This window comes from Lepidothrix coronata, unplaced genomic scaffold, assembly GCF_001604755.1.
Source record: "Lepidothrix coronata isolate B3197 unplaced genomic scaffold, Lepidothrix_coronata-1.0 Scaffold143, whole genome shotgun sequence".
In the NCBI taxonomy this organism is placed as follows: domain Eukaryota; kingdom Metazoa; phylum Chordata; class Aves; order Passeriformes; family Pipridae; genus Lepidothrix; species Lepidothrix coronata.
The window spans coordinates 1876520-2130856 of NW_016690323.1; the positions used below are offsets into that span (position 1 = coordinate 1876520).

Below are 254337 nucleotides of genomic sequence, written 5' to 3' on the forward strand. Positions count from 1 at the left end.
AGTGGGAGGTGTTCCTGTCTGTGGCAGGGGGTTGGAACTGGATGATCTCTAAGGTCCTTTCCAACCCAAACCATTCTGTGATGGTAACATACTACCCTGAGAAATGGTGGTGTGTTTTTATCTTATGGGTTCACCACTTGCCATATGCTGTGGGACAACTTGCTCAAAGACGTCTCAAGCAGGGAGAGGTAGTTGACCACAATGAAGATAATTTTGGCTCAGTAGCACCCTAGAAGTGCTTTACCAGCTGCATACAGAAGAAGACATGAAAGTGGTACAGTGTCTTCTGTCTTTTTCTAGTGATAACATTTCCATTGTTAGATATTTAATCCAGGCCTTGGAAAGAAGGCTGTGGCACTTTTACATAGGACTGCTCCTCAGCCCTCCACTATCTGTTTAGTTTGACACTTTAAATGAGACTTGAGCAAAAACACCTGGGATATCTTTTCAGCAGTTGATTCCTTGAGAATGTAGATGAACAGTTTTGGTTTCTAGACTAAGAATTGTAGGAACCTTTTTGAGAATTCAGAAAATTGAGTCTCCTGTCACCCAGTGTGTGATTTGGTTTTCTCTTAGAACTGCTGGAGGCATAAGCTGCTGAGTTTTCCTCAGGGCTGTCATTGCAAATGTGATCTTCTCGGAATAATAGTTGCTTGGCAATCCCATAGACCATTGCAAAGAGCAAGTAGGGGAAGGATTACAAAATAAAGGAGAAGAACAGATGTCAAGGAAAGGTATTTCTTAAAACTATTCTGTAAAGATTTGGTGCCTGAGTAGTTTGGTTAGTTTTGGGTTTTTGTTTGGGTTGGGTTTGGTTTTTGTTGATTTGGGGGGTTTTGGTTTTTTGTTGTTGTTTTTGGTTTTGTTTTTTCTATTTCAAAAGGATAGAAGATTCTGGGTAATCAAGGAGATCTTACTAGTTTGCTGAGAGGTAAATCTGGCTTATATGGAAATTTTAAATAGATCAATAAGAAACATTTTTAATCAATATGTCCCTAAAATTTGTGCCTGTTTTTATCAATACCACATTCAAATGCTTTACAGTCTTGTGATGCATTCTCACAACTTCCTCCAAACTTTGTCTGTGTTGCAGATGAGCATGGTGTGCTGTGTGCCCTAATAACCTGCTGGTACCTCAGGGTGTCCAGGCAGAAGGAAAATATGCAAATGCAGCACAAGGCTGCTGGCAGAGTGCAGGACCTTGTTTATCTCAACATGTGTGGCAGCATTAGATCGTTCAGAGTAAAAAGCTAAATCAACTTACTGAACTGACAGAAATGTTTATTTTTTGACTGATCTAATTTCTATTTGTTAATTAATTCATCAGGCCAGAAGTAGTGCAGGGGAAGCAGTGACAGGAGTGATCCGAGGCAGCCCAACTCCTATTGCAGTGCAAGCGTGGGGTTGGGTAGTGTATGTGCTGCTGCTTGGGACTCTGTGCCTGCAGATGGAACCAGGAGCTGTCGTGCTCGGGACTTATCCACACTCACTAGCAGGGTGTCAAAAATGCTGCACCTCTGGTGCAAGAAGCACCTGTATGGCTTGGCATTTCAGTCAGGGTCCTCTGTGGCTGTGCTGTTCCTCAAGGTCTGTGAAACCATGTTAGAAGAAGCTGAAAAAGACAGTAGTAGCAGTGCTTCCTAAGTAACTAATGCCACTGGGATGTGTATAGAACAAGGCAGGGGCACAGTTTTGACTTGATCTTGGGTTTGCTGACATCCCCATTCTACAACCTTTGCACTCATATGGCACCTATATGATTGTGTTAGATATTCTGCTATATTCTCCCTCTATATAGGTTAAATAGGCTACATTTGTTCTTTACCAGTCTTAGCAACATCTTCAAAATGCCTTACATAGTCTGGATGTGAAACTATAGATGCATTAATTTTGATCGCTATTAGTTACAGTAGATTTATTTACTTACCTGTCTCATTTTGTGGATATTTGAAAACCAGTTGTTTTGGGCTATTTTGTTGTGGATTTTTTAAAATCCCTATCGCTAATCCCTGCACAAACCAAATAATTGTGTTAACAGCATAAACTTCAAGGGAACCCATTGACCCATCATCTAGTCTTACATAAGGTCCTGCAGTGCTACTGCCATCTCACACCAATCTCCCATCTCTTTCCTTCTCTTGTTCCTACAGCCTGACAGGCAGGTGTACCCCAGGGCTGACAAACTTCTCATCATAGGGAATAAGCTTGTTCCAAAACCAAGGCCCTAATGGAAAAGCCTGACCTGATACAAGTATGATAACAAAAGTTTAGTCCAGAATTAGCAATTAAGGCGAAAGGGGCAGCTTCTCACATCTCTTCAGCTCTAGTATCTAGAGAGAAGTCAAGTGTTAAATGTGACTCAAAATATTCAAGCATAATCGTGCTGTCATGTGTGAATGCACTCACCACTTACTGTTTTAACAGCAACATTATACATGCTTTTGGCATCTGGTTTTCCACAGCTTAACTGCAGCTGTTAATGAAAAGTTCGTGGATTTTCCACTAGAGGGAAGCCTGCATCAAGAATATTTTCACAGTAACAGAAGGCTGAAGATTTGTATACTTTCATATGTTTTCTCATTTTGCTGTAAGAGCATAGGAAAATGCTTATCTTCATTTTTCCTTTTCAGGCAGTGCAGAGAGGTCACTGGTGTTCTGTATGAGCTTAAATGTCTGAATTAGACCTGTATTTGTATAACCCAGCTGTCTGTAGGCATTGACGTGAGGATCTCAAGTTGAAAGCACTGTTGGTTAGGCTTATACCATCTGAGAGCAGAGACACTGGGAAAAGATATCTGAGCCCACAGATGATCAGATTGGCCTTTTGGGAGATGCCATGTCCTATGCAAAAAGTGTCATTAAACCCAGTTCCTACCTTCAGGCTGTTAAGAGAGGCAGAATGTTATCAGCCCTAAAGATTAGCCTTCGCTCCAGTGAATTTATCATGAACTCAATATGTAGTTCTGTTCCCCACTTGGACTTTGCTGCTTAAACATATTTCAAGTCTAGACAAAGTATTTGAGAATGTGCCGGCAACACTTAAGAGGAGGTTCAGGTTTTGAGAGGTTCCTAAATGTATTTTAGGTATGAAGTAAGGTGGGAAAAGGAAATATGGTTATTTCTAGGACTAATTTCATATGATAAATGGTCAAATTTAAAGCAAACCAGGAAGCTAGGATCAGAGCAGGAGCTGTCTTCCTGTTCCACATACTAGGACAGACTCCTAGTTTGAGACAAGGATTTATTCCACAAGTAATAAAACTGTCATAAAGCCTTTCTGTAAATGTGAGCAAACTCTACATGTGTGAGACCTAGCTCTCTAAATAGTAGTGCAAAAGATATCCAGGAATCCTCAATAGGCATCAACCACCAAAGGGGTCTGTTAACTGTCACTGGAGATGTTCGATCAATTTTAGGTGATCCATGCATTTGATTTTATTTAAAATGAGCTCTGAGAGTTCCTGAAGTTGGGGGAACTTTTATTTCTATTAATAACATGTTCCCTGCATGTCTAAATGTCTGTCCAAGGGAATTCAAACCAGTGGGCTGAAGCAGTTATATTTGTCATATATAGATTTACTTGGGATCCATAAGAGAGACCATGATTCATTTGCTCAGGGGTTAGGGCACTAATCCAGGTGGTGAGCCATGTATTGGTGGTTAACTCGTGCACTGCAGAGCATCCATGTGTGAAGTAGTATGTAAATGTCAGCAGATACCTTGCTGTCCCTGCACTGCTCGGGAGCAGGGCACTCAGCTGTGTTATTTGTGAACACTGAAGTATCCATAAGGTGATTCTCCAGGGGACATAGACAATGGAAAACAAACAGCCCTGTAGTTACATCAATACGTGTCAATCTTCTCTTTGGGAGCTGTAACCTTCACCGAAGGTTACAGCTTTCTGTTTTAGCAAGCAAGGAATTCTTAAAAATCAGAAGGCTGGACAGCTCTGCTGTCAGGGAACCTCTATATACAATGCAAAGCTGCGGCCACCTCAGGGTGCCAGACATCTAAAAATAGTTATTGCAGTGCCAAGACCTCCAAGGCTGATTTTCTTTTTGCTTCTAATGTGTCACCTAGACTATAGCACATTGTGCTGAAAGATGTATATCCATGTGATTTCCTGAGTGATCTGACAATGTGTTGCTAAAACCTTTTTGTCTTCTCCCCACTATACTTCTCCAGGCTCTGGCACTTGCTGCTTGCTTGTGTGAACAGATTCAAGTCAACAGCTTAGCATGAACCTAACATGGCAAATTTAGGTTGGTTGTCTACCAAGTAGAGATAGATAGACAATGAAAAGGCAGCAGTGTCTGATCAAATATTTGTGGAACAGTCCATACATAGGTGTATCAGTCTATGAATATTTTGTTCATAGCCTTCTATTTAAGGAAGGTACAAATTCCTCTGAGTTACCTCCCAGCATAGGAAGTATGTTTTTTCTAGAAGAAATTTTGATCCTTCTGGGTTTGCTATGACCATGCCTGGCTCTTCCTAACATGTTTCACAGACAATCTCACAATATTGGCCCTCTCTGAGGAGCTGGGATGTGGGGGTGTGAGAACTAACAGCAACAAAAAACTGATCAGAAGAAAGTTGCCTCTGCATTTTGCTCTATTATTAGATACTCTCTCATGAGCTTTGACCATCTTTACAGAAGCTCTGGCCTTCCTGAGGAGCGAGGACCACAGTGGCTAGTGGCCATGCTGGTCTGCCCAGGTACGTGGCCTACCATGACATAAATTGGCTGAAGAGTTTCTACAGAAAACATACCATTTCTTTCTCTGGTGATCATCTCTTTTCCTCTGTTGTCTCCTCCTACTTGCCGAGGGCTTGTAATCTTGCTTTAATAACATGAAACTCACATCTGGGTCAAGCACCAAGCCTGGAACCATGCTGTGTAAGCGTTGAGTAGGTGTGTGCTCCTTGAAGTATGCTTTCAAGAAGACTCATGGCCTAAGTAACCCTGGATACAGTGGCAAAATGCCTGTGTTTTTCAATGCCATGGCAGGATAAACCTCAATGTGCAGAGCTGTGTTTTTAAGTCTCTACTGTGGCAAAACCTGCTGTCCTCTTGTGTAAATGCTCTGACTCTGGTTTTGTATGCAAATCCTCTGTTGTAGACATACAATTAGTAAATCAGTGCTGGGCAGTATGGAGTGGGCAATTCTGAAAGCCTATTATTTATGAAAGAAGAGTTGGAAATAGAAAATGAGCATGTGGAAGAAGTTGCTGTCACAGATCCTCCCTCTGGCTGGGAGAATTAGATCATGGTTTACTTTACTTCCATTTGTGATGAAGACAGGATGCTGCTATGACTTGTCACAAAAATTATTTGAGGGTGAGAAAAATGGAAAAAAAAACACAGGGCTTTTAAAAATTATTCCTAAATTGAAATGCAGTTTCCTCAGTCAGAGGAAAGAACTGAATGCTGCATGTGGTCACTGGGCTGTAACACTGATTCTTTTCTTCCCATCTACACAACCCCCGTGCACCCGTAATAGGAGAGGCTCCAGTGGATTAAAGCATAGTTATTTCCCAACCATAAATATGCAAATCCCCATCCCTTAAAGGAGGGTGATTTACTGGCTAACCAAAGCTCAAGGATTATTGCTTTGTTCCACATTTGTGTGGTGGCTGACTCAATGGGGTCCTGGTCCATGACTGGCACTACTGCAACACAAATAATTGAAGAGCTCCACTTCTGTTCTAACGTATGCAACTGCATGCCTTCAGCAAACAAGTGATCTTGGCTTCTCCCTTGCCTACTACCTTAAAGCCAACAGAGCATGGGAGGGAGAGTACAGTTGATTTTTTTCAGCCTGCTTTTGCAGCTTGCTTCAGTGGGATGGATAGGAACAACATCCTATACCCTCTGCCATTCCTGACATCCCCTGTTCTTGTGGCTGTACTGGTCTGAGTTTCCTTGAGATTGGTGCAAAACAAGAGAAGGATGCTTCTGGACCATGGAAAAACCAAAACATTGGTTTAGTCACACAAGGGCAAGTAAAACAGACAAAATGAAAACCCATGTACATTTTTAAAAACAAACAAAAAACCTACCACAAAACCCAGAGGATATTCAGTTTTCCCAGGAAAATCTAATTAGAATTCTTCTTGGGCAAGGAATGTTTTTTTTCTTTAGATGCAGTTAGTATCTTTTTGACCAGGTATTTTGGTCATGAGTGTATTTTATTATCATTGTAGTTATTAATTATATCTATGTAGAATCTATACTTCCTGGCCAGATTTAAGGCTTTGGAAACACACAATCCCCCAACAGTGTTGGATATGAAGTACAAGATGACTCAGCCAAACAGTCTCTGTGTCTGTGAGTGTGTGAAATATGATAATAGAAACAGTACAAAATGTGTAATTTTTAACCACAGCAAATAGCATTAATGTGAAATACATCTGCTGGAAAATGTCACTGCCTATTATTTTACTTATGAAGAAGATGAATTAGGAGAGATGTCTCATTATTTTAATACATAAGAGCTCCCTTATATGTTTCACTTGACAAGGCTTTAAATTTGTTTCCCATGTGGTTTGTGTGTCATATTTTTCATGAAATACAAGCCTCTCAAGTCTTAGATTCCCATTTTTTTCTTGTAGGTAACCACCCACTGCTCAGTCAACATTTCTTCTCCTCTGGACAAAATTACCTTCTCTTTTTTTTTTTTTTTTTTGAAGTAGCACCGTATCCAGCTATCTTCATTTATCAACAATTCAGAGCCAAAGTAGGTGGAAAACAACAACTGTTTTCATTTTCATTTGAAATAGTACAAATTTCTTGATGCAGTTGTAGTTGTTAAATGTTTTGAAGCAAAACTGGTTGAAAAGTAAAGAAGTCAGCTTCTCCAGTTCATGATCCAGCACATTAATACATATCACCCCTGTTATGGTGACAGCAGCATCAGGTAGAGGTAGAAACAGTGGTTTGCCCTCAGCTATAGCCCACAGCCCAACACAGAAAATAAATTTCTTACATTGTATTCATATGAATACTTTCTTTTTTTTTTAAAGTTGTGTCATATTATCCTTTAAAACTGATATTTACTGCTACTGGACTCTTTTGGATGGCTGCTGCTGAGGGAGGACTTAATAGAAGAACAAACTCTTTCCTTCATTCAGTCTTGTGCAGAGTCCCATGTGCCCATACAAAGGATACATGCACAGCCTTGTTTTACTGGAAGCAGGGTCAGAATAGAGGCAATTTCTTCACCTCCAGTTGCCACACAGCATTCCAAACGCCAGGCCCTCTCCCCCACCTGGCTTACTGCCATGGTCCCTTTGCTTACATTTCTCTTGCTGTCTTTTTGTCTTTTTTACCACTTCTCTCTGCTTGTTCTCTGGTTGCTCCTTTGCACTGCAAGGGAAAAAGTGCCAGGCGACATCCATCTCCTTGCATTAAGATCCAGAAATACTAGTAGAGCTTTCAAGCCGTGTTTTGGTTGGTTTCTCCTACCTCTGAAGTGATCTCACACTGAAAAGGAGCTTCTTAGCCTCTTTCCATTGCCACTGTTGTATTATCTACTGCCTATATGCTTTGCAGTCAGTGCATGTTTTATGGAGTTGGATTTTGAGGATTTTCTGAGGGACATGAACTTTTGCTGTGACTTTTAGCGAACTCAAGATGGAAGGTTCCCCCAAACCTGCCTGTAATATATGTTACAGCCCAGTAACTCGTGTGTTAATTCTATAGCACACTCCATTCAATTTGCTTTGCTTCTACAAATTCTATTTTCGTGATGTAGCCGATGTTTTGCAGTAGCTAAACAAGCATAGATATCATTGGAAAAACCTGCTGAGCAGTGAGGAAAAGAGGAAGGGGCCTTGTCATGCAGCTTGATATCAAAAATGTTTCTCCAAATGTGACCAGGATTTAGGTTGTCAGCAGTTGTCTCTTTTGACCCAAACAACTAAAATTTAGCTCTAATTTACAATAGTGTGAAGAAAAAATTAAGCTGATACCAAGAACATTCAGGGAGTACTTTCCTAAGTACATAAGAAAAACAATTCATGTTTTCAGTTCCTAGCCTTTGACTGGGACCTGCATGTCTCCTGTAGAGTTAGGATACATTTAGGGTGGTCTTCCATTTCAGTTTCACTTCCAGTCTTCAGTTTCCGCTGAACGAGAAGTCAGCTCATGCACAAGAAAAATGCTTAGAAATTGAAAACAAGAAGTCAGCTGGAAGCAGTACCAGACCTGCATCAAAATTACTATGGACCCAAGTTGAATTGGTAGTATGAACGTATTTTTCATTAAGTGACACTATTCCTTTCATCTTCTCTGAAAAGGCACCAAACAGTTATTTTTAAACTTCTTTATCTCCTATTTACTCACAACCATCCCTCTCCTTACCTGAACTTCTCTCCCTTTCCCATGTAATGGGAACTTGACTCAGAACTTTCAAAGTCTTGAGTAGTTTTTCATATCTTTTTGCTGTGGACAGAAGCTCATATTCAACTCACCATTCCAGAAATGTCAATATAGGTTATGATTACACTTTATCAGTTTCAGGGACTTTTAATCTAGCTGCAACAATAGTAATTGAAACTAAACTGCCATAAACATGTTTCAGAGCCAACAACTTATCTAAACACATCCATTCAAAAATCCAAGAGCTTCTGCCTCTAGTTACTGAAAGACAGAGGAAGAGAAAACTGTATGGGCTACATTGTGTTCACACTTAGGAGGTTAATTTGAGAAGCAGAAAATTTAGAAGAGTAGTGAATTCAGGTTTTGGCAGAATTCAGCAGGAATATGTATGTTTTGCTCACAAAGCTACAGCTGTGAGTGGCAGTGAGCGGGTCCATGAGTTTGCATTAGAGGGAGAGAGAAAACCAAAAGGAAGTGCATCAGTTTGTAGTAACTTCAGGTTTCAGTTTAAGGTCTACGGAACAGGTTGGGAGAAGAGGAAGGAAAATCCTATGAAAGATCTCTGGCAAAAGTTTTTGTTTTTTTATTTTGGCAGTTTTTCAAGAGTGATTACATTGCTGTGAGTCACTCACTCTTCCCACTGGTGTTGTGGATTGAGCTACAGGACAGCTGGGCTAAATACAAGGCTGTAGCTAATACATAGCTAGCTACGGGCTTATATTTAGCCCAGCTGTCAGCAAATGAAGCAGAACACCTTGGATGGTAGTTAGGTAGCCTACGTAAAATGCATGGCTCATCTCAGCCAAGTTTTAATTAGACAGCTCTCCTCATTACAGAACGAGTTTAGCAATTCACTCACATAGGCAATTCCACTTGCAGCGTGAAGGATAAAATAGGCTGGAGTGTTAACCACTGTCTCCCTTCAAACAAGCATCCCGAGGGCAGGGTTCTGATGTGCTGAACAGGAAGACAAGTTATACTGATGATGTTTGGTCTATTCCTGCTCTGTGGCCCAAGGAGTTGGGTTTCTCTGTATGTCAGTCTGGTTGACACCTGTGCTTTTTCATCCTCTGGCAGTTTTCATTTTTCTCTTTCACAGATGTCTAAATTTTTGGTTCCCTTGCTTTCCTTCAGCTAAAAGTTTGGTGATGATGGGCTGTTTGTCATTTCCAGGTTTTAGATTTAGTATCTACCCTAACAACTTGGTATTGATACTTTTGTAAAGAATTATTATTTTCACAGACTAATAAATACTAAAAGACTTCTGGAAATTATGTATTCAAAACTCCAGGCTGCTTCCATGGGCAGAGATCTAGCGCTCTGGCTTTTGTCTAGTATCAATACCAGTGAGAAGACAGGTTTAGGTTCCACAAAACATCTTTTACCTGTGGGAACATGGTGCTTACTCAACAGGAGTGATATTTTGGGGTATTCTTGCTCTTTGAAGTGGTGAAAATAAATGATTCATTAGACAAAAACTTTTCAGCCATTTTGGACTTGCAGATTCCCCCTTCTCCAGTTCCAGTTTTTGTGTAAGTGCATATGGTGCTGCATATATACTGTGAATTTTAACCTGCTTCCAGTAAATTTCTCTTCCTGTTTTTATTTCCTGTCTTACGTGAATGCCTCAGAAGTTGTTCATGGATCTGTAAGCATCTCTGGGTCGTGGTTTGAAAACCACTAGATTAGTCAATCTGCAGCACCAATGCCTCTGTAAACCCCTCCTAGGATTCTGTTTTGGTGTCCCAATTTACTCCATGTTTCATTTAGAAAACTAGTACCTTGTGAGCCTTGCAATTTGATTATATGAGAGCGTCTGTTTTAAAAGTCTTTCCCTGAAGCATACTTACAGGCAGGATTTGTTGATTTAAACAGCTGTGTGGCTTACAAGTTTGTGAGGTTAAAAATGCAGTAGGAAACCACTGTAAACATTGTGTCACCAGCTGGGGAGGATCTGGAGACACTGTGTTGAATGGTCAAGAAGAAATTCACTTCAGATACAGCTTGGACAGCGTCCTAGAAAATGGGAGGGATTCAGTAGCTGAGGTTTACATTATAAGTTGTGTTGGATGTTTCTCCCAGTAAACATGAGCAGCCAGGCGTGTCAGCCTGCAGTGTTTCAGGGCTATGCACTCAAAAGTGACTTCTTCGTTTTGCCAGACATGGGCTCCTCCTGTTGGCATTAGGGACAAAAATGCAGCTATTTCAGCAGGAACATGTTAGAGCCTTTCAAGAATATTTATGGATGTGCATGGCTACATGGTCTATGACATAGAACTGATAAGCATAAAAGTCAATCTTTGCTTCCTCCTGTAAAGGCTAATGGTTTATGTGGAAAATTAAAGTTCACCAGCTGAGTCTCGGTTGCATTCAGCAGAATCAAGGCTACTTAGGAGAAAACACAAGTATTTACTGAAAGAAATGTTAAAAGACTCGTCTATGGAGCAGTAAGCATGACCAAGGATTTTTAAGCCCAGGTTATCTTTAAGGAAAGAAGGTTTCCCAAACATATGACTGTAAAGAATGGAAGTTTATGACATAATTTCTACATCATGCCTAAAAATTGTTCTGAAAATGTCAATTTGAATGCAAAATAATAATTTAAAGAGAATACCGGGGATAAATTCTTATATTACTACAAGGAAGCAATTATTTTTTTCCCCCTACCCATCCACTCTCTCCTTTTATTAGCTCCCTGCGCTGAGCCCACTCAACTCAGTTCAACTGAAAATTACTCACTTTCTTGCGGATTAGTTTTCTGCTGTTCTAACATGTTGAATTGGCTCAGCAGAAGATGAGACAAACCTGCTCAAAGCACATGCTTTGGTCTAGGCCAGGAGTACAAGAAGGGAGAAGCAGGGCAGGTCATTTCCCTTTTTGTGGCAGCAAGGCCCCAAGCAGCTCAAGCCCTGTTGTACAGCATCATCCCCCTTTGTGCTCTTTCTTTATGACGTGATCTCAGACCCCATTCCAAAAAGCTGTGAGATTGTTTGACCAACTTTGTGAGAAATAACAGGAAGGGCACAGGAGGACTTCTATCCTTTGGTTATTTTGCCTGTATTCCTCACAAAATGGATAGATTCAAGCCTCAAACATCTTTTGCCCTTAAGTCACGTCTTTAGACCAAGCACAGGACCAGCGCTTGGCTGGGATGTGTGTGGACAGGTAGGGCTGATCACACATTTAGATGCTTGAGCAAAAAAGAACTGACATCAGCTGCAGGGCCAGGTCCTTGTCTTTTGGGGCTGTGAGTTCTACCTAGTTACATACTCAACAGTTCTCCTTTCTGCCTTATGTCTATTGTCTTTCGTCCTACTTGTGCTATTGACGTCATGCTCTTGTTCCCCACTTTTTAACCTCGCTTTCCATCTGTGACACCATGGTCTTTAAAAAGGATTGTTTGTAGCCACTTTTATTAGCAGAAAGAAAAACAGAGGAAGACCAGGGAGGAGGAAGCCACAGAATAAATAACAGTTGAACTTCACCATGAGAACTTCTTTTGATTCACTGCAAAAATAAATAAATGCCTCTATATCAGACAGTAAGGAGAGGTGAACAAATCTGTTTTATTGTCTAGAATATTGTTTTTCTCATATTGTATCTTGCAGAAGCAATGACAGCATGTCTCTAAATGTCAAAAAGTTTTGGAGATACGTTTTTCCTTCCTTCTCCCTGTCCCAGACACTTCTATTCTAACTCTAAATATTCTCATCAACACACAAACATAATTATAGCTCCCGATACATTCTCGTGGAATAGCACCTGGTGTCTGTTTTCAGTATTTCTGGATGTAACTAAATATGACAGTCTTCCCCAGTGAGTATTTAACAGAACTGGTATTTTAGCTGCTCAGACAGCTTTCATTTAAAACGAGCGAGAGACAGCACAAGAGCAATACTCGGTAGCTATGGCATGTACAAACATCAGGTTAACCTGACTTCAGGACAAGTGCTAATATCTTTCTCCTAAGAATAAGGAAAGCACTCCACCGGAGAACGCCCTGGCTGAGGCACCTGGGGCCATGGCTCCCTGTGCCTAAGCATTCCTTACATTTCCACTGCCACCTGCTCCTCTCCTCGGGTCACCCTTGGAATAAAGTGGCTCAGCTGTCCTCACGGCCGTGTCCACTGCTCACTAACGTATGGAGCAGGGCAATAACCATGGACAGATGCCAGCACAGTGCGGTGGGGATGGAAGGGCCTCTCAGGGTGGCCGAGCAGCAGTTGCATGCAAAGCCACTGGCTCACTCCGAGTAAGCTGCTGCCACCTCGTCCTGCTGTGTGCCCTCGGTCGGGAGCAGCCACGGGGCTGGGTGAGGATGATCCAGCCTTGTGTTCCCGTGAGAGTCCCTCCTTGCAGCTGGCTCTGACGCTCGCTGTATCCTCCCTCCGCCAGCAGCCCGGCACACACCCGGTCCCGAAGTTAGCGCACCGGCATCACGCCGGAGGAGCCCCCATCCCGCTGCCGGGGCGGCGGGCGCAGGACAAGAAGCGACACCTCCCGGCGGTGACTGCGTTGCTAGCCGGGCTCCAGCTGCCCAGACACCCTGGCCGAGCCCCGGGCGTGCCGCTGCCCCCGTCCCCGCACGGCACACCTGCACCGCCCGCGGCACCGCCCCCCGCCCGCCGCTCCGCCACGGCCCGGCCCGGCCCGGCCGGGCTATAAGAGAGGGCCGGCGGAGCCAGGCGGCTCATGCTGGCGGCGGGAGGCGGTAGCGGCGCCGGGGCATCTCCGCCCGCCGCCGCCATGAAGTCTCCTGCAGCCCAGCGGCCGGCGGGGCAAGGTGGGAGCATCGGGACGAGGGGGCGGGCGGGACCCCTTCCTCCCTCCCTTTCCTTTCCCTCCGCCGGGGCGGGCGGGCGGTAGGGGGGGTCGCGGTGGGGCAGCGCCCGTCCCGGTCTGACGGCGCTCCTGCCGCCCGGCAGGGCCGGGGGCGGACGGCGGCGGGGGCCTGGCGGAGGCGCTGGGCGAGTTCGACGCGGTGCTAGCCGAGTTCTCCTGCCCCGCCGGCCGGCGGCGCTTCTACTACGGCGACCACCTGGAGCGCATGAAGCGGCGGAGCAGCGCCAGCGTCAGCGACGGCAGCGGCCTCAGCGACTCCGAGAGTGAGTGTCCGTCGGTCCGTCCGTGCCGGCTATGCCTGTCCCGGGGGTGGGGGGTGCGCGGGAAGCGACGCTCCAAAGCAAGTATTAAACGAACACGTCGCCCTCCTTGAGAGAGGCAGGGATCTGGGAGCGAGAAACCCGTCTATTTCTTTAAAAACAATGCCTTTCGTTAACGTTTTGGGTAAGAAGTCGCAGGGATGAGAAGTCTGGCCCTGCTGGGTTTACTCTGCGGTGTTGAATGGAGGGTAGAGTGACTGGAGGGGAGCCACATCAGGGCTGGCTGCAGGGCAGATGAGCGCAAGAAAGCACTCCACGGGAGAAGGTCGTGCTGCCAGCCGGCTGCGGGACACTGGGGTGTCCCGGCGTCTGGAGTAAAAGATATCTCTTAGGTTCGCAGGGACCGTGTATTGTTTCTTGGTAGCCAAAAGTATCTGTTGAAAGAGAGTGAACTAAAGTGTGCTTTTTACGACAGGTGGAAACACATCCAGATTTCTCGTTAGTTGGATCTATCCATCCAACTGGATGGAATAGCGTTATCACTGTTTCAGAGGTGCTAATTTTAAGCTACATTGTGCCTAAGTACAGTAGATTTATATATGAATGGTGTGTACAGAAAATGGAACAGGGAGGGTGTAGAGCTGCTTTGAGCGAGAAAATATAGAATTGGAACTAAATTGTTTCTACTTAAATTGGAAAAACGTTCAACCCTTATTACTGTTTTTAATAATCAGGGAGAGAAAACATCTCTTCTGTTCCAGACAGTGAGTCTGGATGGAAACTGCTGTTCTCTTTGGGAACAGTAGGTTACTTTGTCAGAAATAAGTTCTGCTGACAGTGAAAAATAGCCAGGTTTTTTAGTTCCTAGGAAGCTTTATGAAACCTGTCTATTTTGCAGCTATTTATAATAAGCCTGCTCCTCTAATTTTTATTCTGCCTCTATCAGTTCAGGGACTCAGAGTGCAGTTCTGTTGACTTAGCGCTAAAACACTAATGCTATCTTCCTAGTACTTAAGCTGTGAAAGCATAGGTTCTCCAGATTATCGGAGCCCTTTATATCATCATCATGGATATGATTTATTTCATTGATGGGTAATCTTTTACTTGCCCTGAACATGGATACCTTGCCTAGCAGTGCCTTTGGGTTTTTTCTGTAGTACAGGGATCAAGGTGCTGTTCTGCTTTTCATGTTGTAGTGGACAAATCACTCCTTGTTAGTATTTCTTTCCCTCCAAGGACGATTTGGAAACGTGTGCCCAATTTAGTCTGAACACTTGTGTCTTGGATGGCTGGGGGTGTGTACGGTGAGATCTGAACTGAAGTTATGTGAACTGTGTTCTAAGTCTGTTAATAACTTCAGCAGTACAGCCCCAGTGTTACTATTTCTTGTGCAGTCTTCCGTGTTGTTATATATTAACCTCTCGCATACGCTTATTGTATCTCACGATTTAGACACTTAGAGTGAAATACTCCACTGTTTAGAACCACAAAAAAACCTTCAACCCAATATCAAGAACTTATTGCATGGATAAAACTATCTGCAGTTACTTAGCGTGTCTGCTATGGTTCAGAAAACATCAACCTCAAAAACTGTTTAAAATTGCTCTGTTAGAATTGACAAGAAAGATCTCTGGAGGAAAATGACGGTGTTCTCTGTCTGGGCAGAAAGCCTGGTGAGAAAACAGCATGCTTGTGTAAGTGGGCAGACCAGATCTTCAGGAAGTTCTGAAAAATAAAAGTCTGTGTCACAAATCTGCACTGATTTAGGCTGAAAAGATTAATGGGTTAGTAGGATAGACAGGATTTAATGACTCTGTACAAAGTCCTCAAAGATCTTGTATGAGGAACTTGTCAAGTTTCTGAATTCCATCCTGTGCTTGAGTTCCTCCCTTGGTGATGCATCATGTAAAAGGTGGCTCTGGAGAAATCAAAATGACTGTCTTCTGGACACTGGCATATATGGGACCATGAGGGTACACCAGGAGTGTATGAGGATATGTTTAAGGGAAGGGAAACAAAAAAATAGCCTGCTCTCCCCATTCCTAAAGGTATCATTCAGCGCAAACAACTTCTGTTTTGAAGTTAGAGTAGTATTGGAGAGGAATTGCAGGTTTATGAAAAGTGCCTTTTATAAATTAGAGTCCAGTGTCTGATGTAATCCAGCTACACCTATTTTAAGAATAGATGCAGAGAGTTTCCTGCTTACCCCGGCTTTTTCTATTTTTCTGAATTCATGACCTTGCTCTTCCCATGGTCATGCTTAGGTTAAACACCGCTGCAGGATCAAGGAGAAACTGAGCCAAAAGAGCAAGTTCTGATAGTATGAATATGTAGCAATGCAAAAGAAATTCTAACCATATTATCTGCAGATAGTTTGAATGATCTTTTTGTTTATGAAGACTTTGTCTTTGCAAAATCTTATCCAGTGCCAAGACTATTGCAAGTACACTTTGTCATGTGTGTATAGAACAGTTCAGGCTATTGTGTTTTAGTACTATCTGTTGTTTGTTGTTTAATCTAATCCTCCTAACTGATGTGGTGTGGCTGAAGGTTAGGTGTATGTATCTTTTGGGCACTCCTGCAGTGCTGTCTTTTCAGTCAGGGATGGTACTGTAAGGGAAAGAAACACTTTAAACTGTTGCAACTGTTTGTTTCAGTGCCCCTGAATCAGCCTTAAATTCAACTTTATGAGAAGCTAGTAATAGATGTCAAGTGGTTGAACAATACTGCCCAGTAGGGTAAGGAAAACCTTCTCTCTCCTGGGGTTTCTGTCCCAAGGATGAGCCTATTTAATTTAACAGAAAAATTTACAAAAGATCTCTATCAATGTAGTTAATCCTTCAAATATTGCTTTTGTCCTTAAAATCTCTTGAGAAGGTAGCTCCAAAAATACTAATTTAAATTCTTACATTACATATTTCAGGCTCTTAAGAAAAAGTATGATTTTGAAGACACTACTGTGGAAAATGGGTGTGATAGTACTTTGTTCTCCCACATCTTGTCCTGTTATTTGACTAAATGATCTTTGGATGAGGTCTGGCTTGGCTGTGGTTAAATATTGTACGCACCAGAATGGACTCAAGACCTTACAGTATCAGAAAGGCTTGTGTGTGCAGATGTCCGTGATGATCTTGGCCTACAAGTATTACATTAACCACAACAGCTGATTGGGTCAGTGCTGGAAATCTTGATGCAACTGAGGAGATACTTCAGCATTCTTGAGTTGCTGGACTGTGAGTACTGGCTATGTTTCAACTTGATGTATTCAAATGAATGGAAGTATAACAGCTTTGTACTTTAGGTTATTAATCATGCTGGAACTTCTAAGTTGAGGAATACTTTATAACTCTTTGCTATTTTTACAGCCTATGTTGATTGTGATAAAATGGGATTTGTGCTAGAGTGTGCTGTTCTGACAAAAGCTACTAGCGTAGGTGCAGCTATATTGGTGCAGTCTTACAGATAGCATTTTCTTCTTATGTCCGAATAAGCTTGCGAAGAAGAGTACTGGCTTGCCTGTCTAAATTGCATGTCAGTCAGTGCATTGTGCTAGCGCAGTATGTGGCAATGTCAGGACAGTTTTCCAAATTTAGGCTTAGGATAATGAATGGAAAGTTGGACTTTATGAGAGGTTGAGAAGGGAAACACTTCAGTATTTCTTGTGCCAAAGTTACAATAACACTGAAAAGCTAAATCAGTCTGGTTTTGTGCTCTCAGAAATGTTTCACACTTGTAGCTCCGTGTTTTCTTGAGAAAGGTTCATCTTCCAGCCTCTCTGTTAAAAGCATTGAAAAATAAATGCATCAATTCAATTTTTGCACTCATACAGCCTGCAGTGTTCCTTCATAGTTACTTTTAGAACTATGTAAATGTTTTCTAAGCCATACTCCCTGGCTTTTGAACACAACAAAGAAGTTCCAAGTGCATCTAGAGCTCTTAATTTTATAATTTAAAAATCAAGTAGGTGCAAGTTTATTAAGGGGTTGAACAGGATCTGTTAACACCCAGTGCCTGGTGTAGTGCAAGGATGCGTGATTACATGCCATGGATGTCTCCATCTGCTTGTACTAATGCCTATGCTATCTAGAGCTGAAGCACTCACCCTGAAAAGCCTGTTAATGTTGGCAATCTTGTAATATGTGTCTGTAAAGAAGGTAAAGAAAAAGGCAACAGAAATGAATGAAGACATAAAATAGTTTTCGAATGATTAAATAGACTGGGACACTCAGGCTAAAGAAGAGATGTCTTGGGTGGGGACAAACTAGTCTTCTGGAAAATCCTAAGTGACTGCTACCTCACCAGTACAAGGAAATCAAATTAAATTAACATGTTTCAAAAAAAAAAAAAGGTGTTATTTCTTTCATGGTGAACAGTTAAACTGTAAAATATATTGCCTTAAGGTATGGATATTAAAAGTTCACATAATCAAAAATAACTAGATAAAATCACAGCAGGAGGGATGGGGCCATTGTGATCTGCTTAGGCTGATGCTACTGCTGTCTCAGAAAAGATACTAATATGTGCTTTACAAGAATTTGGTAGAGCTTGTCTTGAAACTATCAGCGTGTGACTGCACCACTCTTAAGCTCTTCTATAGGCATCTGCTATGCGTTGCTGTGAAAGACAGGTTGTAGAAGTAGATGGGGCTTTGGTCTTTGTAGCAAATCCCAGTATAATGAAGAAGGAACCTTATGAGAAGGTAGATTGTGTCTGTGAACTTCCAATGGCCTGTCTCAAACAAGAAGGCAGTATTTATGATGAAAAAAATGAAGTGAGATTCTTATGGAGAAATAACATTTTATTAAATGATCTGAGAAATTATTAAATTAAGAAACTATTGAATTACTGATATGTCCAAGGGAAAGAAAACTGATCAGAAGTTTCAGATGTGTAGCCTCCTCTCCAGGTATTTCAGTACACTGAGAAATGTGCTTTTTTTTCTTACCACTCCAGCATATCTGTTGCTCTTACTCATTAGAAAGGAAGATTAGTAAGGGGGAAGGTTGGAGTTGGAAACACGGCCTTGTAGAGTGTAAGCGTGGTGGGGGATTGGAGAGGTAAGCTTTGTATATAATGAGAAAACATGTTTTGTGTATATCATGATCTGAATTTCTGGCTTCCTAGATCACTTTCTTGTAAGTATGTGATTTGAAATCTTTTAAGTAATGAAGCTTAGATGTGTCAATAGTGAAAAGGTGTTATCAGTCTGGGACCAGATGTTCATTAGCTAGGCAAAAACCCCACAAAAAATAAACAATGCAGCCAGCTGTAACTGTGATTAGATAAAAACAAACACTATCCTTGAGGGCTGCAACATATGTGTTGTAGAACAAGTTCTTTGTATCACGAATATTTCTCACTTCTACTGGTGGCATTACAGTTTCCTGATTTTCTCTTATTTTATTAGCAAGTAGGCTATGTTCTGACTAGGAATTAGTTTTGCAGTCTATTCATTAAATTCTGAGCTACTGTTTTATAATAAATTCATAGTTTGTAGACACTTGAGTGGAATTTTTAAGCTCCTTTCTGAAAGCTTTAAGGTTGTGCTTTTTTTTCCTCTAAAACTTTCCCACTGAAAGCTGCAGTAAAAGTTTTACTTCCAATGCTCTTTAAAATTATCTTGAACTATGGTACTAGAAAGAGCATAATATTAAAGAAGTTAGACAACTGAACTTTTCCAATGGAAATGAAAAGTTTGATGTTTTCCTCCTTCAGTTAATTACTGCCCAGAACCAATCAATTGCTCATTTCATGAGGACATTCTATATTTACATGGTGTTGCCCTGTTTGTTTTTCTTTTTTTGTGGTTTAACCCTATATTGGAACAGGAAAGGTCAATACTAACTACAGAGTACTCTGCCAAAGTAAAACACAGCCATATTTATTCCTACCCCCTAATTTTGTAGCTATTGGCTTAGTATGACTGATGTAAATGAACTCAGTAACTTAAGTCTCAGATTTTAAGGCCTTTTTTTAAAGAGACAATTTGAGTGTTTTTTAAAATAGTGGAAGGGGCATAGTTTATATATATACACACAGGGACTAGAATCAAGGTACAGAGTGAAAAATAAGTAGTGAATGAGAAATTTGCAGTGGGAGAGAAGGAGCTGGATGAGGAAATACAGCAGCAATGAGACCCTTGGCATTAGCCTCTGTTTACTGGGTTGCAGAGGATGCTGTATTTGTGTAGCTGTGGAACCCTTCCAAGGGCCATTATTGAAGGTGAATGAGCAAATCTTGGCCATGGAAGCTGGTAGAGGGCAAGGACTGAAGTGTCCTTTTCCCAGAGCTTTCAGCTTTTCAGCCACACTTTGCCAAACCAGATATTTTCCTGCGATGGATGTCCCAAGTATTTTTTTAACAGTACATTGTTTTCAGCAGTTATAGTGATCTTGATGGTGGAGTCAGTGCATTCCTCCTTGCACCACCAGAATTTTGGGTGCTTGGTCCTGTGTGTAAGCCACAGCCAGTAGCTCAAGTATGTTTTTGCTTTGAGAAAGTTTCAGGAAAATATCAATAGTCCATCAGAAGATAACACTGTTCTGTGAAAATATTTTACCTTTTGAAACTGGAAGAAAAACATTCAGATATTTAAAGCAACAGTTCTGTTTTGTTTTATCTTTGCCCAGTTGTAAATATTTGCCAGCACGATGTTTGTGGAAGCCAGTATGAAATAACATTTTCTAGTGTCCATACATTGCCAAGTGAGCAGTGAGTACTTTGAGCTACTTATAGAAGGAACATGGAGAGAAAACCACAAAACGTGTCAGAGGTCACTGCTAGGTTGGATGTGTACATGGATATAAAGAAAGAATTGTGTGAATAGTTTGTGGCCAATTTTAATGGCTTACTAAGGCTTTTGCAATATGAGTTGCCCTCACAAACATTCACAGAAAGAAGTTTTTATTCCGATTCTAGATAAGAGCGACTGTGGCTTTGGATTTTGTGTGTGAGAAGGATTGGTTTGTAATATAAATCCCCAGCATCACTACATTTGGTGTCCGGATTCTAGTAGCATAAACTCCACATTAAAAGTATGCTCAGTTTTGTAGTCTTTATTCTCTGTATTATTTTTAATTCATTCAATGAGCTGTAAAACCTTTGAAATATGAAATAATTTGCAAGTTTTTGTTCTCCTTTTTTTTTCAAATACATAACCTGGAGGGTGTTTTATCTTTGGTCTGTTTTGTCAGTGTTTCAGTGAATTACAGTCTTGGCTACAGCACTGTTTGTGTGAGGAGCTATTACAAGTTACTTGGCTTTTTGGTGATGGTGGGGGTTTTGTCCTGAACAGCTAGAATTTTTGATTCTGTTTCTTGGTCACTTGGGCTTACATCTTGGCTGAAAAGAAGTGTAGTTTTAGTAGGAAATCTGTAAGCTGATTTCAGGAGGAAATACCTTTAATAGAGAGAAAGTAACACTTAGTGTACAGGGTTCATGGTGCATAATAGTACAGGACTGGTGACACTCATCATTGCAGAGCAGTGTTAGATTTATTTTTTTTTTTACCCCTTAAGTTATTTTTTATGTTTTTAGGAGCCACTTTTAAAATGGCTTCCTTTTTCCATTTTTTTAAACTAAAGTTATCTCTATTCTGCTGTATTCATCAAATCTTTCTTGTATCTGAAGTTTCAAGTAGATTGGTTTGGATCTACTCAAATTTAGAGAGAACAGGCAAGATATTGCAATTAAAAGACTGCATGAAGAAGCATACTTTTCTTTATAAACAAGAAATACCAACTGGTGGCTGACTTGGTGGCAGTAGTCCCAGGCAACAGATGTCAGTCACATCATCACTCATGTTTGCATGGTGCTGTGGGTAGCATGTGTGTTTGCCAGAACACGGTCAGAGCTGATGGCAGAGCAAACTGAAAGATACAGTACAATGGTGGACCAAAATGCACGTGAAGGAGGAAAGTGTTCCAGGTTGAAGCTTTTCACAAAGGCATTTTCAGCATATGTTGTAACACAGGTAGGCTTGGAAGCCAGCACAGAAGAAACAAATCAGCTTGCGGCCGAGGAGAGATCTGACAGGCTTTGTGGGTGCAGTCGTCTGGTCTGATTTGTCACTGTAACTGTATAGTCCTGTGGAAGGTGGTCTTGTGCTGGTGGGGACAGCAGGCTAGAGGAGGTGGGGTGTGGACACACACTCTTCTTCCCAAAGATGGTGGAACTTGCAGTGAAGGAGTAGTCTGCAAGAGGATGGTCTTGATGTTTACCTGGAAACATCATGGCAATGTTCAGTGGAGGTGGAGATGTTCAGATTTTGGCAAGACAAGCTGTGATCCTGCTCCCTTTTGCTATTTCAGCAAGACACCCTATATTTAACTAAGGCAGTCATCTCCTGGTATAGGACAGGTATCCAAGGAAGTGTGACAGTTCTCCCTTGAATGGACTTAATGCTGCAGTGCGACCACCTTCTAGGCTCCATAGACAAATGCTGCATGTGCTGCAGGGAGGCAGAATTGCCTCAATGGCAAGCAGTGGTAGTTACCACCCCTTGTAATAGGACATACATTTATGGCCTAGGAAATGTACCAAATAAATAGAGACCACTGGCATGTTCACGTTACAATGGTTCCTTTTTATACAACTACAGTTTTCAGACCACTGGCTTAAAACTACAGAACTAGCAGCTTTAGTGTCTCTAGCACAATGGCAATTCCTCCTTCCAGTGAAGCCATGACTAATACTTTGTGTGCACTGTGCATCATGGAACTCGTTATATGAAAAAAGACAAGGTAAAGATACTTTTTGATACTTTTGAAACTTAAGGCCTTGTCTAAAATACAAGAACATCAAAATGATACTTGGAACTTTTCCTGTTGCTTTCCAGGGCATATAAAGCTTTCTTTGAAAGGTGACCTAAAATAAGATTGCAGAATATCTTGTGTACTGATGTACTGCTTCATGAACTCCAGAGAGTCACAGAATAAAAGAAAATGAAAAGAGGCTGTAGATCTAAAGCAAGAGAGTAATGTATGGAGAAATGGATGCATTTGCTTTGAGAATAAAGGACAACACTAAATATATTCTCCATTCTGGGAGGCTGTCCTTTTCCTGGAGCTCTCTATTCAGCTTTTTTATATAACTTTTGCAAAGTTTAGGTAACAAAATTTCCCAGGATATTGTGAATTAGGCGGATCCTACCAGGTCTAATTTAGCTGATGTGGGATAATTGTCATTCCTGTAATATTTTTCAAATGATGCTGACTTCAGGGAAAGCTAACACTTTCCATACTGGGGGTTGAGGACAGAGCCTAGAACTGCTTGCTCTTTAACAGCAGGAGTGGGAACAACAGCCTTCAACAATACATAATTTATTTATTTATTCCTCTGATTTTGAAGTCTGTTGATTTGAGTTCAACAGACCATATAGGAAAGGCCCCACTTCTGATTTCAATTATGTTGCAAAATTGCAGAAGCTGTTAAATTTGCTTTATAATGTTACTTTTTTACAGGTGCAGATTCACTCTACAGAAATAGTTTCAGCCTCAGTGATGAAAAGCTCAACTCTCCAACTGCATCTACTCCAAGCTTGCCATCTCCATCTGTAACTCCATGTAAAGGTATGCTTATTTTTAACCACTGGCATTTTCTTCCTCAACTATATGGGCTTCTTTCTGTGAGCCAGGATTCATGCTTACATGGACTTTTTTTTTTTTTTTTTAATGATAATAAAACTAAGGATTACTGTTGAACACATTTCAGATCCAGGTATTATTGTCTGGATTCTAAGTGGCAGTAGGTTGCTATATCTGCACTTCTTTGCAGGTGACCTGCAAAGTTTTGAAACACTGAGCTAAAGAAAATTACAGTTTTCTGTCTGATAAGGATTAATTGTAAAACTTACATAACAGTTATATTATTAACTTGTGTTACTTCTTTACTGAAGCAACTAAGTAGCTTGTGTCCCACCTGCTATAAAAACACTTAGACTGAACGCAGGGGTAGAGGGACTCCTCTGAAGCCCTATGCTGCTGTTTAAGTTAACAAAATTGCCCAGATCCATATAGACCTTTGCACTGCTGATACAAGCCATGTATTAGTAATTCCTTGCTCCTTTGAAGCTATGCTGTTTCAAAGTGGCTTCTGTCTTGCAGCTGATGTAACTTCCCATGACAGTGTTTCATTCAGGTTATCTTGAATTAACTGTAGAGCAGACATATCAATAAATGAACACATACATATGTACTACATGGTGCTTTCATTACAAATAGTCTTCTCATATGAATGTTGAATAGCCTTTCACGCTTTCATGTCTCTTCCACAGTGACCAGTCATGAAAAAACAAGTTAAATGCTTTATTTTCAATTAGCATGATAGTAGGAAGAAATAATGAGTAATAGTTAATATGAAGGAGCAAAAGAGTTCAGTTAAACTGAAAGGAAGTACTTGGCAAGGAATTACACTAAAGGTCAAGATGTTCTTCCTGTTGAGAAGACAGAAAGACAGAAATAGAGTTGGAAACTGGCTTATAATAGACCACAAAAATGAAGATTAGAAAAATAAGGAAGCCACTTGCAGTAAAACTAGATTGAATGGAACCAGTGGTGTTGTCAGGAGTGAAAACTTTGAATGTTTGGTTCCAAATTCATAGTGTATGGACTAAGATCAAAGGATCTGACAGCACAGCAAGCCAGTGATACTGACATGATTTTAGGAGGCTGAGATTCGAGTTGGACTGGGGTTTTGTTTGTGCCATGCATACAGTATCTGAATAGATTAAATGAGGAAGATGCCCACAGTAGCAAGGGCATGGATTAGCTGACATATAGCTTTTTTTTTTTCTTCACTTCAACCTCTGCTTTTCAAGGAAACTAAACAAAGGATTGTTGCTTTGTGTTGCTTCTGTCCAATGGAAAACTATAAAAGCTGGAATTTCAATTCAGTCTCCCCTGTTGTCTAAGTGTATTTGGACATTGCAGCAACCTTATTGAACTTGACTGACAATAATCCACAGCATGTTAGATACCACTGAAAATGATCTGGAGGATTGTGTGGTTCCAGTGTTTCTTCTAGCCAGAGAAATATATCATGTCTAAGCAGTATTGGCTCTTCTTTTGCAGCAAAGCTTGGAGACACAAAAGAACTGGAGGACTTCATTGCTGATCTTGACAGAACACTAGCAAGTAAGTAGATTTTTATTAGTAAGTTGCATGTCAGTTGGTACTGTGAAAGAGTGATGAAAGCCAATGGCCAAGGGAAAAATAGAAATAGTTTATATAGTGCAGTTTTATTTTAGTTTGCTAGTCCTATGGATCATTGTGTATAAGAAGGTGAAATAGCCTAAATTCAGATCTTTGCCTGAATGTTCAAGGCATGCAGTTCAAGGCAATGAACCCCTGTCTCCACCTCTGAGGCAGCTGCAATTCACCACTCCTTGTCAGTGTACAGATCAAGTAAACATCACTTTCCTAAATACTCAAAACTCAGCTAAAAAGTGAGGATTTGTTCCTTCATTATAAAGCTAAGCAACATGAGGAATAACCATAGGTGAGGAAAACATTTCTATTCTGGACTTTGCTTTATGAAAGAATTGAGGAGCCAGATAACTGTATCTATTGACCTAAACTAAATGTCAAAATCCTGTTTGTACTTGTCTTTACCACGAATGGAATTTAGATCACATTTTCTCTCACTATCTAGAAATTGTATCTTCCAGTCACAGTAATGGATTCTTCATTATGATTTTTAAGGAAAAAAAAAAAACAACTAAAAAAACTGGCCACCTATTGCCAGCCAGGTACTCTGGCAGTCTTTTTGCTTCTTCCTCTGATGTTGTAAACATAAAATATGTGTTTGTTTTGTGTTTTGGTATGTTTGTTTCTTTTTGTGTGCAGCTAAGCTACAGAGCCCAAACTAACAAATTGTAGGACTAGACCTAAATAGCAGCATAAACAAAGCCCTCTCAAACTATGAACTGAGAGTTTCATATATTCATTAGGTATTTTCCCTCCCCTGTGTTTTTTGAAGACCCAGACTTAATTCAAGACTTCCTTGAGCTTCCTACTTCCTTGCTGTCTTACTTGTATCTTAATCCTGGTTTCACTTCTCTTAAAATATATTTCTAGTTTCCTGTCTTCTGTCATGGATGTGTGCTTGAGGGAACTCCATCTTTCCCACTGAGTTTTAATTGACTGCTCTTCTGAAAAAATCTGAGTTTTTGAAGGTTTGTGTAGGACAATGAAACCCTAAACCAGTAAATATTTACATTGCTATATCTTGCACAGCCATGTTGCAGCTAACTCTTAAGGGACTGCCTATAATATATAGATTTCATTTTTTTCCCTTGCAAGGTGCATCAAAGATGAGGGCAGAAACTACCACCTGCTCTAGTGTTTTAGTGGGTTTTTTTTGGTGTGGTTTTTTCAATACCAACTAAACAAATCTCTAAGCATCTTAGCAGAGCCTCATTTGTACAGTGAATAGGAGGTCCAACTTCTATCTGATATTTTTTATCATCACATTTTTGAGGAGTTGTATTTATATGCTTGAGGTTACACAGAACTTTGTACAGATACCTTTTCAAGCCTAAGGCATTTGTTAGAACAGTACTTGCCTTATATTTTTGCACACTAGAATTTCAGCTTTCATGTTAATTTAAAAAAGACATAATTTGGCCTGTCAGGCAGTCTAGCAACCTGGGCGTAGATGGGTGTCTGGTGTGTCAACAGCATGCAATCTTATTCAATTTAGAATGTAATGATCTATCTTCTTTATTTTCAGGTATGTGAAATTAATTTTTGGCACTGTGCTTGCCTGTGGGTGTCCTCTGAAGGATAAGTGACATCGGTCCCTGAGAACTGCTGCCCTTGTCTGGTAACTTTGCTCCCCAAGATACTCACCTTCTGCACATAACCTTTGTAAACTCCTACAAGTATTTAACTGTGGCGATACCAGGTTTTTTATGTTGCAGCAGATGGAATAAGATAACTTAAATGTTACAGCTCTATTTTGCTTTAAAATATAGTTTAAATTGTAATTTAAAGTTGCTTTTATGCAAATATATTTGTAATTTTATATAGTTGAGAACTTTAATGCTTTTTTCCATTATAATATATTTTTATATGCAAATAAATTCTGAACTGGAATCTGGATGTCTGGAAGCTTCCTATGTACATGACAACTCTGAAACATAAGAACAAATTAAACTCTTATTGAAAACAACATGCTTTAAAATATCTCGATAAAGGTGTATTTCCTGTCTGGCAAAATTTGTTATGCTGGTTTTATGTGATTGCTTAAATAAGAGAATTTTGTACTATGTAAAATTAATGCAATTGGAAAAAATAATAAAACTGGTCAAACTGTTACTTCAGATTTGCTTTAAATACAAATCAATAAAAGGGAGTTATTAAAGATTTGGACAATAACACGTATTTTAAGCTTTATGTAAAAGCTAGCTTTAAAATTGCAGACCATTTGACATGAAGGACTAGTTGGGGGGTCAGATATTTGGCCCATCAGTTTAAAGGTATGGAGGTCCTGTAGCACCAAGAAAATACTGAAGTGTCTGAGTGTTTCTGATACCAGACCCTTGGGTCCAGAACAGTTAAGCACTCTAAGAAGACTTCCTGGACATCAGTGATATGCTGAAAGAGGAATGGTTAACCTGGATTTTCACAAGAACCTGATTCTTTCCATATGCATTAGGCACTGGAGGTGTCATTGTGACCTCTCATCCAGCTGCTGCAGGCTTTACACTCGGCTCTGCTGTCTGAGCTGTGCATACAGTTGCTTTCCAGTCCGCTCAGACCATGTGAGCTGGGCTTGTTTGAACTCCAGCTCTTATTTTGACCAAAGCAGTCTCACGACCAGTTGCATGAGTGCTTCAGTTATTGTGACCCCTTGGTCTGTTACTTTGCATGTGTCTGGAGTGTGTGCGTACCTGTGGCACAGCTCGGGGGACTTCAAAGGATAGATTTGGACCTGCCTTCTCCAAGCTGGAGAAAACCTATTGTGTATTTCCTAAGGGGAATGCTGTAAGAATGGTGCAGATCCATCTCCCTGGTTTTCAGATTTCCTAAAAGTTGAGCAAAATACTTGGGTTTATTAAACACCATATGATTTTTTCTATTTTATTCATTGGTAAGAGAGAAATTCTGAACTTGGTACATTTTAATCTGTCTGAAATAACCTTGATCTGGCTGTGTGGGTTTTTTCCTTCTTTCAGGCAGAAGGGCAATGTCAAGTGGAGGGGTGTGTGGTGGAGTGTGTTTTTGAAGACTAAAAACTCCTTTCAGCATTTCCTACTGCTGAAAAGATTCCATTGGTAAATTGTCCCTTAGGATAGAAGTGGAGTAAACTCATTTAGGAGGATAAAGTTTCACGTCTGCTGTAGGTTAACTTCAGATCTGTGAAGTAAGGTGGGATGATTCAGATTTGAGACAGTGATGTGCTTCTGCTTGCTCTGGGTCCTTCTCACAGGCTTCTGCACTGCAGGAAACCCTTTATTAGCAGTGGAAATTCATTGCTACTCTACTGTAAACACACAGAAGCAAATATTCCTTTTTGCTGCCTCTGTGGAACTGAGAGGGGAGCCTGGCCCTCCTCCCCCATCCCAGATGTGAAGGGATGTGTTGCTGTGCAAAGCCAGCATGCAGGATTCCTCTGGCTGGCGTAGGACTTGCTGTTAAATGTAGACATGCTGTGCCTTTCAGCAGGAGCAGAGGGAAGGGGAACCAGGACAGCAGACACAAGCTTGTGCTTTTCTTTTAAGAAACATCATTTGCATAAGGCATATTTTTAAAGCTGCTTCAATAGCAACAGCAGTTTTGGCTGGTTTTCTACATTTTAATCCTTATTGTTAGCATGAACAGCGGAGTGGTGGTGAGTGGTGCACGATACCATCCTGAAGGCAGAGTACCCTGGCTTTGTGTGTGTTAAGTAAGCCATGAGTTTCAGAGGAGACCACTTCAAGTGATCATGAGGTGAGGGGGAATGGACAGCTGTTTGCATCTCTGTTTGGATTATTTGAGGCATTGGGCATGAGTTTTCCTCTTAATTTCTGCATGTTCAGATACTGCTTGATCCTGTTGAATACCCTGTGCCTGTAATCAATATTTAAAGTTGGATATCTCCCCTTATTGAGTGAAATCACCAAATTAGTACAGTACTTTGGAATGGCAGTACTTCGTCCTTACAGACACCCAATTTTGAAGATTTTTCCATTACAAGCAAAGGTTTAAAGCATGAGGCGTGTTCCTCATTTTGTCCAGCATCAGTTGGTGATGGAGTTGGGGATTAAGTCACCATCTGCTTGAGGTTTTTTTAATCTTATTTGTGCATGAACAGGTGGGGACTTCTTGCTTATACAACAGTTCTGGAGATCATCAACTGCAAAATCTGGGAGTGTCTTTTGTGGAGCTGTTTATCTGAATTCTCTCCAGTTTATGTTCGGTTTTGAACATCTTGCTGTGTCAGAAGGAAGGCACTAATGTAGATGTCATTTCACTGGAGTATGCGTATGACTTAAGTTCATCATCTGATTACATATGGCCCTGAGAAATGCATTGCTAGAAAAAGTTTCTGCAACACTATCCCCAATGAACATTGCTGGAGATTGCATTGTCCTAATGGGCCTGGCTGACTTTTTAATCCTTGTTTTGACCTCAGTCTTGTGCTGTGATGCTGAATTTGAATTTAGAAGTCTCAGCACTGTCGTGCCAACGCCACACACCCAGAAATGGAAATGAGCAGCTTAGACTAAGCAGATGTATTGCCTCAGATTAAGGTGTGTGAGGTGAGGTCCAACAATTATTTGCACGTATGCTTCTTACCTACTGCAAATTCCAGGTTAACTGGATTAGTTTAAGCCTCCATCACCGAGGCTTGAGTTAATGTATCTTATCTTGGGTTTGCTATTAACTGTGTGTGTCCTTGGTGCCATCACCCAGGCTCAGCTGATATGTACTAACACATTATGCCTGGTAACCTTAATAAGAGAGAGAGACAAGACAAAAGAGGAATTTATGTTTTTTTCCTTGGCTGCACATGAATCTGTAGCCACTATTGATGCACTGACAGACAACTGAGTTTTTGGAAGGGAGGAGAACTGTTTTGCATTGGCAGTGACAGAACTTGCGTATAGGGAAGGGCTCGACCCCTACTGGCTCCCACAGCCTGTTGTCCTGGTGACTCTTCCCCTTCTTTGTTACTGTTACACACATTTCAGTAGACCCAGCATGGGTGTCTAGCAGAACTCTGGAGTTCTACTCAGGTGGACCCAGCTGACTATCCAGGTGGTATTTGCACCGCACTGGAGCCCATCATATGTGAGACTTTGTTTATCTGGAGGTGCCTACGTGTGTTAGACATGACATCTGCTAGACTGCTGGAAGGAAACTTCCAACGTTGTGATGTTTGGAAGCAAAGCCAATATGACTGCAGCAGCTCTTGAATTTAATCCAGCTCTGCATACTAACGGCATGAACTCCACATTCTCAATGGGAGAAAATTGTGTTTTCTATGTTACTTTTTACATTACTGGCTTCGTTGCAGCCTGGCTAACAGCTCGGGCTGTCTAAATAGCTTCACAAAAATGTAAGATGATCCTGGCTGCTATATCTCATCAGCTTAGACTTGTAAACCAGATCTTTTCAAGGTCCTTTTTTTTTCTTACAGATTCAAAGCTGTCAGTTAAATGCTGTAGATTGACCTATTAAAAGGGACCTGAGTGCTTTGGTTGCTTTTGCTCTTTCACATCTCCGTTTTCTAAAACTAAAATGGTTATCAGTTCACGTTTTTAAAAACTACAGATTGGAGGTCTGTGCCTCCATTCTCCCAAGGCATCAGTGCTCACTGGCTTCTCTAAGAGGCCTAAGGATGCTTAAATGGGCTTCAGCCTGGAAGTGAGTGTTGCCTTCTCCATAGCACATAGCTGTAACACTGATTACCATCCTTTGGTTCTGTTCATATAATGTATTTCAGATGAGTATGTTTAATTAAAAACGTTACCCTTGTCTCAGAATAACCAATTGCAGTATTTTGATATATATTCAGTCTTCACAGTTCCAATGAAAAAAAAAATCCTGCTAGTGCATTAAGTGAGGTCAGAATCAATTTCACTTGATTTGGGCACTTACCTAAAACACTGAAGTTAGGATATTGCTTGGCTCCTTCAATAGCCATCACAGGAAGGAGAGGGAGGCTGACTTATCCTCTAATGATGGTCCTTTGCTACAGCAAATATTCTAAAAGAGTACAATTAAGCAGATTTTGCACTTGGGCTTCTTAATCCACTGACCAAAGAAAAGTGTATATGTCAAAATTAACCTGCTTTCAATGGGCCTTAGAGTGTAGCAGCTTGTGGAGCCAGAAGAACAGAGGGAAAACTGCTCAGCTGCCAGGGTTACCTGTGCTTAAGGCTTTGCATCATATTGTGCAAGCACGGGAGCTTGTTTCTGCCCTCAGATTTGGGGAATGGCACTGCTGAGCCATGCAGGTAGGTGCTGGGACCACAGCCTGGGCACTGAGCCCTCGTGAGATGTCACAGGCTAAGCCCACAGGAACTATGTGGTATGAAGCAGAGTTGCCAGAACGATCTGGAGGAGAAGTGTACCTCGCCAGTGCACTGCCTGCTGATTCCCTGTGTCAGGCAGGGTGGGAAGCTCTAGTTACTTCACTGGGCAGGACTAAGGACATAATGAAGTGTCTCAGGTTGGTGCTTGAGTCTCACAATGCTGACCTCCAGACATCTGCCCTTTATGCACCCTTGGAACACGCTCTCTCTCATCTTACACCGCTCTTTGCCAGTGTTCTGCATCCACAGCCCAGCTGAAGTGCCTTGCCTGCCCACTCCATGCTCAAAGTCAGGTCAGCTGTGCTTGCGTAGCAGGATGTCTGGAGCCTTTGTTGTTTGTTTGGTATCTTGTTTTGTTTAAATATTCTAGGGTGATGCCAGTGGCTATCTCAGCTTCACACAATTTCCAGGTTAATTATCCATAATATGTGGCTTAATGGCTGAGGAGTGACTGGATGCCACTGAGGTCCATGGTAAAATTTGCAGGTAGGCTGGGATTTAACTCTGTCAGTATGTGGCTGGGCTGATGGCTACGTCAGCTCTCCACAGTCTTACAAATTTGGTGTTATGTCACCTTTCTTGTGCAACAAAAATAGGAGTTTCTGAACACTATTTAAAACATCTAAGGAGACATTTAGCTTAATATCTAGGTTAAAACTGAGTGAATGGTTGTGCTGTCCCCTGCTTTTTCTCCATCTCTCTTAGAAGCAAAGTGGTTCATGAGGGTGGTTGGGACTTGTTCCCCCTGTGGGACTTGGCAGCAGGGTCATGGTAAGAGCTTATACCCACTAATATTTCACACTTTCAAGATGTGACTTCAGTGGACTCTCATGCAGAGTTAAGGCTCTGATCTTAGCAATCTGTCTCCATAGACTGGTTCTCAAGGTTGTGTATAGTTTAGTAACTTTATGCTCTTGGAAAACTGATTTATGAGCAGTAGCTTTATGTTTGTTTATGTATAGAGTTTATGATGTGAAAAAAAATACATGTTTTTCTTAGGGGCCAAACAGAACAGCTCAGCTCTCAGTCACCAAGTAGCATCCCAGATAATTTATTTTGTTGACAGCTGGTACAATGTGCTGCTAATACAACAGTAGTTACTACACATTAGCAGCTATATGTTTGCTGCCTCAAAGCACTTTGGCATGCTCTGATAAATACCACTTTAAAGCACAGGGCAGATCTCTCCAGCATGCAGCAGCCCTAACTTAGAGAGAGGTAAAGTTTGGTGCTTGGCCGTAGGAGGCTCGTCGTGGCCGTCAGTGGTCCAAAGCATATATTACATGCTGAGTTTAGGATTAGGGCCTCTTACTCACTGCACTTCATCTTTAAATAATCTTGTAGGTAATGTCTTGCCATAACAAGTATCTCTGACATTCCTGAGCCCTTGTTGAACAAAATTAAGAGAAGCGACTTGGTGGGTTTTTTTCTGAGCTTTCTACTGGGTAACTCCAGCCCTGTTGATTGCAGAGGAAAGTTAGAGTTTCCAGAAACTTGTCCAAAACCCATTAGTATCCTTGTTTCATGTTTTCAGTAATGCATTTCATCAGGGACTGTGTATTTCTTTTTACCTGCACCAATCAAGAAGGTATAAAGAAACACATGGCCTTGATGAAATGCATTACTGAAATGTATCTTCCCCAACCGCGAAGGTACTTCTTAGCACAAAATGCTGCCCCATGAACTCGTCCCTGTACTTTCTTTCGTATCTAGCAGAAATGCTCCTTACAGTTCCCCTTTCTCAAATTGGACCAAAATATGAGCATCACAACTTGTCTGATAGCTGGTCTATCTGTGAAAAGGCGAGAGGAAAGGGGACAGACACAGACTTCTTTTCCTCCTTTGCCCCCTTTTGTGGCTCAATATTCACATGGTCTTCTATGGAAAAGAGCTGCACGAGACATGAGCCTCTTGCCTGTAGCCTCAGAGGTGGAAAGCAGGCAGAGCCAGAGCCAAGCTAAATGAGATCCTGCTCATCTTTCTAGGATTTTAAATCTCCTGTATACTAGCTGGCCCCATCCCCCTCAGTTGTGGAACCACAGGAAAAGTGTAGGAGTAAATGTGCATAGGTAACAAACATTTAGGCTCATATTTCCTGGACTCTGGCCTTCCCCATCATCATCATTGCCTTGCTGCATAACGAGGGACAGCAGCTCCATCATCACAGTCCTCCTTGGTGCCCAAATGGGGCAGTGGGATGACCATGCTCATGTCCTCCGCTGGCCTGTCTGGCTCAGCTGCAACCTTGCACATGCCTTGGCTATGCTAGAGAGGCAACAAGCAATGAAAGACAATAAAATAAGAAAGGGGCTTTATGTGTAAGGTTTTCTGAGATCCAATTTCGCACTTTCTCTCCCAGCTCATGTAGTTTCCTGTTTCTCCTGTCTGTTTAGCAGCGTGTTTTAACCCCAGGATTTTTAATTAATGTTCTTTCATGCTGATGAGAAAAGGTTTAGGTTTACATTTGGCTCTTGTGTTAGAGGGAGGAAATCTTGGCAGGTCCACTTGTACATGCTTTGTTTAGAGCACTTGATGAAAATCTAGGGTTTTGCCATCACAGAACTTGAGCTGTGGAAAGATACATTCAGGGGCCACTCTAACTGGTTAATATTTTTAAGTTCATGTGTAAATTAAACAATACTTTCTACTGATTTACTCATGTTTGATATGAGAATCCCCTCATCTTCACTAAACACAGCTTTTATATTTCTGGGTAGCAGAATTTGGTAGCCAGCCTGAAAAATATTATTTTGGTGAGACATAACTCTGTCTTCATAAGGAGTGTAGATATGCCAACTCCTCTATGATTCCATATGACACACTGGAGGGAAGGAATGCTACCCAGAGGTACCTTGACAGGCTCAATACCTGGGCCTATGTGAATCCCATGAAGTTCAACAAGGCCAAGTGCAAGATGCTGTACCTGGGTCAGGGCAATCCAAAGAACAAATACAGGTTGGGCAGAGAAAGGATTGAGAGCAACACTGAGGAGAAGGATTTGGGGGTGTTAGTGGACAAGAAGCTCGACAAGAGCCAGCAAAGTGCTCTCCTAGTCCAGAAATCCAACCACATCCTGGGCTGCATCAAAATCAGCGTGGCCAGCAGGTCCGGGGAGGTGATTCTGTCCCTCTATTCCTGCTCTTGTGAAACCCTACTATAAGAACATAGTCCTGATGCAGCAAATCCAGAGGAGGGCCACAACAATGCTCAGATGGCTGGAGCACCTCCTCCATAAAGACAGGCTTGAGAGAGTTGGGGCAGTTCAGCCTGGAGAAGAGAAGGCTCCCAGGAGACCTTACAGCAGCCTTCCAGTACCTGAAGGGAGCTACGAGAGAGCTGGGGAGGGACTTTCTAGCAGGGTGTGTAGTGAAAGGACAAGGGGTCATGGCTTTAAACTGAAAGAGGGTGGGTTTAGATTAGATATTAGGAAGAAATTCTTTACTGCAAGGGTGGTTTGTCACGTATTGGCCTCATAAGCCACCAACGTGCCTGTAGCAAATGTGGATAGAGCCTTCCCAAATCTTCGTTCGCGAAGCCTCGCCATGATGATGGTGAGACGCTGTCACAGATTGCCCAGAGAAGCTGTGAATGCGCCATCCCTGGAAATGTTCAAGGCCAGGTTGCATGGGGCTTGGAGCAACATGAGTTAGTGAAAGATGTCCCTGCTCATGGCAGGGAGGTTGGACTATGGGATCTTTCAAATCCAACCCCAATGATTATATGTTCTATGCTTCCATGGCCCTATGACTCCTTTATGACTCTATGACTCCCTGACTCTTCTGTGATTCCTCTGTGAAGTGACCACAATCACTTCATCCAAAGGCCGGTCTGTGGCATGGTTATCCGGAATTGGCCAGCAGCTAAGCTGACAAGTCATCTCTGTTTTCCACCATTTCTCCTGGAAGTTCACCTGCTTTCTAAAGCAGAACATCCACACGGGAAGCATGCACAGCTTCTTGACAGTTTTTCCAATTTCCCAAGCACCTGTGTCAGAATTAGTGAGAGCAAAACTGATGGCAAAAAGTACCTCACCCTTTCTGTGAGGGGTGCGCTGGCGCTGTCCCATTCTCTCAACCACCTTCTTGTGTAAAATATGTTTGTTGCACTCAGAGAAGTAACGTTTTTACCTTGTGTCAAGCCTAGTGTTTCTGGCTTTTCACAGAGCTTTTTGGAGCTACTTCTGTTTGTTTTCAGAGGTCAAAGTACCATCTTTGTTTTGTTTAATACTCACCAAATCCTCTCATGTACCAGCTGAATATCCTCCCATATATTTTTTATGAATGTACACTGACAGGTATAAGCTGATCCATACGTATCCTGAATTCCATCTGTTTACATTTTGTTGCTTTCAGCACTGATATTAATTTTGGTACCATTTTGGTCTGCTGCATGTCAGTTTAAACATCAATCATAGGTTCTTTCAAACTCACCTTTTGCTATAGCTTTTATGTATCTCCCACTCACTGCAGTCTGAGGGCTCTGCTGGTGCTGGCACACTCTCCCAAGGTTTCTCTTGCGTCCTTCTTTGCCACACAATGCTTGGACATGTGCTGTGCTACCTTGAGAGCCCTGAAGTCTTTGAGCCCTTCTGCCATGGAGGTTTTGAAACACTGCTGTGTCCATAAGGCCTGAGTCCCTCCAGTCCCATACAGACAGATACCTGGTTGGCTTCTTTGACTTGAAGATCTTTCCAGCTCTTGATAAATGTTCACCTCGAGAAATGCTGACCCATGTTGGTCTTTCTCAGTTGTGTCCCAAAGCTGACCTGCATAGCTTGCTGCTGCTAAGATGTTCCTTCAGCTCCAGAAAAGACCATCTTTAGCTTCAACTGGTCACCAAAGTTTCTAGAAAAGGATGAGACCAGATAATTCTCTTTAAATTCCCAACACCCTCAGTTTATTTCACTTCCACGGGGGTGCAGTTCACCTCACAAGAATAGTCACTTTTTAAGAAAAGACACAATTCTGGAAAAACTCATTGGTGGCTGCAATAATGCCGCCTTCTCTCTCTCTTTTTTTTTTCTTTTTCCTGGGTGAAGTGTCAGATTATCTCTTTTCAACATGTGCATTTAGCAGCACCTTTCAGTTCTGCCTCACCCTCAGGTGAAAAGCCTTGCTAGAGTTCATTAGAATCATACTTCCCCACAGACCTTGGAGCAGATATCTGTGAAATGCTCATGCTCAGATGCCGCCATCCCTCAAGCCTGAAGATGAGAATCAAAGCGTTGACGTTCAGAGTGGGCATAGGAGTGTGATGGCCCTGAGCAGAGTGTGAGTGTGTGAGGGTGGAGGAACATATTTTTGTAAACACTCATTGTACACAAAGGCATTCACAAAAAACACCCAAAAAACTCCACAAGAATTCTGTGGCAGGGAAAACCCTACTTTTCTCTCCAGATCATAAAATTCTCCAATTGTCACCTTACACATGCACCTAAAGAGAGCCAGATTTTACCCTTATTGGGCTCTTTGTTTCACTTAACCCTTAGAAAAAAAATTTTTTCAGCATTATCAGCAGCTCAATTTTCATCTTTGGGAGGATTTTTTCCTATGTAGATTTCTACAAATAAGAGCACTGACACGTGGTTTGTTGAATTTGGTATCTGTTGTTGGTTTTTTTTTCTTTTTTTTTTGTGATTAAATGGTTTAACTTCAGAGAATGGGCCCTGGGTGTATGTGCTACTTTATTTATCCCTATCAGAGATGGGGAAGGAAGGGAACAAGCACCCAAGAAGTGGGCAATCTTGACTGGAAAATATTTAAATATTTAAAATGTGGGTTTGGTTTTAGTGTTTCTTTAATATGACACAACGGCTCACATTAATTTCTGGACTCTATGGACTCCTGTTTAAGACTAAAACAATCTTTTCTCACAGCGATGGCTGGACCATCTGCCACTCTTCCCTAGTCCTGATGACTGAGTGGTTGAATAAGAAGGAGCCATTTAGCTAACCTCAGCATCTGCCAATTGTGCTTTCCCAGTGAGCTTTCAAAAAACTGACTTCTTTTTGACTAAAAATGAATTTCACATTATCAAGCCAAAAAGGCAGACTTCCTTATGCATTTTGAATACCATCTTTGTTTTGAAATGTCCCTTGGCGCTCATGTAACAAAAGCCTGACATTAAAAAAAGAAAAGGTGTTTTAAATTAGTTCTGAGTATTGGCGATACTCAAAATACAATAGGACGGCTCAGTGCCTGTGCTTATCCTGTGACATGCTATCGTTAGCACCTCATGAACTGAAGAGGAGGGTGAATAAAACCACTCAAACGTTTCTGGAAACCTCTCTTTAGCTACATTTTTTATGCAAGGCATTTTCACTTTCAGAGTGCCTCTGTTTCAAACTATTTCCCTGTAATGACCAGTCTATACTTCCAACTGAAAAAATTTCAGGCAGCTCTTATTTCTCGGGCTCCTTCTCCCTTTCTGCCCAGGGGTGAGCATTTTGTGTGGTGAAGACCATATCCAAAATGGGAAACAGACTCTGAATTGAGTCAGTTCCTCCTCCCTTTGGGGTTTGGCATGCATGGATATGCATATACATAAAAGCTTTGCCTGAAAAAAGGAGAACTCAATAGCAGAGGTGAAGCTGCAGAAGCGGGGAAAGGACAATGTAGGATTTTAAGGGTGCCAGCCTGTGATGTTTTGCTTTCTCAGCTTCTTACATACAACGGAGTTCTCTGAAGAGCTCTCAGAGGCAGAGTTACACAAGATGGTGTGTCTGCATGCAATACTGTGCTAACAGACTGGAAACTGGGATACCAAAAGTGTAATTGCTGTTTTATATCTGTACATAAAAATGCATTTGCAGTATGTGTCTGTTAAATCACTGTTATCATTTTAAATATTTCCTCTATAGTTTACAGACCATTTCTTAAAGCAACCCGATTCCATCATATCTTTTGAAAGTAATAAGTACCTTCAAGATAAATAATTTTTCCTGTTTTTTGTGAGAGCCAAATGGCAAGATGACAGACCTGCCAACCTTACAAATGTAGATTATTTTGTCAAGAAGGAACACTACTGTATGGTAGCAATGTGTGGTTGCAAACTGACCATGCTAAAGGGAGAAGGCAGGATAACCAAGCTCTCTTAGCTTTGCTCAGAGAAGGGCTCAGCCTCTCATTTTGCCTATTTTTTGACTTTTCTCTAGCTCCTGTGTTGTTGAACTTTTATTTTTCCCCATAACGAGACTGATATCATAGGGATTTGCGTGGAAACTGATGCCCTCAGCTCATCTCAGTGCCAGAATAATAACAGTCTCCTGCTCCCAATAGAAAAAAAGGCGTAAAATCTCCAGACAGCCCGTTTATGTGGTGAGTGATTTGCTAGCCTATATGCAGAGCCTATTTTGATGCCTTCTTCTAATTTCATGAATCCCAGGGAGAATTAGAAAAAAGTATATATTTATGTGATACGTGCACGTATACATGTTCATCAGGTCAGTGTTTCTCTGCTGTTTCTCTTTGCAACCCCCATGGGACTTTGCTTCTGTCACCTGGGCTGTGTCTACAAAAGACTCCCAGGATGCTGAGTTTTCCCCAAAGGGAGCAAAACCACTGCTGTTTTGGGGCCTTACAGCTACCCTCTGCTGTCAAGCTCCCTGCAGATACAAGCAAGTATCAGTACAGATTTCTAAGTTTTGCTGAAGTCGTTCGGTACAGTGTCCAGTCTTTTTGGGGGTTAACTTGTTGTTTTAAAGAAAGGTTGACCCAAAATTCTACCATCTGAAGTGAACCATTCCTCCTCCATCTAGCAGAAAGGGAAGGAAGGTTCAGGAAATGGTGGGACTGGTAGAATGAAAGCCCACTAAAAGCCTCATGCCCCCTAGGTACTCTCATCTGGAACCATCAAAGGAGGGCTGACAGAAATGAGTCCTGAATCACATTCAGATGTGCTGGATAGATGGATTACAGTGTTAATAATAATGTCACTCATCCAGAGGAAAGAAGCTGATGGATAGGCCGTGTGTGTCTTGCCCCTTTTAACGTAATTACTTCCTCGTCAAAGCTTTGGGGAAAATAAACTGCTCTTAATGGAAACTTGCCCAAACAACACCCAAATACTTACACAAGTCTGTTGCTGTGTGGCAAGATTGAATCAACCTGACTTGTTAGCTCACTCCTTCAGAAACCAAGCTGCAGTCCAAGCTGTGAACAAGTAATAGTGCGATGCTTCCACCTGATGCAATTTGAAGCAGCTGATGTAGGAATGTGTCAACTCAGTAAAAATCAAGATCTACTTTAGCATCAGATTATGTATTTTCAGTATTTTCAGCTTACAAAGGCTTGGTTTCAGACCCTTTTTTGTATTTATTTCCCTATGTGATTTAACCAGAGCTGAGAAAGCTGCTGATTCTGTACTGTGAAACCTCAGCCACCCAGACGAGAAACTGATATGACTTACTGCCAGCATCATGCTCAAACTTGCTGTTGTATAGCCATGTTCAAAAGACACTGAGCTCCTGTACCTGACCCCATGTGAGAGTCTCACTCCATCTGCAAACCAAATTAACCCAAGTCCCTACCAGTTCTAGGAAAATGATGATGGTTTGAAATAGTGGGCTTGACATGGGTCCTTTTCCAGGGCATGTAAGCTTGAGTGAATGGTTTTTCCTCCTACATGCACACAGGTATTCTCTCTTTGTAAACCACGCAGCAACAGTAGGCCCCGTAGATCCCATTTATGTCTTTTTGGTAAGCTTGCAACCTTGAGGAGTACAAGTTGCTTCACTGAAAGGAAAAAGAGAGTTTTGAGGTGCGCCTGGGGAGGAATTCTGCCTTTAGGGTGTTAGAGTTGTGCAATATCTGGGGCTTTTTGACTATTGGGTCTGCAGGTGCTGTGGGAAGGAGCAGTGGGTGGATGTCTGCAGGTCTTTCTTTGCTACCATCCTAATGTGAAGGGAGTTGCTGGGGAGTGTATGCTCCCCATGGGGACACCCCTTGCAGGTGCTGAGATCCACCTCCAGATCCATCACCAGGCACAGAAAAAGGGTCTATTTTCACGTGTCAAAATTAGGGACAGGAAAATAGTATTTATTTACATAGTATGTGTAGGCACTTTCTGGCTTTCTTGGCAGATGTCCTCTTTCCACTATTCCCCCGGTCCATTTTTTCCTCTCCTGCCTCCTGTGCAACCCACTCATCCCTTCACTCTCCCCCCTACCCCTGATGAATTACTGTGTCTCACAGGAGTTGAGGCTGGCAGCATCCTCTGTGGCTGGAGGGATTGCCCTCAGCAGCTGCACAAGGGCCAGGGTTGGTGCAATTTGGGTGTCCTCCAGGCACCTGACTCACTGCAGGGGGGCACCGGGGGCAACCACGTCCCTCCTGCGGAGCCGAACTGCTCTAGTTTAAACTCTAGGCCTCTTTCCACCTCTTTGTCATCCTTTTTTGGGTTTTAGGAGTCAGAGAAGAGGAAGGGTTCTCCAAAAGGGACCAGGGCTGCAGAGGGATGCCGTTATGCCCCAACATGACACCACCTATTCTGCTTGGGAAAGCCAGTGTGGATATTTTTATCTGCTTGGTCATCTCAGTGGTGTTGCTGTGGCATCACTCAGGAGTGACAGACTTTGCCTGAAATAAAGATGCCTTGCAAGAATTCATCCCTCTTCCAGAAGGAGGTGACTCACTGGAGATTTTTGGATGCAGTCTCCAGCTGTGATTCCCTTTGGAGCCTTTTTTGGGTTTCTTTCGCCCCAAAACACATGTTGACTTTGAGAAGCAGAGTTCTACATCTCAGGCCAAATTCTGCTCCTGTTTAGTGAGTGTGGGCCAACTTGCTCAGTTCCCTGCATGCCACAGCCAAGTTTTCCGTTTTGTACTTAGTTCACATGTCAGACAGGGTTTAAAAGGCACCGCCATGAGCATTTACTCCAATTTTCTGTGCTTAACATGCACCCTAGTGTTTCCTCCAGTATTTCTGCTCCAAGCCTGTAGTCTGTGGCTGGTTGAGGACACAGGTCTGTATCCAAGATCTGAGGTGGAGAGCTGTTTCTGTGTCCAGATATTGGCAGCAACTGATCATAAAAGCTTTTCAATGTATGGAAAGGCTTCCAAGGCTTTTAAATTACTGACTATCTCGCTGCTTTCACTGACAAAGGCTTCTGTTTCTGCAAGAGGGGGATGCCAAAACTGAGCAGGGGAAGAAGACACTCGACACAAGGAGCCACAGCAGACTACAAACAGAGGAATGAGCTGGTTTTAGGCTCTGAGACCCAGAACCTTGCTAGAGAGAAATGCTGGTCAAGGGTCAGTCCCTAAACTCAACCCTGTTCATGAAAACCCCTCTGCTCCCTAGTGAAGCATCTTTCTTACTGCTGCCCTCCAAGGATCCCTTCCAAGGTGTCCGTTGTTGTGCAAAGGTCTCCTTGGGACTCAAACATGTCCCATGACCACTGAGCTTTTAAAAGTTAATTATTGTAATACAGAAGCTTTTGTGAAGGAAAATAAAAAGGAAGTCAGTGTTTAAAAGATTCTGTTTCACTCCCATAAAGTGTCACTAGTGGTGACAGAAAAGTCAGTACTCACAGCCATTTCTTCTCCTTGTAAAAGAGTAAATTGCAGCAAAGGAACTGATGTCTTCTCACCCTTGGCACAGGCACCATGGCTCGGCTGGGTATCTTCCCAGTCCACTTTTAGCAAGGATTTAAACATACCCAGTCTCCAAGGACCCCTGCTCTTGCCTGAATAACATGCTAACCTTGGACATCAGATACCTGTTTTTTTACCCCAAGATTCCAAATTACCTCTGGCAAAAGCTGATATCTTAAATCCTCTAAGTCCAATATAAATGATTTTCTGGACTTGGAAACATGAGGCTGCCTGCAGATTTGGCCCCAAGCTTCTTCTCCCCTGTTTTTGACCAGAACACCAGAAATACTCCAGCACCTTCTCCAGCCCCTTCGTTAGCTGTCTGGGTAAAAAGGTCTCTCCAGACCTTCCCAGCAGCCCAGCTGTAAAATGTCCCATCCAGAACTAGTTTGTAGTGATTTAGCAAGAATTTTGAAACACTTAGAATCTGGTGGTCCAATACTTGCCTCTCAGTGACAAGGAGACTCATGCAAGTAGGAATCTTTGAGGACATGCCCAGTTAAGAAGGAGCAGACCCTTTATGGTGGATAATTTGATATCTGGAGAGAATTTTAAAAAGATGTTTAAATACTTAATAATGACAAAGTGGCTCAAAAAATTGCCTGGGGAGCAGCTTCCCATCCTACTGCTGAAGTGTTGTTTAGAAAGAAAGGTCAAATAGCAAACTTCCGACGACACATATACACTTAGCCAAAAATCATGTTATCTTTCAAGATGGTGTATCTGATTCACTCAGGTCAAACAGTCATCTATGTTTTTGTCTGTCTTACTTAGATGTGAACATTTTTAGAAGCCAAAACTATGACAAGTATTCAAAACACATCAAAGAGACTCCAAACTGTCTCAAACCTGATTTCAGGGCAGACATCAGAAATTATTATGACATTTTAATCCTTTGCTTGATTCGTGTCATATTTTTAAAACTTTTCCTGAAAGCAGAAGGGCTGGAAGCTTCACTTTAGAAGAAGGGGAAATTGTCATCTAATGCAGTCTCCAAACAGACTTCTGAATAAAACTTGAGAGCTTCAATTTTGGAGCTTAGAAGTTGAAACAAAAGAAGTGTTTCTTCAGCTGTAAGCATGGTGGTTATGACTTTGCCAGGTGTTCTGTGTTCTGTCTTTCTTGGCATTCACTGTCTAGACAAGTTTCTTTCTGAAATGTGGTTAAATCAGGTGGGAGCTTCTCAGTTTGCTCTTGTTTAGCTGGAGATTTAAGGAACTGTACAATAAGTCATCCTGGACTTCAAATAAGCCTTTTAATTTCACCTTAGGCTTCTCAAGCAGATGTTGTGGCAGGTATGTATGTCCATGGTAAGCAGTGGCAGTAACACAGGTATTTCCAGCTATTTTTGTAGCCCTTTTGTAGCTCTTTCACAGCATTATGAACCAATTTTCACCTTCCTCTCAAATATTCCCCAAGAATGAGACACTGGGTTTGGACTTATATGATTTAGATTGGATATTAGGTAGAAATTCGTCACTATGAGGTGGTGAGGCACTGGAACACATCTGCAGAGAATGTGGATGTCCCATTCCTAGAAGTGTTCAAGGCTGGGTTGGATGGGACTTTGAGCACCCTGGTCAAGTAGAAGGTGTCCCTGCCCATGGCAGGGGGGTTGGAACTAAGTGGTCTTTAAGATCCCTTCCAAACCAAACTGTTCTATGGTTCTATGCCTCAAATCACATGCAGACTGTTATTGCATTCACCATAAATACAAACCAATGTCCCTCACAAACTTCCCAGAAGGTCAGGAGCTGCACTGTCGTCTCACACAAGCCCCCAGACATATTTATGTGTCAGTGAGGCTTCACAGCTTAACTTAAGCTGGTAAACTTCTTTGAGTACTGCCGTGTGCATTCCTTCACAATGATACCATTTCCCTTGATGAAGTGCTTTGCCAGAGGTGAGGTACTTGTCCACCTGCAAATGCAGAGGCTGAAAACCTCTTTGGTGGGGAAGGGGGGAAGAGTCTGCTGATGGAAGACTTGGTGGTATAATTATTATTTTTTTCTGTTTTTTACAGGCAAGAGCAGCTGACAAACCCATCCTGTCTGTGCTTTTTGTATGGCAATGCAAAATTAGAAAGTTGGTTTTCAATGAACATGAAATTGCTGAAGAACAGAAACAGAAGTGCCATAAATAGTGCTGGGCTCTTTCAAGCCACAAAGAGGAGACTGTTCTGCTGGGAGACGCCAGGGCTGGGAACACGGGTTTCCTTTGTTCGTACGTCATTATTCAGCAGCTGGCGTACACTGAGCACAACTCCCAGATTTGCTTGTGCCGTTAACTCAGCACAAAGAGGAAACTGTGACTGTCCATGAGTTGTGGCCAAGAGAGTTCTAAGTCCTTCAGCCCACCTGGCTCAGAGGGGCAATGGTCTTCTAAGGATATGTGTGGTAGGGTAAAGAACAGGTCTGCACGTAAAATTTGCTCAATTTATTTGAAAGAAATGCTTCTATTTTGTCTCTGGAGGGATAAAGAAATCCTAGTTCTTTCCCTTAGGAGATACAGCTTAGTCTCCAGTGTCCTTGTCACCACTGTCAGTGGGTTTTGCACTGGGGATGGTGGCAGTTGATGTGAGCACCCACCTGTAGGTTGCCCATGCCTCCTACAAGCAGCATTTCAGTTCCCTGTTTGAGCTGTTTGGCTTTAAATGCAGCTGAGGAAGCAACAGGCACTTATGGGGTTAGTCCTGAACCTGGCTGAAACCTCTCTGTGGATATACCTCAAGGGCAAATCATGGGAAAATTAGATGCAACTCCCCAAGGGTGTCACCTAATAAGAGCCTGAACACAAGAGACAATTGTAGAAGTCTATTATGTTTTATCTGGTGCAACTGCATGTCTTTGGGGAATTGAGATCCCATCCTACATTCCTGTCTGCTTTCTAGATGGTTGGTGTCTCGGGGCTACTTGGGGCTACTTGAAACTTGGGGCTACTTTCTTCCACTAGCTGTCTATGGCTGTGCCTTGGCTTTGTGCAGCCCCTGCTCAGCTTTTGATGTTGGAAATGAGGATGGTCATTAAAACTCACTGACCTCCAAAAGTGGCCCAAATGAAACCCTAACAATGTTATTAATAAAGGATAAGGTGCTGGCTCTGAAGGCTTTTGTCTCATGTACCTCATACCAGATAATGGCACAAGAGATGCTTGTAAATGGGAACTTTATTAAACTTTATTAAAGGAGTCACAGGAGCAAGATCTGCAGCTTTCAGCCTTGTCATGGGAGAGCCACTGCAATAAAGCTTAGTTTTTAAATTAAGCTAAGGAAAGCAGGTTTAAACACTGTCAGTGATTTTATTATATGGGTATGCATGGAAACATTTGCTTACCTAATGAACACATGGTGAAGTTGTTAATTTATTGTAGGTGCCTTCGAGCCTCTGTGCATCACACTGACTAATTGCCTGCTCAGTTTTTAGCGTATGAATGGGAGCAGGAATAAATGCCTTGTGGAGTCAAGCTTGAGGACAGACAACCACAAAACAAGAGGGTTAGGCACAGTTCCTCCAAGGAACAGTAGCCAAGATCTGGGGGAAAAACCTGCCAAAATCATCAGCTGAAGTAAGTAACTCAAGAGGGAGCTGGGCATGTTTCCAGAGCTGCAGAGTATGAGGTAAAGCCATTAACGGGATTTTTGGTTTTAAGATAATGAGAGATTGGTTAGTGACTGGGATTTCATGGACTCATGAAGCTCAGGAAACACTAGAAACACGGATGTGGAAGGCTCACCTTGGGGAAGTGGGTGCAGGAGCCACTCTGTACCCACAACCAGACTCCCTTGGACTGGTGCCCTGCAGAAGGAGGTGGCTGGCAGAGGGTACACATTGTGTTGGTGTTCCCAGAGGCAAGGGAAGGGTGAGATCCCCCATTTGGCCTGGCACACCGGCCCACTTGACAGTCATGAGGCAATGGCTGGTGGTCTGCACCCGGAGGAGGATGGAGTTACCTCCAACGCAGGGGGTCTTTTGGCTATTTTTATCATATTCTCCATTATTCGACTTATTTGGACAAAGGACCTTGTTCTTTTCAGGAACAAAACTGATAAAACCCAGACAGTGACCACAAGAGCACAATGGGGTGTCTGCTTTCAAATTGCAATTTCTGGGGGTTTAATGCCAAACTCTGTCCTTGCATTTGGAGAAGCTATAGATTTTTTATTTTTTTAAAGGTTTTTCTGGCAGGATTGTGTTAAAAAGATGGAGGATTCTATAGAAATTAATTGACCACTGTGGGTCTAAGTTAAGCAGAAATGGTCAGTGTGTGCTGGCACCCTGCTGAGAAGCCAGCAGGGCCTTGGATGATGATGGATTAGTAATTTTGTTGAGCTTCTTATTTGTCTGTGCCCTTAGGTTTTCTCCTACTTATCTGCATGCTGAGAGGCTGGAGCTGACCCTTTCAGATCTGACCCAGAGGTCTGCCATCCTGCTGCCCTTTGAAGTCTGGTGGCTCCTGAATGATGGGAGCCAACATATTTGCCATGCCCATCAGGGGAGGGAAGATAGCCCCTCAAAATCCTGTGGTTGCTCTCTCGTTTATTTTTTTTTAAGTGCTTGGATACAAATAGCATAAATTGACAGAACCCATCAGCCTCAGTGAAGACAAATATCTTCAGATGGGCATGCAAAATGGAGCTGGGCTTTTTCTAACGCACGTTGTTACAATTAGGTTGTGTCAAACCTGGCGTGCAGGTAGCACCGCATCTGGCTGCACAAGGGTTAATGTGATCACAGGATCTCTCATTTCTCCAAGTTTTTCCATAAGCAAATGATCATTGCAAATCTTTTGGCATGCTTTACAGTAATCACCAAGAGATCAAATAAGTATTAATAAAATAACTAACTTTCCAGAAAAAAAGATTAAACCACACTATCAGCTGTGTCTCCGCAGACACCACAGCATCTGAACTGAAAAAAATAATGTTTAAACCCCAACTACGTGTGATGGAATTAGTTAATTTTATGCCTATGTGAAAATTTTCTCTGTCTTTGCCTCCCTGAAGAGTTTACTTCATCTTGGTGTTAACCAAGGATCCATGACTGATGGATACTTGGAGTTTCAGTTACTAGAAAGGGATATTCAAGTACTCAAATATTTGTATGCACTAGACCTTGTTAGATTAAAACTGTCTTAATCGCAAGTTTGTTTCAAGAATCTTAATGCCTCTGTCGACCTAATGTAATCCTGTACCATAACACTGTAATGCTCTATGAGAAAGCCCCTGTTTGTTCCATTTTTTCCCACCCTTTCCTGTTCGAGGCATGCCTGCCTTATGGGGGCTTGAGAGCGTACTGGCATATCCTCCACAGTGCGGAGAAGGCTGGCTGATTAACACCCACATGAAAATATCCCAAACAATAATGTTAAAACCAACTAATTCTTCCCACTTGCAGTGATCCTACTGCAGCAGGAGATAAGAAATGGGAAGAAATGGTGTGTGATGTGAGCTATTACCCTAAGGCAGTGGAGGACAATAGTAGTGGCTACATCACTAGCTAGGTACATGGGTGGTTCAGCATGGTAGCTTGGTGAAAAGCCAGTGGCAATGAGTATTGCTGCCTGGAGGGAAGTGGAGATTCAGGCTGGACACTGGTTCCCTATGGCTTGGGTCCAGATCCATCCAAAACTCTGGAGGTTAAGTAAAAATTTAAGGGTTGGGCAAATGACACTTACCTAGTTTTGGACAAAGTGTGAAACTGGAGTGATTCAAAGGCAGTTAGTTTGTTGGCTTTTTTTAAACCCATGAAGTGTTGAATTCCTGTTTAGAGGAAAAATGACTAAACTTTGACCTTCACTGCCTTGCCAGTCCAAGTTTCCCACATTCACAGAGATGCTTTTCCTAGAAGAAGGCATCCAGAGAAACAATGTGCCTTTTGTTAAGAGCAGCCAGTTGAGTTAAATAATGCTGCTTTCAGACTCCTTCATGGTAACGGGAAAAGCTCAGTGCCCTTTTGGTTTACTGTCTACCATTTTCTCAAGTTAGGCTGGGCTTTACAGGCTGTGAGCGGACAGACAGGATGCCTCAAACCTTCTGAAGGGGTGTGTTTGTTTTCTGAAGCATGTACTGAGTAGGTTTCAGCTGAAAGCCCAGGGAAATGCTGCCCTGCAAAGCGCTGGCCTGGAAAGGTGATGGCAGCTGGGGAAGAACTGTTGGGTGGGATGAGGAGACACTAAGTCTGGCATCTGACACCTACTTAGAGCCACTCTCCACAGCACTAGAGAGGGATAAATAGAGATAGAAAAGAGCTCTTTTTAGGGTCTCTTCTCTCTCAATCTGTGCCTAGGTGAACTTATTCTTGGCCATTTGCTTTTGTTTGTCTCAGCTTGGCTTTGGGTTGCTTCCTGCCTCTTTCTAGCCAGCCCTCTCTCATCTATTCCTGCTCTCATTTTTTTTAGAAAAATAACTTCTCACCTGCATTCTCTCTTCCCTCTGTATCATTTTTCATAGTGGTGGCAAAGGGAAGGATCTTTTCACTTTTTGTTTTTACAGAGAATCTTAGCTGCTTCCTATTTCTTTACCCTGCAAATGACATTACTGAGGCACATTACTGAGGGTGCACACCAGTGCTCGAGAAGTAGGAAACTTTTAAAAACCACACGCTGACTACAATTTGTGTAACGGATTTTATTGCAGGTGTGCTGTGTAGAGGATGCAAATAACACCTCAAAAGGCTCACGTGATAGTTCATTACAAGAGTCATGCTTAGGTGTTAATGTAACAACTTGCTGCAAACGCTCAGTGTGCATTATACTGGCCTGCTTTAGCAAATTGCCCGTAAAATCTTTTAGCACAACCATTTGGATGACCCTGAGAAAGGAATGGAGGATCTCATGTAGGGGACTTGCATGTACTGGTGACTGAGATTTAACTTGTGTTAAGTAACTGTCCATCTGCCTATCAATCCTGAGCCACCTTAGATGAGGCACTAAAGAGAAAGGATGATTTAAAAAAAGGCTAATAGGCTTTTGAGCTGCTTTTGACCAAGCACCAGAATCTTTCAACTGCTTTATAAATCATTGAGATGCATTTATGGAAATGTTTTGCTTATATTTTGTGATTCCAAGTATTGGATTAACACCATAAGATACTAGTTTTAAATGATATTTTTACCTTTGGCGCTATCTAGCTATTCTCTAATTGAGTGATTTATCTACTCATATGCATGTGGATAAAACCTCACAGTTGATGAATAAAAAAGCAGAGAAAGGACATAAATGAAAACTTCATGTTTTCATTGCATTATAAACTTATTAATGACTTCATAGTTATAATACCACATGCTTAAAACCTTAATAAAAGAATTCATACTTCTCTGCATCTGATGCACAAGCAGCATTAACACTGTCCCATGTTCCTCTTGAACCTGATTTGCTCTCTGGGAACCATGCCATGTTGAAAGTGCATCATGTCAGAAAATTGAGGGAGTGAGGAGGACTATGGCAGCTGTATCTCTACTCTGATTTTGCACATTTTGGGCACATTATATGACTATTGAAGAAAGACACAGATTTTCAGTGTTTCCTGTTCACCTTTCATATGGTGAGGAACATCAAGGACTGGGTACAGCAGGGAGTAGGGGGGACCTGCAGAGCAGTCAAATAATTCTGATCAAAAAAATATACGGTCATTTTGGTGCATCAAAATTCAGCCACACTTTCTGCTGCTCAATGCAGCACTTGCAGGCTTTTCACTACAACCAAGTTTAGGCTTTCCCATGAGCCAGAAGCAGGAAATTAGGCTGTCAGAGTCTTGGACAGATGAAACCCCCAGCAGGGGAGAAGGAGAGGAGCAGCTGGGGGGGTCACTGGCTCGGATGGAGGATTATGTGCTGCAAAGGCCAGCAGCAACACCTAGATGTCCCTGTATCTGCAAAATCTGTCCCTGCACTATCCCTCCCTGTACTGCTCGAGTGGGAGGAGGGGAGGAGGCAATGCTAAGGCTGCTCCTTTGCTACCACCAAATATTTCTGGGATGGGGACAGCATATGCAGAGCAATCGTAACAGGGAGGTGTGTTTCCTGCTTCTGTATATTATGTCAGGGAAGCAGCTCTGTTCCTAATCCAATGCATTTCTTTAAAAAATCCGAAGTTATTTATAATTGTCTATTTGGAAACTATAATAGGTGACCTTACAGATGTCAAACCCATTCAAGCTGAAATGCAGATGTTGGTACAGATGGCACGGAGCATGATTTAATCGTGGCGACAGCAAAAATATGTGGGGCACCTTTCCTCATATCACTCTTCAGCATCACACACTTTCCTAACCCTGTAATGTTATTTGTGGACTTTCTCCATACCACTATCTGAATGTAACATTGTCATCCTACTCTGAGAGTCTAGCCAGAGAAGTTCATATAAAAGATTCATTTAATGATTTGAACTGAAAAGGCTCTTCCTAAGAATGGGGTTTGTATCAAGTCTAGGTATAAAAAGAACTTTTTTTTCCTCATATTTGTGAGATGTGTTTAGTTTATAGGTGACCAGTGAATATTTCCACCCTCAGTAAGAGGTTCCAGGGACTTTTAAACTTTGGCTTGTGCTAGAAGGAACTTGTAAGCATTTAAAAAGAAAAAAAGCTAATGAAATTTGTGTTCAGGGAACACAGATGTTTTATTCTAGTCCCCATGCCACTGTTCAATGACGTTAACAAGCCTCAACTCATCCTGAGCACATGCCTGGGGTAGGAAAGTTTATTTTATGCCTGTTGCTGATGAGGAGCCTTGAGCACAAGAGTTGAAGGGCTGAAGCCAGTGGCTCAGCCATAATGGCTCTGATGTGGTGCTGACTGTGAAGGGTGAGATCTCTAAGTCTATCAACCTGAGTGAGCATGGTTTTGTGTTCTATGATCCCCACAGCAGGTCTTGGCAACTACATGGCAGCATCTCACTCATGCTCTGTGAGCTGACTGTGCCTCCTCTGATGACCCTCTCCTGGCTTTGGACTGTGGTTTTTAATGTGAGTAATTTTATTGCTGTGGCTGTGCCTGGTAGATCTTTCCAGGCAGCCTCCTTTGTCTGCATTTTTCACCTCTGTCCTGATCATGCCTGCATTGGCACTCAAGACAAGCCAGGTCAAGAAGATGAACAGGTTGAAAATCATGAATTTGTCCTTTTTTTCCCCTCCTGCTCTCTTCCTTTATGTTTGTTTTGGAACTAGGGGAAATCTGGTGCCAGATTACACCCAGTTGGTAGGGATCCACAGCTTGAGGGAACCAGGGTCTGGGTCTAGTTTCCAGACTACCTGGATTTGCACAGCTCAGCCTGTTCAAAGCAAAACTCTTTGTGATGTCTGGGAAACTGAGGGTCAAAATCTGAGATCTTTTTTTTACATTTCCAACTATCAGTATACTTACTGCAGTGAGTTTTTTCTTGACTAGGATCACACTACACATGTAGCATGGAGGACACAGAATTTTTCTGCATGCAATCATGCCAGATGTTCAGACTAAGGATGTTGTGAGTAATGCTAAGGGTATCTGTTTGGTTTTTTAAAGCAGATTTTCATATGCTTATTTATCCTGTCAAAAGTTGGAGAACAGATGGTCATGAAAATGAAGTTATTCCAATTTTATAATTCTGCCCTTGTCTTCAAAAAAACCCTACCATCACCTTCATCCTGAAGAATGTTGAATCTCTTCTGCAATCTTCCCACATACACTTATTTCACGGAAAACATAGTTGACTTTAAAACATTTTATTCAGTAACGATACTGTTAACAATGTCACAATTTCAACAACAAAAGTACTTCTGAGTTAGGCAATTTTTTACCTGTTTATTTTGATGCTACAAAACCTGTCTCCAAGATGATGAAGTCCTTCAGCTGAATGGTTTGCCTTGCAAGTGTATTTTTTTCTAGGGGAATCTGTTTGCTACAAATTGTTGTAAACAATCACACATTCTTGAGTGAGCGATCACCTGCATTTTCAGCAGAGCATGGTCACATCAAACACCTACACCATGAATTGTCTTGGAAAAAATATCCCGAATAGCACAGTGCCATAGGGTGTGGGAGGCATTTTAATTCAACTGACACAGAAGGGTCTTGACTTCACTGTACTATTTCAAAACGCTCAATTGCTTTAGGTATCGATATCTATCACTCAATAATAAAACACCCAGAGCACCAATCGAAGACTGTAACTTACCTCATGTGATGTTGGGGTACAGTTGGATACCTGTTACATTGGCTAAAATGTCTTCTAACATAATGAACTGTGTAAGATGTTTCCATGTGTTGAGTGCTGCTACTACACAGCACACACAGGGAGAAACACTGACCTTCTTTTTCTAAAAGGCTCGCAGTAAGGACAGGAGAGTGTGTTTGCTCTCTCTCCCACATGCTGGCAGAAAGAATAGAAAATGGTAAAATACAAGTTGGTTTGGGTTTCTTTTGTATTTTTTTAAGGATGGGGTCAAAACAGACATGTTTGCCCCAGAAGCAGAATTATTAAGGAACTGAATAACAACTTCCATTACTTTTACAGCATACAAACTGAAGAGCTTTACTTATTATCACTAAAACAGTAGTACTTAAAGCATTAACTAAACCCTGAACCTTTTCAAATTTAGAGGTTGTGTACAATGATTATATTTTCAAAGCAGCTTTCTGGATTTGATACACGGTTAAGACATATTTTATTTCTCAGTAAATATCTTGTACATTCTCATTTTTACAGGTGTGCTATTAATAAACATAATAATATGCAATAGCCAACATAGCAGAATATCTTGGGTTTTAAACTGTAAAAATTATTTTAATACTTGTTTTGTAGTAATTTTTAAAACATATTTTAACTGTATAGATAAGAAGACTTCTGGTATCCTTGCATCTCTTAGCCATACTCTCAACGAGGCATCAGGTCCTTCTCTTGGTTTGATTTTGCACATATAATACAGTACCTGTATCTTCTGCCGTACGTGTGTTTACTCAAATATTACATCAGTCTACTTGATCAGCCATTAGGATTAATTTTATCAGGCTAACTCTAGCACGTTATCTATCTATCCTTATCTATCAGGACAAGCTCTAGCACGACATTCACAATCACGCTTGACACCTAATGTTGGTAAAGGAAAGAAGTGAAAAAAGGAAATGGACTGCTGGCGTCAAAGATTAGGCATCCCTCCTAACCCTCCTTGCACTTCATGTGCAAGATAAAACCTATTGCTTTTATACAGTCACATGAAGCTGTTTAAGTGTGTAAATGTGGAACATGCTTTACTCTGACTAAAGTCATATCTGCTTGGGCTTCCTGTTTTTTCTGGTGGTTTTTTTGGGGTTTTTTTGCACCTCAGGTAAATAATAATCCCAGATGACTGTGTACTGTTACTAACTGGCTAGTGGGTATGAACACATTACATATAGAAACAGAATTAGATCAAAATCTGCATTATAAGAGGTAATTAAAATCACTACTGCTGATGTGGTTAATGCTATTAAAGCATAAGCAATAGGTCAGGACCTGCTCCAACCAGCAGCTCTATTCATTCACCAAAACAGTGCCTTTCCATAAAAAAACTGATAAGTGCAGAAGTGCCTTAATAAACTGTGGGAAGAGATTAAAAATACCTTAACACACTTTCAGAGGGCGTGAGTGACAGTTTAAGAAGGAATGAGTGACACGCAGTGCTGGTGCATGTATTGCAATGAGAGCAGTCACTGCTGCTGCTGTTAGCTAGACAAAGTCATGTTACTCTTAAGCATTTCATCAATTAAAAATAAATGCATATTAGGCAGCTCTGCAAATCCCAGGGATGTAAAAGAAGAATGTTTGTTGAATTTCTGAGCATGAAAATAACACTGCAAGTCCTTGTGAGACACGGAAAAGCACAGCTGCTGCTTTGATTTCCCTGGGGTAGCAATGGGCAATAAAGTAGGTGAGAGTTGCATGGCCGGGGGAAAATTTTGCTCTGAATTTTTACAATTTAGAGAGACACTGTCAGGTCAAATATGCTATGCAATGAAGCGTTATTAAAGGCAAATCCCAAAACCTTTCCTTCTGAACTGAAAATTTAAAAAAGAGTTCACTTGCTTCTTCTCTCTTTCTCTCAGAATCTAGCAGTAACACTTCCCCTCTACTCCACTCTCATCATATCCCACCTGCAGTACTGCATCCACCTCTGGGGACTCAGCATAGTAAGGACATGGACCTGTGGGAATGAGTCCAGAGGAGGGACACAAAGATGCTCACATGGCTGGAGCACCTCTCCTATGAAGAGAGGCTGAGAGAGCTAGGGTTGTTCAGCCTGGAGAAGAGAAGGCTCCGGGCAGACATTATAGCAGCCTTCCAGTACCTAAAGGGGGCTACAAGAGAGCTGGAGAGGGACTTTTGACAAGGGCATGTAGTGAAAGGACAAGAGGGAATGGCTATCAACTAAAAGAGGGCAGGTTTAGAACTGCTTCCTCCCTCTTCCACCCACTCTCATGGCCAGGCCTGGCCCTGGATGTGGCCATATTCTATGGGCCCATAAAACATGAACTGAAAGACAACAGACATATTCCGAAACAAAGAATAAAACCAAACACTACAGAAGGGTAATTTTAAATACCATGACGTGAAATATAATTTATAGGGATGATCAAATGAAAGGTTCAAAATTGGATTTACCGCAGAGTTTCGCTTAAATAGCACTAATTTTTTTATCATAAAGATAACTGCATGTATTTTACTGCATGTAAATCTGAGATGAGAAAGTTTATCCACTCAAGTCATCTAGAAAGCATACAGTGAGCTTGCTAATTAACTGTAATAAAATCCTTCTTTTTCTCAGGACTGCTGGCAATAAAAGCAGAAGTGCTGAAGGAATTTCCATGTCAAAACACATTAACTAACAGCCTTATTAATATGCCAATTCTTTATTGCATTTAGTACCTCAGCATAAGTTTATGGGACCAAGGTATTTTTATTTTGAAGTGCACTTCCCCTTAGTATTAGCATCTGTGTGTATGTGTGTATACATGCACTTGTCCCAAACAGGGATAACCTTCTCAACCGTCTCCTCCCAATTCCCTTCTCTCCAAACAGGAATTGGATCTTCAGCCTCTTTGTTTTCACATATATAGCTATTATAACAATACTAACAAGCCTTTGAAAAATATCTTCCATCCTCCCATCATAAAGAGTTTCAAAGCTGATCAGACTTTATAACACATCCTAAATAGAGCACATTTTTGATGCTCTGGTAAAGATTTTTGCTGCAGGACTGGTGGAGTAGAGAATGACCCTTTAAAACACCAATGGTTGTATTTAACAAGATCAAATTAATTTGCCTCCTCCCCTCCAAACATGCTGCTCATGGTGCAGTTTGAGCAACTGTAGGATTAAGAGAAATATTAGAAGAATTGCAATTCCTCCTTTAGATTTTGATAAGTACTCTTCCTGAATTTTCTCCTATTCAGGTACCCTTATATTAATATCAGCAAAGTATCAGCAAAGTATCAGCTTAATTAAATCATACATTTAATTCATCAAGTATTCCATTGTTCCCAAAGAACTACAAAATATCTCTTTTTCTGTAGATAAAGAGTAATTACCATCTCATGGGGCCAACCGATTGAGTTGCAAAGTAAGTTTTGTAACTAACTTGGATGTTAAATATACTCTAACACAGACAGATATCTTGCTACAATAGATGTTTGCCTCTTCGTTTATAAAAAATAACTTATTTTCTCATGCCTAAATCTCTCTTCCAGTTTCATTTTTAAAAGACCCAAGAAAAACAGACTGTGAATGAGCTTTTTGCAAAGCATTATAACTTTTTTGTCTCCAGACATAAAAGTCACCCCCATGTGCTGAGGCCATCCCAGGGATTCTGTACAACAGTGCAATGGGACAGCATAATCAGCCATGCAAAGGAGCCACTGCAGTAGCTCCCTCCTTGGAAACACTGGTTATTGTGTTCCTAAGACCCTTTCCCCTTACTTTTCACAGGCAGAACTGAACAAATCTATTTTTGTTTTGTTTTCCTTCTTAAAAGGCACTTTCTCTAGATCTGACAACTCTGTCTGATCAGATAATGAATGTTTACATGTGATGGTCATTGTTTCCAAACTGCTCCATTGTTCTCAGCATCGGGGTGAAGCCCCGATGCCCCTCAAGACAAGAAAGCAACAGCAGAGGAAGGAAGGGTTTCCTGCCTGACAAGAGCAGTTCTGTTTAAATGGGAGATGGAGTGAACCACCCATTCAAACATATGCGCGCAAAACACTGAAACAGATTGCCTGGCTCTGCCTTGCATAATATTACCAAATCCCAGTGAACCGTATTTAATAAGATAGGGTGAGATGACACTGTAATGCTGGCAACATGGCATGCAGAGGAATGATCACAAACTGTCCTTTATTTGTTTGTCCCTCCGGAAAAACATTTGTTCTGTTGCCATCCTCTGCCCCGCTACATTTCTTTGAATGTGCTAAGTCAGTTGAGAGATTTTCGGTGAAAATTTACAGCCTGGCTGTCGTGTAGATTTGGGTTGCTTTGCTGATTAGAGAACAGTATGTATTTTATTAAGAAAGGTGTTTATCCTCAGCTTTAGGGTTTATATCTGCAGCAGGAGTGGGTTTCTTCTTTAAATTCACACACCGTGACATCAGTGATGCTTAGGCACTTGATAACATGGTAGATGTGAAGATCTGCTGCAAAATCTGGGGGATCTCTTTGGTATCCATGGCAATAAAAGACCGACCTGCTGGTAGCGTCCTCTGCAGCCTAAGGAGCAGAATGAGAGACAAGACACAATTACCATCTCAAATTATCTTCCCTACCACAAGCCAGGGTTCCTTCAGAATGGATGTTTTCCTTTTGCATACCTTCCCAATCCATGCCATTCACATCACTGTCATAATGCAATTAAAGGTTTGGGAAAGCAGCAGTGGGAGGAAACAGTAAGAGCAGCTAAGGCACAGAGATCCTTTCAGCTAGACAAACAAGAATGTTTCCAGAGATTTCTATCCAGGTCCTCTTTCTGACATGCCAAAACTCTATTTTGATCAAGGTATCAGTGATCCTACGAGGTGTCACCAAACTGGCTTGCTGGTGGCAGCTAGAGATACACACTGGAAATGAAGACACTTTAAATCAACTACCATGAACCCACAGCTCTTTCAGTTCAACAGCTCCAGTGATTCTAAATGTGCTCTTTATATTTCTTCTCTGAGATTGCAGCAGATTAGATGGAAATGTATTTTTCTCTCAATATTAATCCAACACATTTGTATTCACAGCTTAACCTCCCTTAAAAAAGTTAAGCTAGATGCACACTACAAACTCCATCTCCCTCGCATACAGTTAGCAAGCTTGGGATTTATTTTTCACTGCTTTTTAAAGGAATTTATGCTCCACACCATTCCTCCAATACTAAGTAAAGTCTCACTTTTAAAATTAGTAGATAAAAAAGCAGCAACAGAGAATTTCCTTCTCCTTCCCCCACAGCAGTTACAGGAAGGCTTTGTCTAATTCTGGACTTCCATGTACATAGAAATGCATTTCAGTGACAGCATTGTGTGCATTTTCCATACCCACTGAACTAGGCCATTATAAGATCTCTTACGCAGCAGGACATGGTCAATGCCTTTTTTTTTTCTTTTAATTCCTAGCAAAAGTAAAAGGACTTTCTGTAATTATAATCTTTCAGAACAGATTCTCTTTTAACGCATAATGCAGCTCTGATGTACAGACATGCAGCCACAATGGTGGCTCTGCAGCTGTAGCTTTCAACCCTTTACTGATCAAAATTATGTACTGAGGGCCAATTCCCTTTGAGATTTCTCTCATTCTGCTCTAGTTGAAGACTCAGAAGCAGAAAAGACACTTGATATATGTGGCTATATCAGACTTTTGCTGCATGTACTTGTCCTCAGTGGATGTGGAGCCTGGAAGGACACCTGGGACATAATTTCCTTTTTCTCCCTTGTGCCCAAACAATTTAAAGTGAAATTATGTAGTAGAACTAAACCCAGACCATTAAACTCCAGCTTCTTTTGTTTTATTGTCTTTTTGTAGGCCTACACACATTGGAACCACACACTGGGCAATGACAAAGGAATCCTGTCTCTGTTATGATTACATAGTGATATTACATACAGGGATACTGCACATCCTCCAGTGGTAGGATGGCTTCAGTTGCCTCCTTTGGATGCACAGAATGCTCTCAACTAGCTGGCCACAAGGGATGTCTGTGGGACCCACAAGCCAGTCTCCTTCCTGACACAAGTCAGAAGCTATCTACTAGCTTCTTTCTAGTAGATTATTAATATTATTATTAATAATTATTATTATTAATAATAACAAAATATTAATAATAATAATTTAAAAAAAGGATGAAAACTTGGACATGACCTGGCAATGTGCCCTTGCAGGCCAGACATCCAATTATAACCTGGATTTCTTCCATTAAAAGAAGCGTGACCAGCAGGTCAAGGGAGGTGATTCTGCCCCTCTACTCCACTCTTGTGAGATCCCACCTGGAGTGCTGTGCTGGGGTCCTCAGCACAGGAAAGATATGGACCTGTTGGAGAGGGTCCAGAGGAGGACCACAAAAATGGTGAGAGGAGTAGAACACTTCTCCTATGAAGACAGGATGAGAGAATTGGGGCTGTTCAGCCTGGAGAGGAAAAAAGTCCAGGAAGACCTTATTGGGGCCTTTCAATAAAAACAGGGGGCTCATAAGGATGGAGTGAGACTTTTCACCAGGGCCTGTAATGATAGGATAAGGTTTAGCAGTTTTAAACTGGAAGAGGGTAGATTTAGATTGGAGATATGGAAGAGATTTTTACAATGAGGGTGATGATGCACTGGCACAGGTTACCCAGAGAAGCTGTGGATGCCCTGTCTCTGGAAGTGGTCAAAGTTAAGTTGGATGGGGCTTTGAGCAATGTGATCTAGTAAAAGACATACCTGTTCATGGCAGGAGGATTGGAATAGATGATATATAAAGGTCCCTTCCAACCCAAACCGTTCTATGATTTTACAATACCACAATCAAAACCTTAGTGCAGGTTAGCAGGGCCAACTGTGCCAAACTTCACTGCAATAAAATCATAGTTTAGATTTATGACATACGAAAGCAAATGGTATTAGGCATAAAACAAATGTACTCACCTGTCTGCCTGGTCTCCCAAGGATCCTATAAATATGGCGAAAGCATTGACTTGAGTATTGGTGGTCAAGACCTGGGCAAACCTTGAAGGCTGAATACCGTATCGTTCAAGATTTGCATCACTTAAGACGATAACGAAATACTCATCAGCCTCTTCCTTGGCAATTTCACGAACGGCATGCTCTGTCCCTTCCAAGGTGTGGTCTCCACTCATGCAGAACTGAGCATGGGCATGCATAGTCTGTGTGCACAGCATAACCACATGGAAATACGTAAGATGACTTTAGGAATAAACATTCATTTCAGCTAGCACAGGAGGGAGTAAATACTCAGAGTTCTGCTGTATTAGGGGATGCATCAGAAATGTGGGCAGTGCTCCAGGTACAACAGAAGATGCAGCTTTTTGTATATAATATATCATATCTTAAGACAGGTAGCACTTCCTAAAAACACAGTGGGTCAAACAATCAAAACCCACACATGGACCTAATTAGACTGGGCTTTAGGGAAGGTAAAATACTTCGGTCAGCTGCAGTTTGAGTAGCTACATTCCTATGTATTTAAGGAAGAATTCAGGGCTTAGTTTCCTAATACCATGACCAACTCCTGTCTGTTCATAATTTGCACTAGACTTCCAAATCCTAGTAGTGTCACAGTTATTATAAAATATCTGACTTATAACAGTAGCCGTCAGATTTAAAAGTTATGAAACATTCTGTTTGAGCTGTTATGAAATAAATACACTGTTTTCATTGATGAAGCTGTTTCCCATGCAGAAGGAATATTAGACATTAATAAATCCAGTCCTTTTAACTGAAGTAGCTCCCAATCTTTTTAAAATAATTTTTGAAGGAAATTCAAATACACAGTTCTAACCTATCAAGCTGCCAAACAGGTAAATCCTACAACATACTCAATTTTTCTTCATCCTAGTACAGTAAAATTTTGGTGAGTACACTCACTTCGTGATTGTGATTTAACATGTTTTCAATCTAGCACTGACACATTTTTCCACTGCTACTGTGATACATAACTTCTTGAAGGTGCCAGGCTAAATTGCTGACCTGGGACCTCTCTACAGTTCAAATTAGTCACTTATGCACTAATAATATCACCACATTGTTTAGGCAGAGCTACCTATATCACTATATAATGCTTGGAATTTCCCCTATCCTTTGACAGATAGTCAAAATAACACATTTATGACCACAGCAGTCCAGAAAAAGGTGTACCCAGCATCTACTATTTTGGCATTATTTGTTTTCTGCCATGTCTCTGAAACGTCCTGTTTCGATTTTATGCAAATAACACAGATTTTGCTTTCTTGTCTTTCTTTTATTTTACTCTCCTCACGTTTTGTGTTCTGTGACCCACCCACAATTTTATCTTTGCAGTCACAAACTCCTTAATTATCCAGCATCACTTATCAGTAGGATTTACCTTAAGAATCTCTAATCTTTGCTTATTGTTCTTGGGAACTTTGTCACTCCCAACCAATGCGATGTTGAAGCCGTCTCCTGAATGTCCAACAATATCGTACTACAAGAAAGAAACGTCATCAGTCATCTGTTAGTCACAAATGGAACTTGGGCCACAATGATATAAGACAGATCAAAGGCAATTTGCTTTCATCAAGAAAACCCATATACTGTTCCCTGCTTCTCTTTATGAGCTGCTTAAGAAAACTAATTGCAATTTCTCACTGACATGAAAACATGGGAAAGAATTTCTAAATAATGAAATTTAAGAAAAGTTATTTATTTCCATGGTCTGTTTTCACATCATCCCACCAACTGCAGAGCAGTGATGCGTAAGATCGAGACCTTGCCCTCTCACATTGTCCATGTATTTTTTTTAAAGCAGTAATTTTCATCCTCTTGAGTCTGACAAACAAGAAGCACATTGTTTGACAGTAGCTCCCATGTTTGATGAACCTTTTTTGTGACCTCATTCTGCTCTTAAAAAAAGGTATTACAAGCTGCCTTTTTTGAAAATCATCACTTCTTATTTTTGTGCATAACAGATCAAAGCCATTGCTGACAGTAAGTAGAGAAGTGCATTCCAAGAGACTCTGTATGTTTTCCAAGGAGATGGTGTGCACATGATTCTCCTGTGAAAGATGCTGCAAAAATGACATATAGAACTGTAATAGTTCAAAAATCGTGTTGAACAAATAATGCAATATTGGGAATGTCTCTGTTTTATGTGAGAGCTTAATTGTTGTTACATGAAAACCAAGACAAGTTGAGTTACAGCAAGGTCCTGACCTGCCCTTTGTGTTGTGGATGTGGCAGTCACTCCAGGGAGAATTCATGAGCAGGACAAAAATGGATTTAAGAGCTCTCTACACCAACCAACAGAGCACAGTGTACAGATCCTGAGCCCAGAGAGACCTGAGCTGGCAATTCCTCAGCATGAACATGCCTGTATTTCCCCCTGACTAGCTGGTACAGACCTGCATTTAGTTGACAGGGAGCCCTTATGCAATATTTTGCCTTTCTGTTTTCTTTTTTTCATGTACTGTTACAGATCCCTGCTGAGTTCACCATCCCTAATTCCCATATAATCATTTTGTAAAAGGCAGGTCTATTCCTCAAAGTTTTTCTGTCTTTTCTTCCCTAATAAAAGCCACTTTATTTGGTATGTCAGGTCCTAGAGAGTGGAGAAATGGCATTCTTTATAGACAAAGCTCTTTTTGTTTCCACATCACGAATTCGCTTAAAAATATATCAAAAGAAAGCTATAGCAGCTGGAACAACACTTTTTTAAAGGTGACACTTCCCTCTGTGAAGCAGCAGACGAGCCACATACTATAGATTATTTCACCCAAGGTGAGATCATTTTATGACAGCCTCATATAACCCAGACTTCCTTCTTCTAGAAAATTTTTATATAATCTAGTCCCCATACAATCCCATTTCTTTCTGCTTTGTTGGCTTTTCCCATTACTATTCTCCTTTTTTCTTCCATGTCTAGTATTTACTACTCAGCCTCACACAAAGCTTCCAGTCTGGCACATGTTTTCTCTTCAAAACCTATTTCTTATCACTAGCAATGTCTCAGACTCTCTCTTTCCTGATGAATATAAAGACATGGCAAATGAAAATATACAGATTTTGAGAATAATGCTGAGGTTACATTCAGCATACTTCCTAATTAAAACAAGAATAAGTCCTGTTTAATAAATCCTGAACCACACACAAGAAGTGTGTGCATGAGTGTTGTTTTAAAACCTAGAGATAATTCAAATCAGAGGAACTAAATAAAGCAGAGGTTTAATGGAGCAGAAAATATACAGAGCTCATGGTCCTTATGCAATGTCAGAAATCTCCACACATCTTCAGGGCAGGCTCTTAATTATAAAACCTTGCACAGCCTTTGCTGAACAGTTTTGTATTCAGCATCACTTTTAAATCAACAATTTTGCTATGTTAAACAAAATACTGTCATTCTCCTGTGTAAAAAGGCTGAAGCCTTTGTAGAAAGCTCCTTTCTGGTTTCCTGGTTGTCTCACACTGGGTGTCCTGGTATCAGCTGTGCCATACCGAGTTTATGGGAATAGGCCAAACTTTGCCATTTGGGAATATCGTTTTGGATCTTGGCATATACCAGTAACAGACCAACCTTTCATCTCAAAAAGCCTGAGCATATGTGACAGACTGTATAAGGGGAACTGCTGTAGCTCCTAGAGGAAACACTTGATGTTGACCCTACAGTTTGGCCCCCTCCACATTCTTGCATAAGGCGGAACATACAACCTGGGTTCAGGCAAGGCGAGGCTGAAATGATCTGAGCAAACTATCGCAACCACGTCAAGGCGTTCACCTGGGAACATCATGGTCCGTCTGCTCCCTTCTCAGCTAGCTGCTTATTATTCTTTGTGTGTGCCCACGCATGCACTGAGTACCATGCTTATCTTTAACAGATGTTATCAGTTTCCTTGTTTCTTTGCTGACAGCTTACTATGCTAGCTGTGATTTAAAAATGTTTGGTGAGGCAGCAGGGAAGAAGAAGTGGCTGTTTGCTTCATCCTGACTGCTGCATTCTGGGTCAAGCAGGGCCTCCTGAAAAACAGAGTGAGATCCTGCCATGCTGTGGAAGAGAAGAGCTGTGGTCACCAGCCCTCACATGCTGGTCCTCATGGTCCTCTGATCCCTCTGGAAGTTAAGTCAAGGACCAGGAGTAGCCAAAGCCTAATGAGTGTGAAGGTGGTTTTGGGCAGCTCAGCTCCCCCAGCTGTGAGGTTGTGAGTGTATGTGCCCCAGCAAAGGAGGGGATGGGAATGTAGCTGTACTGACTTGGATTGACTTAAGTCAACACAGGACTGCTGCCTGGGAGACCCTCCCTGGGAGGGAGAGATGGGAGTAGGCTCACAGTCAAGCTTTAGAAATGACAGAAGGGAGATGTTTGCCCAGGGGAATGTATGGAATCTGTCACAATTTAGGAATACAGAGTTTGGGACAGCAGTAAAACTGGATCTAAGAAGCTCACTCTGAAAGGACAAAGAATTTAAACCTCTCACCCAGCTTTCCTTGCAGTAAATTATTACCTCCTGATTTGCATTCTAGCAAATGAACCCTTAGTGATTTCACATTATCTTGGTGCAGTCCTTGTAAAGAAAAGGTGCAGACAGCTCCACAGACCTGGTCAACTGGGAATCCAAACACATGCAGGCACAGGAAGACTTTGTCAAAACAAGTTTTCTTCCTTTGCAGTAGCTAAAGATGAGCACAGAAGAAGGGCCTTTGAAAAGCAAGGATCCAATCTGATGGTTTTTTCTCATAAATTCTCTAGGAAAATTTATGTGGATGGAGTTACCAGTGAGAGAAGAGCTGTGATATGATCTTACTCGGAACTGACTTTTGTTTTACAAAATAGATTGCAAGCAGAGACGCTCAGGACAAATCCAGCAGCAAAATACATGTTTGCCATAGTGAAGACTTAATTGAATTCACATATTATTGTGGTACACAGCGGCTTGTTTTCCAATAGCCTCAGGTACACTGAGACAAGAACTGCTCTATTCAGAGCTGTGAGTACACAACATATAAACATGTCTCTTGAAACAGCATCATTTTATTGATCTCTTTCCATAAGGAAAGGTTAAAGCAATCTCTATTCCACTGTCACATTTTGCACTGAATGGATGGGTGCTGCTGTCTAAAATGGGTAAAACGGAAGACTTTGTCTTCTGCAGCTGCCATGCCAAAAGGATTTATTTCTGAAGGCATTTAAAAAGCTGAAAGAAGATGTGTGCTGAACATAAAAGGCAGTGTGAATTAAACAGAACTCTGCTGGAGGGCTGGACCTTTATAAATTCATCTCTTCTTTGGACAACACTAAACATTTTTTTTCCTAAATTTATTTCAAACCTTTTTTTTTTATTATTTAAAAGAAACTATTCTGCCAGGAATGTGGACCATTTCTCCTTTTCCTGAATTAGCAGTGTTGCCTCCATAGTAGATTTTACAAACGCTAAATGCTGAAACAGGTATATAAAATCTGCAATATCCCTTTAATATTGCTATAAATAAAAAGTCAGGCTTTTCCTACCAGTTACATAACATGCTATTTATTGAGTCACTTACAATATTTTAAAGGTTTCATAAAATTGCTGTTGGATAATTCACTGGACATGCCTCCTCAACCTACCATCATGTGTGCAAATGATGGTAATCAGGGGTAATATAAAACCATGCAGTTTGAGACAGACGTACCTCAGATACAATAAAAAACAAACTGTCCTTATGTACAATTTCAAACAACTGGCACCTAAAATAAGATGTTCTAAAGATGAACAAAACTTAATCCTGCAAAATAGCTGGCTTATTATAACATACATGTATAAGTGATGCATCCACACATTTAAAGGGGCCAAGGGGCATTCGTAGGAACATACATAACCTCCATTATTAGGATAAGACTGACAATGTGGCTTATATTATCTCAGTCACTCTCACTCTTTTCTTTAATAAAGCACTTCAGAGGAAGCGTGAACAGATGACATTGGAGGAGGGCTTTGAAACATGGCTGTTAATTTAAATGGATTCCCCGACTGTGCAATGGGCCTCCCGTTTCCCCCTTGACAAGGAATGATTCACTGCCTGCACTTATGGGAAACAGAAGGAGGCAGGAGGTCCCATGCAAGCATAAAAAGCTGACAAATACCTGCTGGCACTTGTCTGTCCTTTCATGAAGGATAACTTCACTACCTGCTTGGTACAGTCACATACCCAATACTCAGTTCTTCTGTATAAGAAGGCAAAGTATTTTCTACCTTCAGTCGTGCTGTTAAGACCAATGAGACAATCAGCATCATCCATGATAGCAAAGCGTACCACTCATGGGGAAAGCTCAACTAGTAGGATAAAACAGCCAAGGAAAAGCTCATATGACTAATTCACAACCATATTTATTAGAGAACTAAACCAAGCATCATCAGAAAAGTGATCCTGAAAGCCAGGAATTGCTTTCCAGAATTTGCACTGCAGTTAGATAGCAGAAGGGAACTTTAGTTTGTAAAATCCCTTTGCTCAACAAGCCTGATGATCCCGTTGGTTCAACACATTGTACAAGAAACCCCTCAAATTTGCAGTATATATTGTTGTGATCCTTGCAGGCCTTGCAGTCCAAAAAAATTTACTTTTATAAAACCAGTCAAGAAAAGGATAAGGAAAAGAAAGAAAGAAAAAAGTGATAAACTGCACATTTCTCATTGCACACTATACAGTTGTGTGTTCTTCTATTTTTTCAAATGGTTCCTCTTTTAGATATGAGAAATGTATGCTATTTTTGCAGACATACCAAACCTTCAGCTTTGTACTGAGAAAAATTAGCAGCATCTTACAGATTGTCAACTGTTTTACAGAATTGAGTCAGTGATATTTTAAAACAATTACAGCATTTTCCTCCAAGAGGATCACTTTCTACCTAGCCTATTTTCATTACATTTGCAGGAATGCAGTGACTCTAGGAACAAAACTACAGTTTCAATTTGTTTGCAATTTTGCAACGTGCTCAGTTTAAGCAAGTTTAAGGGTGAGAAAGCATCACTGCCAGAGAAGATGGGAGCATGTGCCTCATTTCCTTAGGAAGGTAGCCTAAAAACAATACCCGTTTCCTTTTATAGCCTTTTCCCCTGAAAAGTAAAAGTCTTGAGTGATTGTACTTAAGAAGACATTCTTGCCTCCATATGGCCTGATTTTGTATAGGAGATTCCATGGAAGAGCAGAAACCTGAAGGATTATGTTGTTGGTGGAACAACGTGAAGTGGACCTCGCTGAATTGATCTAGACTATTAATTTTGTTCAGGAGATTTTACATTTGCTTTAGATGCATTATAATTCTTATGTTTGAGATACTCTTCAGTAAAGGTATTGGGCATCTCTGTTCTTCCATTAAACACTGAATCTGTTCAGAACTAACTTGAGACTGGCCATTACTGTTTTCTTTATGGTTAAAGAAACATGCTCTTAACCTTGTTTAGGTTTATTGATGCAAAAAGGGTATTAAATTTATTTACATTTCCTTTGCAGGCTACAATTAAATAACATTTGGAACCAATATCTTTCAGTACAAGAAATTATTTTCTTGCTTTCAGATAACTGGAAGAGAACACAAATAAGGACAAAGAAGTTTGGTCTTTTCCCATGATAAAGTACTGCTGTGTGCACTCTGGGCAGATAGAAGGGCAGAGCATCTTTGCATGTCCTGAAGCTTATATTCACTTGTGTTCTGTAGGCTTAGGCATTTCTGCTCAAAGAAACAGATAAAAACAGAAAAAAGGAGCAAATCTCACTAAATTGAAATCTTAAAGTCTTAGATTGAATCCTCCCCTACTGAAAAGTGTAATGTTTCTTATCCTTTCACTAGTATTATTTTTCAGGTTGCTAGAAATAGATTATTGTCTTTATTTCCTTGTGGGAATGAATAATGCTCTTTGGCTAGACTGACTGCTGAAACATTTTTTCCACTGCTCTACACAGCCTGTGCAATAACCACAGAGCTCCTAGCCCAGCTGCAATTACCTTGAATTTGTGCTCATAATTCTCAAAAGCTTCCATGACCATGCAGACAGCCTCCATGGAGCGTTCCAGCCGTCCATCCACCCCATTGAAGCGGTACATGCTGCCAGAAACATCCACCACCAGGCGCAGGCGTTTGGGTTTTTGCTGAGGGCTCCCAGGCTGACAGGGAAACACAACAGAATTAACCCCAATATCAATGGGAAAGCTAAACATCAGTAATAACAAAACATCTTAGAAAGTGAACCCAATGCGCTTTGTGAAGCTAGAAAATTGTATTCAGCAAATGCTCTTTTTTTTTGTAAAAAAAAAAAAGATTTTAACTTTGTTTTTATTTCAAACCAGTTCCTTGACAGATACCTTAGCTCATTCTTTCCCTTCACCTTCAATGACTGGAAACAAAATACCTCAAAAAATTCCACACATTTGTCAGGAAAATACTTTTTCTATTTCAGCTTTGATTCTTCACATTTTATTTCAGCATAAGAGACTCTCAAATTTGCTCTTTCTGCCAAGGCCCATAATGGAAATGCTTTTCCTTGGCTTACAGTACTAACAGGGATTCGTATAAGACTGTAAAAACTTGTCTGCTGAGGTTAATAACATTCCAAAAATGTTTGAAATCTTGTTCTGATTAACTACTAGTTTCTTCTTTATTCTAACAGTGAAACCATTATTTTTTCCTGAAAACAAATCCCATCTGTTTTAACGATTTTTGGCACAGTACATTTAAGGTAGGTGTTTTATTTAGCATGCAATGAGATGTGTCTGGATTCAAGTATGAGGCTATTGAAGATGATCTAGCAAAACACCCAGTCACATTATAAACAAATAACTAAAATTTTTCTTTTATCTGTAAAGTATTTGTGTGCTTTATTCTTTTAATTATTCTTTTCATAGGCTGTGGCATCCCTGCCCTCAAAAACCATAAGGAAAGAGAGACCATTAAATCAAACATTTATTTTGGTTTTTATGCACAAACTTAAGGCATCTGGTTTTTTTGCCTTATTGAATTATTTTTACAAAGCCTTAAAACTGATACATAGACTAAACACATTTTGAAACAAATGAGAACTGAGGCTTCAGTCACTTTTCCCTTATTGATCTTTCACACAGGCAGTGCCAAGTCCTGTAAATTGTTCAAAGCAATAGACAACAGGACCAAACAGCATAAAAAATAATACCAGGGATTCATCAAATGCGGGTAGCTGATATGCAAAAAGACGCTGTACTCAGCTATTTAAAAAAAAAAATTCTTTGTGTGGTTAAAAACTGCAATCTGTCATTAAGTATTAGTGTTAAATATTATGTACTAGCCCCACAAGTTTTGGCCAGTTTTTGTTGGTCTGATTCAAGTGGTTTCTCTGTTCCTGACTCACATAGGTTTAATCATAATGCCTTCTAAGGAATGGTTGAATTAATCCATTGGACAATCAACTTTGTCATATCTTAATGGCTTTTCCTCATATTTTTTTTCCATCATAATTTTTATTATTGTAAATCCAAATATCTGCAGAAGTTGAAATTATTTGCACACCATGGAATAAGGAAAAGACATTTGCAAACCACTCTTTTTTTTTTGTAATTTCTAGAGTATCAGCATATTTGTTAACAAAAATTAAATTAGTGAGAAAATATCTTCCTTTTTTTTGGTAAAAACTAACAAAATAAATGTTTTCTGCTAACTGCCTTATGGTCATTAAAATACAAAATAAGAACATAAAAACTGTTTCACTGGATCAAAACTAAGCACTGCCTAGATCAGTGTTCTCTCTCTGAGGGTGGCCAACAGGAAATCTGCATGTAAGACTATAAGAAGAGGTAAAGCAAATTTTCCATCCTGTGGTTGCCTCTGTATCAGGGACATCCCAAGCCAGAGATGATTCTTCTGAGTTTCTCATCCCTATAGCTCACTCAAACTCAAACACAGATACTGTATAGCCACTATGAAACCAGCAAACTGGTTAAGCTCTTCTCCACCTTTCCCTGTTTCTTGTTGGATACTTACTTGTGGCTCAAGTTCTCCCCGTCGTTTATATATGGCTTTTTCTCCTGTCAGCCCATCAATGATTTTGGCATCATCTAGCTCTCCAACAGCTTGGTGTCTCAGCCATTGTCTTTCCTTACCCTTGGCCTACAACAGAAAAGAAGTCTTACTTCACTCAGTGACGTGAGTGTATGTCAGACAATTTAAGACCTACTGCAGATCGCACATGCATTAATTTTCTTTGTAACAATGTGATAGTTTTGGTATAAGTCAAAGAAATCCAAACACATGTTCATAGCTGTCCTGTTGTTCTTCTCTGAAGGAAAAATTAACACTGACAAAGAACACGTTCCCTCTGTAACTTTGTCTTTTTAAAGTTGTTTCATATATGGGAGTTTAACTGTGGACGGCAGAAATATTAACCTTTCTTCTTGCAAATATGCTAAAATTTGTGTAGCAAGCCTGTTCAGAAATACATACAACCAGAGGGACACACATAACTGACCATTTGTTATGTATTCTCAATCCAAGCAGCACAAGAAAAAGTCATTGGGTAACTTAAATACAAAACTAAGCAGTATTCACGTTAGGCAATGGTAAATGCTTTCTTTTAAAACAGTATATATATTTAAACAGTTATATATTTAAAAAACCCTACTTTTAAAATCATGGTACTCAAAAGACAGTCCATTAAATACTTCTTTTGTTTTAGTTAAAGGGACACTAGTTATCTACAGCCTGACTTGATGAACTTGCATTACAATCCAGGAACTCAAATATTCAGGGTACTCCTATCCACAGAGCATGCAATGCATACTGAAGACTCAATGTTATAAGGAACATATTTAAGAATGTTTTCAAAGGATAGCTTCATCATGGTTCATAATATGTAATTTCCATCTAAAGACAGTAAAGTCTGTATATACAGGTTTCATCATTTATTTAATTTCTGTTCAGATCTACACGTTGAAATTGTTCACCTTAGTAAGGATGCACATCGTTGCTGATTCTGCAAGGAAAGACAATTTTGAATTTACACACATATAATGCTTTTGCCCTCTCAGCAAATTGTTGGTTACCAATTGGAGGAAAATTAAATATCCAGCAGGACACAAACTGCCTTAAACATTGGTTTTCAGGAATGAAAAGCAATTGCTCTCTGTTGAACAGTTAGTCATATATGACAAATCCTCAGTGAACTGCAGGCCTGGGATTTGAAAGGATAAATCTGAGTTATGTATGCTCTGAGCAGGCAGATAATGCCTTCTTAAGGCTCAGAGAATCTTCGATTTTGGGTTAAAATTTATGAGGTTTTTGTTTTGGTGTGTAATTGGTGTAAGATGAAGGTGTTCTGGACTACAGTCTATTGTCTGTAATTACTCAAGAGTAATTGACTACTTGCCTGTGAAATAAGTGGGCAGAAAGACTACAAAACCACAGAAAAATGTTTTGATTAATTAATTTTATAGTAGAGAATTTACATAGCTATGAAAAATACAGTTTTTTTAATTAGGTAGTGTCAAAAGCTTTACAAATGCTTCCTGATGGGAGGCAAAAACAATGCTGATACATGGAAATCACTGAAGGGGAAAGTGGAAAGCATTTCTTAGGTTATGAATTCAGTCAGTTGTGTTCTCTGATACACTTCCATGATGCTACAGTCAACCTCACTTTAACTAGCTTTGGCCGTAGGGCATCCATGAGTTTGTTTGTACCACCAACTAGTAGTTTCCACTATCATTAAATATGCTTGGGATGAAAGTTGAAGTTCCTTCTTCCATAGGATTGATTCCTTTGTTGCCTTCAGAGTTGTGTAATATCACAAAGAGACACTCGCAAACTCCTGGTGACTTCTACATCTCCCACCAAAATGTTTCACTGTAGGGAGGTTTCCTGCTGTGAAAAAGCCAGTGGCAAATTTCAACACTCCAGCTAACCACTAAAAAAGTGCTCCTGGAGACAACATGCTGCTGAGTAAGCAAAGCCTTTTTAAAATGAATCATGCACCTTCCAGGGTGATGCAGCTGAGATGACTTTGTTCTTAGTCATCTTAACCACTCTAAGTACTGGAACAGAGGTAGATCCTTAACATTTCCTTAGCACTGGTGTTTTGTCAAATTTTTGTTATCAGCCTCCTTTCAGTAGGCAGGAGGAACAAACAACAGAAGATTATAAAGATTCAGCATCATTGAGCAAATAAATTCTCAACTAGTTTCACTATTCTTTTCACTGCCAATGCTTTACCTTTGTGGCTATTTGATGTTCAAGGAACAGCAGTGTGAGAAGGCTTTTTACTATGGAGAAAGTTAAAAGCAGTTTAATACCTTTTGAAGCTTATGCAACAAAAGCCAGTATTTGAGCTGAAATTTTATTGGAGGAACACAGAGTTGACATTGTCTCCTAAAATAGGAAAGAATGCTGACAAAATCTGATCTAACCTCTTTCCAAAATAATGCTAAAATTATTTAGGCTACTTAGCACCTGCCTCTTCCATGCAGAATTCCTCCTAGGAATTCTTAGAATTCCTAAGAGTTTATTTCCTCTTATAAAAGCTGAAAAAAAATTCTCTTAAGCATGTGTGTTATAAAATGCGCAAATATTGCATATAACAAAGAAGCTACAAAGGATTTTTAATATGTAATTTTCACATGTTTAATACCAATAAAAATTTAAAAGCACTTACAATTTTAAGAGAAAACTAGAACTAATACATATATATCTTCCTTTGATATTTGACAAGAAAGAGCATACAAAACATTACTATTTCAATATGCTGCAGCCATATAGATGAAAAAATATATTCATTGTGTTGCTTTTGAAATTAGAAAAATGTGCTAGATACCATATCTTATCAGCATGGGAGTGGCCGATCACAATGCACCACTGCAGTAATTCTTTTCACTGGAAGCATATTCTTTTCACAGGCATATTTACAAAAAACCCTGTAAATTACAACTGTGATGTCTGTAAATGTCACAGAAGAAGATGTGTATGTGAAGTGATCACATCTAAATATGTAACTCGTAATGATATGGGATGGTATGAAACACTGCCAGTTGTGGTCTGCATTTGTTTCTGGGAGAACGTGACACAAATGTTCCCTTAGCTGTTGAAATCACAAAACTGCTACTGACAGGACACAGGGTTTTTCACATTTTCAGTTCTCTGAGTCATGTTTATTCTAGGACTGCCACTATTTTATTCTTGCTGCTATGACCAGATAGTTCCCACATGGTCTAAATCAGACAGAGCCCAGTAGGCTCTGTTCCAGTGTGGGGACCTACATGAAGCTCAGAAGCTGAAGGGACAGTTACCTCTGATTCCTTCTGTAATAATCAATTAAGAGAGAAGTACTTCCTGGAAAGCAAGTCACCTAAAATGTAAGAAGGCCTTTCTGAGTTACTGACTGACCATAACCTTTTGAATCTGTAGGTCAGACAGACAAGCTTTAGGAGAGAGAGGAAGGCTCATCAGTGACCAAATTTCCTGGACTTCTGGCTTTGCTACTTCTACAGAAGATAAACAAAAACCCGTAAAGTTTTGTTAATGTTGTTCAAAGATCTGATAGAGATCAGTGAGTTATAAAAAATAAAATGAACAATGAAATTACATTCTCAGACTATATTTATGTATCACTTTCAAGGATCAGTCTATTCCAAACATCTCTTCTGCTACTACTAACTTTTGGTGAGCTATCGACAACTGGACCTGAATCTCAGACTCTCAATTCTGGGAGGTAAAATTTAACCAAAAGAACATTTTAAACAAACCCACAAAACCAACAATAAAAAGGCATATCTTTAAAAGAAAATCCAGGTTAAATAAACATGGGCACCTTATTTCTATTATGTAAACAGACTGAGTTTGAAACAAAGTAAACTCAAAAATTTTTAAAAAGCCAAGTGTGTTCTCTACTGAGAAGGTAATTTGGGATTTTCATAAAAGCACATAGACATCTGAGCTGCAAAGTTTACTGGAATGGACTGTGCCATTGGCTTCTTATTTGAGATATGAGGAATGTCTGACTGGTAACAGAAAGAACACCATTCTAGCTGAGAACCTGTGGTGTACATGGGGCTAGCCAGAAAAAAAGAGGCACAGTTCTTCATTAGGGCTGAATGAATTACAATGCTGAAGAACCCAAATAAATTTTTTCCCTCTCAAAAAGATCACATGAAATTTGCTTGGACTCAGCTTTCCTATTAACAGAAGGCACTTTGCAACTAAGTAACTCCTGTTATCTTAATTTTCCTACTGTATCTTCTAATAAAATCCCTACCAACATCTGTATAAAAATTTAAAAAGTTAAAAATCTGCTTTCACTATTGCTCTTATTCTGTGATCTAGCTTTTCAAATTCAGTGATTTGTTTCTTTCATCATAGATTCCGTTTACTAATTCTGTGGTTAGCTATTACAGATTTTGGCAGGAAGTTACTAAAGTCTCATAAAATACTGAGGCTTATAAGATTTTGCCTTGATATTAAAATGACCTTTCTAACAAAGCAAGAGAATAGGTCTCCTTATATTAAAGTATGTTATATTTTGATTATGATTAACATGATCCCTGAATGTAACACTTTTGGCTCCAAGGGATAGATAAGGCAGATTAAAAAAAGACTTCAAACTGAAGATTCACTTATTCATTTCATACTCACAGTATGCTTCCAATAGTATGTGTGCTAGAAACATGGTAAAAAAAAAATCTAGATACAAATGATGTAGAAAAATCCTAAGACTTACATCCAAATTTTTCCAATAGAAACCTGTCTATGTCCTGTACTGAGACACATATTAAGAGCATGCATCATCTACTCACGTCCATCTTAAATGTTCATTATGTGAGGAGTTCTCTGAATTGGTACATTCATAACAAAACGGGCTAATAAAACTGGTTCTCTGCGTATATGTGCAATGATAGTAATGTTGTTGTAGCTACAAAGGCCTAAAGATATAAGTAAGACGAAGAAATGTTACCCTTCTTACTTGTAATACCAGGGGATTGAGTTTCTTGACCCATTTGGAATCTGTTTATTGTACAAAGTAATTTCTTTCTATATGTCAGTTTTATTGCTGAAGACACAGCACAGTGACTAACTAATAAACTAAGGTATATATACACTAATGGTTAGTAGTCTTCAACAGAAATACTTATAATCAAATATATCTTATAAGGAGTAAATTAATTTTCCTTTAATTTTCACTGAAGATTAGCAGATTCCTCCTAGAAACAATGCACTTACAATTTTATTTACCCTGTATATGAACACTAGTATCAAAAAAACCCAGAAAAAACACCACATCAATTACCAAAAGAAAGGCAACCTGGTGGTTTTGATCTTAGGAGATTTGGGCTATACCTATTTTCATTAGCAAGAGTCAAAAACAAACCTGAGAAAAATCCATGTTTTCAGCAGTATATGCAGTAAAGCACTGACCTGGAGTGGATGTCTCTTTTAATTTACACTGGAGTGGAGCGTTTCTTTTAATTTGCACTGGAGTGGAGTGTCTCTTTTAGCATTTGCGCTTCTCAGCTAAAAAAAAGTCTTTTGGACAAGAGGTAAAGACAAAGGCTGTGCTCTACATACCTTCACAAATTCTTTTCATGCTGTACAGTAGTATTTTCTTTCACAAAATTGTGCTCCTGAATAAGTAATCTCTGGAAGCTGTGGTACAGGAATACTGTAACTTGTAGAGATGAGCACTGGGACCCACTTATAAGCTTCTTTTAAATTAGTAATATGAAACTGTTTTTCCCAACCATGATTATAACCTGAATCTGCTTTTAGTCTCAAAGGTATGATCACCACACAGTAACAGAATAGTGCCAGGATAGTATTTGGGGCCTAATGTAATGACCTCACTGTGTTCCTTAATTAGGGAATCTAAGATTACCTGCAGATTGTCTAAGATGATGCGGAGTGACTGAACTTGGCGTCGAACTGCTCCGGAGAACCTTTCGTAAGTTGATGCATCATATTCACTCATCTGAATCTCTTTCAATCTAAAGCAAAGAACAAGGAGCTAAGAAAACTTAGCTTAGAAAACAAGCATATCTTACATTTATTTATGTAAACTGAAAGTTTATGTACTTGATAACAGGGAAATTCAGATGGCAACAAGCACACAGAAGAGACAAATTAAAGAAGTAGCAGCTGCTTTTGTGATTTTTTGACAAGGCAGGTGTTCACCAATGTCTACAGGGATTGAATCACATCAAAACTTATTAAAGTTCTTTAAATCCTTATTAAATCCTTCTGCTTTCTCCTAATCAGCTTTAAAGTTTGAGAAGTAAAGCAGATGTCCTGAAAAGTGATCAAATTCAAAAGGTTTTATTGGCTCAGGTGTTGCTATGTGTACTTAAAAGGATCATGAGTGTCTATTCATTACTTCACTGTCGGAGCATTTTAAACATATCCTGATTCCTGCTTTAGCACAAAAGTTAAGTAAAGACACACTATAAAATCTGTCCCTGAAAACCTACAAATAGTAACTGTCTCGAATAGTTATCTTTGTGCTTCATAAAATGAAGAAACCTTGAAACAAAGAAGTTTTAAATGAACATTAACAAAAATGTACTCTCCCATACAGAAAATGAGTCATGTCACTGAACACTTTCCTATCTAGAGAGCACAACACCTGCACCATGAAACTAGATATATGCTTTTTCTATAAGTTTGCTCATTTCAAGTTCTGTATCATTCTTCTTAGCATTGTAGCTAAGCAGATCCTGCTAAAGTGGTGGAATTCACAATTGGAATGTTATTACAGAGGTCCAACTGAGAAGAAAGAGCAAGGGGAGAGGTGGATATGCTAGGACTGTGTGCTGTTCAATATTGTCCATGACCCAACAACATGTAGCAAGGCAGCAGTTGTGTATCTGGCTACTCTACCATCCAGCATGTGGCTGGTATCAGTCCTGAGCAAAAACATATTGGCCTATCTGTGCCCAGCTCATTTCAAACAAGCACTTCATAACAGCATAATTTCACTCACGGTGTTTTGAAAATATTGATTTTTAAATTAACTATAAATGAATAGTAAAGTATGTATAGGCTAACTATATTTCTAATTACAAGTTTTTTAATACCATCACAAGTTACTTGCCTGGAACATAAAGTATATGTGAAAACTACTGTTTAGACTAGTCCTTCAATGACAATATTAAAATCAAATATCAAATCTTTGTTGTCTTTAGTGATTTGTTGTCTTTTGTGTCTTTAGTGTCTTTTTATATTTAAAATTTTGTACAGTCATTATAGCCAACATTCATTAGAGGCAGGAAAAGGGAACTTTCAGGCCTATGCACTTAATTTCATGGATCCTGCCATCTGAGTTCAGCATCTTCAAATCTATGAAGAAAACATTTTTTTCAAACAAAAAGAACCTCACACACAGTTTTACTTTGTTAAACTATACATTAATTCCCACTAAAAGCTAGTTCAGAAAAATACCATGAAAAATACTGCCTCTATTCAAGAGTAGCTGCTAATTTCATTCTAGTCAAATAGGGCAATTTAAAATGTTTATGACAAGAAATATTACCTAGCCAGGAAAGTAATCAATAATTTTCATATGAAAATTGTCCCTTCCACATAATCCTGTATAAACAAAACAGTGAAATCTGCAGTTTCCTTTACGTTTTTTCATCAGCCTGAGGACCCAACCTCCTCCTCCCTATTCTTAACTTTTACCTGTTAGTTCCCACAACTATCCAGGTGGTACAGAACAATAATTCAAGTCAAATGTGGTTTCGTAATAGGCTGCATTTACAGCTGGTACATGCCAGCTCACTTGGTTTTTGCAGGACATAAATTGTTACCTCATGTACAGATAATCAGATTTTACAGGACACAGCTGCACTGTTCCCACAGCATGTAGTGGTATCCAGGAATTTCCTCTAACACAAATTTGCTAAATGACCACACAGGCAGGTAGAAATTCATGAAAGGATGCCACATGTGCATATGGACATATGCAAAAAGAGATGTACATTATCTAAGGCCATACATATCAATTGTTTCTATTATGAAGCAGCTGAGAAGCAATTTGGAAGAATGGGGATGCTTTTTTTAATGCAAAAGTACCAGAGGTTGACTAGACCGTTCAGTTGGTGGAAGAAATCTGAATCTCCAGTGCACAGGCTGGGAAATAGTTGATTAGTAATCACACATTACACCCATGCTGGGAAGACCTGTTGTTCATGTAAAAGTGCCTGCTGAGGCTTAATTATTCAAATCATCTCAACTTTTGGCTAGAGACCTTTCAAACAGAAGAAATTTGCTTGCAATGGTCCATTTTGAAAGACATTTCTTAGGTGATAAACTCCTAACAACATACAATCTGGATTCATCTTAATTCACAGAAATTTTCATATGGTTTATCCCTTTTTAAAAAGACAAATATTGACATCACTCTCCTTATCCACCTAGTTATGTTTTACTCTACCAAACCACATAGTCATTTTAACAGTGTAGCTTAATTCAACAAAACATTCTATACATCTTGTCCAGAACAGCTAAATCTGTGCTGGTAAGATCTGTTAAATGAGAATGCAGTTAAGACAGAAAATTCTTTTTAGCCATCTTTTTCAAATTCTTCTGGGAAATGGAAAGGAAAAGAAAGATTTTCACATTACCTCTGTTTAAAGGCCTTTTCACCCATCTCTCGAGCAGCCCTCTTAACCTCTTCAGGAACAGCATCTTTTTCAGCCTGAGATACTTGATAAACCCTGTGGCCTGCATCCAGTCGATATGGCCCACCTTTGCCACCTAATCCAGCAGTGTCTCTCCCACCTAACATGGTTGAGATAAAAAAAATCATTAAGAATATGCATTTGATAATAAATAAAAACACATTTTCTTTAAAGCTTCCATTGCCATATCTACAGATGTTCCAAAAATGCTGCCAACAATCCCCAGTAGAAATATTTTTTGCCAAAGATTTTCAAAGCCAAACAGCTATCATGGCAAGGAAGAACTCCCATGGAATACTCATGTTTATAGTCCCTTGTGACCAGATTCATAACGGTTTCTACCTTGTATAAAGGGGACCATAGAACATATAAATCTTGTACATCTCCTCAAAGCTCCTGGTCCTTAAAGCTATTCATCCCTAGAATTTGTTGGTTTAAACTGTTTCCGAACCACTTTATCTAGTGATCACTATTTATGCCCTTTTAGAACTAGGATGCACTTTCTGTGTACTTCTTGCCTACACTACCTAAATTGCTGCAGCTACAGGGACATCTAAAAGGATGGCAAATGGCTCAATCTAGTTTCTGCGGCTGCAAGCTTTTTAGTTCTCTGTATGACCAATGAAAAGAAACAAAATCTAATTGAAGAAGAGATCTGCTACATACAGTTTAAGTTAGACACTGCAAGTATTTATTTTCACTAGCAATAAAGTAACCCTGTATTGGATAAAATAGCTCTAGGCAGAGGATGGTTTTATAAAACCATTTTTGACTCACACAGCATCTCCCTTAGATATCTGGCAATAATGCATTAAAAAAAACAACAATGAAAAACCTGTTCCACCAGCCCACATATTTCCACCAACATGTGGCATGTTGTCTGGATCCACTTTTCCATGTTTAGGGGAACTGACATCCAAACCACTTTCCCTCTGAATGGTTATCTGTAAAATAGATAAACAGAGCTGTAAATCTCTCTTATAGCAAAGAAAGAACTCTAACAATCTAATAATATGATACTAGGAGTGTTGAAGAGCTATAGGAACAGCAATGTTCCACCTGAAGAGGACAACAGAATACAGCAGAGAAAAACAGGGCTCCCAAGTGGCACATTAGACCCACACCCAACTTAAGACGGAACCACTCATTTAGTGCATTTAGATCATATCCACACTAGAAAAGCACTTCCTGATAACTGCCCAATATAATTCAAAATCTCCCTGTAGACAGAATCACCTGCAGTTCAAACACTTCTCAGAGTATTGTATATCCATAGCACCGTACATCCATTTACACATTTCATGCACAGTTGCAGTTCCATGTTCATTATTGATGGGTAGATTGATCTTCCTTTCATGAACTAAAGGGACTAAAGAAATGACGTGCTCTTCTCTGGGATTCGTTCAAATGACACGCTCACGCAACCCTTACCTTCCCTGCCATGACCACAAAAGTCTACCGAGGTGGGTTTTCTAGACCTGCCTGCTGACAGCACTTTCCCCATTGATTCGTGGCACAGCTGAACACCCAACAGCTGTCAGATGGTCAGGGTTGAGTCACTTTAGGCTGGGCATGGATGTAAGTGGGTGACTGAAGGTAAAAATACTCCTTCCCGTTACGAATTCTGAGTCATGCAGTGAATCAATGATTCATGTGTAAACTGCCCTTCAGTTACGAATCTTCTATAATTTAATCTCACTTCATTTTTTAAAAGTGAAACTTAATGACTGAAATGGAAAATTAATGTCTCTAACCACTACAAATTAACTTTCTTCTCATCTACCATAGTACATTTAATTCTCCGACGAATTTGTGTCCCAGTAACTATGATTTACTGCCTTCTCAAAAGTTCACCGGCATTATCAGAGTTTTCACTGTAGTGCAGTTTAATCCTCGAATTCACTGTCTTGCAGATTCAACTCCACGCTGACATGAATTCTATACACGTTTTTGAACTGAAAACATGTTCTCTATCAACTCTGTCTTGGCAGCTATTCAAAACATCATTTTCTTTCCATTTATAGAATTTATATCAATTCAAAGAGGTATGTACAATACATCCACTGTAAGCCATTAGTCATGAGTGTAAAATCAAGATCTAATCTGATAAATTACATTCATTTAACATTTGTATAGGAAGAGAGACACTTAACCACAACAGCACGTTACCCTTAGGGTTACATACTTTTTAAGTTTAAGAAATTTCCTCCAAAATAAACCGTTCTTTTTTTATAACTGGTAGATTTAAAAACTAACAGAAACACAGGTCTAAAATCACTGAACTTAGTTTAAAATAAACTCATAAAACCAAAATGGTAATGTCAGCCTCATGAATCAAAACAAAATATTATTCTGTAATGTGAAACAATAAAATCATGCAAAAATTTTACATGTTTATGCTTCTGGGTTTTTCATAGAAGGTTCTTTATTCTGCAAAAGGAAGCTCTGTGAAACACACATAACCATAACCAGTGATGCAAATGTCATATTCTATTTTTGTCAAGTTCTTCCATTGAAAAATTTCACTAAACATTTTGAAATACAAGCATTGTTTAAATCTTAAAAGTTCTGTAGACAATAGAGCTTTACTGCTCATGTGTCTTTCTCACGTGTAAGTTGTTCACAAATAGTATTTCTAGTACACACGCAATAGACAAGTTTCTAATATAAACCTATTTTACAACAGTGTTGATCTGATTAAAGCAGGTATTTGTAAATTTGAAATGGCATATGGTTAATAGATAATATTTTATTTTATAATGATTATTGGCTTTCTGTTCTTAAAAGGACAGTACATCCAACATTTCATTTCTGTTAAAACTTGGAAAAAATATTCTTGAGAGAGAAAAAAAGAAATAAGCGGTACAATCTATCATAGCTTAAGAATGTGGCCTCTTGAATACCTTTTTTTTATATATAGTTAATAGCCTACTGGATAAAATAATTGTAAATTCAATGACACTAGAATGGAACACCACCAGCAGATGTGTAAATGTTATGTCTGTGCATTGCAGCAGTTTCATTAATTATTTTTTAAGTCTCATCTGTGCAGACAAAAGGTAGAATTCTGCTAACTCTTAATACTTTAACAACCAATTTTTATTAGCACTGGTTTGCTGGGGTAATTATTTACAATATACTTAGAAATGGCATTACATTAGCACACTGTAGAATCCTTTGAAGAAAATCTTCTGAATGTACTTTCCTGTTTTTGTTTTGAGCTCTTAGATAATTCCCTTAGTGACTTATCAGGCTTTTCTTCTTTCCATTCCATGTGTTTTAAGGCAACAAACAACAAACAACAAACAACTTCTCTCTCCTCTGCAAGTGCCTCTATAAACAAAAAGTTAGACTAGCAAATATCTATACTAGAATTGAAGATATATTTTAGAAATAAATAAACAATAACTCACTGAGCCTTGACATGAAATCAGAGAGAGCATGAAGAAAAAACTGAAGAGAAAAACTTCTGGAAAATGATACATTCTTCAGTGCGACAAATATAAAGAGATGGAAGAGCCATAAGTAAGTCACTCCTCTGAGAACTGGAGGAATTCATGACATTAGAAAGGTAGACTTAAGGGGTAGGATCCAAAACTGGAGGGATTATAAACCTGAGAAACTGAAGTATAGTCAGCAGCTAAAGTCTATTTTGTCTTGCTTGAGAAAGAAGACAAGAAAAACAAGTACTAAAAGTAGAGAAATGGCTCAAACAAACCTAAAATCCACTGTAATTTTTCCATGGTTGCCTGATTGGACTTTCTAAAAAGAGTTTTCTCTTACTGTTATGATGGATATTTTTCAAATATATAAATACATAATTTCCTTGCTCAAAAGTTGACCTGTTCTCTCCTGAATATTTTCCGTTTGAATCTATCGCAAGACTTCCATTGTTTCTTTCAATGAGAGTTTTGACTAAGAATCTCTTCTTGAGGAAATCTGTGCTCTTCTTAGCTATACATGCACTGAAAGGCACTATTCATTACTGCATCACTGTGCAGATTCCACACTGCCTGGTGTGCATATCACGGCTTTGTGAAACAACAGACAAATTCAGTCAAGTAGCCTTGAGCTCCAGCTATGAGGCACAGGTCAGAGTAGAATAACTGGGAAAACTGTGAATTTTTCCTTCTGAAACTTCCTTTTGATTTCCAAAATAACCACTATTTCCAAAACACTCATGGCACACATGTTTCAATTGTATGTTATCTAAACTTGTTTGCACATATTGATGATTCACAATCAGAGCATGAAAGCACTTTTCCATTCCCTTTGTGCAGGCTTTCCTTATCACATTAGAAGCACAACTGCCATCCTCTGCCGGGATACATGATTCTTATTTTATTCTCTAAAGAGTTACAATTCTTAGTAAACATCAATGATGTTTAGATGATGTAAACATCCCTGATTTAAAATATTTTTGTTCTCCTATTTTCTTTGACTATACTATACTCTCAGGCCCTTATAGCAGTAAGTAATGCGTACATTCAAAAGGACTTTGTGGCAGAGGCTCTGTAGGTCTTCCAAAGTCAATGACGCAAACAAACAAAAATTTTGTGCAAGAGGAATATGAAGGTCTGCAGGTCAGAAAGATACCAAAGGAATGTGCTTTTCTGAAGGGGCAATGGTAAGAAAGAAGTGCTTAAGAAGAAAATGAAGAAACAACAACAAACACCAAGACTTGTTAATGCTTTGACTGAATTTTCTGGTCGTGCCTCTTACACATCCATTCATTCCTGACAGCAAGGTCAGCCAGGCAGGAATAGAACTAAACACTCATTTTGCATTCAGTGAGAGATACACAGTATTTGAACAACTTGCTCTATGTCAGTTCCTTCTGAGATATATGAATGTATGCCAGAATGGTTTTACATGGCTACACTGCTTTTTTTTCCCCGACAACATTAAGATTCTAAGAGCGAACTAAGTAAGATAAACTGATACAAATGCATTCAGTTTGGAAACTAACTGATCTTATTATCCTTCATACATAATGTAAAAAAGATAAAGGGGCTCAAAGAATCCAGTTACATGATTTACTGCACTCAACAACATAGTAAAACCAGGTGTTTCACATCTGTGTCAAATTTATGCCAAACACCTACTAAAGGTTTACCAATCTGTAATAGTGGTCACTGTGAAGATGAGTCAAAGCCTGGTAGTTTTGTCTAGACTTCAGCTGGTCAGACAAACTACGGTATATTGTGTACTAAACAAATCTTAGCTATGTTTGGAAGTGGATCTAGAACCACATTCATACCACTTAAGTGAACGTGGGATTGAATTCTATTGAATTCTGATGTGAAATAATCTAATTTAATAACATTAACCCCTTGAGAGTAATGGAGCACCGGCATAGTTTTGATACTTTTATAATCTCTAAGTAAGAGACAGAAGCTGAGTTTGTTGACGATCACACAGTTGACCCAGATACACTGTGCATTGCCCATACAAGACACTGTCACAACTATGGGAAGAAAAGGGCTTGCATTAACCCATAACAAAATAACCCATAACAGAAGTGTGGGAATTATGGAGAGAGATGCTGTACTCTATTATTCAAATTATTTATGCCCCACACATACCCATATTTCATTCTAACATGAGTTATTTTCACAACACAGTACTTCCCTTTTGAGTTCAGAATTAATTTTCTTCTAATGTATTGCAAACAAAGCTCTGCGGCCCTGTGAGTAAAACTGGCAAAAAGCATTATAAAAATTTAGCTTCAGCTGAATTTGTACAAGTGACCTTAATGATATTTTAGCATCCAGTAATCTTCATCCTACATTGCAATGAAACTGAGAACAAAAAAATATCTTTAAAAAGGAGCCTCACCACGCCAAAGGCAGTCCCAAGTAGCAAAACTGTGCATTTCTGTATCTTAACAAGTACTATTCAAAGTACATCTGGTTTGAATGCATATTAATAGCTTTATTATTAAGATGTTTATAATAGTATTGATGAGTGAAAGACACTTAGCAAAGTCGACTGAAATGAACATTTCAGTATATCTTTTATTCATGTTTCAGAGTATTCACAATGTTTCCCCATGTATTTTAAGCCCACACATAAGCTTATTCTTCAAGTCCGTTACAACAAACTAAAGACTAAAATTCCCTAAATCATCTTTACTGGGGAGACAGGGAAAGGGAAAGGGAATTTCACCTCCTCCTGTCTTGTCCCAGTTGAAATTTTCTTTATTCCTGCAAGGTCCATGCAGGAGATCTAATCAACAGCTCTCACTGTCTTAGATGTCCAATACCTCCATTACCGTTGTGTAAAAAGCTGACTCTCTAAAATATGTTTTAAGCAGAATATGTACTTAGACTTAACTGCTGGCAGAAAGAGAACTCATGGTTACAGGTTAAGAACTATCTTATAGAATTTGTAAGCAGAAGTCAGATGAGCTTGAAAATATTTCTAGCTTTGAATAGAAAAATAATCAAGAAGTGAGACCTTCCAGTAAAATGTGAAGGACTTCATCCTTAATGCTGACTGGAATGTGACTGGGATGTAGATAATTTTTTTGGTCGTAGATATTCCTGTCATCCTACCCTGTAATTGGCAGGCCTCTGTTCAGCACTGCAAACTAGCTAGAGAGTAGATGGCCTTTTAATATAGAAGCTTACTTTCGTATTCCGATGCGGTTAACTTCATTAAAATTCCTGAAGGGTGCAGGAGGTGTCAGTGCCTCCCATTTAGGAGTGCTTGCCAGAAAAGCTCCTTTGTGGTGCTCACAGCAACAAAAGCAAGTTTCTGCCTCAGGACTGGCAAAGAAACTCTAGTTTCCAGTGGGGGCATGCTGCCTCATGTACAAGGGAACAGACCTTTCACCTCTTAGTTTTAATTATCTCTGGCCCTGACCAGATGAACTCATATCTAATCCCCTTACATAAAACACAATGGTTATTTCAATACTCTAGATACAAAAAGGGGGGGGGGGAAAAAAAAAAAAAAGTACTCTGCTCCCAGGCTAGCATTGTGCAGGTGTAAAGGGATTAAACTTTTACTTCAAAAAATGAACTGTATTTTCATTCCTCCAAATCAAATATTTCTTGTCCTTAACATTCTTAGTGGGAATGTTTAAGCAGAGCTGGGCATTCCTTACAGGCTTTTACATCTTCATAATAGAAATAAATGGAATTACTCCTTGTTGCATCTGGTGACAAGGAACCAACCTCTCTTCTAAGCCCTTTAAGCATTCAGTGGATGATTCCACATAGAACACATTTACTAAAGCTGCAACCAGCATGATTTCATGTGTCACAACCTAATAAATACATACAAATTATACAAGCAAACAGGGTCACAGCTGCAGTATTTACAGCTGTAGACAATATCTATGTAGGAAAATCTTTAAAAGAAAATGTTAAGGAATCCAAACATTATTTTCACATGCACTTATTTTAGTATTAATAATAATACTGCATTATTGAGTGCTTCTTACTGTTGATCAGAAGAAAATAGGAAAAAGAATGTGTGCATGAAGATTTGAGGTAGAATACAATTCACATGATTCAGGTGCTTAGTTCAATGTAAATTAAGGAGGTGTGCATTAGATTAATTAGTTGCATGATTAGACTCTCCTGAAAAGTAGACAGATGTAGGCAGGATCTAGGCTGGCAGGATCCCATTCTTCATTTACTCTTTTTATCGTAAAGGACAGAATCCTTCTAAGATTCAAATTAGAAGATATCTCCTCTTATCCTAACATATCTGAGATGTGGAAGGAAAGAATTAATCTGCTATTTTGCCTTTTCATTAATATAAAATAAATTAAACAGGACAGCTTATAGTCAGTGAAGAATATGGATTACTTTCCACACAAGGCATTAAATTGTTGAAAAACATTAATTATAAGAATGTAAACCCACTAGAAACATTGTAAAGTTAAAATATCTATGTTTTTTAAATAACTTGCTTACTTCATTATCGCCCTGGATAAAGATTTGGCATGTATCAGAAGATCACTGAAGGAAAAGAAGTGAAAACATCTTAGATTTTTATCTTACAGGTGATTTGGGAGGTGGTTATTTCTTCATCAAAATCAGTGAAAAAACCTGTTATCACTCTAATACATTATTATGAAAAAAGACTGACTTTGGCTGAAACAAAACATGACTATGCTCCAGCTGAAAAAGGCATTAAGTAATCAATCCCACAGTGGCACAAAGGATTAGGAAATGTATTCCATGGAATGCAGAATGTATTTCAGCAGATGTGCAAAAGACTGATTTTTCCCTGAAAAAAAATAATTGTTTTCTTTTACTCCCCCCTCCTCCAACCTTAAACCCTCAGTATTACCCTCAGCTGCATTTCACAGATCACAAGAACATATTTTCCTCCAACACCTTCTTTATCAGCAACATGAATATATGCATTACATTCTCAAAGAGCATATAAAAGTTCTACATCAGGCAAATCAAAGGCTAATTTGCCTGTTCTGTGGTGGTTTTACACTCTACTATAAAACTGATTCTACTTAAGACAGAAAGAAAACATTTTATAATCTACTTACAGAAACTAGTGAGAGAAAGGCATAAACAGGCAAAAAAAAAATCTAATGGCTTCTACCATGTTCACTTGTACTATTATGTTCACCATGTACAGTTTTTTTCTATGTACTAAAAATTAATAGCATAATTTCTATTCACATCAACAGCACAAAACTGAGCCCACAAGCAATTTTTCCACAGAACAATTCAGTCTTGGACAAGACAATAAAAATGTATGAAATACATTCTATTTCTTAAATTGTATCCTGAAATGAAAAAAAACATTAGTTGCACTGCAGTATAAAACTTTTAATACATTTTCTTCATTCATTTGGCTTCATTTTCATTTTCTATCTATCGTAAAACTTTGCAAGAGTTCAAAACAAACTGATGAAGCTTCATGAACCACCTGACTCCTGTGAACATTTCTTTTTAGAAGTAGCTTTTAAAATTCATACAGGCATTAAGCTTCTGTCTTGAACAGCAAAACTGTTGAAAGAGTCATAACTTTGGTGGAATTTTAGAACAGCGACAGTATTTAAGGCTGAGGGAAATCACTGTTATTAGCCCACCGATGCCCTCATGTGGTCAGAAAAACTGCTCGATCTAAAGTAGAAAACAGAGAACGGAGGTGGTAGTGGAGAGAAGGATCAGCTGCTCTTGCTAAAGGTCATGCTTTTGTCTTGATTCAAGAACTGCAGCTTTGCCCAGTTCAGTCTTAACATCAGGAAAAGGCTGGGTTTCTGCGAAAATGTTATAAAGTAAAATGTTACTTTAAAAAACCCCCAATAAATTCCAAACTATCAGTATAGATTAAAGTAGATCCTGGAGTAAATATAAACAAGTTGAGATCACTGAAACTCCTGAATCAATTATTCTACAGATAAACATCCAACCTGAAAAAATAAATTTCATCAGGTGAACTTGAATTACTCTGAACTTCCAAGCACAGCTTCAGAAAATCAAAAGAAAAAAAAGGATGTATTCAATAAAACCAAAAATATTAGTTCACTTAAGGTGCAAATACTTCATGTAGAGTCCTACACGATTAGTTGCGTGGAAAACAAATGGAATTGTACAAATACAAATGAGATTATTCAAGGAAGGGAATAAGATGATCATTACCCAAATCAACTTTCAATTCTTGCTTATTATGAAATACAGTCCCTGAGGGACTGGCTATCTCCAGGTTATGATGATCTTGAGGTAATTCTAATTCAAGAGAGCCAATGTCCAGGTACGTAAACTGGGGAAAAAATTAACGTGTGCGTGTGCATATGCATATACCTGTGTGTGAATATGTATTTATACATGCACAACTACATATGTACACCCCCCCACCTAACTGAATGTGACTGTGCTTCTTTTAACTTCAACAGTAAATGTGACATTTTTGGCATTATGATTACTTCAGAAACGTACTCAGCTTTGACTCCAGTTCAACACAAGATTTACCTGCAATATAGGTAGGAAAAGAACATATTTAAAAAATATATTTCTAATGATAGACCTGGCATCCTATAATTGCTACTAAGCATTTGCCTGTGCCCTAATCAGATCCAAAGGTTAACTGATGGATTGCAGAAGAAAGTCTAAATGTTGGGAATTACTACTGAGGGCTGCTGAACTCATGAAAATGTTGGTTTTAGCAAAAAGCCCTTGCATCAGGGGTGATTTGAGCAGTTACAACATAAAAAAGACTACTGGTGATGAACACATACACATTGCTCTTCTACATTACTAACATGAACCACATGTTCATATCTTCTAGCAGTTCACAGGACAAAGGATAATTTACATGTTTTGTTATAACTTTTGAGTGCTGCTATAAGACCATGAAGACAGCCATTTAAATCTGAGAAAAATATCCATTTACTGCATTCTTGAGTTTTGCTAAATATGCCATTACTCAGCCAAGCATGTTTCAACTTTGAGCAATCTAGAGTTGACATTTGTTCCCTTAGGTGGCTGTGCTGCATTTATATGCTTTTATTTTCCCCAATTTAAGGTATGTTCATACTGATTGCAGCATTCAAGGACCTTCAAGCTATTTAACTTGGCAACACAAAGTATGTTAATATGGGTGTATAATTCATTTATCCCACTGACACTGCAGTGTAGACATATAGCATGAACTTGAACAGGTGACCTGCCTTCCTTAAGTTTCAGTTCCCTTCTCTGGAAAGCAATGACAATGCTTACTGGTCCCAGATGCTGCATAATTATATATTTTAAAGTTTAGCGGTGTCTAAAGGGAACTTGTGGATGGATGAAGAAATTTTTTTTCACTTCTCCATTTAGCTATTTACAATGATTATTTGTGGAAACACTGTATCAGTAAAATGTTAACTAGTTACAGGGGACACCAAAAGAACACCTGTCTAGCACTACTGAGAAAAGGAATCACTATTTCAGATTAAAACATTCTTTTTGACAGAAAACTATTCTCTCAGTCACTTTCACAGGGCAGATGGTCAGAAATGAACACTCAAAAAAACTTAATCTAAAGCCTTCCCTAGTCTTACATACATTTCATTCATGTCTCCTTTTAGTGCCAAGGCCCGAAACATACCCCAAATATTCCAAGTGCTCCCAAGCCATCCTCCTCTAGGACCTCTTGCAACAGACTGAATCAGTCTGCATGAATGCTGTGAATTCAGTTTTGAGTTCAGATCTATCTTATCATATTATCATAAACTAGGTGACAAAGCTTTTGCAAACTTTGATCAAGTACATTTTTATGCACTCAACAGGTTTGGGTATGTCCTAGGACTTCTGACATTCTGAGTATAATCTTTACATAGCATAAAACATTTTAGACAACAGCCTACAGCAGGAGAACATTAAGTGGAAGAAATACAGAAATAAATGTTTTTGCTAATAGTCACAGATAAATGCTTTACCATCTATTGAAAAATTATGCATCTTTTAATTATTTTTATCTAAGCATTGTACTTCATCTAAATGAGAGATACCGTTAAACAGTGCTTATTGAAAAATAGTATCCCAACTATGTCAGAATGTAATCAGTGTTTTTCTATTTAATTTCTATCAATAACCCTTTGATGAAAAAAGTAACACAAACTTACCAGTGTCTGCCTATTGACATGAAACTTTTAGGGCAAGATTTTGAAAAGAAATTGTCTTTCAAATTCTTTTCAGATATTTGATAATGAAGAAACAGTGTGCTCAGGGACATCAAACAGTGAAAAAGCTAAACAATTTTTGGGCTGGAGTTCGTAGCTTTAGAAAATACAGAATTTTGTTTAGATTTTGGATTTTAGGCACTCCAATTCACTCCAGTCATTTCAGAATACTGTAGTGTTATTTTGAGTTTAAAATTTCCATAAATGATGAAAATTTCTGACCTGCCTGTATAAATGCAGACTTATGTAAACACATACCATATTTTGATAAATTAACTTTGTAGCCACAAGACTTCAGCAGCTTGAACTCTGTTGAGTATGTCAACAATACAAAACAAATGTTGACTGTTTTGAAGATTGCCACGACATTATACCAAGGGAGCCTAATTACTGATTATAAGTGGAACACCTGTTTGTTTTCCTCTGTTTCATTGCTTATGTATATCCAGCCTATTTCTGAGAGCTAATGTGTTTGCGAAAGCCAAAAGGCATCCCTGGAGGAGAATATCAATAGTTCCAACTGAAGCCTAGTTGAAGATTTGTTTCTAATTCTTTGAAATTATATTTATATTGAAAGCCCTCTAATTCTTTTTTCTCTAAAAAGTCAGGAGGAGTCAAAGAGATTCTGTGTGTTTCTGCAAAACAGTGGTTCCCAGCCACCTAGACAGGTCTCATGTTGGTCTAAGAATATCACCATGAAGGGATAATAAGCTTAGCTAAGCCTGTAGCAGTTTTGTGATATGCATCAATGACAGTTTTTTTGGGGTGGATGGGTGATATGTGGAACACTGACAATTTCCTTAAGTGAATTTCTGCTACAAGATGATTGGGAATGATAGGTTTAGTCAAGGAATTAGAGATGCCTTATTAGACTCCAAGTTACCTAACACGAGTATGCACATGAAACATTACAAAAAAGGAGATGATTTTCATACACTGGAATGAACAGATCAATACATGGCTGCAAAGTATGTCCAATTTTGTAAAAAACAGGTATGAAGAAATATTTAGCTGCAGCATTCTTAGCAAAGTAATTGTCTCTAGAACAGGAGACACTGAAGTTCTTAATTGCTTAATTGCACAGGAAATCTACATGAATATTTTTTCAAGCTAACGGGATCTTTTCATTTCCAGGAATGAATGCCTTAATGAAGTATTGCTTTTACATCTAGGTCCATTGAAAAATTAAGTAGGAAAGGTGAAGGCCTTCATATCCAATTAGCAACTACATATCTATTATCTTATTGGAGATTACATAAAATAAAAGACCTAATTTTCTGCTTATTGCTCTGTAATGCCTTTGAAAACAAAATTTCTTAGGTTTCATTATCTTTCCATTTGAAGCAAAGTAAAAAAGTAGAGAAACAGAAGTTAGTTATAATTACACAGGTCTGAAGATCACATAGGAGGCTTTGTTCCAGCCCTTCAGCACAAATTAAACTGCTATTCCAGTTCTGACAAACCACTGCTTTGAGCTATGTACCCTGTGTTGACAGAGGAAAGAAGAAAGATACTCAAAGGAGACTGACCCTGGAATGTGCCTAGTAGAGAGGCAGGCTGTCAGTGGAGAGAAATTCTACAGTGGATCTTGAAAACTTCTTTGTGACCATGGGGAAACTTCTTAGTCGCCTTTAAAATGGTTACTTGACATTACTAGTTAAATGACTTAAATTTTTTGATTACATGTACTTTCTAAGCCAGTATTCTCTACAAATTAGTTGACTATTATTGAAAGTAAAGTAATATAGTTCAATGAAATGTAAAGTTATAAAAAAAAAATAACACCCTCCCCCCCAAAAAAAAAACCAAAAACAAAAAAGAAGGAAAAATAACTGTTAAAACAAATAAAACTCTAACTCTTTCTGCTGGCTCTTTTAATTTCCATTAGTCAACCTGATCATCAGATGAAACTGGGCTGGGGTAAACCGACTCTATCTGGCCATAAGATGGTGCTAGTGCTACTGCACTGGCAATAAAAATGGCACCGGTAAAGTGACCAAGTGTCAAACACAAACGTGCTACTGGGAAACAGTTTCCTTTTCTCATTACTTTTATGAATGGCATTTGCTGAGGTCCAGTAACAAGAACACATCAGTTCTTGTCCAAGTCTCTGTAACTGCAGAACGTCTTGTAGAAAGAGAGCTAAGAGTGGGAAAAGAAAGTGAAAGAAGATGATTTTGGCCTAATACATCTCATTCACACTTGAGACGCCATGTAAACAAAGACCGAGAGAGATCTAATTTAGAACAGACTGATTCTGTTTTCCCATCCTAATTTACTATGAGTGGTTACAGAAATTCATGAAACAGAAATAATTGCAGTGGTAGACAGAGATCCTCCTAGTTGTGGCAGACAGGATCCTCCTAGGTGAAGTGGAGAAGTCCTCCTAAAGCACACTCTAGTTGTTTGAAGTGATACTTTCTCCAGTCACTAACAGAAATTAAAGATGCAATTGAACAGTCCTGAATTTTCCCTCTATGTTGCAATCATACATAGTAGCCAGTACATTAACACTTGTGTATACATAAATACCTGCACACACAGAATACATGTATACACGGTGTGTTTTCAGCATCTCCTTAAACATTCCACATGAGAACACAAGCGTACGAAGATCCTTGCAACTCTTCTGCTGGGAGAATTATCAAAACTAGCCAAAGCCTAGTGAACTCAAGGTATCTTTCACCTAGGTTTGAAGTTTCTTTTTCGAAGTAAAACCACAATATTTTTTCCCAAGCATCTGAATGCTGGAAAAGTATGTCCTTTGCTTAAAAATTAATTTCATTATTCTACATTATGAAACTTACAGTTAAAAATCAGCAGGAGATAAAGAATTTATTTGCATTTAATTGCAGAGGAATTTGGCAAAAATACAAACACTGTAAGACAGTCTGTCAGTAACCATAATTACAGGGGTCACAAAAAGTTTTAAAATTTAAGCTACTATGCCTCTTTTTTTCAGTGAACAAGTCTATTCAGCTTTTCTCACGGTGTATTTCGACTTCACAGTGTTTTCCAACACATCTTTCCCTCCTGAAAACTGACGCGCAACTCATTTTGTTAAATGTATTTCACTTCAGCTTTGTGAACTCCTACCTGCACAGGACGACCATCTTCTTGGCCAATCATGTTCCTCCAGTCCTGCAGTGACCGCTGGAGGCTTTCCAGCCCAGTCTCCCAAAGCCTCACACCTCCTCCCATGTCCACAGTAACCAAACCTACTTTGCCCAGTGGTGCCAAAAGGGCATCGGCATCTGAGATCTTAGAGAGCCATGATGTATATGGAGAGAGAGACTGTGATCTGAAAAACAAGAATTAATATGATTTTTCCTGAAGTTTCAATTAAAAGGGGAATGAGCATTTATGTAGTTAAGATGACAATTAAATGAAATTCCATCCTCATTTCATGAGAGACTACAACTAAGCCCTACAGACCCACTGTTTTATCTGAAACATTCCACCTACTGAAACTGGATATAACCAAAAGATACTTGACAGTGTAAGAAGCAGTTTAAAAGACCAGGCTGAAAGGGAATATGTTGCCTAACCCATTGCTGTATCGAATCTCTCTGAAAATAATCAGTCTTTAGAAAAAAATATAAAAATTGTAAAAAGATGTTATAGAAAAACTACAAATGCATATAAAACTACAAAAGAAATAGGAGAAGACATGACCTGGCACTGAGGAAAATGCATTTCCATCAAATTAGAGTAATACCTTTCTCTAGTGATTTAATATAAAATGAGGATTTAAACACTTATTTAATGATAATACAGCTTTGTGCACAGAGAATCTTAGCACCGTTTTAAACAGTGACCTTGCTGACAAAAGTTTGCTGCTGAAACAGAGGGCCCAATAGGTACACCATCTGAAGGGAAATTCAGGTAATGTAGGAAAGACTCTATGTATTTTTCAGTACTGTTAGTGATAGGCATAATGAGTTGGCAACCTACACTAACACTACAATTAATAATTTTCAAAAATATAAAAAGGAGCAACACATATGCCTCTACCTATGGCTGAAATTGTCATGTGCTGACTCAACTGAAAAAAGTTATCTTAGCATTTGACCAGGCTAACTACACCAGAAGGAGAAAAGGCTGTTATATTTTAACACAGAATTATTCATATATATATATGAAAACTCACTTTACTTATCAGTTCCTACTGAAATATATTTTTAAACTTGGACTTCTGCTCAGATCTGCCATATACAGCTTAAATCCTAATGCTAGATTAATGGTCATGATGTTGAAATATGGCTTTGTAAATTCTGTAATGTCTTATAAAATCCTGGTGTAAAATAATGTGATTCCCTACTATTTTTATATTAAGGTCTTATATTTTTGAATAACTGTCTCAGATGTAAGCCAATGGGCCAATTATAAAATGGTGAACAGTCCAGAAATAAGGATCTATTATTTAAAATGTTCCCCAGATTATTAATGAACCAGAATTACTTTAAATCAGAATCAATATTATCAAAAATCATCATCAAATGGATAGATTAAAAAAAAAGTATAGAATTCCTGATGTGTGAGTTTAATACATGGGCTATTTAAATATGCAAAGCTGAGAGATTGCCATTTTAAAAAAATTCCCTTTATTATTATTGCAATGGAAAATGACAATTTGTAACCAAAATATATCTTTATATTATAAAACATTTGCAAATACTCTCTATAGTTGTGAGAGATAGATGTTAAAACCAAACAGAAGACACACAGTCTGGTTATTTTGATTTATCATACAAGATATTTGTGTATCACACGATACTTGTGAGGGAATGTATACTTTCCAAATGGAGAACCAAAATGTAGAGAAGCTCAAGTTATTTTCAAAGTGAACTTTATATTGGACCTAACTTGATTCCTAGTTTCCTAACACCTACCACCAGATCATTCTGCCTGTCTTTGTCAGATCCTAAAGATAGGGAAAAAGGAAAAGAAAATAAAGGCAGCAAACCAGAATGCAACAGGGTAGATGGATGGAAGAGGAGGAAGGAGCAAAGGGGATGAAAGTCAGAATATAAAGGTACTTTTCATATTTACTAATTAATCGCTACATTTTCATTGGTACCATCTAGTAAACAGATAAATTATGTTGACAACAAAATGCTTCATTCAGTGTTTGCAGAATTTTACACAAGGTATGAATTAGTCTTACTTTCCACATCAGAAGAAATATTTGCTTATCCTGATGTAATAATGGACACTAAATTCTCTTTGCTTTTCCTCTAAGACAGAGGCTGCTCTAATCAATAAAATCAGTTACCTAGGAATTGCAATGTATTTGATTTTCTTTGAGTTAAGATCTGTTACTTCCAAGTATCCAGCAGCTTGTGGAGGAGTGACATCTGAAAAAAACCAAACGTTATTTTCCTGCTGCATGATTAACTGGTTATTGCATTTGCATTTAGCAGATTAAATTTAAACATTTCATTATACAGTACCTGTCAGAAAATGACAAGCTTTCACATTCAATACAGGAATACAACTTGCAAATAGGGAATTGTTTTATTATTATGATAGTGAGTAAACAGTCACAGTTAACAAATAACAATGTATTTGTACAGCAAATGTCAAAATTACACACAGATATAACCGCTCACAAAAGCACTAATCATGCATTACCACAATCCCTAACTCACTGTTTTTATCTGCCACTGAAGATAATGTCAGTTTTATATCTGACTTTAAAAGCATATTGAGGAACATTTCAAAACATTGTGTTCATGATTTCCACTTTAAAATTTCTCAGTAATATTAACCTAAACGCTGTTCTCTTAAATTGAACCACTCCTTTTGGAGGTAGGTTTTCAGTATCCAAAGATTTTAAATAATAGCCCTAGACTGTCAAGCATTTAATATTCTGTTTATGGACAGTTTAATGAATACAGCTAATATATGGTACTTCCCTCAGAAATGAATTTTTCTGTGTGTGCCTACATTGGTTTTTGCCAACATATGAGTACACTTTGCCCGGGCTCAGAAGTGGCTTCCAGTTAGGAGCTGCCTGGAGTAAATCAAGGCAGTTTTTCAGAAAATAAACCAGAAGACAGAATTTCAGCACAGTATTGGTACAAAATGTCATTGTCACAAGATGAAAGCAAGTCTAGATTTCCTTCAGAAACAATGTATCTTTAACCTCCTTGAAACCAAGGAGAGAGTGGCTGCAGAAGTGTTGAGCTTGCCTACAGCACACACAGAAAAGACCAGTAAGATCAGCAGTATAAGGGGATCTAATATCCAATGAGTATATAGAGTAACCCACAACACCACTTTATGCATATCTACTGTATCTAGATATCTATAGTATACATACCTACAGTAGCACATCTGTTGACTTTATTCATCTTCATAAAAATGGAAATATCAAACACATCAGAAATAGGAAGAAAAAAGCCTAGAAAAATGTTTTCCCTAGATTTTGTTACTCTTCTAAAATGTGCTTTCTCTTCTGTTAGTAACTGAGAATAATATACATATATATAATATATAGAAAAAAAATTCTGATGAAGATCTAGAACAAGGGCTGATACTGAATTGGAAAGGGTAGCACCATGGGATAAATGCTAAGGGATTAAAATTAAGTTAATAAATTAGAGAAAGAACACAAATCAAACAAATTAAATTACAAAAAGACAAAGTATTACAGAGTAGGGAGCAATCAAATGTTTAAATGCTACACAGGAACAGCTGAGTAGGCCCTAAAACTGCAGTTAAGAATTTTACGATGAAGCATGAACATCGGAGCTGAACGAGTACAGTTCCTCTTTTGCCAAAGCCTGATGGAGAAGAATAGCTATGCACAACTCTAAACATCAAATTTTAAGGAAAATAGACACAATGTTCAGTCAAGGGCTACTCAGTACAAGGGAGACATGGAGGTCCTTGAGCAAGTCCAGTGGAGGTCTATGAAGATGATTACAGGACTGGAGCACCTCTCTTATGAGGAAAGGTTGAGGAAGAACTTCTTTACTGTGAGAGTGACTGAGAACTGGAACTGAATGGCCAGAGAGGTTTTGGAGTCTCCTTCCCTGGGAAAGAACTGTCCTGACACAATCCTAAGTAACGTACTCTAGGGGACCCTGCTTGATCAGGGAGGTTGGACTAGATGACCTCCAGTGGTCCCTGATAATCTTATCCATTCTGTGATTCTGTGACATGAGATAGTCCTGGGGATGACAAACAGGTTAGAACAGACGGGTTATAAGGACAAATTTAAGGAATTTTTTTTGTCTGACTAGAGACTTTTTAAAAAAGCACATCCAATCCTATTGAGAAGACTCTTACAAAGAGCAGTATCATCCTGAATGAGTGAAAGTGACATCAAGTATTCAGTTGTGTTTAGAGAAAAAAAAGATGGATACTCTGAAAAGATTTTGTATACAAGGAGAGTGAAGCATTGCAGTAGGTCAATTGTTTGACAAACATCAGTTAAAAAGAGACTACAGGTGTCATCCTGTCCCTATATAAACAGGTGGACCAGAGGATGTATCAAGGTTATTCCAGTAACATTTTGTGTGACACTACATGTTGTTCCAGTTAGTGTCACACTAACAGAGAAAGGTACTCAGTAATAGAATGTTATTTTATGTTCATCTATAGAAAGTGCTGAGAATCCAAGTAAATATTTGCTCTCAAGTAGCCCTCATCTCTATGGTCTTGTTTTTAGAATAAACATTAATTATTATTTGCTGGATTCTGCCATGATCTCTTGTCTGAGTTTATATTTCAGGTCCATACATCTATTTGGCAGTCTTTGGGGAAATTATTACTTGTTATAGCTTCTTTTAAAATATAACTATCATTCTGGTTTACAGTTTCAATAAAACACATAAGTAATTATTTCTTTGCTTATTGTTCCTGGAACAGCTTCAGTAATACATATTGGAGCATGTTAGAGTTTGGCCAAGTACTTCAAATTATTAATAGAAATGGAAGGCTGTGTGCCAGAACTGACCAGCTGTCCGAGAAGATGAGAATGAAATCCTGATAGATATGGAAACAAAAGCAAAAATATAAAACAACTTCTCAAAGGCAACAGAAGACAACAGTGCAAGAATTTCAAGGGACTGAGACATACTTGATTTTATGTAGAAGGATGCCTTTCCTTCACTATACCATTTCCCAGGGAAGGATACAAAGACTTATGAATGAAGTCTCATAGAACTTTCCTAGTTAATTAACTACAGGTTTTCTAATGCAGAAACAACCGATAATTCACCAAAAGTCCAAAAGCCCCCATGAATTATGCAGCACAATCAGGAATAAGCAACACTGAATTTTAAGGGACCAAGACTGTTAAGCAGCTACGGGTAGCAGTTAAATGAGTATTCAATTAAATATTCTGTCAGTTAGTGAGACTGAGAGGCAAACTCCAGAAGAAACAATAGCCCAGCAGAAAAGGTTGTAAACACAGAATCTCAAATGAGCACTGTAAGGACTGGTACTTGAATATCTCACCTTCCAAGTGAGCACATAAATGCATGCCTCTTTTCTTCCGTTTTCCCCTTCTTACACTTGGAAATACTTATGACTCATGCCACGACAATGGCAGTACGAGGTCCCTCTAATCTAGTATTTTGTCTCCAAGAGATGCTTGGAAAATGTAAGAACAGACAAGTGCACATGGTATTTTCCTCAGTCACCAACCAGTTCCAATCTAGGGGCTTCTTTAGCTGAATGTGGTGTCTATGTTTTTACATCCACATATTTAGTAACTTCCCAGGAGTTTGTCCAGATTTCCTTTAAATCCATGTTTCAGCAGTCACAACATCCTTTGGGAAGTGATTTCACAGGCTGGTTCCTTACTCTCTGAAAAACCATGTCTTGTTGGTTTTGACGAAGTTCCTACTAGCTTTATTAGCTGCTCTCTAACTGTGGTACTGAGTGCAAAATTGTTGATTTTCCCAGATCTCCATGCCACACATTTTTACAGAACTCTACCATCTGCCCCTTTCCTGATCTTGTCTCCACATGTTGGAGGGTTGGCCCAACATGCTTGGGCCAACAAACTTGCTCCTCCTTGTTGTCTTTTTCTGAACTTACTCTGGTTCAGCCTTCTCTCACCTTGAGATGGAAGAACAAAATTAAACCGTGTTAAGGACACATGGATTTGCACAACAGCACAAAGAGGTTCTTTGGTTTTTTTTGTTCCTTCCCTAGTAATTCTTAACATTTGATTTACTTTTTTGAACTGCTATTGAGCTTTGAACTGCTATCTTAATGAAACCATTTATCGTGACAGCAAAATAATGCTTGTAAGATGTTCTGATAAGCCCCATCTTCTTTGATATAGAATTAGGACTCTTTCTTCCCTCATGTATATTATATCTATACTGAATTTCATCTGCTGTTTCTATTGCAGTGGGAATTGTAGTCCTTCTATAATCCTTCATGGTGAATCCTTCCTGCCATGAATAATAACCAGTAACATCAGCACCGTCACTTCAGTGTTAATTCATTTTTCTGTTTTTTTCATGACATGCTCAGTAGCACAGGTCTCTCTAGGATTTCCCTCATAGCTCCTCCTTCACTAAAAAAACTGGTCATTAACAGATAAATGGAAATGTCCTGAAAAAGTCCCAAATAATGGCTATGGAATAGAAAACCTAGAGTCTTGCTCAAGTCCCATTTAATTGTATCACTAAGGTCATATTAAACATGATTCAGTTAAGATCAATTTTTGTAATTAATAAATTAAAACATCATTTAGAAAAGAAAAGAAAAATTAGAAAAGAAAATTCAATGATAATGATCTTCAAGGCCTGAAATTTTTCAACTTAAATGGCCATAAAGCACTGTACAAACCTCATAAAATTTTCTACACATTTAAAGCTATCAATCACTGTTCATGAATATATTTCATCATAGTTGAGGAAAAAAAAATTAAACTGTTTGGTCAGATGGAAGTCAATTTTCAGACTGATAAAATGCTCAGGTCACTGTTATCCGGGATTCACAAAGAATGTCCCCTGGTTTTTAACTATAGTAATCTAGCATGTTAAAATATCACATACCTCAGCAATTTAAAAGGCTTTTAGAAATACCTGTCAATTTTAGCTATCATTTGGAAATACTGTATCCCTCTCTCACTCCCAAATTAATACATTAATTTTAACAAAAACTCAGAAGATTTATTGTCTGAATTTTTAAACCATCCACTTTAGAGTCAGATCCTCTTTTTTTCTGTTAAGGTCTGAAAAAAAGTGACCCAGTCTGACCCTTCAGTAGTTTATAAAGTATGAGAAGATTACAGCCTGAAGTGGTATAATTGGTTCCAAGATGCAAACATTAACTAATTTTATTAAGTTTAATCTTTTTAAAAGGTAATCTTTCCTTTGTAAATGTAGATAACTTAAGTTTTCTACCTTGTTGATATCCTTGACTTGGCTCTTAGTAATAAATAAAAGGATTTCTCTACACAGGGAAGTTAATCTCTGTTAAATGAGGGCAGGCATATTAGATAATCCATTCTGTTCAAGGGAGTTAATTTGGAATAAAGTGTTTATTCTGGGACAGAGAGATCACACAGAGAATAAATCACAAATAGCTTCTCATGCTGATGAATTCAAAAAACGCTGCCATTCTACCATATACAAATACTTTGGGGGTTTTCTCTTTTGATAGTAAACTTTCTCTGGAGATTCTTAGAGGTAACTAATGCAGAACTCACAAATGCTGCTATATAGCAGTAACGGGGATATTTTTAGTTATTTGCTGAAGAAGCTAAAGTTACAGTAATCACAGAAAGCTTGGCATGGCAGCACAAAAAGGTCTGAAGATCTCTAGTCTACACCTGCTTTATTAGTGTATAAATGGAGGACAGTTTTGCTGTATGTGAATGCTGCTCACGCAATATTCTCCTGGACAAGAGAAGAACTACAAAGCTTGGATCTCTTCAGTTTGGAGAGAAGGTAGATGTGAGTGAAGTTGGCACAGTCATGAAGGTGATGGTTACGGTGAATGCCGAACTGTTACCCAAACCTGCAATACTAGAATAAGTGGCACTTGATAAACCTAGTAGGAGATCAGTTATCACAGAAAATTGTGAACTTGTGAGTTTGCTATAGAGACAAACAAACTCAAAGAGGGAGCAGACAAACTTGTGGACGACAGGTCCATAAAAGGAGATTTAAAGCCTGAGGCTTTAACTTCCCTAAGAAAACAACTGCAACTATTGAGAAAGTATGAAAGGAAAGACAAAGAAGTGGATAGGCTCACATGCATTCCCAAAATAACCTCTCCTATAGTTCTGCTGGGGATAGAATACTGAGTTAGTCAGATGACAGGTTTATCAGTGCATCTCTGCGTGACACTGAGCAGAACTTGGAAATACTGGTGAAGGCTGATTGCTGAACTAGAATGATCATATTCTTATAGTGGGTTTCCAGAGCAGACAGAGGACGATCCCATCTACCGGGATATTCATAGTGTAGACAGCCTGTTAGTTCCCAGAAGCATAATACAGCATGTTAATATGATTCAAAATAATTTTAAAAATAAGTGCAACTACTCTCATCCTTCTCAAACATTTGCTCTGTGATTAAGGTTTTGGAAAAATTAATGAGTGATTGCAGTTTGCAAAACAAAAAACAAGTGTGTTGCAGCACAAGTACATGAACCTCTTACCTTTTGGGTAAATGTCTTTCAAAGGCACATCTCCAGGTGCTAAAATTCTGACTATCTGATTAGAAGCCAATAAAGTTACACAATTGGTTTGTTTTGCAGCTCCTGTTTTCCTCTGGGTTCCATAATAAAATGGATCAGAAGGAGAAGCACTTTTTTGACTCAGAGAGGAGTTTCTTTTCCAGCTATACACTTCACTGGGAGACTGCAAGAGAAGGAGTCTAGTGAAGAAAATGTTACCATTATTGAGCCTAGCAACAAATATTTCTTGATAAATTCCATTCTTTATTTAATTTCAAATCAAATGTGGCTACTGTGGTTACTTCTTATGTTACCACATGACAAGGAAGAGACCTGCATTATTTTGGTATCAAAAACTCCTATAGGAATGAAAACCAACAAATCATATACACGAGTTTTAGGCATTAAGAATTTCTGAAGATCTGAAGTTGAACCTTTTTTTCATATTGAACCAGGAACAGAAAGCATTGAAATAACCTAATCTGGAATCAAACTATGTAACAAACTGTTACCATAATCTAAGTTTCCACTAATGTAGATAAATGCAAACAGATATTTCAGTAGTAAATTCAAAGCAAGGCAATAAAGCTCCAGGTTCAGAAACGTAAATATAGTTGTTCACATGAAAGTCAGTTCCTTCATCTCCCACCATCTCCCACTATGGTTAAAAGAGCCTAGAGAAATAAATCATCTTGAAGGCCTCAGTGTTTAGTAAGCTGAGCACTGCTACTACAAATAAGAGCTCAGATACCTTACTCATACTAAACACCTACACCATTAACACTAAACACTGAATTCGAAGTTTTGCCCCATCACCCTTACATTTACTCTTAGCACTCCCCCTTCGACACTCACATGGACATCTAAAACCATGTATGAGGAAAGATGGGGCCTCAGTCTAAATCTGGCAGAACAAGATGCTTCATGATCAGTATTGGTGTGTTAGTATTGAAGAGTGTAGCACCTTTAGTACTCCCTCCTCTAAGCCATCTCCCTTTTCCAGCAATAAACTCACATCTATTGTAAATAACATGAATAGCTAGAATAATCAATCTAGTCATATAAATCTAGATCAAGGAAAACTCAAAAGCTAGTTGCAAATACAGGGAATGCCTTATTGTCAAAAACATATTTTTGAATCCTTTGGGATTTCAAATTTTCTTTTGTCATTTGGCTTTCCCAAAATTCATGTATGTTAACACTTATATTTTCTAATTTGCCCCAATTTATTAAGCAAACATGACTTACAATTATTTATTCCATAAGAACTACTTTTTTACATATCATTAGGTGGCAATTAGGAAAAAAAGTTCAAAGAGTTAAACATACTGCTTTTATTTTCCTTGTGTTTACCTCCACTCCTTTCAACAACCCTAGTCATCACACTGCCAAGTTTCACTTTCCTTTCTGGTCCTTTTCTAATTGTGTCACAGCAGTGACCACACCTACATGCAGCATTTACACTCAACTACATTACTGAATACTGAAGGGGCTGTATGGTTTTGTTACCATTTTCTATATCTTTTTTTCTTTTTCTTAAATCTAGTCTTTACCTGCTGCACACTGAGAAAAAAGTTCACACTGAATAGTTCAAAATTATACTGATATCCTTTCTCGCAGTTGTTATGTTTAATTAAAAAAATGTAAAAACACATGATTTAGAAAATATTCCTCTAGCCAGCACTGTTCAGACCTCACCACCAACAAATTTTGTCTATGCTAGACATTATGTTGTCCAATTTCTTATTATTTATAACTCCACTGAAATCCCTCTAGATTAGACTACCCTAACAAATGGTGTACACTACATGAATTTATCATTCCCTTCTTTTTCCATATCATTTGGTAAACAGGTACTTAACTGGTTAAAGAATAAGCAAGATCATATTACTTCACTTAATAATAATGCCGAGTATTTACCAAGAGGTCTGGGAAACCAATAACAATAGTAGCATAATTCTGTTCATCCGAGAAGATCCTGTTGGGGGAGCTGATCTTTTGTCCCACAGCTGCACTGAGGTTTTCTGAAGATAGCTGGTCACTTGAAACTGCATGTGGCACACACAGTTCTGACGCTAAACAGGGAAATTAAACAAAATGAAAGTCATTAAATCCAGATGTGCAACAGGAAACAATATTAACTGTAAGAGTGCTGAGCACTGAACATTGCTATTACTTTGAGCATAAAATTACTAAAAAGCAGAAGATCTGATTATACTATACTATACCACACAATAGAAGCCAGGAAATAATCTTAGTTTTGTAAAGTTAAGTACTCAAAATCACTAATTACTAGCTTTGTAGATGCTTATACCACTTAATTTTGCCCTCTACTGTGCAAATGAGGCAGGAAGCCTATGGAATAAAACAGCATGTGATCTCATTGAAAATTGTTATAATGCAAATGTACCAAAAGGCAAACCTACCAATGTAGGTTTGCACAGATAAGCGTCAATGTGGCATTTCTCAGTGACTGTCTTGCTATCTTTGAAATTTTAATAATATTTGTAATGCATTTCTGTTAAATAATGGTCTAGTTTTCTTCGTCTTTAAGCTAAGGAAAACTAAATTTTACTCTTTTCAACTGTAAGAGCCTTTTACCTTGCCTCACGTTATCAACACAGAATGTGCTATCTTTAGTGCTGCAGCTTACACTGTTTCCACTTCAATGGGCAGACTATTTCATTCATCTGGCAGTGGGAGAAAGTCTTTTCTCCCTTGAAGGATAAATGGGCTACTGGTTTGGGTCTGCAGTACTACCATTTGTTGGTTCTCCTGTCACAGGTTCTGTCTCAAAGAACAAGCACAGGCTGAAGATGCTACATTCAGGGTTTGCTGAATGTTTTGGAAAAAAGTGGAGAGGGGATGTGATAACTTTTTGGATTGGAAGAGAAGAAATCAGATAACAAAGGATTAAAATAGCACAGAAAGCATGCAGTAAAAAACTGTCCACAAATACTTTGAGACTGGAAATTATAACGATGTTTCTATCCATCTGAGGAATGATACTCTAGAATGTTTTCTAAATAAGGTAGGTAGAGGAAGGAAACTACTGTGCTCTGATGGCGCTTGATAAGTTGGTAGAGTAAACTTACAAGAGATAAAATGGATTCTAGATATTTAGGCTGTGGTTAGTTTTTGGTATCCACTTTGTTGCTGTTTATGTAAAATTAGCCCTATTTGTTATTTGTCAATAACATTTGCTTGTATCACGTTTACACTGTGTTAAATCTCATTTTTCATACTTATGCTGGCCACAAGAACCAGAACAAAACCTTTTCCCTCTTCAACAGATATAAAGTGGTTTCTCTGTTTGTTTCCCCTGCCTCTCTGAGACACAGTGGCAAAACCTATAAACTGTTAGGTGGGATGCACATGTACCAAGTACACCTGAGATTTTGTGCCCCATGATCAAATGCTCAGGGTTGAAAATGCTATCAGATCTGAAGACAGACAGATCTTGCCCGTCTGAATTACGACCATTGGAGATTTCTGCCTTATTCTGTAATTAAGACATGTCTCAATGCCTAGCATCATCTGGGAATTTTAATGACCAAATTCCCCCTATCTTTCAACCACAGGTGTGATGGCCTCAATGGCCCCCTGCACACTATCGACAGAACTACACAAACTGTGACTTCTGTTCTGTTTTAACAGTAGGTCTTTTGTATTTTTCTGAGGCTGGGAGATGTTTGTTGGCTCATCTGACTGTGTGCAGCAGATCTGCAACAGAGTACAGTCTGATTTGTTCCCTTGTATTCCTGTTCTAATTGCTGTCTAGCCATCTTTCTTCCTTTTCCATTCTATATGCTTGTCTGTTTCCTGAAAGTCCATGTCTGAGGGTCTTAAATGCTTAAATGAAACAAAGATGCTTTGGGCATGGGATGCGCCATGCCTTGTGAAAAGTTATTATTAAGCAAACATGATAAGGGGAGGACAAAAAGAGAACTGGAGAGAAGGTTAATTACTCAGACCTTTAAAAAGCCTTGTTTGTGCAGCTGCAAACAGAAATGATAAAAAAAAAAAGAAGGAACTAGTCAAGCTTGCATTCAATACCTGTTGTTAGGCCAAATCCCATTTCAGCTGGCTCTTCACTCAGTGCATACAGCTGGCAAACCTCACTGTCTTGAGCTTCCATATGGGCACGCTTGGTTAAAAGAAATTTCCTGTAAAGGATACACATTTATAATAATTCCTGATTAAGCCTGTAACTCTAAACAAGGACTTTTATCTTCCGAAACAGTGAAAACATTCTGCATTTATATAAACAAGGTTATCAACACCTTTTGCTAAAACTAAATACAATTTACCAACATCTGTGAGATAGGAAAGGGTAAGCCAGCAATTGGCAGATTTGTCTGCTGGCAACTATTTACACATTTTCATTTGCTGTTCATTTATAAAAACAAGATAGTGCAGTAACATTTCTTCCACGTGATCATGAAAGTAAAGGAAGTAGGTGCCAACTCTGGACAATGTGTCTGTATTTCCAAGACTAGGTCCATGAACATTGTTATTTCTGAAGTTCAATACCACCTCAGTAAAATCAGTATGAATATGCATACAATCAAAGCTAGTCTAGACCTTCAGAGGCAGGCATATCCTGTTCATTTCCTACTCTATAAGCCTACCTGCACTTTCACCACAAGCAAATCTGCATTTTAAACACCAAATTTTAAGTCCAGTCAGTCTGAAAAAACAACTCTGAGACCAGGAGTGAAACTCCTGAACATAAACAAGACACAAACCAGAAATAATGCCACTAAGAAAACCAGGTTGAACTAACTTATTTGTTTCATTTTCCACCAAGAGCCAGCGGTCTTCAGCTGCCAGGAAAACAGATTTCAGACTGATCGGAAGGGAGATGGTATGAGTTTGACCCTCCAACACATCCAGCACAATAAGGTGGTTTCTGTAAAATTGGAAGCCAAGAGAAGGATAATCAGATAGGGATATACACAAGGAAATCTGTTATAGATCAATATAATACAAGGATATAATTTATTCTTACCCTGCTTCTTTGTAGAACACCAGCCAGTTTTTGTGTGAAAACTCTCGGCACATTTTGTAGTTGCTCTGTATAAAAATATGTCATAGAGCAATTAGTGTTTGTTAGATCGTCCCAGTGAGTTTCCCTGACTCCCCTGAAAGTGCACTATTTTTTTTCCTTTATTTAGAAGAATCCATGGCATTAATTACCTATCAAAATGCTATCTAGCCTTCCTTGTTCCTAGTCATATAATTGCATAATAACTGAGTTCATTATTTTGGACAGAATTCCTTGTAACAAAATGTTCCATTATTTCCAGTTCTAGCTCCAAAGAGGGATATTTTAAAGATACATGTCTTCAGACAATTTATTTATATTTTTCATATCACTATTCCATAAAAATTAATAACTGTTTGCTGTGTAAGACATTTAAATACACAGAAGACTAAACAATTAAATGCTTGGGCTGTAATACCAGAAAAGCTTAATGATCCTGGGACAGTTTTTCAATACTGAGCTTTGCTTTTAAAAAAACAGTACAACAGAGGCAGGTGCAACTCCTCACCATCTCTTCTTTGTTGCCCCACCATGATGTTCTTTTAGGAGACTCTTGAGCATCTGGTAAGAGCAAAAGTCGGCGAAGGGCACCATTGCTTGTATCCAGCAACAATATAACATTGCTCTGTAAATGAAAAGCAGATCCATGTACATCTCAAGCTCATTTAAGAGACTACAACAATTCTATCTGAAGCACTTTTGCAATTCCAGCAACTTAGGACATTTTGAAAAGGTAATCTAGATTTTGTTGCCAAACATAAGCTGAATTTTCCTAATTCATTTCAAAGTTCATAGAGAAATTGAATTGGAGAGGTTTAAGTACATGCGAGGGCTCACATTCACTTCTGCATAACCTCTAGGAACTAGACTAGTATGGCTTACATGTCCAAGCTCTGATCAGTTACAGGTGAGGGACACATCAATTTGTTCTGTCAAGTCACTAAAATATTTCTTTTTACTTTATGTTTTCTTACCATTTCTCTAATGTACCCATGGCTTCAGTAACACCGAAGGTGACAAACTGGTGAAGAAGAAATGGCTTAGTACTTTCTCTCCAGTTTCATATTTCTGATACTGTGGAGCCTATTAAATATCTCAGTGTGTGACAATCCTTCTGTAACCTGCACGCTCAGACAGCTTAGAGTGTCAGAGATAGGACAGTTGTGGGAGGACAGCAGAATGGACATAAAAAGCAGACGGGGTATTGCACAGAGTGGTGCATTTTCCACGTCACACGAAAATATGGTATGCTAAATTTTGAACTTCTTCAGATTTCTCAATGCCCCAGGGTCCACACATGTCAAATGACAGGGGCATTTTAAACATTTCTTTTTGCAAAATACTCCAGCTGCTCCTAATGTGTTTACCTAAGAATTCAAGAGAACAGTCATTCAGGGACAACCTTAACTGCATCAAATGAAATTTAAAAGGTACAAAGGAACAAGTTAATTAAGCCTTGGGTTGAATTTTTTGTTTGCCATTCAAGGAAATGTTAGGGTCTGCAAGGACATTAGGTTCTGCAAGAACTTACTAAAAGTAAACTGTCTACGTACAACATGTGCAATAACACATGACAGACGTTAAGGAAGTAAAACATAAATTCCCACAAATTCCCCTAAATAAAACAAATACAAACAATCTGAGTCACCGTGGTTTTGTTCTTTTTGGGTACACTTCATACCTTCACTAGAATTATTTGTGAGAGTTAACTTTAATAATGATAGAATTTTAAACTAAATATGGTAAAGCATTTAAAATATTATCAGTTATTTGGAGCATTTGGGAATTTCAGTTCAAGTTCAATATTTCTAAAAAAGGAAGTTTGCTTATGTATTACAAACCAAAATTATATAAATGTGGTTCAGGAAAAAAAATAGGGCATTTGCTTTGGATTTTGGTTTTCTGCTATATTTTATTTATACTATTCTGTAGCAGCACTGCTGTACCAAGGCAATGCATTAGCCTTCCACGTGAGATAAAGAACACATACGAATCAATTACATTTTTCCACTTAGCGTTAAATTTATGAGAGAAGTTGGTAATATAAAAAGCCTCTCTACCCCACCCCTTTTGATGTTAATGGTTTCCTTCTGTGCTGTGACTGATGTATATTCTGTCTGTGTTTAAGAATAGATTTTTGCGTCACTTGCGAACACATCCGAGAGCAGCTTTGGCAACTCTTCAAGCGGGCTGGGAAAAGACGTTGGTGTGCAATTCCACTGTGTTTGTTCTTGACTGGGAGAAAAGTAACCTTTGGGTGACCTCCCAACCCCAGTGTCTGGAATTCCAAGCTCTGGACAGATGCAATAACCAATCTTGTGAAGTGGTGTGCCTTTATTTTTAGTTACTCCAAAGTTTCCCTTTCCTTACCACTGTTTTTATTTTAGCCAGCATTTTCCTCTAAAAAGTCTTTAAATCAAATAGGGTTGTGATTCATTTTGATGGTATGGGAAGTTTTTCCTTATAGTCTTGCAGACAGAGTGGAGAGCTTGGGGAATTTTCAGAGTGGGACAGTACAAATAACTCACTTTAACCCTTTTGTATTTTGCTCCCCAAACTCACTGTCAGTTTTGATCTCTTCTGCCCTCACTGCTCATGTCCTGAGCAAGCAAGCTTGCAAATACAGACTCTTCTTAGGTGCCAGCTTCAGACTGAGGCTGATCTTTAGCTTGGCAGGGTAATCCCTTCATATCTCTTCTTGCCTCCTGTAGCACCTTTTTTATTAGAGTCATTCAAGGACCCCTTGAGTGACATACAGGTAGCAATCCTGACACTGTAAATATTAGGCATAGATACAAACATTAACACACTGTTCACCAGGTTCAATTGAAAAAAGTCTGTGCAAGAATCTGTGGTTTGGGGCTCAAACCTCCACGTCTTCAGAGGAAGGGAAATGTATGCAAGTAGATTACTGGTGTTCTAATTCATGCAAGTGGCATCTTTCAGATGATTTGGGAGACTTTATTGTACTCAAGATTTCAGTGAATTGGGATAGAGATCTAGTAGAGATAATCAGAGATATAAGCTTTGTGCTTATGGAAAATGAGTCTTCTCCCTTTCTATAAAAAGATGCATACATTTCTACGTAAGCACATTTCTGTGTGCTTGTAGAAAAGGAAAGTCTTACATAATATGCAGAAAAAAAGAAAATAATTAAATAACATCTACTAGTTTTTGAAAAAAATACACCCTTTGTCCTGAAGACATACATCAGAATATTATGGGAACTAGAAGTTTCAGGTGTTACTACTAGTATGTTACAGGTACTTCCATACTCAGGAATTACGTGCTTCAGGCCAGATCTGTTAAAAAAGTTAAAACTGTTAAAAAAGTCTTCTTTTAAATGATGATTGACATCTTTTATGTGTAGTGAGCAAGGTGGATCTCTGTGTCAGTTTCTGTGTCACAGGCTCCCTCACCCCTTTGTTATCAAGGAGCTTTGACAAAACTGCAGCAGCACACGGGACAGGGAAAAGCACTTCCCTCCCTCACTACCCCACTTCCTGACCAAGAAATATAAAAGCAGAGTTAAAGAATGCTGGCAGGACACTGCTTGGATGAACATTGTTGTGCTCCTTGACATAGACTATAGGTTACTCTGTTTGTCCAGATGCAGCCTTTCAGCAGAGTAAAGTGTGTGTAAAAAAACCTGGAAGTGTGCTGTTAACTTAAGGCAAATCAATTCTCCATGTGCATTTTGCTCCTACAACCCCATACAAAATCATGCATAGAGTTATCAAAATTCTTTTCAGTCTGTATTTGTTCTTCTTCTGAACACTAAAACTAACTGGTGCAGAAAGAAAAAGTGTAAGTGGTGGGCATAAAGCTGTAACAGGAAGTAGAAGTACACCCTGAAGTACACGTGGGCAGGGGTATTGCTGCTTCGAAAATATGAATGCAATTCCCATCTTACAAGGAAGTTACTTGAGATTTCTGAAAAGTCCTTTCAAAGTCTATCACTTTAGTCTGAACAAAAAGATAGAAGCAGAACAGGCTGTGCTCACCGAGACCAATGGCCAATGTGAGAAATAAAATCATTTACTCTTTCTTCCAAGAAGATGTAAATGTGCTTTAAAATGAGATAAATACCCAATTTGTGCAATTAAGTTAAATCCCTGAGGAGTTTGCTTTCAGTAAAATTTTATTTAAATGGACAGGAAGGAATGGTGATTTTTTATTTTATTTCACTGGAGGGCTCTAATGAATCCAGATGGATGTCATCTGTGAAATAAATTACACAACTTTATTTGAAAAGCCACAGTATCATAATCTCATCTTTTCCAATAAGGTTATCTTCCATTTAAAATTGTTCTTTTTTATAAATTAGTCAGAAGCATTCATCTCCAAAGACCTTTATTAAAAGAAAAAATGGAAAAAAATGCTTTTGGTATTGTCTAATTAATGTATTATGTTATTTAGGAAATAGCAGCTGTCAAGTGGCATTTTTACTTAATAAATGCAAGTTCTTATTTCTACAAATATTGTTAATACTTCTTGGTCTTTTTGCAAGTAAACACAAACGAACCTCTAAAGCATAACATACATCATTTATATTGCTTGTTTTTCTTGTTTTGCTTGATGCACCCTTAGCACAAGTGGCTAACCCTTGGAGCCTTGCCCAAAATACAGATGTGCCACTTTTCTTAACATGTGAATGCTGCAAATTTTGAGTTTATGCCTGCCAGTGACCTTAGCAGATCTGAAAGTAGTCATCTTGACTATATGTTAAGGCTCCTTCTGCTGCCAGCAGAAAGACAGAGGCACTTCCAGAGGACAATTCACCATGTTCTACCTTAACTGGGATGAAATGCTCTTCAGATCACCTTTATTCTCCTGGCAAATATAGAAGGTACTTAGATTATTGTCTTAGACCATATGCTTACCTGCTAATGTCAATAATAATGGATTTAATTTCATACACAGAAACATCCACCTCATTTCACAGGTGCACAGAGCACATGATTTTTCCATGGCTCCGCTGCAGAAAGAGTTGGGAATGAAACCTTAGCTGTGAAGACTACAACAGCAGCATTTGTCTGACCTGTGCTTTGGTGACTTGCTTAAAAACCAATCCCAAATAAATTGCTAATGTAGTCCATGGATACAAGCATCCAGTATACAAAAGAACCCCTTTTCATCTTATTTTCTGAGGCAAGATGTGCAAGACTCTCACTTAAGTTCTCAAGAAGTCAAAAATTACTTTTGAATGGTGTCTTAAGTATACAATGACTTTTTGCAACCAAGTTTGTAATTAAATCAAATGTATTTTCTCAACCAATGAGTAAGATCTGCCCTAATGCTAACGCTGTGTAAAAAGTTTTAAGATAATGCAAAACATTCAGAATATTTTAATTCTGTATTATTTTCCAGCAGTGTAAACCAGGCTTATTTACAGACAAGGTTTATTCACCTGTAGCACTTGCCAAGAAAGGCAAGTCTGAAACAGGCAATATTTAAGCTTTGCCAGAGAAAAACAGGAAGTTACAACTTGATTGAAGTCATCTGGAGAGGGACACTGAGCTACAATAGTTTCTCCAAAAAGCAAATTTTATTTTAGTCTGAAAAACATATATATCATACTATCACTGAAAAATATATTCCATGAGGACAGACAAAACCAGACACTGAGAAAACTACCTAAAGCTTCACAGAAGAACCTTTGATAAAAGCTTCATTGCTGACACGAAATGCTACTGTGATTTGGTTAAAAACAAAATGGTAGAAATTTTAGAGAATTAGAAAACAAGGAATATTGCTGGCTTGATATTAAGAAGTGCGAGACATTCTAAACATTTTTAGATACAAGATAGACTGCCATCTGTTTTAGTTTCCTGCACCAACTTCGCCAAAGAAGAATAAGGATATTTAGAACCAAACAAATGTGTTACGTGCAACTCAAAAGAGCTCAAATGGTACTTCTATAGTTGTTCAACAAGGAGGTAACCTCAGAACAATTTTTTTTCCAACTTGCATTGGAAAGTGTCCAAGGTGAAGCTAAAGAAGGCACAGGTAGTTCTATAAAAGGCAGAATTTTGTTTCTCATAAGGCATCGAGCTTAACTGTAGTGTTTGACACCAGAAAGTAACACTGACACTTGACAAACATTCCTGGAACAACAGTATCACAAAAACACTAGAAATGACTGAAAATTATTTAACACCCCAATTCAACGTAGGAAAAGTTCTTCTAGATTGAAGTCTCTAACCTACTGAAAAATGTGCAGAAGAAATTCAGAAAAGGAAAAGGAAAAACCAGCCAACAACAATGACCAGATTTCATGCCCATGTCAAGCCATAATGACTAGTAGGTAACATAATAAACTATTATTAATATTAAAAAATGAACAGCAGCACCACAGTATACACTGTTGTCTCTTCCCACTCTTGGGCAAAGAAGTTTTGAATTGGAAATGCTACAATCAGTTCACTGACAGTAAGAGAAAGTGGAAAGTAAGCAATATTTTTCTTTAAAAAAAGCGTTCGAGTCAAACCACCACAGAAGTTGTCAGTGGTTTTAAATTTGCATTGCTGATACTCTGGATGTTAAGGCTTGCATAGTCTCCTTTCTAATCTTAATACTTCAAATGGTATAGAATGAGAAATGGATTCACCAAACAAATCAAAAATAGTGGCATGAAGGAAATATAAGCAACATTTTACTTTGTGACTCAGAAAACATCTCTTTTATATACTATTTGAAAAGTAAAAAAGGAAGCAGAACTTAAGTTCACATATTACACCTTACTCTGGACTTCACACTTTGCAAACATGCTGCTTGACTGAGACTCCTGAACTTGATCCACTCTCTCCCTTTCTCCCATGAAGGCCAATCTCCCTCTATCAGTGAGAAATAAGATAAGCAGGTAGAATTCAGCTTCAAGAATGTCCAGCTAAAAAGTGCAAGAGGAAAATCCCCACATAAAAACTGAAGCTGTAGGCAACTCCCAAGCTTCAAGTACAGTAAAAGAGAGAACATTCAGCAGGAGGTAGGTTTGTCCAGGCTATTTCAGTCTACAGAGGTAGTCTCCTAGGTAATCCCACTCTCATGATGCTACTTTGCTCATCATTAAACATTTAGCTGCGTTTTAATTTTTTTTACCTCCTCTTCATGTAGAACCACTTGACCTTTAAGTGGATTTCCCAGAGGAGCCACAGTCACAAAAGGTTGCCAGACACTTCCAACTGTTCTTGGGAAGAGGTCATAAAGATTCACAAAGTATCCACTCTTACTAGAAACATTCATGAAGTACAAAGTAACAGGATTGCAGGTAGTAACATAAAGAACGTTTTCAGGTTCCTCTTCTGAAATGAGAAAATAATGAAAGGCTACTGACTGTGCATTGCTCTTCTGGAAATAGATGTGTCATAAACTTGGCAGATAATACAGCAAAAAGTACAGAAAAATCACTTCTGTTGACACAGGAAGATAAAGAGAGAAATGATCTCTTGATACTGATTAAATATTAACAGGCAGAATCTTGTAACACTATTGACAAACAAGCAGTCCAAAACACATTTGTCTAGAGAGGACTACAGCATCTGCCAGCTGCTAATATGTAAAAAACCTTTTCATTCGATTTTGTTTGTTTATAATCTTGGTTCATCCTCGTTCTCTATCCCATCTTCCCTTAAAATTCATGTATTCCTTCAAGAACTTTTCACATGTAGCACCGTCCTGAGTGACTGCAGACTGTTCTTGAAATCAATACAGAGCCACCTAATTTCTGTTTTTTTGCCATAAAAGTCTGCTAATCTATTTAAAAGTTGTACTACAAGTAAAAAAAGCATCATTCCAGTATTGATCATTAATGATCTGTTTATAACAACAATAAAGTTTAGACATGTTTAAAATTACGAACGCTAAATACATTTATGAATATTTCTAATGGTGCAATTCGCTTTGAGACATAAGTAGTACAGGTCAAGGCAGGCTTGATCCAGTGAGAAAGAATTTTAATCAGCATGAGAACAGTGGAAAAAAGCACAGCACTCTCCAAGTTAAAAGATTTGTATTAAAATCGAACTGACAGAGGAACAGTCAAATAATCGTTTTTAAGTAATGCAGACTTGCAATTTTGTGGCTGTGTTCTACTCTATTTACACATCTTTCCCTTAGTTTGAGAAGGATGCATATCCTTACAAAGACCACAATGACTTGGTGAAATTATGCTCCAAATTCAGTGGCTGATTAATTTTGTATTTCACCTACTGTTTAAAAAAAAAGTGGAAATCAAAAATTATTATTCCTGTAGTCCATTCCCATAGTAGATACTTTAATTCCAATATTAAAATTCCTAGTATTATGCCTGTACTCCATTGCAAACATATCTAGAAATATCCACTACTATAAATGCACTGAAGTGTTACTATGCTTACGAAGTCAACAGTCTAGTCCTTCATCTTCTCCAGGATATCTCACTATTTATAATACTTGGGACCAACACAAAAGTTAGTAGCTTTTCTTACTGTACCTTTGGTTACAGTGACATCACAAACTATGTTAATTTCATCTAAAGGCAGTGTCCAAAAAGCAAGTTCTTCAGTGAAATTGAGGGACCTGGCTTCATGTCGCTCCACTGGAAAGCCTTGAATATTTAAGTACACAGGGCCCTAAAACAAATGATAACAGTGAGGGCTTCCTAAAATATCCCACTCTCCATTTTTCATGAAAATCTAGAAATCTTCTTCAAGGCATAATACTCTTAACACCAAAACCAGACCAATTACTAACTAAATAAAAGGGAAAAGGAAATGTTTTCTGCAAGCTCTCTGAATGTCCGTACTACCATTTTCTTTACAGTACAGAAACCATTATGCATTTTCACTTTAGTCTTTTAACAGTTTGGAACCATTATTGCTTAATGACATGAAGGAGGTATCATGTACTGATAAAAAACAGTTCATACAAGGAAAAAAATCAGAATATTTTTGTTTCAAAGAAGTTCGATGGCAATTTCTTTTAATATAAAGTTTAAATCTCACCCCTACATCACATCAGAAGTTAATGTTTTTCCTCACTCACTGCAGTAATAATTACTGAAGTTCAACCAAGAACCCAGAGCTGAAAAGGACTTAGAAACTTTGGCTGCAGATAAAATTTTACCAAAGGTTCAGATTCAAACTTGGAAGTGCCAAAGACTTGTAAGAATTCAGCTGTATGCGAAATAGAAAAAGAAAACAGCTTTATTTTCAGTCTCTGATCGTAGTCAATAATTGAGGTCTGGGGTCTGAAACTGGCCACCTCCAAGCATCCAAAACAGCTATGAAGTTCTTTCACATGTGGTACTTTCAATATTCTTATAAAAATCTCTTTTAAAGAACTTCTGGCAATCTTAGTGATTTTAAAGCACATCTTACATTGTGAGGGATAGGTATATAAAAATGATATTGTTCTGGTCAGTATAAAAACCCCAAGAACAAACGATAAGGACCACACTTTGTACACACTCTTTTTCCTAGAGAATTTAATCTCATTTTAGATCCTTCATGTGCCAGTACATAAAACCAGTATTATATGAATTAAAAAAAAGTTTAAAATACAAACCTTTACATCTATTTTTTGAGTTTCTGATGGACACAGCAGCTTCTGTTGTGCATTTTCTGGCTGATCAACTTTCCAGTAGCCCATAAATTTATGATCTGGTAATGGTAGTCTGTCAAATAATACAAGAACAAGTGAATCTGTACATTTATTAACCTGTAACTGATACGGAATAAATAATTTAAACAATTGCATTTTTCTAATGAAATATATCTGAAGATTCCTTGCTAAAAAAATTTCATTCCTTTTTAAATCACAAAAAATTTAGTCTCCTCTATTACTAATACAGTCACAATCTACACAGTATCATAAAAGAAGAAGCAATGCATATAAAATGGCCTAAAAAGGATAAATTTTGTGACATATGCAGCAAAATATATCCAAACCATGTCTTGCTTTGCTTTATTCTGATCAGGCAGGGTGTGATAGCAACCGTTAAAGGAATTCCTGTCAGTGGCTCGCTCATCTAAAGCCCAGCAGAATAAGCAAAGTAAACACTGTAGCTAGTTAACAATGCAATAAAAGTTTCATTAATTATTTCTATTTATTTTACCACTGGTCACATGAACAAAGGCAAAGTAATACAGACATGAGAGTACCCCATTGCCTTCTGGCCAACACCATCTACAGAAAGGACAGGGGCATCTTCAAAAGCCACATTTACTTGCCTTGGTAAGTAAATTCATTAATTTAGTATGAATTTAGTAGATTTATTCATTTCTGTACCTTTTATTTACTGAAGAAATACAGGGATGACAGTAAAACTCATTTATATAGGAAAAGAAAATGCTGGTGTATGACAGTGTAGCATGACAGCAAAATAGGAACAGCACAATTTTTATTTCTTTCCTCTGAAGTGATTTGCAACCACTGAGAGCAATTTGAATTCATTAAATGGCATGAATACCTTCAAGCTAATGAACTTATAACTTTTGGTTTCTTTTACTTGGGATCAATTGCTCCTAAAGAGACCTCCTATCAAAACAACATTCTGTGTTCCATGTCGCTGCACATTACCATACAGCTACAGGACTTGGCAAGAGAATAGAAGACATTCCTTCTCCCAGTTTCTATAAATATCTTCAAAGTCTATTTTAAGGAAGTTCTCTTAGACTGTTTGTTAAAAGTATCTGCTTGGTCTCTTCTGTTCTATCTGATGATTCTCGTTCCTACTGTTACAATTATTTTCCCTCTCCTCACCATTTAAACTGTTCAATTTCTTCTTTATATTATTTCAGAATAAGAAGGGATCTCAAATAAAAAAAAAAAAACAAACCAACAAAAAACTTCAGTTGGACTATATATGAAACTTAGAGAATTCTATTTTTGTTTTATTTTTCCCCTAAAAACTTAAGAGGAAAAGTCAGGGAATGAACACAAATATCCTCCAATCTTTGCTACTCATGCAGGAAAGATGTGTTAATATTTCTTAATGGTATATTGACACCAAACCTCAAGCCACCAGGAGAAGCCAGAAATTGAAGGCAGACAGATACTCAGCCTCCATCACCTTTATGTGTTTGGACCATCTGCCAGGACAGCCAAAGACACTTTTTGCAAACAGAAAATTTTGTGGACGATATAGATTGCTGGTGTTCATAGACAAATAAATATCCAGGTGCCAGCAATATGCCACTGGGACATGTAAAGCGCATCTCATTAATTCCCTCTCTTAGTCAGAACCAAAAGAATCTTCATTGCCTGTTTGTTGCCTAATTAAGAATAATAATAGACGTCAATGTTTCCAGAGTGATTAATTTTGAATTCTTCCTCACTTCAGTTTGTATTTTTCCATTCTTTACACCTAGTTAATCTAGCCAAAATTCTTCCCAAATTAAGAAGAGAAATTAAGCCAGACTCAAAAAAAAAAAGCAATCAAGTACAATATGGCAGATGACAACATTCAACACTATTAGGGAAAAACATTCAGGATGCACTATTTCAACATACACAAAAATCTTAGCGAAATTTATTCCTGCGGTCAGAGAATGGGTAAACAGTCAAGTCACTATACTAAATGTCAATTTAGATGTCTATGAACTAGAATTTTACTATAGTCTTCCATTTGGGGTTTCTAAATGATTTGTTGGCAAAACATTGGTTATTTCTTGAACCACAAGCTGTCTTGTGTGCAAAAAAATCCTGGAGATTTCTTTTTGCTCTATGAGTCCAAGTAGCATAATCTCTGATATGTCTATAATCAGAAATAATTATTTCCTGTTAGCTCAGTGGAACATCGACTTTCACAAGGATTTGGACTTTAGTTTTAATTCCTTACACATTACTCCCATGGACAACATCCCAGAAATCAACAGCTTTACTAATAATCATGAATAGCTATAAAATGTAACACAAAACATATGTAAATAACCAGCTCAAACCAAATACTGTACTTTATATAGCAATAGAATTACAGATTGCATTCCCAAAGAAACAAAACATTTCCACTCTGTTTCAGCGTTCTGGAGATTTTCTTTGCTAATAGTTCCTCTCTTCCCTCAGGAAAACTGATTTCTCCTTTCTCCTAGATTCTTGAGGTTTTGTTCTCTTCCCCATTTCTAAATGATTTACTTTCTCTGAGGCAGCAGACTGTCATCATAAACAGGAAGGAGCAGGGAAATGTAGATCAGAATTTAAGAATAAAACAGAAAGCAGAGTTCATAATACAGAGCTCTTTGTCAAGAGTAATAGGGATCTTATTCTTCTAGGGATTGACAATTTTTTTTTCTCCATCTCGCTGCTCTCTCATACAAATTGGGTCCAAGAAAGACTGAGTATTGAAGAAGCTGGTGGCATTAAAGGTCTGCCTCCTGAATAACTTTCAGAAGAGACTGAGGGTGAAGAAGGACTGGAACATGCCCACACTGAAAATGTGTATACATCTTAACAGCTTTCCTCTAGCGAATATATATGATACACAGTGAAGAAGGGAAATTTTCTTCTTTTCCTATAACTTATAATTAAAAAGCAAGTTTTGAAAATAACTTTAAGTGACAGTACTAGTAAAAGCTTCACAAGGTGCTCCTGCCACACTGCTGTATTTCAAATTAGTTAACCATATAACATTTACTTAAACGGCAGACAGAATACTATGGAAATGTCAACACTGGCAAAAATACCCAAGGCAAAGAGATCTGATGGGTATAAAAAGTGCAGGGTTCAGTAAAAAGAGTACTGAGACTCCACAGCTCTCACCAGCTAGGGGTGTACCGAGTGATCAGTGATTTTTTCTTTTCTCAAACCTGGAAAGGGTTTCTAAAACAGAAAAACTACAGGACAGACTGCACTAATCTTGTAAGAAAGACAAGATTTAAAAGCAAGTAATTTAAGCCAAGATTTAAAAGCAAGAACTGATCAGTTCTTTGATTATGATCTGTCAAAGCCTTTTGCTTAAGAAAAATTCAGGGGTTTTTTATTTTAATGTTTATTCACTCTTAATTTTAGATCCCGGTTTTCTACAGTATTACTGCTGTCCATGAAATGTATACACAAGCAGGTATTTTGTTCAGAAAAGTGATTGCATGGGACTTAGAGTTGATGAGGGAATTCTACAAAAAATTACTATCTAGTCTGAGTTTCTTCATGCACAGCAGTCTAAGGGGAGATGATGTCAAAACGTAATTCTCTTATGCTGCTAGAAAACTTTTCAAAGTGACACCTACAGAACACAATTTCTTCCCATTTTTATATTTTCGATTTCAGAAAATAAATTCATTTTAGGCTATTAAAAAATAAAATCAAACAACAAAAAACCCCAAACCCAAACAACTGTGTTCAAAAAGTCAACAGAATCTGCTTCATAAAGTTATTTATTTGGAGAACACAGTGGAAAATTGCTATGAATCTTGTAAGACTGAAGTTCCACTGAATGCAAATTCTTCACTGCCAGACTAGTACAGCTGCGGACATGAACTATGACAGGCAACAAAGCTGCTTAATACATGATCTTGTAAACCAGTTCAGTGTTGGCATGGAATGTATTATTCAAGGGCTCCAGTAATAGTCTGTGGTCCATGTAGCTGAAAAGACTTCCATCCCATGTAACCCTTCTGGACTAAAGAAAGATATAGTCTGAAATCAGGAAAATTCCTTACCAGCCAGTTGTCCTCAATTTATTCAAACATATTTTGATTAAAAATATAAGCAGTAGATATTCAGAACAGTCGTATGTTAAAACCCGTGTTCGCTGATAGTCAAGTGCAAAGCCCACCCTCAGCTGCCCCCACAGTGCACAGGATGGACAATAGACATATATGATATGAGACATATCCAACAATTAACTACAGATTACCTGGGGGGGAAAAACAACATCAAAGAACAGTCTCAAGAGAAAATTAAAGCTGTTAAAATTACATATTTATATTACATACAGAAAATTCAGTTAATGTAAAAAAATAATCAAATTATAAGAAGCACTTGGATGTGGATAGTGACAGGAGGAAAAATACGGAATGGCAATTTCATCAAGGATAAATGTCAGAATTAGAGCTAAATGCTGTTTTACCTAGAAACTGCAGATGGTCTAAACTGTGCACCAAAGTGGCAGATTAACAAGAGTTCAGACAAATGTGATGTAACAGATGTCAATGTGAAAAACAAAGTGTAATTGTACATAAAGAAAGATAATGAGTTAGTACCACGACTAATTTATTTTACCCACTATGTCTTGGCAAAGCATCACAGACAAGCCATCTGCTTTATGCACAATACTGATAAAAATTATAAACTACTGGACAGGTGATATGAGGAGGGACAGACAAAATCATAATGTTATAACCTGACAATACGGAACATGTCAGTGCCTTGAAGAATGGTTATCATAGAATCACAGAATCAGTCGAGTTGGAAAGGACCTCCAAGATCATCAAGTCCAACCCTTGACCCAACACCGCCGTGGTTACTAGACCGTGGCACTTCAGTGCCACATCCACTCTCATCTTAAAAACCTCCAGGGACGGAGAATCCGCCACCTCCCCGGGCAGCCTATTCCAGTGTCCACTTACTCTCTCTGTAAAGAATTCTTCCTAATATCCAACCTAAACCTCCCCTGGCAGAGCTTAAGACAATGCCCTCTTATCCTGATGCTGGTTGCCAGGGAGAAGACACTGATGCCCACCTGGCCACAACCTCCTTTCAGGTAGTTGTAGAGAGTCATGAGGTCCCCCCTGAGCCTCCTCTTCTCCAGGCTAAACCACCACACCTCCCTCAGCCTCTCCTCATAGGACTTGTGCTCGAGTCCCTTCACCAGCCTCGTTGCTCTTCTCTGGACCTGCTCCAGCACCTCAATATCCTTCCTGAACTGAGGGGCTCAGAACTGGACACAGTACTCGAGGTGTGGCCTCACCAGCCCTGAGTACAGGGGAAGAATCACTTCCCTGGTCCTACTGGCCACACTGTTCCTGATACAGGTCAGGATGCCATTGACCTTCTTGGCCACCTGGGCACACTGCTGGTTCGCGTTCAGCTTCCTGTCAATCCAAACTCCCAGGTCCCTATCTGAGAAAAAATGACAACCGAAGAAAACAAAAAGCTCAAGTAAAGCATTGCTTTAGAGGTCTAATATATGATACTAATTTTGCAAATAAACAAATTAGTATCTACAAATTAATTTCTATCTCAAAAAAAGAACTATTGTAAGAATTATTTTCTACATGGTCATTAGATACCATCTAATCTTTCCATCCAAGATTAGGTATATTAATTCCAAAGTCTCACCTAAAATTCCCATAAGACTCACTGCTAGCGTCTGTTCAATTTCCCTTGTAATTTCAGCTGGATACAACCCTAAAGTTTCTTCTGTTGAGACCCTGTATTGTAGTGCGTTGCCAGTGTGTCTCATGGCTTCTTTCCTGTATTTACAGAAGTTATGTTTCAGTAGCAATTTAAATAATTCTGATTTATACAAGTTTTATATTAAGTAGTATGTGACAGATTTCTCCAAAGCTTATTAAAATAAAGATTCACAAATCATTTGATACAAGACAAGCCAGAAGATACCTGTATAAAGGAGTGAGCATTTCACTATAATGATTTTCCTGTCCTAGAATCTCATGGAAATGCTTCTATAATGCAAAACTTTGTATTCTTATACAATGAATTTGCTGTAGGTTTGACTAACATCCCTGGGTAGAATTCATTTGGACTACTATCCCAGTGTTCATGTTACTTAGTAGAAACCCTGAGCAATTTATTACGATAACTAGTAAGTCTCAAAAGTCTAGAAAATTAAGACGGGAGCACAGAAGTCATCTGTGGGGGTATGCTGTTTTTGCTAGAACAATGTAGAAATCACACCTGGTAAACCTTCAGACTGTAAACTTGTGAGAGCCTAGAAGCAGGTAGGAAAACGAGCTTAAAACAGAAAGTGATCTTGACAAGTCAGAGAACTAACTTGAAAAAATACAAGACAGTAAGGAAAGTGTAAGCACAAAGGAAGTTGATTACATAAAGTGACGACGGGATAAGAGCTATGGAGGGTTCTGCAGAAAGGATGTGGAGGTTTATGTTTAGAAAACCAGAGATGAGTTAAACATTGAAAGAAATGCAAACATACTGAGCTTTTTAAAAGGAACCGTGGCATGAAATACATCTCTATACTTCTACGTTCTATACTCTTGTACTTGGCTCCAGTAGAAACGAACTCGCCCAGTTTCACACACAATGCTTAAGGATAGACACAAATCAAGTGAAGAAAGGGAGCATAAAAGAAAAATAAAATCAACCAATGGCCTTAAAAAAGAGGAAAGATTGAGAGGTGACTTTCTAATGGCAAGGATATTTAGCAATAAGACTGACTTGCTTTGGGAGGTTATAGAACTCCATCTCTGAAGGTCGTCAGGCATGAATAATGAAAAAAAAGAGATAAAGTTTCTATAAAGTAGTGGGATGGACCACATAAGCATCATTATCCTCCTCTCAGATTCATGGAAAACATTAGAGAGGAGGTCAGTACTCTAGTACCTTTTCTGCAGTGGTCCAAACACCATATACCAAATTACCTCAATGTGTCCATCACAGGAGCTTGCAACTATGGACTGGAGTAGATTTGAAGAGATTATCTCAATGTTCTTTTACCCCAAGGTAGAATCAACTGTGCTGAAACCATTCCTGAAAGATATGTCTGTAATTCAAGGTGATCTGCCTGTGGCTTACAAGCTCCATAGGGTTAAATCTCATGATCAACAGCAAGGCTGTCCTGCAATGGAGCAGCAAGATAACCTCAAATTCCAGCAGTAGTGAGGGATTGAGACACAGATTTCTGGATCATGAGAGTCAGGTGGTCAGCCCAGATGGTGAGATCTAAAAAATTGTTGCTTTTATCAACTGTGTGTGAACCACTTCTGTAGTTTCTCCTCCCCTTGGGTATCAGTGTATAAAGAATGTGCTCATAGCTTCCAGTCAAGTGAAGTTTTTGATGGGCATCTTGTGGGGTTCTTGTAAGTCCTTCATCCTTGGCGTAACCTGTCCTATGAAACCTCAGTGATGAATTAAAAATGATCAGGTGATTATCTTTAATTCAATATAATTGCATCAATATAATTAATGGATTCTTCTATTTTATCACTTCTAGACTGAGCTGTCCCCAATTACAGCAGTCTTTCTCTTATGCTTCCTAAACCTCTGATCGTCTCATTACTAAAGAGTCCTCTCCCACATCTAAGACTTCTAAAAATTATACAAAGAGCAAATTTCTCAAAAACTATAGCAAACGTCATAATTCTTGAAAAGAGAAGTTACCAAGTGACTTTTAGCAGAGAAACCATGGCAAGAGTTTCAAGTGTGTACTGTCACTTTGGCAGAAATTGTAGTTGCTGGTTCCCTAGGTATGTAATAATCCTGTCAACAAAATTAAAAGGTACATCACAGGCACTACACTGCCAATCTTTTTGAATAGTTATATGTAAGATGTTACATATAACAGTAGTACTCCAGCAGGAGAAACCTACATTCACATGGACACTTAATATCATAGAATGGGTAAGGCTGGAATTGACCAGAGCAGGTTATCTGGTACAACCTCCTTGCTCAAGCAGGGTGATTCTAGAGCACAAGGCACAGGACTGTATCCAGATGGTTCTTGAATATCTCCCGTGAGGGAGACTCTATAACCCCTCTGGGCAATTTGTTCCAGTGCATAGTCACTCACACTGGAGTAAATATCAAGACATCATGCCATTTAAATCAGTCCCTCCTTAGCAAATATAAAATATATATGTCACATGGCAAACTCAATTTTCTATATATCCATAAAGCTTTTTCCATGAAAGGGAAATATTTGTTTCTTCAAAAATAATTTATGTATTAAAGTTCAAGACAGAGTAAGTTTTCCAATTGCTTTTCAATATGATCTACTTAAGCCTGTTTCCTGTGAATTTTAGAAGAATTAATTATATTTGTTTCATAGAATCACAGGATCATAGAATGGTTTGAGTTGGAAGGGACCTTAAAGATCATCTAGTTCCAACCCCTCTGCTGTGGGCAGGAACATCTTACACTGGACTAGGTTGCTCAAAATTCCATCCAACCTGGCCTTGGATACTTCTAGGGATGGGGCATCCATAGCTTCTCTGGGCAACTTGTGTCAGTGCCTCACCACCCTCATAGTAAACAATTTCTTCCCAATACCTAATCTAAACCTGCCCTCATTCAGTTTAAAGTCATTCCCCCTTGTCCTGTCACTACATGCCCCTGTCAAAAGTCCCTCTCCAGCCTTCTGGTAAGGTCCCTTCAGGGAGTGGGGTGGGGCTTGAAGGGCAGAGGGCATTAATACATAACGTAGTTATTTTGATTCTTATCTCTAGAAAAAAGTATATGGTGCAATATGTCAACTGGTAATATAATCCAAGAATAATTGTGATTTACAGACACATACAAAAATGGCTCTTAGACCTTACATGAATTGCCCCATTCGGCAGAAATATTTTCGTAGAGCCTTTTGCGAGCATCAAAGACAAAACCCAACTACCAGTGAAGACAACTTTTGTTTCTACAGATTTAGATGATAAATAACAGGACAGAAGTGTGCTGCGATTCAATTAAAAACACAGGAGAAGAAACAAGTATTTCCCTTTATTAAGATATAACTGTTTACCTTACAAGCTATCAATATGTACATGGACATTAAAGATTAAATGTAATAATAAGCAAATACTCTATTATGAAGTATTTTATATTGTTGTAGCTTATTTGGAAGATTATAAATTTGAACCAGTGGAGGATTGACTTTCAAGCAATTCCAGGTTGTTTTTAAATCAGTTAGCAGCAAGATAACACACTATAAAAAGTAATCATGAGAAATATGTCTTCTTAACATATATTTTATGTTATTCTTACTCCTTGGCCAGCTGTACATTGGTCGGTTTTGCTCCAATAGGTATTCCATACTTGTGCAAAGTGTTGTACAAAATTTCACACATTTCTTTGTTGTAGGAGTCAAAGTCAAACACGTTTCGAACAACATTTGCGAGTCCTTCAGCTGGAAATTTCTGTGAAGAAACAAAGACTCCTAAATATCTTTCAGTGACTATCTATTAAGTTACAGCATATCATTACATACTTCTAAGATGAATAGTTGTAACAGTAACTTTTCTCGACAGAAAAATGCTTAAGTAATCTATGCTTTTAGTTTCCAGAATAAAGAAGGTACATAATTTCTAAATTAAAAATTGTTGAATTAAACAAACAAGCATGTGACAATTATTTAATAGTCAACATCATTAATAGTGAATTGTTTTCATTATACACATTACAAGACGCTGTAATCATTAGAAAATATAGTTAAAAGCAGCCTGTATTTTTTCAATTTACTTTCTGTAAACAATGAAGATCAAACACAAATACATATATTTGTATAATTCAGCCATACATTTAAGAATTCTCACTCTATTGTTGAATATAGAAAAACAGATGATACATTGCTTACTTGCCAAAAATTACTTTACGTCATGATGGATTTTCGTAGAAACAGAAATTCACTTAGGATTCACAGTTTTTTTCTCAGTGAAAAATACTAGTAGAAATGTGCCATGTACATTAAAAAAATCCCAAACGTTTATCAAATTTTGATCAATTTCTCCAACAATCGAAGTTTTGTTACTGTATTGGACTGATGATTTTGGATGAGGAACTGGTTGGATGGTTGCATCCTGAGGGCAGTGGTCAACGGTTCAAGGTCCTGATGGAGATGGGTGGCAAGTGGTGTCCCTTGGGGGTTGTACTGGGACCAGTACTGTTTAATATCTTCATCAATGACATAGTGGGATCAAGTGCAGAGGGACCTGGACAGGCTTGAGAAGTGGGGCCATGGGAACCACATGAAGTTCAACAAGGTCATGTGCACAGTGCTGCACCTCGGTTGGGGCAACCACTGCTATAAGTACAAGCTGGAGATTGAAAAAATTGAGAGCAGCCCTGCCAAGAAGGACCTGGAGGTACCAGTGGATGAAAAGATGGACATGACCTGACATTGTATGCTGACAGCCCAGAAAGTCATTTGTACCCTGGGCTGCATCAAAAGCAGCGTGACCAGCAGGTAGAGGGGAGGGGATTCTGCTCCTCTACTCTGCTCTTATGAGACCCCACCTGGAATACTGCATCCAGCTCTGGAGTCCCCAGCACAGGAAGTGCTGGAGTGAGCCCAGAGGAGGGCCATGAAGATGACCAGAGGGCTAGCACACCTCTCCTATGAGGACAAGCTGAGAGAGTTGTTCAGCCCGGAGAAGAAAAAACCCAGGAGATGTTTAGGCAGCCTTCCAGTACCTAAGGGGTTACAAGAGAGCTGGAGAGGGACTTTTGACAAGGGCATGTAGTGATAGGACAAGGGGGAATGAGTTTAAACTGAAAGAATGCAAATTTAGGTGAGGTATTAGGAAGAAATTCTTTACTGTGAGGGTGGTGAGGCACTAGAAACAGGTTGCCCAAAGAAGCTGTGGATGTCCCAATCCTTGGAAGCGTTCTAGGCCAGGATGGACGGAATTTTGAGCAACCTAGTCTAGCGGACGGTTCCCTGCCCACAGCAGAGGGGCTGGAACTAGGTACCTTCCAACTCAAACTATTCTATGATTCTATAAGCTAAAATTAGAGAAATAAGAGAAATTAAGAACCACTCAAAGAAACTTATGCCACTGATTAACAAAGAAACTGAGGTGGAGGACCCCAAGCAGTAGCAGGTATATGCCCAAAGGAGGCTGTGACCCTGCAGAAGCCCACATTAGAGCAGGTTTGCTGGCAGGACTTGGGATCCTGTGAAAGGCACACACTGGAGCAGTTAATGCAGAACTGCAGCCTACGGAAAGGACTCACATTGGAGAAGTTTGTGGAGGTCTGTCTCCTGTAGGAGGGACCTCGTGATGGAGCCGGGAAAGAGTGTGAAGAATCCTCCCTCTGAGGAGGAAGCAGTGCTAGAGACAATGTGTGATGAACAGATCACAACTTCCTGTCCTTCTGTGCTGCTGGAGCAGAGGAGGTAGAGAAAGTCAGGAGTGAAGCTGAGCTTGGGAGGAAGGGAGGGGTGGAGTGAAGGTGTTCTAAGATTTGGGTTTAATTCTCATTGCCCTACTCTGATTTGATTAGGAATAAATTAAACTAATTTCCCCAAGTTGAGTCTGTTTTGCTCACAATGGTAATTGGCGAGTGATCTCTCCCTGTCCTTATCTCAACCCATGAGCCTTTCATTATATTTTCTCTTCCCTGCCCAGCAGAGGAAGGGAGTGACAGAGTGGCTTTGGTGGCACCTGACCAGGGGTCAGCCCACCACAGATGTAAATGGAGCAAACCAAATAAAAAGCATTTTAAAAAATAATCACCAAATTGCTATATATACCAGAACCTTGCTGCTTAACAGCTTTATTTTACCTTTGTTTTTTTGGCAAGGGGTGGGAGCGAGAATTTTTTTATTTAAAAACTTTTAACTTTTTCTTCATATGCCTTTCATTCAAATACTAGATATTTCAGACCAGGACCTGGATGCTTCAATCTCAGTATATCTCTTTTACAGTAATGAAGATAAATTTTTGAAGAAGTATTTTAGGGAGTTGAAGTCTTAATTGGTTTATTCTCCACTAGTGAAGTAGGCTGGTACAAAGAATTTGAAAAACAGACTTAATGTAAGTGTCAGAGAAGTTTATAAATGTATTAAAAATAAAGATATTTGAGTCTTGCTTAAAAACTAAACCAGAAGAAAGCAGAAAATTTTCCTAAGTGTTTTGACCTGTACTCTTAATCAAACATCAGCCTTAGTAAGGAGTTTAATATTTTTCCCAACTTAATAAATATCTAATCTCTGTAATAAAATACCTGTGACACAAGCAATACTAAATTTAGCTAGTTACTGTGATAGACTGGAATACCAATGCTAAAATAGGCTTGTACAAACCTTTTTTAATCTGTGGTATACATGGCACAGAATATTTTAGTACTAATGTTGGTATAAAAGTATGCTAAACTATGTTCTGCTTTTTAAACCTATCCATGAGGATCCTTTTAGAGGTTCTGCATTATTACAGTCTAGTGAAATACAAGTTATTGTGGGATAATAAGTTGTCCTACAGCCTATGCTATCCTTGTTACAATGTCCATTCCATACTGAATTAAACAGGTACTAAAACCAAAATTTCTCCCAACTGCTATTCTAACTTAAGTTTGTGACAATGTTTAGTAGCCAAAGTACTAACTTCTATAATGAAAATCGCACCTTGGAGTCAAACATACTGAAAAAGAAAAGCCCACCAACTTATAAAAAGGTACATGATGGTAAGGTTCATAAACGTGTAAAGCTACTTAGTACTCCATATGCAGGACTTTATTTCAGTCTGTTTTCAAGTGTGGCTTCTTTTTAATAAGAAGAGCAAAACATGTCCACAATTGTGCGTACTCCATATAATCAAACTCTCAAGCACAAGTCCTGTGAGGAGAGGCTGAGGGAGGTGGGGCTGTTCAGCCTGGAGAAGAGGAGGCTCAGGGGAGGCCTCATCACTCTCTACAACTACCTGAAAGGAGGTTGTAGCCAGGTGGGTATCAGTCTCTTCTCCCTGGCAACCAGCAGTAGGACAAGAGGGCATGGTCTTAAGCTCTGCCAGGGGAGGTTTAGGTTGGATATTAGGAAGAAATTCTTTACAGAGAGAGTAAGTGGACACTGGAATAGGCTGCTCATGGAGATGGTGGATTCTCCGTCCCTGGAGGTTTTTACGATGAGAGTGGATGTGGCACTGAAGTGCCATGGTCTAGTAACCACGGCGGTGTTGGGTCAAGGGTTGGACTTGATGATCTCGGAGGTCCTTTCCAACCCAGTTGATTCTATGATTCTAGATTCTTTCCTTAGGTATATGATGAATACTGCATTTTCTCTGTTATCCCCTTCTCACTGCAAAGCACGACCAACAAACTGGCACCAAGCTATCTTATTCACTCATGATCTGCTCTTTCACCTGTCCTTCACTAGATACTGCAGAAACCTTGGTCAAGTGCTTCAAATAATATCTGGTTTTCACTAGTAGTCTCCAAGTATTTCCATGGTTTGCTGAATCATTGCATAATTCTGACATCGATAGCCTTCTCTACAATGAATTGCCTCAATAGTTCCATACCTCTTGGACACCATGAAAAATTTCCTGAGGTACAACTGATCACTGCTGCCAATAAAACCTGTTTCGAACACAAGCCACTTGTCAAAAGGTCCTCTACTTCAGTTATTTAAAAAAAAAAAATCACAAATCTCTCATTTCAATCAGAACAAATCCAATCACTTTTTAATAACTGCCTGGAAAATTGCTTACTGAAGAAAGGAAATGACCGTTTACTTAAAGGGAAAAAAAAAGAAAAACATAAAAGAAACAAAAGAGATTGAATGTTTGAGGTTTGAGCTGAACAAAAATAAAAAAATCATTTGGTTTGTATTGATTTTTAGAATGAGATTACTAGAGAAAATATTGATCTCTCATCAGCCTGTCTGGTTCTCATTCATTGATTCTTCCCCTTACACCTCTGTGTGCACCTCAGAGTATTTTCACAGCTTAGATTCTCGGCTATTCCTTAAAATAGTAAGTAACATAGGTTTTGCTTTTAACAATTTTATATTTTTATTTATATATTTTTTGCTTTATTTGATACAGAATTTGGCTGGGTAAAAAAATCCATGTTTTTATGGATCTAACATTCCATGAGTAGATGTATTGCTATAGTCTGCTTAAAGTCTATGAGCAAAATAGTAGTTTTTTTAGTACAGATAGAGAATGTTAATTAAAATACGGTATACTTATTGCCCTGAAAACAAAGTCATAAATAAATCTGGTATTGAGTCTGAAATGAGTTCAGATTTTTTGTTTTAGACATCCACCTTGTGTTCTCACTATCACTCACTTCCCTACATATTCCAGTGCCTTCAGATGCCTGCATATTTTCCATCTGGCCAGCACCACCTCAAAGGTCCACCCTGCACATTATAATAGGTCTCTCCCTACCTGCTCATTCCTCTGTGCTCTTGATTTCCTCCTGCAGCCCTGATGCCCTTTCATTGAACGTTGCCAGCTCTCTCTGTGCCTCCTCAGTTGTCCTGTCACCAGGGCAGAAGCATCATGTGTATGGCTCTTCTGAGCCACAGGCATACTAATGGTTAATCAGTGCTCATGTCTTTAGTGGGCATCATCTACTGACAAGCAAGGAGCTGAATTCTCCCCCTGCCTTTCCACTCACAGAGACACTAATTTCAACTTGTCCCTCTGTCACATAGCCACTGATTTTGATTAAATCAGCAGAAACCTAATTATCTTTGAAAACTGGTAACTGAGATTCACTGTGGTTGGCCAAAAGGGTAAAAAGTTATTACTGATGCGTTTGGCAGCAAGGTGAGAAATGAATACAAACTGTGATTTGATAAACCTAGTTTTCTTTTGAGATTAGGCTTAACATAAAAAAAAAGTCCTATTTTACCACAAGAGCATACTGAACAGGCCTAAAAGCCTGATGATTAGTAGACTTCAGGTCCAGAAGGTTTCTTAGATATTTACTGTTTGAAAACTGTTATACTAGTGCTTACTATTAGAAAACAATCTCAGATACAAATAAGAAAGAAGGCCTATCAGAAAAGTCTCAGCTTTTCCAAACTAAAAAAGAGTTAGTAAAAAAGCTATTGCCATTTTATCTGGGCTAATGTGGGTTTCCTGATTAACATCTGCCAAGGCCTCATGAAAAACAGCATATTAGATTGCAGAGAAGCAGTCATAGCACCCACGCTGGTAGTTACAGGCAGCATATGGTAATCCAGCAGAGCAAGAGCAGAGCTTCTTAGCTTGCCCATAAGCCACTATTAATATAAACACTTTTGACATTTGACACAGTCTGAAAACTGGAGGCAAACAAGACAAAAGGGTTATACTCAGGTCACCTGCCATCTAGAGCTTCAAGACCCAAATTCCCTATATAGTATGTGGGGAGAAAAAGTTGCAGCAACCAAGTACCTACATCAGACAATTTTCCCTATTCCCGCAGTTTCATGTCTTCAAAATAGTTCGGTGTCTTTGACCTTCACCAAAAAAACCTTTCCCTAAGAAAAGTTAATATAGAGGCAACCTAGCTCTGAACACAGTGTCTAGCTCCAAGTAAATTACCACATGTTCCGTACTTGCTAATCTTTATGGGAAGATAATCTTGAATCAGTCCTATATGCTGAGGACCACAATTAATCGGAGTGCAGAGATTAGCTTAATAATATGCTGATACCATAGTAATCAAAATATTTTTAACTGACTAGTCCCAATACTCAGATATGCTCTCAGGTAGCAGTAATCAAAAGCAATTTTTTTCTCCACAACATTCAATGTTTTTTTACAGAAGCAAAAAATTCCAAAATTATGTGAAAGAAATCAACACAATAGTACAAAGAAAACGGGGCTGTGGAACTGCTGTAAGGGAAATTGTTTAACAACATGACTAACTTCCCTCCTTCCTTCCTAAGGACCAGCAATTTTATTGACTCATTTCCCTCCTTCCTCTTTCTTCTCTACCTGAAGACCTAAAAGTTTCTTACTTTGGAATAACCATTATGCTTATATTCATTGTTTACATTTGGCTCCTCCCAGTCTTTTTATTTATTCAGATTGAAAAACAAGTTACAGTAAACAAAATGTTGCATCCCTTCAAAGAGACTGGGATCTTGAAAACAAACGTTACAGAAGAAATCAAAGCTGCATGTTGGAGATTTATTTGGATATTTTCACTTTGAAAGAGGTGAAAGATTAACAGATGGGAAACTTCCCTGCTGATCTGAGCCCAGTGCCCAGCTTGATGTGATGTTAACTGATTAAGTGAAGGAGGCAGAAGCAGAGAGTTAAATGCCCTTAAGACAATTAGCAATGCAGCTCTTTCAGTCTTCAATTAGATGCCATTCACACTCAAAAGAATTAAGTCCTGTGTTTCTGCACCAGTTAGTAACAGAAGACAGTACAACTTCAGATTACTTGGAGACAGATGATGAAGGAAAGAAGCTAGGAAGAAAGGTAGGAACAGAAAAAGGGTATGAAGACAGGAAGAAGTTCATTTAAAATAATCCTAAAAACATCAGCTTTTCAGCAGCACAGCAACTGTTACTCAAGTCTGTAATTTTTCCACGGTCATTTTAAATGTAACACTGTGTTTAGAGATCTGCATGTACATGTTCTATCAGCTTGGTAAACAAATATCTATCAGCTGGTAATGGATCCCAACAGACTACTTTGCTGATGTGTTTATTTAGATGGATTCCTTAGCTTTTAGGTCTGAATCTTGTTAATCCTTAGTACAAAGTTATAAAGCATTATTTTTTCTTTATATTATTGATGTCATAGTAGCACCAATTTTGTCTCGAGACCTCCTTGCACTTTAGAGACCACAGAGCACAAAAATCTATACTCCCCAGAAATCTAGATGAACTGAAGATTTTTATAAGTATTAAATCTAACATGCAGGATCTAAATGTCTGTGTATATAAAAGAATGTTTGTGAATAAGTTCATGAGCACAACCCCAAAACTACCATGCAACCCTGCTATACTATACAGTGTTAAACATAGGAACAGTAGGTCAAAATTTGTGAGAAATTGTATTCTAATTGTATTAATGACATTAATTTTCACTATTTTTTTTTAAATCTAGGATTCAATAATTCAAGAAACAGTCTATAAATTATCAAATTACCAATTTCCTGATTATAAACAGAACAAAAAAAAGCACTGCCATTTCAAAGAGCATTAAGACACTTTATATTTCAAATACTTCAGGCAAAAAACATCTTTCAATTTATAAAGTCAGACTTTAACACTTAAAAAAACAAATCATCTCTAAAATCATGGTTTTACAGTTAAATGTGCGTAGGAAGTAATTGTGGATCCTATGTACCTCCTTGTTAAGCTGTTATCCATCTAATATTTTCCCCAGAAAGAGTCCACCAATGATGTACTACTGTTATGCAGCAGGAACTTGTTTTTTCACAGGAAAGAATTAAACCCACAAATTTTGTAGCAGCATAAAGTGAACAGTTGCACTGTCCCTGAAGCATTGTATGTTAAATATGGAATTTTATAGTGCCAGTATGAACATGGCACACTGTATTTACAGTATGAATGTGATATTTTCTCACACAGTACAAAAGCAGACTCTCGTGGGGTTTTTTTAATATCTATAAATAAACATGCAGAAAAAAATTCTGCCCATATGTATTTGTGATCCTTACCCTCAGACTATCTGAACATCTAAATAGGATGCTTCCTTCAAAATGTAAAGCTTCTCATAAGAATTAAATAAAAATGCATGAACAATAATGGCATCTTTTTCTAAACCCTTCAAGCATTAAAAAATTAACAGTGATGAACTCAGTTTTTCAATTAAATCTGATGTACTGTACCTGTAAATGTTTTACAATATTCACAACTTCTCTAGTTGAATAGGGATAGTTAATAATGCCTTGGTCAGCTAAGCTCCTGAGCTCTCCAAAAGCAGCTACCAGTTTCTGAAGAATTGGCTCTGGAACATCAGGACCATATTGTCTTAGCATAGCCATTTCAGACTGTGGTTTGGGATTATCAACAGCATGGCAACTAAAAATGTCCCCTAAAAAGAAAAAAAGCACAAAGTTAAGTAATCTATAAAGAGATAGCATCATAACAGCACCTTTAAGTTTAATATTGCAGCTTCAATGAAAAAGCAATGACTCAAAAGAATGCTGAGCACTAGCTTTTTAAAACTAAACAAGGCAAAAACTACTCCAAAAAATGTGAAGAACATTGAGGTTTCTGGAAACAAGAAGATCTCTCCTGTCATTTCAATGAAGCCAATCATGAGGGAGAAAATAACTTCAAGAAGAAACACAAGCCAAATGAATTCAGAAAAAAAGAAAAACGTTTTAAAGAAAACATAACTTGTTGAATGGGACCAATTTTCAAACCCTTTCAAAACACCACAGGATGCAGGGAAATCTTGAAATGTAGGAAGGCCCTAATGCAAACCCAGTTAAGAAGTCTAGAGGAAACACTGGATTTCTCCCTTCTCCCTGCCTGCCTTGAAGTATAGTAAGACATTTGGCAAAATATTCTTTCCATATATTTGCATTATGTTGATCCCAAACATATAATCTATAAAATTGAGTTTATTCTTAGAGAGCCTTTTAACAGTCATACAAAACTTTGCAGAAACAAGATCAGATCTTGCTGAAAAAGGACTTGGATTAAAAGCATTAGAGACCCTAAGCTTGAAAAACAAAATCAGTGAAGAATTCCAAAATCTTAACCAAGTCCCTGCCATGCGGTACAAAGGCAGTAACATTGGTGTGATCTGTTTTGTTTAAAGGGTCCATGTAAGGAAGGAAATTAGGTCATGAAAAAAAAATATGCTACACTAAATCATATTGGGGCAAGATAGCTGGTTGAAATTCAGAGCCAATGAGTTTCAGACATGGAATGTCCATTCAGTGGGAACCACACCTGAAAAACAAAGAACTACTATTTAACATGGAATTTAGTTTGCACTTGCTTTTTTAATTTCCTGCAGAATAAGCACTATGGCTGAAGTTAACCAGAAAAACCCCACAAATTAGGGTGTCTGCACATAAATGGCCAAAGTAACACAGATAATACAATCAGTGGAATCTGGAGGGGTATTCATAGCTGTCATGTAACACTGCCAAAACGTTGCCAGAGGCCCACTTAAGAGTCTCATCATGGCCAGTCTTCGTGAACAAAGATTTGGGAAAGGTCATTAACCCTTCGAGCCTGCGCAGCGGATTTTTTAGGTGAGACACAGCGTGCGCTGAACTGAGCCCACCCTTTAATCCTGAGGTTCATCTGCCGGGGCCGAGTGAAACTCGGACAGTGGCAGTGAGGGTCTCAGAACATAGGTTTGTTTAGAGTGACCTTCTCTTAGATGGATTGCCTTACAGGGCTGACGAGCTCCATCTGCCTGGGGAAGTCCCCTGACCAGGAATCGAACCCAGACCACGGCGGTGAGAGCGCCACATCCTAACCACTAGACCACCAGGGGGCCCCCCCACTTAGAGTAACACTGGACTATACAGGCCAGTGGTTCTTCATCCCTTGCCCTTATGCAATGTAAATTCTTGCTTTTGCCGTGAGATGAAGCTCTAGGGAATCTTTGCCAGTAAACAGGATTTCTGGGACCTCCCAGGAACTTTTCAAAATAAGGCTGCTGTTGATATGCTGTTTGATGTGAAATCTGGATGGCCCTTCCTGAAACTGAGATGAATGCAATATGTTGTCAAATACATGTATTTTACTAAGGCCTATCGCACATGGCCATATGAACGGAGAGGCAAATGAGGATTAAGAAGCAGGCAGCATAGTGGTAACAGCAAAAAATACATTAGCGTCTACTGCTGAAGAAGGAGAGAAAAGAACCATCTCAAGCTATCATCTCTTGTACCAAAGAGGAGAACACCTGACCTGTGGCTTGTTTGATATGGTGGAAAAAATGGTGAACAGTTGAGAGAGATGCTTACAGCTCATTTTTTTGCTATATTTGTATACTATATACACTCATTAACAAAGATTTCTCATAACCTTGTCTATCTGCAATCTTCGTTCAGATCCCAAAAAACAAAGCAGTTTTAACAGAGAAGACCACATATTCACTTCAGGGCAAGTTTGGGCCCTTTTATTAACACATGTAGATTTACATGATAGTCTTCAAGCTGAATCTCACCTTGAGTGCCTTATGTGAAACAAAGTATCAATATGCATAAGAACCCCTTCTCCTCGTGAAATCTAATTAATACACTTATTCTATTAAACAATTCTATTAAAGATCATAATTTAATATGAATCACTTACCTAATGTGCCAAAAAAGTCATTACCCAAGAAAGGAAATCCAGGCCTATTTGCCAGAACTATCATTCTAAAATCAGGATGAATAACTATTACATTTTCTCTCCCCTCTACATGAGCATGATCTGGAAAAGAAATAAAATATATTAATTGCATATTTAAGCTTTGCAATCCTGAATGAACGAACATAATTAGATTAGAAGAAGAATTCTTAGAATCAGAAGAAAAAAATCTTCTAATCTAATTCTGTTCTTCTCAGAACTAGAAGAACAGTTACAAAAAAAAGGCTCAATAGCCTTTTTTTTTGCCATTCAACTATAAGTTTTCTAGGTTTCATTTTAAAGTTTCGTAGTTTGTTACATGAAAATTTAACCAAAGTATTTAATTCAAAAGGCATAAAAATGCATCCACTGTTCTTGGGGTGGTGACTACCTGTCCTCTTTATATCTAATTTCACTGAAATGGTGAAGCCACTGGTGAATAAAATGTGTTTTTATATAAGTCTGACATTATCTGATCTGGGAAGGCAGGACTGAAATGCCTCCTGGTTACTACAAAAATCTGTGAGAAGCCAGAGATAAGTGATTTAACACATGTGAAGACCCCGGTTCTTCAAAATGGACTGACTCCATTGTTCCCTTACAGCATGTTTCCAGTGGCACACTGTGTTTGGGAATCCTTTAACTACCTCTAAAAAACTACAGCAATAATTGGGACTGGTTAGCAAGATATTTTAAAAAAAGCCCACCTACAGTTTATGATGACAAGCAAAACTCAGGTGTGCCATGTGTGCTGAATGATTGCCACACTCAAACATTATTCCCAGTGTTGTTAAAATGAAACTCATTACATGAAATACAGTGTGTAGTAACATCCAGAGGGCACTTCAAACATGGTCTTTCTTTGGAAAATAATGAAAAATATTTAGTTCCTGCAATTCACATGAATTAAATTCCATCAAGTTACAAAATACTTTCATCCTGCAGGATATACTTAAATAATGTAAGCATTTGCAATATTTGACTAGATTAACCCTTAATAATTCAACCTTAGGTATATCCATATCTTCATTCTAGATCTGATCAAATTATACCCCAACTGTCTAGATAGGCATAACCAAGATCATAATCTGGTCAACTAGATCTTTATTTCTTATGGTGAATGAGAAGCAGAGAGGTCAAATTACATTTTGTTGGGGTTTGGGTTTTTTGTTGGTATTTTTTAATTTTATTTTATTTTTCAGAAAAATTCACAAGAATGCTAATTTAAGAAAACTTTGTGGCTATTCCAAAAGTAGTAAAGAAAATGACTGTAAATTCTTTCATTGTTAACCTTTTAGCATCAAGTAATGTATCCATTTGGATTGTTTTGGGTCTCTACTTAGCAGTGCAATTGCTGAAAACCAGCAACATGTTGCGTTCTATCGACAATGATCAAAATATTTTCTCTCTACTCACTGGCAACAATGCGCCTTCCATCTGACAAAACCATCTCCCCACTTTCTACTAAAGTTTTTAAGATACAGGTAACATTTGTTGGTGCTTTGTCTGCCTCATCGATCACCAAAATATGTCCAAACTTCACTGCTTTTACCTAGAAGAGAAAAGAATCATAACATCACAACCTCCCCCAAACACCTGCAAGTAGCTGCATTACTGATTTCTCAATCAGCAGCAGTGATGTCGCAGTGACACTGAGACAAGAAAGTGACTCAGAACAGGGATAAGCTATGACCAAATCGTAATAGAGGGAAGAGGAGGCAGATGGGACAAGAAAGGTGGGTGTTCCTGGTTCTTCTGGATAGGGATAGAAAGGGCTGTGCTAGGGAGGGATGTGAGAAGCCCGACTGAGAATGGAGTGCTGACAGAGAAGTGCAAAGCCAGCTTGCATCTAGACTGTCAACATGTAGCTGAATGAACTAAAGAATGGCTGCAACAACTGTCTGGAGCCCAACTCAGCATGTAGGTGTGAGGTGCTATGAAAGAGGAGGAGGAAAATACCACTCTATCAGTTAGAATGTGTCAGGTTAATACTAAATTATTTTACATACTCACTTTGTGTGGGGGGTTTCCCAAGCACATTAGGCACAGCAAGTGGGGCAAATATGACTAAAGTAGAAGTTAATGCAAAGTTTGCTACCATGCTCACTCAATATGCCATGAAAAATCAAATCATGAATATTTTAAATTTCAAATGAAAAGCATTTCTAAATATAAAATCCAAATGTTACTACTGACCAGTGGTGAATCTTCATATACAATAAGACCATCTTTAACAGAAGGTTGTAGGGTAAGGCTTTGTACAGTGGTATCCCTGAAATGTGGAAAACCAGACAGTATTAATTAAAAATACACAAGAATTTTAGTTACAATAAAATGCAAAATGAGTAACTGAGTACTCTCTAAGAGGAAAAACTGAGTACTCTCTAAGAGGAAAAAACTGAGTACTCTCTAAGAGGAAAAAATATCTCTTTTTTCAGAATTCTTGAATAACTGGGAACACTGGTGTGCCAGCTTGGTGGTCAAATGCAAGTATCCCTGTCTCTGCCAGGACTTTCATGGTAGTTCTCCTTTCTCATAAACCCTCAAAACAAAACCACTGAGAAGTGAATAAGTATTTTTTGTACATAGGCACATTATTGATGTTACTATTTCTGGTTAAGTATGCTGAAATTGTCATGTACGTGACAAACAGGTGATTCTCCCTAGAAGAACCAAATACGAATCATTACTGTTTTAGCTGCTCTTCTCCACATATCATCAAGCAAAAAAACCCTCCCAAAACTCCAAAAAACCCAAATTCAACCAAACCAAAACCAACCCAACCCAACGATCAAAAGACACAAGCCCACCCCAAACCCAACCCAAACAAACAAAAAACCCCCTACAAACAACAACCACCACCACAACCATAACCCAAAAAATCCCCCCCAAAACAAAACAACAAAACTAAACACACTCACATGGAATTCTAAAAATCAATTTTTAGTTCTACCTAAGCCATACTGGCTTCCTATATTTTATATCATGCACAGCATAAGCTCTTAGATGGGACAGAGACTTTAATAACACAGCATTTCTGACATTTTGTGTTTGAATTGCTCACATTATTTTTACCTTCAAACATAAACCAGTGCTAATTAAAATCTGTAATGAGAATATTCTTAATCTTCACTATTTTCATCTATTCCAACCACCACTGAATGTACAGATAAATAGAGAACAGTTCCAATTCAGAAAGGTCAAGCAACAGACATCACCACACTGGATTCACCTATATAAATTATGTCCATAACCAAGGGAAAGCCCCTACTGATTAGACAAAATACTTGCCAAAACCTTTGTCAAGATCTGTATAACCAACCCCATTTACTTCAGGGTTCAGAGGGACCAAATGACCTAGAGAATAATCCAGAAGTGGGTCATGACAGAAGGTCCCCATGACTCCCATGGTTTCACAGGCAAGAGGATATGCAATTTAGTCTTAGGACAAGTAGGCTATGCCAACCCTTTCCTCCTGTATTTCAAAATTTGGCTTAGTCTGTGTCAACAGGATGATGGCCTGATCACATGACAAAACCCATCAGGGGAGTCTCACTTAACACAGCTTGAGATCCACATACTGGCCTGTAGGTAAGCTTAGTAACCTTTGCGTTGTATGTGAGATTTGATGCAACAAAAATCTCTTACTTCTCACAGCCACGCTGTATAACAAAACTGTTTGCTTAAGCCTAGCTGACTCACTCTTCTAAATATCCACCTTAGTTCTATCTTTAATTTTGTAACACCTTGTAAAAAACTAACAATATTCTGATAAGCTTCTTGGGTACAGGAAATCAAACACAGTACTGTTTGCAGCACACTATTAAGTGGCCAGCTTCCAACTACAGTTTTAAACTGACAGAATAACTTGCACACTTCCTTTATTTGAAACTGCTGTCAGCAGGATTTCTGTCCCTAATAACTAATAATTTTCTTGTTTAGCTTTAAACCCATGATTGATTTATTCCAGAGTTTCCATGCACAGGAATAAAGCAGAGGGCAGGAAGAGAGATTTTTAATGTTTAGCTACTTCATCTGAACTTTAATCCAGGAGGTGAAAGGTTACAAAGCTGGAACCACCTTCACTTCATTTAACCCCATCAAATGCAGCCTGTCACAAGCAGCAACACTGCCCTAAATAGTTATATTAATATCTTATTCACTTGCAACATATAATTTTTTTAACCACTAAAATCAGCAGTAGTATTAATCTATTATCTTAGAAATTCTATTATGGACACAAAAATAAAGCTTCTATTGTCATCCTGCTAGTCTAACCAATTTCTATGCTAGGCAAAGAAATCAATAATGCATCTAAAAAACCCCAACAAAGCGATGATTTTTCTTTATTGAACACACATTATTTAGGGACTAAATTCTCAGACTATATGCATAAGCCTACCTCCACTATCAGTTAACATTTCTGGTTCAAGCCTATACAGTTGAAGATGCAGAAGATGCAGATGTTTAAAATGTGTAAACCAAACTCTTGAGTATATGAAGCCACAGTCATAGGTTACTAATAAGCAATGGAAAAATGTGGAATTAATACAAGGTAAAAAGGGGAAGGTTTTGTCAAACCTGAACTGTGATCTCTTTAAAGTAATAGAAAGGTGAGAAAATGGAGGATCTGAGGAAAGCATAGACCAAGAATAATGTAAAAGAAGATGAAGCATTACAGGATGCTTTGGAGATCATAAATTTGTACTTAAGAGCCAATGCATGAAAAAAAGTAAAGTGAACAGAACACATCAGGAAATGTATCAGGTGGTATGGATGGTCACAGGTGATGACGCAAGAAAAGACAAAAATGTTAAATGGTATTTTACTGTAACACAAACCAGCTTATTTTACTTTTGGTGAGCTAGTTAATCCTCTGGTTCTGCAGAGATTTCTTACAACCCCCTGATATGGAATACTAATTTGTACTTAGTACCACCAGCAGCCCACACAAATCTCCCAGATGATCTCATTCTTCAGAGAAGACAGAATTGACCATATATTTGCAGAAAATAAACACTTCAAGAGTTTACAGTTTATTTAAGTGCTATTATAAAAGTAGTGTAAATCAGAAAAAAATACAGAAAGTATCAAAATGAAATAAAAGTTGACATCCTAAATCTAGCTCCTAAATTTTTTTATAATTTTATCTGTTTTCTGTTTTGTTGATATTCAGCTATAATATTTTAAGGAAATATTTCAGGGGATTTGTAATGTATTATAGAAGTTAAATATAAAGCCAAATATTAATTCCTTTGTCTTGATGACTCAAGCAAATGCAAAACTCCTCCACTTGCTTAGGCTATTACATTCAGAAATTTATATAAGAATGATTTTGCCAGGGTTATTACAGATTAATGTTATTGTCCTTCCAGAATCATAAGCTATACAATTAGGTATCATTAATTTCTGTTCTTCAGAAACCTAACATAACCCAAACACAGTAAAGAATGGCTAAAAATAATTTGTCTCTTTAGGTTTTTTTTTCCTTAAATTTCCACTTTGCATCAAATTATGTAAAGACACTGAAATATTGAAAAATAAAAATACGCTAAATCTGAAATATTTTTGAACAATGCAACACGCAGAGTTTCCTAAATGTAAAATATGTCTGGCACTCAAAATTCTCCCAGGAAAGAAACTAAAAGCTGTAATTCATGTTCTCTTAATAATATTAACACCTTAATATTAACTAGGCTCTAACAAAGACATGAATATCTAAACCTCCTAATTTCATCACAGTTAGCACCCTTGATGAAAATAGTTCTGACACAAAGAAGTAAGACTGTAGGAATATAGAAGCAATCAAGAAAAGATGTCTCATATACTTTCATCTTACTTGACTGAACTGATTTTGTCTTTACATGATTGTAAAAGAAAAATAAGAAACACTTACTAATGCCTTTCCTAAGAACGTCCTTTTACCAAGGAAGCCATCGTCACTCCAGTAAAAACAAAACCAAAAAAACCCACCACCACCACAAAAAAAAATGTTTACTACTAAAACACAGCAACTCCTCTGACAATACCATTCGTACGAGGACTTCTGAGAATTCTTTTCATGTTTTTTTGTTTATTTGCTCACATCACTGTATTTTTATTTTTTTTTTTTGCTACTGCTGCATTAGTTACCCTAGCTTTTTCTGAGTTCTGTAAACTTACTTGAACATACTACTGTGACAGTTATTGTTTCTTTGAGAGCAATGCCTTCTTTCTGGGGAAGAACCATGACATATGGCAGGAGAAATTTCCATCAACCTCAGAGACTTATTACCCAACTTCAAAAAAAGGTATTCCAATGCTTTAATTTAAGATTTGAGTCCCCAAGAAGGCTTATGCCCAAATACAGGACACAGTGTCAGCTAACATCACAAACACCCATATTCACTGGATTAATCTATCCTGACAAGTGCTGAAGAATACAGTCGTGGTTTCTGTATCTACTCATGCTGAGGCTGAAAGGGTAAGAGATTATCTGTGGAAGGCAACCTTGTGTTTTATGGGTTGGTGCTGATAGTAACAAGCTTACATAAACCGAACTCAGGTTTTGGCCTTTATTTGCCAAATAAAACTTTCTGGTAGCTGAAAGGAAAAATCAGAGATGCAGAATATATACTCTAATAATTGTTGTTCTTCATTTCTGTGTGGTATCTATTATCTAAATACGTACATATTATTATTTAAAAATACACATAGATATATCTCTCTCAATTACATGTCAATCAGACATGAATATACCCATCTGCTGTGACCTAATTTTAAAGAGTATTTAAAAAATAATTAGGTCAAGGGCCATTTGAAGCTGTTAATTGGTTAGCTAATCCACTCGTGGATTATCCTGATGAAGAGTAGGCAATCTTAACACAAAGAATCAGTCTGCCTGATTCTGACATGTACAAATTAATTTCTTTAGCCAACCTACCATACAGCCATTGCATTTTTTGCATGATCTGACCGCTGTGTTTTATGAAATTCTGAAATGTCTGAAAAGCCAACCAGCTATCTAATTTCTCTGTTAAAAATGACACTGTAAAGCCTTTTTGATTTATCTGTATGCACTGATAATTAAATCCACCTTTTTTTCTTGCTAGGCTGTTATAGCTTCTCAGCAGGACATATGTTTGTTTAAAATTCAAGAAATTATTTGGAGTATAAAGGTACTCATTAATCAGTATGACTGCAGGTGGCAGAAGAAAGATCAAAGGGAATTATATGTTTAATTCATGTTATATGCTTAAATCTAAAGTTACACAATTACTGATACATGGTCCATCTGTCAAAACAAGATGCAACATTTTCACTTAATTTATTACAATAACATAAGAAATTCACTCATCCTTGTTGTAAAATCCATAAATGAAGAAACATGACATCCCCTACAGCTCCCCTTATATGTAAGAATAAGTTCCATTGAGTAAACAGTGAGAAACTGTTACTTAGGCTTTAGAGGAAAATGAAACAACAGGGTCTTCTAACCTGAGCTATTTCTCCATAACAACCATGCATCAGGATATTGAAGTTGAATTCAATGCCTACAAAAAGACAGATGAATTAGGTCTCTAACACCTGAAATCTGACAATAGCAGAGCTAGTCAGCCAGCTTATGAAAAACTAACACCGGAAACAGAGACCATTAACTGGCATGAAATCTAGGAAGCTTTGCATTGCAACTCTGTATTGACTGAAAATGTGTTTAAGAAAGGGGGGGAAAAAACCAAGAGTGAAAAACCACAGACACCTATTATATGCTAGTCAATACACTCAGTGTATTGACAACATAAATCTTCATAATAAAACTGTCATCTTATTATTTATTTCCAAATCTGAGCTATATAAGAATAAAATAGACACTACAAGGTACAACATTAAAAGAAAATATTCTAGACATTCATGACTCAAAACCATGAGGTAAAATTACCTAGCCTTTTGTTTTGTGGCTGCCAACAAACAAAAACACATACATACACAACTTTGCTGTGTTCAATGGTTTCCTCAAATAAACTAGTGCAGCTACAGAGCACTACTTTAAAAAGTCCACTACAGACATAGCTTTTCTGTGTCGTTCATTTTTAAAAACAGACCTGCTGAGCTAGATCAGCATTTAAATTGCTTAATATGGTCCTACATTCTTTCAAGAGAAGATAATCAAATGCAATTCTGAGAATAGGTGCACTATAATTCTAGTATTCATCAATGTTTTGGGCAAAGGAAGCTATTCTTTCTGAAACAACTTTTAAAATTAGAATTTAAAAAATCTGAAGTCAATAAAGCTGAAAGGGTAGTTTTAAATTATCTCAATAGGAGAAACATGTAATTAGATTTTATAGTGATTATGTGTGCTAAAAAAGAGGGAAAGAAAATTAAGATTTAAAGATTAATGGACAGTTTGTAGTAAGTATTGCTTGTAGGGACACCATAAGCTCATTTTCTTACCCCAAACCTCATATTAATTTGATTGTTAAAGATCACAGCAAAATTATGTTTATTTTGAAAAGCATAACATATGCAAACTCAGGTAATTTTTTGAAAAAAAAAGATCATCAGATTACTGTAACTTATTAGGGAACCAGAAAAGGCACAACACAAAATGTAATTTTTAAAATGAACCCTGCATCAGTCACTAGAATAAACATAGTAACTAACAAGAAGATGCTATATCATAGGCAAATTCTTTGAAAGAAAATGTAATATTAGGACACACAACAGAAGGTAGTGTAATGTCTTCTAAAATAACAGTAAGATCGTAAGATAAAAAATAGAATTTCTATAACAGTTATTACTCCATTGACAGAGAGAAACATCAAATTTACAAGAAAGCCAAATTGCTTTGGCATATATGTCACTGCCTAGAAAAGTGAAAAACAAGTTATTTCAACTCGTAAGAAAAGATATCACATGAACTAAGACTTAACATGGCTAATATAGGGGCAAAACCTGTTACATTTAAAAGCTAAAGAAGAAAACTTCCTACATTCTCTATTTTCATGAAGAGTCATCAAATCATATTTATAAGCAGTTTTAACTTTTTTGACCTCACAGAGAACAACTCTCATACATTAAAAAACATTCCCTCTTTTTGTCATATGACTTTACGAAGATTCATATTATCTTTTCTGATGATAAACTAATTTCATAAAAGATTATTTTCTTGATATACAGAAAGCGAACACTGGAACAGAACTAATCAATTCATGTCTTCTGCAGATTCACTGAGGCTCTGAGCAGCAGAAAATCCATTCATAAGCCATCAATGAATTATTGATGTAGATTACACTGCAGTCTACTCATCAAAAGCTTCTATTTCTGTAAGCCACCGCAATGTTGTTATGCAGATCTACATAATGAAAACATTAGAGTTGAAGTTGACTAGTTTTACTTCTCATGACTTCAGTGGCCACCTCTGTAGTAGCTCAGAGGAGGGATCAGTTCTCCCACTAGCTAAGAGTAATAAAGTTCCCATTGCAATGGAAAAGGATTGATACTTTTCATTCCTGGACATTTTCAATTGTGTACAGGAATGCCTGTGATGAACTGTCTGCAGAGGAGATGGTGGGCTCCAAATTTTGCATTTCCTACAGCTCATCTGTGACTGACACAGCATGAAGCCAGAAAATATATCAGAGAAACTTCTGCTTAATAACCACTCAATATTTGTACTCATTTTCATAAAAATAAATAAATTATGTAGAAGGTATCAAACAATCTCATTACAAAAACTGTTTTTATTATTCTGAAAATGATGGTGAGCTTGAAGCTGTTTCTTAATTCCCTCAACTTTAACTACTGTTCCATACTGACACATTTGAGTATCAGCTAAGTACAGTGCAAATGGACTCTCTACATGGAACAACCACTGCTGTATTATGTATTTTATGAAGATAAGATAAACTCGTTTTAACTTCTTAACCCTAGAGCTAGCTAGGGTCATCCAGCTGCTACCTTGCAGAAATTGTTGCTATATCACAGAATCAGAGTGGCTGAGGTTGGAAGGCATCTCTGGATGTCATCTAGTTCAACCCCCCCTGCTAAAGCAGGGCCACCTAGAGGCAAGGTGCTCAGGACTGTGTCCAGATAGCTTTTGCATATCTCAAAAAAATCAAGGAGTGTAATGTATATCAAACTTTAAAGAAAAGGCATTGACAAGGAAAAATTAACATTGTGCCTTCCCAAACCTAGCAAATATCTTGCTTGGAACACAGATATTCCTTCTGCAACTAATTTTTTGTAAAGGGACTATCAAGACAGAGAGGTTTTTGTTTGCTATCAGAGCAATTAGGAACACAACTCATGATGGCAGATGACCATTACAGAGGCATCTTGCTCTTTTTGGCTATGTGACTTACAACAAATACAACCCCAGCAGAATAGAGAGGTGGCAGCTTTCACAGGTCTTGAGTTGACACTATGTGTTCTCCACAGTATTTTTCCAGTTCTTTTTAGTTGCCTACATTTGTATTTCAGAATAAACTACATTCAAATATTTTTTCATTTTTTTACACTCTCGTATTAAAGCTTAGCCGTGTATTTTGATGAAAGTTAAGATCAGATAACACCATATGACTCCAAAAACTTGATGCATATATATTAATCCACATGCCTTTAGCATGTAAAACCTAGCATCTTATTTACATCACCAGAAACTACCACAAAAAGCGAGTACCTGAATTTTACATTTTCCTAGTCAGAATCTAAGCTTTTAGGAAACTTTCTATCAGACGTCTCTTCACAACCAAAGAAACAAAATCAACCCCAAATGCTGTTGTTCTGTAATACAGTCTACACAAAAATAGTAACTGTAAGGAGGAGAAATCATTCTAATTGAAATATAAAAAACAGATTGAGAGTACGACTTAATTCCAAATAGATGCAAACTTAAATGTTTAAATGACAGATAAAGAACACTTAACTCCAGCAAAATCATTCTTTGTATGCAACTAATTACTATTTACTAATTACTAACTAACTAGTTACTAATTTGATGATAAAAGAAGTAAAACTAATCTTTTTTTTCTCTGATTACATCAAAGTAGACAACAGTTCAAAGTCCATGATATTTTCTTCTGACATTTTAATGCAGGAGAGCTGGGAGCTTACAGTTTTATATTGATCTATTACACTCATCATTGCTAAGAAGGATTTTATAGTCTTAACAGGGCACAGGTTCTTGTCTGTGCCTTCCCTAAAGTTTTACTTTTTTTTTCTTCATTCTGTGGAATCTTCTTGGTTTAAGGGACTTTGTAATTGAAAGTAAGATATTATCATGAGAGAAATAAAAAAGTAAGATATAAAAATAATAATAATAACAAACAAATAAATATATAGCAAAGAATAATAAAGGAAGATATCCTCATGAGGGGAAGGAGGGGGGCAGATACTGATCTCATCTCTCTGGTGACTGGTGACAGGACTTGAGGGAATGGCACGAAGCTGTGTCAAGGGAGATTCAGGCTGGATATTAGGAAAAGGTTCTTCAGCCACAGGGTGGCTGGGTACTGGAACAGGCTCCGCTAGGAAGTGGTCACAGCACCAAGCCTGACAGAGTTCAAGAAACGTTTGGACAACGCTCTCAGGCACATGGTGTGATTTGAGGTGGTTCTGTGCGGAGCCAGGAGCTGGCCTTCAATGATCCTTTTGGGTACCTTCCAACTCAGGATATTCTATGATTCTATGATTATCAGTTTTCATTAAAATCTTTTTCCTGTTTCAATGAAATACCAAACTTAACTTTAGATTTTTGTGTAGAACCACTAGCAAATTCTTTCAGCGGGATTCACGTGAGAGATAGCAAAAGTAGTAACAGAAAGGTTCATAAAATGATGAGGCTTTCCAGAGTTCACTAATTTAGGAGCAACACAAATACTTGACTGCCGGGGTTGACAGCAGGTCTGTCGGAAGGAAGACAGAGCTGTAAGAGAGGATATCCTGAACTTTCTGCAGGGTCATCATGAGCCTGCAAGAGCAAGTCACTGTGAGTCTGCAAATGCTGAATCATCACGAGCTTGCTATAGGACAGCCAATCGTGATGTATGTTTATGAAGAAACACCAATTATAATGCAACATATACGTTACACTGGGGAGTAAAAATGTTGGAGATCTGTTGCAATAAAAATCTATCCTACCCGGTGCTATTCTTTTTGGAAGAAGACTGTTTCTGTGTTTTTCTTGACCGTCACAACAACCCTGTGTTACATGTACATGGAGAACACCAAAGTTTCTTACAGCCAGTTTCTTAGTTACTGGCTGTAAAACCAGTACATGCTGAATTTCTGTAAATACCTCTCATTGGCTTGTGACTGCACAAGTCTGGTACGTTTTCACCTTTCCAGTAGCATGAGGAATGCATGCTCAAGGTTGAAGCAGTAAACCCCTGAATTTTAATATTAGACAAGGTAAAGCTGTTGTTTATTCTGTTAGATGTAGACAGCGTTCTGGATGGACAAAATGGAGACAACCATCCCAGGAGGGTAAACAAAATTTAGGATTTCTCTGCTGAAATTTACTCTTGTAGGAAAGGAGTGACAGGGGAATCCTGGCAGATGAAAGTTCTTCCTTAACACAGAAAAGCAGTAAAACGCTTCATAAGCGCAGTCCTAGAGAGAGGCTGTGCTGAGCCTACACCTATTACCTTTTCCAGAAAGAGTTCTCTAACTCCACAATTAATGTGACAAGAGAGCTGGTCAACTCCTGATCAGCTCCTAATATTAGAAAGTGTTCAAGAGGAAGCAGCCAATTTTTTGACCAATTTTTAAGCAAACATTTTTATTAATTTCTGTCATTATTGAATCTAATCACAGCTTCCTTTCATTAAAATTTTCTGTTTTATGGTACCAAAATGATTTATAAGACTTAAAAATTTCAAGAAAATTAAATTTCTCAATGAGGTGCTGTAAAAAAGACTAAGGAAAAGGATTCAAAACCTCCACAAGCAATTGAAACCTTAAGGTCAGGTTGACTCTTCCCATGTGAATCAGTTGCACTGCAAGTAAATACAGATGTCAGAAAGGAAGTTTAAGGAAAAACACACTATTTCTTCTGCTTTATCTCCTCTCATCATCTTGAAGTATGATATAAAATGTGAGATTTTAAAATTACTCCTGATAATAGCTCATTGTGTAAGGCAAACACTCCCTCCTTGAATGTCATTGAACATATGTAGAGTTAGATCAGAACTCCTTATACTGTTTCATCAAGACAGAAAAAAAACCCCTCAAACCAACAAAAAAACCCACCCTAACCAAACAATCAACAACTAAAACCAAAACAGTTTTAATAGCATTTTTAGTTCTCTTATATCCCTGTTTTTAGTCAAAAGAGGCGAAGTATTCTTCTATAAAAGACAATTACATTGCATAACAAACTGTATTAAACTACACAACAGTGTATTTCCCTCTTATTCACAAACTATTAAAAGTAAATGTGGAATATCCTCATGATTCTGGCATTTAAATAGCATTTAAAGAAACATGTTTCAGAAAATGGTGATTAGATTCACAGATCAGAATACTTCTCAAATTCAGTCTAATTATTTTTGTCTGTTATTTATTTGCTACTTTCATTTATTACATAACACTACATTTTATTAAAGATCTTTAGTATATTAATTTTAAAACTCTTCTCTCTTTCCACTGTCGTCGTTTCTTCTCTGGCTTCATCTTCATTATACCCACCAACAAGAATATTTATAGCTAAGGATATATCTCTCTCTTCTTCACAGTAGACATTATTCAGTTGGAAAACCCATTCCATATTGGCATTACCCTACATATGTGCCTATTACTCATTCTATAGCTAACTGTATGAAGTGACAGTCGATATGGACAAATTCGGGAACTCGTGATGTCAGCCATTTTCTGATAGATTCACCACCTCTTTGAAACTCAGTGTCTCGGAATATGCAGCTGACAAGTGCACATTCATTTCCCAAGAGACTAGTTGAAGTGGAACTAGAGAGTCTGTACACCAAAATTCAAGGACTAATGCAGTGCCATCTGCCAGACATATTTCTGAAAGGGTAGAGAAAGTCCACCTTCATCTTACAGGGAATCACCTCTACATTTTTCATGAAGAAAGCATTAAAATTATCCTTTTCCCTTACAAGGTAATCAACTACAATGCATTCTTGGAATGTTCTATTTCTTAGTATCTGTAATTCAGGTATATGAGCACCACTGAAAGTATTATGTTTAGAAATACTTTCCTTGGCATGCTTAAAGGTAGTAGCTAGGAAATCTGCAGAAACACATAGGGTTATGAAAGATGAAGTGTACATTCCAGCATATTTTCTAATAAAATACTTCTATGCCATAAGCTACTGACTAAATTTTTCCCCACAAAGTATGTAACAGCTTACTAGTGAACTGTTGGGTTTTTTTTTGTAAACTTGCTCTTATTTTGTTTTGCAATCCAGAAGTCTGCACTAACAATATTGTAATCCTTATTTAAAAGCCCTGTAAAGTCAAGCAAAGTATTATATAGACTGAGTTCTTCACAAAGAATTTCAAAATGCTACCCAGGAAATAGATTTCTCATGTTTCTATATTCACAAATTATTTTTGTAGGACTGTTCATCATTTTCTGCTTTATTTTCTACTTCAATCTATCTTTAAAACTCTGCAATCATGAACAGTGTTTCACAGAAACTATAGAAGGTTGTATTGACAATAAAAGCACATTTTTTTTCCTAGTGATGCATCAACTAGCATGCTGAAACTAATACATTCTACAGCCCCATCATCACCCCAAACACTGTGCTTATACAATGTTCTCCTGAGCCATCTGAATTCATATTAAAGCACTGTTCTGCTTGATCACATCTCACTGGAGAACACACAGAAAGATGGAAATACAGTAGTACTTTGTGAAATAACTGTGATTTGCAAAAATGTCAGTGGATTTTATCTGTAAGGAGCGCTCTGCTCCAAGCAGAGAAGACAGCAGGAAAGTTAACACAAAACTAGAAGTAGGAGGTCACGAAAGCAGTATTTTCTAGAGAAGTGATGGAAGTCTAGAAGAGGTAGCATAAAAGAAAACAGTAGCAGAAAAGTAGTGAGATAGAGCTATTCAAGTATCAGGAATACAAGTATAAGACATTTGAAGACAAATGAGTGAGAAAGTGAGAGAGAAAGTGTTACAGAGACTGTGTTGTTAAAAGGCAGAATACCAAAGATCAATGTTTTTATTAGCACTATTTAAAAAACAGTGATAATGAAAGGAGACAGAGTGATGAAGCTGGGAAGTTGAAGACAGAGAGGTAAGGACTAAGAATGAAGCTGAAATAGGATGCAGTTCAATCAAAAATGAGTCTTCTAGACATATTTAGTCTTTATTTCAATTTATTGGTTTCAAGCTCATGTCATAAAAAGCAGGTAGATAATTTGCTATTATTTCATCTTTTGAATTGTTTTCAATCGGTTTATTGTCTTAAAGTCCATTTTTTAGCTTGTAATGTAATTTTCTAATCCAAATGTTTATGGGTGAGAAAGAAATACATGCATTTAGCACAAGTGCCAAAGGAAAAAAGCTAAAAAGCCTTTATTATGTAGATTTTTTTGTCTGATGAGTGACATATTCAAACAAGCACCTTTGAATTTTTCCCTCACACAGTACCTCATGCTTAGGGAAATTTCTCCAGAAATGACAGCAAAATATATTACTAACTTCTTGAACCAAGTTAACATCAGTATTCTCTGACTTCTACTTCCTCTTATATTAAACAATGCGACTGCATTATATTCTTGTACCCACCCCCTCCTCAACCTGTCAGCTTATTGCCTCTGCCAGACAAATTCCTGTGGTCTGTGTGCCACTTGCCATAATATGGTCTTTGTTCAAACAGTAAGAATACATTAAATTTCATGAGTTTTAAAACATGAGAAATTAGACTGAAAACATAAAGGATGAAAATCTAACACATTCTTACCTGTGCAGCTGTAAATACTCTCTGGGCCTGTTTAGAAGGTGAAGGAATCTGTCAACAACCTTGTTTTTCCCAACACCCTGCAGTAAATAAATATAATATTAAGACATAATACAGATGTACACATTTAAGGGTTATAAACAAAGAAAAGATAACTTGCCAAAGCTGTTAAAATACTCTCCATACTCCTTTACATGAAAGTACAACTTCAATTCAGTTCAGAGAATTCTGAACACAATTAAATGATATATGTTTTATTTTACATATATTTGCAAAATACTTATCTGTCTTACTGGAAATAACCAGAGGTAGGATTGTATCCCTAGAGTTATGTCACACATGCCGATGCATCCTTTAACTAACACCAGTTTTTCCAGCCCTTCTATTTCATAAAGGTATTGCAAAAATGTCAATGCTAGGAAGTTGTCTTGCATTTAATAGGAAAAGGTCATTCCCAGTGGTTGTAGGAAACATCCTATAACTGTCAAATGGAGTTTGGGCACAGCCTTGGTAATACTTGCTGATCCCATTCCACTGGACTTACTAAAAAAGACCCAAATAGAATCAGAATTTGGTTGGAGATAAAACTGTATAATTGTCCTATTGCAGGATGTCTGCAGTAGCAAGCTGTGCAAAATGATGACAGTGGGTTTATTAAGTGAATCAGGTGTTTCTAACACCCTGCTTTGCCCTATAAAATCAGTTCAGGAGCTGGTATTTCAGTTCAGGTCTAACCTGGTCCCATGGAAGGAATTAGCACTTTAGTCTTATCCTAAGAGAATCTGGGTCTTGTATCCAACTGCAGTAAGGAGATTCCCTGCAAAAGTACATTCTTGATCAGCTCTAAAATGCTGATGTTGATGCAGACCAAGATGTAGAAATTCTTATCCTTCCTGCAAGGATGTGGTTGCAGATTTGGGAACTCAGAAGGCCAGTGAGATTACCGAGGGTTGCAAAGGAAAGAGAAAAGGAAACAGTAGAAAGAAAATCTCGTAGCTTAGCCAAAAGCTGTTTGACAAGACACTGTCCCTTTGCTGAGATTCTCACTCTGACTGCATGAATGCAACTAGTAGTCCACACCAGTGGATAAGAAGATAAATATAACCCACAGAAAGATTAAAAAGATTAGATTAAACCAACTTGAGATTCCCTAATCTGTTTCACTTGGCATTGAAACAGAATAGGAGCATTCAGAGCTGCAAGTTATGGCATTTATGACTGTAAATTCTAGCTGAATGATGGTAACTGCCAGCTGCAGAATTGCAAACCGCTTAACCTTCTTAAAATGGGTCTCTCATCTGACTACATTTATGAAAATGGAGAATCATGCACGTATGTGTAATAGTTGAAACCACTGGAGAGTTCTCACCATGAGAGCAGAGGAAAAAATACCACAGCACAGACAAGAATAAAACTACCTAGATTCTGCTGCAGACTTGACTCCAGACAAGAGAGCCAACTCAAGTCAGTGCTCTGCCACACGCCTCCTCACAAACCTTCTTCCATCTGATTCTTCAGAAGAATCTACAGCTTTACACATAGGTGTAGTAAGAAGCTGCAACACGCTTAATATCTTTCACCAGTTGTTTCTGAAAACTGTCACTGGAAACAGTTCTCTACTGCTTTGAAAGGGGATGAAACTGCAGAACTTATAGGACATAACCATTTGGAGGGAAACTTGCAAGTTAGACATTTTCTCAGAAGCATTAAAAGTAACCAGAAACAGGCTAAGAATCCCCTAGAGGCACACAGTTTTATTCACATGTTTCCTGCTACTTGCAGTCAGATACTTAAAATCATAACTGGGTGAATAAACAGGAATACTCCTCGTGTCAAGCACAAAACACCCATGCTGAAAGTAGCTTCCTTTCCTAAGAGAGTTAATGATGGCTGGGCCGATGTCTGCACACAGTTTCTGTACCAATCCCAAGCAGATTGCATATCCTATTTCGCTGCAGAGTGGGACTCCAGCCAGCTGTGGCAAGTACAAAGATGGTGAAATAGATTAACATATTGAATCAATGTAAAACATACTTAATATCAAAAAATGTGGTTACTGTAATTTAAAAAAAAAATTGGCTTTCATGTGCATTAACTGAAAGTGCATGTGGTTTTTATGTTTATTACAGATTCTTAGAATTATGCCTGAAAGTATTTTCCCAACTACGAAGTAACAGATTTTTCCTATAGAAAGAGGATCATGTTTTTGTATATTTCTATTCATGTTGTTATCACCAAGGGTATTAAGAGGAGAGCACCTCACTTCTAAGAACTCTCAGAGGACACAAGCATGGTCAAGGAGCACTGTGGAGGAAGGGAAAGAGCACAGTTACTAAAGTAACACAGTGAAGTCAACGGGAGCTATGCCACGACCACATCTCACCCTTTCTTCACTTTTATTTGCGCATCTCATCAGACTCTCTGCACAGTTCCTTTTACTTAATTTTAAGTATACCTCAATTTCAGAACATCATACATTTTTTAAAAGGTGCATGCAGTATTCAAAAGCCAAAAGGCATTCCCACCAGGTTTTAGATATTATAAACATGTTAACATTGCCCAACTTCTAGGTTGAACTGCTTCCGAGAGTACATTGTGTGCCTTCACAGAGGCTGTGGTGTACCACATAAAATCCTTGGCTGGCAAGAGTAGCTGGAGCAAAGTTCACGTCAAAGTTTTTTGATTCCATCCCTCTACATTCCTACTTCATAACAAGTTACCACTTCTCTTTGTCTTGGCTACTCTATTGAGAAGTCACAATATAATAAAAAGGAAGGAAGAGACCAAAGATATTCAGAAGGCTCTTTAGCACCACTAAGAAACTACAAAAAGAGAGTTTGGATGAGTTCATTTCTTAAGTACTATGCATTAACGTAAGACCCAGAAAAGCAGGTTTATTCCAAATTCACCTGACCTCCATGGGATAAAGAATATGCCTGGTAGTCTTTTTCAGGTGGACAAGAATTGCGGAAAATGGTAACCCATTTTGGAAAAAAAAAAAAACTCTGAAATGATTTACTGGCACCTAAGAAAAAAGAAATCATAAAATTGCAACAAAGTCATCCTCCTTTCCCCCGCCTGCCAGGGATCAAACTAGATCTTCTGGACATCCACACAGAGAATAGTCAACTATTTAAGCAGAAAGAATCAGAACTACCCTTCACTTGAACATACTTAAAGACTGAGTTGAACTTGGACTGGATTCCGAATATAATCTCACATAATTTGTAATTATTGTAGCCTGAGGTAACATTCAGAGGACAAATTAGTTTGCCATTAACACTTGCTGTATGATATTAAATACGCACTATTGCAGTTACTTAATTTAACAGAAATATAAACATGCTAATTAGAGAGAAAATAACATCTGTGTTAGTGTTTCAGCTGAACAGAATAAAAATATTTCAGAAAGCAAATATAAGACAATTTTTATTCCATCAGACATATGGGACAACTGAAATAGAAAAATGGGAAGTAAATATCTGCACTAATGACTAACAAAAAAGAAATTATGCAATTGGAAGACAAAATAATCTCTTAGTTAAAAATTCTTCTAATTGACAGTGTAAACACTTGCTACCAAGGATGAAATGACTTAATCTTCTGCAGTTTCAAATATAAACAAGGTTATTACAGGTCCCAGGAGGCATTTTGCAATTCAGGACACAGATCTCACAGTAGTGGGACAAATTTATCCCCTGAACAGCCCAAACAAAGGCAATAAAGTTATAGTACAAAAGAACTGGTCCCAAATTTTTGAAATTAACAATTTGCCTCTTAGGGAAAAAAAAAATCTAAGCCACACTGCCTCATTTTTATTTTCTTCTAAATGATTTTCAGGTCATACTGAAGCAGCTAAAGAGGTTGCCAGGTTGTGCTCTTCAGTACTGCCCTTCAGCTGAAACACTGCAATCACACCTTCTCCATCTTGGCACACAGCCATCCTGCATAGCAGAGAACCTGTTTCATTACAAAAAGAATGAAACAAATTTTAAAACTGGTAAAAAAGCAGTTTATCACTTTTTCACCTTAGGAAATCTTATTTCATAATTAATTTTAAAATTCCATTATTAGGGAATGAAAGACAAATTTGGCTTATCATTACATTTTAGTATCCAGAACCCTCATGTCAGAGTTCTCAGTTTCTGACTTCATGGAAAGTGTTGTATTGACAATGTCATTATCACAGAAACTTGCAGCTGAACAACGAAAATGTTCAGAAAATGAAAACACTTCTGCTAATGTGCAGTTTCTAACATTGGGTCTGGCACTAAACCACCTTCCATGGCCTCAGTCTGCCTGTTTCTGCCAGCAAAAACATTTGCAATGCATGCATTTTGGTTGAGGCTGCTAATTTCAGAACAGAGGATCATACTTCTGGTTTTCTAAAAAAATGTACTGTTATCAGCAAAGCAACAAGTAGCACCTATACAGAATTATTTCACACACTCCTGGTGTTATAAAGCCCTGCTTGGAACAAACGTGAATAATGCAGCTTAATAATTGCAGAAGGTGTATCACCAGCAGACACCAGACATTGCTACCAGAGGACCACTGCAATCGACCCTGTCACTGCTACCTTGTTTGAATGTTAGCAACAAATTAAAATACTTGTACAAAAGCAGAGGTGGTTTTAAGTCTTGCCCAGCTGCAATGTACATTTTTATCAGTCACAACAGCAAGTGTTCTGTGGTTTAGTATCTCATTTTTTTATTATGAGTTTATCATCCGGGGCATGCAAAAATTATGGTGACAGCAAAATAATAAGATTTCACCATTAGAACAAATAAACTTAATTCCCTGGTAGGAATTATGAATTGAATGCTTTGGATACATGTCTCACTACAGGTCTAGATAAGCTTGTAGAGTTTATGTCTTTTTCTGACTTAAAGTACAACTTTCAACCCTGAGCCCTGTCAGGCTAAATACAACCTTTACATTTCCAGCAAGGTAAGACAACTGTAGTTCAGTGGAGAGGAGCACATGAAAAATTTATAATAGAAAGAATTCGTGTGAAGAAACATTAAAAAACATTTGATTCTTTTTTAATTCTGGTTCTTCCGTTTAATATGTACAAGCAGAAATCGACACTGTAAGCAGAGACACATTTAAAGAGGATGCCTATTCTCATATGTGTACATACTGTTATGACTGTAGCAAGTAAAGAAGTATTTTCTGAGTTTTCCGCAACTGTCATACCTAATTCTCTAGACAAAAAATTTCATAGCATCTGGCCCAATTTAGCTCATTTGGAGTTTATTTTCTCCACGCTCATAATAATAATAAAAGATTGGTTCAGGATAGTACATTCCTGCCTTGTAGAGGAAACTGTCTATCTTTAAACAGGTTCAGGCAGAAAAACAAGGACCCTTATTTCTAGAAAAGTTAAAATGCCAAGGATTTGCTTTTTCAAGTTTTCTGATGACTGAAATTATTACACTCTTAGTTTGTACTTAATTCAGTTTCACAGCGAGTCAGAAATAAGAATATTATATTAGAAGGAAAAATCCAGTCAAGCACCTCATTTTAAATATTTAATAATAATGGCCAGTCTTCGCGAGCGAAGATTTGGGAAAGGTCATTAACCCTTCGAGCCTGCGCAGTGGATTTTTTAGGTGAGACCCAGCGTGCGCTGAACTGAGCCCACCCTTTAATCCTGAGGTTCATCTGCCGGGGCCGAGCAAGCTTGGACAGTGGCAGTGAGGTCCCCAGGACGTAGGTTTGTTTAGAGTGACCTTCTCTTAGATGGATTGCCTTACAACGCTGACGAGCTCCATCTGCCCAGGGGGCTGGGAATCGAACCCGGGTCGCAGCGGTGAGAGTCCTGCACCCTAACCACTAGACCACCAGAGGCCCCTTAATTTAATTTCTTAAATATTTAAGAAAGACTCAATCATTTTTCCTACGAAATTTTTCAAGAATAAAATAAATTCCTAGTGGGAGCCCAAGCATTCTTGTAAGTTGATCTCTCAGTTAAAGAAAGGCAGCAGTAAGGATGAAATTACATTATTCTGTCAGGAAAATAAATTGGCAAATGTGCCAGAAGGCTGTTACATTTCTAAGCTCTTTTAATCACAGAATGGTTGGGATTGGAAGGGACCTCTTGAAATCATCTAGTCCAACCCCCCTGCTAAAGCAAGTTCCCCTACAACGGGTTGCACAGGATCATGTTCAGGCAGGATTTTGGTATCTCCAGAGAAGAACCATCCATGGCCTCTCTGGGCAGCCTGTTTCAGTGCTCTGTCACCCTCACAGTAAAGAAGTTCTTCCTCATATTCAGATGGAATTTCCTGTGTTCCAGTTTGTGTACATTAACCCTTGTCCTATCACTGGGTACTATTGAAAAGAATCTGGCCCCATCCTCTTGACATTCACCCTTAAGGTATTTGTATGCATTGATAAGATCCCCTTTTCCAAGCTAAACAGGCCCAGCCCCCTTTCTCCGTAAGAAAGATGGTTCAGCTCACTCATCATCTTTGTAGCCCTCCATTGGACACAGTAGCCATTATTAATGTATTTGTGATAGTTTACCCTACTGTGGGCTCACATCAACACTTTACTAAGTGCTTCCAAAGATTTTGTTGTGGTCTTCTTTCAAATTATTTGCAGTATTTATCACCTTTATAGAATTCTTCGTTCTACTTCTGAACAGCTCATTCAGTAAATTTCAAAGCAATAAAATAATTCAGAATTGAGCGGTCTGTGAGCCTTCTCTATCCAGAAGGCCACAAATCCCTTGTAACTAGAAATATTTTGTTTGGTATCTTCAAAGACAACCGATGGTAGCCAAGACCTCACCTATGACTAATAAAGGTGGAAACATCCAACACATCTCTTTACACAACTTCCAAATGCAACAATTTTGGAAATGTTATATTTAACATTTAAAATTGTGAGACAAAATAAAAGCGTTTCAGCCACTGCTATTTTCCAACTTTTTCCACATAAACAAATTCTGTTTATTAACATAGTTTCTCTCATATTTGGCAAAGAAAATCCAAGGTCAAGACAGTAAAAGATAGCAAGTAGTGGCCAATCCACGAACCGCACAATGTCCATCAGGAAAAATTTCACAAAAACGCAGCCTAAAAATTTTCCTTGGTAATAAGAATCAATACTCCAGTCTGTCTCATAAGCCAGACTTCTCTCAGAAGCCACTGCAAGAGCAATATGTAATGACTAAATAAACAGTCATTGCAAAGTTTGGAATAAGTAACCTTTACTGAACAGGGCTCTTGCTGTTCTTTGCCTGTTGGTGTGAAAGTAATAAGCAGTTGCTTACTCTCAGCCAAAGAAGAAGCTGCTGTATAGTTGCTTTGAGAAACTATAGATGGTCATTCACTCCCAGACTACAGGCTCATTCAGCAAGCAATATCAGAAGCCATATTTATAGCACTGGCACGTCCTTTACTTGGAAACTATTTCATAGCTGAAAATTCATATCCATCCACTGAACTCAAAGAAACCTGTTCATTTTTATATGAAATGGAAGCACATTCCAGTTAGCATCCAAAGTAAATAAACAACCACTGTAAACAAATATTTAGACAAAGCCACATTGCATGTACTACACTTATGTTGGGTCATACAAGACCCAGGGAACACACATGAATGAAGTGTTGTAAAGTAGTTTACTTTAGAAGCTGTTGGTATCTAACACTTGTCTTCAAGTTCTCCTCAGTTTCATTACAAAAGCCAGTCCCTAACATCCACCAAGATAACTTAATTCTAATTCACTGAATTTCAAAGGGAATTCACTAATTGTCAGAGTCTGTATCTTGAAAAAAATATTGGTAAAAGAACTATCATCAGTCAGCTCTTAACTAAAATGAATATACAAAAGAGACCACAATTACTTTGAAAAGAGACAGGTCTTAAGATAGCAGGAATTTTCAGTGTGTACATGTGTTATGAAAAAAGAGGTAAAAGTGGAAAACCACATTTAGACACCCAAACAAAGAAAGACTACACCCAAAAAAAGAAAGACTACAGGTCATGCCTTGCACATTAAATCACAATTGAATGGAGATACTCACTTACATAGGCCTAATTTTGAAGGACCAAATTATGTCCTTAGGTATATGCCAACTCATTTAAATATCTAGGAAATTGCACAAGCATTCAAAGGGATGTTAGTCATATGTTTTGAAATACCCAGGTTCACAGTATTTGAGTTGTCAGTTATTACACTGAATTTCCATGATTCATTTATTCACCAACATGAAGTTTAACAGAAAGGAACTCAAAACAGCACTTTGTATGTCCAAAAAATCATTATCTTTTTCTTCCAAATGTGAAACAAAGCTACACACTGATGTATGTACCAAGCAGTGATAAAACCCCAACTGTTAAAGTAACTGAACAGAAAATAAGAATCCTATTTTTTAATAATTTGCTTTACAAAAAGAGGATGAAAACTCTAATATCTTCAATGTGGAGTTATCTGCACATGGAGCATGAAAGCATAATTGATGTAATATGGTTGCTTTTAAAGTACATGAATGTGATTCATCACAAGCTGCACAAATTTACAGTAATATATTTAAGGAATTAGTAAGCAATTTCTGAATGGTTAGTGATCATTCCCAAGAAATCAAGAATGATTGCCATGGTCCTAAAAGATTGCAGAATGGCAAATACAGTGCTTCAAACTTAAAAATAGTATTTCAAAAGGAAAGGCCTGTTGGCCCTTTTTTAGTTACACATAAAAACAGTGGAACAAATTAGTAATGAGTAAACCTGGAAGTACTCAGAAGTATGTTAGCAATTAAAAACCAAAACCTTTATTACTGATTTGCCAAAGAGAAATCACAGCAAATCAACTAATTTTCCAACTTAATAGTACAGCCATTCTAGACAGCTGATGTCTAGAATCAAAGCAATATGTTCCAATACTTCGACCCAGTCAAATCTTTTAACACTGTTTTCAATCAGAGATTCAAAAGCCTGGAGAAAATGTGACACACATTAAAGATGAGAATACCACTGCTGGAAAAATACCTTATATCCTAATAATTGTACTCATACAGTCTTCAAAAATCTTCTGCCAAATGAGCCCTGAGTGTACCACTGGGCTCTGCAAGCTCTTCCCCCCCCCAGGGTTCTACTTGCCAGTGTTGAAGGTCAGCTCTGAGATGGTGTTCCTGCCTCAGTGGGATTCCTTTTGTCCCCCATGCCTTGGGAGCTGCATGTATCCTCAGGCCCTTTCCTCGGTTCCTTCCCAACCTACACTGTGGAAATGCTGCGCCTGGCCCCGTACCTTGCCAATCCCAGCTTGACCTCAGACCCGCCTCATCCCCATGGACCTGTCTGGCAGCCACAGGCACTTGGGTGAGCATTGCTGCTATTCCCAGACCTATTATTTTTGCTTGGACAGTGAAGGACTGCAAAACTTGTCATTAAGGACACTGTCCCTCCCTCCCTTCTCCTGTGGTTCAGCCCACTCCTGCTATTCCTTGGCAGCAGGTTCTGCAGGCAGTCTGTACTATATAACATTTTAAATACCAACTCAGAAGATGGCATAGACAGTGCTGTTTATGAAAAAGAGTAAACAGATCTTGTTTCATTTATGAAATACATCAATTTCTATTTATGAAAAGATTAAACCTTTTGGGAGAAGCTGGCATCACCCAGCAAAAGTCTACAGAGGTTTCAAGTACACCATCTTTGTAAATTCAAGTAGATAACAAGGATGCTAAACAGATGAGACTGTATATTTTAATATATGCAAACTAATAACAATTAGCATTTTATATTCCTCGCTATATAGGTTAGATCATTAGTGCCTTGTGTTAAACTTTTTCTAAGGGCTATTACAAAAGAGAAACATCTGCTAAAAAATTATTCCATCCTTGCTAAGGAAAAGCTAAGCTAAAGGAAGATTATTTTATGGGGGAAAAACCAACTTGGTTAATAAATAAATAAAGAAATATCCATCAGCAAAGATACTAGCCATAGATTTAGATAATACTCATGTGTACATCTCTTATCTGCTACTGGAGATTTTAAAGGACAGCTTTGATACATAGCTAAGAAGGATAACCAAAGCCATTAACTGAAGATTTTAATGGTAATGATGTTACATATAACTATTATTGTGTCAGGGGAGGTTTAGGTTGGACATTAGAAAAGGGTTCCTCACCCACAAGGTGGCTGGGCACTGGAACAAGGCTCCCCAAGGAAGTGGTCATGGCACTATGCCTGACAGAGTTCAACAAGCATTTGGAGAATGCTTCTAGGCACGTGGTGATTCTTGAGGCTGTCCTGTGCAAAGCCAGGAGTTGAACTTTTATGATTCTTGTGTGTCCCTTCCAACTCAGAATATTCAGTAATTCTGTGATTAATGTTTTGACTTTTTACTCTGATAGCCATGTAAAAAACATTTAAGGCATTTACATTTTCCACAGATATGTGCCCATAAAACCCCTGGACACTATTAGATAAAGAATTAAAAATTGGATCAAATATCTCAGTAATAGAAATGAATGCAATTTCAATGAACCAAAACAGATATTTAATTTCATCATTAAATAATGAGTTTGTTTCAGGCATTGTAAGAGATCTTTAACTCACCTGGTTGCCAACTAAAAGAAGATGTTCTCCCAGCAGAAAGTCTTTGAGCATATCTTCCATTACCATCATGTGCTAGAGAAACAAAACCACAATTTTCACCCCTGTTTTCATGCTCTCAAGTTTATGCATTTGCTAATGACAGCAGTACAATAGGAACTTTACTTAAAGGATTTGGGGTCAAAAATTTTTGAACTTTATACTTAGAGCACCTATTTCATAGCAAGAGTCTCTCAGTCAATAATAGCAAAGGCAATATATCCAACAATGACACAAAAATATGAACTCCCCACATTTATGTCCTCTGCTGCAACTGATTGTGGGTACCTGATTTCCCTAAATATATTTAACTGTCTGTAATCACTCCTTGTATGTTTCCTTTTAGCCTAGTTGAATGCTTGTTACCAAGAGTGTAAGAACTTTCTTTAGTACACGCAAATTTTCCAGCAACTGTACTCGGAGGAAGCAAAATGTATCCTAGTAGAACATAAGAGAAACCAAATAGAGAGAATAAAAGACAGCGTACGTGTAAATTATATACATATATTTTATTAAAGATTAAACAACAGGTCTAATTAATGAAAAATACACTTTTTCTATTCTAATAAAATTTTATTTTCAAGGAAAACAAAACAGGAAAACGCATGTTCAAATCTGAAAGTGTTTATATGTGTCTTACGATATGTAGCTAATTATTTTAGGTACATTTTTATTAATATTTATTAATTAATATTAATTATTAATTTATATCTGCCTCATTGAAGCCAAAGTGTTGAGGTGTATTTTTACATATATTTTATATCATAAAAGGTAACACACACTGTACCTCATTTAACCTTATCTTGCTACTCACAAATAATTTGTTTAAAAGGATCAAAAGGATTTAAGGATAATGTGGCAATGCAGACTACTTTACTCGCAATAAAGTCGTGTATATTTCTCCACTGTATCTAGTAAAAATAGGTCATCTGTAAGTAGGTCAGTCAACCTACTTAGAGAAATGAATGCTTGCCTTTAAATAAACATAAATTTTTTCACATTATCGTCTCATCTCTAGTGCTTGATTAAAAAAGAAAATAATTAAAAATCAGTAGCTTTCCTGTAATTTCTGAGCATAGAAATGTTCATGTTTCTATGTGAAGGATATTTTACATTTCCAAATCTCTCTAGAACACAGGCTGGGGGTGGGGAAAGAAACTCTTGTAAATACAGTGCAATACCACAAAATCCTAACCAGGCACGTCAAAAGACTACTGAATACTCAATTCACGATTTAATGAGAGTACTTCAAGGCAAATTATTATATTTTCTGGCATGTGTATACACTGGACATTCATAATTGATGAGAATAATTTTGACCAGATACAGGATAAATTCTAGGAAGACAGTTTACCACACACATTGATTGCATTTTTTTATCTTATTTTTAGGGCAAAATACATCCTTCTGATGACTTCTTTTTTAATCCTAAATTGAATAAATATGTGTACATTATGGTTTCCCTGCAAAGCACCTTAGCCACAAGACATAGTATGTATTGATACTACTTCTCTTCTGGTTTGCTTGGGGTTTTTTTTTGGCACTAGGACTTAAATTAGCATGCAGAGATTTAATATTAGTTACTTACACAAAAGACTTGTAAGTAGATATATCAATATTGTATCACCTTTCGCCTTTATTCACCCATGTTCCCCAACACTTGGCCTGAAAATGGCATTTGGCGTATTACCTAAAAAACTATTTCCATCCCTGTGCCACTTTTTCTGGACCAACAGCGGTGTTCCACAGCAATATCAAATTTCACTGGAACATGAATTGTTTCAAGACCAAACATAGAGAGGCAAAAACCTATGCATTTCATTACATTGTGCAGCACTGCAAAGGGCTGAGGACATATATTTTTCTCTGTTTCAGTTTGTTTCTGTGGTTTCTAGAAAATGGAGATGTACTGCACTAAACTCAAATCAAATTTGTTCTCCAGCAGGTTTTGCTAAATGATCATTACAGCACTGGAATGACCGAACTACAAACTAGCAATAGAATATAAGAGTAGAATTCGTTTAGAAATGGGAACAAGTATCCTGACTGGTATTTGGTTGCTGTTTCCTTCAGCATTTAGAGGGCAGGGACAGATACAGAGGCTACCAGGGACAGATACAGAGCAGGTCATTCTCTGCAGCATTTTTAACAGAGGTTCCCTAAATAACATCTGAACACAGGTTGTTTACAGTTTTCTGAAGCTATAAGCAAGAAGGTGGAAAAAGCAATGCTAGCAGAACTCAGGATTTCATTTCCCTCAGGCTCAAATTATGTAATTTATCGAAATGGCAACACAGAATAAAATCTCACACGAAATGTTAGTGGGGAAGATGAAGAAGTCTGTCATCTGTTCCCCTTGCATGGCCTGTCATCACCTTCAGTAGGTGATACCCGTGTAGCATAGTCTTTCTGTGGAGAAATTGCAAGTGAGGTAGGAAAAAAAGAATGGGAAAGGAAAAGTAAGCAAATCCACACCAGCTCCCTGAATGAAAAGTGTTTGACAAGATCACACTATCAGAGTGGCCTTTCAGTAGCAAAATATTCTAAAGGTAACCCAGAGGGTCAGTCTCTTTTGAAGGATACCTTGTCTGACAGTTTTGAGGCTCCCACGCTAGACAGAGAAGAAAGCTGCTGTACACCTACCTCTATTAAAGGGATGCGGGTAAACAGAAACTAAAAAACCTGCAGTCACTAAAAAACCTTCCTTTTCCTTTCACTCACTAATCACTCTTACTCTTCACTACTACCAGGAACCTAGTGAACACCTAGTCATTAGTGAAGACTAATGACTAATTAAAAAGATAAACTAATTAAAAAGAAATAATTAACAATTCTAACCAATAACTCATTTACTAATTACTCTTCCCCTTGCTTTTCAAACATGCAATGTTAATCCTGTTGAAAGGGAGTGTACTGGGTCTGGCTGAGATGGAGTTCATTTTCCCATTGCAGCCCTCACAGTGCTGTCCTTTGCTTTGGTACCTAGAAAGGTGTTGACAACACACCAGTGTTATGGGAACTGCTGAGCAGAGCTGGCACAGCATCAGCACTGTCCCCAACATTCCCCGCATCAGTAGGCTGGGGATAGGCAAGATCCTGGGAGGGGACGCAATCAGGTCAGCTGACCCAAACTAACCAAAGAGATATTCCATACCATATGACATCAGCTCAGATATAAAAGCTAAGGAAAGGAGAAGGAAATGGGAAGCATTTGTCATTTACAATGTTTGCCTTCCCACTATGTGTGCTTCCTGGGAAGTGGCCAGAGATCACTTGCTGATGGGAAGTAGAGAATAAAATTATTGTTTTTTTCTCTTTACTTGTGCATGCACAAACTTACACTTCTGCTTTAGTAAAATGCCTTATCTCAACCTGAGAGTCATTTTCCAACTTATTTTCTCTCCTCTGTCCAACTGAGAAGGGAGAGTGATAGAGAGGCTTGGCGGGCACTGGGCATCCAGCCAAGATCAACCCATTACAGGGAGGTAAAACTTTATGCAAAAGGCCCGTAAAACACAGTCTCGGGATGCAATCAACAATCCAGTTCTAAGAGTGGATCAGTCTAGCAGTGGCAAGACAAAAATAAAACCAGTCAATGCAATATCTGATCAAATAATTCTGAATAAAATTCGGTTCAGACTCTGTTAGTTCATATTTTATGAATGTTCAATAGGCTGGTTGTAATCTCTTCACAAAGGGATGAAGACACATCTGAAATGATCACCAAATGCTGTGAGAAAAATCTAAGCCTAAAGAAACTACTTCAGAAATATATCATTAAAATTTAGTTAGTACGTTTAATGGCCAGTCTTCACGAGCGAAGATTTGGGAAAGGTCATTAACCCTTCGAGCCTGCGCAGTGGATTTTTTAGGTGAGACACAGCGTGCGCTGAACTGAGCCCACCCTTTAATCCTGAGGTTCATCTGCCGGGGCCGAGCAAGCTTGGACAGTGGCAGTGAGGTCCCCAGGACGTAGGTTTGTTTAGAGTGACCTTCTCTTAGATGGATGGCCTTACAAGGCTGATGAGCTCCATCTGCCCGGGGGGCTGGGAATTGAACCCGGGTCGCAGCGGTGAGAGTCCTGCACCCTAACCACTAGACCACCTATTTACTATATATATGAGCATACACATTAGTATAGCAAACACGTAAAAAAACTTTTGTAACTCAGAAGTCAGAGATTTGTACTTACTTGTGCGTTTTCATAAAACAAAACATCAGGCACTTTCATTTTCTCAGCTGAGTTATAAATTGGCATTGTCACAGACCCTATCTTCAGAATCCCATTGTTTATTTCACCTGGATATTTTTCAGGAAAAAAGCAAATGCGTTACTTACAACATCCTCTAATGAGACATGCAATCAACACCCAATATTCACAAGTAATGATTTACAAATTTTAACAAGGCTGTGTTAAAATTTCTGATTTCTCCCTGAAGAAAGAGAACATTTGGAAGAGTATCTGTTAACAAGAGGTTGCATTATCATGAATTTGAATTCCCTTTCAAACTGCAAAGAAGTGTATTACAATAAGTGATGAAAAAGTGATCTTAGGGGAAAAGTATCAGCAGTTGTGACTGCTGCCTTGGTTTAATTTCACACTCTCACTGTGTTACTGGAATATCACCAGTACTGTTAGGCTACATTTCTGCAACCCACAAGTTTTCTCACTCTCATTCTTCCTTCTCTCTCCTCCTGTCCCACTGTGGAGTGAGGTGTGAAGGTGAGCGAACAAGTGGCTGTGTGGGTGGTGGAACCAACCTGCCACAACAGTATAGAGCCTCTGTTGATTCTCTCTTTCAGCACTGCATTTCTGCTCAAATGGGTTAATGCCAGAATATGTCACGTTTATCATTTTGGTGAAAACTGGCTAAATTTGTGCTAGTTGAAATAACCTTCAACTACAGCTCTGTGAGAAAAAGTACATTAGAAAAATTTCTTAGATCAAAAGAATCATAAATTCTGTCCTTAGGAAACTAACAACTAAGTGTAAATAATAATCTATGCATTAAAAAGAGTAATAATTTTTTTTTATACTAATTTCCTAATCTGGTATGGTGTAAAACTGAAAATAGCCTAATTTCTAGACAGATGTTTTTAGTTGCTCACCTTTATGGCATGACATAGGGAAACACAGAAAATTCAAGGTAGCATCACACAACTGGCAACAGTTCAAATAATATATATAACAATACATAGATGGCTGCACATGTATATATACATATACATATACATATGGCTGTACAGATACATTATACCGTACATAACAAAAACTTTAATTTATACATTAAAATATCTCTGCATTTACATATGTACTTTTATATAACACACACACAAATAAGCCTATAAAACTAGAATCCACGTGAATTAAAACCAAATATGTGTTTACCATTGCAAAGACCTAACAGTAAAAACACAGAAGTCAAATACATCACAGAAGAATGAGAGCAGAGGTAACGCTGGTGAAGCAGAATAAAGGAAACATTTAGTGAATGGAAAATGGCAAATTACAGTGTGCTGCCTGACAAAAGATATCAAAAGATAGAAGGGGGTCATACATCAATGAGAAAGGAGAATTGAGAAAAATGGCAGAAGCAGAAATACATGCATAGCCCTGAAGGTTACTACAAATGAATACAAGTTGGATGAGCTAAAGAAACAAAGATCTGCTCGATAAAGGTGACATGTAACAACCACAACAATTTAAAGAGAATAAAAAGAAGAGAAACTAACAAAGAAGCGTGTGCCAGAATGAAAGTAAATCATAACACAAAATTACAAGAGTCTCAATGAGAAAAAGATAAATTTTAACATGGGAGAGAAAGAAGCAATGATAAAAAAACAGAACAGAGAAATATTAAGATCAAACCAAGGCTGTAACTGTACAGAAGACTAGCTATCAATGACAAAAAGAAAAGAAGAAGCAAAAGAAAAGAAAGCCTGAGACAATGGATCTTCTAGACTGAGGAACACAAATATGATGGAGAACAAAATTCCATGAGCTGGGAATACAGCAGACAATACAAAAGTATCAGCATATCGAAAGCGGAAATGCATTCCATAGAACAAAGTCACCTTTATATGTTCAACAATCTAAGTAACATTCACGAAGAGCAGGAAAGAAGACGACAGCACAAGCTTACATGTGTAATCCTTTTCCTCCAGTTTCTTTGTGTTATCTGGACTCATTTCAATACCAGAATCCTGAAGATTTTTATGTAAAGCTGATCTAGCGAGATTTGGTAGAAACCTAAAACAAGAGAAATAATGGGGATGTTGTATTTTAAGTGTTTTTCTTTTTAAAGTTTCCAGCATTTTCTGTAATCTAAAGATTAAATCTGACAATTTACCTGCAACTCCAAACCCCAAATATCTATTCCTTTCACACCCAAATAATCTTGCACATTTCACATATCCCTAAGGAGAGGAACTGAGCTTCATTCATAGGCAATGAACCACATTTGTGGCTGTGCGCTTATTTTGAAAGGCTTCAGTGTTATCATTTATTTCAGTATTTGTAATGTAGGATGGATTAGGACTGGAGGCATGTAATGTCCTCATTCTGCTGCCAGTAAGAGCTACAGTAGAACTAATGTTTTTTCAGAAATACCTTTTCTCTTGACCCAGTTGACTTGGACCTCAGGTTCCAAAGAGAAAGAGTGAGCTCTGAGGTGTTCAGAACCAGGCCCTTTTAGTTTTCCAGACCTTTTGATAATAATAATTTGTTTTCTTTTGACAACAGGGGGAAAAAAAACCACCAAAAAATCCACCAAAATGCAAGCAAACCAAAGGCCACAAAAGAAAAACCAAAACCAACAAAACTCTAGATGTTCCTAGCTTTTCTAGATACAGCTTTTAGAACCGAAACCAACTCTCCACAAAACATCAGTTATCCTAGACATTAATATGGCTCAGCTTTGAGTGTTTTGAAACAGTGAAGTAATGTGTAAATGGTAACCTATTTATATAATGTAATGAAGTATCTTCATAAAGATGAGAAAGAGTACAAAGTCCTTTCTACTTACCTTCTAGGTTTGAGAATATCACAGAAATATTTTTAAAGAAATTACAGACTTCAAGGGACAAGACAGCAATTGTATTATCCATTAAAATGCATTAAAAGCTATCTTGAATGTTAGCAACTGACCAAAAAGCTCTTGAACTTCCACCTAAACTAGCAGTCCTACCTGGAAAGGCAGGCTTTATTAACAGCATCATAAAGGCTTTCATCTGGATGTTGTGACAGTCGACGACAAATTCGCAATAGTTGTCGAGTAGATAAAAATGAAGCCAGTGACTGTGCCTGTCAAAAAATACAAGGTAGTTTAATTACTTGATCTGTGTGAAGGATTTAAATCAAAAAGGTCACGAGAAAAACATAAACCAAAAGGAATTATTTCAATTTTTCTCCTAATTCATAGATTCTTTGTGCCTTCTACAGCAACTTCTGCTTTTTAATGGGCAAGCTTGTAATTCTGTATTTTTTGCAATAAGTCACTGTCACGGAAATCATTATGTCATCAAAAGATTAGCCTTATGATTTCACTTGGTAAGCAACAGGAAGAAAAACGTGCTGTGAACTGAATTTTATGTGCAATATAAAACCTAACACTAAACAATATTAACAATAACAAGGAGGTTAGGATCAATGTGCTAAAAACTCGTCTGCTTTTCACAAACTGAACATGAGCTCCATATGTAATGCTCTGGAAAAAGGGTCTGGCAGATTCTTGGACGTATAAACAAGACAACACTGGGCAGCAGTAAGGAGATTGTATCACCTCTGCACACGCCTTCTGGGCGGGCCATTACTGGAACACTGTGTCCTTTTCTGTTGTCCACATGTTAAAATAAATGCTAAAAACTGGACCTGATTCAGCAAAGATTTACAGAAATTATTCAAAGCTTGAGAAGGCAGATCTCAAACACAGAGTAAAATTTAAAAAACAAACAAACAGAACCTCAAAACAAGTGACGATGTATTTAAAGAAAGATATAAAGACTGAGAAAGAAATCATTCTATAATTATATCTGCCGGATAAAGGTATCTAATACAAACAGGTTCCTTATTTTAGCAGGAAACACACAACAATGAGCATGATCTGATAAGCCACGCCATGCTTTGCCTGGGTCAAGTGAAATATTTTAATTAGATAATTTCAAAATGTTTCATTTGGGTTCATATACATGATTTCTAACTGCATCAAAATTGCCTTAATATATACTGAGGTTTCAATTGGAAAAAAAAGACTTGATATTTGACATCCAGAGGAAAAAATAGAGAAAAGCAACATTTCAAGAAGTTCAGAGCCTTTTTAACTCCCCTTATTAATTTTTGAGCATGAGAAATGCCTTAACCCAATTCTTTCCCCTGAAAAACTACCATATTGACAAAAAGGCATTTATATATGAAAAAATAAATCAGTTCTATGAAATTCTACAAAACTTCTCTCAAATTATGAGAAAGCAAAGAACAATACCTTTTAAGCATAGGTCTGAGCAATGAGCAAGAATTCTTTAGACTGAGCTAGCTGCAAAGATTACTACTCCTCCTCCTGCTTTCACTGATATTGTGAAGCATCTTCTGAACAATCATAGTTCACCACCCAGCACTGTGGAGACTGTGATATAAATGATGGCATTTCATGTGTTATTTCAAGACCTGCTCAGCCAAGCATGAAGCAAGGGCAAGGGAGAGGAGCAAGTGCTGTATCCTTGCTATCCCTACTTACTAGCCAGAACTCTCACTGCCTTTGGAGATCATACTCTCTTCACAAAAGTATCTTAAACAACTGAAAGGTTCCTAAGCAGAGCAAGTTTTGGCAGATAGGCAATAAATCACAACCTATGAGACTGCACTGATGGAGAAAAGCAGCTGGGCATATGAAATGAGGTAGTGTATTTCATATGTCATGCCACCTTGATTAAGTCCAATCTGTAGGGACGTGGGCATATAAATTCTATATAATATATAGGTTCAGATCCTGCACTGAAATAAATAAGCACGGAGGAACAGGACGGACCACTGAGGAAAAGCTGCATCACGTCTTTTCGATACTTGCAACTGGTAGTTAAAATTTTGGTAAGAAAATTTCCTCCTTTCTTATATGGTTTGGTATTTTTTAAATTGAACAACCATAAACTCAAAATTGGGTTAGTGACAGTCTTTGTAATATATACCTATGAGACATCTAATTCAACAGGATCTTGATTGTGGTCTCCAGATTCTCTTGTAAATCAAGCAAACAATTATAACGACGCAGACAACACCTACAGAGTGAACAGTCTACAGGTACTCTATTTTTAACAAAATCGCTCTAAACAACGGTTAGTATTTCAGGATTATCTCTGGCAGAGATTTATTTATTTAGAGAACTCTATAAATAGCCTAACATACATAAGGCACACATTTCAGCTCTCTGCACAGGTGTGCTATTCTCGACAAGTCTTATGTCACTGCTGATCACAAGAATCCTCCCTCGAACCATACTGTGACTCACTTCTTAGCCAACATCATATAATTCATTTAGGTATTTCACAATTCTACAGATAACCACAAGTCCATATTTGGAAAGACTTTTGTAATGCTCTGTTTAGGCATGGTATGTGTCCAAGTATGCAAAAAACAATTCACTTATACATTAGATATAGGAAGCTAAATAGATAATAATAACAACTCTGTCCCAACAGTGTACTTAAACGTCTACCTTTTCACTTACTTTTTTTAAGCTCAAAAGAGCATAACAGCCTCTTTCAGCTTCTTAAATAGTAAGACTGTAAAAACTATTAACGAAGTTAAAATCATAAAAAACTAAAGACATAGTTTAGTTAAACTCCTGGACTCCAGTAAAAATGTTTTACATTTTAGTTACATCAAAAACATGCAGTGTTTTAGTTGCCATAGCAATAATTTCTTTTTCTTTTCACTATGACTTAGCTGTATCTTTTTAAGGAATTTTGTGGTCACTTTGTCAGCAGAACTTATCTTTCTTGACATGTCATCTTTAATAAATAGCCTATAGCAGTAACACAGCCAGGAGTTCTGGAGCTTTCCCTTTCCTGAATCTCTACTGCTGCCCACCGGCATTTATAATGTCCAGGTAGCTCCTATTGCCCAAAAAGCCTCAACAATGTCATCTATCAAATTTCCAATTACTAAAGTGAAGTAATCAAAATGTATTTGAACGCACATACCTATTCAAAAGGCATCTCACCATGTTTCACTGTGAGTCACATATCTAAACTCACTGACAACATGTGTACTGTTCTTCTTGATTCCCTGGAATTCAAGGAAATTCCTAAAAGCTTTACTTATGCAGACTCCAAATATGTACATCATAAATCAAAAAAGTTTAGATTACGCAGTACAGTAATTGCCAGCAATAATTTTCTGGGGCTGGTTTTCCACTCAGCTGACCCTTGAAATAACACTATAGCTTAGCATGTTATACCCAGCCTTTGCTAAAACAGTCATAGCAGGAGACAGTAAATTTAAGGAGAAGAAAAAAAAAAAGAAAAAGGGCTCACCGTGGCATCATTTGTCTCTCGAAGCTTGTGCGTTAATGACAACAACTGCTCCACAGCAACACTGGGCACATTTGGAATCTGAAAGAAAAACGGCATTAATCTTACTGCAAGATATGCAAGTTCCACATACAGCTATACTCAGATGCAATGAGCACACAGTTGTCACAGTTGCTTTGTGACGAAGACTTCTTTCTTATTAGAGTATCATTTAATATCACAATAAGAATAATACCATTAAAAGAAAAGCAGATACGCTGCTTTGATAAGATGTGAAAAGTAACTCATTTATGCTACAGTAAAATAGCAAGATATTTCTTTATGTAGCAAATAAACCTGTTCAGTAAGTGGTAGTCAGTAAGTGCCTAAAATACTGAATATACTTACCATTTTTTTAATAACTTCAATTTCTTCACTCTTGCTTAAAGATCGAACATTATGAAAAAGAAACAGTGTCAAAAACTCTGGACCCAGCCATTGTTGGGTACTACTTCCAATGACAGGAGGTTCTGCTAAGACCACTATTCTGAAAGAAGGATGGATAGGAAAGATAGACCTACAAAAAAAAAAAAGAGTTTAAAAATGCATTACCTGGCTTAAGCAGTGAATATCAAATTTAAATTTTACAACAGATGAAAAAGAGATAAATTATTGTACTGAATCATATAACAGTATATTCAGATCATTTGCAATGCAACTTTGTTAAAAAAAAAGGCTGCATTAATGGGACTTGCAATTTAAAAAAATTTACGCATCTTTTTATGTTCAGAAGGGCACCCAACTAAGCTACAGTCTACTGTGTTGTATATCTGAAATGGACACATCTCACTCATTTGATGGACTTTTTCAAGTGCTTTACCTAAAGCAGGATGTCTCACAGGGAGAAAACAAGACCTACCAGAGCTGCAGTAATGAGTAACTTCTTGTACTCAATTAGACTGACAGAAAGGATGACACTGTAGAGACTGGCCTAGATACCATGAAAAGATGAATTTAGTAACAGTCTAGGAGTATTCCCCTTACAGATGCTCTTTGTGGCCCTTGGAAGATCATCTAGACTCTTAGCATGAGATTAATATGCCTAACTTTATAATACTCCTGAAAGTTATGCTGCAAAGACCAAACCAATCACCTCACCCCTGGCTGATTTTAGAGTCAGCATGAGGAGACAGGTCTCTCAAAAGACAGATTATGACTTACAAGAACTTAAGAATTGCTGTCCTGCATCCTTAAATCTACCCGTCCAACTACATGTACCATCCCTCATTACGACAGCTGGAGATACTCCCTGGGGAAAGCACAGAAGTCTAGCCACTACCAGTAGTCTATCCTCCTCATACTCGCCTAGCACCTACAACCATATCTTCAAGGATATCAGAGGGTAGATATCTATTTGCTTTAATGTCCGTTTACCCACAAATTTGTCTAACACCCTTCTGAACTTCTTCATCCTATCTGCCTCCACAACTGCCTGTGACAACATATGACAACATTATTACTATTGTTTCTTAAATCCTTATGGAACTGACTCGCTAGCTTCAGCCAGTGTTCCTCAGTTCTCACTGCATGATTAGGTGACTAATAGTCACCTAATGAAGATAACGGGAGCTTACAACACAAACTTAAATATACAACTTTTAGATGTGTTAGGGCACTAAAAGACCACTGCCTTTGATTTTGGTATCTTTGTCTTCTTTATTTATGTAATATTTTCACCTCCTCTGACTGGACATTCATTGGTACTCATCAATCGGCACAAGTGCATGATCTCTAGAAGCAGAAGAAATAATAGAATAACAAGTCAGATACAAAAGCCAGTCAAATTGTGCGAGGAGGGCCTGTTTTCAACAACTAATTTTACAGTACTTTTATTAAAATAGATGTTTGTTTGGAAAAAGCAAGAGACATTTAATTAGACAACTTATATTGCTGCTACCATGCCATTTTCTTTATAAATTACTGAAGACATAGATCAACAAATCTACTGCATAGTTGGCTGTTCGTCACAACAATAAACCTGTGATACAACAGGGCAGTCACAGCAGTCTCTTGTATCAAAGCAAACTAAGGCAGTAGCATGAGTTATTCTCAGCTGAAAGTCATAAGCCTAGAAGCTACTCCCTGATTGATAAAAATAGAAATAGATGTCTGAAAACATCACATGAAAGAGGAACCAATGGGAATGTCACTGTCACTAAGCATAAAAAAAGGTCAGGGAACAGTAGCCAACCTTACTATAGAAGAAAACATTTCCTAGATAGGATAAATACATATACTTACAGACTTGCCTTTCTCTACACTACTAGGAAGAAAAACAACCCTCCTCCAGAAATCCATCAAATTCTAGCCCTTCTGCAATACCATAAAAGAACACAAGAAGTAGTCAACTTTCCTGGTAAAGGAATCACATTTCTTTTGTATCACCTCCTTGTCACTGTCTAACTCAAGGGGCACCGTGGGGACAGCCAAGAAAAGCATAGAAAGAAGTGGGAGGAGAGTAGATGCAAAGTCAGAGCAAGCTAATTTGGTAATATCAGTTAAATTCACTGACTAATCTTTAGACTTGGACATATCACAACATCACTGTTGTGGGCATCCAGTTTGTAAACATGAATAAAACTATTTGGCTACTTCAAAAGCCTATTGTTTGGACTGACGTTTGCAATGTTGAAAATGTCAAGCTAAGTGTATTATTAAAACAAATGCCACAAATTACTCAATCCTGCAGTTCTCTGAAAGTTTCCATCAGCACAACTGAAGAGCTTCAAAGTTATTCCATCACATTATAGATCAAGACTCTAAAGGAATATAACATGGAGAGCTCCCATGTGGAGCTGTACTTTATAGAAAAGAAATCTTTGACATGACAGGAAATCTTGTGTTTTTTTGCAAATGAAGGCCAAGTAAGTGTATCTTGTTAAAAACCTGGCATCTTTTAATTAATGAGCCTCAAACACAGTGGGAAGATTTGGTGTTAATTGATTCATGCAAAGAGTCTCTATCCTTCTCTCTATCAAATATTTATTAACAACACAGGCAGCAGAGCACTCTCCCAATAAAGTGAGTGCCCTTCTTTTGACATTACTGTTTAATTCCAACCAAGGATTACCACCACTGCTCTCGAGAGGCAGATCAGAACATAGTGTGGGCGATTTTAGGGGAGGATTTTCTTGTTATTGACACGTGGTTTCGAGCTATTGAAGTTTCTCAGAAAAAAAAGAAATACAATGCAGAATGGCATTTCTAATGCCACTGTGCAAAACCAAACTATTTTTGTTTGTCTCTTCCTGTAAAATGATTTAATAAATCTCATTTTCTATCAACTTTTATGAGTTGGGAATTGTTATAATACTAGGACCAAAATTACCTATTGTTACTTTCTTGCTGTATTTCTTAAATTTCACCGCAGTCTAAAATTAACAAATTACTTTATCTTAAAATTCACTAAACTGGGAAAAAACCAAACCCCTCAACAACAAATGAAGTAAAAGCTAAAAAATGTAAGCAATTAAAAATTCTATTGCTTGATAAAGTCACTCCCTGCCTCACTTCATATTTGCCTCATCTATTGTGTGTTCCCTTTCAACCTAATTGCATGGCAAATAATTCACTGTCTGCAAGGCATTAAAACCATCCATGAATTACGAGTGACTTCTTTTAGCTTTTGAACTATCCTATTACATACCTTCTTCTGAATTTTCCTATAATAGCTGCCTTTCTGCTCACCACAACGAGGACTTCACAGCTTCGTGTGTGTGTGCGCGTGTTCTGGGGGGTATATCCACACAAACAGGTTAAAATACTTCATCATGAGATAAACACTTCACTGCTTGTCTTGCAAAGGCTGTGTGCTATCTTTACAGTATCTGTCTTGGTGATGTAATGGATGATTATAGAAGAAATTCTATGCAGAAATCTTGGATATGCACAGTACCTGAACACACTTTCTCTTAATCTCTGAACCTGTTTGGGTAAATGAATAAGGTATCAGCATCTATAATTTCCTTCTATGTAAAATATCTTGAAGGACCATCTGTCACTTTCTCAAGGGCTGCTTTTTTTTCTTCTCCTTAAACTCATAAACAAAAATTCTTAGTCTCCTCAAATGAATGAATGTTATCTTACTATGTTTGCTAACTTAACTCCACAGCCAAACTAGCATAACAAAAAATAGAGGAAAAATGACAGTGTGGCCAGTATTAGTTACCTTGTAGCTTACAGGCTTTCAGCAGGTCAAGGAGTATCCCAAAATCAAGGGCAAGGGCAACATATTGCTTGCACTTGTCAGTCCTGAGAGAGCTATTGCACTCACCAGTCTCAAGCTCTTCTTAGAAAAATGGTAATTTTTATACAGATGTAGAAATGTAATGAAATAATAGTGAACATATAACTCAATGATTTTTTTTAGACCATAGTGTGATCTGAAATACCACCCCTTTAGTAAAAAAAAAAAAAAAAAAAATCAACAAACTCTTGACCCTCTTCTCCTTTCTCTTCTACTACACAGATGAGTATTCTGACTATTGAAGCACTAAAAATTAAAGGCACTAAAACTGTGGGAAAATATTATTTTTTTAATATCAAGCATTTTCATACAGGAACATGAAAGCCTAGTCCAAAATGTGTCTTGCTCATCTGAAGAAGGAGTCTCCTAAAACATCTCCATTAGTATCACAATTTTTTATCTTCTTAAAAATGGGGAAAATCTTTAGGTGTGTCAAATCCTTTTACAAACAGAGACTAAAAAAAGTGTTTACAGAACTTTTGATCATTGGTTAGGAATGGTACACCTTCTCTCTAAAACAGATTTAGATGGAAATTCTGTTTTAAAATTCCATTCACAAAGTAGTCTACTATAAAGCATTATCTATTTTTCTTTTCCACTGTGAGAGACATATTTGTATTTAGGTACCCTACAACAGCATCTGGCCATGTCACTAGTGAGTCTTAAATTAAGGGAACAGAGAGTAACAACGAGTTATTTTGCATTTATGAACAATCAGAAGTAGCACAGAAGAAAGACACTGGAAACTATATTACAAATAGTCACTACAATCAAGAACACTCACACACAGCAGAGCTGAGCTGAATGCACTTCCAGTGAATCATTGATGTGCCTTTCAGTATGTTTCTTCCTCTGTTTCTCTTAAGGACTACATTAGCACATGATATCAGGTAGATAATATGTATCCTTTGTACCATATTGATTCCCAATATACAAATGACAATCGAGGCTGAATAAGTGGGACTTGTAAAAAAAAAAAAGTCAGAATAATCCTCTGATTCAAACAAAACTCGAAACCACTTTACACAGGAACTCCCTAATTGGAAAATTACCAGTAGACTTAATATGTCACTCAAATATCGCAAATTCAGTCCAAACTGGGAATGACATCATAAATTCCACTGACCTGGCAACGAGCAATTGCACTGAAATTACTTTAGTCAAATCTAGTAAATCAGGGTAAGTAAAGCTGTCTTTTCATCTTACTCTAACATCAGAAATACAGCTAACACCACTAGCCACAGTCAGTGACATGCAGCAAGAGAGATGTTTCTCATCAATATAGAAAGCATCTCCCAATTGCAATCCGGTAAGAATTTGCCCAGCCAATCTGCTAATAAATTCATGGTACAACACACTCTGTGTCACTTCTCCACAAGGCAATACGTTGCAGGCAAAGAAGGGATGGTTAGCACCACCATGAATAAAGTCTGTGATTAAATCAGCTGTCAGTACCTCAGATAGCATTTGATGAGAAGGTGCCTGGAGAGAAGGGTTAATTCTGCAGCATTCTGCAACACTGGGATGTACTGAAGCTTGCAGTGACAGGTAACTACTGCTGAAAAGGATGAGTAGCAAGGAAGAATACAGTTCTAGAATCAAAGATGTCAACTACTGACTCACATCCTGGAGCCAGTGAAAAGTAGTGACATTTACAGAACATGGAAGGCACCAAAACCAGGATGAAGTCCTAGAACACCTTCAGTTTCTCAAGGGCTCATGAGAACAGTGCCCCTCTGTAGAGAGGAGCTGTCCAGTGATGTCAAAGAAGCCCATAGCCAAAACCAAGGAAATACGTACATGTTTGCATTACTTTAACCTGGTTTCTTTTAAGTAAGTCAGTAGAGAAAACAAGAGCAGATTGAATGTTTCACCTAGGAGAAGGACAGGATTCTCAGCAAAATGGACTTCAGATAATTCAGGATGAAGAATTTTCATCTATAGTCAAGATGGAGCTAAATGGTCACACCAAGCTTCCAGATGCAAGCATGCCTAAACACTGGGGTATCTGTCTGTTTTTAAAACCAAGTACTAATCAGAAATTCATTCCTGCCTAATACAGCAGACACCTCTCACTTATGGATTAGAGCAAGAGCTCACTGTCAATCAAATAGATAACTAAGAGTTTAGCAACTCACAAAACACTATGTTGCAAAATATTAAAGTGGTTAAGTGAAAGCAGTACATTGCAATCTGAAGGAGAGAGAGACAGCCTTTCAAGGAAAGCCCTCCTTCCCCCCAAAAAAAAGACTTATGGAGCCTCCAAAATAGCCAAAACCAATGCACAAATGCACAATTATCACTGAACAGAACAGTGGAACCATCAGGTTACTCAATGAGACTGAAAGAAAGGAAAGTAGATTCAGAGGTGACACAGTAAGAATGGTCTGCAGAACAATGATTGAAGAAGATAGCCTGGACAGTTCTCATGATTTAACAGCTAATGAAGGTTAAAGGGAGTCCATTGCCAAAACAGCCACAGTTATAACGGAGACGCAGAATCCAGATGTAAAGCTCTATTCTTGTGAAAGACATTTGATCCAGTAAGAGGGGCAGTACTGAAGATGAATGTGCGATTCATTGTCTAGGTTTTTGGAATATATTGGCAATGAAATAAAGGGTCCCAGGCAGTAAGCAAAACAGTACAGCTACTGCCATTCTGCCTGAAAGCACCTTGGACAAGACCATGAACATGAAGCAGGGAGGAGCCTTACACAATTGATACATTTGGAAGTACAGAGTCCACTGCAAAGTTGGGATACCAACCTAAATGGGCCCTTGGAGCTTTTTTACTGCTCTTTCAAAGTCTATGCCTAAAGTCCCAATAAACAGAACACTTCCCTGATATACAGTTCTTCACTCAAATAAAACAAATGCAGGAAATGACCATCTAGCTAAGTGTATTGTCCCAGCAGAGTGGACAGAATTTGCAAAAAGTAGGCTTAGATTACACCACACCTACAAAAAAGTAGAAGGCTTAAAATGAAGTTTGGTTGTTTGGTTGGTTTTGTAGTGCATTTTTTGGTCCTTTTTTTTTTTTTTTTAAACCCCACAGTATTTTGATCAAAAAGGGAACCAGAAATAAAAAACCAACTAGTAAAAGAAAAGTGTGGACTATAAAGGAGGTCAAAGAAAAAAATCAGATTCAGTGAGATAATTGAGAGAAACTGAGTAGTACATCATGAACTAGAACCAATGAGGCCTCTTCATAGTGGGCATGCACACAGCATGCAGCATTAATATGAGCACGGACATCTGACATAAAACTTCAACTGTTTTTTCAGATGGTAGATCCATTTCAGAATCACAATATGTTTAGCTCCTTATATATTACTGAATATTAGATTGCATTTGTTTTGACATACTCTCAACATAAACTAGAATTGGTCAGCAGTGTTTGACTATGTATCAAATATGGCCTCAGAGGACTAGAAAACATTTCTATCTGTGGAATGTTTCTGGCAGACAAGTGGAAATGAAGGAACAAAAAGAATAAGCAAAATGGGTCCCAACCCATCCTTAGGATTTCCTGCCCCATATTAGTTGTAAATTAAATACCAGCTTTCTAGCTAATGAGGCAAAAGAATGTAACAAGTAGTATTTAATTTCAACTTAGCTTTATTTTCCAAGGCTTTTAATAAAATGTTCCAAAAACTAAATATCATATAGCTTTATATCTATTTTTGGATGTACTTAAAATTTCTCTTCAATTTCTAACTGCTTCTCTTAAAGGATATTGAATGTTTTCCTTCTAGTTCAAGCACTCTAAACAGGATATAATTTTCCCATGTCACAAAAAGAAATAGAGCTCACAAGGAATCTGATGTTTAAAAGATGTTTCTCCTAGTGATTAGAAGGTATCTGTTCAATAGAAAAGCATTTTGCAGTTTTTTATTAAAAAAATGAAAAAAATGAAATGCTGTTTGCTTCCATAGTTGTAGCTGATACTTTACCTTTCGTGCAGTTTTTCATCAGAGAGCTGTAATTCTTCTTTTAAGTTTTGATATCTATCTTTCCTTAACAATCTGGTGCCGTCATACAGAGTCAGTTCTCTGTCATGTACTAGTCTGAAAATAAAGAATAAGCTCTAGCTAGCCACTGATTAATTCTTAAAATATCTATAACTCCACATGTTTTTTTAAAAGCTATCTCAGTCAATATGGGCCACAGAAAAAGAAAAAGTTATAACAACTTCAGATGCATCCACACATGGAGGTAAAATAACATGCATAAGTTTTAGCACATAGTCAGTTAACTTAGTTTAAACAGATATGGTAAGAATGCAAAAAATAAAAGCCATCCTTCTTACCAGAGTAGTGTGCATAAATGGCATGAAACAGCTGCTTTGTTATGCTTGTACCAAGTAATATACTTTTCTTTTGTTTCTTGAAGAGATATCTTTCAGCTGGCTTTAATGATTAACATACATACAGACCTAGCTTTTATTTTTTCGTAGGCAGAAGTTGATTAGCTATAACGCATGCACACGTCAGAAGAAAAAATCATAATGGAAAAGCTAAACTGATGACAAAGCAAAAACACAGGCAAGTAGAATTCTCTCTTCTGCCCTTCTGCATATATATAATAACAGAAAGCACAAAATGTTTTTGCTACAACCTGTTTTAAAGCTCAAGATGTCCTTTACGTTTACAAAAGGCAGTATATGATGCAGGCATATGAAACAGCAGAAAAAATTGACCTGACATTATAGATTATTATTAGCATAGTATTTGCTATTACTGTTTCTGTTCTGCAAAGTTTAACTAATTTTTTATTGAATTATGGAATAATGTTTAGAAACAGTTCTTTGCAATCAATATAAAGTATACTCTTACATATAATTGTAATGATCACATATTATTTAGAAGCAGAATGCACTCAAAGTATTAAAATTTTTTTGACATCTTGCATGTTCAGATCACTGTGCAAATATTACTGATTTTTAGATTTCATAATTTTAGAGTAAAAACTATCTCATTCAAAAATTCAGACTTACATTCCATAGTTAAAACAGACTTAAATTTCCTGTATTATTTTAGACTTATAAAAAATGAAATAATTGCTTCTGCTTTTAATTATGTAAAAAAATGAACTTTACATATTCAACGAAACTTTAACACTCAGCTTGATCGTTACAGTATTCTTGAAGTTATAAAGCCATATTCACCAGAAGAACTTAACTTCTCAGTATGTATGCACTCAACAAACATATCACATGCACCCAACTTAGTTGTGCTCACATCCTGACCTTTGAAGTACAGCTAGAGTGCCAGGGTTAATTCGATGAATGCCATCAAGAATAACAAGCTTTCCTTCCAGAGCTGCAGTAACAAGTGGCGAGGGTCTCCAAGCAGTGTCTCCATTAGGAAGAGTATACCTTTGCTGTAGCAAGTCTCTAGCCGTCATATCCTGTAAGCATCAATTCATCAGAAGAATATATTTATGCTCATGCTCTATTTTTTTAATTTACGGGTACATGCTTTCTCCTTAAAAAACTGCTTTTTGTTCTTCCTTAAGGATATACCCATGGAAGATTAGCAGGAAATCTTCAGTTACTTTTACAAATAGGATTAGAAACACACACACAAATCTACACACAAAATGTTAAACAGTCTTTGGAATTTCTAGTTCTTGCCAATGTCACCTCTTTGAAACAAGAACAAAAGCCTTACTCCCCCAGCCTGCCCCTTTAACACAATACCAGCATATGACAACTTGTACACAGCTCTGTGTACAGAAGGGGGCAGTACTTTACACCTGGAACAAACAAGAATAATTTCGAGCAAAGATTTCATCATTAATCTTGAACACAGCATGATATTCCACCTCTCAGCAGGAAAATGCAGTGGAAGCATGACAGAAAAATAGACAAGGGTAAGAAAGAAGACATTAACACACATAATATCAAAAGTACATAGCATATCACAAAATAATGCTTAAGGGATAGAACAAAATCAAAGGCAAAATCTATTATATCCTCTAGCAAACATATTTTATATGTTCCATTAGAATAGGTAAGCACTAGAGTAACAAAGACATAATAGTAGTTTTGTGACCTGGAAGATTAAATTCCTTCCTTGAGCTGTGCTGTTAACACAATTTAACCTAAAATCAGATGAGAATATATTTTTTATGTAGCTATAGCTTTTGCATATGTACTTTTCACAACTACAAACCCTTTGAACTTTAAAGAATAAAAATAGAATATATTACGTCATATGCTGCCCTGAATCATTTCCTCTTTCTATATTTCCTTAAAAGCCCTAAAATAACAGGACAAAGTCTCGTTCCTTCGGTGCTTCCACATTTGTAAAATTTAAAGTCTCACATTCAAATCCTCAAAACCTTACCATATATTTATTGTTGCATTTCTGTCGTTTTACTGCTGTGTTTGCTCTTTTCTATTATTTAGACTAAAACTATAATATGAAACATTTTTATCAATCCTGTGTTTTCAGGACTTGCATAGGAACTGGATTCTGCAGCTAGTAAATGCTGTAACTGAATAATTAACTAACACACGTTTTATAATTCAGAGAACTATTTCATCTCTAGAGAAATGAAACAGCATAGAATATGAATTGACTGAGAGCCTAGTATGCTATATAGCATGTCCATCTCTAATTCCAACAACACTTGAGAACCATGCATTAATTTTCTGGAGATAAACTCAGAAGTGTATTTTGCTGCAAGATATTTTCTGAAATATAAAATAATATTTATATTGTGATTTGAATGGTTGAATATTATTCAATTTAGGGACACATTAAAAGAAATATCGTTGCTAACACCTGCAGTTTTTGTAAAGGACTTATTTTATGGCTAAGTACTTGCCAGGTGACTTATTGTTTTTATTTATTCACTCTTACCCAATTTTTAATAAATTTTATTCAAATAATTTCATACGTGATATTAAAAATAGTCTTAGAATACTCTAATACTGAAAAATGCCTCCCTTTGGAGGGGAGAATAAGAATTAATTTTGCCTCTTATTTTGGACAAAGCAATGGCAACAATATATTGCCATATAAACAAAAAGTTTATTTTAATTTGTAACAGTCATTGTAACTTAAGTGGTTTACACTGCATTGTTTATTTTCTAAAATAGCTTGTATTCAGGGGGGAAAAAAGGACGTTTAGGAGAGAAAACAAGTAGGGTAACTTCTGTTCCATTCCCTTTTAGCAGCTATACCAATACAAGCCTCCAACCTAGGCATTCTTCATGGCTCACAGTACTAATCATGTTCTTGGCAATTATGAGGTGAAAAATCTAAGTTTCCTGCTTTTCACGCCAACTTGCACTCATCATTTGTTAGTCTTTCTCAAATACAAAATTGGAAGGATTTTGTAAAGAAAAATTATGAGGTCATACAAATAAAAAAAGTCCTAGAAACAAAAACATCTCAGTACACAAAGACTGTTTTTGCTGCAGAAGAAAAGGAGCAAGTTGCTGGAAAACTGTTATAAGTCTGACTGTTACTTTTTTTCCCTCTGAAACTCTGGGAGGAGAAAATCTTATATTTTATGCTATTTAAACTAAAAGTTCCTTAGATACAGTCCACAAAGAACTAGCTGGCTGCTGCTCCTCATTTACTGTTGCTTATCTGCATTAAGAGACAAATTAAAAACAAACCTTTCCTAATCAGGATGAGTTTCCTTTCTCAGCAATTTGCCTACACGGAATTGCATATAATGAGAAATCTGTATACTGATGTCAGATATCACAAATGAGACAGGAACTGTTCTCTGAGCCAGCTATTAGTATATGATGATCTAGGTTCTCAAAAGGTTTGGTTTAGGTAAATTTGATTCTCATCTCACAACATAAAAGCTTTTAGAGTTGGGTTTTTTTATAAAATCAATATAGAGAGATAGGCCTTTTCACACTTTTCAAACCCTTAAACCAACTTCAGATGCAAAGAATGATGAAGCAAATATTAAAAGTAAAGATCATACATATATAAAAAAATCCAAGAATTCATTTCTTCACAGAGCCTGAAGAAAAACAGTGCTATTGCTTCAGATCAAGAGTAAGTGCCCCACTACTCATTTTTGTGCCTGCAGAAATCACTGGAAAATAAAAATGAACCACAGGACAAATAAAAACCTCCTTAATTTTTGAAATGGATTTAGGACAATATGATGTCTCTCGGAAAAAAAAGAAACAAAAAGATGCTCTTTTGAATCAAAGTAGAAAAAAAAATGCTAGATTTACAGCATTATCAAACTTTTCATAGTCTTCATTGCTGAATTAGTATATGAACTTAACACCTGTTGTCATTAAATTATCCTATTACTTTGCTATGCAAAGTCCTGATACGTTATTACATATTTTGAGAAAAACGAATGCATTTGGAAATTCTATTTATAGCTCAGATACATTCAATAATATTTTTATACACTGCTTCTTGTGAAAACTATTGAGTTTATGTAACATATTACATATTAGGAAACATCTACACATGTGGATCTCACGTTGACTTGGCTACACAGGAATTTATAGTGAACAAGCAGCTCACAGTCATTTGTTTGCTTCAGTGATATTGTCTGGCATCACCAAAAGCCTCTCTGTAAAACCCCTTTGCCCTTTGAACTTGATCAAACCCTGGTGAAACTGAAGGAAAGGTTACTTCCGTGGGAAATACTTCAAATCCTTTGCCTAGATTTTATTTTTGTAGGAATTACAGATCCCTTTGAAAGAAAGATGTTTACTAAACAAATAGTTCCACTGTCAGCTCTGCTCATATGCCTCCAAAAAGGAAGTCTTCTGCTCATATTCATCACAGCCATACTAATTAAAGGTAGGAAGTTGAAAAACAGTGGCCATGTTTTTAACCAAATAGTTGTCTATTTTGCTGGTGAATAGCCAATATTGTGTGCAACAAATCCAGGGTTAGGGTGTGCTTGTCCTTTAGCAGGTTTCTCAAGCTGCAAAAGTTATTTTCCTGGGATGATTTAAAAATATGTTTACAGTGACAAGTACAGAGAGAAGTACGCATATTGGCTGGACACACTCAGTTCTGGCTCAGAAACTATACATTTATCTTAGTAGACCACTATACAAAAGATAATAGGTGCTGCTGGGAATCCAAGTATATTACTATAAATGTAACATTGCATTGATGAGGATATGTAGCTTTGGAACCCAAATCTGCTCACACCTGACCATGTAAAGTTAAAGCATTGGAAAAGGGCAGAAGTCATCTGTCTGACTCCAGCTACGCAGATAGAGTTTCAAAGTCTGTGCCCTTATCATCTGAAGCCACATAGGGGGAAGGAAAAGTAGTGGGATCCTGTCTGGGGAGGTTCTCAACAGTGCAAGAAAACATAAAATAGACTGCCTTTTCTCATTATCATCATCATCAGTATTTGTCTTTTCTATATTCTCTCACTTTTTTTCTATTTCAACCCTTCAGCCTCATCACCCAGTTCTGTCAGTGTCTCTCCCCACATGCCATTATACTTCCAAATCAGATACCACTGCCATTTCTTCCTTTGGAGGTCTCCATGCTGTCTGGGAAAAATGTAAAGTAGAAAAGGACGGAAGAAAGAGACCAATATACTGCATTAAATCTGATGTTAATGTTTCCCTGCAGCATTGTCAATTATCACTCACAATTGTAAATCTTGTGATATTTGGTGTATTTTGAGTCAAAAGGTCATACGAGACTCTTGACTTCATATTTTATTTGAATATTTCCATTCCTCAAGGTTATGGAGAAAACCTTACACTTGATCTCTCTCCATGTGAAAAGCTAGCAAATTATTGAATTCTACTTTTAAATCTTGTAATTTTTCAGTTTATGCCATGAGGTTAGAGTGTATTACAGTCTAAGACAGACAGTTCTTTCCAAACATGTACTGAGTGACCACTGGCTATGACATGGCTTGGCTATGACAGAGCTTGGGTTTGCAAAAAAACTCAACACCTCTAGTGCTGTGAGAAAGTCTGAAGCACTATTCAGATGAAATACAAGGGAAAAACCCTAAATGTACAGCAGCCCTGCTGTGCCTTGTTTATCATACTCCAAGACAACAGACAACTCCAAAATCTTCTTTCCCTTATTACTCTACATATCTAATCCCCCGGAACCACTACTACTACTTATATGTTAATCTTTTTCAATAAAAACTTTACAATTTACTCAGTAAAAACATTCACACTGCCCTTACTTTTTAAATTACTGTAAATGTCTTCTTCCAACACATGCAGCTAAAAAATGCAGCTAAATTTTAAGGCAACTATGTCAACTGCCTGTGCATGTCTCAAACTATGTTAGCACACACTTCACCCCAAATTTATCTTGAAAGCCACACTTGTACTAAGACACAACATAAATAAATTAGCATCAATTAGGTTAAGGATGGAAGACTACTGTCTGTTTGCTATAGTATCTATGAATAATGAAGTTAATATTCATTGAATACAATATGTATATATTGCATTTAAACACCAGTCCTTGTTTTTCATTTATAGGATGCAATATTTTTACACATGGAACTTCAACTTCTAATCTCTACTGCAATGCAGTCCCACCACAATTGTAATCAGATTAAACATAAATATAAAAAAAGAAAAGGCACTGAATTTATAATATTGATTAAAATTCCACATCTTGCGCATCAGAAAAAAAAAAAAAAAATATAAGAGGATATTAGGATATCTTGACAGAGGAGACACATAAAAAAACCAAAGATTAAGCCTATGTTACATGAAGAATAACTTTTAAAAAATTCCCCAGAAACATAAACCCCATGGTGCATTCTTAATAACAAAAAGAAATTATCTGCCATAACTATATAAAAATTGTGCTGATATTGCAGAATTTCATTATAAGATTAAATGGCATATAGACCAAGAAGAACAAAAAAGGAACTACAAAAGGTCTTCCAGAGGCATTCAACATGCATGAACTACAGTGGTCACTACTCTGACCCAAAGGCAGGAAACATACTTCAAAATGGAAAAAAAAAATCCAAAAAGGAGAAGACACAAAAGACAAAGTTTTCTTTACAACATTAAATGTCAAAGCACAGAATGAGTTGTCAGTTCTCTGTGGCAAGAAGACCATTGTGTTAGATGATTCACTATACATTTTACTTAGATTATCTCTTTCACATTCACAATGAACTCAATAAAATTGAAGGAAAGCAGTATCAGGATCAGTTTATATGTAATAACATTGCACTATCTATATTGCTGCACTGTACTCCCTCTATTTTGGTCTGCAGTAAGAAGAGACTTGAGCATTCTAACACAGAGAGTAAAAAATGCTCTATAATGATCAGAAGACTTTGCTATCATTGAAATCTTTGCTTCCTTTATTGTTTTAACCCATGTTTTAACCTATGTTTTATGAACATAGCTGCAGCTTTTAAAGTCACTGATTGAGAAGAACAGTATACACAAAGAATTGAGGTCTGTGTATTATACTTGAGATCATATTTAAAGCATGATCATCAGCAGATAGTTTCCTTACCTGGTAAAGCATGATAGGTTCTATGCTATATCCCAGTATATCAGCAAACTCCTTAGCAATAACAGTTTTGCCACAGCCCTAAAAAGTAAAAAAATAAGAATTAGATTACATTCTAAGGATCATGAGGAAAGGGGGAGAATTGAAATTTAAATTCTTACTTTTCCTCCAATTAAGCACATATCTTTAACCATATGGGATTGCATCATTTCTGCCAACAGTTGATTATGGCTGGAAGTCCTTATGAAAGTATCTGATCGAGGATGATTTTTTAACAGTCCAGTTCCAGCTGGAACCTATAAGAAAAAAAAGAATCATAATCCTAAATAAGCTACACCATGATAATGCTAGGCTTTGTGTAGACTAGGTGACACTTGTCCAAAACTACTGTAATATTTTGTTGATAATTGTCATCCATCAAACTTGGAATTGTCACTGTCACAAAATTTAATCATATAATTTCTGATAGACAAAGTCCTTCACATCTCCTTTGTCCACACTTCATGAAAAAGATTAACAAAATGTGAATCAATACAATTGCACCTTTGGGGTCTGCGAAGAACTTTAGGCTTTTCGTGCTAGAGACAAAATAAAAAAAAACAATATTCACTGCTCATCAGAGAAATACAGAAGAGAAAGAGCAATTAGTATTGTGAAAATCTGAAGGAGCTACTTTGACCAGAACCTTGGAGAGTTTCACCACATTAAGGCACTTGCTCTGTTTCCACTTCCTGCTCTAGTCTGATAACTGTTTCATCTGCAAACTTCTTATGCCCTCCTGTTCCCAGAGACATTCTGTAGACATACTTTCAGAAGGCATCACCTATATGTCAAATGAAAACAAAAATCTTTGCCTCAGAAAAGAGTTGAATCAGATTCCTACAGATTCACCTTTTCCTGAAAAATTCCCATTTGCTGTTGTTCCCCTTTTAACTTTGTCATGGTACAAACTCTCTGAGGATATTCCTCACCAATGTTACTGTGATCTCTCTGACTCACACTAATTCACCTTTACAGACTCTCTAGACTCTCCAATTTCAACATTAACTTCAAATTCTCAGATCAGCATCTGTTTCCTGAATAAGAACTTATTTCACTACCTAGCAGGTCATAAACTTCATTGGAAGAAACTCAAACTAATCATATTTGATGTGATTACTTTGTTCCACTTTTCCAACATCCTGTGTCAGAACATTACCAAGCACTCATTAGATTTTATTTGAAGTGTAAACAAAGACAGACTATTGTTTTTACTAAAAGAAAAAGGGAAAGCAGCATCAAGAGCATCATAAGTACTCTCTGCTATTCTAATCCAATTAAAAAAAAAAAGAAATTCAGAGGCTTTTTTTTTAATCCAAACTGTAATGATTCACATGGAAGTATGAGTTTATCTAGAAATAAAATCTTGTATATTCATAAACTAATATTCCAATATCTAAATGCATTTCCAGTAAATATCATGTATTAAAAAAAATTCAAATTACTTTCAGTATCAAGTGTAAGTGTCAAATTCTTGATGAAAACAAGTTACTGATTTTTAAAAACATATTATGGTTTGATGAATATAAATTCATACCTGGAATGTCACTTCTTTTTCACCAATTTGGACAGTTACATCAGCTTTGAAGGGTTTGTTTCCATGTACACTTTCTACTTTAGTAATCTTTCTGGGAATCAAGTGGTTTTCTGAATCTTGAAGCTCAAAACGCTGTAGAATTAAGAGGTGAAGAAATTAGTTACTGAATACAACTTTCTGGTTTTTCAAACTGTTCCTTCCAAAGCAATACCAGAAGTTCACAATTAATTGTTTGTGAAGTCCTAAATCCATTTACTTTACTTCAACTTTTACTTTATGTACCTGTGTTCACATTTTTGATGGCCTATGTATTTTACATTTAAAACCAAGGCAAAGAGATTGTACACCATCTACTTAGTGAGACTGCAGTGACAGATGTAAAGTGAAACTGTCACATGGTGACTTTGCCAAGTCTTAGTCTGACAGTCCAAAACAACACGAGAAACGAATGATAGCCTTTAGCATGTGTAATAATAGATCACCTATCTTTGCAGGTCATTATAACCAATTGCAGATTTAAACATCTGACTACCAATAAAAATAACCACCAAACATGACGTTTACTTAGCTTCACAGCTGCCTTATACAATGAAAACTGAGGACAACCTGTACAAACTAAGCCTTCAGCATGTTCTGGTATATCAAGGACATAAAATGGGACATTTGTCTTCTCAATCCTCTTTTGAGCATTATACTCTCTTATTTTATGCTGTACATAGAAAGCATGGAAACCATCTAAAAATGTTGGGGAAGGAGAGTCATATTGGGGAGTTTATGCACAAAACCCCTAATAACCGAAACTACTGAATTCATAGAGCCATTTTATTCAACAGAGCGAAAGCTGAGTAAACAAGAGAAAAAGGAATATTATCCAACCCCTTAGAATTCTTAGAAAAAAAATTTTTTAAACAGAAGTCACTAATGTAAAGTAATTCTTAAAAAACATGTAGTTTTATTACTACTAGGCTTCATAGCACTGCTGATTAAAGTTTAGAAAGAAAATTGAGATGGGTTTTTACAAACACTTTTGCTCTTCATCACTTCATAAATTCCCTTTCTGGAACAAAACCCTACTAAAATTTTATGTTTAAACATGTATTTAAGATAAATATGCTTTAGTAAAGGGCTGTGTCCAATTACATTCTTATAGCTGAGTCTACTTCTGATACCATTAAATGCTTAAACAATAAAAGAGGATAGGAATGTCTACTGAGTAGTATCTCAAACTATGCTTCTAAGAAATGCTCCAATTAGGATTTTGTGAAAGGAACTACCAGATGTTCACAGTCTTATCTTCATTAGGAAATTACAATATTCTTACAAAGTTAATAGCATTTTGGATAGAGTCAAAGGCGCTCATACACAAAATTGCAAACTGCTTGTACGCTAAAATACCTTACCAGTGCAAGAAAATAACTGTGAGTGAGCAAGAAAATTATCTGCACCAGCAGGCTCTGCATCAAATAACAAAGATTTGGAGACAGCATCGGCAGACCTTGTATACAAAGGTCTTGGGAGCGTAAAATTTCTACAGTTTTTGTTTGTTTGGTTGGAGTTTTTGTTATGGTGGGGGTTTTTTGTTTGTTGTTGTTGAGGGTTCTGTAGCTAGCATTTTAGACCCTAAGTCAGGACAGTGAAAAAGGACTGTCTATGTGCAGAATGTTACTGAATTTATATAACTTAAATTCATCTTACTGAATTTGTACAATTTGAATTCATCACATGTAACCACATAGATGCTGCTGAACTGAATACTGTAGTAATTAAACAAGTGACCACACTTACATCTGAACAGGACCAGCAAACAAAACTGTCTGTGGCTTTCAGAGCAAGACAGATCTCTTTGACACAATTCTTTATTTAGAATTATGATAGGCAGATACAGAATCAGAGTGGCATGAAATGGATGTACAACACATTAAATATACCTCTGCTGAGCCAGAAACAACTTCCTCTACAAAATATTCAAGCTGATAGCTACAAAGGAATAATATTTGTGGCTTGAAATACATTCAGTATTAGAAAGTTTGGGAGATGCTGGAGTATGAGATACTCCCATGAGAAGTGGGCAGTCTCATTGACTCAGACTCAAAAGAAAAGCAAAAAGAATAGACTAGCCACCAAAAACCAAGGAAGTGGTTTGGCAGTCCTTAATCATCAGGCCACATTCTGCATGCCTAGAAACATGTGAGAAGAGGCAAACTGTAATAATTAGAAAAAAATGAAACAAGAATTCTGACTACTTGGAAGTATCTAATGATTGGTAATGTCTCAAAATGGAAATTGCAAGGAATACACTGGCAATCCAGCTGGTCAAAGGAACAGAGAGTTTAAATGAGCAGTAGTTGCAGATGACCACTCTGCTGAACCCATAAGGCAGCTAAGCTATTCAAAAGAGGCATCCAAAGGCTGGAAGATTCTCTGCATGGGAAGGAAAGAGAATTTTCCAAATAATAAGAGAACTGAACTGCTTCACAAGAATCAAAATATGAACTGCAAGTGCAAGATGGGATGGATAGATAGATGAAGTCTGACAGATTCCACTACAATGGTATGTATTGGCACGAGGAGCATCCATTAACACAAACCCCTAAAGACTATAAAATACTTTGGAAGGAGCAAGAGAGAAACAAATCCTTTCTTGGAACAAAATTTGCAAAAGAAATTCCTGAGAAGTGAATAGAATTCTTCTGAAGAAGGATTATTCTTGTCTACACAAGAAATAAGATTCCAGTTTTCTGAACTATTAGGCCACTCCCTGTGAGAGTGCCTACGTAATGTGAAGATTCCCCACTGCAAGGCAGGGAAACAGTTTCTGAGGAGGAGGTCAGGTAAGATTAAAGTGGGTGAGCAAGTAATAGAAAAATAGGTAAAAGGAACAAAAAAGCTTTATTTGATACAAGATCGAGACAGTAAACACAGAATTAATCAAAACATGAAAAAAGTGAAGAAAAATTCTAGGGCCTTAGAATGAAGTTAAAAACTTGGATACAGGTTAAAACAGACTTGCTCATTTATTAAGACAAATCTGATCTATATGCTACTTCTAAAATCTCGTGGAAAGATTCTCCTGATTAAACTGTACAAAAGTCCGAAAGTGGCTGTTGCCTACTCGTTCAAAGAGGCACAGGCATGTGAGAATTAAAAGAGCAAACCCAAAATATCCAATGACTTTCAGTAAAATACTGAAAGTTTATGTGACAAGGAAGAAATAACTATCAAAAAACTGGAGTCTCTTATGAGCCACCAAACTCAACCTAAATGAAGATGACCAGTTTTAAAAAAGTCTATCGGTAGTACAGAGAAAAGAAAACTTTGATATTGTGGGAGAAACATCATATGTGCTTAAGCTTATTGCTTGAAAAGGTTTAATTGGAAGTATTTTTCTTGAAATCAGTGATTTCTCCATATCTCAGTCTTGTAGAGAAAAACCTTAAATACATTTTCACTTACTTTTTACAATCATATTTCAATATTCATCTGTCAGTCAAAATAATTTGCCATGCCAGTATCTCATGCAAGCACAGAATAATTTTAAAGGCCAGAATTCCAACCAATTCATATCTTCCTTTGTATGAATGTCTAAGTTAAGGATCATCTTTAAGAATCAGAATACAAATTGATACAGTTGCCAAAGTCCAGAAGCTTCAAATAAGGGTAAACAAATGCACATCGCTCTCAAGTTTATTTTGGTACTTCTGTCCTGTCTGTTGCAAGCTAATGAACTAATGAAAGCAAACTGTAGGACTTGTACAAATGTTCTGTATGATAAGCAACTGAAGACTACTGCTGATGCTGGATTAGTGTGCAATCCTTAAACACCTTTTTTTATGCTAACTAGTTTGAAACAAGGAATTACATTCATATCAAATTAAAAAGTTAGCTGATAGAGTTAAGCCCAAGACACATTTTAACTCCAACCAGATCCACACAATGAGAAATTTGTATTTCAAAGCATGTTTACACATCTAAGACTAACACCATCTGAATCACAGAATGGTTTCGATTGGAAGGGACCTTAAATATCATCAAGTTTCAACCCCATGTGATAGGCAGCCTTTCTTCATAAGAGATGCTCTCTTATTGCCCTTCGCTGAACCCACTCCAGGAGCTCCATGTCTCTCTTGTACTAAGGAGCCCAGAACTGGACACAATACTCCAGATGTAGCCTCCCCAGGGCTGAGTAGAGGGGTAGGATGACCACCCTCGAGCTGCTGGCAATGGTTTTCCTAATGCACCCAAGAATACCAGTGGCTTTCTTGGCTACAAGGGCACACTGCTGGCTCATGGATAGCTTGTTGTCCACTAGGGCCCTCAGGTCTTTCTCCGCAGAGTTAATCAATCTAGATTTCTGAGGCTGCTTGGAATAATGTCTCAGCACAGGCACTGCACTGGCTAGGGAGGGGTGATACACAGACAGCTCCCACTATACACAAACAAGGAACAGTTGGTCACGGATGTGGCAATCAATCGCAGCCTTGGTTGTAGCAACTATGAAATAATGGAATTCAAAATCCTGAGGGGCAGTGATGAAAGCAAGTGACAAATGACTTCAGATACTGGATTTGAGGCCATATTGGCTTCTTCAGAGAAGTAGTAGGAAAGACCCCACAGGAGTCACCTTTGACAGTTCAGAAAAGCTAGCAGCTCATTAAGGACAATGTCCTTCAAATGGAAGGACTGTCCATACCAAAACTCAAGAAGACAAGTAGGAGAGCAGCCTAGTTACACATGGAATAGAGGACTGAACTCCAAAGCAAAAAGGCAGTATATGGAGGGGGGATGTGTCAGCAGGGATGGGCTAGAAACATTTCCCTGACACATAAGCTTGATTTTAGGGAAACCAAAAATTCACTAGTTAGCTACAAAGTTGGTTATTTCCAAGTACGCACATTCAAATAACATCTAATTTTTAGCACCGAAAGAGCTGGGTAAGATGATCTAAGCTGTGAATGATAATATTCAACAACACCCATAACTCCTATAACGTATTAAAAAATGAAAAAAAGCGGACACTGTGCTTATGCTTTAAAAGAATAAGTGGAATAACCCAGCATAATTAGACTTTGTCAACTATTAGCAAACATTGATAAACCAACAAAACAGATCTGACCAACAACAAGCAAAAGAAGGATAACACCAAACAAATCCATAGACCATTATAATCTACAATTATACTATACTGAATGTACTTTGCGCATGTCATATCTATAGCCCTTTTAGTATCTTCTCTTCGAAGTCAAATGCCAGAGGTGTTTTTTAAGAATTTGACTACCTTAACCATATAAGCAGCTACTTTCAAGTTAATTAACCACTTACTATATAATGAGGATTCTTCTGGAGCCTTTAGTTGAGGTCTAAATATTCCAGACAACCTAGAGGCTTCACCTTTCACTATAACAAAATTTACTATCTTATGAAGGTTTTAAAAAATACTATTACGAAGATTTTAGGCATCAGCAATAATGTAGCCATTTAGTTTACTTTAAATTTCTTTTTTTATGCAGAAGTAGCAAAGTAACATTAGTCAAAGAACTACTGCCATAATCCACAACTCCCTGAAATTACAATATAAATGTGCAATACTTACTTTTAACATGTCTTTGACTGCAGTCCTGCCTTCCTTTCCAAGGAAAATATTATAGGGGTAAAGCCGGTCAATAACATGCTGGACTGACATCATAGGAAAGGAATCCTAATTCAAATTTAAAAACATAAATTAAAAAAATTATAGCCTCATTCTGTCACCAGCCATTAAACAAAAAATCCTATATAGCTTTCAAATTAAAATAAGACTGTAAGGGCAATATACAAATGACCACTATAAACAGTACTCAATTAATTGTCAAAACAGAAATTTCTCAGGTGTAATTCAATATAATGTAAATGTCCATAGGAGATTAGAAGAACTATGTCCCAAAATTTATTTTCTTTCCTGTGCATAAATGGAAGTTACGGTGATGAGCTCAGATACCAAAAGACATATATGGCCAAGAGAGATAAATCCCACTCCCAGTAACTGAGTTTCACAGTACTACTAGAAAAGAATCAGCATGACAGGAAATCTGTATTACAGTAAGGATCTACTTGTGTACACAATGATGTGTACATTCACAGAAATTTAGAGGATTTAATTTTGATTCTATTATATTGTACAGGTTCTATTTACCAAATCTGTGCATAGACATTTCTGAGCAGCTTGACTAAAATTGTTCTGTTTTGAAGTAAGTTACTAAGTATGCTTCCACTTTCTATACAAAACTGAAAACAAAGGGGTTTTTTACTTTTTTAAAAGTTGTTAGTTTTAAGCACTAACTCTTCTGTCAGGTGCTGCGAACTAGACGAAGATTTTATTCTTTTGCTGCAGTAACAGAAAGAAAGAGAAATGAATTTATGACTACTCAAGAAACTATGCATAAAGCCTTTTGTGGTATGAAAAAAGTGTTTCAAACCCCCTAAGTTAAGTATTGATTGTTTGCTTCAATAACGACTTGCAAATATTTAAGGACTACTTGTGTGTAACACTAGTGAAAAACAGTCACTGGACTGGCACTATCTTTTTAAGCCTTCATCAAAGCGAATATTATAATTCAAACAAAACCAACTGATTTTCAGTTACACACTTGGATTTACATTACTGAAAGAAAGTTCCTTGGAAATGAAACCAGGAGACGCATACTCTATGAAATGTGTAATTCAATTTATATTTATAAGCAGTAATAGATTTATATTATTTATAATGTTCCACATTAAAAAAAAAACTGTAAAAATAAACCATTTAATGTACTGTAGTAAATGTACTGCTTCAAGGATCAGGGAGTCCTTTATTGCATTTTAAAAGCCTTCCGTCTATATATAAAGACGTACCATGTAATTTGTCCACATTATCTCAAATGAATAATAATTACAATGGCGTGTATAAAATTAGCCTTTTCAGAACAGGATCCTATTAAAAAATTCTCCTTTTCAGCAGGCAGGAGTTTTCAAGCCAAGATATATGTTTTAGGACTGTGTGAATCCATGACAGAAGATAAGAAACTACTCGGGACAATACATTCCCTCCTTCCCTCCACACTTTTAAACAGTTAAACCAGCCAAGCTAGAAGTAGAGGATGGCACTGACCCAGCACATGAAGGAAAAATGCTGTAGCTAGCAATCACTGAGAACAGTCAGCTTAGAAAACCAAGTGATTAAAACTAATTCTAAAAGAAACAGTTTTCATCTACCTAAAAAAGACACTGTCATACAATGATAGTTTACATTCTCTAATGTAAAATAAAATGCTTCCTTCATTCCATAGTTTAGGTAATAGCTTAGGGCTCATTTTGTTTCTGTTACTCTGAAAGCCATCTGGCATTCATTTAAAAATAATTTTTCACTATGAGGCTCAAAGAATAAAAAGTTGCAATTTATTTTAAAATCCAACACGTATTTCTTTCCTAAAGCCCTCCAAATCCTGCTTCATTTCACTGAACTTGAATTTTAATGACTTCTACATCTAATGTAGGATCACAAATTCAGAAAACAAATTATGTCTGTAAGTATCCAGCACAACTGAGGGGACCGAGCACCACAGTAACTATATTTCAATGTATATAATCCAATAAAACATGTAGCAAGTGATCTGCCGAGCAGTACCATAGGTAGAAGGACTGCACATGAGACAATAGAGAACTATCCCGAGATCCTTCTACAGACTCCTGCACCTTGGAGAGAGGGTTTGAGAAACTGTCCTTGTACTTTACCCTCCTAGGCTGACCATATCTTCCTGCATGCAAAAGGGCACCAACCCCTCTCTCTCTTCATACAGATCTCATCTCCCTGACTTCCTCCAGGAGGCACCTTCCATTCTGACTTTGGCTTTTTACCATGTAATTATAAAGTCCAAGAGACAGAGGACTATCTGGGAAAGCAGAAAGACTGCCACAGCTTTATTCCTGATCTGCCTGATCTGTCACTGTAAATTCAGCAGGTGTACAGTTGCGTATTTCCTTATGAACTGTAGGTGTCAGGAAGCACTGCATCTTCAAGTGTGCAAAACCTGCCTCTTCACGTAACCCTCCATTTCCATGTTTATTCTAAATCCATCAGACCACCCAAAGACCTAATGTAGGCTTCATCTCAGAAGACTGTTTCCTCTACGCACATTCGAATAGTTTCTTGGGTCCTTTAACATATCAGTTGGAGAACAATAGGTGTCTTTGTAATGCGATCAATCTGATTTAAAGCAGAACATAAAATCCAAAGCATTTTTAGGTTGTGCTTTTTATTTCTCTCCAGTGACTACCTGAGTGCTGCCAGGTAAACCATAGATGCCCCTGAAGTCAGGCAACATGATTTACCAGAGAGGAAAAAATAATAAATTGAGCGCTAAGATACATTTAATCACAGCACAAATTTTATGTCATATCATACTTCATCTTTCAATGTTATGCTATATGCTTGGTTAAAATATTATCCAGAGACATCTGAGTGAGACTTTTCTTCCTCAAACTATTCTTAGTTTTTTCAGGTTTCTTTTTTAAATATTCATGTTAATCTTCTTCTGACAAGATGAATAAACCAGATCTGAGAAATTTTAAGCCCATACAGTTTCACAGCATGTGTATGCACATACCAAAATCTGAACGGCAGCCGATAAGCTGTCTAAAGGAAAATCTGGAAGTCCCAGTGTAGAAGATTCTTGAGAGCAGAGAGTTGTAGCAAAAGACAGGAGCTGAGAAATTCTGCATAGGAAAAAGTAATTACAGAGTTTTATACATGCTATCTATATTTAAAATACTAAAGCATAAAAAGCTAAATACAGTTAAAGATGCTGGAACTACTTCTGAGAGCAAACAAGTAAGGTGTAACTGAAGTTCTAAAGCATGAAGGCTGCATACAAAAAGCTGTGTGAGCATATACCCACACATACAAAAAATTTCTTCAGTTCCTGTCTCTATGCAGTGATAGAGAAGCAAAAATAGCACGGAATCCTGCAAGGACATCACTTATTCATTTTTTCAATTTTTTTTTTAATTATGAAAAATTACCTCTCTGTGGAAATGTTTGATCCAATTGAATATAATAGCTGAAGATGGTCCTGAAAATAGAACATAAAATCACAGAATAAATTAATTTTGGGATCATATTGTGGGTCACAGGTCATGATATACATGGCATCTCCTATCTTTTCCTATAATTTAGACGTGAGGATTCTACTCACTCCTTGTCATAGAATTAATTTTATTTAAGAAAAAAAAATCAAATTCTTATATGTTTTACAGAAGTTACTTTTCTGCTGCAGCATTCCATGGCAACTCTAAACCTGCATCTCAGGAATATATTATTAAAAATGTACTTTGAGATAAATTCATAAGTCAAGAATTCTTTTCAAAGGTAAGGTAAGTAAAACATAACACCAAAATATTATCTTTACCCAGTACGAATAATCCAATCTTCTGCTACAACACTCACCTTAAAGGGCAGATGATAAACATCTCTAGCTTGAAATCGAGAGCGAAGAGGTGGATCCAAAGGGTTACCAGAGTATTTAGGTACTGGCAGGCCCAGTGCTATTACTCGAAAATCTTCACTGACCCGAACAATCTTCCATGCATCTAACTCTGATTTTGTATGATCCTAAATAAATTAAAATAAAGCAACAAGAAGAAAAAAAACCCACATCATTAAAAACTTATGATGACTAAGCTCCAGATCAATTAACAGCACTGGTCCTTCAACCTAAACGTGGTAGTGTTCTCATCTTTCATTCAGAGTGGCTAGAAAGCATTGAACTTGTCAAATCTGTGGAAGGTAAAAACAAGTTTTTTCACAATGAACATAAAAAGAATGCTTGATTAGGTACAGTTTTCAGGTCTGTAGCAATCTGACCAAAAACCCCACAGATGGTGGTGCCTGTTGTGATGCTACCTTACATTACATCATGTGAAAAGGTACCAATATAAGACTGTTTTTATGAAGAACAGAAAATAAACAGATCACAAAATTTATTTTACTCTAAAATATTAGAATTGGGTTACCACGAACAAGCTTTTTTCTTCTTCCCCCCCTATTACAAGTGTAAAGGTAACTAAAATCTCCATTTCAAAACTTCCATTTAAAAATTACGTTGTATTATATTAAATAATACAAAACTAGCCTTCTTTATGTATTATTGTCAAGTAAAGGATTCATTACACCCAAAAATGCAGTCTTTATCTTTCCACATCACAGTTAAGACTTCCTTGAAACCACACATGAGTACATTTCCTTCAGACCTAGATGCACAGTAATTATTCACACAGGAGAAGCAAAATGAACATTAGTTTATATAATACAATATTCCCCAAACAATAAAACAACAATATTAGATTTAATATTGTAGCAAGAGATTTATTTAATTCATAAACTATTAGCAGTTTGCCTGAGGCACTCATTTTGAAACATTCAATCATTAGAAAAGTGTTAAATGGAAAAAGGAAAAGAAAATGTTTTGCAACTGAATCTGTTTGAATTCTCATTTTCAGTCTTTAAATAAAACTACATTTTAAAAGCTTTGTTTTGAAATATAATAATAATACTTCCAATAACTGCATCTACTAATTAAATATAATAAAATATTTTTGGAAAAGGCATGGATCAGAAGAATTTTAACCACAGATGAGAGGCATAAGAAATATATATATATTTTTAGAAATTCACTATGGTACTTCAGCACAGCTGGTAAGTTCATACAATTGAGATCAGTGACAGAAGACTTACTGCATATTTCCCTCCTGTGCCACATGGGTCTGACTTATATACCTAACCACAGTTAGGTATGCCAGACAGAAACGTGAGCAAGTAGGTGTTAGACTGACAGGTATGTGACTGGCAACTACAGTACATGAAAGTAAGATGCAAAGTACTACTGAAACTGTCAAAAAAAAATAATGTCAGTGAGTAAAATCTCATTTCCTATCAATCTAACCATTTTCTATAGTTTAGATTGCTCTTTACATATACTTTTGCAAATTAAAGGCAAAACAGCACCAATGAATACAGTGCCGCTCATCTTGACCTCATTCATTTGGTATCCTAACATTTTAAAGGCTTAGCAACAAGGTTATTGCATCGTTGAAGCATTATCTGAACTTCATGGGAACAATTTCAACTTAAATATCTTTTCACAAGTATATTTTAGTTCCACGTTTTAGAAACATACACGCTTCATATAAGGTTAACATGGACTAATCTTTTTCCTGTGAAGACAAGATACAGATGAAAACTTTTTGGTTTTGAAAACAGTAGTTTGACTTCCCACATAGCTTACCCTGCCTACTTCATTCTATGCAACATTCCAGAAAAAAACACAGAAACCTTGGTGAGATTTCCACCATTTGATTTGTAAGTACTCTCCCCTTCACAACAGTATTCCAGCACTACCAAGAACAGGAAAAAAAAAAGAAAAAGGAAAATCCAAAGAGCATTTCCATACCTGTAAAAGTTTGTCATAACGCTCTGCAGACATGAGAAAACGACCATCTTCAAGCTGCATTTCCCTATTCTCCAGTAAATTGTTTAACACCGGCAGGACGTTCCGCTCAGCCTTCTCCAAGCCTTCCAGAACAAGAATTCTGCCTTCAGTAGCTGCACGAACCGCACACTTTTAAAAAAAATAAAACCCCACAATATTATAATAGAATTAAACCTTCCATATTTCATTAAATCCTGCTGAAAAAGAACCTCCAAGTGTTTCCCAAAACAGTGCCTCTTTCTGTAAGAATCAATAAGATTCACATCAGTAGCAATCAGGAAGAATGACAGCTGACTACTTTAACAGTGCTACACATTCATGAGCTGGACTTTAACCGCCTAACTATTACAGGGACTGACAGAAATAAGTTCTTCTATTTTGTACCAACAGAATAAAATACAAAACTTTGCAGAATTTTAGTGTATACACAGTATATATTAATATATGTGACATCCTTTCTTTTTGATGTCACATAATATTTTGCACTTTTGGGTATTTTAACAATTCTGGGATAGGTATCTAAACAGAAAACATACAATCAAGGTGGTTTTACACGTTGACAATTATATTAAAATATTTAGAAAAAGGTCTGGTATTCCTTTGGATTTTTCAGAATATGCACCAGCATAATACATCCTCAGCACATTGCTTAGTCTGATTAGATTATAAATCTATTGAAATCAAACATGGATGATGAAAACAAAATAGTGCTAATAAATAATACTTTTTTTCAAAAGTGAAAAAATAAAAAATATTTAGAAGTATATTCCCTGACTGAATATGGTCTTCTACAAAAACAGAATAAAAATGCAGCCATTGACTTTATAATCCTTTGGAGACTTAGGGATAGAAAATTATTTCTTTTCTAGTTAATTTGTTGTTTACATATGGCTGCTTATCTAAGTGCATAATGTTGAGCCAAAATGTAAAACCAAGCTGTGTTGGTGATTTCGTGCAACCTTATTATAATGACATTCACTCAAGTACATTAACTGCACTTGCTATCTAATATTCCTAATTACTGCCCAGTAAAAGACTCCGAAATACAATGCATTCTTGTGCTTTTCCAATTTGCAGAAGTTTAATCAGATAACAACATGGCACGTTTGGGCACAGGCCACATTTAGAGGCATCAAAGAGTCTTTCTTTGCATTCCTATCACATTTAAATACAATTTTAGTCGCAAGCACAGCTACAAAGGGAGACAAATGAAGTCTCTTTAGATCATGCCTCCCATAAACTCCTACAGAAGAACCTGTCATATAATACTAGATGGAAATCTCTGATGAATACAATAGATGCCAAAAATTGGGTCAGAGAGAAAGAAGGAAGATATGAGAAAGAATAATGGAGAAACATTAGAATACAAAAATAACTCCCAAAAATTATATATGAAAACAGATGTATAAAGGATGCATAAGGATAGAGACAAAGAGTTCTTCACAACAAATTGATTGCTATGTGTTATAAAGCATCCAACTGAATCAGAGATCCATCTGAGAAGACAGTAAATGATAAGACTAACTAATTAAGATGCTTCTTATGCACAGTTTAGAAACATAACTAACAATTGGTAAATTAGCCATAACATAAGCTTTTCACATTGCTATTAAAATGGAAATAATCCCTAATCATTAATGTATCTAATACAGACCCAGGCAAACACTACTGAAAAAAGGCACTACTAAATCTTGGTACACATCTCTAGATCAAGTTCCTTTCTTAGAAAGACGAGATTTTTATATCTGGCCTCACAATCAGTATATAAGGACATGGAATAAACCTGTTAAAATAAGCGACAATACTTAGATTATTTCTCTTCCACTGAACCACCAATTCTTTAAATAAGCAATGAATTTTGTTGTTGTTGTTGTTCATTGAGAACATTATAACCTACTAACAGGCAACATAAAATACCCTTCTCCTTATCCCATAAAATGTATACCAAGGATAAATTCTCTATTAACATTCTTCCCTAGAAAGGTCACTGGTCAAGTAAAAAATCTGTTTCAATCCGTTTGAATAGAAAACCTGAGTCTCCACCAGACAGTCCAATACCTGGCATGAACAAAATGCGATTTTGTCTAAACGCAGCCTGGAAATACAGCCAGAATACACTTTAACAAACAGTTTATTTGCCAAGCTGGTTGGATTCTGCACATTATAAGTCTATAAAGACTTTATGACTGATTTTTACTAACCAGAGGAAAATACACATTCTGTTCATATGGTTTCAAAATATTTTGAGTATCCATAGAATCTTGTTGACTCACGTTGAGACACGCACACTATGGATGAAGGCTTGCTGAAATGACAGGCTTCCAGTATCAACACAAACCTCTTTCTTGAACTTGTATATGAAGTATATCTGCTGTAGGGGTGACACTGCTGACAGTGAATATTAGGAAGTATATAAAAATCATTAACTTCAAGAAAGAAGATACTCTTCATTAGCAGTGCAATCTTGAGAAGCAGCCTACTACACTATGCTGACTGCTGATCATCAGGACCAAATACAGAGCTTAGAAACTGTTTGAAGTAGTTAGTCAAAGTTCTATTTCTCGAGAAAACAAAATTTCAAGATAAACTTCAAATTACCTTTACCTACCTATATGTACCTTTAACAATCAGCTTCAGGAAAGACTGAATGTACAACCATGGTTTTTTACTTCTTAATCAAAGACACCCCATAACAATGATACTATGACCACAACCTGGGTTTTAATGTACTCTGATTGGCCTTCTACCAAACTGTGTTCCTTTATTTATCTTCAAAGCCTATCTGAAATAATGGAAGTTTTTCTCCAGAATACAATTAAGTAATGCACACTTCATCTACCTCTAAAATTCTTGTGTTAAGGAGCATAAAGTCTGCTCTTAAGACCAGAACAGCTGAACTATCTCTTGCTGAACTATGCTATTTCTGCATTCTGGTTGTTAATAAGTAGTAAGTTTTTGCTAGGCATACTACAAGGCATCCTCTGAATCATTACTTCAGCTTTATCTGTGTATTGATGGATTGGTATGGAAACTAAAATGCAATAAGGAAAGAGGAAGGAAAGTAAGTTTGCAATCTGCCACTGAAAATCGTTTTTTAAAAATGCTTCCAAGAAACAAATCTTCATAATTCTATAAAGAGAACCCAGAAAGAGTTGCACTGCCTCCCTCTCTCACTAGCCTTGTTCATTCTACATGTTTAATATCAAACATAAATTTGACGGGGGGGCTTATATCATGCAACCTTGCTAATAAATTTAAGATTAAACATATAAATACTTGTTAAAAGGCCAAGAGGGATTTCTTAAATGTTTACTTTCAGATTTATTGTCACTGCAGTGAGGGACTATTTTGCTCATCAGAGGAGGACAGATGCTGTTGCCTCCCACCTGTGCTCCCAGGGCTCTGGAAGGATGGTAACCTGGATACCTGCTCCAGGGAATACCTGCAGCTACTGCAGGCTGGGAGCAGAAACCTTTCACACAGCACTGATCTTACTGTAATGGCTTTATGCAACAAATACGTAACACAAAATGCTTACCACAGTTTCACACTGCATCTAAAAATACATATATTTTACCTTTAAAGGCAAAACTACCTTAGAAACAAGACAACCCAAAGCAGACTTTCATTGACTTTTCTGTAGCTGAACCACAGTGAGCTCCTCCATTTGAGCATTGCAAAATATAAGTGCAGGAAGCTGTAAACCCCAGTTTTGACATAAATCACACTGTATAAACACATGGATGAAGTTATATAGTGTTAGAAAGGGATGAAGGACAGAAAAAAGCTCCCCACAATGCACATACTGAAATGCATGAGAACTAATGAGGTAAGGATTCTCAACATCTGTAGCCTACATTTCAGATGTCCCTTCCAATGCAATATCTTGTTCCAACCATCTGCAAAATATCCCACACAAACTCATCCACCCAATTCTTTCCAATCATTCTTGTATCTCATAAAATCACAACAATGTAATGTCCAGATGTCATTTATGATGAAAAGAGACCCTTAACAACCATATATTAAAGACAACACAAAACTTTGGCTGGTTTTGAGCTAACATGATGCTGACTGCCTGCAGAAGGCTAAAAGGACTTGAACTATTAAATCCATGGCACAGTCTGTTTTCCAGTGAAGGGAGGTGGACGTTTGAGTCCCTGTAACCTACCATGCTAACAAATATCACAAAACTCAGAGGAAATTGATACCTTCTAAATTTATTTCCATGGGTCAAATACAATGGATCAAGTTTTTAAAATTTACATTGTTCAAACTAACCAACAAGTAACAGGTAACAGAAAAAGAAATTAGAGAGATGCAGAATGGAATATGTTAGGAGCTTTTATTACTCATTTTACCAAGGAAGGAAGAGCACATTGATCAAAGCTAGTAATTTACTGTAAATGGCTCGTGTTATTCTTCTAAAAGATGCAAAAGAACCAATAATAATTTTTTATAATACTGATATGAAAACAGCAAACTCTCTAGAAATTTAGAGGCAGTCTAAAGATCGACATACAAACACACGTTGGGGTAGTGAAGCATACAAAATTGTCTCCTACTGGGGAAACTACTACGCTAAATTTTAAAGATATCTGTAAACAATGTCTAATTTTTTTCTACTATCCAATCTAAACCTCCTCTGGTGCAGCTTGAGGCCATTTCCTCTCATCCTGTCACTTGTCACCTGGGAGAAGAGACCTACCTCCATCTTTCTACAACCTCTCTTCAGGTAGTTGTAGAGAGCAATAAGGTCTCCCCTTAACCTAAGCAAACCCAGCTCCCTCAGCCGCTCCTCATAAGACTTGTGCTCCAGACCTTTCATCAGCTTCACTGCTCTTCGCTGGACTCAATCCAGCACCTCAGTGTCCTTCGTGTAGTGAGAGGCCCAAAACTGAACACAGGACTCAAGGTATGGCCTCAACAGCACCAAGTACAGAGGGACAATCACTTTCTTGGTTCTGATGGCTGCACTGTTTCTGATACAAGCCAGGATACCACTGACCTTCTTGGTCACCTCAGCACTCTGCGGGCTCATGTTCAGCTGGCTGTGAACCAGCACCCCCAGGTCCCTTTCCAATGGGCAGCTTTCCAGTCACTCTTCCCCTGGCCTGTAGCACTGCATGGGGTTATTATGATCCAAGTGCAGGATCCAGTACTTTGCCTTCCTGAACCTCATACCATTGGCCTCAATCCCTTGATCTAGCCTGTCCAGATCCCTCTGCAGAGTCTTGCTGCCCTCCAGCAGATCAACACTCCCACCCAACTTGGTGTTGTCTGTGAACTGACTGAAGGTGCACCTGATTGCCTCATCCAGGTTAACAAAAAAGATGTTAAACAGGACTGGCCACAATACTAAGCCCTGGGAAACATGACCGGTGACCGGCCACCAGTTGGATGTAACTCCATTCACCATCACTCTCTGGGCCTGGCCATCCTGCCAGTTTTTAACCCAGCACCCATCCAAGTCATGAGCAGTCAGTTTCTGCAGCAGAATGCTGTGGGAAACAGTGTCAAAAGCTTTAATGAAGTTTAGGTAAACAACATTCACAGCCTTTCCATTATCCATTACGTGGGTCACCTTGCCGCAGAAGGAGATCACGCTGGTCAAGCAGGACCTGCCTTTCACAAGCGCATGCTGGCTGGGCCTGATTTCATGGTTGTCCTGTACATGTTACATGATGGCACTCAAGACAATCTGCTCCATGCCCTTCCCTGGCACCAAGGTTAGGCTAACAGACCTGTAGTTCCCAGGATTCTCCTTGTGACTGTTCTTACAGACAGGCATCACACTTGTAGTTGACCAGAACTGCTGGTAAATGATTGAATACGATAAGACTTCCTCCAAAATAACAAAAACTATGTAGTAACATAAAGGCCTACTAAAGTCATATTCAACCAGTTTCAAAACAAAAATATCAACTTTTTATGAAAAATTACTGTAATCTTTTTCCTTAAATATTTTTAAAACCTTGTGCTAGTTGTTTAAAATAGAATTTATTTAATATAAATTTCTGACTGCATAATGGCATTGAAAGATGACACACAGACCACTATTTATCAAAAATGTGTAGTCTGTTTTTTGTTACAAAATTTTTCATTTTGTAGACAATGATATACTACAGTTTCGCATTTTACAATTTAGGCCACAAGTATACTGAGTTATACATATTCCAAATGTGATGTTCAGGTTTTATTAAAATCAAAGTAATAGTAACTAATGTTATAAGTCAAATTAAAAAGGTAACTTAAGAACAAATTCAACCTTTTTTTTCACTCTGTAATGGAGTAGAGGGCTACATATTCACTATTCAGCCTACCCGCTGAGTTAATCAAGTGTTTTCTGGGTAGGTTTTATAGTGAATTTTCCCCTGTGAGGTTAGGAAAATTACAAGACAGGTACTGTTATCCACTCCTTTTTTTATTGAAAACCCCACAAAAGACAGAGAAATTGCAGTATACAAAAGCACTATCAGACAGGCTAGTTAGTATCCAAAGAGGGAATCCAGCTGTCTGCAGTAGTTAGTGTTTCAGTGAGGATGAATGGCGTGCAATGGTGAGCATCCAATTCATAATGCAACACCATGGCACAGAATGAAAAACAGCTAAAGAAAAAACTATTGAGTTTATTGGAATTTCAAATCAGAAAACTTGGCTAGAAAAGTTTACTCTAGGAAGTGAATCAGAACGTAAATATCTTAATGTGACAAGAACTGGAACAGTCTTTCATTTCACAGTCATTGACTTTGCTTCTCCAGTCACTGATTTCAGCTTCCTCTCCACTTTTTTGTTTTTCCATTTTTGAAGTATCACATGTCAAATGATGTTTTATTTCCATCACCCCTTACCCTAACATGACAGTCAGGTGTTTTTGCAATAGTGTCTGCAAACTGTATTTACAAGAAATCATGTCCCCACACAGGCAGGGTCCGGCTATTGTAGCTGCTTTACAACAGGTATATTAGTACAACAGTATATTTACATCAGATACGTGAAACATTTTACCTCTTGGGCAAAGCCAGAACCAGGAACAAGCAAACTGAGTGTTTTCACAGACATACTAGCGTAAATACCTACAAACAAAGAAACGTGGAGGGGTTTTATCTGCATTTGCTATAACTCTTGTCTTGGAGGGTTTTTATCTTCATTTGCTATAACTCTTGTCTTCGGGACAAGAATAAGGGAGAAAGGTAATTTAAGTTTTTCTTCCTTTTGAGTAGCAAAATATAAAGGAAATTAGGTACTTGACAGATATCTAAAAGTTATTAAGTTGGTTATCACTCAGAAATCACTTTCACTCAGAGCACCATCCATCAAGTCCATATTGCCTATGGGTATTAAGATCCCATATATTACCAAGTACTACTCTTTCCCCCATTGTAGGAAATAACAGCTGAAAGGAAAGTAGAATATACATGTAACAGACACAAACATAAGAGAAAAGAACCTCACACTTTTGATTTTAGTCTGTAAGGAATTATAAATACGCGGTTCTAATACTCCTCCACATTACATCACAGGCATTCCTCTACATACCCAATACATCAGCACAAGATACCAGTTTGAACTATCAACTAACAAATCAAGTTAAATGCTGACACTTTTAGTAGCATGAAAGAAATATTGCAAATGATTAAAACAAAATCCCTTCTCAAAGTTAAGAGGCTACTATATAGGGATCCTCACCATGCATTTTCTTTTTAGATACGAGATATACTATGTCAACAATAATAAAGATTGACTTCATCCAAATACTCTCGATTTCTACCTAATGTTTCCCTCTTTCTGTGCAATGTTGGACAAAACAAGAAAATAAATAGTAACATTCACGCTTTTGGAGCAGTGCAATGCTTGTCTCTTCTCTCTACAAATTTTGCTCTCTCGCTCCTTGTTCTAGGTAGACAGATACTGCAGTGACAGTCAGTCAATGAAGTTATACTTTCTGACAATGCCTTTGCTGTGGCTAACTTACCAGCACATCAAAAGCCCACTGTCTCCTCCAAAGCAGTAAGTTAATAAATCACAGAATTAGTCTGTGATAGAGAGCAATAATTTGCTCTCACTGGTTATTTTTTTAAAGCTGAATTACCCTTACACAGCTCTTTACTAAGATACAGAAAGATTTTTATTTTTATCTGTGTACACAAACACATATAAAAATACATACACACACTCTCTCAAATATGATTATAATCTCACTCTCAAATATTATTATAATTTCATTCAATTATTCTCATGTCTAATTTTATAGTTCCCTTTCTATTCTGCTTTGATTAAAGGAAACCAAACTCAAGTCTGTTTAGTGCTACTCCAGGGGATTTCATGTCATGTTCATTTTACAGACAGGATAGTTTAAGCTGTCATTTCTGTCACTCGGGGTATTTAATTGTTTGCTACAAGAAGTCTTTCAAGCCTTGTTAGAAGATTATTTTTCTGGTATCTTGACAATCAATTTTATATTTTATCATGGTGTAACTTATGATGCTGGTGCAGTTAGGGATGTAAAATTATTGTTTTAAAATGAATATGTTCACACAGTTCAAAGATACTCCAAAACAGTCTAATTCTGTATATGCAGAAATGACAGTGATATACATATATTTCCACTCAGTGGATACAGCTTAATCCGCAAATCTTCAAAAACATGACATTGAATTTGTAATTTTTCAGCACATAATTATATGACATCTATATACTTATTCCAACCTCAGTTAATTTGATTGTCTTGAACAGAAAAGGCTGTACACTTTATTAAGTGGTTTTTGTTTAGGAAGCTTGCTTCATTTTATGCAAAAGCTGGAAGTTACAGGGTAAACAAAACCAGGCATTTCAGACAACATGGTTTGTGACACAATCCTGGAGCAATACACCTCTCAAGCACCAATAAAATGGTTTAGCTGCTCTCCCAAATGCATCTATTACACTAAAATAATGTAGGATTTCCTTAGATGTAATAATTACTAATGCAGAAGGCTGTACTAATAAGAGTGTAAACCAGAGATGTGCCTTTTATACCTTTACACACACAATAAAAAGCAAAACCACGTCAGAAAAAAAAAAAGGACAAAAAATATCAAATCTAATTCCTTAGAATCTTCATACTGGTTCAATGAAGTTGACAGTTCAACTATAAAGAGTTATAGAAGCAGAAAACCACTCTACAAGACAAGCTCTTCTATCAATAAAAGCAAAATTAGAAGGTATCATTTAAATATTTATGTAATACAATTTTAACTAATTGCTTGATATACAACATAATTAACCCATGCAATAAATTACAGAATAAAATCAAGAGGTTACTTAATTAGCTCAGTAACAGCAATAATGACATTTTTGAGGCTTTTAACAGTGAATTATAGATGAAAGCCAAAATTAATGGCCCAAGGTAAAGACTAGAAAACAGAATTTTCTGCTGTCAGTACTTGAATTAAAACAAATAATTCACCATTACCCCATTATAAATTCTTTATTTTACATTAGTTTAATAGGGAATGAATTTACCAATTCAATGTTTACCTTTCTGTATTAGGGAGGGTTCGGACCATACTGAAATCATCAGAGAATCTGTGCTTGTCAAGGAAAGGGGGAGTCCCAACCACAGCCAGCCACAGACAACGTGAGTTGCGTGGTAAAGAAGCTGCCCTTCTTTCCCCTTCTCCCCTTCCCCTCCTTGGTGGGGGGGAGATCTCCATTTTGGCTTCTCCCATGATCCGGGCCCCCCACGTGGTGGCCGCCAGAGCCCAACAGCACCCCCTGCCGACCAACACCGAGCACTGCAGGCTCTGCTCCTCCAGTGATCCAACAGCACTCCTGCCAACCGCGATTAAAATTGCGCTAGAGGACAGAGAAGTATCAGACCGTTTCCTTTTCTGAAGGGGACTTTTGGGTACAGGATTATTGCTTAGTTGTTTCTGTGTTCTGTTACTGTTTTTGTCAATATACATATATCCTTTAATAAAGGGTTGTTATTTCTTCCTTTTTCCATACTTCCTCGATTGGAGCCTCTTAATTTCGGATTTACAATTGCTGAGAAAGAAGAGTTTGGTCTACCTCATAACTCATCCTCCTTAGCAAAACACTTCAGACTCTTTACACTGAGACAGAAGTGTATTTTACTTGCATAATCAGAAGGGAAACATGCCATTGATAACTCATGAAGAGAAACCGTACCTAACCCAAGTCACTCTATGGCTGTACTAAATCAGCTACTGATCTGGGGCAATACTGATGACAGGAGTGTTTAAATCATTATTTTAGTCCACATCAGCAGTGAGCTTTCAAACCACATCTCCCAGTTGCCTCCATTTACTGTGCTTGGGTTTCAAAACACAGAGCTGTTTGAAACACTTGAACTAGGGCTCTTTTGCAATGAAACTAGATCGGAAGACTAATTTCAGAAATACATCCAATGTGCTACAAGTATTGGGGAAGAGACGTACCAAGGGTAGTTCTGATCTAACTTGCACAGAATAGATCTTACTTGTTGTTACAGAAGCATATCAAAAATAGTCTGCCTAAATCAACCCTGTAGTACTCTTATGAGACAGAGTAATCTTGGATTTGGGTAGAGACAACATTTTCGATAATCATGAGATCAAGAGTGCAAGACACTTTCTACTTGCATTAGAAACATATCAATCCATATATTAATTTTTCATCATATAAACCATTACTTCCTTCAAACTACTTGTAAACAACTATCAGGTGGTACATGAGTGCAACTTGCCTGATCAAGATAAAAAGCACTACCATCTCGGATCTCTCGTCGTTGTTTGAGGTCAGTTTCTGTGGTGTCCCTCGACAGTGCAATATATTCAACCTCCCGCTTTGTTAGCTCCTGTGGACAACAGATTAAAGTTATTACAAAAGTAAGACTATAACCTCAGTAAGTAAACTTTAAGAATAGGCCTAATGGTACATTTGTACAAAAGAGCTCTAGGCAGCAGCACACTGATTTGAAATAACTCTGAAAAAATCTAATATCTCTTATTTTTAAAATGTTTACAGTGTGTTCTGCCTCAAACAAAATGGTTTCAATTTCTGCTCAATAAACTTCTGTTTTCCCCAAAACCAAAATAACCAGCTATATATTCTTTCCATTGAACATCTGTAAAATTCTTTAAGTTAATCTTCTGGTTCTGGACCCCAAAAAACAATCAGCATCTGCAAATCATGAATAAAAATAAAAAAACATGTTTTCTTAACTGATATTTATTTAACTGATATTCCTGCTATTTCCATATCTGGGTTATCATGCATTCTGCTTAGGAAACGGACTCATGATGACATGCTCTTAGCCCTTACTCCTCAATTAAAGGTACCACTGATTTAACAGAACTTTCTTATGAGGCATCTTTTAACTATAGTTGTATGAAAAGAATAAAGCAAAGATATGAAACCCTATGAAAATTATTTCCTTTCCACTTTCTCAGTGCCTCCTGGTTACAAAGCCACCAAGTCCTTTATGTTGCAGGTCGATAAAATTGCACTTTCTTTAATTAAAGGAAAAAAACAGACTGTTTTTTTCAACACTTAGCCCCATGTATATGAATACATAGTAAAAGCTTTCAGTAACAGCAGATAAAACTTTTCCAGGCTTATGTATCTTCATTAAAGGCACCACAGCACGTATCAGCTTACACGGAAAGACCAGCCTTCCCATAGTTTTTTAGCATGGCACTGAATCAGTAAGCTGCAGCCTTTCTAATAGATCTCAAGTCCGTAAAGTCAGTGGCATAAATAACAATACACATTCTGTGTCCCATGCCTGGATATCAGGTGTTTTCTAAGTCCTCTTTTTAGGTTATACCAAACTCTTCTCATTTTTTTAAGGAATGCATGAAGCTATCGAGTAGCACATCTGGTTTGCTGAATTAAGAAATCTTTTCTCTCTTTTGCATAGTTCAAATCTTGCAGCCTTCTCTTTTATGCTTTACCTCTGAGAGTTAGTATTTGAATTAGTATCTTTTGATTTTTAAAGGAATGACTGATTTTTATGACAACTGTTTACACACCTCCATTTGCGATCCCTCTGCCCAACCAGATTCCAGTTACAGCTCATGGTAGACCAAGTCCTACCCACATCACTTTTGGGGGCAAACAACCCTCTCCTCCTGATCATTTAAGGGCACTGACTTTTTAAATGAGAAATTTTGTACATGTTGCTCCCATGGTTCATGCAGATGGACGTAGGCAAGTCCTTCCCACATTCCAAGAGAGGATCATACATGCATCTACTTTAATCACTCATAATAACTGTTCCCAAATGTTACTCAGAACACTTCTTTACTAAATCCTTTCCTTCATTTGTTTTTTAATGTAATGAAGCAAAAATGATTTGTTGTCTGTAACAGTAGGCAGATATCTTAATCTTCTAACATACATAATGCCGAGAACAAACTGTTTCTCCATTTGTGATAGCATATGGTAACACAGTTTTCCAACTCATTTTTTTCCCCCGGAGTTTAAGCAGAAAAACATGTATTAAAATGTCTGTACTTTCTATTTGTCTATAACGAAAACTGAACTTTGGAAAGCACATTTATGGAAAAACTTATTTACCTCCTAAGTAGCTTGCTGTAAGATTTTCTAGGACTAACTTTTTACCACTTGTCTAGTATAGGAATGACTAACTGACATTAATAACTATGTCTCCAAGAATTTAAACCAACATACTTACCAGATACTGCATGGCAATAGATCGCCGGAGAGGCCCAGGGGGCCCAATAAGAAAGACATCTTGGCCAAGAAGATCTTTCTGCATTATCCATCTTAAATGGTGGACTACAGACTGGGCCAGAGAATCTGTCACTTTGAAACACAAAGATAAGAACACAGTATTAAATTTTGAAAAGTGCTAGATACCTGACCATTCACACATTTTTTTGTTCTTGTCTTCAAAAATAAAATGAAGACATAAAGATGTTCTGTCCTAAAGCTGGATAGCTGAAAAGCAGAGAATTCCACACAGAATTTATATTAGACCATTTAATTTACATATAAGTTTACATAGCTGTCTTACCCACTGCTTTTTTGTCTGCACAACTTCATCCTTCAAAAAAACAACCAACATAAAACAGAAAAAAAAGTTGCTGATTCTTATTTCACATTAAACTGATTAACATAAAGACGTGTTTTTATTACTCAATGTTGAGTGGACTTCTCAGCATCAGTTAATATAATGTAAATACATTATTAATAATTTTTAAAATATTTATCCTGCCTATATCCCAATGCTTTTTTGAATCGTGAACTTCAAAAAAAAAAACAAACTGTGACTGTGCCAGACAAAGATTAGTAATCAGGGACATACTTAATTTGTTATTTTTTTTAAAGACAACTCATTCCTGTTTATATTTTGACACAATAAACCACAGAATTACCAAGAAAATGCAAACCTTGCCGTATCACTACATTGATACCATACAGCTTCCAAAATCATCATAAAAAACAACTCAAAGCAGATCTGCTTACTTCTATTAAGAAATATAAAACTCATTATTCTAAAAAGCAATAACCTGATTATAATTAAACTAAAACCTTTACCATATGCACTCAAATGTTGGCAGCACTGGAAATCATCATGCAGAAAGAGCACACTGAAGGAGGGGCGTCATATTCCCAGAACAGTCCTTCACATATCCCCCAGCAAAGCCTGGCTCTTTCTCACCCACAAGCAAGAAGCACTAGTGCAGGAAGAGAAGGCGAACATAAGCAAGTCAGGAGGGAGACTAATGTATGCACATATGTATATGGTTACTTTCAGAACAATCTGACAAGACTAATGATGGTCTGAAGCCTGAGGCTCAAGGTGGTGACTGGGATGCTGAAGCACAGAAAGAAAGGAGCAAGAGGTAATGAAATCTCCAAATTAATATTTGGTTTTTCAACTTTTTTTCAGTGAGATTACTGGTTGCAATTAGAAGCCAACATTTAAAAAAACAAGCTTCAGTGCTACTTAAGCTTTCCTGAGACAGGGGAAGTAGTGCGTGCAGGGCAGAGTTAAGGACAGCAAGCAGTAGTGCCTCCCAGTTCTGAGAGGGTTCAGTTCACTTTGCATATCAGAATTAAAATTCATTTTTGTAAGATCATAGAAACAGCATTAAATGACTGTGTGACATTCAAGAAAGATTTTTCAAGCATAAAAGTGACTAAGGAAAACTTTGACAAAAACTTTAACTGAATGTTTTGGTCTTTGGTCTGGCACTCAGCAAAGCCATGCGAAATCAGCTACTTTCAAGGAAAACTACAATATCCTGACCACCAATATGAACAGGAATAGCATACGCACACAGGTGAGCAATCTACCTACGTACATTATGGTGGTCAGATTAATTTGTAAACTAACATTCCAGGTTTGCTTTATTGTTTTGTTTTCTAAACAACTGTCATGAGCACGCCCAGGATTAGCTTTCATATATGGTATAGTAAGCTAACATGAATGCAAAATACTTTCTTCTTCACTGCAGTATTGTATTCCAAAAGCAATGCACATTGTACCACACGCAACTGGTCAAATGCAAATAAATCCTTTCCTTTCTACAAGATTTTCAAGAAAATAAGGCAAGTTTCTACTAGATACATTCTTTGGGAAATAAAGGGTAATACATCACACCAGAAGAACTGCTCTGTCCAAACTGTGCTACTGGACAAGTATTCAAATTTGAAAAGCATCACACAAACAAAAAGTATTATCTTAAAGGTACCAAAAATTTTAAGACAGATCTTACATTCGTTATTACTTCTACCTGCATGAAGCCAATGTGCCTCTAGTGTATTTTTATAATAGTTGTTCAGTACATTGTTCCAGATATTAAGCCTACTTCATTTTTCCAGCTATGCTGTTCTAAAATCATGTAACATTTTCGTTGTACATGCAGTTTATGCTACATAAACTATTTCCAAAGCACAGTAGTTTTTCAAAAGCAACCTTAGATGTACATACACAGTATCTTGTATATCATTTATATATATTTAGACTACTTGTACTGTGTTCTCTGCATTGCAAGGCTTTTAAGTTTTCTCTAACATGACTTGAAAAAAAATTCCTCTCTATATTCAGGAACCATATGTCAACATTACTACAAGTATCATGTAACCATTTTCTACGACATTTAGAAGATAGGGCAAATTCACTGAGGAAAGCATCAGCAAGTATATTACAGCAATTTTTATTAATTATCCAATGAGTCACATAGCATCTAACGCAAACTGGGTTTGAACAATCTGTTTAGTGGCACTCTGCTGATTTGCAGTAGTTAAATAGTTACATTCTTAATCTGCAGGATGGTGCATAAGAAGCCTCTACAGTGTATTCTCTAAGACACCATCTGGCACATGCAGGAGAGTAGTTGGTGCTACAATTTGCTACTCCTGTGTACCAAGGACAGATAGCGAAAGAAATTGCATTCTATTGATTCATAATATGTGATAAGTAGGACAGTACCTAGCAGAATCTCCACAAACATTTTGTAAAGTGAGCAGTTGAAGCTGAATGGAGAAATCCCCAAATAAGAAAAGTAGAAAATGTTTTAGGTAGATTTTGAAGCAAACACAGCAGCTGCTCCTGTTTGATCCACAAATCAGCTTTTGATAAAACCAAGACTGAAATGGCTATGCTAACCTCAGAAATTTTCTGGTTCACTCATACGTAAATTCTTGGCAGATGCTACACTCACTGAAGCCATAAGATTTGCTGGAGATAGCAGACACTATCTTCTGGCACACTATCTTGTGTCCCAGCTACAGAAGAAATCCCATAAATAAGGTGACACCTAACTCTTCCCACTGTTCAGACAGTTAAGTGAACTGATTCCCAAAAATATCTATTCCAAATGCAGTACAAAATACAGCAGAACTTGTGTCCCTGTTTGATCATTCACATAATAACAAACAGGCACTTTGAAGACAACAGTATACATAATTTTCAACAGAATAAAAGAAGACCTCTGCATACCCTGAACCTTCACTACAATGCATGCTCAGAGTCTGAAAATTTCTCCTTTTTTTCAGGAGAGGAAAAAATTCATGACAGGAAAAAGATCTTGTCTGAATACCGAGGGGGTCCTTCAGCTGTCCACAGCAGTCTGCAGTACATCCAGCAAGGGGGCAGCTGCCATAAAATACAGTTACAGAAAAAGGGGAAAAGGAGGGAGGTCTTTGTCTAAAAACATAAACACGTTTCAAAAAGGGAATTTTTATTTTATTTTTTAAATTAGCTCACTGAGACTCACTTCACAGCTTGTTCAGGCTGGGGGACAATGAAGAAAGATAGTGAGTTGGCCAGGAGAAAGTGGAGAAGGCAGCACGGCCAAGGTGAAGAGGGAGGCACTCCTATGTGGTCTGCTTTCAGTGACTGTCATTTAGCACTTTGCAAGTAAAACATTGCTGCTCTTCCCATTTCATGGTGATGCACAGAGCCCAAAGACTTTTCAGTCTTATAATGCGGTTACATCACAGACAGTTTTCACTGGAATACTATTTTTCCTCATAAATTTTTCATGGAAACTGTCTTCATTCCAAAAATTTTTGTTCTTGCGGTGGTAAGGAAATAAGTTGCGAGTCTTTGCAGGGGCTTAGAAAGGGGGAAGTTACTTCTTGGATGAGACCATAAACTCATAGATTAATTCCTCTGAGTTGATTGCTTCAGTTCTACATAGATAAATCATATTTCTTCATGTAAATTAAAAGATAATATAAAGGAAACATGTAAAACCAAATAGCTTTCTGGAAGAAACCCTGAATGGGATTCAGAAAACTATGTTTCTCTTAGTGACACATAAACATGGAATAAACGAAACTATTCTTAGCTGGATGTACAACTCATAGAGAAACACACAGTCAGAGCAGTTATCTGTAGCCCAGACTCCCACTGGAGGGTCATACTGCTTTAAGGTGCAACTGCTCAGTTCAGCACTGAAAAGTATGAGAGATTCTAGAAAAAAGCAAGAAAAATTACCAAAATAAATTGGAATTCAGTTCAGAAAATAAATAACTGTTTTCCAATATGCAAGACAGAACCACCACGAAGAAAAAAGTTATCTGTATATCATGGTTATGCTAGATAAAATAAGACCCAAGGGAACTGAAAGTATGCCTCGAAAGACCTAAATGAGGTATTTGAACAAGCTTTCGTCACAAAAGAATCATTAATTACTGGAGCAAAGTGTGCAGAGAGGTTGTGAAATCCATGTCACCATCACATCTTAAGAACAAGGATGACAAACATCTCTCAGGAATGGTTCAGATTCAGCTGACCTTGCTTTGAGGCACATGATTCTCTGAGCTCCACCTGAGACCTTTGCTGTAGGTTTCCATGTCCCTGTATCTCCCTGTGCCTCACTCTCAGTACAGACAAAACAGGGATAATGATGCAAAATGTTCAGAACTCTACTGACAAAAAGACCACCATTTCAGATTCTGGATGAGGTCGTAACACCCAAATAACAGTTGGAAGCCTACATGAAATGTAGTGTTGAAATAATCACCATCTCTAACAGAAGACATCTTCCCTGAGGCTAGGAATGAAGTACTTACAGGATATTCTGAGTTCGAAGGGTCCCACAAGGCTCATGCAGTCCAACTCTTAAGTGAATGGCCCGTATGGAGATCAAACCCGTAACCTTGGTGATATTAGCACCATGCCCTAACCAGCTGAGCTAATCTCAGGAACTATGCAATGACTTAATCTTTTGTTAGCACAACATTACAGTCATACTGCAATACAACCTGTCTCTATAATGTGTTGCACTCTGACACTCAGATGTAAAGTTAGCATGGAGCAGAATGAACACACATTCCAGTGCAAATCTGAACCTATTCTGAGCAAAAACTGAACGTACACTTGTCCTGGCTTTGGTATGTGGTGCACGCCATCCTGTGAAAAGGACACAGAGTCATCTTACTCTTTTGCTGAAGAATAAATAAACAGAAACTGCTGACACCACTGAGCCTATTAAAGAGAAATAATCCCGATTTCCTCAACAGTAGAACAATTTCAAGCACAGTAATCCATTTAGTGCTACCTTCTTTGTATCTCATTATTATGTGCACAAACATTCTGTTTAAATTCCTCACGACAATCACTGTTTCATATATTTCAACTGAAAAAAAACTAATAGAATTTCTCACTTAATCCCCTGTACACACGCACGTCCCTTTTGATCACACATTGAAGAGGGCGCTAAGACTCAGGACATCTGGCACAAAACCATGCACTGTTTGAAATTAATCTTGCACAATTCAATGCAGCTACATGTAACATGACTACAGTCTCTCAAATGCACTTGCACCTTCACAGAGCAGCAAAGTCCTGTTGCAAGAGAACATCCCTTTCCCTGTCTTAATGAGGATTTGCCATCATTGAACGAAGTGTCCTGGAAGAGCTGTGTTAGGAATCGTTTTGTCAAAATTAATAAACACATGAAATGTCATTTTCATAACATTTCCAGAAACCATTAAGGAAAGCAGTGCATTGACATGAATTCAACATTAAAAAAAAAAATAATGTGCATTCTTGCAATTCAATTTTAGATCTAAACTATCACAGAAAGTCATACAAAATTTCTCCAAAGTAAAATTAAAGATACAATCGTGCTTTCAGGCATGGTGAGACTTTAAAAATATAGGGTTTATTTTTACTGATAAAAGAACGAGCAGTGCAAAAATAAGTGCCCTCTTTCTAGAATGTATCAGACAGTTATAACAGAAATCCCATTAATAAAATTCCCTTGTGTATGACTCATTTTTGCTTGTCACCTTTAAAAAGAATTCAGATTTTATGTACCTTTAATTATCATCTTCGAGAAAAAGCCATTTGTCAACAACAGCAAAACAAATTAATATTTAACATTAACACATAAAATGGAATATTTCATACCGAACTTGCTAGGCATCTAGCATAAAACCTGAAAAGCAAAGACATGAAAACATAGGGCAACCAGCAATACCTATCCTATCTGTTTCTGCAAAATATAATAAGGTGCAAAAATCAGTTAAAAATCAATCTAATTTAGTAATAGAAAAAAAACACATTTTTTTGTAGCAATTATGTGACAAAATGACAAATGTGAAGTTTTGTAGGTACTTAACACATTTACCTTCCTCATTGTGTTATGATTTCTTCAGATTTTTAAGGCTATTTTTAAGCCTAGAATAACAATGCTGAGTTAAGAATAAGTTATAACATCCCTAAAATCTGCTGCAAATTATAGATGTGCACTTTCAACAACACGGCTTTTATGTGGCAGAAGAAAAAAGCGGAAACATTTTATTTTACACAAAAGATAGGCTAGAAAACAATATCATATGCGATACTAATAAATGAACTGTAACTGCTTCAATTCCCTCCTATTAGTTCTTACTCCACTACAACCACTGCAATGTCTGAGACCTTTTCAGGAATATTTCCCACTTATGAAGATAATGTAATTATTTCTAGTCTTAGTTTAAAAGAAATCATGTAAGTACTTTCTCATTTAAATGTAATATTAATTACAAAAAAAATTCAAAATATATGACATTTTAGTTTATAAATTAGTACATACATGCATAAATTGTGTTCATCTGTTTTACACCAAAACAACTTGTATCTACAGCATTCACAAAGAAAAACAAAAACTACTCTTAAAAGAACAAAAAAAGTGTTAAGTAAAGCACATACTCTCTAAATATCTCATAAAGAGATGATAATCAATATGGAGTGAACACAACCTACTTCACTTCAGGAATATAACTTTGTTCTCCATAGTAACATTACCAAAGAACTTGAACACTAAGAGATAAAAAAAATTCCTAAGTTTAAATGTACCAATAAACTGTATTTAAGTATTTTAAATATATTTTATGCTATTAAATACATTATTATTCTACTTTACTAAATTTTAACTCATTTAATAGTTAAGTTTACAAGCAAAGTTTTGTACCTTAAGTAATCCTACTGTCAGTACAATACTGATGAACAAGAGTATCCCAAGCATGACACAAGTTCCTTTCAGTTATGATTACGAAGAGAAACAAAATAATATATATGTTCTAATAAATGTTACATTTTGTTTTGATATCAGATTTTAGCTAAGATCTCATAATTCTGTAGAGTTCCATATTTAATAACCTTTTTGCTATCAGTTTTCAACCACTTTTTCCTTCTTATAATCATTAACTACAAAAATTTCTCCTTTCATTCTTCCAAATGCTTTTATAATTCTCTTACCTTCTCAGAAAGAGATGTTGCTAGAGTAACTTACAGTTAACATTTACCTTGCTGAAAAGTGCAGATTGAACAAAACATGTAATAGTGACTGGGAAGGCATTGTTAAAACTAACACATTCGGTACAGCAAACAAAACCAGAAAGCAAAACAATCTACAAGAATTATAAATAAGTGAAATGGATCACATCAGTCATTAGCATAGACAACCGATGTCCTTTGTGATCAAAATGAGAAAAGAAGCATACAAAATAAAGGGTGAAAAGCAAAAATCTATCCTTTAAGGAGCTACAAAAAGTAGTAATACAGAGCAGCATATGAAAAGTAATAATACAGAGCAGCATTTCTCAACCATTTGGCTGCATTCCCAGGGAACTCATGAGGTATGGGAATTGTCATTACAGTCTAAAAAAGAAACCCTTTCCTCATAGGCTACCCTGTAACAGCAAGAGCTGGCACATGGCATTGGAAATTTTTGTTACCTTAGATCACCTGGTAGGGAAGTGACAGTGTGATGCTTACTGGGGTATGAGAATTAAGCAGCCCACAATCCAGATGCAGATCAGTGATCTGGCCCACCAGACTAATGGCAGATTTCACACAAGTCAGACTGAAAGCAAACCAAACCTTCCTCTTTGTATTGCTCTCTGAGCAACCTAATCTAGCTGAAGATGTCCCTGCTCATTGCTGGGGGTGTTGGACTAGATGGTCTTTAAAGGCCCCTTCCAATACAAGCCATTCTATGACTCTATATTTCTGCTACACCTCTCAAAGGGCAAATATTTCAGAAGAAATGCTGCATGACAGAATAGTGGTAAGAAACAAACATATCAGTAGTAACATAGGTCTACCATCCCACAGTTGGGATGGCACCTTTCAAAATCATGAAGCACAGAAACACAGAACAGTTGAAGCTGTAAGGGACCTCTGCATGTCATCTTGTCCAACCCTCCTGCTCAAGCAGGATCACCTAATGCCTGTCTGATGAACCGCAGCACCATTGTCCAAGAAAATTACAAACTTTCACGCAGCAGCTCTCGCCCTTTCTGACACTGTACCAGCAGCATTCCCTGTACACCTGTAACATCCCTTTTGCCCTCAATCTCTTTCTCCCAGCAGGTACCTGCCATCCTGCCAGATGTGCAGTGGCAAGTCCCTTGTTGATATTATCAATGCCATCTTTCTAAAAGGCCAAAGAAAACCCAGTGCCCCAGTTTTCTTGGTGTCTGAGTCAAAATGTCATGGAATGAATTTAGACATACTGGAAAGCAAATCCACTTCAAGTGAATGGCTACACTCACTATTCATCTGTAGAACTTTTCAAGCCCAGCAAGGACAGTAATTGGGAGTTCTTGGTGCTTGTCCTTGTCTATGCATAGTATAAGACATGCATACCCCTTCAGAATGCCATTTGTGCTTGGTTTTGGTCTGCAAATTTATCTGAATGGAAAATCAGGTTTTGGTGAGTGTTTTTTAATTTGCATTTTGGACATCCAGCAGCCTATATGTGAAAGTGTTGAACAAATAGCAACTGATCATTTTGGATCCTCAGGAAACATTTTCCTGTACTGTACTACGAAATGCCACAACACAAGCATGATTCACTTGCTGATCCATGGTGCAAAAGAAAAAGCTCAAGAAGCGTGTATTCTCAATCAACAATCAGGAAATAAGGATGGCTGCAGATCCATGACATTTTTAATAAGGTATCAAAACATAATGCGAATTAATTTGTAAGTACATGTATGTGCATTCTTAATGTGTGTAACTAGCTGTGTCTTTTGTATTTGACAGCATTTTTCATCACTATGCAATTGACTTCTCATTAACTTTGATGGATTGTGAAGATCTGTATGTTTGCTGACAACAATAACATGACAATCTGGGAATACTAAATATCACAGCAGAAAAACACCATACATCTGCCAAACTCCTAGGACATATAATTACAATGCAATTGAATGATAATTCTAAACTGCCACAGTTTTACGACCAAACAATTTGAGATTATTTTTAGAAGTAATTTCTGGATAGGAACCCTTTTCAACAAAATAATTAAACATACACAAATGATCCTTTTACTATCCTACTGACCAGTGGAACAAGTTACATTCAAAGTTAAGAGATTCCTATACAATCAGCTGACCAGAGATATACTCAGCAAAGACAGCCTTCTCCAAATTTCCTGCTTTTTCAAAATATATTTCTTAGATAATTTCAGTAAAGTCTGTGGGGTGATTGAGTGAGTAGAAGTTTTCTGAATAAAGTCTTGAACCTCATTCAAAAAGAAAGCAGATTCTTACTGTAGTTCTGTGGAACAAGTTCTGGGTTCTTCGGTGTTTTGAGTTTAAAAGACACATCTCCAATAGTGACAGTATCACCTAAAAAAAAAGAAAAGAAGTCTTTTAGTTCTCAGATACTTCAGATACTTTCTAAGAGCCTAAAGTCCTTAAAATTAAAAACATAGGCCTGCTGTGGTAAGGCTGACTGTGTGTTCACAAAGCAGCCTCTAATGTGTTTGTGTTTATTAATTAGGCTCTGCTGCTTTTCCACAGATCAGGTACCTGGACAATTTGCATTTAATTTATATTCCTTGACTGTTTTGTTTTTTTTTGTTATAACCATACATTACTTTGTTGGGACCTATGGAATTCAAGCTCAGTGTAGAACCCCATTCCAGCTACCATTGTTGATTTACTGAAATTAAATCTTCAGCACATTTGCCTGCAGAATGACCAATGAGAAACACCTGTAGGGTGATAATCTTCCTGAGCTTTCAAGCAGCCTGAAACAGTATCTGTTGGAGGTACAAAATGACAGATTCATGCCAGTGGGCTCTTCCTGCATTCCCTGACTACATGGCTGCAGAACCTGGCACCTTTCCAAGGTTTGAGAGGTCTCAAGCATTTCTTGCTCTGGATTTTGCCAAACCTAGAGCATCTGGACAGTTTATTTACTGGTCTCTTACTATGATCTGCCTGTCTTATCTATCTTTCTGCAGCCATAGGCTTGAATTAAATTTCTTCTTTCTTTCTCGTGAAAATCAAAAGTGAAAACTAGTTTGCAGTCAGGATGGGTGAGCACCAAGGCAGCAGCAGTCACACAAAAAAACAGCACAACACCCAAATCCCAAGAAAATGAGCTGTAGACTGGTAACAAACCTGAAGATTATTTTTTTCAAGAGACAATCTGGGCTACATAAATGAGTTCAGAAGCACCATGAAACTAAAATTACTCTAGTTAAATGACGTTTTTTTCCATGACTGGTGCTGAAGATAACACCACCTCCAGTGCTCAATTGACACTGTAGTGCGTGCATGAGGATGGAGAGGACTACTGGAGTAAGACTGCTGCACAGGGGTGTAGTTTTGCCACAGCACTGTGATTACATTACCTTTCCATGAACTGAGGCCAAGTTTTGGAACTGTCTTTTGTGTTTGTGCTTTTCTCAAAAATAAGATGTATAAAGTACAGAGATCACAAACAAGATCCAACTTTAAAAACTCTCTTGTAGATCTGCCCCTTGTCCTACTCTATCCAAGAGGACTCAGTCTACAGCACCGTGGAGGGAGTCAAACATTTTGGAAGACAAATGCTGGAACCAGAAAGGGAAATGCTGAAGAAGCCACTTGTCCAAATTAAGAGGTAACTAAAACTCCTTCCATACACACAGAAGCTCTCCTTTCAGTTAGCAGTGACTGTAGTTTTGCACTCAAAAGCCATTTTCTTCCAGCACACCCAGATGTTACTGCTCATCTCACAGGACTGAGAATCCCCAGGTCCTGACATGACTCACACAATCCATGGGAAAGGTTACACGTTTAGATTTATAGCAGCCAGAGGAGAATCACCTACAGTAACAAACAGCAAGCAGTAAAGAAAGGATTGTAGCTGATTTCCTCCCACATTGAAGGGCTTGACTTGCCAAGACTGGGATTCACAACCTGACATACATGCCTGAACATGGGTCTTTATGTGGCTTCTGAAGTATAAATAATCAGGGTCCCATTTTTTCCCTAAAATATTGGCAAAAGATAGTAAGCTGGTTATTGTTCCCACATTTTATGCAACAATACAGTGCTCCGATGGCTTGCCAGAAAGTGGGAGACAGGCAACAGCAGTACTGCCATATAAAAGATGAATAAGAATTCATCCCTGGTCCTAAGTGCAAGCAGCACCAAGCAGTTCCCACTTTCCATGCTAGAGCTAAGAACCCTTCTTTGGCTGATCTGTGCAAAAGCCCAGAGGCGGGATGGTCCTGGACAGAGCTGGGCTAAGCTAAGAATTAGGCAGCTGTCTAGGGCTATAGCTAATTTTCTGGCCTTTGCTGAATTTGCATTTCAAATGCACCAAAGAGTACTATGCCCTCTTCAGTGTGATGCATTCAAACTCACTCCAAAAGAAAGTTCTGCATTAGCTTAGGTCCCTGGCTCCCATTCTGGGAACTGTTACATATCTTAAATTAAGAGTCACTTAAATTTACTAACAACAGACTCAAGCACTGCAGGGAGTAATATCTAGTCTATGGCTCTCCTAGTGTTTTGCCCATTTCTCTAAGTTTTAAAGTAAGAAAAACTATTATTGCCTAAGCATTCTCTCCTTTTCTCTTTCTTCTGCTGCAGCTCCAATCACTTTCTCATTGGGGAACAGCTAAAGAGGATCATGGCAGGGCACCAACATTTTTTCCTCCACACCTTTCTAATCTGGGCTACTCATGGCGATGGGATGAGGGGAAGCAGTATGAGGAACAGCTGAGGTCACCTGGCTTGTTCAGCCTGGAGGACAGAAGACCAAGAGGAGACCTCATTGCAATCTGTAGCTTCCTCATGAGGGGAGGGGCAGGGGCAGGAACTGATCTCTTCTCTGTGGTGACCAGAGCAGCATGAAGCTGTGTCAGGGGAGATCTAAGAAAAGGTTCTTCACCTACAGGGTGGTTGGATACTGGAACAGGCTCCCCAGGGAAGTGGTCACAGCACCAAGCCTGACAGAATTCAGGAAGTGTTTGGACAACAGTCTCAAGCACATGGTATGATTCTTGAGGTGTTCTGTGCAGGGCCAGGAGTTGGACCTCAATGATCCTTGTGGGTCCCTTCCAACTCAGGATATTCTATGATTCTATGAAAATGTCTCCAAGTTGATGAAAACACCCTAGGAGCTCACTGCCTCCTGCAAAAGCTAGGAAGAATTTTAACATTCTAAAAAGAGCAGGTTGCCTTACATATTCTTAGGAAATTAGTGACAGTTTATTTTCTCTCCATTCCCCAGTCAACATGCAATGAGACCAGAATATATGATTAATTAGCTCCTAGCTGAAATCACCACAGCTCAAGTTGTAAATACTTTTTCGTGCATACACAGTCTTCCAAAACACAGTAGGGACAAGATGCCAAAACAACAAGATGTCAGACTTTTTCAATACGTTGGAATGATGATATCAACTACAGGACAGAATCTCAATTACTCAGTCTATTAGCACATAAGCTGAAAAGCTTTAGTTGATTTCCTGCACTCCCTAAAAAAAAAACAAATCACAACTGAGTTTGATCTAGGTGAAAAACAGAAAATCTATCTCTTCAGGTGGTATTTATCTCAGTCCCTAGTGCGCTAACCCTTGACCAGCACATCTAACTATGTCCAAAAATCCCACAGGTATTCCAGCCATCAATGGACTCTACAAACTTCCACGAAAAATGGGCTGGGAGGGAACTATATGTAAGATGTGGTGAGAGCCGAGCCCACAAAATCCCTAGGATACAGTCAGGGTATTCATCTTTTAATAGGTTTGTTGCTGCCTGGTGACAGATGTTGCCTCCAGCCTGCATCTGCCCAGAAAGCAAAAATATTAGCAGTGTTTAACAGAACTTCAAGCAATAATAAACCAAGACAGGAGAGTCCATTTTCCTAGCTAAATGAGCACAGGAAGGATTAGCCCACTAATCTTATCACACACTTCCACCTGGACTGTATTTTCTTGTCTCAATTTTTTTCTTCTGTACTTGTTTAAAAACTCATGTTTGGTTAGTCCATTTCCACTGCATTTCCAAACTCTTCGAACAGATATCTCATTCCAGACAGGCTCTTTCCAGTGTTTCACCAGCTGGCAAGGAACTGATAACAGTCTTCTCAGTAAAATGGTGGCATTAAATCAGCAAGACTCATAATTTGAGAGCACGTATCCCACATTGTTTGACTATGTGGTAAATTATGGAATAGCCTATATACTCCAATCCATCTCACAAGCTACTACCACACTACTGCGGACAAGGGCTATACACACAGGAGTTTGTGATGGAGACTTTGTAGCCTATATAAGGCTTGCTTAGGTAAGCAGTGAAATATGCTCCTGCTTTCTTGTTTCCCACACAGAAAACAGTAATCTTAGATACCACAGTCTTTGGGGAAAACAGTGAGAGACAGTGCCCCAAGGTACACAAAGAGGTATGGCTACTGAAACAAGACAAGCACTAAAGGGGGACATCTCATTCACGAGGCAGACAACATACAGAGAAAGCAGGTCTTTTAAGAGCCCGTGCAACATGGGTCAGAAATTGGCAGCACATAAAGATCACGACTCAGTAACAGGACTCTGAAGAGACTCTGGGAAAAAAAGTAGATATGAAAACAGCCTCAATACATGCAATGAGCTCTTTCTCCTGCATCTGGAATAGAAAGGTGTGAATTGCATCTCTGGCAATATGGAAATTCGAACATGCACAGTAACTGCAGTGCACTGAACCTGATGTTCTCTTCTTTAGACCTACACTTTAAGACAGAAACAATATCAATATCTATATCTGCTTTTTACAGTAACTAAGAAGGAAGGGCTCTTCAGGTGTGCAGACTTATTTTTTCCACTCAGTACACCATGGCCTAGGCTACTGAATAGAAAGGCAGCATCTCTAGCTCCCAGCCTCTGAGATGCAGAGGAGGCAGCCAGAGGCTGGGAAAGCACTTTGGCAGGGCACCCCTGCATGAACAACACCCTGTGCTTTTACTCTCCCCCCACATCTCCTACTCACTGTTCTCAATATGGAATAGTAGACTTGATGGACCTTTGTTCTGACGCACTGTGGATGACTTTATTTTAGAATCTCAGAAAGAAGGCTTCTCAAACATGCAGTCTTACTCTGGACTTGGCATGTTTGACTGGTCTTCTATTTGAAAGCTAGTAATTATCACACCAACTATCCCTCTTCTCCTCTCCACCTCCCACAAGACTATTTCCTAATCCTACTATTCATTCCTGTATGCTGAAAAGACACTGCTGTTTAAATTATTTTCAACACTGGTAATATCTGAAGATAAACAAGTTGCATCTCAACTACAAAGTAGAAAAAAGTTTTATTCTACTCACCATTTTTCTAGTAAAATAACACATTAAGAAAAAAGGAAATGAATACCTCTGAAAAGGCCATTTTTAAATAAATGCTACTGCAAAAAAACCCACCCTGAACAGATCTATACATGTATTTAGTTTTTTAAGTGACAACACAAATAGTTCCAGTCTCATGTGTAAACTGTATTTATATTATGAGGGTTTTTAGAAGACACTACAATGAAGCTTCAGGAACATTATGTTTTTAGGTCGCTGAATTTATTGCCTTTTGGCCTCTTTAGTCCTGAAAATATGTGAGGTTAATGGACTCTAACAATCATCTTGGTATATTACACATTCACTTGTACACAAACTATCCATCTGGTTTCAAAAGCCAACAACAGCAAGAGCATATTAAAACTGTGAAGGTGCTAAGCTCTGCTAATATGAATTTCTGTGTCGGAAAATCACACCTGTTAAAGGAAAGTCTGAAATCTGTATTATATTCAAATGTATATTTCCAGGTCTTCAGTTCATTCTAAAGTGAAGGAAAGGAGGAAAAAAACTCCTATGCTTTTAACTGATATTTATCCAGCATATTTCCATGAAGAAACAGAAAAGATTGTCCACCCTCACTTATCCTTGAAGAGTCATTTCATTTCATAGCAGCTCTTATTGGCTATCTTTATGGCTGCAAATATTATACAGTCACTGAGCAACACTGTCACCTATTCTGCATCACATATCAGTACTGGCAACCTCCCAAACACATAAGTAGGAGGGACAGAAACCTATTCCCTGCACTCACTAGGTTTGTTCCTCGACCACCACTGCTTTCACATATAGATGAGGTGAAGCTCAGCTGCTGCAGACAGGACACTGCAGACTGACAGCTGCTGCTGTCAAAATAGACGAAGGTTTACACAAAAAAACCTATCTCCAATCTAACCAAAAAAGTCCACCCCAGTTGCCCTTTTTTATGACCTCAAGTCTTTTCCTCTAAGAAACCAAAATAATTACTTCAAACATGAAATTTGAATACTACTCTATTTCTACTCAACATTCTTGTTAGACCTCCTCTTTTTTTAATTTTTAGTTTTGAAGCTAACGCTGGAGTTTTCAATTGTCTGTTTTAGGCTAATGATTGTCTTTACTAATTAAAATCCAAAGCATCATTAAACCAAAATATTGGTATTTACTCCAGGAAATGAATCTTTTCCTTCATTTTTCTGCATTAGTAGAAAATCGACAGCATGAACATGGAATCTTATCTGACATCCAGTCATGTAGAAAGCTTACAATCTTTACTTAGCAGAGAGCTTTTTTTTGTTTGGGCCAATAGCATACCTTGAAGGTGGGGAGTCTGATAGTGCTCAATTACAAAAGTGTAATGATGTGAAAAGTCAGTCTTAAATGTTTAATAGCATGATGATCTCCCATAGACTTGATATACAAATTTCGGAATATCTCTTCATAATACACTTACCATGTGAAAGAAGTGCTAAGATGTCCATTTCATCAATTACCAAAACACTTCAGAAATACTGGTGATCTTCTCCAACCCCCTGCTCAACATCATTTAACCTCCAAGAGAAGATCTGATGAGCTGTGGCTCTGTCTGACTGAATCTCAAAAACCTTCAAGGACGGATGTTCCACAGCCATTCTAGCCAACCTCTTCCCCTGCTGTACTATTCTCCTAACAAAAAGGTTTGTCCCACTGTCCAGTTCGAGCCTCCCAAACCCTAGTTTGTGATGAGTGCCTTTTGATATATTATCTGCTGCTATAGAGTTAGACTTAATCATTTTTGTAATTATAATTGTTAAGTTGCCAACAGATTTCTCCTCTGTTAGGCCTGTTGCAAAACAAACAAACCCACACCCCTCAGCTTCTCCTCAGCGTGAGGTGCTCTAGGTCCCTCATGATTTTGGTAACCCTCCAGCAGACTCCATCAGTTTCTCATTATCTCCTAAAATTGTGGAACCTGCAATTGGACTCAGCATTCCAGGCAGAGCCCCACCAGTGCTAGAGATGAACTCTCCCTTTGCTATTGCCCATGCTTCTAATGTAGTCCAGTCTGTGATTCACCTTAATTGCTATGAGGTGTTGGCTCATATTCAACTAGACATACACTGCAACCCCACAGCCTTTTCACCAAAGTTGCTACTCAGCCAGTCCCTCCCCAGTCTACAGTGGCACATAGCAAAACTTTAGTCCAGAGGCAGAACTTCATACTTCCTTTTCAACTTTCACAGATTAAAACCATGACACAGTTCTCAAGCTTATCAGAGTCCTTCCAGACTTAAGATCTGCACTCTGACAAGAGGGTAGGGATTTTGTCCCTACACACCAAATTGGGCTTTTACATTTCCGTTGTCTGTCCTTATTTGGACTTTTGTATGCTCCCTTTTTGTACTGTAGTTCATTGAGAAGTTCCCTGCTTGGCCAAGCAGGCCTCTTGCTACTGTGGAGTGGTTTATTCCTGAGCCATCTTTAAGTTTTCTTTAAAAATCTTCAAGCTCTCCTGTGCAGTTTTCCTCTTTGTGGTTGTTACACAAAGGATTCTACCTACCAATTTCCTGAGTAAGTGAAAACCTGCAGTCCATAAATCAAAGGATCCTAACTCTGCTGCTTACCTTCCCAGCCTTCCTCCAGATCTGCAACTCAATCACGTTCTGGTCACTGAAATCCAGCCTCCCACCTATGACCAAACTGGTCACAATTCTTTCCTACTTGAAAGCAGCAGATGAAGTGAAGAGTTAACCCTGACCAGTCTCTCTGGCATCTGTGTTACAAAATTTCCACCAATTTCCACTGCTCACAAGGTACCAAGAGTGCATACACAATGCCAGATTGCTCTCCTAGCTGACGTCCGCATGGCTGAAATCCCCCATGAGCATGAAAGCCTGAGTGGGAGGTTTCTGATAGCTGTCTGCATAAAGCCATATCAACTAGCTACTCTCAGTCACAGGGTAACAGATGCCTACCTCATCACCAGTGTTCCCTTTCAAATCTTCTGTAGCCAGTGCTACTTATGTGAAGAATTAGCTCAGAGTGTTTTAAAACTGTATGAAGATTCCTGAAGTACAGTTTACTCAGTGCAAAAAAACCCAGACTATCAATGTATTCTAAACAGAGCTTAGGTAAAAAATACATTAGTATAATTTCAACAGTGTATTTAAACTAAAAAGAATCTACAACTGAAAATCAATATGATTGTTTTTAAAACTTCCCATTTACAGAAAAGTTACCCAAAACTGACAAAACAGCTTTTAAATTCACTGTGGCATCTCTTACTACCCTGAGTTCCTGAGTTTGCTAAGCGGGTACAACTTCAATTTTATGCATTAAAATGGGCAGGACATGTAGAACACACCAATACGTATCAGGCCTGTAACAGTTGTTTAACAGGAAAAATTAAATTTTGAACAACTATTACATAATAAAACTCAGAAACAATATACTAACATCCACTCGTGGAACAACAGTGAAACCCTACCAAAGACTATACAACTTACCTGCCTGACAGATCATCCATTTGTTCCAGTTATATCTGCATATCTAATAAAATACACTATTTTTTCTACCACCAGTCTTTTCTCTCTTAAATGTTAGAATAATTTGAACCTAAGTCGGCATAACTCTGCCAACTTTCAGACAACTGGCTTTGAAAATTCCCATCTCCATTTGCTGCCTTCTCAGTTGCGCTGACGCAACAGCTGTTCATAAGGCCTCACCGTAAATCAAATCCCTGGAATCGTTTCAGTCACCACAATGCAGCCCCCGTACAACTCCCTGTACAACTACGGAGGCAACGAACAATTACAGGAATGTTATGAGAGGCAAGAAAGAATGAAGTTTCTTAAATAAGTTTTGCCAGTGAAAAAAAATATTGCCAGAACCACACTCCCAGCTGCCAACATGTGAACTTCAACAAAGATAATGACACAGGTAAAGCTGGAAAAGGAAATGTGCTGGAAAGCACTTAAACCCACCATCCACCAGTTCCTTAGTCTTTACACAGTGATAGAACCAGAAAAAAAACCCACACACGGTCCAATTCATCGTCTTCTTTCAGATTATCTATCAATTTTTACCACAGTCACTTAGATCCAGTACACCAATGATTAACATTTTAGGATTCTGAAGTCTGACACAGTTTTCAGAAGTGACTGTGTTATACTCAGCAGTTACTCCCACACATATTACTGAGATCTTTTGGGTTTTAAGCAAAGGTTTGACTATGAACTGCAATTGACCAGGTTTTGGAAAGCACGGGAAGAGAACCTGAACAGGTAGAGCTGCAGAAAACAGTAAATGTACCTACTATATATATACTATACAGTATAAGTTACTTACTGTACATTGAGCAGCAAAGCATATGAGAGACCTTCCTTTGCCTTTGCTATTTGACTGGCAACGATTTTTATTTTTCCAGCTCTTCAGTTTACATCAAATTCAGCATTTGTTCCCACAAACCCCTTAAAGCACCTCTGAATCTGTGTATTCTGTCAGGATTTTTTTAAATATTCATATTATATACAGATTAAAATAATTAAATAACAATGAACTGAGTTATGTACAACTTCACTTTGTTAAGCTCATACTGCATTTAAAATAATTCATCACAAGTAACTCTGCAGTCTTGATTCTTTTCAATCTTTTAGAAGGAAACATGAAACTTGCATTAGAACTGATTTTGGCAGTCAGCCTTCTACAACATTTGCTACTATAAATTGTTTCCCTCATTAAATAAGTTGTGCAAACCCAAACTCTTCCTAAATATTCCCATTACCCTTTAGTCACGAAGTCCCTTTCACTTTGAGACTTCTCTTAAGCTTTACCATTAGGCAGGTCTAGCAATTCCTCCATGGCCCCCACTGAACCAGCAAGCCATATTCACTTTACAGACAGTGCCAAAAAGCTAAGCATGGCTTCTTCACATATAGCAGGAGAAAATTCGGCAACAGTTTCTCTCTTAGACTTAAAAGGTACCAGGACAGATAGTAAATCCAACTTGGGAGGGATGTCAGATCCAAGTTACTGGGTACACAACAATTTGCTGTTGAGTCTTTAACAGCTTCCAGCCTTTTCAGAAACATTTTGCTTATTTGTGGAAGAGACATGCAACCTCAACACTGCTTACAACAAGACTTTTATTTACAGCAGCTGCATAGAAAGTGCAAAAACATATGGTACAAAAAATTTCAGATCACCTCTTTGCAACTTCAGTGTCCTCATAGGAATGCTAGGGTCTGCAAGAGGACATGCAAACATTTTAAAAATTAATTAAAAAAAGAAAGAACACAAAACAAGAAAAAAACCAGTATTTTTACTATCAGGGTCCCAAATTCACAGAAACACAGGAAGCACTATAAAGAATGAGATGTCTCAGGTGTCAGGGGGGCAAATATCCCTAATATTATCTCTTAGCCTGCCTTTAATAAGCTACAAGGTTGTCTAGAGCTTTGAGACTTAAATCTTTCTGCCAAAACTCTTACCATCATTGATTGTAACTGGGAGCACTCCTATTATTCATACACATATAAAGTGTATTCATGAATATTGCTCAGTTAAACTCAATTACATGCCATAGCACATTTAAAATTATGAAGTATTTTCAGTAATGTCGCATTTGTTACTTTTCATGTTGCTAAATTTCTTGTTCTTAAGGTTACTCATCCCAACAAAGGGCTGAAAAGTGCTGAGCAACTTTCTTCGGGTGCTTGTTTCACTCATTGTTAACTTAATCCGTTTCACTTGTTTGATGCTAAATAATCCTATGGTTTTTAGTCCTTTTCACAATTAAAATATTTTCTATTCAAAAATTCTTGAAGGAATTTTATGGTTATCAATTCCTCAAAGACTTTCCTCTTGAGTAACTTTTGAGAAACTAAACAAAGAAATGAACAGGTCAACTAATAAACTTTAAAAAATAATAAAATGTAGAGATATGGGATTAAAGGGGTGTAATTAAAAGTGTTAGCAAGTACTCCACCATCAGAATCACTTGCTGTCATTCTATCTCCCTAATTTACAGCTACTCATCACTCGCTCTGTATTTAGGAGCTTTGTTGCTTTTGGCATTCATCCTAAAAAGTGTCAGCTACCACTGGCACGGGTCACCCTTTCCAAACACCACTTCTACTCTGCACAGGCCTGTCACCTGTCTCAAAGATCACCAGAGGATATTCCAGGGCAGTTCAGGTCATCCTTCACGGCATCTGCAAGCTCAAGGTCAGCGCTCTATTTCATTACCATACCCTGCAGGCACGCTCTGACATGCACCAGCCTCAGCAGCCCCTGACACAAACACTGAGGCTCTGCCTCAGCACAGGGCTGAAGCCGCTCGATGCAGAGACAGAAAGTATGGTAAGCTGTAACATGCTCTACAGAGGAGAGCTGTTATCATAGGTACAGGCTGTGGGGCTGTTCCTTGCTTCAGTGTGGATGAAACACTGGGACGAGACACTATGATGAGCCACATTAAGCATCCCAGCAAGCCTGTGACTGAACTCTGGCCTTTACACTCATGCTAGAGAATCACAGAATCAACCAGGTTGGAAAAGACCTCTGAGATCATCAAGTCCAACCTATGGCCGAACACCACCACGTCAACCAGACCATGGTGCTGAATGTCACATCCAGTCTTTTCTTAAACACCTGCAGGGACGGTGACTCCACCACCTCCCTGGGTAGCCCATTCCAATATCTAATCACCCTTTCAGTGAAGAAATTCTTCCCTATGTCCAACCTAAACCTCCCCTGGCACAGCTTGAGGCAATGCCCTCTTGTGCTGTCACTTGCTGCCTAGGAGACGAGACCGACCCCCATTTGGCTAAAACCTCCTTTCAGGCAGCTGTAGAGAGCGATAAGGTCACCCCTGAACCTCCTTCTCTCCAGGCTCAAAACCACGAGCTCCCTCAGCCGCTCCTCACAGGACTTGTGCTCCAGACCCTTCACCAGCTCGGCCGCCCCTCTCCGGACCCGCCACACTCGCGAGCTGCGGCACAGGGGCGGCAGCGCAGTCCGGACAAACCCGAGTCCACGGGGCGGTACCTCCCGCCGGCCTCCCCCGAGCCTGGCTGCGAGCAGAGCGCGGCTGCCCGAGACCCCGCGGCGGTGCCAGCGCTGGGCGCTGTGGCCGGGGCAGGAGCTGCGGGGGAAGCTGCGGGGGCAGCTGCGGGGGCCGGGCCAGGGGGGGCCCGGGGTGGTTGGTTACCTGAGCTATGCAGCGCCCTGACCTCGGGGCGGCTGCACCGCGCCGCCGCCGCGCCGCCGCCCAGCACCTGCCGTAGGAGCAGGCGGACTCTGCGCGCAGCGGGACCCCCGGGCCCGCCGCCCAGGCACAGCACCCGAGACTGCATGGAGACCGCGGGCAGGCACGGAGAGCCGCGGGCACACGGACCGCCGCCGCGGCCCGGCCGAGCCCGGGGAACGGAAAGCGCCGCCGCACAAAGTCCCGCCGGAAACCAGTGCCGGGCGGGCAGGGGCCGGTCCTGCTGCGCTGCCGGGGCGTGGGATAGCGGGGATACCGGGAGGGACTCCCGCGGCCCCGGCTGCGCCCCAGCGGTGCGGGGACCCGGCCAGAGAGGGCGGCCATGGCCCGAGACCCCGGTGTGTTCAGTCGAGAGGGCTGGGGCGTCAGCTACACGGACGGCTCGTTTTCTTTCTATAAGAGACGCTGAACTCCATAGGTGGAAACGGTTAAAACAGCCTGGAAAGCGAGGCGTGGGCAGCGGTGGCTGAGGTAGATGCGTGCGCCAAAGGTATTTCCTACCTCTGATTTCTTACATCCCGCTGCACTCATAGGCCCATGTGCCCCAGTGCCGCCCCTCACCTCTGCTCTCGGTATTCAGTCATTTTGTACTTCCAGAGGAATTTGAACCAACTCACTCCGGAGTGACTTTTGGCACATGCATGGCGTAGATGTGAGGTTTTTGTGAAGGGTGATGTTACAAAAATAGATTTCAAAACTGACTTGTTTCAGCCAAAGGTAGTGCTCTCGGATCTATGTAAAAGCTCGGTAGTAAATTTTAGAATAATTTGTGAAAGGCTGAAGCTTTCACGATAAAGAGCTAAGCCTAGTATCAAGAAAAATCCAGTTGAGACTTGAATCTCAGCACCAGTAAAAGGATGCTGAGAGAGCATTGGAGAGATAGAAGCCAGAGTCAACCACTGTCTTTATCGCCTGTACTTCAGTTTTCAGATATCTCAATGTCCATGTGGCTGTGAGAATTTGCTCCAGTAAATCTCCCATTTGTGTTTTCAGCATTGAACAATTATCCCAAAGGGCGGTCATTACAGTGTGATTTAAGCATCTGTTTAAACATAGACAACTTAGACTTCTAAGCCCCCGTAAGGTATTATGAATGTTGATCTAGACCTACATGCATTTCTGCAGCTCAGTGTCAGGTGCTTTAAACACTTATGAGAGGTGAAATCTCACAATTTTCAGCATTTCCTGTTGGCTAGAGTGTTAGTTGAGTATAATTTCTATTCTTAGTACCTAATATAGGTCTATGAACCTGCGTTCTTGGTCTAAGGCAGGATAAACTAAATTAAAACATCCTTTTATGGATATTGCCCTAATTTCTTGTAAGCTGAAGATTGCAAATGCTGGAGGCTAAAGATAGGCTAAGTAACAAGAAGGTTTGCTGGAACAAAGTAAAACGCCAGTGAGGCAAAATAATAATGGAATAACTTATGAATGTATCTTAGCACTCTGGGATATTAAATTAGAAAACTACATTGATATTCTCTGTCATATCTATACAAAAAATAATAAATGGTAATAATCACTTGCTTATCTGTCACTATTTAAAACCATCCCCTGAATGCTAAATAGGTTTTATGCTATGCTGAAAATAATGAGGCATTTCAAAGTTTTGTATACATTCATGGTAATTTCCAACTGTGAACATCCTTTTGCCTCTGTGTGTGTGTATATATATACACCTGTCAAGCAAAATGCTTTAAATTGCAGCCCTTTCTGAGTCATTTGTCTGTAAAATTTTTTGCTTTTTAGAGCATTGCCTTAAAATTCTGAATTAATCAGCTTTTCCAAAACTTCAAATTCAGCCTTGACTTCATCCTCCAACTTTCCACTCGCAGCAACAGAAAACTATATTTACTGATTTTCAAACTGTTTCTGTGAAACATATAATGGAAACATTGTTATCTCTGTGCATAATGATGGGTAGGATAGTTTTCTTGCATGTGTACATGTATGCACGTGTACACAAACAGTTGCACAACTTGAATGTTGCATTGTTTTTGGGCCATACTGTCAGACCTGTCACCACTCAAGATTTAATACAATAGTGTGAATGTATAGAATCTACCTTTTTCGTGTATATACATGTGAAATTTTATCTGACTATACAATATTACATTATTGCTTGAACATGGCATCTGCTTTGTTTGCTAGTCATACATGCTTTACATATCTGGTACTTGCTCAATCCTCTCTATGAAAAGCATGATTCTGTCAGTGGTTCAGTGCTGTCATGAAGTGGAAGGATTTAGCAGTCTGCATCTGCTGTGTTTGTGAAGGCTTTCGCAGATCATTTACAGCATCGGTAACAAACAGCGATTTCATATTTTCATTCCCTGGCTTAACAGCACTCTTATTTGGAACGTCAAGTTTCTTAACAAAAATACTTTTCCTTTGATTAAACAGAAAAGAACTTACTCTGAAAAGTGAGAGCTCTAAAAGAATCCCTCTGAGTTGACAGTTTCCAGACTGTTCTCTCCAGTAGCTGTCAACTACTTTGCTGTGTAGCTCTAGCTGCAAGACTAAATTAGACACAGGTGCAGACTGTAAAGAACAATGCATCATCTCTGCCTAGTTGTATTCAATTCTCCTACACAAGAACAGAGAAGACTGCTGAGATGAAATCCTGGCTTCATCTTTGTAGGAAATCTCCCACTCAATGCAGTGAGGCCTGAATTTTACCCAAAATGGTCGGGCTGAACTACAGTAAGTCAGTCTTCATTTACTGTTAAATCTTGGTCTAAAGGCTAGGTCTAACATTAATCTCCTTTGAAGATATGTCCAGAAAATGTGAAGAGACAAAAAAGAAGTCTCTCAGAATTCATACCATTCCCTAGTGGTGTAGGTTCCATCTGGCAATACTAACAGAGAAAGTCAAGCCATTGAGGCAGGCCTTGCCGACGAATACTTTTCCTGAGATCAAGAGGTTACTTTTGGGGGGTTTTGTTCATTTTGTTTGTTTGTTTTTGTGAGGCAAAATTAGTTTCCTTGGTTTAAAACTTATAGTTGTTTTCCCAAATTATCTGTAGCCACTGATGTCTTGCTTTAGATACTAGATGTAGAGAGAGTCTGGCTTGTTTTCTTCTGTTGTGTGTGACTTTTGAACAAATACAAGTACTAATTTCCATGGAGCCACTCTAATTCACTATAATGAGCCTTTGTAATACCAGAAGGTGCTTCTCTTGTATGAAATTGATTGGGAACAATATAAATCAAATCAAAATGGAAATGCACAGCTGTTCCTTTGTTGACCTGAATCCTAAATTTGTCCCCTAGTTTAATCCAAGTTGATATTAAAAAAATGGATTCACCAATAAGATACCAAGATTCTAATGTAAACTGTCTTATCTCGTGGTTCTTGCTAAACTGACTTTCATTCATAATGTCTTTCTTTGTATCTAATGATTATTAGAATCTCTACCTCTTCCCTCTGCACTATTATAAAACAGCAAGAATTACTGCTAGATTTTGTTCTACAAATGGCATTTATAATAGATTTTCCACCCCAGAATGTATAATTACTGCCTTTTTAGTTAAGGATTGAAAGGTCTTTGCTTTCTGTTTGTATGACACTTCCTTCTAGAAATTAACTCCATTACCTTTCTTCTGTTCAGACCCCTCTGCCTCTGTTTTTCTGTGCTGTTTGCACTGTTAGGCTGAACTCAAACAGCAAGTAAGGATAAAGTAATTATTGATTTTTGTGAGAAATAATGACATTGAGGTAAGGAAGACTGTGTAATCTGATTGCTTAGATGAAGGTTGACCTAACAGCCTTTAGCTACTTGGAAATACATTTCTTGAAGATCATTATTGCAGCCATGAAACCTGTATTTTTATTATTTTTTCTCAAAGAATATAGAAGGTAAGAGAAACAAGTACTCTGCTGAGTGGTGCTTCACATTCACATTTGAATATGTGTTACAGTATAAATGCTCAGAGAGTATAAGGCCATAAGTGATGGCATCTGCAATTTCTTATGGCAAACTCCATCTGTTTTCAGTAGTTTGTAACTCCACCATTCTTTAAAGATTTGGGCAGAAATTTCTTATGCTGAATTTCTGCCGCAGGCAGAAGACTTCTTTTGAAAACTTGAACAAAAATAGCTTAACCACTTCTCAAAAAAGAAAAGAGAATGTTTTACTCAGGAGCAGCTATAACCAATACATGACTGGGAATGCTACACAACTGAGTAGCCACATCATGAGGGAAATGCTCACTACTTTCCCTGGTGTTATTGGAGAGCAGAGGGGAGACCAAAGAAGACTAAAACCTCTGTCCTACCTGAGAAATCTGCATATGATTTTACCCACATGAAAACAGTTCTTAAACTAGGAACCTCACCATTCCTGTGCTTTAGACTGGGGAGCAGAGTTCTACTAAGAGAGTCATCCACAGAAAGATGATTTTTGATGATCCCATTTTTAAATTTTTATTTTCTTTTAATCACAATCTTCTGAAGAGTGAGGAAATGTACAATAGTTTAACAGCTAAGTCAACATATTCTGTTTATATGAAGGATGACCTACAATAAGACTACATTGGTTGAACCAGACTTCCCCCTTTTCTTTCTCCTTCATGGCCAGAGAGCACTACAGACAAAGACACTCTGATGTGCTTTCAGTACTCCTTCTTCCTTCTTTCCTCAGGCTGAGGAAGCAGAGGGATTAGGAGCCAAGCCTGAAGGGACAGTTAGAAAATGGTGAATTAAGCAGAAGGAACTCAAAGAGGCCGGGTGAAACCACTAGATGGATGTAGGGTGAGAGTAAAAAGTTATATGAACGAAAGTAATGAAGGATTAGGTTAAGATAGAGGCTGAAAGCACCATGACCACAATGTTTTGCAAGTCCTGAGCACCACTGGAACCCCTCATATTCTTCTGCTGACAGAAATAGTTGTGAAATCCACAGAAAATATACTGACCTGGTTCACTCATGCTGTTTAACTGAGTGGTAGGAGCATCTCTGCGGTCCTATTGATGCATAATGTGGACTCTGAGGCAGGAGGGTTGTTTTTATTTGATTTCTGTAATTGTTATTTCTTTTAACTCTAGAAAAATAAAAAATGCTACAATAAACTAATATAGCAGTTTACTGATGTCAGAGCTGCATGAAGTCAAATGTTCTGGAATTAAATCCCAAACCAGTATTGTTATATGAAATATAACAATAATGTTATTGCTGCTATTGATATGAAATTGTCAGACAGAATCAGTGAGATGTCCAGAAAATGTGATTTCATTGGCTTCGCAGATATTCATAGACTGATAAAGCCTAGTGTGCATTGACGATGTGCATGCAGGAGCTAATGGACTTAGGGAATACGTAGCATAGCATTAACACTAGCAAAGACAATGACCTCTTCAAGAAGAGAGAGACGGAAAATCCACATATCGAGCGATTGCTGCTGTCCTTCCTGCTGAAGAGGACAGCACCTGGGTAGTCACTCCTTCAATCTGAGGAACTCAGGGATGTGTGTTTTAGAATTACAGAATGATTTAGGTTGGAAAAACTCTTTAAGATCATCAAGTCCAACTGTTAACCCCACACTGCCAAGTCCACCACTAAACAATGTCCCTAAATACCACACCTACATGTCTTTTAAATAACTCCACCTCCCTGGACAGCCTGTTCCAATGCTTAACAGCCCTTTCTGGAAGAAATTTTTTCTAATATTCAATCTAAACCTCCCCTGGCACAACTGCAGGCTATTTCCTTTTGTCCTATCACTTGTTACTTGGGAGAAGAGACCAACCCCCACTTGGCTACAATCTCCTTTCAGGTAGTTGTAGAGAGCAATAAGGTCACCCTGAACATTCTTTTTCTCCAGGCTGAACAATGCCAGCTCCCTCAGTTGCTTCTCATAAGACTTGCGCTTCAGACCCTTCCCCAGCTTTTCTGCCCTTCTCTGGACATGTTCCAGCACCTCAATGTCCTTCTTACAGTGAGATGCCCAAAGCTGAACTTAGGATTCAAGGTGCAGTCTCACCAGTGCTGAGTACAAGGGACGGTCACTGCCCTGGTCCTGCTGGACATGCTATTTCTGATACACATTAATCACCAATGTAGGGTATCAGCTCATTGTGGCTTACTTGATTTAGCTGTATTGCATCAAACATACGTTCACTGGCAAGGATTTTTGGTGTGTTCTTCATGGTCGTCATGATACTCTAAAACAAATCTTATATTCTCTTCACCCGCATTGACACTGATGGAAAATATCTGCTAAATAAACTTCACTGGTTTGTATTTAGTGTTTTACTAAACTGGAGGAGTCTACAACTGTACACAAAACTAGTTAGTAGAGTGGATGAATAGTATCTGGGTAAAACGTGGTAGTTCCATCCCAGTTTTATGTGCCCGTATTCTAAAGCTTTTCCGGGCTCAGCCCACAACTCAAAGGCAACCACAAAATATTAGCAGAGCTGTTACATTAAGAGCTAAGCAAAATCTGATCAAAGATTACCTGAAATCTTTATACCTTTTCATGTTGAAATGGTAGGTTTCCTGTTTTCTTAAGCTATAAACACCTTGGCTTTTCCTAACGTTTATGTCTTGATGTCTACAGAGAATTGCACTGAATAATCTCTAACGAGTCACTGCTGACATGCTGGTGACCCAACAGCTTCAGTGAAATGCCAGATTTCCTGAAGACAGAACTAGTGTTACCCCCCTATAATTCAGTGTTGTCCCTGTGAAGCACAGGTTAATTCCCTGTATCACAAAGGTTATTTAAATTTCAGTAAATTGTGAGGCAATCTCACAAGCTCATGTTTGCTGTTAACTAACAAAGCTTAACCATGCTCTAGCTGTGGAACTTTTAACATTAATGCAGTAGAGCCTGAGGTCATTTGTGGGGCTTACACAATCCCAAAAGATGAAAATACTTATTGCCTCATTCCTGAACCTTTGAACTCTCTGTAGGCATTACTTTCACAAAAAATTGTCAACACGCCTGGCTGGCCACAGAATAGAGCTGGTGAAAAATTTAGCCCAGAACGAAGGCTGAGGTGAGCACCCAACTGGTCCATTTAGACATTAATATCCTAAATCCTTGCTTAAGCGAGCTGCCAGTGAATTCCCTGCTGGCATATGTTCTGGGACCGTCTAACAGTGGAGTTCACAGTCAGCAGCCTGACCCCTGACCTTGTCAATGTAAATAAAATACACGAAATTGTGCCTTCTGTGCTGTTGTCTGTGGGAAGAGGCCTTGTGGCCTGCATGCCATGAATGCATTAGCATTGCATGAACACTGAATGAAAACCTTCACGGGCTATACACGTACGCAAATGCAGATTTAAAATAGCTCTAAATGACCCGGTCTGAGATTTTAAATCTCACAGAGTTGTATTAATATAATCTCTTGTGTTTAATATAAATCAGAATGAATGAGATTATTTTTTCTGGGAATTTTATACTGAAAATTGATTAAATCTTTTTTAAAGATGACCTAAACAGTTTTTAAGAAATTATAAAAAAAAAGGCACGGCCAGCTGTCATGAAGCCATGATGGGATTTTTTTTCTAAAAGAAAAGACCCTGAAAATGTTTGATATTCATTCTCATAAAGTCCATATCTGAACTCCTTTCTCAGGACAAGACTATTTAGCACAGGTCCTCCAGGGAAACTCTAACTTCATTAGAATTCTCTTAGTGTTTTCAGTAGTGCAGCATTGTCTTTTACAAATGTTATACAATCTGATTGTTGTTTCAGCTCTTTGTTTCAATTCTCCTTTACGTTCAGATGTAACAGTTCAGTTAGAAAATTAGAAACATTAACTGCACTAACCAAGGATAGCTTAAAAAGAAGAGGCAGGAGATAAAAAAAAAATATTTCTTGTTAGGTCAACCAGAATTTCAGTGTGTGTGAGTACAAAACTTACTTTCACCTACTCTCTTTGATGTACTGTAGCTAGCTAGATAATTTTATCAGACAGTCTGTCTGGAAAGTTTCGTTTTATGACAAGTGAAAGAAATGTGAAAATGGTAATTATGAGGAGATTAAAATAATGCAGTACATGTTTAGCTCATACATTAGGGGTGGATTTTTTTTCTTTCTTTTACAAGTGACTGTATGGTAAAATAAACACTTTTAAAGTCCCCAATGGAACCTCTTAAATAATAAAAGATCTCAAATTCCTCTGAGTGTATATTCAGGATTGAAATATGGTATCTGTCTGAGTTGGACAGAGAACCCAACCCATATTGACTTTCACTTGCTGTCCTGAACAATGGTCCTTTGCTGTCCTAATATCTTAAATGGATTAATGTTCTAAGAATGCTTAAATGGGATTGTGGAGCTTTCATTTACACTTGGGACACTATTATTCTTCATTCACAATTTCTCTCTTAGTGTTCAGCATTGGTTTTATCTGAAGGTCAATTTAAGGACATCTTAAAAATGTTGCCTTCATTTCTACTTTTATTTCCTTATTTCTTAGTATGCTAAAGTAGTTCAAGAGCACTGCAAAGCACGTCAGATGCAGTTTTGTCTTCAAAAGCTCAGAATGTAAAGGCTTAACCCAGTTTGCATGCAACTAGTCAGTCATACTTTGATTTCAAAGAATGAGTACAGTTATTCAAATGGGTAGGCGTTAGCAGAATTGGTCCAAGCAGAACAATATACAAGTTCATGGGAGAGCAGAATTTTTTTAAAAAATTTGTGAGCGCTTTGGCCATGATTTACGTTGCACAAAGAGTGGCTGACAGCTCTACCACCATTATGTTGTGTGGGATGGAAGTGGGTAGTACAGTAGGTAATGAGGAGAAGTGTATGTTCCCTTACACAATTTGTCATGCTAGATCAACACCTGAAATCCCTTGCCAGGTAGACATACAGAGGGGAGTGGGGATAGATATGAGCTCCTCTCTCCACTCTCTAAGCTGGTTCAAGATGAATGAGCTCACTGCCAGATGAGGAAACAGACCCAAGTAAAAGTGTGATGGCTCAGTAACTCGGTATGCAAGAACTTGACAGTGAGATTTATTGCTATTGTTCTTAATAAGTGTAAAAGGGATTTGAAGAAGAGAAGGTGGGAGTCCAGTGAGCAGGGAATAAACAAGCTGGGTATCACTTTACAAGCAGTTACGGAGTGCAGCTCACAGCACTTATCTAACTTCAGATTTAATTGTGCAGCTAATTACTTAATTGCAACAGAATCTATTTTATGTCCTATATAAACAGCAGTGCTGTCTGGGATGAGCAGAAAGGCAATAAAATCAACAGTACAATTTGAATGTATTCACAGGAAAGAACTTCATCTCTGAAAGAGGTGTGCCCCTTCAGACACAGCAGTACCAGCAGTCATGAGCTTTTCCTTCTTCAGATCTGCATTTGCAAACCTGAAACCTTTTCTTTGCGTATAAAATACAGCAGTCACAAAGATGTTTGGCAGCCTGTGCTAATACTAATAATATTCGGGAACAACTATCAGTTCTTATTGCCTCCTTCTATTCCCACCTTCTCTTTGCTGAGTTCTTTGGCTGCCCTGCCTTTTGTAGTGTAAGGTGTTTGGGGAAGGAAATAAGCCTTTTTGTTGTGGTTTATAGGTGTTTATAGTTGTTAAACACGGAAGGGCTCTGAAGCACCACAGAACCACTGTGATGATACAAATCAGCCCAAGATAGATTCTACGTTTGTTATGATTAAATATATTCTTCCCCAAATTAAAGACAGATCCTTTGAAAAATAAGAGTAGGCCACTTCTTTTGTTCGTCAAGCACTAGAATATATCTATGTTGCTGAAAGATGATACTTGCTGGAGGCTTAGAAAAGGCATTCCATATTTGTGACATGATTTAACTGTGCCTAGCTTTACTTTGTTTCACCAGGTCCTCATTTAGACCACTTAAAAGGCTGCTTGACACAGACCTCCACTGATTCAGTCGCTGAACTGATCTGGAAGACAGAAGTATGACCAAAAAGCAATACAGTGTAACTGTATTTTTTTTTTTTAAAAGAGAAGAGGGTTGATAATACTTTGCATGAATTGTAGCCCAGTTGATACCTGGGGCAATAGGAACAAATATAAGCTTAAAAGATGCAGTCATCAGGAATGGAGTAGAGTCATTGCTGTGTATAGATTATTCGGTTATAATAATAACATTGTAGTGACACAATGCAAGTGAAGAAAAAAATAAAACTTGAGATTAAAGTCTCTGCTGAGACTTGAGTCACACACAAAGTGGTGATCCACTAGAAGCAAACAAATTAAAAAAACCATTGCACTGAATAACACAAAAAAATTAAGTGGAACAAATATGAAAAGTGTTCAGACAACCAAACAAAGTAATCCTTTTTTTAAAATGAGTAATTATCTCAGCATTCTTGCTTCTCTTACTTCCTTGTCAATATCAGGAAATCTATATGTGAATTTTAATTTCTTGCTAAATGTGTTAGCTCAGGCAAAAGGTTGCCACTAAAAATATGACATCTGTATTTCACAAACCCTATTGCTTGCTACTGTAAAGATTTCTCATTATTAAAAAATCAATGGAAAAGAGACATAGTTTAGATTTCTTCTGTTTCTTGATAGAAGGAATGTATAGTGCAAAATATGTTTAATGATAGCAGTATTTCAGCTTGCTTTTATAGCTCCAGGGGTTTGTAAACAGTTATTTAGCAATCTTTTAATCCAACAAGGTTGATCAACATAAAAAGCTTTCCTGACAAATAGGCAAAATAAAAGATTGTACTACACAAAAAGTTGGTCAATCCCACTTTATGTGGTGGATTGACCCTGGCTAAGAGCCAATACCTACACAGATATACTTGCTTATTCCCTGTTTCATGCACAATGGGGATAAGTGAGTGTCTGGGGGGGGGGTTGGGTATTGGCTGGGATTCACTCCCCACAGTCCTTCCACACCTCGTACAAAAGTTTTTCTCATCTCAAGAAGTTATTGATTCTTTATGTCGTGACATTGTATATCCTGGGTTGCCTCGAATTGCTCTAAACTTTGCAAATAGAAATGTCATCAAAGTCTGAACAGCCAACAGAAGGTCCACCTTATACTCAGAGAAAAAAAATAGCCTGAAAGGGCAATTCATTTTAACCTAAGGCAGGGATCTGTGTTCAGTTGAATTGTTATTTTGAAACATCTATTTCTTTCCACTGGGAAATTTGCTTTATTAGCCCAGGTTGAATGGATTACTTTAGACACCCACAGCCAAGTGAGGCAAAGCCAACTAACTACTTACGTCTTTGTCTGATTTGAATTGCTCCTTTTTGTATGCCTTTTGAAACCTCTTCAGTTGTGTCAATAGACATGTCCTATATTCTAGTTCAGTTGTGTCCCCCTTTATCCCAGAAGTAAAGATTATCCCCTACTTTTGCTTTTATATTCTCAGTATTTCTTTTCTGTGTTCTGACACTATTTTTAATAATATGTACCCTTTCTTCAGTAACAGTTATTAATTATATTAGTTGTAGCCTGCTGTACTGATTCAGCTGTAGGCTGAGCAGGCCCAGCAGAAGAAGAAAAAGCTGAAACTTCATCTGTGACCTGATGCTTCATATACTTACTTCTCCATTTCAGTAGTTAATCACCATATGTAGCCCAAAGTATTTGCAGTCCTCTCTCTTTGCTGATCAAAAGGATATTTTTTGTTGAGGAGCAGAAGGAGAATTATTCCTTACTTTCTTGTAAGGACAAGATACAGATATTGTCCCACTTCTACCCAAGGAAATCTAATAAAAATGTGTCTCATTGTTTGTAACTCTTAGAGCATTTATTTTCATTGGGTTTTTTGGCACAAGTGGAAGCCCTGAAGTTTTGAGGAAATGGAACTGTGATCAGGAGGAGTTCAGCAACACCACTGCATATACCTCCTATGTTTTATACTCATCCTTCTCTCCTTCCTTTCTTCTCTCTCTACCCCTTCTCTCCTTTGCCTCACCTTCTCCCCTTTCCTTCTTTGTTCCTTCTCTCTTCCCTTCCTCCTTTTACCCCTTCTCTTCCAAGCCTTTTAACTTGCCAGCTGTTTTGTAACAGATGTTTGACACATAACCACCCAACTTCACATTCTTATACTTTATACTACCTCTCTTTCTTCTGCTGGACTGTGTTATCATTGCTACTCATGCATTGCACATTAGAAATCCCACATCCAAGTCTAATCGATGAAGTTGGATTCAAAATTTTGATTGAGGGCAGATCTCAATTTCACCTTACTGAAGTCAACAGCAGGTCTTACTCTGCCTAAGCCAATCCAATCCTAACTCGCTTTTGATACTTGCATTAGAGAATTGCAGTAGGTTCTGAAACTTTTAACCTGAAAGGCAGGAAGTTATTGGAAAACAAGCTCTTGTTTTGCAGTCCTAGTGGATAACACCCACTTGGATGCAGTTGCCATCTGTTGTTTTCTTGGATCGTGTTAGAATATGTGAAATGTGAAAGAGAGAGAGGCAAAATGACAGACAGATGCAAGAGGGAAATAATGTTTGGAAAATTGATGTTCCACAAAGCAAGAGGAGAACATGAACAAAGCAAGAAGGACATGAACTATTCTATTTTAGTCTGGAAAAGACCTGCTGGGGCAATAAGTGTAATTGCACCGATCACCAAAATGTGCCTGGAGCATAAATAAAGCTCCCTGGCTGCCATAGATCCAACATTACTTTTTATTTCTTTTTCATATAGTTTCCTAGGCATAATTGGGCTGAGTGCTGTCAGTGGAAAGTGGGACTAGAATCATCCTTTAGACCATGGCAAGAAGGACAAAGTAGAAGAGCAGTTAGAATAAATAACTTGTGGACTTAATGATGGAAGTAAACGTGTGGCATTCCCATTAACCTCTTCCCTCTGGCAAAGCTGAGTTGTAATGAAGAATCCAGCCTGTGTCTTGTAACTTGTCTTCAGTTACAAGACAGGAAAAGAGAGGAAAAGTTGAAGTATAGGGTTATGATCAAAAGTTTCATCTGTTTGGTGATACTAGATGTATTTTCAGTTTAAATAAATGTAAATTAAAAATAAAGTGGTTTAGGATTCAAAACCAAAAACCACAAATTCAGTTGGTGAAAATTAAATGGTGTTATTTATCCTAATTAAAAAAGAAGCATTTTTTTGTTTTGTTTTCCTCCCCTCAGCTATACCTGTAATATATAAAGAACATACTTATATATTTTGTGCAATATTGCACAAGACCCAAAATTGCTATATTGTACAGAATGTACATGTCCTGAAAATATTTTCAGAAATGTTTTAATAGCAAATGTTTCATCAAGTTGTCATATCACATTGTATATGGGAAGAGAAACACTAACACTGAATTAGTTCATCTGTTAGCTTCTGAATTTAAGCAAACACTTAATATAACACTAATATTTATTGTTGCTATAAGATGTTAGGTATTACTACTGTAAGTAGTATTTAAATCTGATTCTCTTAAGCTGAAACAGTTTTACTGACTCAATGACATCAGCATTTCCTGAAAGAGAAGGACATATTTCCTGTATTTTGTTAATATTTGACAGCACTGATCTTAAACGAGTAGCAACATGACACTGATTTGCAAGACAGACTTTAAAGTACAGTTGAAATTCTGTATTATTGTATCCCATGTAAACTCATTTACCGAGCAGCAATTACATAATAAATTACATTTAAAGCAAAAAATAGACCCTGTTGTCCTTATTTCAGTCATAGAATTAAGCAGAGTTAAAAAGGAGAGAGGATCCTGCAGATGAGCTCTCAACTGACAATATTTTGTGTCTGTGCAATGAGGTTTCCTCAGTTTCAGAGCAGACAATCCACAGAAGTCAACTCCATGCTTTGGGTTCCTCAAAGGAGGAGAGTTTTGATCTCAGTGCTTAGTTTGAAGAAAAAAAACCAAAACAAAACCAAAACCCCAAGAAAACTTCTGAAATAATCTTCACAGAAGGGACAAAGCTCACTTTGAGATATTGTAAGCTTTTTAAAGTTAATACTAGTATTTGCAATTGCATTCTATAAAATGCAATTCTACAGTTTCTACAGAGAGACAATGTGCTGATTTAAAGATAAACCAGCAGGAGAAATGAACCCAACTCAAAGAGACCACAAGTCAGAGTTACAATTTAATAAAAAAATAATACAATAATACAATTATATGGACAAGCAGTTGGTTTTAACCCACAAAACCCAGACATATAACCCAGCACCCTGGGGCATGAACAGAATGGTGCTCCTTGGCCCCCGTGCTGAGTCCCACATGATCCCCGAGTCCAAAGGAAAAGGTGGGGGGGAAACCTGTTAGTTGAGAGTGCTCGTCACAGTCTAGTTGAGAGTGGTGGTTGCAGTCCAGTCAAGGTTCTGGTCCTCCTCTGGATCTGACAAGTGGTACCAAAAGTCTCAAGATCCCAAGATTATATACGCTTGGGTTCCAGTGGGAATGCCCAGTACCTCCCCCAGGGCAGGGAATTCCACAATGGATGGTTGTGAGTCAGGAGATACTTTTTGAATCCTTGTGGAGGTGCTAATGACTCCCTGGAGGGGAGTTAACATCACCCATAACTACAGCCTGAGGGGTCAGGTGTGCTCTGGGCAGCTGCTGCAAATGGTCTATTGTTAACAGTTCCTGGGAAATGACATAGAGGGTATAGAATACACAGTTTGGGTTACACCCACACAGTGATGAAACTGGTCCCGGCTGCTCAAACTAGGACAGACAACAGGAAATTTGAGATCAAAGAACTTTGACAATTACTTTGTAGTATCACCATCAGGAACATCTTTTCTCTGAACCTGCAGTGCGCCAAGTCAAATTTGTGCATAAACCTTCACAGGATAATCCTAATCTGAGGTCAGGTGTTTGGGAGCACACCTACTAAAATAATTGGATTAATAAAAGTGTAAAGAAACACATAAGTAGTATTGTCAGCAATTGGACGTACCTTTTTGTCAGTTTTCCTCCTCACCAAGGACGTGAGGAAATCCTTTTACATTAACTTTAGCCAAAACACAACTAAAAGAAAAGAGCCCCTTGACCCTTCTACCTCCAAAAAGAAAAAAAAAAAGCATATAAGAGGAGCCTAGACTGGTCAAAAAAAAAAAAAATGGGCATTGCAGTAAAATAATAACACAGTGGTGTCAGTTTTCCTCCTCACCAAGGACGTGAGGAAATCCTTTTACATTAACTTTAGCCAAAACACAACTAAAAGAAAAGAGCCCCTTGACCCTTCTACCTCCAAAAAGAAAAAAAAAAAGCATATAAGAGGAACCTAGACTGGTCAAAAAAAAAAAAAAATGGGCATTGCAGTAAAATAATAACACAGTGGGCTCAATCTTCTTAGGTTGCCTAAAAAAAAGTTTGATTTATCTTGATCACAATTTCTAATTCCTGTTACTTGGAACAGTGATTTACTTAGAGAGCAAGAGCAAGGTGCAAGACACTCCAGTGGTCAGAAATTAAGGCTAACTTTGATGGTGGAACAATTAATTCAGATTGTTTTGTAACCTTTTAATCTTTTTTTGTGACTCTTTAGTGGACATTCACAATGTTTTGGCCAGTGTCAAGGCTGGCTGCAATATTATAGTGACAGTTGCATCAATGTCAGAGATAATACAGTTTACTATTACACAGTAAAGATTGTGTCCACCCTTTCTAAGAGATTCAGGCTGAGAGCATATGTTCAGTCTCTAGCTTCCATGACCTCAGACGCTTTCCTTCTTTCTTCAAAGTATTGCTTTGCATGTGGCCTAAAACTTTCATAGTTAGCTTACCAAATGATTGAGATGGCTCGGTCACCTGTATTCTGCACTGTTTGCCATTTCTGCAACCCTTATATCATCTGGAAACAGTTACAATACAGTATGCTTGCTTGCTTTGGAATTACTGATGATACTATTCTGCAGAATAACAGCAAATCCCTTTAGGACCTAATAAAGCAACCCTTTAATGATAATAGGGCACCTTTCGATCAGTGGGTTTTTGAACAACTGATTATTATCTTAATTTTTGATTGTTCTAAATTCTCAGTTACCTTGCCAAGAGGTACCAGATCAGGTGCCTTACAGAATATACACACATACCCACACTTGCTCTAAGAGCTTTTAGTTTAAAGACTTCATCCTACACTGCTTCTAGTTATTGTTTTGTTTCCCATTCTAGTCTCCCTAGAAGTGTGTGAGAGTGTTGGAGACTTGGATTCATACTGACATGGTTCTTCATAGGATCACATTTCTGTGCCCTCGTGGTGAAAGGCTCTCTATGGTGCAAGATAAAAAACAGTTTCCCATGGACTTTACTGCTGTAAAAGAGTTTAAAAAGAAAAAGCAACCCAGACCTTGTGGAGGCAAAATAGAATGAGAAATGGAAGTAGAATTATATTCCTAATCTTTATAACTTTGATAATATTCAAATAAAACTATAATGTATGGGTATCTAGTCTCTTTGAATCAGAGGGTCACTATTATATGGTCAGAAAAACCCCCAGGTTTTACTCCAGGGCTATCAATAAATCCTATGTATTTTCATAACAGTAAGTGCCCCAAATAACCAACCTAGACCTTTTGAAGTTGAAGGCTTCCCTACTGCCAGAAGAGGATAACATCTGCATGTTCTGTTTTGTACTTGTACAAAATATTCCCTTCATTCTCTCTATAACTAGAATCTGGCACTTTTGATAAGACTCAATAAGTAAGAGATTTGCAATTCTCTTGGCACCTCTTCTTTAAATGCACTTTATACTGTCATGTAGGAATCGAGTCCTTTTTCTTGTACTTATGAATAACTAAAACTACTTGATCCTAGGCATTATTATTTTTCTGTTCAAATTATCTCCCTCCTTCCTGTTTCCTTTTCTTAATCTCTTCCCCACATTGCATTTACAGCCAAGATGAAGTTGTTGATCAGTTGCCCAAGTAACCAGAGCCCATATTGCTACATCAGTCATAGAAAGATGAAGTTCCATGAAAGCTTTTGCCTACTACTTTCTGAAGTAGATTGTAACATAGTCAATTCTGCTAATAATTTAATTTAAACCTTCAGATTCAGTTCCATATTACTGCATGGGTTTGCTTTAAATCCTTGTTGCAAATATTTGCAAACTCATTATTTAGATTATGAAAATAGAAACTTCTCATTCAGTAAGTCCTATGAAATAAAAACTTGGAAATAACATTTTACATGTATATTTATACATAAGTATACATATTTTAGCAGAGATTAGTCAGACCTATTCTGGGATGCTTCTAGTGTTTGGAAATCTGGGTTTGTTTTGCAGGAAAGTAAAAAGTGGAATCACTTTGTGTGTAGACGCCACACCAATGACAGGGACAGTTTTTAAAAGTGTGGTGATAGACGAGTAGCAATGCAAGATAATGCCACATTGTACCACCTACATTGTACTGCTTGACACATGAAAGATATTTTTGTAACATCCCAATAGCTTGCAGTCTCTTCCCTTCTTTTCTCCCTTGAGACCCACAGTTTCTTGTGGAGGATATGTCAGATCTAGCAAAAAATGTGAACAAAGAGACAAAACTTCAGTCATGCAGCACAAATGTACCCAGATTGCTCTTATACTTCTGACAGAGAAAAGCACTTTTTCTCTTAAAAATATTCTCTCTTTATTCTACTTCTTTGCCAACAACCTGATATAAAACATAGGTTAGGGACTCAGCAAGTCAAGAGGGGAGTTGTGTGGGTACCTTAGCAATGGTGTTATTCTAAAAGAGAAATCATGCCAACATGAAATATTGAAAAACAACCATCCTAGCTGTGGAGCAATATTAAAGACTGCTAATTCTGTTTGGTTTTGGTCTTTAATAAGATGAGACACTTTATTGACAGCTGGTTGGCTTGCATTTCTCCAAAACTGGAACAAAATTCAAGTTTCTCTGAAAAAAAAAGGAGAAAATATGCTTTGAATAAAAAAAAATAGAGTTGGGGAAGAATAAAAAGTAATAATAATAATAATAATAATAATAATAATAATAATAATAATAATAATAATAATAATAATAGCCAGTCTTCGCGAGCGAAGATTTGGGAAAGGTCATTAACCCTTCGAGCCTGCGCAGTGGATTTTTTAGGTGAGAC

The 254337-nt window shown here is 37.9% G+C and overlaps 2 protein-coding genes and 1 long non-coding RNA gene across 3 annotated transcripts; 2 read left to right on the plus strand and 1 right to left on the minus strand.

Annotated features, from left to right (window-relative positions):
• Nucleotides 1-13088: 13088 nt before the first annotated feature.
• RGCC (regulator of cell cycle) lies at nucleotides 13089-26579 on the plus strand. Its single transcript, XM_017827835.1, has 5 exons — nucleotides 13089-13166; nucleotides 13309-13488; nucleotides 22947-23054; nucleotides 24555-24617; nucleotides 26215-26579. The coding sequence occupies exons 1-5, from the start codon at nucleotides 13130-13132 to the stop codon at nucleotides 26220-26222; spliced, it is 396 nt and encodes a 131-aa protein (XP_017683324.1). The 5' UTR covers nucleotides 13089-13129; the 3' UTR covers nucleotides 26223-26579.
• Nucleotides 26580-54371: 27792 nt separating this feature from the next.
• On the minus strand, nucleotides 54372-236426 carry VWA8 (von Willebrand factor A domain containing 8). The gene is made up of 45 exons (XM_017827812.1): nucleotides 236267-236426; nucleotides 224033-224110; nucleotides 214203-214333; nucleotides 212250-212360; nucleotides 201482-201649; nucleotides 199480-199644; nucleotides 199056-199105; nucleotides 198641-198749; nucleotides 195613-195717; nucleotides 190023-190154; nucleotides 188608-188742; nucleotides 188450-188527; nucleotides 182218-182378; nucleotides 180923-181036; nucleotides 173072-173240; nucleotides 172688-172765; nucleotides 169348-169463; nucleotides 168304-168410; nucleotides 166353-166459; nucleotides 162125-162196; nucleotides 151556-151632; nucleotides 137832-137907; nucleotides 137052-137187; nucleotides 135600-135719; nucleotides 133163-133368; nucleotides 124625-124776; nucleotides 115295-115403; nucleotides 114222-114360; nucleotides 112850-113052; nucleotides 106260-106376; nucleotides 105716-105780; nucleotides 105491-105616; nucleotides 104761-104870; nucleotides 102625-102779; nucleotides 100687-100888; nucleotides 94325-94406; nucleotides 92146-92350; nucleotides 78241-78349; nucleotides 77349-77505; nucleotides 74606-74714; nucleotides 68734-68859; nucleotides 66729-66887; nucleotides 60142-60240; nucleotides 58704-58942; nucleotides 54372-56312 (listed from the first exon to the last, which is right to left on the minus strand). The coding sequence occupies exons 1-45, from the start codon at nucleotides 236409-236411 to the stop codon at nucleotides 56204-56206; spliced, it is 5718 nt and encodes a 1905-aa protein (XP_017683301.1). The 5' UTR covers nucleotides 236412-236426; the 3' UTR covers nucleotides 54372-56203.
• On the plus strand, nucleotides 219057-229604 carry LOC108503656. Its single transcript, XR_001876889.1, has 3 exons — nucleotides 219057-219122; nucleotides 225975-225984; nucleotides 229594-229604. It is a non-coding gene; the product is annotated as an uncharacterized LOC108503656 (long non-coding RNA).
• Nucleotides 236427-254337: the final 17911 nt, after the last annotated feature.

Excerpts from the sequence above, each read along its gene's own strand:
- RGCC (XM_017827835.1), top strand. The coding sequence starts at position 13,130 with ATGAAGTCTCCTGCAGCCCAGCGGCCGGCGGGGCAAG. Across the intron at positions 13,167-13,308 it reads CCAGCGGCCGGCGGGGCAAG|GGCCGGGGGCGGACGGCGGC; the intron begins GTGGGAGCATCG and ends GCCGCCCGGCAG. Across the intron at positions 23,055-24,554 it reads ATCTGTAACTCCATGTAAAG|CAAAGCTTGGAGACACAAAA; the intron begins GTATGCTTATTT and ends CTTCTTTTGCAG.
- VWA8 (XM_017827812.1), bottom strand. The coding sequence starts at position 236,411 with ATGCAGTCTCGGGTGCTGTGCCTGGGCGGCGGGCCCGGGGGTCCCGCT. Across the intron at positions 162,197-166,352 it reads TGTTTTATGAAAACGCACAA|CACATGATGGTAATGGAAGA; the intron begins GTAAGTACAAAT and ends TTGTTTCTCTAG. Across the intron at positions 137,908-151,555 it reads GAGTATTTACAGCTGCACAG|GGATACCACTGTACAAAGCC; the intron begins GTAAGAATGTGT and ends TCCACATTTCAG.